At 38.5% G+C, this 215,651-nt stretch overlaps 1 protein-coding gene across 1 annotated transcript; it reads right to left on the minus strand.

Annotated features, from left to right (window-relative positions):
• Window positions 1-2,223: 2,223 nt before the first annotated feature.
• PREX2 (phosphatidylinositol-3,4,5-trisphosphate dependent Rac exchange factor 2) lies at window positions 2,224-184,880 on the minus strand (the record flags this gene model as incomplete). Its single annotated transcript, XM_082310168.1, has 40 exons — window positions 2,224-2,659; window positions 6,790-6,857; window positions 13,632-13,734; window positions 25,660-25,850; window positions 27,909-27,975; window positions 40,807-40,921; window positions 45,729-45,872; window positions 48,101-48,203; window positions 50,949-51,166; window positions 53,809-53,850; window positions 60,041-60,169; window positions 61,698-61,788; window positions 62,126-62,208; window positions 64,094-64,188; window positions 67,026-67,205; window positions 73,575-73,782; window positions 74,131-74,353; window positions 78,195-78,356; window positions 81,174-81,358; window positions 82,245-82,362; window positions 85,616-85,752; window positions 87,975-88,060; window positions 90,479-90,627; window positions 91,965-92,057; window positions 92,211-92,353; window positions 93,502-93,574; window positions 94,292-94,367; window positions 94,934-94,983; window positions 96,341-96,444; window positions 100,566-100,666; window positions 103,122-103,266; window positions 106,792-106,941; window positions 113,907-114,010; window positions 118,587-118,720; window positions 126,324-126,485; window positions 128,253-128,354; window positions 131,187-131,291; window positions 133,178-133,300; window positions 133,375-133,446; window positions 184,740-184,880. The coding sequence occupies 40 exons, from the start codon at window positions 184,878-184,880 to the stop codon at window positions 2,614-2,616; spliced, it is 4,821 nt and encodes a 1,606-aa protein (XP_082166294.1). The 3' UTR covers window positions 2,224-2,613.
• Window positions 184,881-215,651: the final 30,771 nt, after the last annotated feature.

Genomic DNA, 215,651 nt, shown 5'->3' on the forward strand with positions numbered 1-215,651 from the left:
CTTAGCCCCTTCGATACCAGGCTAAATAGATACTTTATTTTGCAGTATGGGTCACCAAGGAAGCTCATAGTGCTGAATAAGTTTCTGAAAACTGCCTCTAGAGGGGGGGGAAAGAATAAAGAACCAAAAATTAGATACAAAAACAAGAGGTCAAGATTCCTGATGCACACTCATGAAACAATAGCTAAAGAATTCGGTCCAGTGACTGGCTCGTAACTATTTGTCCCTCGGTGCTTACAAATGTCTGTTACCCCACGCTTTCAACAACAAAACGAATCAGACAATTACCATATTATACAGGAGACTATTTTGGCATATTTGCACTCCTACCATTTTCAATGCAATAAAAAAAAGCTATGACTGGTTACAATAATGCGTGTGCATGCAACAGATTTTGTCCTCTAGGTTATTTTATATTATACAGGATTAGCAGCTCCATGCAGCTGACAGCTGACTTGCCTCGTAGTAAAAAAACCAAAACTCCTGTGGGCAAATCTCACATTTGGAGATGGGAGCTCGTAGGATGGGAGCTCGTAGCCAGGGCCAACACCGGCGCCATCCTTGGCACGAGGAGGTTACGGCTCCTCCGTACTCCTGATGTCCGAACAAGCAAAAACAGAAACATTATTTGGTGCTTTTGCCTAGAGTGGGAATTACCCTAGCCAATACTGCCTCTCTGAATAAAACACATCCAAAAGTATGAGATCCTGTCTAGAATCGAAACTATAGAAATCATGACTCTTTCTTATGTACAAGCATTAGGTCATCCTAGACAAAAAGAGTACGTTTCTAAAGAGTAAAACTTTGTTTTCTGGGTTTGGGGTTGGTTTTGGTTTGGTTTTGTTTTTTTTTTTAATAAAAAAGATTATAGTCCCACAGCTTCCAGTAACTATGAAAGAGCGTGAAGTTTGAAGCACAAAGGAGAAATTGTTACTGAAGTTTTCATTATTGCGTGTCTTTGTCACAGTTTAAGGCAAACATTCTGTATTTAAGCCTGGACCAGTAATTGATATGACTACATAAATATATACATATTGAAACTCACATATATGCGCAGACATATATACCTGTGGATATATAAAAATATTTATTTTCTTAGCAAAGTTAAAGTCTGTGTAAAAACATTAAGAATACTGAAAAAGGTAGGAGCTCTAATTCCTCCTTTGGAGAAAAGTAACAAGTCCCCTTGATACCCTATATAAAAAAAACACTCTCTGCAAGAGTACAGCTCATTTTGAATTCTCACTTATTTCATGGCGGATTAATATATGTTGAAGATTTCATAAATAATTAGATAACATGCAACAATTACGTTGTGAGGTTTGGTTGCTACAGCATGACTACAGGCCACTGTTGTACAAAAAATAAATTTTATTCAGAAAGTATATGTCCTGCTCTAATAGAACGTGTAGCTACTGCTACAAGTAGAACTATTTCAGAATATAGTTTTTGTTTTAATGTGTTCACGTATAAAACCTCATTTGGGGGCATTTTCTCTGAGAATTCTTTGGCCAAAAGAACAGCCAAATAGAGATACGTTTTCCCTGGGCCCTCTAAACACTCAGTACAATTTCAGAAGAAATCTATAACAATTACCGCTCCAAAGAACGGCAACGCTATACAAAACAATTCTGACAAAATCCAGGAAATGGTAGCATAAAACATCAAACCCCCAAACTATGCTTCAACTTAAACCACAGACATTTCCAGTTAAACATAACAATACCGCCTCGTCCTCGCCTTACGCAGATTTGCTAGCATAGTACTATACAAGAGTATACACAACTCTGGAAAACTCTGAAACGCAGAGGCGCAATAATGTAAATCATCCATTAGACAGAGCCTGAAACTCAGTCTAACTATGGATGAAGATCAGCCTTACCCTTCTCCTCCATGATAACGGCAACTGAAAAAGGGCAACACTTCACCTCATATGCCGTACAGGCATTCCTTCTAAAGGAGTATGACAACGGACTGCTTAAGACATGGCTGAGTTTACTGATTACGAGCACACATTCATAGCAGCAGTCTGCCTGCAGCCATTAAACACAATTCTGAGATGAGTTTTCCATCTTTAAACCTCACTTACATTATATCCTTGAAACAGTAATGTCATCGTTCTGAGAAATTACGCTGGCGACAGGAAAAAAGGGATTATCAGTGCAAAGGGCCCCATATGAAGTGCATGCTCATTATCAAGCCTAGTTTATCTAGGCTTCTATTCCTTCCACAAGAACACGTTCTGTATAGCGTACAAGTGAAGTCATTCTCTCTGAACAAGACTTTTTTTTTTTTTTTTCAAGCAGCTGGCTATGCCTATCGTGTGGCTGAACAAGACACATCAAATGAACCTGATTCCAGTGTAAAATTCCCGAGGAAGATTCCTGTTCTACTAGTATAAGGCCGGAGCGCACAGATTCCAGAAATGCTTTTTGGAAGTCATTTTTCAATGCCAATAGAGAATATTTAGGGTATTTCTTTCTTTATCCTGAGTAAAGGGGTTTTTTATTTATCAAAGCCCCAGGCACATACTGCTATAGCGCAGTTAGATTTTGTCATGTAGTCCCAGTATCCTAAAGGCCATTATTGGATTATTTTCTGGAGCAGTTCTCCTCATTCTTCTCCAACAGGTGGTGGTGGCTGGCATAGCTTGTATAATCTGACAACGACAAAAAACAAAGCGATTGTTATTCTGGGAGCTTGGTCATTACTGAAACGGGTAAATTGAAGGAACGCAAACTAAATCTAAGTCTTCCTGCACTGCAAAACAAGAGGTACTGAATTCAGCTTAATAACATTGACATAAAACCAGTAAAAGCTTATTCATGAGCATGAGCGTTTACATTGAAAGTGGTATCATTAAAACACACATCTATCAGCAATCTTATAAAGACATTCCAGTTTAGTCAAGTTTTCATATTTCTGCACTGAAGACCCCGTTCTGGAGGTAGCGAAGTCTCCACTAATCCCATTACCAGTTGTTGCTCTGAATTTCTAAATTGGGAAAGCTGCTTGGTGAATGCAATTGCCTCCATTTTCATTGTGTTTTGCAACAGCTGGACCTCACTCTAACACAGTTCCCTACAAAACTGATGCTGTTTGAAGAACCTAAGACAGATGTCAGACATGTGACACGCCAGCATGAAGATTTTAAACTCTCTCCCCTCCGTTTCTACATGTATGAAGTCAAGGCCAGTAAGATTTGGTTCAAATGACTACTTCAGTACAGACTGAAATAGCCACTCTTTCATTTATAAAGGCTTTTGAATTTCTATTAAACCCTTTTGCACGGACTTGGTTATTAGCAAGTGTTTGAAAATTTACCCTAATGTTAGGAATACTGAAAATAAACGGCAATCATTCTGACCTCGGGCTCTCTGTTCTGTATGTCCGGTATACGGTATCTCCCCTGCAACCACAGCAATTAGAACCAGCAATAGACATGATCTCATTTGCAGATTACATATTTTCCTCAGGGAAAGTGTATCATTGAAGGAATAGCAAAGAGAAGAGACCGAGTATGGCATGGCAAGGAGAAAAAGCATCAGAAGCCAAAATTGAAGAGACAATGACACAGCATGTGCATTAATACTTAACATGAAGACTCTCTGATATTGAAATACCAAAGCAACAGAAATAGCAGGTTTGGTAGGTCTGGCTACAGGCAGGGTGGTGAATCGTCCAGTGGCTTGGGGGCTAGGGATATTTAAGACGCTCGGCGTATCTGAGTTTTCCAAGTATATTTTGTAAATTTGCCCGCTAAGCATCACATTAATTTATATGACTCCATTTTAACTTATCATAAATTTCAAAATTATACTACAAATCAACACAGAAAACAAAGATCTGTACATGTGGCCGGGTTCCCCAAACAATTCAAGATCAATGGGCTGGTGCCTTCTTGGCATGGTACTCTGCTACTGAAATTATGCGAGGCACGGTCGGGATGCCTGCCCCTATGAGTACCAAAAGCCTCTTCAACATCTAGGCACGTTCTGTCAGAAAAAGCATCCTGTGGCTACGCAAGAGCAGGGCAGGATAGCTGCTGTTCTCTTATTTCAGTTCCCTTAGGAGTTAAAACCCATGGAACACTGACAACACACAATGACTAAACAACTCTTCTCTGGATCTCACTGGAAGGGATTATCAAGCAGTATTGTTTCTGGATGGTAAGAACAGGGAGCATCAGTTCTTTGAGCCAAACAGCAATTGCAAACCTGCTTTCAAACCTCCACCATAATGTGTTCTGAAGATCGTTGGGCTCTTCCACGTTGTCATCCAGCAGACTCAGAAACACGATCATTTAAGGTCACATTGTGCAGGCACCAATGTATTTGTTAGGAGCCATATATAAGCCAATAGACACACATCTCATATTTGTATACCAATGAGAGAATAAGATGGCCTCATCTTTATACAGACAAGTATGCAGAGGAAAATAAACAGGGGTTATTTGAGTTATTTGATTCTGCTAGTGTAATAAAGCAGTAATATTCAAAGCTGGCAAAAGACAGATAAAATTACTGTCAGAATCTCATCTAAGTAATTGCAGTGGGGTTAGTTCTTGATGGATGTTTAAGCAAAATCTCATTTCTATGGAACAAGGTGCAGAAAAGCTCAGTCCCAAGTACCAAGGTCTGCGTATTCTTAAATGGTAATCATTAAGATTAAGGTTAAAATAGTAATCATTAAGGTTAAAATGGTAATCATTAAGATTAAGTGTCTTCAGAGCAAGTGATATAGGGGAATTCTGAAGCAAACTAACAACAAGCCTGCATAAATCCCTAAGGAGCTATAGTTGCTGAAGACAGTATAGAGCAGAAACAGCCTGTTCTGGGTCAATATATATGGAACAACCATTTGAGATGGTACAAACAGATCAGCTGAGAAAAGACAGAAAACAGTGGCAACTGCAGAGAACTGAGAACACTGTCAAGTGATGTTAAATGGACTCAAATGGAATGGTAAAATTCTTTTCAAGGCAAAGAATTGAGAACTCACAGTATCATTTACCTATACATCAAAAACATAACTCCTGCTTGCTGATGACTGTTCTGACTTACGTGACTTGTCTCTCTAATGGTACACCAAATGCTCCGAACACTGAGGTTGATGAGATATTCCTGTGACATTGCTGTTGCTGCTAACTGGCAAGTGTGCTGGATGCATCTGTCCACTCTATGTTCTAGGAGGCATCTCATAATTTTCTTTCAGCTTTTCATTGCTATGTTGTGGGAGTGTCAACCGGAAAGAGGCGACCTTTTTGCAACCGATGCAAAGCCAAAAAATGGCTCATGGTTGAGTTTTTCTTTTTAAGAACATAGATCTTTCCTTTATCACAAAAGCTCTGAATCTAGATACATGCTCTGTCATTTAGAAGTGGGAAAAGTTTTGTTTGCAACAACTCTTTAGCTGTCTCCAGAATTATGCCATGAAGGAAGAGTCCATTTAAGGCCAAAACCATACTGTTCAAAATATAAAAAGGCTTCAAACAGCTTTTACTGCAATAAAATGTTATTTTACTGCCTTAGGTTCCTACAGTGCAAGGCCGCCAGGCAGTTTTGGTCCTGGATTGCCTCTAAGCTAATAATTACTGTGAGAAGGGATGCCCTCATCTGCTGGTAAGGGCAATTACTTTATTGCTGATGGGTTTACTCTAGAACCAGTACTTTTCTTGGATCTTATTTAATCTCCTTTATGCATATACGCAAGAAGCATATATGCTCCAACAAATGCTGCTACTCAGCAACTGAACAGCAGCTGCTACTCAGATTTACTCATACCTTGTACACTTAAGGTACACTCCTTTTCTAGAATCAGATCCAGCACAGGCAAGGAACAATGTGCAGTGATTTGTTACACACAAATTATGAGCAGTAGCCTGATTCCCTACTGGGAGAAACTGGGACACCTGAGAAAAGGGGAGCAAATTGCATGAGAAAAAGTTCCTGCATCAGAACAAGTTCCTGAGTATTACTGATCAGAACCCAGAAGACAGTCTTTCTGTGAGGCTATGGATACTGTGTGTGTTCATTCACATGGTTACCTCTATCAGGGATTACCAATTCATTGTTTCTTCACTGAAATGTAAACACCACAGTGGGTCCGTTATGTATTCCACATATCTGTTTAGCTCATTCAATGTGTTCTCATTAGTCAACAAGAAACATTACGTTTTAAATTGGTTTTAAAAAGTTTAAATTAGAGCTGGATTAATAAAACCACTTTAAGATAAAATTAAGAACGTTGTTGTTTGGTTATAGGTATTGTGCTTGTTAAGAACATTTCAGGCACCTGCAATCCATCACAGCATTAAAAAGCTGGATAAATATAGAACAGTCACATCTTTCATTCTAATCGATGTTTCAGAAAGAGACAAAGAAAGACGACATCATCTCTAAAAGCAACTAGAACATGATTTTGCTGAGATATTGCAGTACAGTATTTCATTAAAATGGGGTTATGGATTTAGTTATGAATATTTCCCCAAAACGACTAAACATCACGAGTGATGAAGAACTTACTCCAGTGCTTTCATAATTAACATGAACTAGGTTTCATTTTTCAAAAATGGGCACGTTTTGAAGTGCCACATAGCCCGAACTTCTGCAACTAATTACTTTAATTAAAATTGTATGGCTGAGAACATAATTGATTCTATGTACATTAAAAGCCAAATCTTACCATTTAGTGCACAACACAGTCAATGTTTATTGTTAGCTTTTGAGCAGTGAGGCACAAAATTTGGCACAAATAGACAAAATCATGGTCTAGGATGCAATCAGTTACCTTGGGACGGACTGTGGCGTTCGATCCCTCACTCCTAAATTCTTGGCTGTGTTTTGTACTCTTGCACCCTGTGAAAGAAAACCAATTTTGCTTCATTTATTTCAACATAAGTTAGAAAGTTTTCTGAGATTTCTAGATGAACGTAACTATTGATTATAATTAACGCATATGATCCATGTACCAAAACAACTCTCCTCTTCTAAGGTGGAAAACAAGTTAAAGCAGTACATTAATTCTCAACTTAGAGAAATATGCAGAACAGAGACAAAATCATTAAATAAGTGCATACATATATATCATACTAACATAAAAGACTTCATAAAAAATTAACATTTAAGGTTTAAAACAATCCAAACACATCTTTTTTCAATTTGTTTAATTTTTGTCACCATTCTTTGTAGAAGGCATGAATAACAAAGTTCTTTTCTGAAATGTCACTTATTTCCTATGAACTTCTGAATGAGCAAATATTACAGATTATTTCCTATGAATAGCTTTCTAGTTAAAACTAGAAAAATGGCCTAAATTGAGGCACTAGATTAGGATTAGAAAAATGCAGGTCCTGATCTTCCTTTATAATCAGAGAATCACAAAAACAATCAGGTTGGAAGGGACCTCCTGAGATTGTTTAGTCCAACACCCCTCCTTAAAGCAGGCTCAAGTGGAAAAGCTGGTCTCTCTCTCTAACTCAACTGATCCTTTGAAAAACAATAATGAAAGTACTTTTGTCTCACTGACTCATCCAGCAAGGAGGAAGCCAATAAAACATGCACAACGTTCATATACCATGATAGTGAAAAATGCAGACTCTTCTGCAAACTAGCTTAGACATATGAAAGAACTTAGTAAAATTTGGTTTTAAATGATGAGAACTAGCTTTTGAAATGCAGTTTTATTAATGTAAAGTAGTCATCATAAAGAAACATATCTGTTAGTTTTACAGTCTCTTTATGTTTTCTAACGTTTTAAAGGAGATGGAAACTACTTGTTCTGTCTATAATACATACAGTGACTCCCCCTTTATTTCTCCTTCTGTCCTACCTAAATTCAGGGCAAAATAACAGAGAACAAAAATATGTGATCTCAGAATTCTTACAGTGAGATCTTAGATTGGTGTGAAACATCAAAGATAGTTTACATACCAAACAGAGCTGCAATGGCAGCTGCACATCGTGTAAAAATGAGCTATAATCACTGATTCAATAGGTAGAATAAGACTAGACCTTGCATTTGACTGCAATCTGGTACCCAGGTAATTGAGAAGGTATTAGTTCACTGTTATGGGCTTAAACAAAAGATGAAAACAGCTGGCTGGTTACACACAGGCTAAGTTCTCAGAGTTTATGTAAACCAACACGTGCCACAAAAAATACCATGTCCTTACACTTCTTTCAGGAAAAAAAAATAGTAGCAAAGATAGAGAAAAATAACTAGAGTACCTACAAAACTGAAGGCAGAATATGAAAGTGATTTTACTAGCTTTACCTCTAGCTCAGTAAGCTTGTCTCCAACAGTTGCAAAAGACACATGACTACAGACCACGACAAACTTTCCCCAGGAACTCCTCCAGAATTCAATCATCAGTCACTCAATACTTCCTCTGTTCAGCAGTGAGTATGTTTTTAATCAATTTCAGTGATTCTCTTCTCTTCTTTCCCATCTCATCTTCAACCCATGCATAACTTCACGTCACTAACCTCCTTGTGGAAGGAGGTCCACATCTTGGGTACAATCTTAGCTTGTGTCAAGAACCACTATTTTCATTTGGTTTGAATCTCCCAGTTTCATTTGATGCCTTTAGTTTGCACTGGTGAGGACAACGGTCAGTCCCTATCCATGCCACATGTTCTTTAGATCTCTGTCATATCCTCCTTCACTCATGAAGCTGAACAAGCCTAGATTATTTTGTCTGTCTGTCCTGCCTATAAACCACTCCCAACTGTTGACTATTTTTTCTGACCTTCTCTGAACCTTTTCCACTATGCTATGTCCTTACAGAAGGGATCAGAACATCAGATAGTTCAAAATGAAGGATCATGACAACATAATTTCTACTTTGTCATCCATCCTTGCCTAAACCATTATAACTTCTGATTTGCTTTATTGATAGCTACTGAGAATTGATGTTTCCTAATAAATCCTGAAGTCTTGAACATAAGATGCAATGGCAAGCTCGCAACCAATTATTTTGAATGTGAACTTAGGGTTTGTTTTTTTCCCCCGTGTGCATCACTTAAGTTATCTACACTGATTTTCATCTGCCATTTTATTGCTCAGTCATGAAGTCCTGGAAGATCCTTTTGTAATTCTTCATAGTTACTTCTCATCTTTAATAAAAACTTGAAAAGAGTTCAGACGAGAATAGGGAGAATGATTAGGTAAGAAAACACAACTGAAATAAGAAAGATCAGATGAATTCATGTTCTTCTATCTACAAAAGTGATGGATTATCAGGGAAATGATAATCAAACTGTGGACAGACTTTTTAGTAGAGCCTGTAGTAATAGGACAAGGGGTAAAGGTTTTAAACTAAAAGAAGGTAGATTCAGACTAGATATAAGGAAGAAATTTTTTACGATGAGGATGGTGAAACACTGGAATGGGTTGCACAGAGAGGCTGTAGATGCCCCATCTCTGGAAACATTCAAAATACTACAAGTCTACTGCTAAAAAGGGAGTAAAACCTGGTCTCTAAGTCTACAGTATACTGGACAGAAAACAGAAGACTTAAATTGAAGGGAAAAAAAAGGCAAAAAAAAAAAGACTCAAATGACGCACTAAGTAAAACATCCTAATGAAAAGGTTAAGAAAACTGTGGAACAGACCACTTAGGAGGCACTGTGCAGGAGTCTCCACTACTGGAGGTTTAAGAACAGATGCGACAACTGTCTGTCATGAATTACATAAGGATAGCTGATCCGGGGTTGGTTACAAAGTTAGACATGTTGAGTCCAGACCTTCATCACTTTCAGCATCCTTTCCTCAGTGCCGTTTTCTAAAATTTTATCATAATAAAGAAACCTCACCATGACAGACTGCTGCGATTGGTATATGATTAACACAACTGAGAGCTAGAATAGAGATATACATGGGAAAACTAGCTAAATGAATCACATGTAGATCCTGAACGTCAGTGATGTGACTTCCTCTGAGAACACAACCAGCCTATTTTTACTTGCATCACTCACTAGACAAATTAATTTTAGTATCTTGCTCACATAATAAATCAAATGCGTTGATTTAAAAAGGAGTCTAGCTTTATACAACCATGTAATTTATTGTTTAGCCGGAGAACAAGTTAGACCTTACTTACAACCACCAGATTCTTATTTCTTTTGAGGAAAAGCTCCCAAGAATTAATAGCAACTTGCTACGTGACATCTCTTTGTCTCCACTGAGCACCATTATACCATTTCTATTTCAATATACTGTTAATTTATACTTCTCCAATATTATTCTTAAAGCTACAGCGATGTAAATATTGACACTGTTCATCTGACGTAGGCATAAGGGATAGTTCTGCTACATGGCTCCAGAATCCTTCCCTCTAGGTACCAGTATTGCCAGAGCACTGGTGAAAGATGCCAGCAGCTCTGAGGAGACACCACCATCAATCTGGGCTCTCATATATGAACTAGTATTCTCATTGCCATGAGAAAAAATGATAGGTTTATTTTCAAACTACACACTAATTTAAGGATAGCAAGAACCGGTCACATAAAGAAAATAGATTCTCTTTATGCCCTGCTCAATGAGCTCTAAATCAGTACAATTCTTATGAGAATTATTCAAAATGCAGTGCTGTTATTATACTCATGAAAAGGCATGGAAAAATGATTACTCACTTAAAAGATAACACAAATTCTCTCCTAGCCTTTTCTGTTTATCAGCTTTTTAGTTACCTTTCCTCCTCAGAGCCCTGTGCCCTCCTGCAGCTCCTTTCCTAGGCCTCTGTCCTCTCCACACTTTGCTGCATCCTGAAGACACACTCCTGTCAGGATGCTTTACATAGTATTTTGCGGGTACAGATTTTTACGTGAACAAACATACATGAGTAAATAAAGTTACTAAAAGATACTTGGGACGTTTTGTCAAAATTTTTATTTTAAAAATCAATCTAGACTGGATTAGCAGATGAAAACCAGAAACCACTTAATTAAAACCATCCCACAGACCCAAGTTCATACCAACTCTCACAAGTTGGTCTCTCTTCTTTAATTCTTGCAGAACAGGTGCTTGCAAATACCTAATTATAACTGACAGGGCAATTACTTTGAAAATTGTTCCAACAATACAGTCGGGGCTATTACGAGTCTTGTTAAACATGATCACGACTTCATTCAATTTAAAAGAAAAAAAAAAACACTTCCTCAGGTCATCCATTCAGGCAGGTGTCTCCAGTTATTCAGTACTGGTGCCCCAAGCTCGAAGAGGTATCAGCTTTGAGTAGAGACAATTCCCCTGTGTGGAAAGCTAATGCTGCTAGCAGCTAACATTGCTGGCTTCTCCGGAATAACAGATGGAATAAATGTCCTTTCATTTGCACCTCCCTGCGGCTAATCTCTCTATTCCACAAAAGATTCGGGGTATAAATGGGCTAACAAAGTTTTTGTTTGGGTTTCTTTGGTTTTTTATATTAAGCCAGGAAAAAGACACATGTACTGCCCTTAAATGTTCTAAATGTTCTGCATCAAAACCCAAGAGGTTGGGTTTTTTTTTCCCCCTCCAAGTTTTATGGCCTGCAGTATGCTCCTGACAGTTAAATCCTACAGATAATTTAAACACTAAATCCGGAACAGGTTTCTAGAAAATACCATACTGCACTGTCAAAATTACTCCAAAACATTTAGAATATAATGGAGGGTTGTATTTCTACTACAGAACTCCAAGACTGATTTAAAATTAGAACAAAAGATTATTACTCAATTAAATGCCATAGTGGTTTCCTGTAAGAGGAAGTATGTGTGAAAAAAGTCTGGCTTGATATACTAGCAGACTTTTTTGGAGTGTCTGTGGGTGGTATTGAGATATTGGTATCTTTAACAGCTATTGATCACCTGCTGTTTTACTTCAGAGAATGTAGCCCCACTGCGGGATACTTTCTACATCTCTATTTCAGCAAGTACAGTTACAGCTGCTCAAAACCCTGCAAGTTACTTTCATATTCTCTTTCATTTTCATTTAATAAATTGCAGAAGATCCACAAATGAATCAGAATTTTTGAGAACAGTCTAGAACTGTACATTGAAAATGTGCCCTTTGACAGAATACATCCTGCAAGCAGACATATGCAAAACTCTACGTCCAGGTTTTTTTGATTGCAAAATACCCAGATCTGCCTTTTACCTAGAAGTTCGTGAGCAGACATATCAACCTATACATGCAATTTATTCTTATACAGCAGTAGCTTTCTTTTCGAGTCAACTTAAAGCTGTAATTCCTGAGCAGACCTACATGATCTGATTCAAGAACCTTGAGGGTATTTATTCACTACAGAAACTTATTTATGCGCTGAATAAAGTGAAAGTCCAATATGAAAAGGAATGAGACTAATTACTCTGATGTATCCATGTCAGACAGCAGCACTTACATATAATTGATCAGAACCTATGGCTTGAGAATATCTGCTCAATTGCTTTAATGGACTAAAGGTTTGATCTAGCTTGTGTGTATTTTTATCTACAGCAAGTTAGAAGTAAAGTAGAGCTGTTTAATCATTTTCATAACTAAACTGCAATTGCTGCACAGAATATGCAGCAGAATTAATGAAAATAATAAAATTAGATGCAAATTAAAACCCAGAAATTATGAATCTTGTCTTATCTGTGATTAATTGTTCCAATATTTAACTACCTTTTTTTTCACTTCAAGATTGAGTGCATCCTGTATCTTGTTTATGATTTTGTCACAAGGTTGAAAGCTCTCACAGGCTGGGATATATGTTCCATATGCACACGGAGTGATTAAGCCCGCACTCAACCTCTCTTTGATCAACTGAATAGGTTGAGCTCTTTAATCTTCACTTCATAAGCCTTGTCTAACAACCTCTGGATCATCTGTGCTCCTCCTTTGAACTCCTTCCAAGATTCCACACATCCTTTTGAAAGCATTTATCTGATAACAAGACATTCTAGGAAAAATTGTGCCAATACAGTAGAGTATATCCCCCATTTTCAGTTGATATTGCCTTTTAATCCAGCATTTTTTGTCATACTTTAGGACTAAGAGTTCATGTTGAGGTGGTTATTTATCCGCAACAGCCTCTAAATCCTAATATTCTATTATGACCAGAGAGTGAAAAACACTATTTCAAAATAAGCATATTGTCCTCGGGAATCTTGCCTGGAAATTTAAGAACCACAGTATTTATTTCTCCCCTTCCTTCCTACACTTCCCCTTCATTCAGTACATGACTCACTTTTTATTAACAATAGTTAATAATCTTAAGTTATTTTTATGGATAATAGATATTAAAACAAAGACTGTCTTACTCAACAGACTGTTCTGATGTAAGGCAATGCCACAGCACTTACTATACAAAAATCATTAAGTAAAATCATAACCCTGTAAAAATTATGATCCATTTACACATGCAAAGAAAGCAAGCATCTCGTTAAAAACAGCCTGTTCCATTATTAAAAAGAAAAAAACCCACACCTTTCAGTCAACAATAAAGGAAGAGAATTAAAAAACCCCAACAAAATACCCAAACTAAGAAAACTCACACAGACATTACACAACATTAAGATGGAGGTTAAAAATGCTTGGTCAAGTCCTTCCTGTTTGATGATAACACATCTTGTTAGGAAACCTCAAGACCTTACCCATAGAGAGCATCTTACCTGTTTGCGCATGACGTCTGTAGCTTGCATGATATAGCGAGGAGGCAGCCCATGGCTGCGAGCCAGAATGATCGCCTGCTCCAGGGTAACGCTCAGAGTGCAGCTGCAATGGAAGACAGAAGTCAGCTATCTAGCAGTGATTTCCTTAAAACAAGTGCTTTTAGACCAATTATCCTTTTAAAAAAAGTTCTAAATAAAAAGATTACACAATAGATCTGCCCCCTATCCCTCCCCGCCCCTCCCCCATGCAGGCATTAGCCTGGACACTAAAATGTTTCTTCAATAGAAAGATTTTGAGTGTTTCAAGTGTTCCTGCTGACTTACAACCAAATGCATTTGCCTTTTTTGCTCTTGTTTAAAAAAACAAAAAAAACCAAACCAAACCAAAAAAAAAAACAGACCAGAAAACACAACCCAACTATGGCTCGGCAAGTGTATGAGAGAGTGACAACCCGAGGAGGAGAATTTTTTGTAATTGTATAAATCCCTTTCCCGGTGGTTTCTGCACATGTTATCTCTCACCCTCCACTGTTAATGCAGACCCCAGCTTTGGTACCAGGATCCTGAGCTCTTGGCATTAATTTAGCTTGGTTATTCTCATGGCACATTAGTGCAGTTCAGTCCAAATAAAGAGACCTTTCCCCCTTTCAAAAAATAAATTAAATAAATAGGGCATTCCTTCAAATAAACGGTCCTCTCTTACTTTGCCAATCTTTTTTCAAGTAAATACTTGAGGACAAAACCTGATCATGTACCCATCCTAATGAAAAGGCCGTAATTGCTTTGTCAGAGCAACCAGGAAAGTTTCAGAGCTAAAGATCTTTCTGCAGGACAACCTGTCATCACACCAGACAAGAAGTTGTAGGGAAAGTCATTTTGGATACGCCACCCGATTTCAGTTGTTATGGTAAGGACCGGGATGGATAGATTGTTTCTCATACAATCAAGACCAAAGCTGGAGAAGACTCACGAATAAAGGCAACAAAACTGAAACAGGTATTTTTTGAAAAGCCCAGCATGTCTGAGGGCTGCTATCATCCAAGAGGTGAGAGTGGCTGCATTCTGCACCAACAAGCTGCTTGGTGATTTTTCTGTTCACAACCAAAGTACCGCAATAATCAAACCTCTTCAACCAGAAAGATGAGGTACAGAAAATGATCCTACCTCAGCAGAACCTGACAAAAGCTGCATATTTCAAGTTCAAATAGTAAAACTAAGACACATGGTTAAAACATACTTTTGAGTCACCTTTTGGCAAAATCCTGACCAAGAGATTCTGCATAGCTTATATTATGCACACAGAACAGACAATATGTTTCAATCACTCATCTTGCTGAGCAGAAGATCTGTAGGTGGAAAAATGTGTCTGCGCTTATTTTCTTACTGAAAAAAAAAAAAAAACCTGACACGTTTTAAATACTGCTTAAGTAAATTTATGGACTGTAAAAAGTTTCACAGCAATGAGCGTAGAAGACATTAAATTTGATCTGTAGCTTTATTAATGGCCTTTCATAAAAAATTTATAAGCTAAGTGATTTTCCTTGGTAATGAAATAATTTTTATTCCCCAGTTTCTTGTATACACTGACCTCAGAGTTAACCTGAAGCAAAAATCTATTGATGTTTTGTGTTATATGTTTGATTAAGGTGCATAATAGTTGAATATTAGACTAGGAATTCTAAACACTGTGCTTTCATCTTGTCTTTGAATAGTGAAATATTGCACAAATAAAGTACATGCTCATAAGATTTGCCAGCACTACAATCTAAACATCTAACCTTCAAGAACAGACTGCAAAGGAACCTTTGTCCCATTGACAATGAGAAAAAGCAAAAGTATCTGAAATTTAATTTGACAGGTGTAATCTAAGCCAGAGAAAAAGGGCAAAAAGTCTCTCTGTAGGTGTAATAGACGTTAATGGGCTCAAAGTGCAGCTTTCAACCAACCAGTTACCAAGCCAACTTTCCCATAAATCCCATCCTCCTGGACCCCAAAAGACTGAAAGAACAGAAAAATCATATTCTGCATGCGTGAATCAAAAATAACAAAAGGACCTCCTAAATGAAGGTCAGCTTGAAGAATTAGGTGCAAACACTCATCTTGTGATTGGAAAAGACTGCCAAACTGCTCCCTATCCAAAACCTGATGAAATGGCTGGTGATCATTATGAGCCATCTACATTTTGACAATGCCAACCGTGATTCAGAAATAAGGTTGCCAAACGTGCAGATAAAAACATAACCAGAGTGGGAAACGCAGAGACAAAGAGGAAAATACCATAATGAACATTTCTTTAATAGGCTACTATGGAAGTAGGCAACAACTACAGTACAGTCCTCCAACATATAAACAGACTAAAATTGAAGATCACACCTCAAGGCAAAAAAAAAAAAAAAAAGTAATTCTAAAGATAATATAATTTTAACATGTCCTAGGAAATCAGTAGTGAAGACATTCAAGATGACAGCAGTGATGAAGTTAACTATTATCACATCTCTTTATTAAAACATTTTACATTTGTGGTTAAGTCCCACAGTAACGATGGCTAGATACATCTACTGTTTCTTTTAAAAAACATTCTTACTCGTTAAAGTATGTTAAAAACGTTAAAACAGGATAAGTGGCATAATTTCATTTCAATATAACGTCATTAGAGATGCAATTTAATATAGCTAAATTTTTTTTAAACTTGACATTAGGAAGCATTCATTTACTGAGAGGGTAGTCAACCACTGTAACAGGCTTCCTAGAGAGGTGGTTGATGCCCCAAGCCTGTCAGTGTTTAAGAGGCATTTGGATGATGTTCTTAACAACATGCTTTAACGTTTGGTCAGTCCTGAAGTGGTCAGGCAGGTGGACTAGGTGATCATTGTAGGTCCCTTCGAACTGAAATAGTCTAGTCTATTCTATTTTTTTGTGTTTCTCTTGAGGCATGTAAGAGGTCTGATGAATGGCAGAATTAAATATAAATGATTGTTTATGGCTTTTGTCATGTAATTACGAAGTAAGGTTACTACTTGCTAAATATAAAAAACAACAACACTCAAATAGCTTCATTTTGAATACCGAATCAATGAGATGGCATCCTTTAATAAAACCGATCATCTAAACCTTCCACAGTGCTATGCTGAACTGATGCTCTAGTAAACCTGTATTTACATGCTGGTGCTTTCTTCCAGCTCTTCAAATATAGTTTTTTAATTACTACATATTCGTTATCACAAATCAAACTACCCTGGAAATCAGCTGTGAAAGAAACAAATGCACACACAAAACATCAGATGGAAAAGTCGTAACTGCAAGTACCCCAGCAACAGGACTGCCAAGCACAGAGAGATCAACCAAATGCAAATTTAAACCAATTCAACTTGTACAACTTTATGAAACAATATGAAAGCTGGGAATTCCTCACATAGTAAGGCTGTTCTGGTGGTCTGAGCAAGGTTCAATATCAAGGATTGTCAGCAAATACGTGCAATATGTAATAATCCACCCTTCTCCCCCATTTTGAGAGCTGATAAGCAGATGGTATTGAAGTTTACAAAGCAATTTGGAAGCAGTTCTGACCACTGGAAGTATCTGGTCATTTGGATGCAATCAGCCCAGACAAACCAAACAAGGAAAATATTAGGGGAAAAAGTCCTTCAATGCTGTCATAACATTCTGTTGTGGGAAGCATAATTCCCAAATCCATATATTTTACAGTGTAAACAAATCAAAATCTGTCCTCACTCCCTCTCTTTTCCTCTCATCCCTTCTTTTATGCCAGAAAAACAAAAGACCCAAATTCATCATCTCAGAATTTATGTCAGTTAGAACCACAAATTCCTTGCCTTGACAGATTACAGCAGCAAGGCAGCACAGACATTTGGCTTTCCCAGCACAACTGGGCTGAGAATTCCTCATTTCACCCATTTGGTTTCCAAGAAACAGAAGGGGCTGCAGCTGCTCCCAGCCCCTGCCTGCTATCCCCAGTCTCCCATCAGTCATGACAGTATTGATGTGAAGATTCAATACAAACTTTCAAACATCTTCTGGATCGATCAGACCATCCTGAACAAAAGAGGTTAAATCGTTTTCTATCACCAATAGTCCATTTGTTTCTGACTGGATGTGATTTTTATTAAAGGGCAGCACATCGGCTGGATAGACAAACATCTACACTGAAAAATGGAGTTGTAAAAGAGGAAAACATTCAAATTTTCTAAGAAATGGATTATTTTGTGACAGCTTGTTTAATGTCACCTGAAAGGAAAAATAATTTGAGTTCACGTACATTACCTACAGAGCTGCCACTCAGCGAACTGTATATCTATGTTATGAGAGTAAAAAGAATCTAAATCATTCAATTCATTCTCAGGCTTCAATTAGGATTCCAGCCATCCTACGTCCAAAGACGCATCACAACATCCCTCAGAAAAATGCCCTGAATAGAAAAGATGAGGTGAAACAAATTGGTTTAGTAGTTACCACAGTCAGAGATGTCAAAATGAATTATGTCCTGGCTATACGAATAGGAAAAAAATATGAAAAGGATGCCTGTATGCTTAGTCTAATTAAAATCTAAAGCTTCTACTCAACATGTAATTTATTGCCATTGTTATTATTTTAATTCCTTTTCTTTCCATAGAGCATAAGCTAATCACACCTACATTTGACCACCTTTTAAACCAATTACACTATTAAGTACTCCTTTGTTTCTGCTGTCATTTAAATTAATGCTTATAGAGCAGCTATTAGTTATGTCAGTGTGTGCAGCAATTAAAAACTTAGTACTAAAGTAAGTCACTTTGGGGTAAACATTTTTGGGGGTATTTCTTTATAATTACTAGTGATGGCTGGCTAATATGTATTGATTCTGATGAGTAACCCAAAGAAGAAAATAGGCCATGATAAACCTAAAAAGGAGGGAAGATGTTGTTCAGGAATATAAGAAATAAGCATAAAAAGTATAGAGAGGCCTAACTCGAGACTCTCCCACAATTTCTAAGCTGTTCTCATTGTGGGAATATCTCTGCGCTAGTAAAATTGAAGTTTGCATTCTCTGTGCCCATATATATTCTCTGTGCCCGAATTTCATCTCACAGGGAGAGGGAAGTTGGGCCAGGCAATAGGAATTACAGAGAAAATGAGCAAGAAGTTCATACATTAAACTACAATATTGTATTTTACAATTACAATAAACTCTACTGGAGTTCAGGACTTAGGTTCAGTCCCTTTATGAACCTTTGCGAAGCTGAGATGTTCCCAGTGTGGAAAGACCACTACTTTAAAATCAGCCTTGGATTGAACCCATCCACTGAAGGTTAGTTAGTCCAAAACTTCTGTTATTTTTGCCAACATATAGCCAGCCATTACTCTGCATGTGAAATGTATTTATTCCATTATGATGGTTCAGTAATCATAAAAAACCCTCCAAAAAGTGACTATCTGTGGGAGATATTACAACATCACACAGAAATGGATAGTCCATGGTTAAGGGAACTTCTGCCTTTTATCCATTAAGCATCAGCATGCACAGGTTTCCTTCACAAGAGGCACCACTGTGATTACATATTTGTGCGAACCTCAAAATAAATATATCCCAACTCCCATATCAGGCATACATCCATCGTCCCATAACAGGATAATCAAACCCAGCTCTACCAGGTATTTTCAAACACAAGCTACCAACAGATTTCTGACTTGTTGAAGTAGATGGCATGAACTTATCAAGCTAGAGAATCAGTCTTGGGAGGTAAATATACCTTAGCCGTATTTCAGACCTAACCTTGGTTAATGACTTCTTTGGTAGTTTACAAATATAGTTTTTATCAGGTTTATTAGATTCAATATTAGTCATTTTTAGTCCTGAAGCATGAAACATGCAGTAGGTAATGATGACTTCTTTTCTGTAGTTTATTTGGAAGATTACTATCATCCAATCTATTTCCAGAAATAAAATGTGACTATTCTATCTTTTTTTAAAACAGAGAGCTTTTAAAAGAATAATGAAAAAAGTAAAAAAAAAAAAAACGCTTCTTTGCACTGTACATCTTCTGTCACTGTTAAAAAACTGCCCAGAGCATCTTTTCACAAACATTCTTCCTATAAGATCTTGCCACCTTTAATCAGCTGGAAATGTTGCAAGGAGGCACTTCTACCATTAAATATTCTTTGTTTGATGAAAGAACAGCATTTCCAAAAGATCTGAAGTATCACATGCCTTTTGTTTGCTCATTCTCGGTCATACTTGCAAAAACAAACAAAAAAATCTAAAGTCAACTGAAAACCCAGCTTCAGCCATTATGTCTTGTTCTCTGCAGAAAGTCTGTCACATTAAAAGCTTCTTCCCATGTAAGCAGGCAAGTAAATCTGCTGGAAAAATGCAAATTTACAATTACAATTTACTGTCTTGTAGTAGTTCAGGTTATTCGGTTAACTCTCTTCCACCTCAAAAATTAAAGAAGATTTGGATAAGCTTTTAATTTTAGGTTGTTCAAGAGGATCTATTCTATTTTTGTTGTAATGTAGCAGTTTTTGTAAGGAAGAATCAGATTCTCCCAAAGACCTGGACTGCAGATAGGGCAATACTGCAGGAACTGAAGCGTGAGAAGATGATTCTACAGAGCAAGGTGATGGAATTGTGTGTCAACCCTGCTACTAAATGTCCATAATGTTAAAAGGAATCCAAACAGAAAAAAAACGAACACCTTGAAAGCCAGACTAGTAACAACTCCGATCCATCTTATCTGTCTCAGTGCATTTTATGCACTTCTCTGCATTTTCAGATTGCATTGCAAATGACATAGTGTCTCAGAATTTAAAACATGCAAGAGAACACTAAGACTATAGTCCTTCACATACGTATTAGAGATAACAAAGCAAAAATGTACCAGATTGCCTATGAAAGGCAAATATAGATCAAAATAAAATGATCATTACTGTAGAAACAACCTATCGGTGCTAAATGTTTACAGTGTCTTAAGACAAATTCTCGCATATTTAACAATTAGATAACTGTTTTCAAATAGTAACCAACACAGAATGAAACACTCTACTATCCTAAATTATTTTACAAAAACAAAAGCTTGTTTATGCCTCAGTAGGTAAAGTATCACAAAAATACTCTAATTATAGACAGATGTAACAAAACTGCCTTTTAAAAAAAGAAGAGAATCTTGACTAAATGGGAAGGTAGCAGGACTAAAAGCACAGTTTAGACCAGAAGGCTGGAGAGGAGCAAGGATTAGTTTTTCAGCCTGTGCTGACTTGCCTCCTGAAAGTAGTCCCATCGATCTCAGAAAGCTTTCTTACTGAGGAGCTAATAGTCAGCCTAAGTACAGCTGCAAAACTTCAAGGAGACTTTTTGGGTTTTTTGTAGCACACCGTCATTGAGCTCAGAACTAAATTCCTACAGAAAAATGTCTAAAATAATCTAAAAGGAGGAATTCTTACGATAGAATTTCTAAAATATAAATTCAGAGTACCTATTTTTCACCCTGTTTCATTTGATTCACAGAAAGGCAGCTGGCCATGATGGACAGCTTATGGTGTTACTCTGCTTTGCTGGGTGGAAGATGGAGCAGGTTTAGCTGGATTGCAGGAGCTGTGCCAGCTACAGGAGACAGCATAATCAACCCTTGGCAAAACCTGCCTCATCATTCAGCCGAGTGCCTGCCGGCCAGAACCCCACTGCTTGAAGGATGGTAACACTAAGGAGAGACTTTCTGGAGGGGAAATTAAAATTCAGAAAAGAAAATAAGACAGTGATTTTTCTGGGGTTCATCAAGATTATAAAAGACTTCTTTTCTCTCGATCCTCCAGGAAATGCAAAATTTTAAATAAACTTGGGATTTGTTTCATTTGGATGCTTTACATTATTCCTTTGAGCCTGTAAGGCCTATGGTCCCTGAACAGACTTCTGCAGCTGCTGCACCTAATTTCATTTTGGCATGGAAAGAGGCTCGGGCATGTCTGTGCAGTGTAGTCTCGCTCTTCTCCCTCAAGCAGGAGCTAGCATCGTGATTCAATAAAATTTAAAAGTGCCTTTCATCACCTACATTTGTACAGAGTGATTACAACTTCAAACAGAATGAATACAAGTAAAGAAAGCAGAGCATTGTTTACAGGGTGACAGCTGATTGGCAGGCAGAAATATAATTATGGATGATAAAAAAGGGAAAATAGAATGCAAACTATTGATTTCTTGGACTAATTTAGAGCTCTGTTCCTGGTGTTGATCAACAAGGCATGTGCGCTTATGATAATCCAAGGGGCGTTTGTAGTATTCACATGTCACTTAGGACAGTGAAGGTTAAAGGGACTTATTTTTCCCCCATCTCTGTTTTTCTTGTGATCGAAATGTATTTGAAAAGAACTGCTGTCTGAAATAGATACAGGATTTCAGGCTCTATGTAAATTGGTAAACATACTGTCATAATAAAAATCAAAGCAAAGCAATCACCAGCAATTCAAAATCCCCAGCATTATCTTGGATATAGGGATGAAAATACAAACTCTGTCAAGCTGTTTTAGCCTAGTGCAGTGTAAAAAGCAATTTAATATGGATCACAGAGAAGTCAGAAACCAAGACACTGCTGATCCAGAGATCAGCAATCACTGTCAAAGCACACAAAGCTGCTGTTTCACAGTTCTTGGCCTCTTCTGCACTGGACTGCCACCCAGCACCTCCCTCCCAAGCTATCTGGAATTTGCTTCTGGTTAGAAGGAGGGGTGGCAGAACCCCCCCCACGCCCCCTGTCAATCCACGACACCTAAGCTGAGAAAACACAGAAAGGGCTCTCCAGTCAAGTTCAGTAAGAGACAGATAAATTGAGTGAGGGAAGGTCCATGTATATTTTGTTTCAAGTCTATTAAACATATCTAAATTCTGACAGATTAATGGTTTGTTCAGTTCCCACTCCCCATGACCAAAAGAAAGATGCTGACCAGCAGAGCACTCTGCACTCTTCCACAGACTCTCATTCTCTCCCATTAGAGACCAATCATAGAAATTAGGCTAAAATGAGGGGTTTTTAAAAGACAGCATACAGAAACCTTGCTCTGAGTTGATTATTCTTCATTTTTAAGCTGGCAAGACTGATAAGTGAAGAATATACTTTCAGTGTTTAACCTGCAAGGGCAATTCACATCTTTCCCACATCTGCTCACCTAGTAGCATCTGTAGATAATACCAGCTTTCAACTCATTTAATATCCATAGCATAGTGTTAAAAAACAGTTGTGAGTCCTTGGTCTGGACCTACAAAATGTGGATTTCTGCAACTGATCGCAATCAAGCGCTTCACAGCATTTAGTTTCTAAGAACAGAGAAGGCCAGATACACTGCTGAATACAACCAGAGATAAATATCCTCTCTTGCTGAAAATCAGTAGCTTAAACTCTAAAGAACTAACTTACAACTTAGCATTATTTTGCAAGATTATCTGCCCTGATTAAATAATATTCCAACAAACAGAAGAATTAAGCCTTCAAAAACGTAGGCAACAAGCAAAGTCATCTATGTCTGCAGGACTCGATCACATCCAGCATCTTACTCTTCCCTCTTCAGTCCTCCTCACAGGATTTCATGGTGCTGCAAGACAGCTTCACTCTGCAGAGCAGCAAGGGGAGCAGGTTCATAAAAACATAGCAGAATTTAGCAGTAGAAATGTCGGGACCAAAATTCACCCAGCCAGCCTACTAGTTGGAGACAAAACAAGCTTTCTATCTGGGCAAAGGCAATTTCAGAATGCCAAAAAGCAGAGCCTACTTAGTGCTGGACTGTAGAGATGTGGCCTAGGGAGGCCAAAAAGAGAAAACAGTACATAAAGTGACTTTATATGACTTCAAATTCTAAGGAAAAACTTCTTCATCCATCCAGTTTGTATGCACAACAATAACTTCAGGAAACTATTGTTAAAAAAAACTTCCTCAACTTTTACCAATTCAAAAAAAAATAGTACAAGAACCCCCTCTAGGTCTCTAAATGGGTTTTCTTCTGAAGTTTTTGAAATTAAGGGCAAAAACTCTTTGAGTTCCTATAAAATCTCAAGCGATGCATTCCTTTTTCCTGGAGGGCCTATCTTAAAATGTCTCTGATAATACCACGAGTTGATGTTTCTTTCTCTGAACAGATGGTAGCCACAAAGGCAGTATTAATGCACAAGTGAAGTAACAGTATCTTGTACAAAAGCTCAAATGGGCTTGCTGTGAAGCAGAACTAGTCGTGCTTTAGAGAAAAAGTGTTTTGCACCTCTACTTTCTGTAAATTGGTGATCTTGAATCCTTTACCATCTAGATGGAAACCCACACATAACACATTTAAACCCCATTCCTGTTGCTCATAATATAGTCTTGAAATCCAATAATGTTTAAGTAGACATTTAATAGCTTATACCTTTGAATTAGCCCTAGTTTTGAGCAGGAATTTGATGAATGATTTATTTTTATCTAAGAACAGCTGACATTCGGAATCAAGCATACTACCTCTTATTCAGTCACCAAATTATTCTGAAAAATTTGTGACCCACACACTGTAGGGTAATAGTTTATTGGGGCTATTAACGTTGCTCTGACTTTATTCTTCAACTATAAGAATTTTTGCCACAAATATACTGGCAAATTCAGAACTTCATACATGAAATCATAATGAAACCCAGAAGTAGTCTTTTTTAGCTTTATAAAAAAATTTGGGCAGAATTAAGCCCAAAGTCTTTTCTGATCACATAAGACATGAAACTGAAACCAAGATAAAAAGCCAGAGAAAAGCTGTATAGCTTCATGGTCTTCTGAAATGACAACTTCATGTCAGTCCACGCTATATAGTATTTCCATGTTCATCTGATATAATGACTGATGTTAAATAATACAGCCTTTTTACGTTATTGCCTAAAATCAAGTATAGTGTACAGCATGCTATATACACTTGTATCAGTGATAGAGAGTAAGACAAACAGTCTGTTGCAAACTCTGTTGAAAGAAATGGCAAGCACTGTTTTTATACAACTCAATTGTGTTGGCTATATATGGAGCTTTTCCTGTTTTTCATGCCTGATAATCTGCATTGCAGCTATGTTGCTTTTTTTTTTCCTCCTCAAAGCTCTTTGAAAGAAAGGACATTACTTAAAATGAGGAGACACTAATGCTTATTCTAAAGCAATATACTGGTAACCAAGTCTGCTAAAATAAGGATGTGCATAGATCAGAAACAAAGGAACATAATTTTAACATATTGCTACCTGTAATCTACAGTTTGGAATTCTTATACAAAGAGCAGAAATTTAGCATCAGATTCTTGGTTATGTTTGGTTTTTTGCTTGCTGGGTTTTTCCCCCCCCCTCTCCAATTGTAGTCTTTGCTTTTTTGGTATAATGTTCAAAAAAAAATTGTAATCTGCCCAGCTAGAACATAAACATATTGCTGTCTTTGATGAATAGCATTAAGTACTAGAGAGCTCTATAATGATGCTATTGTCATATATGTATATATATATGTCTGTTAAAATATCTTAGCATTGATGACAAAGATCAGTTGATTACAGCTCAGTTCATTTTTTGATATTGTATTAATCACACAAACTATTGTACAGACTGAACTCCTACTTATCATAAGGTACACCTGCAAAAATGCATCTCTCTTCTGTTTCATTTTTTCCCTTGAAACAAGCTCTACAATTCCCCCTAGCATACAAAGTAAATACAAATTTCAGCATTTCTTGCCTGTATTAAGAGTTTAATATAGTATGTGTTGTTCACCTAGGAAACCTTCCTTTTTCTGCTTTAGCAATTAAGATTTCTGCCTTTTACTGACTTGAATGAGGAACAATCCATTACAACTGCACAAAACAAAACCACACTGCTCATTTCTGTCAATCACTGCAAATACAGTTCTAGAATTTCACCACAAATCTTGCAAGTATGTTAGATATTTAGTCTAAGATATTAGATATTTAGTGTAAGACTCTCTATAAATAAAAAGCAGCAGTCTCCAACCTGCAATGACTGAATGACCGACTGAAACAAAGGGAGGAAAAGGAATTGTCATACCGGTGAACTCCACTGTTGCACATAATGATGTGACAAGCTCCAAGCCTGCTACAGAGTTCGGAAGACACTGAAAGCAATCCCACTCCAGAAGCACTGCACGCAGTGTACGCACAGGCAGCGGTGCGCTTGGATCGGATAAAGGATCCTATCAGTCGGTAAAGTTCATCCAAGCAATTGAGAGGCCTCATCAGCTGCAAGAGAGGAAGAGATTTTAATATTTGCTACTGAGCATACATGAAATGCTCTTTTAGAGTAGTTCATCACAGATGCAGTTGGAACAGCAGGGCTGGCTGAGAAAGCCAAAGCCAAATTCCCAAATTCCATAACATAAATACAGAGCACACACTCTTCTCTTACATGACCTATGACAACTTTTCCAAAATTTTAAATTCTTACCATCACTGACTGTTTCATTCCCAGTCCTGCCTACAGAAGTGTTTTTCACTTCAATAAACTGAATAGACCCATCAGTGCCATTTCCGTTACTGGTATTGCCAAAGAAGGAAAGCCACATAGAAGCAACCTACAACTGTATGCACATACAGGAGGGATGCCAAGACTGGTTAATTGACTCGCTGAGAAAATCAGCTTATAATTAAGACAACACTGTCCTTTATTTATACAAACGTCTAGTTCCTAATCCTGACATGGAAAAATAAAAATGAACAGAAGTGACAAAAACATACTACAAAACAAGAACAGTTAACTTTGTAGCAGGGCTTAAAATAACCTCAGCATGACCGTACAGAAAATAAATGATCCGCCTGGTAAAGAGGGCAGCCTCAAGTGGAAGGCTGCTCTCAGAAGAGGAACCTTCAAGAGAGGTCTAGCAATGAAAACCACCATCTCATGGAGCTTTGTGTAAAGGAGACGTTCACAAGACAGTTTTGCAGACCTCATGATTCCAAATTCCGCATTCTCTGTATTCCAGAAACACTTAAAGATTCTAACAAACCCCCCTGTTACTCAAAGAATGAATCTTTTGAAAGACAGATTCATTCCCTAAAAACAGATTTAACTAATTAGGGAAATGGCAGCCTCACTTGCTCCTATATGAAAGTTACTTCATTGGAAAGCATAGAGGTCAAGTGTATCAATTATAACCATCATCATATTTAAACCTTGGCACAAATAGATTTAACTCGGTTTAGGTCCTATTGCTTTAACTTGCCTCCATTTAAATTAATTTTAAATGGTGCCATTTACTCATGCAGAGCTATGGAAAATAGAGAAAAGTCACAGCCATGAACTGAGATCATGCACTCGCTCTTAGCTTGCTCCAATTGCAAAATAAATGCATTAGCTTAACCTAGTACCCCTGGGTCAGATCTGGATTATGAGATGCTTTTATCTTGCCCTTGAACTTTTCACTGAAATAGACAGGGAACAGGTTTAGGGGTAACAAGCACTCCACATCTAGCTAAATGTCTCCTGCTGCACTGATGACTGCTTAGAGAGTTAAGCTGCTGACTCACGAGGGAAGGAGAGGCACAGGCACATGTCCTCCTCCCCTCCCATGCGGTCCAGCACAGATCCAAGAAACAGGAACTATCAGTCTCTTAACACCCATGGTGGATGATATCGACATAAAATTTTAGTCTGTCATAGGGCTCAGCTGATGATCACTGTATTTCTCAAGCCACAGTAGCTCAATCACTTTTGAAGTCAGTGTAGGCAAGACCCTAGGAACTTTTTCCCCTTACTGGGCTGCAATATGGGCATTAACTGTCCAACAATAGGAGAGAGCTTTAAATGAATTTTCATAGCCCCTGGGATCTCTCAGTCACAGAGGTTTAAAGACAGATGAAGGCATTTGAAGAAAGCCTAAATGAGAAGGTTCAGAAGAAAGCCTTCTGAGCAGGATGCTGAAGGAGTATTTAATGTGGAATAGCCCTTCCAATTTTCAGAACACAGAATTTCTGCCTGCACCTGCTCTCCCCGCCCATGCTCCTGGAGCAATTGCACTGCTCTGAAAGCACAGTGAAAAAGGAAAGCCATGGTTCTTCTTCTCGGTTACACTGATGCCCTCCAGCCACACCTTTTGATACAGAACCACATGGCACCACATACCCCAAAACCACAGGTGGGACAAAATGCTGCAAGAGAGCTCTCCTCCTTTCCCTGCCCCCCACACCCCAGCTTTAAATAATTCAATTTTTCGATGGAATTAAGAAAGCCTCAGGAAAGGATTACAATAACACAGTGTGTAACATGCAAAGTTTAATTAGGCACTTAGCATTTTTATTTACCTTATCTATATAAGCTGCTTTAGATGTTGAATTTGGAGGCAAGTTCGACTTGTCCAGGTAGAATGCCCTGAGAGAACAAACAGAATAAGGCAAAACCTGTTAATTGTTTAAACTCCTGAACAAAATGTATGTAGGCGACTATTAGACAGCGTCCTAAGGTTGGAATTTTTTTTTAAATTTCATTATAAGAGAGGATCAAGGAATAATACATAGCTAAATAGGCACTAACACTATTTCTTTTAAAGTAACAAGGAACATTTTTCTTGTCCTGGAGACAAACTGTCCCTCTGCCCAACGAAAATACAGTGCAAAATTTTAATCTCTAGTCAGTAGAAAAACTGGATCTGAAAATGATTTTCACCAAAGCTTTGTGGCAACTGTCTAGATTTTAATAGTGACTCTGAGAAACTTGGCATGTATACAGTGCCTGAGCCTCATGCGCTACAAGCTTTTTTTTGTATTAGCTGTATATAACTGCCATAATATCAGAACAGAATCCCAAATATGATACACAGTACTGACAGAGGAAAACATACACAAGCTCACAATATAAACAGAAACAAAAACCCCAAAACCCTGCAAGGGGCAAATATACATCATACAAGCAAAATGACATCTGCAATGTGTGCGCTCATGCATGCATGGGTAAATAAAACCAAACTGCCTCTCTTTGCAATTTCTGCCCACTTCTTTGAAAATGAATTAGTGCATGAAAGGAAAAGCCCAAGACAACTGTCATTTACCTGCAGAATACAAATGTGATAGAAAAAGCATACTTACTGTATCAGGGTTCTCTCTTGTGTACTAAAGCTCACCAACCCACGTTCTCCCAGTTCCTTTCTCTAACCTTTCACTATTCATTATCAATGAATAGTACCATAAAAAGTTTATATAAAACAGAAAAACGCAACATGTGCTGTTTTAAAAGATAAAGGTTTGCTAACTTCTGTCCAGCACAGAGAAGGCTGATATTTCGTACAGAGGACTTCCATGCTATCCTTCTCTCCTAAAACAGGAAAACTCTTCTTCAACACCAGAAAGGAAGAGCTCTAGCAAAGAGCACATGGGCCGCACAGAGCTCTTCTCCCATCTCCTTCAGCTCAGGAACCCTAGAGGAATTTTTTTTTTTCTTTCTACCTTATAAGCAAGTTAATTGCTCGCCACAGATAAGCTATCATTAAACATCTCATAGGCAGAGGAAATACCTTGCATATATCTGTGATAAGATCAGTTTCTCTGCCTCTGCAGTATCACTTAAGGAAAAAAAACCAAGCAAACATTGTCCCTGCCCATGGCAGGGTGGTTGGATTAGATGATCTTTAAAGGTCCCTTCCAACCCAAACCATCCTGTGATTCTGTGATCACAAAACTAATTCTGCTGGTTGAAAAGCTCCTAAAACCTGCTGGGGCAGCTGGAAATAAAAACACCAGTAGGCTTCCCGGGCTGGATGAAGCATCCAGTGAGAACCAAGCAACAGCTACCACTGGAGCAATTCTGGCCAAGTTTAAAATAAAACAAAATAAGAAAAACGCCACTGAACTATGGAACATATAGGACAAAACTAGATTCTCCAGTGGCAACCTCAAGGTATTACTACGATCCAGCTCCAATGTCTGTGCACAAGGAGAAGACCTGACTAAAGGTCGCAGCTGAGCCACGACTCAGCCTGGAACTATGGAGTGTGGTAACCAAATTTCAATTGCAATAAAATATGAAAGTAAACACTGAAAAGAATACATCCTTGCATCCCAGCTCTCAAATGACAGGATCACCTGGATCCTCCAGTCATGAAAACATTGATTCAAATAACATACATGGATAAAAATCCCTCTCCCCGCTTTTTATGGTGTTATCCATGAGTGAAGTTATTCACACAGTTACATACTGGCAGGGCAGGGGTGCAGACTGCAGATTTGAATAGCCTTTTATTCTTCAATAAGCTGGAATAACTGAGCTGATAAAAAAATCCAGCCACCTTTAATTCTAGTAGATTTTGCTTCCCACAGCTTTGCAGTTTTGAAAAGCATCTTCTCCCAAATTTAAGGTTTGAATTAATCTCCTCAGAAAGCACAGCAAAGCTAATCTAGTTCTGTTACTCCATTAAGCCTGTTGCACGATCCAGAATGTACTGTGTCAAAGGAAGCTGGAGACTATTGAAAGGAAAAGAGGTTTGCAGAGAAAATTACTCATAAATCACTTTGAGCAGCCACAGCACATAAAAGCTACCTCAGCAGCAACAGACCAACCTTTTTCTTTGTTAGCAAGGCTAAAAACCAAAGCATCACCTTGCCATCCACTGAACATTATCAGACTGAAAGCCTATACTCTTTTTTTCCTGCCATGCCACAGGAAAATCTGCTTCACTCAGAGTCTGTTCAGCACTCCCATTCTCTTTGGACTGTTATTTCAGCAAATTCAGCTGCATTAAATGAAACCAGAAACCAAATATAGAACAGTACACACATTAATGGAGTACGCGGAAAATGATCAACTCAGGGTACAAAATGAAGCAACACAGACACTAGAATGGGATATACAATTATAGGAATTACTCCATTAATTGAGTCAATTATTCATTAACCTAAAGAACAAACAAAAATCAACTATACACAACGTTAATTCTAAATATCAAAATATCCTGTTACAAATGAAACTATTCCCCCCCAATCAGATAACACTCCCAGATGTTTCTCAAGTGCTTTATTTTTATTGCTTTTCATAAAAACTGTCTTCAGTATTTTACAGAACATGACAGACTGTGGACAGCATATAAATTTCCAAAGCACTTCACTTAATTACTAAATGCTTGTTAAGGTCCTTAATCATATTTTATGGGAAAAGTTAATGGCAATCTTGGCATGGTGCCCAATTTGGACAATATTTTCTAATCCATTTGAAATGAACAAGAATGAAATCATAGTTCTTTGTCTGCAAATGGGATGCTGGTTTTGCTTCTAAAAGCCTTACAATTTCTCTAAGCTGTAGCAGAAAAGCCTTTCTTTAAAAAAAGGCAGAAAATCCAATAGGCATTAAAACTACAGGGGATTATTGCTGTGTTCCACCTTTGTAAGATGCCCCCTATGTAACGATGTCAAATAATGGGACAAGTATCTCCATGAAAACTTACACTGGAATGAGGTAAAAAAACATCTTAAGGTTCAAAAAGAAAAATCTATCACAAGATGAATGCTTTCCCAAGATGTTTTCCCAGAACTTGACTACGAAGGATATGCAGAAGTATTGATGTTTTCTTAGTGAAGCACTTTACAGGGTACCCTCCAAAACTGACCCGGAAACGTAAAATCCTGAAAATTTGAAATATTGAAAATTGAACTCTAAGGAGGCTCCAAACCTGTAGAGATATGCATTCCTGAGTATCTTTGTACAAGAAAATAATTCAAGCAATGCCAAGTTTCTAGTCTTACTCTCAGTTTGTTGTTCCAGGAAGCCCATAGTGTTATCCTAGATGTTGATCACCTTCGAAATACAAGGATAGTAAAGAAGTGATTGGAGTTGGGGGGAGGGCAGGTAATTGGGGTATGGCATTAAATAAAGGCAAGTTGGGCGTTCTACTCTAGAAAGGTTTTGCTTTGATGTTATAGCAGAGAAGAATTTAGTCTTTTACATTTTCATCACTGTGGCATACGTTATAAATAAATTCATACTGTCTTCAACAGAAGGATTGAAACATCTTTTAATTCTACTTGATTTTCAATCCCTTGGTCACAAGATATTCAAGATCATGTAGATAAGCATGGCCAACAACATCGCAAAGGATACATCAGTACAGAGGTGCAGAGTCAGGAAGTGTTAGAATTAGTGTCCCTAATTCTTTTCTTCAGCTCAAACTACAAAGCATGTATTTATGACATAGATAAATAATATCTCTGTGTATTTGCATATATACGCACACATACTTCTGTATTTCTTTAATAACAATTCTGTGTTCTGCCATCTGGTTGTTAACTATATACGTGAGCATATGTATAGCACGCATATTTTATATATATGTATACACACACATTTGGAAATACATTTTTTAATACATATAATATATATATAAATTCAATTCTTTCTGTAGTACAAAGTATCTGTTGCAGAAAACTATTCACTGTCACAGCAAACAAATCTAAGTGTTTTACACATTCTTTCCACTAAATGTCTCAATAAATGATAAATTACCAAGTATAATTACCCTCTCAGCCCATACTAAGCCCTAGTGATTTTAAATGATGTGTCCTAACATCTATGTTAGTGATACAATCCTATGTACAGTGTCATTAGTAGTTTGAGAAAGGTTTAATTATAACAAGAGAAAACCTTCACAACAGTATCACGATCTTAAATTCTCAAAGAGCATACATAGTAATATTCTGAATTTTCACAACTATTGTGCAAACTGAAGTGCAGAACAGAAAATTTTAACACCATGTGGCTCTGAACTGACCATGGGTAATTCATACTTCATGTGTAAGCAACCCAGTAAGCCCTTCCTTTGTACTCGGCATTGGTGAGGCCGCACCTCGAGTACTGTGTTCAGTTTTGGGCCCCTCACTACAAGAAGGACACCGAGGTGCTGGAGCGTGTCCAAAGAAGGGCAACGAAGTTGGTGAAGGGTCTAGAGCACAAGTCTTCTGAGGAGCGGCTGAGGGAGCTGGCGTTGTTTAGTCTGGAGAAAAGGAGGCCGAGGGGAGACCTTATCGCTCTCTACAACTACCTGAAAGGAGGTTGTAGTGAAGTGGGGGTTGGTCTCTATTCCCAAGTAGCAAGCAACAGGACGAGAGGAAATGGCGTCAAGTTGAACCAAGGCAGGTTTAGATTGAGTATTAGGAAAAATTTCTTCACCAAAAGGGTGGTCAGGCACTGGACCAGGCTGCCCAGGGAAGTGGTTGAGTCCCCATCCCTGGAGGTATTTAAAAGATGGGTAGATGTGGCGCTTAGGGACATGGTTTAGTGGTGGACTTGGCAGTGTTAGGTTAGCAGTTGGACTCTATGATCTTATGGGTCTTTTCCAACCTAAACGATTCTACGATTCTATGATTCCTGGCTTACTCTGTGCAGAAAGTGACAAACCAGCTTTTGTCAGTCTCTACTGTAAGTGTAAGCAAACAGAACTGTGGGAACCAATGCAGTCTATGGGGAGGAGAATGTGACTGTAAGGTGAGACAAGCAAAATACACAGAGAAAAGAAGATTTAGTTATGCACAGAAATACCTACAAGTGGATGCTTGCAAAGTAACAGCCCTACTATCCCAGCAGGCACATCACAGCCGTATTCTCAAACCTTTATAAGCACAAAAGCAGGCGATCATAGAAATGTGAGCGTAGAAATGTGAAGACAGAAAGTCATGAATGACAAAAAATGGAAAAAAAAATACCATTTCCTCTACATAACACTGCCCACTTTTCACATGCTACATTTTAACCCCTATTTTTCCAGGAATCTAGTCTCCAGCATGTCTACCTACTTCCAAGATCACTCGAAACCATCCTATCTGCAATGTGAAAGGGAAGTTCTTAGGCCACAGACCAGTTACAGCTGCCTTCCTGCTTCTCCCATCATTATCCAAACAGTCAAATCCACGCTAAATCCATTAGTACTAACTAATTGCTTCCACATTTGCCTTTCAGACAGTAAATGTCTCCTTTTTGGCTCCTGATATTCCAGACATTGTTAAAAAAGACAACATGCCAAATAGTCATTGGGTGGTCAGGGTTTCTACTACAGCTACAAGCTGTACAAGCTGCAGTCTTGGGCTGGATTCCTATCAGTGACCAGGAGTAAAAGAAAAGGCTCCACCTCTGATCACGGCAGATACATGTTCTCTGCGTTTGCAGAGGATAAAGAAAGCAGAATGAACCAGATGTCCACTTCAGTGAGCAAAGACTCAGTATATATAATCTATCAAGACACATAATTTTCAATTTCAGAACACTACCTATAATAAATACTGATCATACTTTGTCAAAAGTCTAAAGAAACAATGAATTTACAGTCACAGAAAGAGCACAGCACTTGAAGAGAAAAAAAAACAAAGCTAAATTCAAGCCAGCTGGCAATATCTTTTCGACCAGCTAGACAAATTTAATTTACTTTGTCCAGGATCTCTCTATTCCCTCTCTCGTCTTGCTTCACTTAGATGCAATGAATCTTAATTTCTGTTCTACCTAAAATGATTCTCATTAAGTTCATCAGGAGACAAATTTAGCTATTATTTCCTTGTTATGTCCTTCAGAGTGAGTGCTTAATTTTCAATCTCTCCTTCATAAAGATTTTGCATTTAGAGAGAGTTCAGCCACAAATATCTAGTTCATTTGGAACCACATCTTAAAAATCTAAAAGACATTAGATTTCCCATTTTTACAGTCAGATATACTACGTGATAAATTTGTGTATGGAGCACTGCAGTCCAGTTTTACTCCTGCTTTTTTAAACACAAAGCAATGTATCAAATACTTAGTATTGAAAATAGGAAAACAGTTTTTCACCTGCTTTATAGCCATCCCACTGCACCGAAAAGAAAATATTTTCACAGAATCACTCTCTGAAACCTGTAACTCTCCTCAGGTTACTCTTTTCTGAATTTGATGGCAATGACAAAAACTGTTAATGTTGCTCATTAAAATGTCACTCACTGAAGTGGACTGACATGAGGGAAAGGACAGTAAGACTAAAATCACAGGACAACAGTGGCACAAGGACAAACAGCATAAGCTTCTTATCCACATGAGCAATTTGGTTTGGAAAAGCTTTCCACTGGAAACAGTGGGGGAAGGAATCTGCCAGTTTTAAGGTGGATTTTAACACATTTATTACAGGAATTGATATATGATCTGGTCTTTTTGATAACGCAGGTATTGTCTTGAGGACCCATCAGTTTGTTCCAGAGACAGACAAGCTCTTTTTTTCATAGTAATTAACTGTCTCTAAGTGGATACGTCCTTTATGTCATTGTATCTCATTTATACCAAGCAACTATTAGAGAATTTTAGTTCAGCCTGAAGCCATGAGTGCCATCACATCTATTTTCTGCCTTGACTGAATTATACAGGGTACAGAAAACATCAGCCTGCCAAGAAGCCTGCAGCTTGAGAGGCTGCTGTGCGTGTATACGCGCGTGTATAAATAAAAAAGATGTTATATTCCTCAGATTTTTTTTCCATGCTTGCAGAAATTCTAGGGGCAGAAATAGTTTTCTTGTCTTTTTAAAAATAAAAAGAAACAAGAAAACCCAACAACATGAAAACCTCATGGATTATAACATCCCTGAATAAAGAATTAAATTAAATTTGCCATCATTCTGTGGAGGGCTACTTATGGCATAAAATAAATACAGGAGGATTCAGACAGAGAAAGTGTTTGAAGTTACATTGTAAATGAAACACTTTAAAATGACAAATATTACATTCAGCGTAATCAGATGTTCAATGTAATGAGGGTAGTTAGCTAAATCATTTGTCATTAGATTCACTGATTATAATTGCTTCCTTAGCATAACAGACTTGCATTTACCTCCTAAAACGATACCCAAGAAAGCAGCAACATAGGGAAAAAGCCCACAAAAAATGGCCTTTTCCCTTTACTGCTTGCTTCAATTTTTCTTCTATTACAGCTGTACAACAGGCTACAAAAGTAGCTGCCAATAACCCTGGACACAGCTGACTTCAAAGAATAGTTCCAAATCAGACAGAATGGTAGGCAGGAAGGAAGGAACATTTTTTCCAGGCCTTCTTTGTCTATTGATGCACAGGCAAGTTAATTACTACACAGTGGTAATTAGCACCCACACCAGTGGTGAGGATGGACAGCAACCCTCAGCTGTCTTTCCCACAGCATGATCCTATCTTTGGAGTGAAGAACTGGGTCATCATATAGTCAGGGGTGTCAGAAGAAATTGCCATGCTGGGGATAAAAGAAAAGTTACAGGAAAGTAGAACTCTCCTAACCTCACCTTTATCTATTATTTTGCTTATTTTCCTCTGAATAGTCCCAGTCCAAGCCACCATAACATCAAGGACCAAATTTTAAAGGTGCTTAGACGTCTAAATGCAAGCATAGGTGCTGAAGAGGCATTAAGAATGCTTATGAATCTAAAAGCCAGTGATTTCACTAATTTCTCATCAGCTAAAAATTACCTGCACAGACAGTTTTGGAATCCAAACAGGTATATTGATGTGCAGTTTTAGGTACCTATATTCCACCACAGTTTGCTCTTGCAGTCAACAACGTGCAGCGAAGCATACTGCAGAGACCCAGAAGCTGGACACATCCTTGGTACAGCCACAGCCCTGCACCGCACTGAACGACCTGTGCCCTGAACATCCTCTCTGCCTTTGAGATACATCCTCCGCGTGCACAGACATGTCAAGGAAAAAACTCTTACAGAGCAGATGTGCCTAGACTTTTCTGATTAAGAAGCTAACCAGAAGCACCTGTAGAAAATTGCATTTTAATAGAATGTCATAGGAGGGACCCAATTTTTTTCACAGAAAGAGTATTCACAGACAAAAAGAATAGAAATAAAAAGACTAATCTGATAAAATGTCAAATACTCACAGAGAAAGGAAGGCTGGAAAAGCAAGCTTCCTTACTGCTGTAGACTGAAAGTCCCATCCTGGGCCATCAAGTCCAAACCTCTGATAACTTGGACAAACATTACAGAAGTTGTCATTCCTATACTTACCAAGGTCCACTTAAAAAAAAAATTGCTTACTTTTTGTAGGAAGCTAATCCAAAACCTGATTTCTCTGAGGATAAAAACCGTTCTCATATCCAACTAAATGTTTTATTTTAAAGTCACTATTCAGTCCAAAGATTGGCTGAGTTATGGCCATTCAGCTAACCTGTCTGTCAGGGTCTGTCCCAGCTTCCAACTGGCCTGCATTGCAACCAATCTTTTGGTTCCAGTAATGACCAAAAGATTTATTTCTGTGCAACGTAATAACAACTACCATACTGAATCTCACTCTGCAGGAAAGAGACCTTTGCCAAATATAAAAATCATATTCAAAGGACAGAATGTATTTTAACTAAATAATTCTTAAAGCAGTAATGCTTCAAAAATTACAATTAAAGTTTACCCTCATGCTTTTACAATTACATGACTCAAGATTTACAAGAGAATACTTCAAACAGCCAAGCAATCCAAGTAAATATAGCGCATTTGTGAGTTTTTGTTATTCCTATAAGCATTTGTAGTAGTTATGGATTCAAACACCATTATGCCCTGCACTGTTGAAGCAAAACAGTCTCTAGTATCTGTAAAAGCAAAAGGAGTGATTCAGGATGGAAAAAGCCTATTCGAATGGCAAGGAGTGCCAAAGGAAGAAGATGGGGAAAAGTGGGAGGAGGCAGGAGAATACAGAATGGGCTCACTTAACATCAGCCTCTGTACAGGTCAGATACACATGTTCTTTCTGGTCCTCTTCTAAATTCGAAGACAACTGCTGAGCTATCAAACACATAGTAATAAAGGTCTTTAAAATCTTTGCTGACCTAATTACTTTCACTTGGTTGTACTGCATGTTTGTCATTAGTAAACAATTTGATGAGGTTAAGTTTACCTTGCTGGCAGCTACTAGCACCAGCTCAATGTGCAAACAGAATCTGAGCATAACTTTCTTCTCCTTACCGGTGTCAGAGAATCAGAATTGGTGAAGTATAAAAATCACTGCAATCTGTCTGACTGTGAAAAAGAAATCCAGCACGATTAAGAATAACTGTGGGCCAGATGCTAAAGATTTCCCAGCAGTTTCAGAAATTTCATAAACTAGGTATTCGTTGTTTTTTTTTTAAATATCATCTTTATTCCCATAAAGGACTTACTACATATTGCTGGGGTACAGGATGTTGCCTCAGGAATTGCAGAAAAACTTAACTTTAGCTGGCCTTAGAATAAAAGTTCCCTTATATTATTAATTAGATTCAAATAGCTAGGGTTAAGTCTATTACAGAAGATGGAGGGACATTCTCTCCATTCCACGTAAGCATGAAATTCTATAACCGATTTTCACCTGTCTTTCATGCATTCTCATAAAAATGATAATCTTATCATTACTATTTCATAGTTGAGGTAATATTTGCAAAAGCCCCAAAGCAAGAACCATGAAAGAGAGAAGCTCTTATGATGCTCAAATCAGTGTCAAGGAGGACAATTTTGCGCCTGGATTTATTGTATCACTTCTGATACTGTGGAAAAGCTGGTCACAGTTCCGTAGTTATGAATGAATTTTGCAATAAAAGCAAGGATTCAGCTTCTTGACTTTATATGATGGATAAAGGTTATCCTTCCTGAAATCAACTAAAAATTTACTAATATATCTTTTGATTCATTCAAATAAATAATTTGTAAATTAATTATTTTAAGGCAAACATCAGTATCAGATTTGTCACCCAAAAGACACCACATTCCTCAAAAATGTTCTATGTACTCAAGCTTTCAATACTTTACCACAAGAAATTAAGAGATAGCTGAGCAAAGGTACTACTCATTTTTAATTTTACTGTCTTGCTTGGGTACATCCCAAGTCAGAACAACATCTCTGTTTGTAAGTGGGACCATACACAACAAAGTGGTCTCATCTGTTCCACATTATTAGAGCATTATCATCTAAACGCATCAGGAATAAGAGAAGCTGAACTTGTATCAAGAGTTCTCATCAACGGATGCCTTGGCTGCAGTGTCACTGGCAACCAGTGGTTTCATTCCCACTAGTCGCCATCCTCTTCTCTCACTACTTTTTCCTTTGCTGTTGCTCCCATTTGCTTTCTGCTGCTGTAGCAATGGAGAGATTATAGCATGGTCATCAGATGGTCATTTCAGAAGCAAGCAATGCATTTCTTTTCTATGAAAAAAGAATGGTTTATGGATTGTGTCTTGAATGACTTATTTTATTACTGATTAGGTGGTTCTGCACAGAGGATTTCTTCCGTGTGAAGAGTTTAAGATAGTATTATTGCAAATGAGTATGTTTCCAGGGAATATTCAATTTCACTTTTTTGTTCTTCTTTAGGGCAATTATTCAAATGTTAATATCTTTTACTGCTGTAGTTACTTTATTAGATTCTCCTGGCCAAACACCTACACAGGCTAGCAAATGGCAGAACAAGAATGAAGCAGCTGCTTTTCTGTTTTTCCTCTTCACATTATGTCAGTGAATTCCTGAAGCTGTTTATGCCTCATTTAAGAAATGGGTAGAGTTCACCAGAAAGCAAACAAAAAAATCAATTACTGAATGTTCTCACCAGACATTAGATGGCTGGAAAAAAAAAAAAAAAATCCAAAATTCTCCTATTCTTGTTGCTGGAACGAGCTACCCATGGTAATTTTTGTTGAATGCTAACTTTTGCATAGTAACTTCTTGCAAAACTAGGTCTTGGAGGTTAGCAACTGATCAGAGCTGTGAGTCACAACACTGTAAGAGGAATGTACCTCATTAGAGCCACAGCATGAATGGGAGGTCCTAACACACGAGATAAGCAAGGTCAGGGAATGCTAGAGCATAAAGTCAGGAAGAATTTCTTTTAAGGATTTTTGTGGGGGCCAAATTGGGCCTATTCATAATAAAAATAAAATAAAAAAAAAAAAAAACAGCACAAAAAGTCCTGCCTTGTCCAACTGATAGAAATCTCTTTCCAACACTAGCTGACTTCATCTAGGCCAAATACTGGCATGACCAAAGCTTTCTGTAAAACTGATTTATAGCATAAGCCTTGTCAAATAAATACTCAGGAGGAACTTTTCTTTCCAAATAGGAAGTACTAATACAAGAAGGTGGAAAACATATTAAATAAATACTACATTTGTCATTAATATACAAGTGCACTGACACAGATGTCAAAAAAATTAGATACACAGGACTCACTGAATACAACTGGCTTTAAAATCACTTTTGCTACAGTACTGCTTAGTTTAAAACAGAATCTAGGAAGTCCGCTGCTTTGATAACACATTAGAGAAATACTTTTGCAAGATCCACGAAGAAAACCTTCCAAAGACAGGAGTGGACCAACAGGTGAAGGAATTAGAAAAAGAGACCCTCATTTATCCTCTTTCTCCTTCTTCACTGTCCTTAACCTCTTTTTTTAACTCCTGTTCTCTGCTGCTTTTAGAAGCTGCCTAACAGTTATAGTGAAATGATAATGTTTCCATCTGATTCAAGAATTTTAAAAGTGAATAGATGTGATTTTACTGCAGTCCTTTGCACCCTTTTTCTTCAACTCGTGCAAATAAGTGTACTCAAACAGGTTTTTTTTTCACAGATACAGTGAGATGCAAGAGTGGTCTATGTAGACATCTTCATTATTTTACTTCATAACTAATAGATTATTTTGTGTATCAGAAATTCTGTCTTTATGTGCAACTTCTTAATGAAATATTTACTGAAAGACACAGCTGCACAATCTTTACATATACTGGCAAGTATGCACTCTGTAACCCATACCCGAACCTGATACAAGTATCCAAATATGTTTATATTCCCATTAGTATGGTGGGGGGTGGGGAGGAAGACGCTCAGCTTTGAGGAAAAAAACACTATTTTTTAAGTCCTGTTCTATAGAAATTAGGTAAATACAGTCTGCAAAATCAGATCATAATGTTTAGCAATTCTGATACTCCATTTGTGATTAAGTAACCATTTCCTTTTCTATATGCATTGGTACAACAACCTGGAGGCAATTACAGCTATAGCTTTCATGGGAAAACATTTTTTTTTAAAGTAACTTAACAGTGCAGAAATCAAAAAAGTCAGAACCATGAATCTTGGATCTTATTCAATCATGCACCAAAAAACAAACACCATGCAACGCGCTTCAGTTTAAAGATGTGTCATAGAAGCTGAGTTGAAAAGCAGAACTTGGTAAACTAATCTCAGGAATGTTGGTTTATTACCCACCGTAGTTTCTGGTTATACTGCTTGACTTTTTCTAGTGAGGCTGCATTAATCTGAGCTTGAAATTCTTCTACTGAGACACTGTCTCTGTAATAATATCCTTCCATGCTCTCCAATGCTGTGAAAAGAGAAAGGAGAACGGAGAAGAGAAAAATCAGTATTAAATATTTAGTATTCACCTTCTTTGTAGCTTTGTTCACACACTAGTGAATTGCTTTTTAACCTTGAGACTGTGACCCCACTATGGATTCCTGAGCTGTTTCTGTATGTCATCAAATTCATACAGATCTCTGTTCAAGATTTCATTTACAAGAAAAATTATATTTCTTGCCCTGTGGAAAATATAAAGGAGAGCGCTAGTTTGAGTTCCGTTGCTCTAATTAAACTACTCCTGCCCTGTGAATGTAAATGTGTTTTTTAGTTCTGATCTATCCTGGAAGAAAACAGTAGAATGAGCTGGGGTAGAGGAAAGAAAGGATTAATGTAGCAGCTACTTTCACGGAGGGATGCCTAACAACTCACAAAGCCTGATTTTGGGAGATGTGGAGCACCTGAACCTCTAGTTATTCCCACTGATAATGTGAATGCCTGCTTCTGGATCAAGTAAAGCAAATTTCTCTGGATCTCTGAAAATGCCATATAAGTTCCTTTTCAGGGATCAGGTAAGTTTCTAAAGTCTTGACTATGTCCACCTTTGTTGTATTCACTTCACCAAAGCAAGAATGAACATTGCTACAAGAACTCAGGAATTAAAGAAAGACTTCCATTAAAGGAAGGATCATATGTCCTTCTCATACAATCATTGCACAGAAATTAAAAGGCAGCAAAAATGAACAAACTACCATTCCATTTTGGGATGCTCTTCCTAGCAATAGTTTTCAAAAAAAGAAAGGAAGGAAAAAAAAAAAAAAAACCAAAAAAAAAAAACAACAAAACATTCGCCCAGCCCCTTTAATCTAGATACTCAGGGAAGTTTAACCTTGTCTTTAGCCAAGTCAAATCAAGTGTTTGAAAGGTTCTCAAGAAAATTCAGACTGGAAAAATCAAGATCTTCACATTAAGAGTCAACCTTATTATAACAGAAAACACAGGCTCTTGGTGAAATAGGTTTTTGGGGAGAAGCATTAAAGTCTTTACAATTAGGAATATTGCCACTTTAATAATCCACACACATTTTAAGAATTCATCACGCTATTAGAAAATGCAAGCAATAAGCAGAGCTCTGATGGAAACATGCTGCCGTCTTACAGCTTCAGCTGCACACAGAATATTAATTCTGCTTGTACTGCTTAATATGACCAGTTAATAAATAATTCATTCATTGTGAAAGAACATGCAAATTGCACTCCCCTTCTGTGCTTTCAGAGTTTGTAATTCTACTTTTGTGTGAAAAATATTAAATTTCAACATTCAGACTTGCTTCTTGACTTCCTTGGTGCTAAGTCACACCAGAAAGCCCCCACAAAAATATCCACTGAACTCCATTTATAATAGCATGTTAGTGCAAACAGAGTTGTTAATCCGTACTGCTTATTTTACTGGCATAAAGTTGGTTTTATCCAATTAGATTACCCAACCGGGAAACTCAGTCATCTGTCGGGACTGGCTGGAGCACACAGTTCTGCCTCTACAGGCACTGCAGGGGCCATGCTCACGGGTGCTGGCAGGGAACCCCACAGCATGTGCTTTGGCTCTCCCCTTTTTGAAGGGTTTAACGTTTTTCTACCTAATATATTAGAAAGCTCTTTTGTAAGGAAGCTTTCCCTACAAACATGTCTTCTATGGTATTCTTGAATCCGAGTTAGGATATTATGGTCTGAATGCACAGACAACTGAATGGGAAAAAAACCTGGAAGGATGGGTAGGCTCAAAGGGTAGTAGCTAATGGGACATGGTCTGCCTAGGGGCCCGTTACAAGCAGAATACCACAGGGATCTATATTGTTCAACATCTTTATCACTGACCTGGAGGAGGCAAGTCAAGTTTGCAGCTAATACCAAATTGGGAGAAGCAGTGGCTATACTCAAGTGCAGGGCCACCTAGAGAGGGACCTAGACAGGCTGGAGGAATGGGCCAGCAGGAACCTTGTGAAACCGAACAAGGACAAATGTCAAGTCCTGCACCTGGGAAGGTAGAGCCTAAAGAGCAGCTCTGCTGAGAAGGACCTCAGGGTCATGTTAGACCGCAAGCTGAACATAAGCCTGCAGTGCTCTCTGGCAACCAAGAAGGCCAAGAGTATCCTAAACTGTATTAACACAAGCATGGCCAGTAGACTGAAACAAGTGCTTATCCTCACTTTACTCAACACTCATTAGACAGCATCTTGAATACTGTGTCTAATTTTGGGCCCCAAAGTACACAAAAGCTGTTGATCAACTGGAAAGAGTTGAGTAGAGGCCACCAAGATGGTCATGGGGTGGAGCACACACTCTGTGAGGAGAGGCTGAAGGACCTGAGCTTGTTCAGCCGGTACAAGTGATGGCTTTGGGGGGGACCTACCAGCCAGATGACATTAGCTACAAGGAGGTCAACAAGAAGGCAGAGCCAGGCTCTTCACAATGATGCATGCTGGCAGGACAAGAGGCAATGGACATAAATTGAGACAAGAGATGCTTCAACTCAATAGAGAGAAAACACTTTTTCACCATTAGGGCAATTAAGTAGAGTAGTAGGTTACCCAAGAGGCTGTGCAGTTTCTGTCCTTGGGTGTTTTCAAGATCCTACTTGATAAACACCCGAGCAACCTGGTCTGATGTCACAGCTGATGCTGCTATGAGCAGGAGGTTGGACTAGGGACCTCTTGAGGTCCTGTCCAATCTGAATTATTCTAGGATTCTATGAAAACCTAAAAAAATTAAAAAACCTTACATAATTAAGAGACTAAGTAGCAATTTTAAATAAATTGAATTTTAATTTTAAATAAAGTGTCTTTTAATTATGCTTATTTATTGCTGAGATCTCATTGATAACATAGGAAATAGAGAAATCTGAACGCCAAGAGCAATATCTCAACTTTCGCAGACCCCAATCCTGCAAATCAGGGTCCTTTTGAATGTATACACTGAAGCATATGGTTACACAATACTGTTTTTACAAGTGGAGGGATACATAAATATAGCCTGGGTAAACATTTTAAAACTTTTAAAAATGTCTACAGTCCCAATCCTGCAAGTACATAGACTTGTAATTTTAGGCATGGAGCTATGCAACACAGAATAAAGTAACACAGAGATAAATATACTGATGTGCACTGACGTGTGCCTTTGATGAAGTATTCCAAAACCATGATTTTCTGAATGTTCCATTTGAAAGCATCATAAACCATTGTATTTTAGGCAGGAAACAGCTTGGCTCCGTTAATCTTGGGAAGCAAGAATTCACTTCACAGAGGAACTTACAGAAGATTTCTACATTTGTAGCTAATAAATTTCAGTTAAAGACAAGGATCTACTGAGTTAGTTTGATGGCAGCTCAGCCAAATCTCACAGAAAAGGAGTAAAAAACAGAATCCCAATTCACTCATTAATGAGGAAAAAAGACCCAAAATAATGATTTGAACACTAGGATTTAACTTCTTATCCAGGACTTCTTATTCTTGGATTCTAATGGACTATTTTGAAGGGGGATCCTTGAAAATTAAAGAAATTTGGTATGATAAAGAAAGAAGAAATCTTCTATATTACCGAAAATTATTAAGCAGATGTAACATGAATGAAACTTTGCCCTTTTCCTTTAGCTGACTACAAAGATGCTTATCCTAAGACTCAAATGTTTTGGGCTTCTGGAAACAGAAAGGGAAAAAATTCTGCAAAATAAATTCTGTAGCACACTGAATCCCCTTCTGAACTTAAAAAAAAATAGTATTTCCAGGATTTCATCTGAACCAAGGTATTTTCTGTTCTCTTTCATGTGCCTTTTTGCCTGCTCTACTGAAATGTGTCTCCTGCTCAGTGTTCTCATTTTCCCCTATGACTGAAATCAATCTGTTCAAAAGAAATCCACTGAAGTCTGTCTTTATTAGTTTGTTTAAAAATCAGACTTTTCAGGGATCTTATTCTTAAAAAATTGTGTGTTTTAAGTTCACAGTAAGTTCAGCTATTTCTTCATGTATCTTACTGTTTGCTATTTCCTTTTACGTTCTCCTTATGTATCAGAGACCAAACCTTCCTCAAAACCTTCATTTGTATGCCTGACTTCTGCCTGTTCCACATAGACCCTGGAAGCCTTTTGCAAGGTATGGAGTACTTTCATCTCCCTCTGAAATCAAAGGCGGCTCAAGGCAATCAGCACCTCACATTCACCATTTCAGTGAATCAAACTCCACACTCCTGATGACGGTAATGACACTGCAGCTAATGCAGGCTGCCTGCAATTTATGAACAGTCTGAGCATCAGCGCCACCATTCATCACTTCGGTAACATTTGCAGTGTCGTAACTACAAAAGCCTGAAAATGTTATTTAAGTCTTCATAACATTTTAAAGAGACAGAATTCTCGGGAGATAACAATGTAGCCCTTAAATCTGAAGTAACAGGAAGAGATAAAAATAGCATCTGGAATGCAAAACACTTTTAAAAGCAAGTTTCATGGTCTGACTATTGTCCACTAATGTCTACAAAGAACAAAACTATATTGATGAAAGAGGATTCATTCTTTGGTGTTAGAATCATCTAACAGGTATAAACTTAGAAATGTATACCCACGCCTCTCTTTTTTTTTTAATCACAAATCACAGCATTTCTTAAATTGACATTTTAATTCAAAGTTCTCAATAAATGCCCACATTAAACAACATATTTAAATATAAGCATTGTGCCCTTACAGTTACAAAGGATTTAAATCAGAGTGAATAAGTAGGTTTTCAAAGAGAGTTAAATATTTTGTGAAAAAATTGGGGGGGGAGGTGTAATTAAAACTCAAGTTACCTTGTGAAAAAAGTACTGGGTGGATTTTAAATCCCCCTCCATTCTTCAGCCTTTGAGGAAGCTGTTCAAAATGGTAACTATCAAGGTAGAAGTAAACCTTCAGGGTTTGCCGGCTTCCTTCTGCTTGGTATGTGATTGGTACATCTAAGAATACAGTCAGTGTTACTATTTCATTAAAAGCAATGACACGTCCTTTTCCAGGAACTGTTGCACCCAAAATTCACACAGTTAGACAAAAATCACTGCAGACAAACCTAATACATGCAGTATTTTACATTATATTCAGTGTTGCTGTGGCCACTTTTGGCCTATCCATTATGAGGAAGTAGATAAACAGAAAAGCAGTAACTGTCATCTTTGCCAGCCTGTCAATGACAGCAAAAATACTAAGGAAATAATGTAGTTGGCAGCATCCTACTTGTATTCCCTGTAAATCTGAAGAAACATCTATGTACAGCACATAGTTTGAAATCACTGGAAGGATACCTTTAGCCATATTTCACATGCCTTCCTCAGGTGCACGATGTATAAGGTCAGTGTGTTATATAGAGTCAGATTCTCCTCAGATTTGTGTGGGATAGAACACAGGTAAATATACAGTAGCTACCAGCATATTCATTAAATCATTATTAAAAATCAGGACTCAACTGAGAAAACAAGTGTATTATGGTAGAATATATAAAACTGTAAAAGCACATTTCATTACACTTTGACAAGCTAAATGTCACAATACATGAAATGGGGTAGAGTTCAGGGCAACTAGCAGCATCGTTTTGCAGTTACAGTGATTCCCTAACATACGTTTTGTGTATTATGCCAGATGATCAACAGGTAACGACCATTAGCAAAAGCTGACAAAAATTTTCCATTTAGCTAAATGTTTCAGAGGAAGTCACTTGAATTCAATTGAAGCTTTGTACGTATTTCCTGTTTCAGTATCATTTCCGTACAAAAGTCTCCAAGTTGAAAGCAGTAACAATAAAATTTAGTGATTTGCATTAATAATATTATGATGTAGTTTTTACACTGTTTGCATAAATTATTTTGTACCTAAATGGAAAAGATTCCAAAGGGACATTTTTCACTATTTTTGGTAATAAGACAAAGACTTTTTTTTCTTTTATTGATTATGCAGAATCATAAATGGAAAAAATAAATTTGCCAGTTCCTTGCCTTCTGTAACTACAGTGAGGATGACTGTGGTGGCAACACTTAAACCAAAAGGAAATACAGAATTTATGACAATCCTAGAACAGACGGACTTTCCATTTACCTCTATTTTAGCACAGACACCTCAGACGGAAGATACAGCAATATGAACAGCTCATGACACGCATGGGCTTAACTCGCCATCAGGAGGCCCTCCTATAAATCCAGTTACATGTTGTTACCTGGCTTGACAGGGCTTCTTTTTAAAACAAACACTCTGAACAGGGTCTTTACTTGAATTATACAGAAATAAATATGGTCTTATATAGGCTAATTTCTACCTGACTACCAGCCCTGTGCTACTGAATTCTTCGGAGCATGGGCAGCTTTGTGGAGGAGTTTTGTGTCTTCTGGTTTTGTTACTGCAGAAGTTCTCTCATGTGTGGTCTCAATCCGGCAAGGGAATTGTTCTAGCTAGAAAAGCTTGATGTGAAGCAGACATGCTTTCCTCCCCTCCCAGGGGAGTTACGAGACTTAGGAAAAAATGAGGGCTTTTTGCTCACTAAACAAAGTTCACTGCAGGAAAATCTCTACTGGCTGAAAACATATTAATAAAGGAGTGGCTGAAAATGAGTGAAGGGTATAAACAGCAGACTGTGAAGACAGTCCCTTCCTGTGAGCTGGGCAAGTATTGGGAGGAAGGGTTCAGGACCCTGATCGTCTGCACCAGCAGGTCTCGGAGAAAGTTTCTTGCACAATTTAAAGCTGTCCTAATAGTCTTTGCCACCTCCTTTCAAGGCACTCTTCCAAGATCTACTTTGTCTTTCAGATGATAAAATGAAATGGATTTTATGGTCCTCCATCTCATCTCAGTTGCATTTCTCTATTAAGACCTTCAAGCTTATTTTCTCTTCAGTAACAACTAGATCTTCCAGGGACTTTCCTGATGCAGTCACATACTCCCAATGGAAACTTAGGTTAAGCGAACAGCTTTGCCCCCAAGGTTACTGACATTGCCAGATAATGATTCTGCATTGTCACTGATGTTAGCTGTATTGCAGGAAATCTAGGAATATTAGGAGAGCTACAGATCTACTAATTCTCTATAATCCCAAATTATATAATATTCCCTGTGGGAGGTAATGTTCTAGGAGAGAAAAAAGTTACAAATACAGAAAATGTTTCTGAACAGTAAAGCCCAGATATTAATTATAATTACTCACTCGCAACTAGTGGTTCTGGCTCGGATTGTCTGAAGTAAAAAGTAACTTTTTCCAAGTCAAACAGTGCAACCAATGTATCTTCCAGCATGGCTTGCTCGTCAGCCTAAAAAGGGCAAAAGAAAAAGTGAAATGGTCATTTCAGCCAGATGTTTCCCCTACCAGAAATAATATGAGAGCAAGACATGAAAGTAACTACAGAATGTTGCACAACATTTAATTGAGGCAATGTATAACCTAATTAACTCATAGATAATATAAGTATCTTTGTTTCTATTGGCACTTTTCCTTTTATTTCTAGTCCAAGATTATTATAACGAATGTTAGCGTTTCACATAGTAAATTAATAGGTAATTTATAGCTACCATTATTTCTCATGGCTTTTAATCAAACAATACTGTAATTATTCTTTATGCAAGATACCAGACTTCAACAGCTTGTCTTGACACCAGGTCCAGCTTGTAAATTAACAGGGGAAATGTGAAAAACAAATTATTCTTTTAGCAAATTTCTTTAAAAAAAAATGCCATAACTTTAGCATTTCATGTATAAATGACAGATGAGAGTTCATCGTGTCCACTCTAGGCACCAATAATTGAACCAGTAGCTCAGAACAAGTACAGCTCAGGGCGATTGGCACCTTCACCTACAACATTCTAGATGCAAGTCAAGTATGCAGAGACGTGAGTAATCTGATTTGCACCTATGGTTCACTCTGTGTACTCCTGCACTAAAGAGATAGCTAAAGAGATTCAGACTAATTTACTAAAAAAGCTTCAGGAAGCAAATTACTAACTTCTCAGGACGCTTTACCGAACATTTAAAAAGGAAAACAGTCATCTCCAAGTATGGTTATCTTGAGTTAAATATGCAGAGCAATTCTAGCAGAAATCAATAATCACTTAAAGTAATTCTATTCTTTATATAATCCTCCTCTAGCACCTCAAGTTAGCAAGAGCCAAATGGAAATCTGAGGCATGCATTTTTCCTCCTCTAAGAACTGAAACAGTAAGAAGGCAAAGAATAATAAACTAGCTGCCTATAAAATAAGAATAAACTATAGCTGACTGAATTATAGAAAGTAAAAAACAAACAAACAAACAAACAAACAAACAAACAAACCAAAAAGCATGGTTTTCCCTGATCTATATAGTGAAATAGCATTCCTCTTTGTATTTATGAAAAAGCAAAGCTGCTAGAAATATTTTGTGTCCTGGTTCAGTTTATGAAGTCTCTATGGACAGAGCAGTTTTATCAGCAGAACAGTCTGAAAACCATTCAGTGACATGGGAAATCTTTGCACAACTGCTCATTCTTTACTGAACTCTGGCCATAATGAGTGTAATTTCCTTCAAATACCCTTGTTTAAAATAACACAGATCATTTGTAAGCAAAACAGTGCTGAGAAGGTATTGAAAAAGTTGCCTTTAAATCCTTTTCCCTTGGTTAAGAACAGTTAGACAGAAGAGACTAAATTTAATTTTATTTTCAATTCAATAATGCATACTGCTGGTATCTGATTACGTGAAAATAGCTAAGTAGCATGCATTCTCACTACAAAGGAAACCTCTACAATCTTGAAAAAAAAACCAGAAGTATTCAGTACTGTAAAGACAACAGTTATTTTGTGATAACATGACAACTAAGCACACGGAAAAACATAAGACAGGCACCAACTGAATTTACTCTTGTACTCTGAGGACTCCAGCACTAGGACATGTTGGTGCTGCATGGTGCTAAAAAGCATCCAAGACTCAAGAGCTCCCCTGACCGTGCTTTCTTCACATACTCCTCATGTGGATAAAGAGCCTCCTGTTTCTCTCAGGCACTGACTTTTATCTGTTTTTAAGCTGCACACCTTGTCCTGACACACCCTGTCCCATGCAAGCCCACATAGGTACCTCAACTACCTGTGAGGTAGTTGCTCACACTAGCTCAAGTCAATGCTCTCCAACAATACTATAGACTAATACTTTATGATTGTGATTTAGAAATATCTTTATTTTTAGAAGCAGAAGAGATCAATAAAGTTTATCAGGTCAACTTGTCAGCAATTTGCTGCTGAGATAGACAAGGCAAGGAAAGATGACCTTTGATACTAGAAACATCGTCTGTTTTTTGCGTGGACTTTTATACAGTAGGATGTACCAAATCAGTTATTTTCAGTGAGCAGCTCCAGAGGTTGAGAAGGCTGCCATGGAGCAGACCACACAGACTGCTTCACAGTTCTTCAGGTTAGCAGGAACCAGTCCAGTGTGAGAAGCAGCTTAAATAGCTGAAGAAGCACTTTGGATAACTGGGGATTAGAGGACTACAAAGCCATGTCCCTTTTTTAATTGTTTCTTAAAGCCATGGCTCTTTGCCAAGCCTTATGAAGAAACAGCAGATTTCCAGTTACCCTGACAGGAGCAAAACAGCCTAGCATGTCTAGTCCTTCAGCTGCTACAGACCTATTGTTTTTTGGGGGATAAAATTATCCAAACCAGGTATTTTATTTACCTTGCATTGCTGCTTATTGCAAACTGAAGTTCTGGTTATCACCTAATACTACATTCACTCCTAGGGAACAGCTACGATAGCGGTGGGAAGTCAAGGGTAAACTCACTATCTGCTAACTCAAAACAAACATAGTGCTGTCTTGGTGGAAAACATATTTCCCGTATCATAAGCAAACACTTCCCATATCTGTAATTATCTAAATTGCAAATTGTCCAAATAGCAGCCAATTAAGTAACAAGCTAAGCACAAAGGACACAGAAAATCACATTTATGACTAAGACTGTTTAACTGTGCCCCTGGTCCAGGGAACAAATACGAGCTGTGACCAAGCATGCCACATGAGAAGTCTTACCATGTTAGGCGAGAGCAGGGACTGGAAATGAAGGAGAAGACCCGCACTGGCTATCTGTTCCAACCACCTTCTGCTGGCCTCCAGCGTCTCCATTTCATATTCTTTGTTGTTGTCAAACATCTGATTTAAGGCCACCATTAGTTGCTCTGAAAAAGCACAGACTGTGGCCACTAGGCTCTGACAGAAGACCATGTCTCGCCTCAGTTGTATCTCGCTATCTGTGATGGGTAAGAGCCAAAAGAGGGAAAGCAAAAATGGAGCAGGAGATTAATTAACAGCAAAGGAACTGAGCTGGAATTTTTTTCTTTGTCTAAAAAACAAGTCATTTTAACGTAAAGTAAATTACAAGTTTACAGCCTAATGTTATTCCCAGTAAATAGCACTCCATGACCAAAACTGCCATTTTCCACATTAAAAGATTATTTTATAATTCTAAAATTATACAGAAATGTATTTAAAATCTGGACTTTAAAGTAGTTCTTCACAAACAATGTATGTTTAACTTGTAGATTTTAATGCCATCAATTCTGTGTACTTTTGGTGTTACAAGGTGACGGATGTGAGTCGCATCTCTTTGCTGCAATGGGAGAACCAGCTGGGCACAAAAACATTTACTTTCCACGGGAAAGCAAGCATAGTCAGAAGCTCTTAATATGACTGCATCATCTGCTTAACTCCACAGCTACCAGCTGGGTAGGGCAGATGAAGACTACCTGCTGTGAAGTGCAAACAGGGCATATAGGAGTGTTGCTACCAGAACACAATCTATCCAAATACAATATATATACGAATATGAAATCTATAAAATAAGCACAGAGCAGCATCACATATCCAGGAAGCAGCAGAGATTTATGGTGTCAGGAGAGTCCATGACAGGTCCCTTGGTAGAAGTCTATGGAACCATTAGCAGCTGATTTAAATTAAGGACGAGCTAACCTACCAATTTATTCTGGAGGGCACAGGCATTAGATTAGTTAAAGGTCAAAGGAGTTAGAAAGGGAAACATGTTCTCAATAAAGCACAAAATTGTGGTAATAAATATTCATTGCTTCCTCCTTCTCCTCTTTTCTGAAGATCTTCAAGTATTTTTATCACTATGAGCTGTTAGGCAAACATCAATCACAAATGGTACAGGTAGACTTAATCTTTCTCAGAGCAAGAGAAGATTAGGTGATATCGAGGTCTTTCCAAAGCCTAAAATCTTTGTCCTCACTTTTAGATTCCTCTGCCTCTAAGAGGCTTAGCTCCTTTTCCACCTTCTCTATGGAGCTGGCAAGACTTTAGACGACTGGGTAAGTCAGCAGAGATAATTCTGCACCCACAAAATTAATACTGACTTTAAAAATGTGCTTTTCTTTGACTCCAAGTATTTCTCAAAGTAACTCCATTCTGTTTGTTTTCCTTCCGAGACCTTCTTCAATCTTTTCCTTGACTATTGATGATAGTGACCACTCGATTCCATTTGCCAGCCTCTCAGGACCTCAGGAAAGTTTTCCATAAATGGTCTAATCACTACTGATTCTGCACTGTGACTCATCGCTTTTTGTTTTGATTATTAAAATTAACCTGTCTCTCTCTCTCTCTCCACTCTCTCAAGTTGTGCAGAATCCAGTACGGACAGAATTTTCATCTTTAAAAACTCCACCCATCTTCAGCTTCAAAAATCTCACTGGCTTCTCCATGGTCAAAAACTTCCCAATGTCACAGCGGCGCTCAGGGATTTGAGCCCAACACACATTCTCTCTCCTCGCTTTGCTCAGTTTCATCTCTGTCTAACAGGAGCTGACTTTCAGTGCCTTCCTCTGTACTGCCTGCTTCTGAAGCAGCCCTCTTGTGTCTCCAACACCTCATTTCCAAATCTCATTTAATACTACTTGAACACCAGATACTGCATACAAGAACACTTTGAGCTCTTTTTACAAGAAGATTTTTATACAAAATAAACTACAGAATTTAAGAACTTATGAAACCATGCAAACAGGGAAAACGGCTTTAAAAAAAAAAAAATCAACTCTGGGGTATTTTCTTAGGTCACTTACTTTAAAACACCTGAGGAATTACTAAAAACTTTTATAATATTTGGAAGAAATCTGACAACAAAGAAATGTTATATTCCCCTTTATAAAACTGCTATTATGTGTCATAACAAAATCATGAAATAATAATGCATTCATATAGTGCTGCAAGATGGTTAATATAATCAGCTTTTACAGTCAAATATGACTGCTTACTTGAACACTTATGCACCTACAAACCGTAGAGAATCTTCTGCCGCAATAAAATAATAAATACTGGTTTATTGACATTTATTTTGCAGACATGCATGCCTATTTTGTGTATTTGAAGCTGTATGCTGTATGGGGTGATGACAGAATAATACACAGAATAATCAGACCCCTTCCAAAAAGGAGGGACTTAAAAAAAGGTGTTCTCTAAAAAAAGATAAAAGGAAAGGTATGGGTTAGAATAGTAAGGTAAGTCTGGAAATAGATGGGAATAAAGAGAAAAGATAAAAGGTAGGAAATAGGAAAAAGCACAAAAGAAGAAAGACAGCAGAAGTACTGTGCATAAGCTCCGTTATTTAGTAGTTACTTCATCTGCCAAGATCCAAAGTAAATGACCAGAGAAGGTATTTTGCATTAAAAAAAAAAATGCGCAATGTTTGTTAGAAATGTCTTTGGAATTGTTGTGTTCTTCAGGAATACTCACTGTAAACACAGGAGTAAAGTTGTTGATTATCAGGTTATCGTGTCTGAGATTTTTTCCCCTTTCTCTAAACACAGTATTCTGTCCAAAAGCAAAAAAAAAATCTCAAACCATCCACATTCACTTCCCCCACTCCCAAAACAAGCAAAATTACCTGTATACTCAAGAAGTGCCAAGAGTATTCGTGCCTTCACCTCTTAAAGAAAAAAGAAAATATATTGAGGTCATGGTTAAAAGTGTTTTCACCAACATAATAATGCATTCGCAGTTTCTCATTTTATACCAGCTTAACGCGAACGTCTTGTGTAGGCAATCCTGATTTATACCTACAAAACAGTAATGAGTCTCAACTTCACTTAATTTTACATATGACTTGATAAAATTGATAATCAAAGCACCAATACTGAGAAAGACACATGAAGAGGTACCTGTTATCTCAGAGTACATATGTACCAGCTGGCCAGTGCAAGTCCCCACAGGAAGAATTCTAGCCTTAAAACTTTCAAAAACAAGACCAGTTTTCACCGATTCCCACACTACCCCAATTCTTTCTTTTTTCTTTTCCCTCTCTCACGTCCCATACTTAAAAATCTCAAATTATCCTCATTTTAATGTATACCAAAGCATCCAGGAAAAATACAACGGCATTTTCACTTTATTCTCAGCCTTCAGGATTTTATTTTGCTTCAAACATTTCTTTTCACTTAACAATCTATGAAGTAAAAAAGCACTGATTAAAAAAAAAAAAAAAGTCTTAATTTACATCATTGACAAAAATTTGGTTTTATATCTCTTTACATTGTGTGTTTGATTTTGTTTTTTTGGGTTTTTTTTGGGTTTTTTTGGGGGGCGGGGTAGGGGCAGGGGGGTGCTTCTCAAAGTTTGCATGCTGAAGGAAGTCATTCTTCCCCTCTACCACGTACCAGAGCACAAATTTAAATGTGTTAACCACCACTGCAAGGAACAGGCAGATTAAAAAGCTGCCATAACCTTAGAAGAGTGACAAACTTCCAGCACACCGGCTGGCCTAGCGGGAACACACTGCTACTTCACATGCTTTCGCATATTTCAAAACTTTCTTTCACACACCCAATTTTCTGTGCAGCCCTATTCCAAGCCCTGCTCAGCGGACCAGCAGAGCTGCTATGGGGTATATGGACAATAGGACAATTTGGGAATATGTTGCCCCCTACTAAAACTAACTTAATAGGTTTGAAATTTGAATTGTTTGAAATTTGAATACAACTCAGATGACAGAACTGACACTGGAGTTGACTCTATCAACCCCACAGCCTGGATTCTGTGTGTACTTGAACATATCTATGAAAAGCTAGAATCTCCCCCAAAGGTGACTATGCTTAAAAAGGAAGAAAACCTTTCAAGCCTGATCTTCATCTGTGCTGTACACACATTGCGAAAAGAACTGGCAGTCCATACGCTTCTGAAATGCATGCCACGGTATCTCAAATACAAGCATCAAAACACTCAAAATTACTGGTTATTCTTGAAAATTGCCTGGTGATAGGTCTTTGCCTTAGCCTTCTGTCTTTTGAAAAAACAAAAACAAATAAAAAAAAAACTTACAGAGATTAATAACTTTGCATCTTGGAGTCCGAACATAGCTTAGTAATTGAAAAAACAATATAGGGAAATCTAGCTTTTATCTGAAGAATTTAGATACATTGAGGCTATTACTTGCAGCTTATTTTGTATGAGATTTGTTGGATCTCTGAATTCAAAAGCATTTGAGGTACCTATAAATAATGATTTCCTGCTTATGGGAAAATTACAGGACACTGCAACTCTCCTTTATCATTGCTGTAAGTCTCCTCCGTTTCAAAATATACCCACAGGCAAAAGAGTACTTTTAGGTTATTTGTATAAGTAGAGACTTACCTGGGGTTAGAAGTGAACCTTGGATGTCAAGCATTTGCTTTTCAACAAATTCCAAATGCTATGGAAGTTTTCACCCCTTCTTGCCACACAGTGTATGGAAAGGAAGAACTCCCTAGCAATTTCTCCTTAGATTATATGATTTGTAATGCAAGATGCCTTCAATTTCTTTCTTTTGTACTACCTTTTTTTTTTTATCATGCTATTCTGCTATTCTGATCTTTGCCAATAAAGGCTAGATTTTAGTTTTATTTTGTTTCTCACATCTGAAAATATTTTTGAAATGACTGAGATCTGCACTGCATGTTTTATGATTTAAGTCGAAATAAATTTTTTATACCTTTAATAACTGAAAGGCTCCTTCACTCCTCACTCCTAATTTAAATTAAAATACATGTGAACTTTCTCAATTGCATAGTATTTCCTGTTTAAACTTAAAATTATTGTGCTAGCAAAACAACTGCACTTACTTATGTGACTAGCTGACTAGAAATCTGACTTGCTCTAAAACATCTCTTCTTTTGACCAAAAAATCTTACCTTTGTTTTCTGTGGCAAAAAGCAACTACAGAAATTTCTCCTCCTCTTTGTTCTCGTTACATCTTTCTGTTGTTACGTTGGCCAGTTTTGGTTCTACCTTCCTTCTGAAAGATCCCTTTCTTTCCATCCATCCTGTTTATTTTCCTGGTTCCTACTCCAGTCATCCCTCAGCTTTTCCTCTTGTGCTGTCCGATTCTCATGTTACATATCTCACATACATCCAGAATCCTGTACGTACATTATTCCTTCTCTATTCAGTGACTGTTGAATTCCTGCCCTGACTACTGCTCTCTCCTGCACCAAAATCAAGCACTCCATTTTCAAAGATCTGCCTGTGCCAACAACTTATCTTTATTGGTTTAACAATTTAGTAGGTCCAGTCACTCCAAGAAATCACTTTCATCTTTTCTTTAGTTACTTAGCTCCAGATAAATCCTCTTAGAATCTCTATACTACTTCAGAGAACTCTCCAATTCTATCAACTTGATTAGCCTTCTAGGGCTGCCTTTTACTGTAACCACAGAAAACTTTTCTTCCTCTAATGGTATGGTAGGACAAATCAAATGAGACAAAGCAATCTCCACATATGTTTTAAATTTACTGTCAAGGAAGGTTTGCTTGGTTTTTTCGGGGTTTTTTTGGGGGGGTGGTGGGGGGGTGTTTTTTTTTTAATCTGTGCAAACCTTCAAAATTGTTCTCCCAATTCCAATACTAATAAAAAGAAAACTGACAGACCAGAACGATCATCCTCAAGGCATTCTGAGTTTTCCTATTTCTTCATATTTATTACACAAAGTAACTAAAAAGAATCCTAAGATCTAGGACTTAAAATGTCTCATTTTTGTGGGGCTCCCATGTCTCCTTCTGCTTTAAAGCACTACTCAGTCTAATCTAATACAACACATTCTACAATGCAACTGAACAATGAGTAAAAAATTATAATAGCCTGTGATATTTTTATGAAAATAAAAATGAGTCAGTTTTCAATAAGGAGATGCATTTGCTGAAAGTATTCAACCTTACTTTAGTATTCGTCAATAATGGTTAAGTATGTTTATAACAACTGGAGGTTTTAATTACAACAATTTTTTCCCCACGGTGAACAAAGTTGTGCCTGTGGTCTCCTTTGACTACTTCTTCTAGAACCTGCTAGAAGAGACAAATACATCTGCTTTCCTCAATTATTAAAATACTGCCCTCTACTTATAACCAAACATGAAGATTCTTCTAAAATCCCAAGACTTTGTTCAACTTGTTCTCAAAGCACAACTAAGCAGTCAAATTAGGGGACATGTTTTGTTTTTTTCTGAATGAGGCAAATAAGAGGGGAAAAAGGGGAGGTAAATCTCTGTACCATGTGTTAGGTTTTCAGCCAGAAAAAGCTCAGGGCAGTACTAGTGGTTCTTCTAGGTATCCTGACCATTTGTGAACACAATGCACAATGGCAAGATTAGAAAGGAGAAAACAAGACATAAAGATACGAAGGGAAAATTTAGCTGCTAAAGCATTTTAACCCTGCTTCATGCTCATCTGATTTCAGTTAGATCCAGCTGCTGGTTGTGTCTCAAGTTTAATTTATACAGGCCTAAGCCTGTCTAAATCACAGCGGTCTCCCAAAATGGCCTGAGGGGCACATTTCTGCCCTGAAACTTTTCAACACTGAATTACATATACCTGTCCAGACACGCCTTGGAAACTAAGGCTTGAGAATCAATTATTCACTTCCACTCTCCTTTTTCTCCATGCTATTTGTGCCAGGGAAGCCACAAGACCCTAGGCTTTCAGATATCCATTACATCACACCAACTCCTTGGTCCCACAGGCAAATCAAAATTATGACAAAGATGTGGATCATGACTCTCCAGAGTACTTCTCAGGAACAAGTGTTAGTGATACCAGTTTGGGGGGGTGGTGGTGGAATAGGAATCAAATTAAAGAAAAAACACAAAATAATAGGAAGATGTAAAGACTGATTGTGAATAAACAACCTAAGATGATAATTTTACATGTAAACCCATGTATTTGGTTAAGAAGATGGTACAGAAGCCAGCTGTTGGAAATCTCTGACACAAGCTCAGATGCCATGGATGGAAAGGGAGAGCCACGAATATTTAAAATTGGCAGACAACTTCTGAGACACAGTGATGAAAGAAGGTAAGACAGAGTGTGTGCTGTCCCTGAACAGCACAAGAATAATGCCTGTTACTATTTAGCTCTCTGAACCATGCACCAGTCACAAGCATGACAGTTGCAATAAAGTTAGTTACTATATTTATTAACAGAGAAAACTTTTTTTAATCCTAATTTCTAAAACAGTAGAAAATGCCAACAATTTTATTGTTCTGTAAACATCAAGATTCCTTCTGATAAATATCACCATTACATTATAGTAATACTGTAACAAGAGAAGTTTTGTATTATAGAGAGGCAGCAAGTCATTCGGAGCTTGCTGAACTCTCCCACAAAATTTTGTGGTAGATTTAAAACCAAATTTATCTGAATAACCTGAGCTCAATATTGAGGGTGTATATGACCAATGTTGAAATGGGTTAAGTCTGTTAGTTCTATTTATGGGCAAACAAGTTATGTGAAAATGGTCTGTTAGGCTTGACTTCAGAAGGGGGGCAATGAAGGACTGTTAAAAACACATTTCCATTCCTCCTGAACTGTGAAAGAAACCATGATTAATACTTGAATATAATTTGGTTTAGGCTGAAGACAGACCTGTAGAAAAAAGGATCCAAAAATATTTATTCATTTTTCACTCAGTAACAGCCACCATTAAACTGAAATTATTCTTAGCATTAGAGAGTCAATCCCACTGTGATTGACTCAAAAAATAGGAGATATTTTTGTGGTTGTTTTTATAATTTTCTAACCCAGGGTCTGAAAATATGATTGTATCTGAAATAAGAAATACCAAAAGTCAGAGAAGGAGGAGTTTGTTTGGTTTGGCTGGTTGGTTTTTGAAGGTTTATCTTAATAAAACTTATCACAAAGTTCTTTTCCAGTGATCTGAAATTTAGCAGTTTCCTTATGGGACACCATGGAAACAGGCCAACAAAACAAAAGAAGCTAAACATACACACAAATCATTTAAAGCTAGACCTGACACAAGCTTTGTTCCCATGTGGACTCCTAGGGCAAGTAGTTTTATAAAAATCATTTTGCTCGTTATTTCTGTTTCTCTATCAAACAGCATAGGAAATAAAGCAGAAGCTACAGGCAAGACTTTATGGAGAGGAAATCCCAGTTACTTTCTTACAAAGCCAGCGGAAAGGGCAGAAAACCCCAGCTCACATTGTCACTTGGTGGTGAAAAGGAGCAGAGTACTAGGTAACTTTTAGATACTGGTGAGAGGGAGGTGGAGGAGGAGGAGTGGTAGGACCAGTTGTGATGGAGTAAGTGAAAACCAGTAGAAGAGGTTTGGCTTCATGGCAGAAGAGGGAGCATGATTTTAGAGGGATAATGATTCCAGATCAATGACAGATAAGAGCAAGATATAGGACAAAAGTTGTCCTGCAGAGTCTTCATCTTTCCATTTAAGATGGTAGAAAAAAGGGAGTTTAATTGCAAGGAAAGGCCCATTTTGGTGTATCAGTCCCATAAAGTTCTGTGACAAATGAGTCGAGCCCACCGGACTTCAGCAGCAACTGAAATAACGTAGCACATGCAACATATGGTTCATTTGTTTTCACGTGTCAGAAGAGGCAATTTTCTCTTCAGTATCTGAAGCCAATAGGGTGCACACGAGACAGCTGAGATGTACTCCACTAACCTTGTTACTAAGAACACAAAAAAGTCCTGAAATTCAGGACTATTTCCCTACACTACACTGTGTTCAGCAAACCTTGCCTAGCAGCAACATGACACAGTTGTATCTTTCCCCTTCCCTTCTCCAGGCTCTCTATGGTTAATGAAGTGTTTATTTATGGTCATGTTGTTCTTACTAACCTTCAACAAATTTTCTGATATTCTGGGCAAGACTGCGGACGCTGCTGGGGAGGTTCCAAGGGTCTTGCTTGATGTGGAGTCGTAGCCTCTTTGGACAGTTAAGCTTCGGTTCCATTTCCTGCTGAAACTCTAAGCAAGGATAAAAATAGTATTCTTCTGCTTAAACCTCTTGAGAAAGCCACAGTAAGACATTATTTCTTCCTAAATGTTTTCACAGCTCAAGGAGTTGTCAACTTATTTAACTCTAGTTAAAGCTAGGGTGACAGGTCTAACAGTCATCTAAGATCCCTACTTAGACAAAGGAGAGAGCGAGCAGCGCTCCCGAACATGATTCTTTCTGAGCCAGGTACATAAGATACAAGGTGCCTGTCTCCATGGAGTAAGCGGGACCCTGGAACTTTTGGAGGCAAAATTAATTCAATCAGAAAGTTAAACTTAAAACAAAAATTACTTATCGCTTAACCTAGTCTATCTTTCAAATCACTGAAGTGCTCCTTGTACAGTTCGTGACGATGGTGCAGATCAAGAATAAAACATTTGACGTGTCCATATCTTGTGTCCAACTGAACATTTATTATACCACTGAAAGGATAACATTTTGTTGTGTGAGCCTGCCAGGTACTCAATCTGAAACACTGATAAACACATGAGAGCAGAAATGCTCTAGGTTCATCCCCATTATCTTGGTGCCAAAATAGGAAACAAAACCACCAACAACAAAAAAGTAAAATAAAAAGAAAAAGAGGAGGTTATGCAGTCTTCCATGCAAATTCAGTGAGGGGGAAGTACTTCAGGCTTTGTAAAACCAGATAATTGGGGTACAGTAATTATGCTCTGTTGACTTCAGTGGGATTTTGGTGATTTATAAAAGCCAAAGATCCACCCTCTGGCCATCTAAAATTAGTTTTCTTTGCTAAAAGACATATGCAGGATCAACAGAATCATAATCAAACCTGCTATACATATTAATACAACATTCAGTCTTCCCTTGAGCTTTTTTTTTTTTTTTTTCTTTAAAAAAATCCTCGGTTCACTAAAAGAAGTCCTTTGTATTTTTCATCAGAATCTTATGGCTACGACCAGATACCTATTTATACACTTAGACTCAAGCAGCTATGTGAATGTTAGCAGAGTATCTGAAATTACATACAGGATTTTTTTTAAACAATCAATAATACTTATATAAGCATATATTTGGCATAAGTATTACTGTGACTATAAATTTACATTTGCAAATTATTTATAAATCAACTTCATAAATAATATATCTACAAAAAATAGTAAAAATCTGGCATTAGTAATAAAATAGGTCAGAAATGGCTTCAGTAGTTGAGACAAAAATGTAATAAAAACACCTGCAATACACAAAACCTGTTTCTTGCTTCAAAAACCTCAGCAATTCTATAGTCAGTTCAGAGTCCAAAATCTAAAGCTGACTTTCCAACAAACCTGAAATTCTTTCATACGTTGTGCAATAGAAGAAGCCAGTTTTCAACTAAGAATAAGATCTACTTAAGAATTTCAACAATCAACTATTGCAGAATATGCCAAGATTAAGCAAAATCAGTTCTTTAACACCCAGCCCAAGGAGTAGATAGCCATACCCATGTACCCTTCAAGCTGCCTTTTGATTCTCGTAGACAGAATTAAATATTACCTTGGAGGCCTCGACCTGGTGTAAAGTATTTTGTCTGCTCAAAGGCCCTCATCACAGCTGGTCCTTTCAGAAGATTGACAATTGAATCGACCTGTTGGGATCAAGGTTCTGTGAGAAAGACGTTTTTTACAGCAACAATTAGAAATTCTTTCTTTAAGAAATACAGACTACAGAAAAGCAGCTTTGGATTCTTTCTTACCCAATGGCTCTGGTTAAAGTAACAAGCTAGGGAACGTTAGACTAAATCTAAGGACCTGTTTAATTCGCAGTTTTGAACTATTTACAGAAAACTGAAGGAGAATGAGTAAATACATACCATCCCAGTAAATATTGGAAAGCAAAAGTAAAAAGAAAAAGAAGTATTTGCTAAGGACATCTTAGCTCAGACACGGACATTAGTATCAAAGCCAAGAAAAATAATCTCATACTTGACCAAAAAGATGCTCCAAACAGCTATGGAGCTTGTCCTGTTTATCATGGGAGATTCGAACACTTATGGGAAGCTCATCACCTGAAAAATATTTCAAAATGCAAAATTGTTTAGAAGTTTCAGCATATTTTCCAAAATCTTTGTAGCACAGATAATCCGCTTTGCACACAGACTGATGCTTAGGCTTTCAGGATTATAGTCACTGTTCTCCCTACATCTTTTGCATTTAGTAGTCACTCAATAATACAGAAATAGCTCTTAGAGAAAGCACCATATTCAAAACCCAAGTGGACATGGTCTTGGACAACTTGCTCTAGATGACCCTGCTGAAGCAGGGGATTGGACCGGGTGATCTCAAGAGGTCCTTTCAAACTGCAACCATTCTGTGACCAGAATACATGACTCTTCTATGCTGGAGAACATCCTAAACAGACTCTACAGACAATTCACAATCTTAACGTTCTTACGAATTAAATGGTTCTCAGATTCTAGTAATTCAACAAAAATACAGCATCCAAATCCTGTATTTGATATGAAGCTTTTAGTAGTACATACCACATCATTTCCTAAGAGAGTACAAAGCAGAAGGACTCTCCTAGGTCACTGCCCTCAGTCATTTGCTCTCTTGGACAATGGGTGATGCAACCTGAACTCTTTCGAAAGCTGTGAAAAATTGAACTTAAAACTGGTTTTCCTTATCTGTCACTGCAACGACAAGGAGAACTAGCCACTTGATAATTTATAATCCAAATTTATTCATGGTCAATCTAGACTCATTTTTCTTATGTCAGTGAAACACTTAAATAGCGCTTTTCTCTCCTTGATTTTTTTTAGCTCCTTTAGATGTCCTTACAGCCAGTAGTTATAACCCTTCATGGGATTTTAATTGCAACAGATGGAGCACAGTGCCAAAGAGCCCTGCTCTGGAGTTAACCAGGTTACCTTTGGAACCAGAAGAAAATTAAGTCATCAGGAGAGTGGGAGTTTCACCGAGCAGCAGTATTTATCAAATTGAACACTGTATCTGCACTTGGCTAGCACAAACATATTATTTTAGGCACCTCAGTTGGTACTTCAGCTTGATGCTGCACAAGTGCTTACCAGCTCATTTAAGTTGAAGATACAGACCCTGGGTCTCCTCTTTTATTAACAGTTCTTTATGTCCTTCATCCTTTCCCCTGTATCTGCTCAGCTCTGTAAGTATATATCATTTCTGGAAAGTAGATGCCTAGAATTGCGTTACTCACAAGGTATCTCAGATACCTTGCATAATGTCATTAATACTTTCCTATCCCAATTGAAAATACTTCTCCTGGTACAACTAGCAATAAAATTTGCCTTCTCTAAGGCCAAGTCTCACTGGTGGCTCACATTCAACTAATATGCCCAGTTCTTTCTTTTCCTAAATCACTCCCAAATGATAAACTCCCAGCTTAGAGCAAATATTTTTTATTATTAGTCCCTGAGTATATGACCTTGTACTCCATGCAGTTAAATCCCATCTCATTCCTATTAGCAGCTGCATTTATTTAAATTCAATTTGTCATGGCATAAACAAGAATGTCCTTCTATGTGGTCTCACATTCCTTCCTACAAACATACACAGCCATATCCTGCCATCCGGTTGCTGACACAGGCTGGGAGAGCATTCCACGCTCACCTAAAATGCTCCTTACTTTGTGCAACATAACGCACTGTCAAGGTCAAGGCATGCAAGTGGTTAAAAGCAGTGACTCTAAGAGCTCTAACTAATTCAGTCTATTCACAGAGATGCTGGAATGTTGGCTCTCTTTCACAGAAGGACTCTTTAAGTGCAGCACCAGCTAGGCAGAAGCAAAATGATACACTTCTATTATCAAGGATGCAATTTTTAAAACAAAACCAACAAAATTGCCAGGCAAATGAAAAGAATAAACTGAATAAAAGGAACAGATGACAGATTCATAGCTGACTTTTCTAAACATACCTGAATCCATTTCATCACTGTGAAAATACGAACTGCACTGACTGCTACAAATGCTCGTGAATGAGGCAATGGAGTTCCTATTGCTGTTGCAATCGCTTGAAAAAAAACACACACACACAAAAAAAAGAAATAAAGTCATGTCCTTTAACACAGGCTCTGTATCAAAGTTATGGAAATTCTTTCCCTTTTCCCTTTTTAAATTTAATGATGAGATGGTCTGTACAATTCTTTATCAACAATAAAGATCCCTATACTTAGGCTATCATTTAATTTGCAATCCTGGTAGGACTCAGAGAACCAGATTCCCAAAACAGATGATTCAATTGTCTCCCTTCACCTTGCATGTGAACAAGTACTTGCAGAATGATAATATACACTTTCAATGCAAAACAACCAACTTTTTTTACACAAGTGAGTTTTTGAAATTGTGGCCTCAAATGTTTCAGTAACTCCACATTTCAGTTACTCCTAGTAATTGTACTCCTAGTCCATAGCTAATACAAATGACAAAATACTCCGGTTTATGACTTGCAAACTAGAGTCCACAATGGGTTTAGAAGAGCTTTGATGCATTTGAGTAGCACCAAAACTCAAATTTCAAACAATTTTTTCCTGACAGCCAAAACATAGTTTATGATCCCATCTCTTCCAGCTGTCCATTTTGTTAGAGATGTATAGACATTTACATGTGACTTCAGTGAAAACTTCTATGCATACAAAATGTCACCCACATTGGTCTAATAAGGAGATTTGGGGATTACAATGTATAAGTTTTTTGTGCTCTTTTCTCTCAGAAATAAATTGTTCTGTGCAGCAAATAGATGGAGAACATACCTACTTCTGCAGCATAAACAGAGTAAAACATAGCCTTTTGTACTAAAAATCCTATGAAGATAAATTTGAATTCAAAGTCTTCAGAGTTATTTAGCCACATGAAGATCGTTTACTTTTAATGCAGGAAATATTTAAGTAATTATCCAGCACAGGGAGTCTTAAAAACCCAAGTGAATATAGGATAATGTAGAACTGTACCTAAAGGGTATTTATACATAATGATCTGGTTTTGGTTTTATGAATTGGGTGTACCCATTCACCAAGATAGACATATCTATATTTTATAGATAATACTGCAGTTATACATGTACCCGTGTGCTCCCTACTTGTTTTCTTTATTTTTGTAAATACAGAAATGATCTTTTACTAGTTTTGGCGTACTGACTTACATTTCCTGGCTAAGGTATATGTTTCAGACCCGTAGTCAACCAGGTAAGAGAATGGGGAAAACTTTAAAATGAAGGAATATGATATAATTACAATCATATCCATTAAGTAGATGAAAAGACATCAGTAACAACATGTTCCTAACAGAAGGTGAACAGTCCCAACGAGTATTAAGAATTTCTGGCTGGATATTAAGAAATGTTTTCTAACTAACTCTATTCAATCTCCAAAGGGAAGATGAAGGTTATTTAAAACTGGATTGTGCAAAGCATGAGAAAATAAAACACAGGAAAATGAGAAACAGATTTGATGTTTTAGCTATATCATTCTGCATTTTTATTGTGTTGTATCAATCATAAGGTTTAGAATAAGACCCTACAACACAAAATGAGAGTATTCTAAGGGCTGAAATTAGCCCTTAGAATCTAGGGCTAGTTCTAATAATAACCACAGTGGCATTACGGGATCTGGAGATTTTAAATATTGCCTAATTTAAGTATTTAAGCAAAGAAAAAAAAATGCCGATCTCACTCCAACAATTGTTCTGAACTCACAGATTTTATGATTATTCTGCATATGGAACCCTCAATTTTATCGTTTCTAAACAGCCAGAATGGCCTATAAATGTCTGGAATCAGAATAAAGAAAATATTTTAAGCAAAGAGACAATCATGTCCTAAGTCACACCTTTTTTCTCCACATACAAATCTTGTGCCAGCTGGGGAACTTCCCAACTGGAGCAAGTGCAGGCCACTGCAGCAGCTCCTGCACATTCAGTTTGACACATCATGGACATGCAGAAACCCCTAAATGCACTTCAGCTGGAACAGCACTATACTCGTGTGTTCACCATGGTTAGAACAAGATGGACTTAATCTGTGAAAATTATCTCTACATTTATTTCTGTTCAAATTTATACATACATTTCTGTTTCTACTCTGACAAAGAGTTCCTATCTACCATGCTGCAGTAACCAAATATTAGCTTATGAAAGAGATCTCAGCAACACAGGGTGCTGTAGAAAAACGATGACCCTACTGAGATTCTACTTACTGAGCATAATAATGAACCACAATAATGAACAAATAATGAAATCTTATTTTACTTGCAGCTCAAATTTTAATTTAGATTTTATATCATGTAGTTAACCAATTCTCTCTAAGCAACAGAAGATAGTCTTTATAAGACCTATGCTTGCTATAATTATTCCTTCCTTTTCAAAATTCTTTGTATTTTCATTCACAGTAAACGTGATGCATTATGAATTCTAGAGATGAGATAATGCTACAATATTTAGAGTGGAAGAAGGTGAGGAATATCTGTTGAGAAACAGTTTGTTTTATTTTTTCTTTAGATCAGCAAGAGTGGTGGCTCTGCCATCTTGCTTTCCATGGTAGATATTTGGCTTGCTGTTGAGGAACATAATAACAGAAATTATTTCTGTTTTTTTATAAGACAGGTAATCTAAAGTAAAGCTTTACAGCTCTGGCTGTGATATCCTATAAAGGTTAGGGATACAGAGATCTAATAACTAATGTGTACTCATAAAAGAGTTTATTTTACACATCTTGTAACACATCTTGATGCTAGTTATTCCTCTGTTAGAAATTTCAGAATCATTATATTCTGATAGTCTTCATAGCCACTTGACAGTCTACAAACCCACAGGTTTGATTCAGTTGACAAATAAAAGTATTATTAGTACAGTTACCTGTAAGAATCCCTGTTGCTGATGGTATCATGACCAGAGTCTTCTTGTTCATCACCTGTCACGCTGAAACAGACTTTCTTCCCGTTCTTTTCCCCCTTTTCATTATCACTGTCTGCCGGTATTAAAGGCTCAGGCGTTTTACGTTCTGATTTGGGAGAATATGTTATTGAAGAAAGAAGGCTGTGAGACAAAAAAAAGATAAATTCATGTTTTTCAAAAGGGAGCTAACAACAGGATAACATTTCTCATCAACGTCCTCCAACTATTATTCTATAATATGTGAAGGGAACATCTTAATTCAGTCCATATCTATTTGAAACCAGGGAAGAAAGTGATGCATTCTGCTGTTAAAAAGTGTAACAGTGAAACCCATTAGCATTACTTAATAATCAATCTTGTATGAAGGCAACGATTCCGGCTGGGGAAGAACTACAGCACATTCTTGAACACTTGGGGTCCAATTTTATTTTAACATAACTATTTTTAAACATGAACGCTGTACTCCTCAGCACAAATCAAGAAAACAAACCAAAGAAACTATATCTCAGTGAAAAGCATGTATTTTCCCAATTACTACTGTACCAGATATGCCAGCCTTCATCACAAGCTATTTTACTAAGGCATTTTAAGAATCTTTATTAAAATGTCTGTGTATTTCCTGACATTCAAAGTGTCTAAGCCACTATCACTAGTAAAACTGATGATTAATCTACAAGCTTCTGTAGTGAGCACAAAAGTGACATCCAGTCAAGAAGAGAGAACAGTGCAGACTGCTAAATTTAGAACATGCACAAATATTGGAAGCAAAAGATTCATATTCTTGGGTGATTAACTCATATTGAGATGTTCTAATTTACTTTCAAGATGAGAACAGCTATAATGGGTAACTGTCCTTTAATTCCTATTACTCAAACACTCCATTAGAATGACGTTTTCGAACTAATATTTGGATTTGAAAGGCAGCGTTTTTCTTGAAAAACTACCTTTTAACTACCTGAAATCAGAAGACACTGAATTAAGCTTTTTTCCCTGTAAAGTACTTAGACATAGTAGCACGGTTTTATGGTAGGAGCTGTCAGAATGGCCAACCGGCAAACGTTCTACCAAATACATGGCAGGATTCAAACATACGTTAGATCTTTTTGTCAGACAATTTTTACTTCTGAAGGGAAACTATGTGAGATGCATATCTTTTGTGAACAAAAATGCTGCCCTAATTGTTATTAAAAGGTAGCATTCAGAATTCCTTCCTTTATTCTTATTTCTTGCCACACATATTAGCATTGTTACATTACGCAAGGGGAGAATTCTGATTTTAAGTGGTTTAGAGCTCCATCTGAATTTTGTGGGGCTCTGCCAGTTGAGGTAATTAATTCTCAATCCTAACAAAGTTAAGCTTGTTCAGCTACAGCTACATCAGTATTGACCTATCAATTTCTCTACTCTTTTGACAAAGATATTCTACCAGAAAACAACCTGATCCTAAGCTGTTCTTGAAAGTCGAAGTTTCTCGACTCGGAGCAATGACTTTCTGCATACAAAACACAGACAACGTGTTCAACATGATGTTCAAGTATAACATTTTTGAGTATACACAAATAATTCCCTGACTCCCAGGAATGGACAGAGTTTTAACAAGGAAATTAAGAAACCATACACTCTGGAAACGCAATAGGGTATATTATCCCTATAATGCTGTCTGTTGACTGTATAGCAATGAATACATACCTTAAATGGTATATCAAGCTCGGTCTCATTGAAATCATGACCTGATAGATGTTAACATAGGGTTTGACATTAACTTTAGGGAAACAAGGATGATAAGTAAAGCTTTTTAGCAATTCCTTTCATCATTTTTGCATAACTTTCTCTGGCTAAGAGCTAACAAGAGATAGACAGAGAGGCATTTATCCTACATATAGGAAAAGGTACTGATCTGAACTGTAACTGAAATATAGAAAAACTATACAGAAAGTATAATTTGACTAGACTTTAAACCCACCCATCCACTAGACAGATATCTTTTGGGCTACATGATGCCTTAACACTTCATATCAGCATGAAATCACAACTCAGTTCTTCCCTATCACTTAAGTCACCAGTTAGCAGGATTCCATGAGGGAAGAAGGATGGGGCCCATATTTTACAGCAGTGTTCAGTTTCGATCTACCTGCTAGAGCATACATGTTCTTGAACATGTCCTAAACTAAATGTGTTATGAAAATGTGGATCTTAGAAAATCTGTTCTTTGTACTTTTAAAACTTATTTTCTGAATACAAAAATAGAAAAGGGGTTCAAAAAGGGATTAGACAAGTTCATGGCAGATCATTCTAACAGTGCTCTTAAAATAAAAGGTCCATTCCAACAAGACTTTGTAGCACTGCCTGCTGGAAGATGAGATGAGATAAGTACAAGGATTAATCTACACTTTTGTTTTTTCTTGTGTTCCTGTTATCATCCATTTCTAGGAAAACAAAAATGGGCTTTGGGCAGATCCATTCTGGTAACTTCTTGTGGATTTTGTTGTTGCAAGAAAATAATCAAGAGTAAGAAACAAGCATAATGAACTGCAATTTCAGCTCCTGAAAATATCTTCCCCCAAGTAATTATTTGTCAAGACACAGACTATTATATCCTCTTCTTTTATGTGACTGTTTAGTCACTGCTGCCAAGATCTCAGTAAAAGACTGATGAAGGTAGCTGGAGCTTTTCCTAAGGGAGCTTTTCACTTTCTCTCAGCAGGCAGGCTCTTTTTCTAAGGAAAATTTTTTTGCTGAACTACCATGAACCAAAGCTGGAACTCTGGACAAGAGTTCTGGAGCTGGTAGTTCCTGAGGTCACTGAAGTGCTCTTAGAAACCCAATTCAGGGAGTCTAAAACGCACAAACCCAAACCTGGACACAAAAAAACCCCAATAATCATGCTTAAATAGACTTTTTTTTTTTTTTAATGTTTTTTTTTTTCTTCTTCTTAAACACAGTACATGCACATTATATTTTTTTTGGCAATGGGTCTACCCCAAACAAAATTATCTTAGATGTCTATCTCTCATAGGAGAAATATGTGAATGACTAGTAACTAACAGATAGAAAGTGTCTGTAACTATGAAGAAAATTTCCATGAAACAGAGAAATTTAAATCTCGACCAAAAAATCCTCACATGTGGAATTAATCCTATATGCAACCCAAATCAACACAATCCTAAAAGTATGTCAACCAAAACCTGCTATGGTCAGTCAAAGCATTAAAAATGGATAGCCACAGGCAGTAACAAAAAACCTATGCAACCTATGAGCTGCTTTGCCTTTTCCTTACTCCACGGAGGCTCGGAAAATGTCCAAGCCTCTTGTATACTCCCAACAGACATCTGTTGTGGTTTAACCCCAGTTGGCAACCAAGCACCACAGAGCCACTCACTCACCTTCCCCCCGCCAGTGGGATGGGGGAGAGAATCTGAGGAGAAAAAGTAAGAAAACTCATGGGTTGAGATAAGAACAGTTTAATACTTGAAATATAATAATAATAATAATAATAATAATAATAATAATAATAATAATAATGAGAATAATGTGTAATGAAAAGGAAAACAATGAGAGAGAGAGAGAGAGAGAGAGAGAGAGAGGAACAAAACCCAGGAAAAAAAAGTGATGCAACCTCTCACCACCCATCAACCAATGCCCAGTCAGTCCCCGAGCAGCGATCACTGCCCGCCGGCGAACTCTGCCCAGTTTATATACTGGGCATGATGTCATATGGTATAGAATAGCCCTTTGGCCAGTCTGGGTCAGCTGTCCTGGTTGTGCTCCCTCCCAGCTTCTTGTGCACCTGGCAGAGCAGGGGAAGCTGAAAAAGTCCTCGACTAGTGTAAGCACTGCTTAGCAACAACTAAAACATCACTGTGTTATCAACATTATTCTCATACTAAATCCAAAACACAGCACTATACCAGCTACTAGGAAGAAAATTAACCCTATTCCAGCCGAAACCAGGACAGCATCTTTCCAAAAAAAAGCTGGGATCATGGAAGCACACTAAGTGCATGCAAACCAAGAACACAGCAGAGTCACCATACAGAAAACAACTTGAAGAAGGACTTATTTCTGTATAACACCTAGCATCAGTGGTGGGTATCTGGCAATGGTACTAAAGAAGTACTGGGATACTATTAAACTATTTGAACAAGGAGTCAGTGGAACTTTGAGAGGCTGTGGAAAGGGGATATATGTCTTTTTTTGTGTGTGTCTCTCGCTCCATCAGCACTGTATTTCTTATGCAACCCAATCTCATCCAGGAGCCATGACAAAAGTTATTATGAAGATAATGCTAGGAGTACACAACATTCCCTTAGACATTCCCTTCCAATAATCCACAAGCCCTCACAGACCTGCTCTTCAGGTGAAACACTTGTTTTTCAGTTCACTTTCATTCGCTAACAGATAGGAGAGGTTGGGCAGATAACACTGCCCCAAGACTTTGGGAGTTGAGAGAGAGACCATGACCAACCTCAACACAGAGCAGACATCTAGTAACATGAAAGAGCAACAGTTTTTCAAGAGTACTGTTATAAAGGGTACCAAAGAGTCATTTAGTAGCCTAATTTTTCTATCATTCAATATCATATAAATTTGCAATTGTGATACCACGTTCATATTTTCTGTCCTGAGAAAATTGTAATAATGAGGATTGCTTATAACAACAAGCAATTCAGTAAATAAAGACATCAATTTTATCATTTCTATGTCGTAACAGAAAACAGAAGTTCTACAGCCTTTATAAAGTTAAGGATTGGTATGTTCAAGCATTTCCTCCTAGCTGCTGAAGTATGAATATTTCTAATTAAAGTACAGTTGTTTGATTATCCTATCTTACTACTCTATCTTTTGTTTCTTAGTAGTCCTAACTTTTCTCTCAAGAGTTAATTAGTAGCTGTAACTACGTTCTAGTATAATACACAATGTACTACTGAACTGCTCACACCCAGATAGTCCTGGCTTCCCTCTTCCCTGTTCAGCACATTTAAGTAGGTCCCTTGGCTATCCTGTTTCCTCTATGGAACCGCTTTCCTCCACAGTAATTACACACTGGCAGTCCACTCAAAGTCCGTGAGGAATAAAGCATGAAAAGTCCCAGTTTTACAAACAGCAGAAGGTAAAATTTGCTAAATAAATCTGTGCACCTTATACAAGAACTGCTGCAAGGCCAGCTTACAGGAAATTTACAAAAGAAAGAAGTGAACCCTTGTGTTTACTGTCACAACTTTGTGACTCAAAATGAATATATGTGTGTATATATATATGTGTGTGTGTGTATTTATATATACACATGTATGAAAGAAAGGCTCAGAAGTTCCTGTGTTTTTGCATCACGGGCTCAAGGGAGTGGAAAGGAAAGGCGTGGCAGACTGGTAACTGGAACTTCCTGAAATATTGATTGAGCTTCCATATATAATTTTCAGACTTCCTTGAGGAAGAGTGACAACACAGGCTTTACAGTAATTTTTAAGTGCACCCGAGCACTGAAATTATCTTAAATTTAGTCAACTGACTTCATCTTCAGCATGATAATTAGCAGAACTACATAAAGGCACTGAAAACAATGTTTTCTTTAAAAAATTTGAGGCTGCTCTTACTTTCATTCCTATTGCAGTATGTAATACATTAAAATTACTTATTACTGTGTAACTATTACATTACGTTACTATTAGAGCAGTACAAAAAATTCCCACTCTGAAATAACTATGAAAGGACAAATCATTGTACAGTCTTCAAAATAACAGGAGAAGCAATGCTACACCACTTTTCCAAACTGGACATCATGAAAGACTGGCTTTTAAACTCAGAAAATTATGTTATTTATATTTTCAAAATGAGTAATTTCTGACATTTGCATTACATATGGGATCTTTCAAAACTAAAAGACCTATCATCCTTCTTCATCCTCATCCCAAGACAGCAAGTAGCCTAGCAGTCAACCCAATTAACTCACAAATGGAAAAGCAAGTTTTAAATCCTTGTCCTGAATTAGGACAAACTGTGATAAGACTGGGTCTCCCACATTCAAGCCAAGTGTCCTAATCACTCAAGAGTGGCTCTCCCTACATCCATAGTTCTTCATTAAAGCCAATTTGTTTTTGAAAAATGTCTAACAAATTAATAATCTTCCTATGGGTGAAAAATGCTTTACCTACAAATTCATCTTCAGGACTATTCAGCAATACCTGAAGAGTTCATTAAAAGCTATTTTTATACCTCTGCCCTTTGTTTCCATTCCTAGTGAAATTTTAGATGACATGTGGGCCTCATATTTCTCTCACCTCAAAATAATTAGCATTTCCACATTCTAGAGAAAAGCTACAAACCAAAGTGGAAAAAATCAGGGACGCTGGGAAAAAGAACAAAATATATATTACCTACACTTAAATTCTTTGCCTTATTTCAATTCTATCTGAAGTCAACACTGATCCTACACTATACAAAAAGGATACCCAGATTTATCGGTATCTTCAGTGGAAAAATTAAAGGCAAGTACAGATGGTAACATTTACTTACTCGTCTATTTGACAGACACATGTTTCCACCTCTTTCAGTGCAGCTTGTAATTTGGACAGCAATTTTTGGTAGACATCTTGTGTTTCTAAATCTTCTTCTTTTAAGAGGTACCTCAGACCGTGGCCCTCTTGCTGGCCAAGAGACTGTCCTGAAGGGGCAGCCATAGTAGTAATGGTATGTTGGACATAAATCATGGGGTTCAGTTTACCTGGGAATAATCCAAAGAGGTTACATCATTATCTTTTTTCAGCATACATTTTGAAGTTAGTAAAACACCTAACAGACATTGAAATATTTTCCTGCTTAAAACTTCAGGTAATTATTTAATTTTGCATTTTATTTTGCATATCAGTCACGCTACTTAAGGAAAAAGTCATTGTGAAATTATGACTAGTCTTTATTATGCTTTAAAATAAACCTAAGTATCAAAAATAGTGGGATTTGATAAAGGCTTGTCCTTCATTTTAATATTTGGGACATAAACCCAAACCAGTTACCTTTTAAGACTCTATATCAGAAGCACTGGAAGTAGTTCTTTCAAGTTCAACTGACTTACCTTGATCAGTGTGTTTATTTTCCTTTTCATGGGAAGAATGTTTTCTGCTGTCTAACTGTACACCAAAGGCACTACCAAGGGAAGTTGAGGTTTTAGGGTAAGACACTTCCATCACATTGATATGGCAATTTGTTGGACAGAAATCACTGCTGTGAAGTGGTGAAATCTTTGACTTAGCTTGTTTGAAGGTAGGCCAAGCTCTGTTTTTTAATACTCTTGAAAACTAGAAGTGAGAAAGAAAACAAAATTTTGATTAACAGCTTTTGATGTGTCAGCACTTGGCTGACAAAACCTGTGTACCTGACTAGAAAACAAAAGTTGAAAGTATTTCAGGCATCCTTGACTTCAGATGCCTTGACTTCATAATTTCCATCTTTCTCTACAGGGGAAAGAAAAAAATATTCTTCATTTTATATTTTTGAGGGGTTGTTTTTCAGAGTAAATGATATTTACAAATGTAAATAGCCTTGTAACGAGGAGACAGAATTTATTTTCCTTGCAACATAATAAAATATTAAGTGTATTCCTGGGGAGAAAGTCTAGAAATGCTCTATGATCCAGTGCTGTACTGCACATGACATTTATAAACACCTGCTGACAGTAGTTTTCAAGTCAACGTCTTGCAAAAATTTCTGAAATTTGTGCCTGAAGCTATAATAAAGATAGAATTGGTAGCTATGAATTATGAATTTCATATTCAGGAAGGCTGAAGTCCTCCCTAGTGGTTTCCTGGGCTGCATTAGGAGAGGCGTTGCCAGAAAGTGGAGGGAGGTGATTCTGCCCCTCTGCTCAGCACTGGTGAGGCCACATCTGGAGTACTGGGTCCAGTTCTGGGCTCCCCAGAAACAGAGAGACATGGACATACTGGAGAGAGCCCAGCTAAGGGCCACTAAGATGGTTAAGGGACTGAAGCATCTCACCTATGAGGAAAGGCTGAGAGAGCTGGGACTGTTCAACATGGAGGGGGATCTATCAATGTATTCAAACACCTGAAGTGCAGGTGCAAAGAGAACAGAGCCAGGCTCTTTTCAGTGGCGCCCAGTGACAGCACCAGAGGAAATGGGCACAAACCAAAACACATGTCCTCTGAACATCAGGAAACACTTTTTCACTGTGAGGGTGACTAAGCATTTGCACAGGTTGCCCAGAGAGGTTGTCCGATCTCCCTCCTTGGAGATACTCAAAAGCCGTCTGGGCGTGGTCCTGGGCAGCCATCTCTAGGTGGCCCCGCTTGAGCAGGGGGGGCTGGACAAGACCTCTGGAGGTCCCTTCCAACCTCAACTATTCTGTGATTTTGAGTGATTCTGTGAAGCTGATAAACACTAGAGCATAAAAATTGCAAACACCATATTCTACAGACTTCACTGATCTACCACCTCTTCTCTCCCCCATATATCAGCTCAGCAATGATGAAATTTTTTTTTCCCCTCTGTTTTATGGTCTAATTCTAATACAGTGCTTAGTCACATCTCCTTCACTATAACACTTGAAATTTTGTGCATACTCTTAAACAGGCTTAGAGTTACTTGTTTTTTAAGATGAGATGATGTGAACCCAAAATGGCTAAGACTGAACTGTACTAAATTTGGACACTTAGAAAATACACCTACTTCAGAATCATAAAAGCCACGAGATCAAGCTCTCCCATTGGAAAAGAGACTTGTCAGTCACAAGTAGAATTTTTGTCAAAATGTGTCCTTTCCAGTGCAGTTTGTTGTTAGGGGAGAATGTTTTCTGGAAAAGACGTAATCAGTTCCAAGTCCCCGGTATTTTAATCATAGTATCTCTCCAGTCAAAATACTGCACAGACCTACCTCAGCTATGGAGCATAGCTCACGCATAAGAATATTTTCAAAGTTAACTTGCAAAGTTCCTTCCCTAATAAATGTCAGTACAAATTCAATCAGTCAAGTTTCGACTAACACTTCAGTTGAATAAAGGTATGTCCCTTCTAAGTAATAACAGGTTTTTGTGCTGGGATTTAAATTTCTCTTTATTTTGGCATCATATTACTTCAGCCTGATGAACACTTGACTGATTAATTACATTTAAATCTTTATATCAGAATAAGATCTGGAAGGTTACAAGAAATCCAATTATGGAATTGTTCGAAGGCTGAAGAATGTACAAATAGTTAAGAAGGGCACTAAGGACATTCAATGATGAAAATGTTCCTGCAAGCAGTACATATTTCACATCTCAATCTCCCACACATCCTGCTCCACAGAGACCAAATGCCTGGCTATGATTTAATCAGGTCATAAGTCAGGCCCAAAATTCTTTTCATATATGTGTTGAGAAACATCTGGGACTCATGGCACTGGACTCGAGGTCTATTATGAGCAAAATGTTCTGATAATAATAATACTAGGAACTGCAGAAATCTACAGGGTTTCTATTTATAGAATTCGAACTTTCACAGTGAAACCAGGAGCCAACCGGGCTCAGGCACTCCGAAAATCTCCTGTAACTATGGTTACCTTTACCTTGCCAAGAAAACGACATATCTATTCCTGAAATTCATTGCGTTACTAATTGTCATCAAAAGCTGTAACTGTGAAACTACTGATTTTTGAGCAGATGAGCTTGAAAGTGCAGTTTGTATCAGCAGTATCTGCTTCTAGACAGTATAAGCACTATGAAAACTTCCCTGAGGCTCTTCATTTCATATCCAGCATAACACAATAAAATTTCATTTATTGTCTTGGCTTCCTGTAAAGAGACTGTATATCATGCTCAAATTTTTTGGCTACAGGAAAGGTATAAACAACCTACATGTTACTCGAACTCTAAATACACTATTATTAATGTTAGAACTAATGAATTTTCTTTAAAAAAAAAAATATTTTGATTTTTAATCAATTTGAAAACACCGAGGTTTATAATTCAGGCAAGCAACAGAGATTGGATGTTTTGTAATGCAGTATCAGAATCCTTTTGATGTCATCTTCTGTAACTCAGCTCCTCAGTTTATTCCATTTCTTGTTGGAGAGCACCCTGAAAAGTCTTTGGAAAGCTGCTTTTTGGACTTCATCCTACTGAAGGTACAGGTTTTCCTTACAGTTTTCCCTCCTTTTCCTTTGAAAAATGAGAAAACATTATCTGTTCTTTTCCATGCAACTTTTAGAACTGTGTGAAGCTTCTACATTGAACCTCTTTTTCCTTTTCTTTTTTTTTATTTTCAATTTTTTGCATATTAACTCTGAGAACAGACCAGCTCGTAAATGTCACGACTCAGATCCCCAACTGCGATAAGACAGTTCTATGTAGCCATTTTGGGCCTACTTCAAACTAGTTCCAAAGTCTCAAGAATTAGGTTGTATGGGAGAGGAACCAGAAGCCAGGATGAGGAAATAAGTTTGCATTAACAAATTGGCAAATGGTCGATTCATTTATGCCCCGCTTAGCTAAACAACTATAGAGAAATACACTGACAGCAACTAGAGGTCATACTGTGGGTTATTTATTCATTCACATCTCATTAATTTAGATCTCAAGTGTGTGAAAGTCAGCACCTTCTCCTTTTTTCCGTGCTATAATGTTTTATTAAATCAAGTTAATCTTACAATTTACAGAGTTATTACTATTAATAGTCATGCTAGAAAAATCATACCAATTTGAAGGGCATAAAAGATGAATAAAAGGGTATCAATTTGGTATTTAAAATTAAGACGCATTAGAAGGAAAAAAACAGTTCTGCTGTTATTGCTTCATTTTTGGTTAACAAACATCTGCAAACTCAACAGAGTATTGGTTTAAGGCATTTACAAGAATGCTGGGCCTTTTGTGGGAAATATGCAGTGGATTGTATCTACAACTGAACACAGAACACAAGAGAGGATATGATCTCTCCAGTGTCTAAAAAGGGGATAATAAAGAGCACGGTTTGAAAACAATTTATGCAATTACTCATTTTAGGCATTCATGCCTCAAAATAGCTAAACTTTCAGCCATATTTTTGTCATTGCAATAGACATTTTGAAGAGTTATTCAAACTGTACCACATTCCCCCATTTTTCCCTTAAAAGACAAATATCACCAAGCTTAGGACATGCCAGTTGTACCTTTTTATAACTAGAGATTCTTCGGTAGATATGCTCAATTTTCTCACTGCAAATAAGACTGAATTTACTTTGAAGCTCGGTGGGGATCACTTCGTTTAAGGAATTGAGGCTGTTGCAATTCTGCACAAAATGTTCATCACTTTTTGCCAGTGCTTCAAGAATCTAAGACAATAAAAACAAGAGCAGTACATTATGAAATAAGATGACTAAGATAACCCCTTACTTAACCCTTCACTTATCATCCCTTACAATTAAAGCTGAAAAGCCCGATAATAGGTTGCCTTTTAACATTACAGACAATGCTGCATAACAACAATTAATGAAACTGGTGAAGCAAAGAGGTTTCTTTAAATCTACCCCTGCATAAGTTATACCCATAATAAGTACTTTTATTTGGCTTCTCATGACATTGATAATGGATTTACTACTAATTTTCTACTAATGTAACCACTACGGCTCTCCTATGAAATACATTATCTGCTGCATTTACTCGAACAGCGCATATTATGCAAAGCTGATGAACTAGTTCATTACTTGTAGCAAAACTTTGGTCTGGCAGCATAAGCGATACTAGCACATTGAAAAAGCATACAAGAAAACTGAGTACTATCCTCTTGTATATTCTGCATATATAAACAGAAAACAGGGAACAGAATAAGCTATGCTGCACAGCAAAGACTGAAGCCTTGCTATGATGGAAATAGCACCAGCAAATGATGGTGAGAGAAAACTGAAAGAAAGGCATGTTGAAGAGATGAAGGCAGTGTATAGCCCTTTTTTTGGAGTTAGTTACATTTCAGGCATTGAAATCCACTGTGTTATGGAACTTGGGAGATGCCTATTGATGGTTGGGTCCAACTCTGAAGATGTGTTTGAAAAACATACCCAAAATAACCTCCTAACAAAGGCACCCAAAATCCAGATTGAGGCACCTCAATAAGAAAAGGCACACATTTTAGAGATACTCGAGGAAGTCTGGACGAACAACACATACAGCATTAATCCATCATGGGACTTATGTCTGTAATTCACTTCTGCTACAGTTCATTATTATACTATCCACTATCACAGATGTAATACACAATTTATAAGCTTGACCAAGCAGTTTAGAAAAAAATGACAATGTACAGAAATTTTGGAATGCAAAATCTGAAGTTTAGTCACAGATTATAAATGACTGAATTCCGAGTGAATTTTTTTCTCAGGTCCCCAGCAGGATGAATTAAGGAAAGCCTTTAACTCTTCTGCTACAGTGTTTAATTACTGTATTAAAACACCCCAGTCACTTTGGCCACACGTTTGAGCTTCCTTTATGTCAGGTCTAATAAATAATACAAATTTAAATAATTCAAGTGGTTCTTTTTGCAGCTGTACATTAAAATAAGTGCATTCAAACCCAGTAACTTTTGCAGCACAACTTTGGATACTTTCTCATCATAATAATTAACACAAAGATTTGCACAATATAGGAAAGCAGTCCAGAATTACTTCACTCCCCTACTACGTATGATGCAGAATAGACATGTTTAAAACTGCAAAGCAACGATAAATACACAGCAAAGAGAGAAAGACGAATATGGAGAGAAGCATAAGACCTCACTGAACACACAAAGAAGTTTATGTTTAGAGTATTTAAAACCATTTGCAGACAGTTATATCTGATGAAGTGCCACTACAACTTTTATTATTGCCTTTGAGTTAGGGGACCTAATTTTTCTACCGGTGGACCTTTTGTAGTCCTTTAGACCACTATCACTTAATCTAAACTTTACATTTTTCTAACATAGTCAATTACACCTCCTTATTGTTTTTTAATAATTTCTAAATATTTAATTAGCCAGCCTAAACGCTAAGGGTGATGACGCTGCATTATTTAAGAATCAGTGTGCTGGAAGTACTTCTTTACTTAACTACTCCATATACAACAATGGAAAAATATTTCTTAAGCAGTTAGGAAAGAATACCTTAAACATTTTATATGAAATTGTAATTCCAGCAAGAATTAGTATCTTTCAGGCCAATGACTTGAAGCATTGACTAGACCAGCTCTAGCAAATCTCATGATGATGGTGCAAGAAGTTACTCTCCTGTCTGTCAATGTGACCTGCTCCAAAGCAAAGTCAGGGAAAAGAAACACGTGCCCATGCCTCAGTCATTTCAGTAAAAGATTAGTACTTTAGTTTACACTTCTGATGGAAAGATCAACAGAAAAAGAAATTTGCAGACATCAATACACTCCCCAAAAGTTTGGCTTTCATACTTCTATTAAGTGTACTTTGTTAGCATGCATGTATGAAAAGATAAAAACAGACTTAGTAAAAGAGCTGTATTACTACATTATTTGTCAATCTGAACCAGACAATACCAGATATATATAAAAAATTTCACATCCCATTCATAGCAATCACAGATTTTACCATTTGGAAATATTCACAACATAAAAACTGCAAAGTAAACTCTGAAGTTGCATTTGTTTTTTTTCTTCCTCTGTGATTTTGCCAATGTGTGCTTCTGTATATGCACAGCTTTATTTTACTTTCAGACACAGAAAAGACAGATGTTGTGCTACTTTCTTTTACTGTAACAGATTTTTAAAGTTGCACATGCAATTCTGATTAGATTAAATGATTTTCGGAAACTACACCCTACCTTCACCAAGTTTTGACATTTCAGTGAGACTTTGACTTTCTTTCAAGTTTTATTTGATAATTAAGAAAAAAGGGAGAGGGGCAGGAGGAATGGAAGACTTTAAAGTTCTTTAACATTTTTTTCAGTTTAGAGGCTCAATTTATAACCACTCCGTAACTTAGTTTGCTTCCTGAGTACACAATCATTGTCCAAAATATCAGAGGGATAAAGGTTACCAATTATAAGATATTAAATGAAATACATGTAATTCTAAGAATAAGCAAAAGACAGATGTTGCTCCATTGGTATTAAGCATAGTAAGAATTAATACATACAAAAATTGCTTCATACCTTTGCAGTCAAGCTGAAAAATCCCTTTGGTTCAATCATTTTTTCTAACACATGGCACTTTATTCCAGCTGTGCTGTCATACTCATAAACCACTCCATACTCCAGATGAACATTGTCAACAGTCAGACTCACATGATCTTTCTTCCCATCAATTATGGCCATAGTGTTAAATTTGTCAATTACCTCTAGAATAAAGAAAATAACACAAATCGGTTGAGGAGGCCAACGTTAGCACTCTTGAAATCCAGGGCTGTAATCCTACTTATTGCCCTGCTTCCTCCACACAGGATCCTGAACTCAACCACCTCCTGGTCACTGCAGCCAAGGTTGCCCCCAGCCTTCACATCCCCAACCAGTCCTTCTTTGTTAGTACAAGGTCCAGCAGCACACCTCTCCTCGTTGGCTCCTCCACCACCTGTGTGTCACGGTAGTCTCTCTTTACAAACAGTTATTGAAGGGAACTAACTCAATTTCATTTATATTCCAGAGACATGAAAAAGCAACAAAAAAAGGGAAGACGGAGAACTTCTAAATAAACTAGAAGAAAATGACCATGAAAAGTGTCAACATTCAGAAATGAAACCACAATATCAGCATTTACCCAGAGAACATAAATACAGTTCATATGTTAACTGTCTCTTTAATTACCATCATGCATATGAATGCAGCTTTATCTAAATGTTAATTGCCTGAAAATAATCTGAAGGATAGCTGATTTGTTATTTCTCATGCAGTAGTGACTAACGCATCTAATTTAGCCTTAAATGATTACTAGTGGTGAAAATAAACCAGGTAATTCCTAGAATTATGTATCCTATGAATGAAAATTGAACAGATTTTCCCTAAAGTGTTCACAGAAGCTTTTTCTTGAAATGGGAAGTATAATAATTTTCAGAGAACAGCATGTCAAATTTACATCTTTAGAATACATAAAAAAGCAAACCCTTACGTAAAACACATCTTATGGTCTGCTTGCAATTTCCTCTCTGAAAACAAAACCACTGCCTATATTTTCCTTGCTACTATACAAACATTCCGAGCAACAACAAAATCAAAACAAGCATCACATACCTTCCACTTTGCAGTCAAAGGCATCTCCTCCATCATCTCCAGAGGGCTTGGTGTTTGTTTTCTGAAGATCTTCCTGTGCACTTTCAACGCTGTTGTAAACCCACTGTATAGAATCTTGCTAAAAAACAACAAAAAAAAGAAAGCTAGGAAAAGCTTTGCAAGTACAACTGATAGCAACTTATTTCATTACTCTCAAACATGAAATAGTTGCTTTAATTCCCTATTATCAGCTTTATTGCCTTCTGAGCTCCAACTTAAAAATAATATTTTGAAAATTACAGAGAATTTTGGCTTTGTCTAAAACTATCTGAAGCATTTTGTCAATTTATTTATTTCAGAGTATACTGTCATGAGACAGTATGAAATCTGTGACAACATGACATCCATCAGTTTCATGCCTCTGCCAAAAGTAATTTAAGACATTTCAAATCAAACTGCAGATTGAAAAATACTTGAGACAAGAAATCGTGAAAAAATAAAAGAGAACCCATTTTTGCCTTGCTAAATCTGCTGTGCGTCCACAAATCTGCTGGCAAATATTATGGAATACCAACCAAAGATATAGTATGTCCAGTTAATCTATCACCCATGTGTCACTGGCAAGAAGAATGTACACTCCAGCCTTTATTACTTATATCTGCCTTTACTACAGTTATTTTACTGGCTGTTCTTTATTTTTCCCCCAGATTAGGAAAACGCCCAAAAAGGACAAACTCACAGGCCCCAAAAGTCCAGCATCTTATGTGACTGAGTGATACGTGAGCACAGGAATGGGGTCTTGGTCATGCAACCTATGAAGAAGCCACGTGTACGCCTCACATCTTGTTCTCCCCTCTCACGTACTCAGCCACACGCCCATCACATCCTTGTGGAAGGGCCTATCAAGTATGGCATCTCCAGACTACTCTTCCCCTTACACTTCAAAAGAAGCTTGACAGTCAGTTAATCACTCCCTCTCCAACAGCTACAGCAGAATAAATGGCACGATTATGACTAATCTGAATTCATAGACTTTAAAAAGAAGTTTGTGGAAGAATTCAAATTTAAGTAAGGATAGCAAAAGTTTAAGCTGAATGTTACAATTTTCAAGCAAAATGCCAAGTACATCCAATTATGCTTTGCTAATATACAATATTCAGCTGCTATCTTTATCCCATTAATCATAGATAACTAAATTTTTGTATGATTAAGGTACTATTTCTCTCTAGGTTTCCTAGATTCATCCATGCCTTACTTTTCACTCAATGGCACTGAAATATTTTAATAAGGAAGCTTAACTTTCAGAGCTCTCTGTTGATTGTTGGAAGACACCTGTGCACAAGCTGATCGACAGAAACACTTTTGAAACCCATGCTTCTTCGCAGCTACACCGGAATGCTTACTGCTCATTTATGGAGCAGCATTAAGACTGCCATGCCAATCTCTAACAGGAGATTTACATTATGTCAAAGGGTTCCTTCATTATTTGAACTTAATATGGCCTAATAGAAGGACTAAGTACTTAAACTGGAAGTCCCTATTTCAAAAGTTAACACAAGATATAATGCAATATGATTTGGAGCAATGTTCTCCAAAAGCATTACAGAGGCACAAACTAAGCATAAATCTGTCACACCATGATTAGTATCACTGCAAAGAAATTGTACGTAATTCCAAGAAGTAAAATCTGCTTTCAATTTTCTTTATCCAGACAAGACAGAAAGAATATAAACATTGTCCAACAGAAGTTACATGGTTATTCACACTGCAAGAATCTGAAATGAAACTTCACTCTCCAGGCAAGGAGGGAGACTCCTCACCCTGAGAAGTGGAATGAATATTCAGGAAACAGAAAAAGATCCCCTTTCAATTATGCAATTGCCAACCACAGGAAAGACTGCAATGGCCGTGTTAATTAAATGATAGGCTAATGCACTGTACTTAGAAAATAGGAAAAATCCATAGTTATCTTCCAAATAATTAAAACCCCAAATTTCTGAATAGGAAATGAAATTTTAGCTGTCTTGACACCAGTGGGAACACTGCCATTTATTTCAGTCTAGACAGTTCTCCCATAGCATTTAATAGCACTACATCCTAAATGAAGTTTTTCTTGTCAGTCTGGGGGATTTTAGTTATTTGTGATTTCCTGAATTATGATTAGCTACTTTTTTAGATTGAAATAAATACTCTGTATAGGAAAAACAGTTATGTACTCCAACATATTACACAAGTGGATAAAAAAACAAAACAGAGTGACTTTGCATGTCAAGGCATTCATGCCAGCCTACATTAATCAATCCTCTTTGGATGTCACTGATCTCTGTAGGAACTCCACACTTACACACAGAGAGCACACACCTGCTACAAAGAATTTAATTTATCTTTTATTCTAACCAGTTTTGCTACTAGTGCACAAAACACCCTCTATTTACTAGAGCACATCTTCCTTTAAAGCATAGGTGAGTTTGAGCTTGATACGCTATGTAACAACTTCAATTCTGTACTGGAGTTTGAACACAAACACCCAGACAAACATTTTCATAAATTTGCATGACACAGTTCTAACTCACTCTTACTTATAATTCTTATCTCATATCTATGCAGCAGGTGTGGGAGAAGGATTTCACTCTTGATTTTAATTGGATTTTTCTTCTCAGTTAACATGCACTGGAAGAGTTTGTGAAGTTAATTAATGATATTGGTTCACAGTTTATGAAAAATTTGCAGAGACTTGGAAAAATTATATTACAGAATCCAGCTGGTTTTGGTTTTCTTCCTTAAATTTGTGTCTTGGAATCCTTAGGTTTTCTCCTATACTAATGTGAAAAAGATAAAAATTGCATGCTTATATTAAAAAGGTGAAATTTTGAGTCCTTGAATGTATGTTTATTCCCAAGACTGGAATGCAATGGGAACACAGAGACTTTTATAGATGGAATATGTGCACTCTACTCTCTGTGTGCTGAAGTGTTACAAAATTCTGGAAGAAGATCAGCTTTTTGCATTGCCTTCTCATGCTGCTGAGCAGGCAGCAAGCTGTGTAAATCCCTCTCCATCATGATGAGAATATACCTCGTAATGCTTTCTGCATAGAACTGCAGAAACACTTGAAATAATCCTTTAAAAATACCATATGAAAAAAAAAATTAGCTATAAGCTTAGATTTATTTCAATATAGAAATTAAATAGACCTGGAACATCAGCAATATATTGAGCAATCTTCAGCTTTTATAATTCAGCTGGCTTCCCTTCACTTTTATTCACCACTCCTTTCCCTCATCACACTCGAACACAACAAATATGGGGACAGAGATACACACCACACTGTTTATTTTGAGCAAAAAAAAAAAGTTAGAAGAAAATCTGCAAGGGTACCAAGCGAGACGTACCTGCATTGGCCGCCTGTACTTCCTGCACGCCGTGACATGAGCAATAACGCTTGCATGAGTCTCTTTGCTGACATTAATTCCATTCACTTTGATTATGCATTGGCCAGGGTGGAGACCTGCCGCAGCTGCCACTGTTCCTATAAAAAACCCAGCACAGTTAACAGACTTCTTTTCCTAAACATCTCCTTTAAAGCCTAGAGTCCAAAAGCCTCCTTTTTTAATCAGAATCTGCTCTCACCGATTCTTACATACTTCCGCTGACCACAGGGTGCTTCTGCAGTCAGCTGGACTCCAAGAAAATGGAGTTTCCCAGCAGATGATTCCATAAAAAGAGACCAAACTATTTTCTAAAGGCTATTTTATAAAACAAATGTTGATTAGTAATATGAAAATGTGGAAAATTTGTCTTAAAGAGAAGGATTTTAACAGGATAAAAAGGCTCTAGCTTGAAACTCACTAATTATAACTTAGACCGCTTTTATTCTGAATTCTGTTATATGCCCCAAGCTTATGAGCTTATTGACTACTTCAGGTATCTCTATTTTACATACAAAACAGAAGCTTTCTGACAATTCATAAAGAAGTATCAGAGCATACTAGAGTTTCTTGTTGAACATTAAGTGAAATATCCAAACCCAAAGACATTTCCAAGGATTTTGTTCTTATTTTGATCTTTTTACCAACTCAATTAGAACAGAGTACCTTACAGCTTTAATCAAAATACCCAAAGACAATTAAGTAGGAGCCCTCAAATTTAATGGGGGGGGGGGTCCAGAACAAAGACAAAACAAACGATTCTCTTTGAGCAACACAAAATATATGGTTCGGCAATTTATTTTCACAATGGAACAACCACCTTAGGAAAATCTTCTATCCATTGAATACGTGCTACAAAAATAGCAGCTGTCTCCAGGTCTTTTCAGTGTGACTCAAGCCCACTCCTGAAAGACAGCCTGCTGGAGTATGACCTTAGTTCCAGCTACCTGATCATTCACCTCCTTATGTCTCTCTTGATACTGCCACAAAGATGCCAGGGAAGTCAAAATCTATTGCCTAGAGACTATAAGGCTCAGCTGCAGAAGCTAGCTGCTATGAAAGAACAGTCTAGACTGAATCTGCAGGGCTGACAAATAGAAAAGCTACATCATGACCTGTCAGCTGAGCATATTTGACAAGGAAATGACTTAAAGAACATACCTGGATTTCCCTCATTTTAGGTACTATCAGGTTAGATGATAGCTGCATTTTAAATCGAATATCAAAGAAAGTCTTTGGAAATGATACCATTACCAGCTATTGCAATCCCCCTGCCCTCAAAAGATTTAAAAAGAAACATTTAAATAGGCCTTATTAACTCTCTCTCAAAAAAAAAACCAAACCTCTCTTCAAAAAACCCAAGGTCCCAATTCAGCAAAGTATTTAAGCATATGCTTAAAATCTTTCAGGTTTAGCAAACCACACAAGCAAGTACTTATATACTGTTGAGGCTAATTGGAATAAAGTATGTGCTTAATGAATAGGGATAGGCAGTTGAATTGAGATCCAGGTGCAGAAATAATTATCACATCAGCTCAACAGTCTGTAGTTTATTAGACTTTCTCCTGAAAATCTAATTTCTGGCACCACAGCCTAGAAAAAAATTCATTGACCGCTGTTCAAATCTGGCTGCTTTGCAGATCAGTTCACTTTAAATTCCTCAATTACAAACAGAGGAGGGGGGAAAAAGGACACAATAGCTGAAAATACAGTGTTACTGTACAGCTCTACCATTAACAACATGCGACAGCAACAAAGAATGCTTCAGCTGCTTTTATCGCCAGTGCACCAGTAAAGAACATACTGAGTTAGGGATGGCAAGCATTTGACAATCACATCACAAAACGGACAAAACAGTATTTAGAGGAAACATCTGTAATTACTAAGACAGACTAGGTCACTAGCACCCTTGAAAAGATTTGTGGAAAGTGCATTTTCTGTAAAATGTTTTCAGAACGTTGCAGAATCACATGGCCACCTGACAAATTAACGCTCATGAAGTGAGTGGGTCCCAGTGCCCATTCACTGGAGAAGGTGATTTTGCATCCATCAGCTATTCCTTAGTCTGTAAAGAATGCACAGCCTTAACTTTCCTACATTCGTATAAATACATTAAAAAAAAGCCAGAAAATCTATCCAAAGCTTACAAAGTATAAAAACACACACAAAAAAAATCTTATTTCATTTTATTTAATATTGTTTGTTACTTGGGGGGGGGGGAATCTAAGCTGAATCACTGGACCTAATTTTGATTTATCTCAGCCACGTCATATTGATATTAAATGTATATTTACCACTAACGCTGAGAGCTCTTACGGCTTACCTCTCCCAACAGCATGGACAACTGATGGGCCAAAGCCCCGGATTTGGAATCCGAGTCCATCTGCAGAGTCAGGAATCTTCACTGTCCTGATAGAAGCAAAGATTCAATATGAATGTAGCAAAAGGCAGCATTTTGTTATTCAAGATAAAAGTGGACAGCAATAAGTAGGTTAAAAGGGTGTGAGACTCCACACTTTGATTCAATTCACAGTTTCAGGTTCAGCACCATTCATATTCCAGACACTTTGCACCACTGACATCAGAAATAAGAGCAAGCTGAGATACTGAAACCAATCAGAGGAAGGCAATACTATTTCGCAAGGAAATTCAATATGCCGGTTACAACCAAAGCACCACCGTAGCTTTAAATTCCTCCCAAAGGGACTGCGGTTTGGGTAAGCCGCCACAGCACAGCAACACTGAAGGCCCTGGGAAGGCAGGCAGTCTCTCAGCCAAGAGAACAGAGCCTGGAGATCACAGATCACGCCAGGCCTCGTCAGATGAGCTGCAGAAGACTGGAGAGACTGGATCCGTATTGCATTTTGTTAACAACTAAGTGTCTACTTGGTGAGTTTTACTGAAAAAGTATTTTGTTGCAGTTTTTCTGAGCAGCTATGCAAAGTCTTAAGTTCTGTAAAGCAAGAATCGCCTACTAGTGTTCATATAACTTTTAAGTACATTGTGCTAGACTCCCACTTGGTCTAAGTGCAACAATAATAAACATACTGACAAACATAACCAACAAAAACACATTTCTCAGAATCAAAATTCACATCTACTCCTTAAAATGAAGCCCTGAGCTCACCCAAAGTAAGCATATCTACATGACATCAGCTCAAGTTCCAGAAAAAGCAACACAGCTGCATTAGCCCTTATCAGAGCTAGTTAGGTCATGCATAAGGGTGCACTGATTTAACTTTGCAGCCTTTACTTCCAGAGCCAGCTCCATTATTACTTAAGGTATCTTTGCCCCGAGCTCCACTCGCCAGTGCAAAAGCAGACAAATTTAAACTGATGTTGAAAAGTGATTTTAAAATACATTTGGACTGTAATGAACTTGATTTACAAGTAGTTTTGCATAATATCATTGTATCATTTCTTGTACTTTCACTTTTCTCTGGTATACATAATGTTTAGCATTTGGAGACAATTATCAGCAGAGGTGAGATCCAAAACCCACTGAAGTCTATACATTTTTAAAAAATTCTTGAGATTAATAAACTTCATTTGAAATATTTTCATAAGTATAGCGTCATTTAGCATACTTATATATTAACTAAGTTTGATGCAATCTATATGCTTTCATTCTGAAAATGCTTTGTGAACATGCTAATGAGCTATGAAACACCATCACTGGCAGCTTAGGCTAAGAATTTAGGAGAGAACAGTCTCTTCTGCCAACACAGTTGTGCTAGCAGCAGCTCTCGACAAAAAGCAGGCAGCACTGAGAAACAAATTCTTCAACTCCTCGGAACTCTTCATTCTCTAGATCATCTCTGTCAACCTTGAAATTCACCCACATTTTCACTGGCAAGTTGAACCACGATCTACATTAAAGAAAGGCCAAGATATGCCTTTTATGCTTGCTGCAACGCTATGATCTACTGGTTTGGGGGATTTTTTTGTTGTTGTTTTTGTTTGCTCGTTTGGGGGTTCTTTTGGAGTATCATTCCAGATGATCATCTTTATGCCATATTTCTTTCTTCGCTCTTTTCCCCGTTCTGGGTGCCGTAGTATTTCTCAAGACAGCTTTGCTTATTAACAGGAGAAATACGTCTCCATTCTACCACTGAACCAGAGCCATTTCCAAGGCACTCTGCGTGTGCTATCTGGGAACAGAGGATGGTTCCTCCTTACCCTGCAAAATTTGATTAAAAATACTCTCCTCTTTCTTTGGTATGTACAAACCAGTAACAACTCCATTACCTTTATTAATAGACCTATGTCCATTTACATACTTACTGAACCCAGCAATTAGGCCTCACTTTGTATTTCTTTTATGTAACAAAAATTGCATTCAGGTAGGAATGGTCAAAACTGTGTACAGAAATGCATCGCTTTATATAAAGACCGGGAGCTGTTTACTTGCTCCTGCTGTTTACACAACCAGCACACATGCTGAAGGGGCCCATTAGATCACAGAGTCCGGCTTCTGCCAAACCAGCAACTAATCCCCAGACAGGGGAACTTGTTTAATAAACAAAGTGAAAGATAAGTGATCAAAACTGTCCATATAGTCAAGGAAACCTCATTTACACTTGCGGTTCCTTCATGTATTTAAAGTGGCAGAGCTGATGATCTAAAGCACTTGTGTTTTGCTTTTGCTGACTGACAAAAGTAATAAAACAAAATCAAAGCAGATCAAATTGCTTGACTTTATAAAATCAGATTAGATACAGCATTTAAAATAACTTTACAGTAGTGCTGTCTGAAGTTCCACTGGTCTTTTAAAATTCACTTCCAATTGTAGTTTGTAAAAATTCCCCCAAAGGAATGACAACTTACTCCCGTGGTTTAGTGCTCACAAGAACCCGCAGGGGCTTTCTGCTGTTTAAACATGCTTTCAGGAAGCAATCCACTTCGCTGAAGGGTCGCAGAAAAACCAGGTCGCCGTTAATGGCAAAGATTTTCTTCCCAGCTTCCAAGCCTGCCATCTAGAAAACAATAACAGTTGTGCACACGTTTGCCTTTTATAACCACTAACATTGTGTTTTCTTCTGCTTGCATGCAACCTCAATAGGAATAATGACACGCACATTTTCTTTACATTCTTTATGCCTGCTTCACATACCACGCACAAAAGACTTACACCACAAAACGCTTCTAGAACTGGTTAAATTGATGTGAAGGGTACAGTAAACTCTCATTCTCAAGAGATGTAAATACAAGACCCTAATCTTAATCAATATTTCATGACAGTATTACAATATCAGTTAATATTTGTAGTAATTAACACAACTGCTTTCACTGAGCCAGTTTACTTTTTTATGATGTTACCTTATTTGTCCATCTGTCATTCTCTAAAGGAACTAAAGCTTCTTTTTGTAAGGTAAGACCTGATGAATATTTTAGTAACTGAATATTTATTAAGTTCCAAAACAAAACAACATCCTTAGAAGTTTCACAGCCCTTGAGTCAAAGGCATGGCAAGCTAAACTGTGTACAGTTTTTAAACTCTAAACAAGAAAGAAACCATAACTAGCTCAGATGGCCAGAGTACACAGAGCAGCTCAGGGCACAGATTAGCCATCTGAGATCAGGGCAGAACTTGACTGCTGGAAAAGACAATACGGAACCATGCAAAGGTAATAGAGCTAAATCACCCTGGACATAGCTCTGTGGCTGTATTATATTATTGATTTGCTATATCTATTTTTATTTTAAATTCCTATCCCACCATGAAATTTAAAAAGGCTTGAAATCCGTGTCTAAAATTTTTCTCTCATGGAGGAGACTTGTTCTTTATCTTTCCATGTATAGAGACTCCCATGCAGTTCAGTAGAACAATATGAATTTATCCAAAGAGCATCTAAAGCAATACTAACAAACATAGAGGCTGTAATTTATTCAGATTCTCAAATCCTGGGCTTTATCCAAAGCTTGATACATCCTTTATTATGAAATATATCAAGTGCAACTCAGACTAGCATACTAGTTTTATACCCATTTTATATTGTACCAAAAATGTTTATTCCAATTGCGATTAATGTCATCACTGGAATTTTATAAAATGTATAAAAATAAAATGATACCTCTTACATCACCACTCAATACGACAATTTACCTGAGCAGAGAGTGAGTATTGATAACGGTCAGAGCTCTATTTTAAACAACCGCCCCGCCCCCCCCCAAAAAAAATCCATAGCCACAGTGTTCTTGGAAAGTTGTCATTGTTACCTTTTACTACTATAAATTTTCCCAACTGATGTACAAAACATACACCTGTGATCAAGTCAATAAAATAGGGAAGATAATTTATAATACTTGATACCTCAGCATTTGATCCTTTCTCCACCACTTTAATAATTGGCACCTTATTTTTATCTTCTAAACCAAAACCATAGGTGCCTTCATTAGATTTAATCTGAAAAATAAAATTGTTCAAAATATTGTTCAGAAAGACATTAAGAAGAGCTAAAGTATATTGCCATTAAATAACAATACACAGTGATACTTTATTGTCACTACGACCAATTTTTTTAGTCCTCAAAACACACAATCGTTTGGTTTCACTCACCAATAATGACTTAGCTATGACATTTTCCACTACTTTCAGATCATGTTTCATGAGTCTGTGCTTCATATTTGACCCTTCCATTTCTTCATCCGCATAAAAACGGAACAGCAGTGGTTCATCTTTAAATTCGCTTTTCTCTAGCACTGTATGACACAAAACCACACATATTAATCCCTTTTTTCTTTCGAACTTTTGAATATCATGCCTTATAATACTGAACGCATGTACACAGATTAAATGCTAGCGAACTATTTATGTGTGTGAATCTAGGGAAATCTTAATTTTTAACATAAACAATAATTTTTATTTGGATCCATTACAGACAAGTATCACTAAGCTCATTTTCAACTACAACATCTGGATTTCTCCAAGCTGAGGAAGACACATGACAACCTGACATGGTCTTAGTGAAAATGCCAAGCACAGTTTTTTTCTAAAATGGATTTAAAAACGTGATTTTGTTCTGTTGGACAGCTGCTGGAGATGCTCACCACCAAGCTCTGGCACTCTCCAGGTAGTGAAGCATGCCAGGTTCAGTATTAGAGATGGGTTTGGTGGGGATGTGGAAGAAACTAGAAGAGCAGACGGATGCAGTTTGCATGTTTAAAAATCAAAGGAAAAAGAACAAGCAGAGCCAGAGAGGAAGTTAATTCTCCCTCCTCTAAACAAGCTGACGAAAAAATCATTTCTTCCTCTTTCCATTTCAGTAAATGACCTGTTGCTTCAATCCTTTCACCGAAATCTTCCCTCTGATGGTATTAACTGTGACCTTGTTCACCTCATTTTTGGTACTGCACGTATCTCTGCTCTCCTCTCCCTTCTTCTTTGTTCTCTGTTGTCCTTATGATTTTCTCATTTTTCTACAGTCCACTTTCTCCTACTGTCACCACTTCACTTTTTTAAAGTCACGCTTCTCCATACTTTATTCCTTCCTCCAAAAATGCCTCCTTTCTTTCCTACATATTTCCTCAATTTTTATCATCTCATCTGTGCAAACATGTATTACCTGTTTAAGAAATTTCTTCGAAGTGGCTAATAAAAATTCCTCTCCTAAATACTTCAGAGGATGAAGCTCTCGATGCATGCTATAAAACTGACTGAAAGTAATTTTCAGAGTATACAATAGCTATTTTTTTTTCTTTAAGATTGTAGCATAGGTCTCTTCAGTGATACAACGAAACAACTTCCTATCCTTTCTGGAATATCTTTACCAGCCCTGCATTTCCTTCCTACTATGTAGACAGCATTAAACAAAAAGTAAACATATCTTGTACAGAATATATTTACTTACCATGGTGCATAAACCCATTATCACAAAGAGCTACACCAAATATCATAGCTTCTTCCCTCGTCCGGCAATCCCCCTGTTAAACCATAGAAGATTTTTTTTAATATATTCTAATATAGCAGCAAAATGGAGTCTATGCACAATGGCATAACCTCACAGGGCCAGCAATGGTTGTAGATTATATTTACCACTGCCACCTTTATATATACACATTTATAGCATACATATAAAACAGTATATACATGTGTATATGCTATACCTCTTTATAGTTCCACATAAGTATGTAAACATTTTAGTAACACTGCATTCTCCATAAAATCTGAACATAATAGAATCTAAAAGTATCAAAGTTTTTAACTTCTATAAAACTGGTGCATGTTGACTGAGTGATCAGGATACCCTGTTCTTGTTCCTAATTTGCTTAAAATAAAACAGAACTGATGACAGCAAATTGGTACTGACTTTTATCCATCTAGCTAGTAATTTGAGTTTTCAGAGCCTATCCATTTCATTTTAAGCCATGAACAATGTTACATGCTGAACCACAAAGCTAAGTCTCATTAAAACTTCTAAAGTTCAATTGCAAATAAGGAAGATAAGCACAAAAGGGATGAACAGCATGGCTGCTGACAGCTGATTTGTTACTTTGCTAGTTTAAGAGGATTTCATTTACACACGCTGTTCTAATAACCCTTACACAAAGTGTTTGCATGTTATTCTGCTTAATACATCACCACCTTTCAAATTAGAATTTAAATGCAAGACGCACATAAATCCAAAGGTGTATACTTGCCTGTGCAATCAACCAGTCTATGAGTTTGTTAGCCATGACCACAGATTTGTAGGTTCTCAAGTGATAATCTTTATCCCTGTTCAAAACAAAACAAAACGAAACAAAACAATTTAGAAAAATCAAACAAAAACTCAGAAAGAGCCTAACAGAAAAAAACTTTATAAACAAGCTAGTACAAGCATGAATTGAGCGCTTTGTAATTGTTCAGAAGTTGCCTCTGGAATAAAAAAGCAAGTCAAACCTTTCAGTGTAGACAGAAAGGAGGGGGCTGACCATATCTTACTTGGGCGATAATGTCACTGGAGCATAAAGGCAGTTGTCTTGTTACAGCTGGGACTCTCCAAATGAGGTAATGGAGTATTAGTAAAAGAGTGTATTAATATATACAGTAAGCATCTAAGCATATCCACCAGGACCTAGAAGGCTCTAAAAGTCTATAAAAAAAGGTCATATTGAACAGAGTTTGCAGTCATTCAATGATTCAGTTATACTTTTTTGTCTTGATAGCCCTTCAATCTTGTTTGATTACTCCCAAGAGACCAATATTGAAAGGATGGGTTAGGCTCCTACATTCAAACACAGTATCTTCAGATTATATACTTCTTCCAAATGACTCTCTAAGGATTTCCCAATTGGACTCACCTAATTACTGGGGTAAACAGACTGTGAAGGCGACAGTACAGTCGTACACCCTGTTAAAGACAAAGATGAGGTTAGTTAACCACACGTTCACACCACAGAGAACCTAAGAGGAATGGATGCAGTAAGGAAGCCTATGTGTTCTAAATGCACTTCATTTAAATAGTAATAAAGTCTGTTCAAATTTCTGTATATTTTCACGTGCCAAAACTTAATATTTCCAGATAAGAATATTGATGAATAAATTATGAGAACTAAAACATTTCCAATCTAATCTAAGATTCACTGAGACACATGCAAAAAGGATTAGCTTTAAGGTAGTATTAAAAAATTCTGAAGGTATAGTACTCTGAAAGAAAAGTACACAAAACCTGAAAGATAAAGCCATATTTCCATGCATTAAGGTTTTCCCAGTCACTGGTTGCTATTCTACACACAAAGTGAATAATTAAAGTAAAAAACACTGCATTTGATCATATGCATCAATACTTTACTTAAAAATTGAAATTATAACTAACCAATAAACTTTAAAAAAAATGCAAGAATATTCAAAGATTGGAAATGTTTTCAATTAAAAACAAAAATTAAAACATTTGGAGGAGTTTAAGAAACTACCATCAGAAAATATTGTTTAAAAAAAGAAATCACATTAGTATTCCTTATCAGACTATCAAAAAACAATTATGTTTATAACATGCAAGAACCACCATGTATAACAACTAAGAGTTGTGTCAAATTAGATTCCATCCTACTTTGCTGTGCCTGGTAGTTCAGTATTGAAGATTTTTCTAGATATACTTTACATTAACAAATGCCAGCAGAAAAGTGAGTAACACTGTAATGTAATACCCAAATGTTGACATTTTCTGCTGCCTCAAAATCATGACAAGTTTGAATATTAATGAGTTTAAAGGCAACTTTGTTCAATCATTTTGTTATGCTCAGTAGTGTCGATGCATAGCACTACCTATCTGCGTTTAAACGTCTACATGACTGCAGATTTACTACCTTGCTAAGGCACTAATAAAAGAAACTCAGATTTAAGAGAAAATTAAAAACAATTTCCTATGTATGGCTTCATATCTATTAAAATGGACTGAAAAATACAATAGACAAACACCGGCTTCAGAATCACCCAGAAACACAGGCAATGCATCCTGCATATGAAACCATTAAATAACAAAAATAACTAAAAAAACCCCAAACTTTAGTTTTGTACTTAAAACGTGGAACAACAAGCCAAAATCTTCCCTTACAAATGGAAAACTAAATTTGATTCACATAAATATAGAGACAGGCAAGCATGAGGGGATGTTATTTATCCTAGCATAATATTTTACATTATTCTTCAAGCAGAATCTCCATTTCTGATGTGTTCTTCCCATTAATAGCAACTATTCTATTCTGTACCTTAGAGATCACATCCTGCATCTCATTTCTTGGGTAGTATGTTCCATCATCATATCGGAATCTGTACAGCATGTGTTCAGGTTTGAATTGGTGCTTATCTGTAACTAAATTAAAAAAAAATAATAAATCACGTATTGTTAGGTGACTTTCTGAAGAAATCAACAGAGAGAAGAGGGCCAACGTAATTTCGTCTAATAACAGCCCATTACACAGCAATAGGTAGATTTCAGACAGAGAGGGCAGGAAGCCCAATTAGATCACCTGCCCTAAGCTCCTTTATGTCAGTGGTGACAATATTTCTTACAACATTTAAGTAGTTCACAAGAAACCAAACAATTTTAAGTCTCAGGGCAAAGAATAAGAAAGACAAACAGGCAGAGAACAGCCTGAAAAATTAGGCACTCAAATCTGCTCTAGTCTTCAGAGCTTTTCAAAGCTTATCGATCAAATAGCCAAATAAAGCTTCTTTTGCAACTATTCATCTTATTGTTTCACATTATTCTCTGTTCTAATTCTTGCTGAGGCCAATGTCACATGAGTCAATAAAGATACAAACACTCTACAACATATCTGACCGGTCTTGCACTGGGGAGGAAAGGGAGAGGGAACGTCTTCCTCTATACAGAGCCAGCTGAAGGTCTTAAGTGCAAGAGATTTGCAATCATTATGAAGGTGTTGATAACCCATTTCCCCAAACACCCATGAAAAAGGATCTTCACGTGATTCCAGTAACAAACCTCACAACTTCAAGTGTTTTGTCAGAACAGTCATGTCTTAAATGATAGAAAAATTCTCCTGGAAATGGTACTACAGCAAGTCTTTCTGAAAAACAGCTGATTAATTTGATGGCTAAGGACAGCACTAGGCACTAGCACCATCCTAGGATAACTGTCTGGTATTAATTACTGTTTTGCTTGCAGATGTAAGCTTTAATTTTGAAACTAAATTTGCATGTCATCAACTGATAAAGGAGGCTACTGTGTCTTCATTAATCAGAGTAACAGTCCTGACAGTGTTAGGTAATTCTTCTGTGCATGCCTTCAAATACCAAGTGATTAAACCATCATCCCTTATTCTCTTCAAAAATGTAGTTAGGCACCATAAACTTTGTATAGGAAGGCGCCTTCTGTCTGCATCATTTTTCATGCTCCTTCAAGCTCTTTAGTATCTCCACACATCATCTGATACATGGACATAAAAACTGGACTTCATATATTAAGTGGTTTCACCAGTGTCATGTGCAAGAGCAAAATAACTTCTCTGCCTGTATTGATACATCTACTAATAGTAAAGCCCAGGACACTATTCCAACTGCCTTGAACTGATGGTTCACACTAAGGTGATTATCCAAAATAACCCCTAAGCTCTTTTATGTATCATTGCCTCTCAATACATCAAATACGGACTACAAAATTTTCACATACAATGCCTAGTATAACTATCTAAATTAATTTTTCATCAGTTGTGACCATTTAACCCAGGAAAAAAAGATACCTTCTAGTTCTGTAATTAAAAATAATTTCCTACTGTTGGAGAAAAAGGTATATTACACTAGATCAGCATACATTAAGAGTTTTTAAAACCATCAGCTACAGAAAATAGAAAAAACACCTCTAGGACAGTATTGCTTAAAGGCCAAATTGTTCCTCACTGTTACAGAGATGCGCAGGGGGGGAACCAGGACTACAAAGCACCTTTCCTTTCTTGCAGGCCTATGACGAACAGCGCAGGCTCTGCCCTCCGAGGAACACAAGCACCGCTCTGTTTTTGCAGCCCCTACTTACACACAGTGCCCCAGAAAAGTAGGGGAGCAGGTCTATATAACCGGCACATGCTGAGTTCCAGAAAGCAAGGAAACCAGACAAGGATGCTTCCAACTCTGCTGTATTGTGTAAAATACCACATATATCCAGTGAATGCTATGAGAGAAGCTGTAACTCACTATTCGTTTTTGGGGGGTTTTGTTTTCTATGATACAGACGTGATTTGGCTTGTTCTACTCAAGAGGAAGGATGAATGATCTATCACCTACTGTACTAACACGGAAATCTTAACAAAAAATTATGAAAACATTTAGCTTAATGTATAGCTTTCCTTTTAACTAATATCAGCTGTACATTTGCAGGACCATAGTTTCAAACACTTGAAGCTGATAAAACACATCATTATCACTAAAATAAGGAATCCCAAGTTGTTTTGTATGTCACTCCCAACAACGTACCTATAGTTTGTGTTGGGATAGATATTTATATGGCACACACTAAGAAAAGGGAACTGATCCAGGTTTAAACTAGTCTTTACTTTTTTGCCAGGGTAATTTTGACTCAGATCAGTACACCAATCCCAGAAACTGCACAGCCACATAATACCTATTCATTCTAAAACTATTTGATATTCAGATTATTTTTGTAACTACAAAGCTCCTTACTGCCTTGAGCGGAAGCCTCCATCTCTAATCAGCAGCAATAAGTGACTGGACAAAGTATCTCAGCCCATCATGTACTAGAGAATGCCACCAGGAGGATTTAGAATAGCAATATATGAACAGATTTTTTTTCTTTTGCAGAACTGGGGGCGGAAGGAAAAAAAAAAAAAAACCACCACCAAGGAAAACCATAACTTTTCTACTTGCAAGAGTTCACACACCAGGAAGTAAAACAATGCCCATCACAACATGGGTCTGGCATTGCTAGAATGAAGCCCAGCAGAGGGAAAACAATGGCCAGCATAGTGAATATGCAAAGTCTAACAAAGCCCTCTATAACATTTGCAACGTGAGTAACAGCCAAACTTTCTTTCTCCCTTGCTCCTTCTGTGAAAACAGATGGTTCATTCAACTTTATTTTAAGAATTCTATTTTCACTGAACCACAGCTGGATCCACTATTCAAAGTAGCATGTCTGGCTCACATTTCTATGCCCGAATATAATTACCCTTTTATCTCATGAAATTACACAATATTCATTTAACTCTGTATTGAGAAAGTCTATGAGTGTATTTGGGATATAAATTACGAGATCAGGAGAAGAATCTTTGGCAACAGAATCATTCCATTGAAAACAATTCTGTGTGTGTAGTAAACATAATAGCATCTGACATTTGAATGATGGTGGAGGAAAATCATGTAGACTGACATTAAAGAATTAAAGACTACATGACTACTGATGAATAACCTTAATGTTTTTCCTCCTACTCTGCTTATGTTTAAAATGCACACAGCTAAGTTGCACTGTTACTCCTGCTTTCTTTCCAGTCAAGGACGCTGAAAACATTGTGGCAAAGAACTTAAAAAGTAAGTATTAAATTCATTGGTGGCTGAAGTATAGAAGTATTAAAATGTACATTATCAATGATTCAATCTAAATTTACACCCTGGATCTATGCTGAAACAGTAGCTAACTTCACAACTGTTTCACTATTTTGTTTTTTTAATGTGACCGTACCTATTGTAAGCCAAACATGCCTTCAAAACCAGAAGTTTCTCCAGTTCTCTGATATGGTCCTGTTGGACTATACCTTGTAAAAGGGACAGAGATGAGGACCTGCTCTGGTAAGAGAAAAATGTTGCCAATGCAAATTTCCTCCACAAATCAAACTGTCTTATTGGCTCAAAAACTGAACCCTTTCAGTGATACTTCTCTCCAGAATGAGATAACACAGATAGTTGACTGAAAGTTTCAGCATAAAAATATCAATTTTAGTAACTGTACAATGTCATGAAAACAAGGTGTTAAAATTCAAAAGATTAAACTGTTGCGTTCTAGGCTGGATTCTACCAGCTCCATTTGTAATGCCTAACAGATGAGCAGGCACATTTATCAACAGCCAGCTGTGATTCACTCTCTTCTACAATTCTTAGCTGAACACGTACCCCTAAAAAGCCTGGCCTTGATAAAAGGTTTAAATCCTTAAAAGCAGTCTACCATTCTTTGTTCCCCCAGAATTTATTTTTGCTTACAAGAGAACAGCAATGTTTCTCTAGGTCCCTGTTTGCAATGTTGTGATTCGACAGTGTAGATGTAATCTGATTAAATCAATGGAGCCTCACTCACAGTAAATCTGCAAGGCATGGACAATGGCCCCATGAGGTCCCTGCAAGGATATAATGCAGATTCAACAAGCTGTCTTGCGTTAACAAGACCATCTTTTTGTCAAACAAAATTAAGTCCACTCTAATTACAACAATTATCTTGAAAACAAGTAAGTTAAAACTAATTATATTTACCATGATGGATAATGCCATTCTCTAATAAAGCTTGGCCAAGATGAACACCTTCTTCAGATTTGTGTATCTCTCCAATTTCCAACAACCAGGACACAAATTCACTGAATTAGAAACAGATACAAAAAAACAAACTTTAAATGTCATACCACCACACCTACTACATTTCCCTCTCAGTTACTAGTGTTTCTTACTAGCCTAGTAAGTGATTCTTAAGCCTAATGATCTTCAGAATGCCATACCACCTTTAAAAAAAAACATTCATTTACTTTTTTATTATTTTGACATAAATACATATAGTTTTCCTTGAGACGTCTTTTCTGTTCAGAAGTGTTAGCTTTGCACATGGTGCACACCACTAGAAAGTTTGCTGGTGATACCAAACTGGGAGGTGCTGATGACTCTCTTGAGGGACAGGAGGCCTTGCAGAGGGATCTAGATAGATTGGAGCGTTGGACAATCATTAATGGCATGAAATTTAACAAGTCCAAATGCCAGATTCTGCACCTGGGACGCAGTAACACCAGGCACAAGTATAAATTGGGAGAGGAATGGCTGGAGAGCAGCCCTGCAGAAGGGGATCCGGGGGTGCTGGTCGACAGCAGCTCAGTATGAGGCAGCAGTGCGCCCTGGCAGCCACGAGGGCAAACCGCATCAAAGGGGGTGCACCAAACACAGCACAACCAGCCGGTCAGAAGAGGTGATTATCCCGCTGTGTTCAGCGTTGGTGCAGCCTCACCTTGAGTACTGTGTGCAGTTCTGGGCCCCACAATTTAAGAAGGATGTGATGGTCCTCGAATATGTCCAGAGGAGGGCAACAAAGCTGGTGAAAGGGCTGGAAGGCATGTCCTGTGAGGAGCAGCTAAGGACTTTGGGCTTGTCTAGTTCAGAGAAAAGGAGGCTGAGGGGCGACCTCATGGCTCTCTACAGCTTCCTGAGGAGGGGAAGTGGAGACAGAGTTGCAGATCTCTTCTCCCTGGTATCCAGTGATAGGACTCATGGGCATGGTTCAAAGCTGTGCCAGGGAAGGTTTAGACTGGACATTAGGAAGCATTTCTTTACCAAGAGGGTGGTCAAACACTGGAACGGGCTTCCTAGAGAGGCAGTCGATGCCCTATACCTGTCAGCGTTTAAGAGGCATTTGGACAGTGCCCTCAATAACATGCTTTAACTCGGTCAGCCCTGAATTGGTCAAGCAGGTGGACTAGATGATCATTGTAGGTCCGTTCCAACTGAAAATATTCTACTCTATTCGATCCTATTTCCCTGTTTTCCGGGATTTCCTAAAGTAGAATAGCCACGTGACCAGACTGTCAAATATAAAGCAATCCCAGGCATACCTACTGCACCTGCCCAAGGTAGATATGCCATGAAGGCAGAACATAAACGCAGTATGATACAACAGCAGGCCTGTTACTTCTAAGACGTGTCAGGCACAGGGACATCCTCAGCATATACACAAAGTGTATGTGCACGAAATGCCTGGCTTATTTTACAATAAATCTGATTCAGTTCAGAGACATCAAATTTATAGCACGTAAGATATTTGCATGTGTGTAACAAATCAAAAGAACAGTGTAGTGAGGTAGTGCAACACTAACATTCAGGGGTTTTAGCTGGTGACCCAGGGACCAGCAAAAGTGTACTTCAAAAGGGTCTGCAGAAGATAGCACAGAAGAGCAGCCATTTGATGGTAGGTTTAAATGTTTCACACATGGGTTTTCACCACAAGTGTATTCTTTACCTGCTTCCAACAACTTCACCGAGGGAACATGATTCAACCACAACTCAATCATTAATCTTAATCCCGGTTTGAATTCTCACCAGCTATGTGACTTCTGACAGCACATGAAAATCCCCAAAGTTTCATTTCCACTTTTGAACCCAGTGGTATGTTCGCTACAATGTGTTTGTGTAAAACAGTCACTGTACTTTGTAAAAATACTTTCCATACTTAACTGTCTTACAGTCAAATGAAATAAGTGATAACCCCTCTGGCCCCCAAACTAAAGTTTTTGTCATATACACATTTTTAGGGTACCTATTGCTTTCTCTTCCACTGGCATTCAGTCTTCTTAAGCCATAGGTATAATATGGCATTAAAAAGATCCTCCTGATAATAGGGATAGATTTTTAAACATGTAAACTTTATTTAGTAACTTTGTCCCTGACATTCAGGCAAGAGGAGGACAGAAACAGTTTCAGAGACAGAGATTTTTTAAGTGGAATAAAGCAAATTTGATACTCTAAACTAGGCATTTCAGAGACAAAATGCATTAAACAAGGTGGGAATTATTTCTTTAAAGAAACTATTTTATTTGATGCATTTGCATATTTTCAACATGCCTTTTCAGCCTTGTCCCTTTAATAAAGCTACTTTGGAATACTAGTAGACATCCATAAATTTCAGGCAGACCAATTTACATTTTGGCTAAATTCCGGGAGGCAAATAGGCCTAATAGACATTACAAATAAAGCATGGTTTCCACCGAATCCCAAAGAGGATTTAAAATGTGTTTTTAGCTGGTTAAAATTCATGCTATAAAATGCATATAATACCTTCCAAGAAAGCATTTGGGGAAAGTGGTTAATTTCCTCTTCCTGTCTTTGATGAGATTCCCTTGTTTGCACATCATTTTGTACAGTCTTTCTCCTTGCTCAGAGATCATAACCCAAGTGTCCTGTTCCATGCCCAATTTTAAACCTGCCAAAAATGCATTAAAATTTTATGAAGTGATATTGCCATTATATTTCAAAATGGAGAAGCAATACCAATATTTTGCATACGAAAAAAGTAAAGGAACTGTTGCCCGTTATTTTTCTCATAATCAAGATTAAACCATGAACATCTGCTTTTCATAAAGCATAATCAAATTATATCATTATCATAGTGAAGTTAAACTGTTACTATATCGACATCACGATTGATATTGTATTAATAAATACTAATGCTGTGATTTTCAGACTTCAGTATATGAACATTTGCGAGGAAGTAGTCATGTCCTCACAAGTTTAAAAGAAAAGGGCCTTGGTTTTGCTCTTACCATGTGATAATAAAAATGCTTTCACTTAAAGGAAACGTCTTCAAAATTCCAATTAATAGTAACTAGTTATCCGTTATACATTTGTTTGTTAGTTTAACATAAGATTAATCCACCCTTTTTCAACAAAAGCACGTACACAACTTGATTTTTATTTGCTTCAGAATTTTTTCAACAACAGAAAGCTATCAAGGGGTTTATTTCAATATTTCTTACTGGTTTGTTTTTTCCTGTTTCTCTTCTTGGGAAAATCATTATGTTATTTTTATTTATTACATTTATTATTAAAATCATTATGTTATTTTCATTATTACAGATGATCAAAACCAGTTTTTGTTGAATTATGCATCCTACTGGCCACTCACAGAAGCTTGTCCCTCCAAAGAATACCACAGACCTTCATATCCCATGTGCTTTCTCAATAAACAATTATTAATTCTGGACAAAACCACAGATTTCTGGAATGTCTTGTGTACACGTTCTCAGTTTTTGGTCAGATTTTCACATTTTTAGAACTATTACTGTACATATCCAATCTGAGTCTGTCACTTTAATTCTGAAAATATAGCCAGAAAAAATGTACCTGTCATGAGAAAAAGCTAATAATCATACTGGACACAGATACAGGAGTGTTTCTCAATATCCATGAACCAGAAAGTGGTGATGCCACAGAAACAGGTAAAACCTCATGTATTCCTGGGAAAAGAAAACCTAACTGATATACTACTTTTGGAGCTTATAGGATGTTGACGCTTTTATTTGTATTGACTGTTTGAATCAGGTCATCACAGCACCATCGGCCTTAAAGATGATCACCTTTTAAATAAATTTCTAACTTGGTGAGTGCCTCAGGTGGGTACAGCAAAGCCCCAAAACTGACAGAAAGACTTCCTAGCAAAAAGTTTCCAATTCAGCTGATTTATCCTAGCAAGAAAATACAATCTATGAAGTGGTCCTAGTCGATAATTCAATTACAACCATTGAAATCTCTGCTAAACTACTTAATTCAAGGCATGCTCTCCCTTTTGCTCAGCTTCTGCTATATGGGTTGCAAATAAAAGTATAGGTTGAGTTTCCCCTAAGTACACTGAATCTCTGAGTCTCCCAACATGAACAGCCCAGCAAGCTCCAGCTACCTGCCACCCTCCAGCTGTATTTCCATGCCTGACTCCTGCTCCACATGCTGTATTTACGTAGTCTGGAGATGACTGCAATCTGCCATTCTGTGTGAGATGTGGGGTCTACAGCACAACTACGAAGAAATGCATGGGCACACACAGCACAACCAGGAGGGAGTCACTTACATGAGCCTCACTCCTAGCCCAAGAGATCTGGAAAGTGTGTTCATTTAACTTAGTTTGTCTCAGACTTGCAACGGAGATAAAACCCTGTTCTCAGATGTGAAGTCTCATAGACTTCAGTGTAATTGCCAATATATATACACACATGAACAGGCTCCATGTCTTATTAAGTAAACATACAATTAAAGCATCTTTATGCTCACGGTGAATGGGAAAGTGTTATAGCAACATTTAGATACAGTATTTGAATTCTAAAAAGATAGCTGTTCAGTTCCCAAGTCATTTGGCAACTTGACTGCAATTAAGTTGATGCATCCTGCTTCGCAAGAGGTGTTTATACAGATATTTTGAAAAAAAATCACTGTGCTGGAGGAGATGGATACATTTGTAAGTTGACAGAGTAACAGAGTTATTCAAGAAATATTTTTCAAGATTCTGTGTTGCGAACTGTGTCTAAGTGTACCAAATCCTCTTTCTTTCACGGTTGTCTCCTTGGTGGCTAACCCACTGAGAACACCGGGAGCTGAAAATTTCCCTGAATCATAGGATGCTAAAAACCTAAGACATGGCTTGACTTTGGGATGGCTCCCTCAGACCTCATGCTTGGCAAGGTTTAGCTCAAACTCACCTCTACTACCAGCTGCTCAATAGTATCTTGTGAAATAGTAAGAAGACATCAACATAAAATACTCCTACTTACTCTTCTTACCTAAAGGTATCAAAAAGTCTAAGGGAGCCAAGAAACTTAACAGTGAAGTGGGATTTGTTAAAAAACTTTTTAGCCAGTTCCAGACAAGGCCCTGTACAGAAGCAGACAAACCTGGTTGTTGTGTTTGACACCATCTCTACCACATTGCTTTTATTTTAAAAATGTTGAGTTTTTAGACCTCTAAGGCATCTTTTTAGCTTTTCTACTATTAATTTCTGATAGCACTATTAATTAGCCAGTGCTCAGACACCCTAGTTGAAACTCTGGTCCTATGGCAGATGTTCTACAAACATCCAGTATTCAACTTTAAAAGACCAAAGAAAGTATTGTTAGCCTCCATTTACAACAGAGGAATGAAACAATGGCTACTGCAACAGGTGACAGAAAATCTACGCAGACCAGGAAAAGAATCCCAGATCTAAATACAAGGTCATATTTCCTTTCAATACCAAGGCTCCAAACATTGTTACTGATTAGGATATTTCAGCTTGCAAATGAAATTAGCTCCAGAAGATGATGCTGCGTCATCTTTCCCCCGTTCTACTTTTTGCTGGGGTCACCTTGAATACATGAGGTTATTTGTGGTCACATTTGAGATCAGGATTATATTTCATCCGAGTATTCTTCCACCTTAATTCAGTTATTCAGAAAAGATAGTTGTTTGCCAACAGTGATTTCTTATTTTCTTGGGTAGGGGAGAACACCTCAAAGATGGGGTTGTAGGTATATTCTGTACCATTTCATGCTGGGATCATCTGCATGAAGATCCAACAAAGAAGACCTGCTCATTTCAGTGATTCAAATGTCCAGTCACAAAAGGGAATCAATGCATGCAAGTCCCAAAAGGCATTTAGGATAGACCCTCATATACCACAAACCATAATAGCTCACAAGCCTCAATGAAATTATGACAATTCGTACTGGTTGAGGATAAGCTGTAAAATCAGAGATGAAATCATCTCCCCATTTCCAAAACAGCATTCACTACCAGCATACATGATTCAAGCCATTATGCCCTCCCCAGTACAAGTTTCATTTATTTTTTCCAAGCTCTTATTCATAAACGTTCAGCCGAACCTGACACAACTTTGCCTAGCAGCTAGTTTTGCTTGATATCTCAACATAAAAATACAGTATCGCTTTCTGGCAAAGCAACACAAAGAAGTTTATTAACCTACCTTTTCTTCTCTCTCGCTCTTTCAAAATAGCTTCCAGCCATTCTTGCTTCTCCTCAGGGGTTTTTGCCATGCATACAAACCATTTGTTCTTTGCTGTGTTGTGGATCTTCCAGCCATTAATCACAGTGTGGCCACTGCTGTGATAGTCAGCTGGGAATAGATAAAATGGCTTAAAAAGCACCAACTCTTAAAAAAGCAATAGTTGTTACAATTATTAAGAACTCTTATCATTATACATAGAGCTCAGGAAATACAGAAGAACAGAAACAAATTTGAAGTTATCTGTGCCACTTGTGAACTATGTTGTAACTTAATAAGCTGCACTTTTAACTTTCAGTAAATAATGCCCTTTTTAAAATGTAACAGAGAATTGCCTAGCATATGGAAGAAGGTATAAACTCAACGCTAAACAGGCAGAGTCCTATTAAAGAACAGATCACAGTAGTTGGAGTACTTTTGTTTGTGTTAAACTGTAATAAATAATTCCTTTAAAAGCAGCACTGTGGTTTTGCCCCTTGTTAGATTATTAAATTACTCAGAGCTGTTGTGCTGACTGAATGATTTACTATAAAATTTAAAAAAGGACTAAACATACAGGGGGAAAATACAACTTCCGTTTGATGAGTAAGCAAATCATATAGATCTTTACTGGTTACCCGAATAAAGAAATACAGATACACTTAGTTGTTTAGGCAAACTGAAATACAATACAAGATTTACTATGATTTCAAAAAATGCATTAACTAAATTCATAATTTTTGAAATACATTTCTAACAACCCTGTGTTCAGCGTGCACATTGTGGGAAAGAGGTAGCAATTGCTGATGTTCTTAGATATTTAGAACTTCTGACTGTTAACATGTAAACTGCTATGCTATAAAAAACAATTTACTACCTATTACTCTTTCTTTTCTTACATTATATTTGATTTTAACATGCTAGTCCATAAATCTTATCCAGAAATTAGCTAAACAGACTTCTGCTCCAAAACTAACACCTTTGACTATCCTTCACTAGGATTTCATGCATTTCCTGGGGGAAAATTAGTGAGGCACAAGTGTCCCATGATAACAAATACAATTTTTTGCATAAAATAAAGATTAAAACTAGAACTCACAACTATTGTACAAAACATTAAAAAATCAAAGGTCAACATTCTCCCACCATGAACTTTTTCATTAAGAGGCAAGAAAGTCCCGGGGCCAGCCCTGAACTACTATAATAACCACAGAGCTTTTTACTTTGTAAATACTTTTTCATAATTCAGCCCTGTTTTGTATAATGAGACGGGATTTTCTGAAACTGAAAACCTTGCTGAAATGCCTGCTAAGATTTATCATAAATCTCAACAGACATGCTAGTATCCTTTCAATAACTCTGCATTTTAATTAGATGGAAAGCAGCCAAGCTTTGTATACTGGGCTGGGAAATGTCAGGAACTACTAGCAAATCATGAGACTGATGGCTAATTTCTAAACCAACAAAACTTCCGAGTACTCAAAGTGTATAAGAAAGTGCAAGCAAGTCTATGACAGGGGAAAAAAAAAGAAGTTATTTTTGCATCATGTTTATACCACTTACCTACTTATCCTATTTTTATTCACATAACCTATGCATAATATCCTTTGTCCCTTTAAAAACACTGTTTCTTGAAAACTAGCCATTATATCATTCAGGCACTGTCAGAAAATCAGAGTCAAAAGCCAGGGAAAAGAAAGAAGCCTCAGACAGAAGCTCTCAGCTGACAAGAGTACAGCCCTTTGGAGATCAGAGGCAGGAGCACTACTGGAGGAAGGAAGGTTAAGGTCCCTTTGTATTATTTAAGCATATACTTATAAACCTTACAATATGGCACTAGCTGCACCTTTTTGTTTATTTATTAAGTTAGAGGTTAATACATATAAAACCACAGGGTGCTATTTTTCCTGTGGTCTTTGTTACTGTATATCTATCATCACAACACCCATGTTATGTAGGGAAATATTATGATCTCTAATGCAGTGAACCGTAGCAGTTAAAACTGTGGCAAAAAAAATTTAAAAATGATGGCTCAGGCTCACAAATGGATTTAGATCCTCCTGTTTCACTTTGGACGGAAATTTGGTGTCGACTTAGTAGTTTAACGCAGAAAAAATGGCTCATCCAGCCATTTGAATATCTCAGTGTAGAGATGACATTTTAAACCTGCAGCTTCCTTGGCATCTGAAGGTCTGTAACTGCAGGGCCCAGAGCGCTGGCAGTTTGACCACATTTATCTCATGCCACTACAAACTCACTGAATTCTGTGAAAAGTCCAACCTCGTAGCTAGGTACTAAGACTGCATAATGTATACAGATGGCAGTGAGTTCAGGTGGAGGAAAATGGCTAGCTATCGCCCAGTTTTACAATAGTAACCCACTCCTGTGATGCCCAACTTGACTCCAACCTCTACCTTTAACTGCAACACCCCTGCTTTCTCATTTGCTCCCCGTGTTCCCCATGACTACAATCCTCCAAGGCTGCTGTGAGCAATTTGTTCTCCCCAATACAGCCATGCCTGCAGCCTCCTGAAGAGCATTTCAGCATTCTGCTATCATCCAACATAAACTCATACCTTTTTTGGATTGGCTATTGGACAAAATCTGGCCAAGAGCTGCAGACATGCTGGCCGACCAGCCAGGAGGTATGCATGTTCTGACTGGCCAGCTGCACAGGATATACGCACACTCTTCACATCAAGGCAATTACAGCTGCCAGTCAGTCTAAACAAATGATTTCTAAACCTGACATAATGGTTACAGAAGGAAGAAGAGCATGAGACTTCAAGTTGCTCCATGCAAAATCTGAACAAGCATGCTTAACAAATCATTAAGCCTCCAACTTCCCAAGAAAAGGTGATGAAAGATGACATCATCTTCTAATGATACTTGGTAATACATTAAAGCTTGTAATTTGAACTGTAATATATTGTTCAAAGTTCAAGATTCAAACCTTTGAGAGATGCATAACAAGCAATTTGTTACAGCCGTATACAATACAATTTGTTTCTTCCCTTAAGAAAACCAAACAGAAATCTCTGTATTGAAGTACATCTAAGTTTCTCAGACCTTAGGTTCTTAGGAGGTTCTTAGGAGGTTCTTAGGAGGTTCTTAGGAGGATACCGATACCAAGGAAATAATTGCTGCATAATATCAATTCCCTTCCTCCTCTGTATACTTTTTGATGCGGTCTCTGGTTACTATTAGCATGTAGTGTTTTTTCTATTTCATGCCTCATTTCAAGACAACAGGGGACAGAACTAAGATAGTATAAGCAACCATAAATCTGGTATTTCCTAAGTCTCAAGTGCTTGTCTTCATAAACTAAATAACATTCATTTAATGGCTGGTGAATGCCTTTAGAAATATACTTTTCTCTCAAAATGGAATTTTAAAAACTGAATACAGAAAAAACTATACCATCACAATATATCCACCTTTCTAATACTTGCAAGTGGTTGTGTAGTCATGTTGTTTTAAGAACACAGTCTGCCCTGGTAAGTAATATGCATTCCACTTTAATCAATGTAATCAGAAAAAGGCAGAGTGCTTCATGATGCTGAAACAAAAAAGAAAGCTTACACCAACTGTACTGCTCAGCCAAGGCCTAATTTCATCAAAGAAAAATTGCTTTTCAGAAAAAGCTTTGTTAATTTCTGTAGGCATGTCATTAGCATGACAATAAACCACACTGGGAATCTGTTTTCCTATTTCTATGCTTCTACTTACAAACAACAAAGACTACATTCCTACATCTATCAACACTGAGAGCAAAAACTCTCAGTTACCCTGTTCCCTGAAGCCCTATGGTTCCTTATACCAAGTGAACAGAGGATCCCAAAATCTACAGTAAAGAAATGTGGAAGTATCATCTAGACTCAAGTCTTTAATGTCTATAAAGAGACCCATGAAGAGCACATGAGAAAGCATCATGCATCAATATGAAAATACAAGCACTCTGCACTCAGAGCTTGCACTCTAAATTAAGAATTATAGAAAATGATTGGTAACAGATGATTAAGGACAATAAAATACTAGAATACCAAAAAAAGCACCCACAAATCTAATGTGAATGAGGCTCAGATGACCAGATTACTACACCTGGAAATGAGATGAGGCACAAAAAACGCAGGAGTAGTACTAGGTTACAGTTCAAACACGGATGGCTAGAGGGGATGAGAAACAAGACATCTGGGTGCAACAAATGAGAACAGTACAGAAACCAAGACAGAGTAACGTTAAAGAAGGGCATCATGATCTGAGTGAAAGAAAAAGTATCAGTGTGAGGAGAGGTAATACACTTCTGACTACAAGGAAGGAAAACAGTTGTTTGGTTGGTTTTGGAGTTTGTTTCTTTTTTAAAGGCAGGGGGGAGAGGGTGGCAAGAAAAGGGCAGAACAGTGCCACAGGCCAGGGAAATAACACAGACATTTCCATATTTCAAAGAGAACCATAGAAAGGAGCAGAAATAGTAGTAATTACAAGAAAAAATTATTTTAGGATATTGGACAAACTGAAATGGAGAAGGTGGGAAATGTGTGGATACGGAAAAAAAAACATTAGCTGATGTCTCAGAAGTGTGGAAAGGAGGATGGATTTTAGAAATGTTGCATATATAAAAGTGACAAGATTTGATACGGCTCAGGAGAGCAAGTGGGAAGGAAGCACGATAGCCTCCAGTACTGTGTGCAAAGCTATAGGAAATGGGGACAGTAGCAAAATTTCCTGTGGCTGGAGGAAATTAGACTACTGGTGTCTGGAGTAGAAAGGAAGACGATTTGTGCTTAGCCAAATTATACTTGAAGATTCATTGAGGAAGAAAACAAATGGGCAGGAAAGAAAATGGACAGTGTGAAAGAGATCAAGGACTGGAGAGCTAGAACAAGCAAAGGAAGAAAGGTAGGACAGGTTTGAGAAATATAGGAAAGTCGTGGAAGGAGGAAGGAAGAAATATTTGCTAAAGCCAACACTAAAAGCATGGCAACATGTGGGATCGGAACCAGTGAAAGAAAAAAGTTACAGAATTCTTGGAATATTCATCAGGAGGAAGATGGTGGGTATAAGCCTCTGTGGCCACACTAATGCCAAGAGTTGTAAGTAAAGAGATGCTGTCTTAGCGACATAATGGAAACAGGAAAACTATCTTTTATTTCAAAAGCATATATAAGGAAGATGAAGGAAAATAAATGAAAGTTAGTCAAATAATACATGACATAAGAGACTGAAACACGAAACTGTCTTTTTTGCATAAAGTGTTAACTGAGATTTCATACAAATAAAGCTACAGTTAGGCAGGAATACAGGCCAGAAAAGGGAAATAGCAGGATACAGAATATTGGATAACTTATATTCAAGTCAACGAGGCTTGATTAAATTCACTATAGTGTACCCATAGACATCTCTAAACCACTAACTGAATCAGTGTGCCTGGTGAAGGACATAGCCCAAAACAGATGTGAAGGAGGTCTTACAAAAAATGTCTGGTAAACAATGAGAATGAATCAAGCTTGACGCCACTGTGCTTTATCTTATGTTCAGCATTTTCCAATAGTTTTATCAAGAGCTTAAAAGGTTCAGTAATAACATTGTTTGTTCATGGAATCAAGGCAAGAAGCATTGCAAGAGCTTTGGGGAACAAGACAGGAATTCTCAATGCTTACTAAATTGTGGAAATAGTAAGATTAAATTCAGTACAGAAAAGAAAGTAACTATTAGGACCTACTCTCAGACTTTAACACAGTATATAATGGGATAGGCACCCATACTGCACAAAAGGATCTGGTGTGGTATTCGGGAACACAAACTAAAAAATTGAAAAATAATGCTCCCAGAAAAGCCAAACAATCCTGAGATTGAGTAATAGACATCCCACATGTAGCACTACAGTAATTATTTTGTTCTACTTGGCACCAGCAAAGTTTCAGCTCTGGACACTTCATAATACAAAAGATGCAAACAAACTGACAAAAAACCCGAAACTCCAAAAGACACAAAAAGTAATAAAAACTTAGAAAACACGACCCATGACAAAAGGCTGAAAGACTTAACAAGAAGAGATGGAGGAGAGACAAAACAGCTTTACAATAAACTGGTTTGTTCATAAACTGTTCTCCAAGTCTACCCAGTAGAACAAGAAGTGAGTGAACAATTTTGAAAACAAGGAACTCAAGTTGGAGGGGGAACAAACTTAATTTTTAAGAAGTATTTAACTTCTACAAACGATTTCTATGAAGCTTACTTAAGCTGTACAACCATTGTCATTAATGCTCAATTTTAGAAACACGTTACATTAAGAAATGCTTGGAATCCATAGCAGATGTAGGGCAAACATAATGCTATTTTAAAATCAGGAGAAGTAATACATAACTCACAGAAATTTCCTCCAGACCTACATATTTGCAATGCCACTGCAAGTTTCCCATATTTTTTTTTTTTTTTAGTTTTACATCAAAAAGCCAAAAATGTTTCAGGTTTTCTTTATTAATTTTAAGGAAATAATAACTGTTAAGCTTAAAGGTTAAACTCAAGTTTCTAAAAGAAAAAAAAAATTACATTTGTAGAAATACTTTGGGTTTTCACTTTTCTAATGTGTATCAGGAAAATTTCAAGCAATCATATGGATTATATCCCTAAGGATATTAAAAAAAAACCAAAACCTTCCCTTTTTCTTAAACACTTATGTCACAATTTCAGCATTTATAGTGTTTGAGGTTCCATTCCAACAGAGGTAACTCTTCCATCTGCTTTTACAAATATATCACATACCTAGGGATAACCTATTTAGGAGTGCTGGAATGCTGTAAAGTGAAGTTAAATATACGATTTCAGTTGAGCAATAAATGTCACCGTATTTTATTACTCTGTTCACGTTAGCATAAAACAGTTATCTGTGGCTGCCCAGCTAATAACGTATGAAAGCAATGACGTGTCACAGAAGCAGAGTTTTGATATGAGCAGATAGTCCTTTTAAAGTGGCATCTTACTCTTCCTTTCTAAGTACAAGGAGTGCTCTCCATTCTCAAAGAAATCGTGAAGCTGCATTGGATTCCAGCATCTCGAAAGACTGCTCTGTAAATGAGCAACACAAATATACTCACCTGTTCCATCATCTACATTCTCTACTTCCATCACTTCTGTGTTTATTCTCCCCCGAAAAAGGTAACGATGGCCATCTGTAGATGCTTTGCTGTTCTTCAACCGCCTGATAAAAGAAAGAACAGAGGAGCATGTCATCCACCACCTTTCGCTATGTTTCTGCAATGCTACCTGTACATGTAGCATTAGAAGACTACTATAAGAATCACAACCCATTCATACATGTGCAGTTGAACTGTGGAAACCATTGCTAAATGGGACGCTGCTGATACTAAGGCAAAGACACCTCTGGTAAGAGTAAGCTGCAAATTGCTGGCTGATAGGAGGGTTTATCAGGAAAGTCTCATTCTGTAAGTGCCCTGTTCCAACACTTTGGTACTTACATGCCACTGCCTCCCATCAGAGGCAAAATACTGCATTGGGAGGATCTTTCCTGCTAACTGGTTTAATCCTTCTTATGCTAGTCAAGAAATTCAACACAAGGGTGGCATGACTGAAAAAAATAGACCTTTTGGTCTACTAAGAATACCTTTGGATATAAATCTTGACCTACACACATTAGCCTCATAATTGAGATATATGCATGGAAGAACTACAAAGACATTTTTTCTTCCTCACATAAGGGTTAACGAAGAATTATAATTAAGAATTGCTGAAATTCTGAGGAAGTTTCACAGTGACATATTCCAAAGCACTCTGCATTGCTATAACTCTGTTCCCAGTCAAGTCAAGGCTTTTTGAGAATCCCAGTTCTAGGCAGCTTTTCCCACATCAGATAAGCCAGGGATGATTTTCTGTCCATTTTGGCCTATAATGATAATTAATACTGTATATCAAACAAAGGTCAGTTCCTGAGAATTAATGATCCTCTAAATTCTGACCTTCACTCACTCCAGAGAGGTACTAATCTTCAGAAAATAACCTGCCTCTCAATCATTACTGTCTAATGAGTAACTCTACTATACAGTAAGTTTCTTATTCAAAAACTGAATGTATTAAAAAAAAAAAACAAACAAACCCAAACACCAAACCAGCAGCAAGCATAAAGGTTCAGTATCACGTATTTTTTCTCTCCAAAGTGAGGTAAATCCATTAACTCTAGTGACCTTTGTACTTATGAACCCAAATTTAGCAATCCACGTTTATACAATTCTGCAGCAAACAGATGCTTAAAAATTACATAAAATATCTCATACCATAAAAATAGGACAATTTTTGTAAAATTTCCAAAATACAAACCTCCTGTGTGCAACACTTTCTTTACCTACTTGCTAATCAACACCCAAAGTATCTTGCTGGCATATAATCAATTCATTTTCCACCATAAACCCTGGAACTATGTTCTAAATTGAGTTATTCTCATGTCTGCAGAGGTGTCACCATGGTACCAGTCAATGACAGGTAGGACATAATTGCTCAAAACGAAAGAAATCATTAACCTTTCATGTGTTATGAGATTTTCATCCAATAGTGCATTTTAGCTAGAATATGGCGACAAAAATATGTAATGTAGTGGTGGACAAGTGAAAAGACACTATGTCATCAGTAATTTAATTGTAATTGCCAGACAACAAAATATGGTAAAAATTAGAAACTTTGAAAAGACCGTGAGTTTATATTGAACCTGTCTACATAAAAATGGAACTGAGCAGTTGCAGAATGATATCCTTGAAATAAATTCAATATTCAACACTAGATATAATCATGAGGTTCTTAAATGGTTCATACTCAACTGTTCCAAAAGTTCTGCAACCTAAGCAAGAGTTGAAACTTAAAAAGACTGATTCACTATAGCTAGTGAAGTATAAATTACTTATCTGCTCACATGTAAATGCTTCCCTGTTAACAGAGTAATCTATAGAAGGAAACAATATTCAGTGGGGAAGAAGATTTTTAAACCTCCCTCAGGGTTAACCAGCATCTTCATCAGTAGTAACCCACTGGAAAAAACAGCATTTCCAGTCCAGTCTGAAAAAGATCCTTGCAGAACAAGCCCAGCAGCTTTACAATTCAAAGACATTCTTGATCAATAGGGTCCACGGCTACTTTTCCACTACTACCACTTTCTACCTTCCATACCACATACTGATGAGTCAGATCTTCCCCACATATCGGTTCAGCAAGAAGCTCTACAGGTGCTACAGTGAATCTAACCAAAAGTCTATAATTAGCACAGGAGGAGAGAAAACGGATATCCATCCCCTAGCCACCTGCTCTTATGTATGACATGATGAATATGAGTATAAACTTATTTGGAAAAATAATTTTAAAATTACTTAAAATAATACTTTGGAATGATGAGTCTTATGCAAAAACTCATGTGAAAAATACCATATATAAACTACATACAATAGCAGACAACAAGAGTTGCTAATAAAATTTTAAAGCATCCATTAAAAATTGGTTGTAGATTCATGCAGACACATGACCACTGCCAAGCCAGAGCACTGATCAAAACAAATGGATATTTACAGGTGCAGAGAAAGACATCCTTCACCTGGATGCTACATACAACCCAGGGCACTGGTAAAAGACAGTTGGAAAAACAGGATGAAAGTTAGCTATCAAATCTGGAGCTACCCTTGAAAATCTTACAGCACTCGCACTGATCTGATGGACATGGCTGTGGTGATGACAGTAGAACCTGGATTTAGGAAGCAACAGCTTCAGCAGCTGCAGACAGTTTCCTTGACTGGACACTGAGGTCGATGGTGGAGTGTCCTCTGACACCATCTACAAGTGTGCACAGGCAGAGGCAAAGATAATGGTATTCGCAGTGCTATTAGAGAGCATGCTCAAGGTCTATCATGTACCTAGGGAGCTATCAAGGATCTACCCAGTAATATGTATTCATGTGGTGGTGCATTCCGCACCCCCCTTTTTCTTCTTGTGCACCTGGCAGAGCATGGGAAGCAAACCTGCTTTACAATCTCAGTAACCCCCATCAAAACTTCGCCTTTGTGTAACGAGTTTGGCGGTTAAGCGTCCCTTGACCGTATCAAAAACTCTTACATGGCTGAGGTGGGAGCAGCCCTGCGTATCCCAGGGAGGCAGCCCTGACAACCTTGGAACATATTTTTCATCTGTCCTAGTCACCACCTGGCAGCCTTGGGGCCTATCTTATCTAGGCTGTAACTCAAGAGGATCTGTACCAGCATCACCGGAATTTTTGAGAACATTAGTAATTTTCAACATGGGCTGTGAAAGTAGAATGGAAATTTACTGATGCCTAAAGTCAATCATCTCATGATCCTATAAACAACAGTACCAAGTGAGACCCTTCGAGCTCTCCTGGACCACAGTGGGCTGCACCAGGATCTCCCTCTGAGTGGGATGCAACTCTTGGAGCTGCGAACTCTTAAGTTTGCATGAGCTGATCTCTGGTGCTCCTTTCTCCTCAAGGTTCGACTTTAGCTTTGAGACAGTCATTTAAAGTGAGTATTTCACTAAACCCGGCAGGGAATTTTTATTGGGGCCTTTAACTGCGCACATTTCAATAGGTACTTTTAATTGTGCACATAATGAGTATTTAGGTCTAGTGTGTGTGTGTGTGTGTGTGTGTGTGTGAATCGATTCAAATTATTATAGTAAACCTCATTTAATCACTTTGTAGATGCTAGATTAATTAATGATTAGTTATTGCTAAATTTTTGTGATTCTCTCCTTGCTGCAAACAAACCTTAAACGGCTGCTAAACATATGTAATCCTTAGACATAAACCATTGACCAAGTCTGAGACTAGGATTGGATCCAGCTGCACCTAGGCTCCTCTCTGAGAAGGAGGTTAGAAAGCAAGGGGGTCCATTCTGAACCTCGTGACTGAACGGGAGGGCTCCCCTTTTCCTCGTATTTTCTTTGGGCTTGATTTCCTCTTCCTTTCTCTTTTTTTTTTTTTTATATATATATACGCACACACACACACACACATTCCATTCATTTAATAAGTAATAGAGTGAACCTTGCCATTGAACTCCATTAAAGCACACTTTTATAGATTTCTATTAAAATCACTATTTGCAAATATCTTTGACGGTGATTTTTTAAGCGGCCTAACCACTCATCCATGACAATTCAATGGCTACTCAAAAATAGTTTCTGGATCAAAAAGACAAACTCAAGCATTTTCAAAAGGGATGCCTGTACATAGGAGAACCCCTATTTCTCAGAAACATAAGAGCACTGAACGAACATTAACTGCAGAAGCTTGTTGCTGAACTAAGGAATTGCTACTTGCAATACAGCACGCAGCAGCTTTCTGGCTGTTTTCCTGATTAGAAATACAAGGCTTGAAACTCTTGAATCTGTGGAGACTAATTTTATAGCATAAACTACAATACTGATTTGTTTGAACTAAAAATTCAGTCTGTTTACCCTTCCTAGAAGAGAGTGAGGCCATCACATATAACCTGTTGTGGAAGACCGACAAAACAGATTCCTTCTCCCTGCACTTCATCATTTGGATTCTGCATTCCTACAAAATTTTTCCAATGTTTGAATTAAATACACTTCTCTTTGGAGTGTGAGAAATACACTTCCTCTAAGAATGCTGACTTTTATATTGCAATTAACTGCAGTAAACACTTTGGTGTTGTTCAAATATTCTTATGAAACAGCACACAGAGGTTCAGCTCTACTGTGAGAAGAATATAAATTATTTTTCAAAGTATAAATTAATAATTTACCTGTGCTTTTTTTTGCAGTAGACCAAAAGGTTATCAAAAAGAAAAAATATCCTCTCTTGGATATTTCCTGCTGAAATTTTCAGTAGTAGTCCACTTCGCAGCATTTCTGTGCACGTGTCTGTGATGTTGGACCCCTAAAATCAATTGGAAAGAGATTATTTTTTCTATTCTGTGAGAATTGAAGGATTCTGCACCAGCTAAGGAAAAGTTTCTTATACAAACTCACAACCATAATGATTCTCTGAAAACACCAAGAATAAAACTCATGGTAATTTATTACATTAAACAATAATTTCTAATGTTTACTTAATGATGCTTAACACCAGCTTTGCACTCATTTAGTACTGCCATTAACTGGGGCAGAGAGTTTGTGGCTTTTTTGAATGGATAAAGTTTAATCACTACAGTTTCCAAATTATATTACATTTGTGTATGACATCCCTCCTGAAAAATCAGGCCAACTTTATACAATAACTCTTATTCTCAGTAACTTTACTGTTTAGTCAGAAATGTCAGAAAATGGGGCTTTACAAGACATAATCTATGCCAAGATGAACTCGGAAGCTGAAGCACCCTGGAACTTGAACATCATTAAGGGTACATACTTCCACACTAAGTTAAGCTAAACAGTAAATCAAAATCAAAACCCAGCAAGATTTAAAATTCAGGCAAAGCTAATAGTGGCACGTATGACAACACTTTCTAGTATACTTCCTCTTAACATACTCTGAAGACATCAGAATTTTGCTAAGCATAAAATGTTTGGGATGAAACTTCCCATGCCTCATTTTTGCTTCAAGGCAGATCATTCTTTCATGTGAAAAGGTGGCAGGTATTTCCATAAAGGTTAACGAAAAAGAAGCAACTTTAACAAAGGATAACATTTTCCCAAAAATATTTCTATGAAAAAGTCGTGGCATTTCTATGCCTTATAAAGAGAAATTCACCTCTCAAGGAAGCCTGCCTTGAATTCAGAGGTGTATTTTGCTATTCTGAAAATCCATGCTCCTGTAGGACAGAGCTCCTGTCTATATGCATCCAGCCATGCGATCCTATTGATAATTATGCATGCTGGCTGCACTGAGCATACACCCATGGCTCAAGGAGTTTCCTCACTTGAGGCACTCAACAATCAGCCTGGAAAACCTGCGAAAGCCAGGACTTTCCTTTCATCTACACATGTTCTGAATGACTTATGCCTGCAATAGCAGTAGCTACTTCCTCTTCTTGATCTAACCACAGTAGCCCAAAGAAAAATGCATTCAATTAAGAGCCAAGAAGCAATCATGGGTTCTGCTCTCAGCTCTTCATCTTACCGTTCATCCTTTGTACGTCACAGCACTGAATATTGAGCAATAGCTCAGACGCTGTTCTAAGGAGAACACAGTCTGTTTACAGAGATGATAAGAGAGATTTCACAACCATCATGCTGGAACGCAATCCAGCTCTCTAAATAAAGCAGCTTCAGTATCAGTATTAACTAACCACTCTTGTTTCCATTTAGGATCAAATGAGCCTAAAATGAATGTCATCTATGGTCCCTATACCATACTTCCCTTCCTAAGACAAAAGAAGCACCAGAAGCTGGCATACTAGTTTTACAGTTTTATTTGAAACCAAACCCTGAAACACCTTAAAAGCACACTCAGTAATAGAAATTCAGCATAAATTAGGGCTGCACTTCATGTTTACTGACCACAACTACAGAAAAGCAGGCCATTTCTTTCCATTCTATTTCATTGGTTTTGTGTATTAAAAAGAGTAACCAATACTTTATGCTGCTTTTAAAATTTGCTGGAACGGTACTTGCTAATAATTTGCATTTTAAAAGGCTGGATATTTTTTAAAGGTTTTTGGTTTGTTTTTACAGAAAACTTCAGCTTTGCTGGAAAATTGTGATTTTTTTGTAGGGAAGCCAAAAAAATTTCAGCTTAAGGCTTCAAAACTGTTTCAGGAGTTTCAGCTTGCTACAAAAGGGTGTATTTTTTCACAGAAAGAGTTTTATGAAAACATTTTGTCTCTTTTTATTGAAAAATTTCATTTTCACTGTATAAAAATAAAACCTTTTCCCAACAGCCTTAGCAAGATCTGCTACTGTGCCAGCACCATGTCATAAAATACTGTATTTTACACATATTTTAAATGTATATAATTCAGGCTACCTGAATTATCAGGATTTGCCTCATTCATGATTCAAGTTCAACATTGCAATATGACAGCGAATATTATCTGTATCACATTACTACCCTTTGCTATTGTTTTCCTCTTCATTTTCTTTCTTTTCTACTATGAACTGCTAGATGATGGAAAAAAAACATTCTAGAGATATTTTTTTCCTTTGGAGACCTCCCGTCCAAATACTGAACAGTGTTAACTTCACTTATCGGATACCTTTTGACAAGATCACAACCCATGCTGGCGTGGCCGCAGGTCAGTGAATTTTGTTATTGCTGTTTTATTTGCTGAAGTCCAAGGGAATAAGAAAACAGGATCAGAAGTCACATCTGGCTGTCCTACAAAACACTGCCAGTGCAGAAAAATCCCCCGCCACCTCCTTGCCTATGTAACACTGTTAGGGTCAGCCTGTTCGTAGAATTTGGGTGGGCATGAAGCTGAAAAAGACAAAAGAGGAAGGGCGTACTATGTGAAAGCACTGCTGTCTCTACACCTGGGGTGAGCACTCCCCTCCACTGCATCCCTTAGGGATAAAAAACATGCCCAAAGAAAGAGAAAGCAGAGAGCACACAAGCACTGCCATATCCACCATGCAATTCAAAGGAGGACTGACAACTATAAGAATGTTTCCATAAAGGCTGTAGCTACACCTTGAACCTCCACATGGGTTTACAGCAGGAACACCAAGCTACGGTTGATACCCAGCCCAGTAAGATAATTCATTTATCCAGCTTCGAGCTGTCTCTCTCACGGGGGAAGGTTCAAGGCTGCAGCAATGGATGAGAGGTCACCCTTGTCCCAGAAGCGAGACGCTATCTACTGCACAGCTGAAACTGAACTACGCTACCTACAAGCAATACTTTCGGAACAAATATTACCAAAACCTTCTAACACAAACATGTTTTCATTATATGTTTGAATTGAAACTACCAGGGAAACCTCAAATATGAGCAATTTGAATCTGAAAAGTAATTTGCTATTTTAAAATTTTCATGAATATGTACATTTATACTCGGTGCTTGCAAGGGAAGATCATATAGTTGCTCAACCTAAATGCAAAATCACTACTACTATGCTACAATTCATGTTCCTATACATTTAAAGCACCTAGATTAGAGCTGATGGGGTATTTTCAGCGAAACTAGCATTTTTGTAATATGTCAATTTGAAAATGCCATGTACTGTAGGAACAAACCTGTTCTAATCATCTTCCAACAAAACGTATGAAGAATTCAATTGGAAAAAAACGCAAAGCAAGTTTTTGCTTTCCAAAGCAGGCTTATCCTGTGAATCTAGTCTAGTTTTCCCTCCATCCTTCCTACTGAGCCATTGAAGACTCCAAACATCTAATTGTAGAGCAGTCCTCTCCTGTAGGTCACACTGGGGCTGAGGACTGTGTGGTTTTCCAGGATACCTAGTGTGGAAATTAAAAGCCCGTAAGATCTCAGAGCTTGCAGGCTATTTAGATAAAACTGGTTCCTAACAGCCTCGGGTTGCCAGTCAGTCACCTATCGGTCTGCTAAGGCCATAGCTCAGGCAAGACTTCTGAAATGTGAGCTACCATGACTGTATCACAAAATACATACATTTAAAATGCACTGGAAGGAGAGAGACTACATGAAAGAAACGTAAAACAATATCCCCCTCATCCTTAAGTCATTAAATATCCATCTTTGAGATTAAAAAATGTCCTTCATTACCCTGAGATCAAAAGCAGCATTTGTTGATTTTGTTACAAAAGCTACTTATTCACATATTCTGGGCAAATTTCAGTCAAACACAGAGGTCTGACCATACTGATTCAGTGGCCATCACGCTAGCAGTGATAAAGGTCAGAAATAGCAGATGTTAACTTACTCTTCAGTACTTGCACATGGGCAGAGGAAACAGAAATAAAACAGGGGAAAGGCGTAAAAATGCTGGAGTTCAAAACAGAAATCTCTATTAAAATACTACTTGATGATATAGCGGAAGGGAAAGGAACAGAATACCCCACGCTATTGTCACTAAGTTGGCCTGTGACTCAGACTGGGTTGTTCGGATTCCAGCTTACAACAAATGCAACAATTTTATTTTTTCTTCTCTCACTGTAACATCCACGCAAATTTTACTGACAGACTCCTTCAGCTGCTGAGCCATTCTCCAGCTGAGACAGCCACCTACACAAGTTCTGAATTCAGGCCAATAAATTTAACCACTTAGGAAATTAAGTGAGAAAGTCATTATACTCAAAATTTTCTTTCTTGAAACAGATGTTCCATTTTTCCATGAATCTGTATTTTTATCATAATAAACACAAGCTTCATTTTATGACACTTATGTATAGGAATTCAAGTCATGCTTTGATCAGATTCTAAAAATAGTCTTTATTTTTTTCCCTTTCCTTCTAGTTGGGGCCAAGCAATGTGCTAAGCATTTCCTTCTGGAAGGAAATCTCCAACAAGTTTGCCTCTTTATTTTTAGGCAATGCAGAAAACCAGATGTTTATTTAATTAAATCCACTCTCATACATTGCATTCAGAGATTTTTTGTAGTTGTTGTCGGGAATTATTCAAAATACTGTTACCTCTTATACATGCTCTGGAGTTCTTACCATTTCAAGGACTAACTGTATAATATCCCCATCCTTTTCAAACATAATAAGATCAGGGCAATTTTGCCAGATCGGGCACCCTGTGGTTCCCATATGATAACATGAAACCCAATCAGCTCAACTACAATAAACACCACATAACTCTACTGAAAACATACCATTTTAAGACAATGGCACTATTTCAGAGTTCAAGCACAAGTGAAATCCTAAAATTAAATCTGGCTGGGGGGCTGGGAGGGAGGACCAACCGAAAAAAAAAAAAAATCCAAGGTTGGAAGGAACTTACTATGTTACAGTTCACAAAATACATTCTGAGCACAGAGAGAATAAGTCTATGTTTCACATGTTTCTGTTCATATTGTTACCTTTCGATATTGTTATTTTTGCTCATTAATATATTTCTAACAGCAAACATATTTACTACTGTATGTCTTACTAAGGATTCAGAAGAAACTTAATGCAGGAAAGTGGATTCCCTTTTGAGGGTTAGAGGTTTCAGAACAGTCAGTTCTTAACCAACTTATATGACTAAAAATGCATTGAGTTAATAATACTGTAACTTTATACTTGAGTGTGTTCATTAAGATGGATTTGACAAGTATCTATAAGACTCAGGCACTGAAAGCAAGTAGAAGAATTTTAATCATTACAGTGCAGTACAAAACTTAATTGAAAAGTTGAAAATAATAGAAGGATTCAAGTCAGTGATAGGCAATAAGGATTATTTAACAAATTTTCTTGCCATAAAACATTCAGCAATGTAAGCACTTAACTTGCTATTGCTTCTATCATGAAGTTATTGCACAAGCAAGTCTAATGTATTTTAATATTCACATACACTAATATTTCCAAGTTACTGCTGATGACAGCAAGTTCAAGATAATTACAAAAAGAAACTTATTTTCACCAAGTCTAAACAACATGGCTTCTTTTGTTAAGTGTTAGGTCAACTAGACCTCCTCTCAATTACAACATTTAGAGCTCGACTTTATCGAAGTAGTCCTTTCTTTTTCAAAATCCTACAAACAATATCATGGCATGACTACACATTCTCTGTCATTTGTCTTTAACAGCATTTTTTTTTTAATTTGAGATTGAGGATTACAACTAAATGCAGAAAGGTTTGTCTACAGACCAGCAATCATATAGCTTTTTTACTTGCTAAAATTCCTTCTCTTGAGGCACAGTGAAATTCCATTTTGTGTAATATGTTATAGTGACAATCCTGTACCAAAAGACTACAGTGCCCTGAACTCTGGCATAAGAGGATTTCTCTGCTCTAAATTATACCTACCCCAATTACAGAAATGGAAGAGTAGTTCTTGAAAATGCTGCTACACAGGAAAAGGAAAAATATCTTAAGTGATACATTTCAAATCCCACAATGCACTGAAGAAACACGAAGAATTGTGAATAAATTAGTTGCTTAATCCACGTTTAGAATGAATCAAATCTTTCCACATTACTCAATTAACAACAAACCAAAGGTTTGTGTAAGTCCACAGATCAGGAGATTTCCCGTGGAGCAGACAGGAAATAATTTTGCAGCATCATGGGCAGTATTTAGGGGGTTCTTTGTTCAGTGTAATTTTTATGCTCCTTTCAGACAGTGTCTTGTTCTGCTGAACCCTTCTGGAAGGCAGGAGGAGACTGAATCCAGTGCTGCAGAAGCAGAGCACATCCTTAGGCAGAGCAAGTTCAAGGAACAGCAGGTGTGGTAACAGCAGGAGAGAACAGAGCTGTGTAGAAACTATTTTTTGTTTCTGCTGTTTTATCTACTACTATGAATATCTACTTAAAAGTTGACTCTTCTAGTCAATATTCTAATTTTTAGTTGTCAGACTTCTTGGGGAACTCTGTCAGTTAAAGTTCAGGCAGGTCTATCTCAAAGCTTTCTCTGATTCAGTGTCCCATCAGTGTTCCTAACCTTTTCTTTTCTTTGCACTGTACAAAGGCCATTTCCCACTACATAGCTGAAAGATCAGGTCTCAGTCTATCAGACTAACATGCAAAAAATACATTTTTCTTGCTACCTTTTCCAGCCAGCAAGCCTTCCGCAAAGCTTAAAGGGATAAAATCTCTTCCTCCAGTTCTTATGCAGCTCTCTCAGGAAGAGAAGTAGCACATCTGAGTAAAGCATTCAAAAAAGCAAAGAACTACTTTCATGTTGAAATTCATGTCTTCAAAAACACTGTGTATTATATCCAAAACTATTTTTTTTTAAAAAAAATGTTTATGTTACTTGATTTATATTTCTTTTACTGGGACTTGACTTGTGTTTCCCTCCCACCTCAGTGCAGGCATTTCAATACAAAACACCCAAGGCAATTTAAAGATACACCTCTATCTACATCTATCTTTCTGTATAAAATAATTATAGTGCTCAAAATAATACAAAAGGAAGACTTTGATGCTACAACTACTTGATCTTGTTGTTATCTAGGGGAAAGGGTGGCTCTTCTGGTTACTACTGAAAACTCTAACTTAGGAACAGACCTATAGTTTCTTCACAAAAATAAAGCATTAAAGCTCTTCCACTTGCAAAGCATAAGAAAAAAAACCAGGTCTTACACAGATTCTATTGAACACATCAATAATAAATAATCAAAATTTTTTTCAACCAGACAAAATGCTATTAGGCAGGCATTGACAGCAGTAAAATCAGAGCAGCAGTTAAATTAGGATTTATAGACGTGTATGTTTGCACACATACATGTTGACATAAATGATCAATATTCTAAGTCAAACACAAAACATTTGCCCTCTTTCCTGAAAGTCTGCTGTTTTATACAGCTGTGCTCAGTCATGGACAACACTTAATTTACAGAGCAGATTCCAAATAAAAGCTGTGATTTCACAGAATTGAGGAGCTGACAGTACCTCAGGATCACAAGAACAGTGCAATACATACTTGTTGAAAACTGTTACTCCCTCCTCAATATAGAAAGCAACAAATCTTATTACAGTACCTCCCATCCTTCAACATGAGACTGCCATTCTTCCAAAAACTCTAATTTTTCCATTTGTCTCTTGGCCTCATTGATGTTGGAACAGACAGCTTTCATGGCCTGGAGGGCTTCCATTAGTGCCGCATAGTCACTGTGCTTCCTTGGAGTCCGCTTCAGTAACTCCTATTTAAACATTTAAAAAAAAAAAAAAAAAAAAAAGACAAAGAAAAAAAGAAACCTGTCTTTGATGTCTAAATGTACATTACAGGAGGCTTAAATTGACTAGGATACAAAATCAAAAAGTAGCCAGACGTCTCTTTTACTAGGTGGAAAAGTAATAAGCCCTCCAGCATTGTGTCCTAGTAGGACATTAAAACTTAGATAAATAAATTACTAAATAAAAAAAGAATAAAAATTATTAATAAAAATAATCACTACTTAGGAAAAAGTTTGCATTTCAGCTACTTTCTCCCCCCCAGCGTTTCTTCATGTTGAGCTTTCTTTTGGGGTTTTGTTTTGGTTTGTTTGTTTATATTCCACAGGATGGAACTGTTCAACAGCAAGGATAACAATTCTGCTTAAAAATGTTATTTACTGATGTCAAAATTAACACCTGCCTTTCCTGCAACTCAAGGAAAAAAACATGTTCCTTTAGCTCCGCAGTATTGTTTAATCTAGTGCAACACACCAGAGCACTGAACAATACCTTGGGTGACTCACTGATTTCAGATGGTTACTGGTAAGGTAATGGCAGCCATACTAAAAAACAAAAGTGGAGTTGCCACTATTCATTTGAGATTTCCCATCTCAAACTACCAACTACCCATTTACGGCTGGACCAACTATGGACAGCCTTCAGTGCACACCCTGAGGCGTGGGTACATTCCTCCTGGAGCCCCAACCCTGCTGCCACCACACCCTATATTTAAATTTAAGATAAATATATTAATTTCAATGTATCCCTGAAGTAATTCATTAGTCATTTTCCCTTGTTTTGTCTGTAGATCCTCCATTCAAAAAATAGAAGACAAAAATAATTTTAAAATAGGCCAAGGGAACTGTAAAACCACAGATATCTGGGATGACTCAAACTTCATTGCAATTATTATATTCTTTAACTTGTTTTAAAAACCTTTATTTTAACATGCTACTTTTCGGTTTTTATGTCAGTGCAATGAAATGCATATGCCTCATAATTGGCAATGTTTCAGATCTAAACTCACACATGCATTGTGAAAAGTACTGTCCAATAATCAGGTTTCAGGTAGCTTCTAGAGCAGAAGCTGCTCTGGCTTTTCCCTCATGGTTTGAAACAATAAACAATATTAAACCTTACTTTGTTAAGGATAAATTCGTTTTAAATATTCACTTTCCTGATGATTGTATTATTTTATTTCCTAACGTGAAAAAATTCAGTAACTCAGAGGTTTGCACATCTAAGGTTTATCAGCACATTTAACATTTTTCATTAAGTTGTAACAGTAAGATAAGAATAAACATATAAATGTGCATAGAACCACCTGCAGCATCTTACTGTTACTGTACAGTTTTTCTTACGAATCATTTTCAGAAATATTTTTCATTTACAGTTACATGTCACTAACAAACTCTGCTATCCCAAGCATTTTAAGCAAGGATATGGTCAAACCCAGCTGAAATCAGTCTCATTAAACTCCCTTAATTGGCTCACTTCCGTTCAACAACAGAGAAGCAACCTTACGACTAGATGCAGAAAGGAGCTAATCATCTTGACCCAGCCAAACTCCTCAGTCCTTTTAATACTGATGTCAGAAGACTTGCCACTGGCTTTAATGAGAGCAAGTCTGGGTCCAGTATCTAATAAAGAGATTATTCACTGTGTAGGGAGATTGTTCCTGCAGTTTGGAAATATGCTTAGCAACCAGTTTTATATAGAAGTATAAAGTCCTAGATAAAAATCTTGTTAAGTACCTTCAAAAGAAGGGGATACTTGCATATTCTCTGTATCGGTGTTACTAGATATCCCTCCAATGGTACATCTGTGTTCTTGCGTCCTCCGAGGAGCATGCAGTTCTAGAGTGTGAATGGTTTCAGAAATTATTAAAAAATCCTGAGAAAATTATCAGAAATAAAGACAAGGGCATATGCACACAGCAATATTGGCTAAGCTATATAAAAATTATACATGTATATGTTAAATATGGGATGAGAGAGGTTTGCAAGAGTGTCAAAAAAACAGGCTTGAACACATGCATAGGCAGGTACATTGACTATCGTACACGACAAAGAAGCTGCAATGGTGTTATGCAGGCGTTTCCCCTGGGTATCCTCTTCATCCGGTCTGATTAAAACTGGCCTTTTTTTAAAGTTTAAAAATAAAATACAGTAAATAACATTCTAAAAATATGCTTTCACACTTCAACGAACAAAAATAAAATTAATTCAGGGTGACCACTATAGGTGCTGTTGGTTCCAAAAGGTGTGTTCTCGACAGCAAGTAGCATCAAAGAGGCTTTGAAAAGTTTTGATATGGCCATCCTAATACGCACACACACAAGTCTTCTGTTTACATGCTTCTATATTTAAACACCATGTGTAATGAATAAAATATCCTTAGTTATGGGCTAAAGAATATGTGAGTTTTGACAAGACATCCAACTATGGAAGCAGAGAATACATGAGAGATTGGGTGGAAGCATCCATGAAAAAGCAGCCGAGAGAGAGAGAGAGAGAGAGAAGAATAAGGGCCATTTGAGATAATGAAGTATGCAAGGGACATCACAGCAAATATTTGAAATTGCTGGAATTAAAGTGTAAGTACATAATGACCTAAAGTAATGATGGAAATTATTTTATGGAGAGATCAGAAGGAATTGTGATGCAATGGTATGAGATAATCTACAGCTTCAAAGAGCAAGATGTCTAAACTGAGAACACTAAACAAAAGTAGTTTAACACAGCCAGATGGTATGTTGACGCAGGCCACAAATCTGGATGCAGACACATTGTTGATGGAACAGAGGCTACACAACTGGGTGGCCACTCCGCTCAGCACGTAACTCACAACGCACATGCCCCAAAACCAGCGCTGCTAGGGGGATCTCTACACCCACCCTTAAGTCTCTGCTTTGTACTCATGGTTAACCAGCTTCTGTCTTATCCTAAAGGATGTTTTATGCTAAAGGATCTCACTTAACCTGCAAACGAAAAAGCTTTACTGCTAAAGACCGAGTAAGATAATGGCAATGCAGACTATAGGTTTATATGATGACTGTCTCTATACTTAAAAGGCTCAAAAGTTTGGCTTCAGCTCCCCCTTGTTTACAGATAATCACATCTCTATGACCTGAACTGTTCTGTCTGGCTAGAAGGCTTCAATTGTACTTTCAAATCAAACAGTCAGACCTCCTGTTCTCTAGGTTAGACTGCTGCCACTTATTCTACAGACATGGCCTGAATCTATGAGGAACCCAAAGCAGATGTGGAAGCCCTGTGCATGCGCGCAGGAGTACATGACACTGGCACATTATGAACTGCCGCAACTGCACACTTGGCTTTCTTTCTCACAAAAAAAAAGTTCTTTGCAATCTTTCACTGGAATATTTTGCTTTTTGCCTCTGTAGTCAGCATTCACTGCTTCTTCTTGAGTCCAGCCATGCTGCTCCCAATACAAGAACCATGTGTGTGCAGCTCCTCAAGTCTGGGGCAAGGTGAGGGATACTGTGTCAACCGCTGAGGAAAAATAGGACAACTTTGAAGCAGTTTTTAACTATGAATGGAACACTGCTGCCTCAGAGACTCTTTAACAAAAAGGCAGATGGAGCCTCATGTCACCCAGTACCCCCTACAATAAGGAAATTCCCATACTGCTCATTAACTTGGCTGTAAGTAAATGCAGCTAGGAAGGGAGTCAGACGCAGTATCTTTCAAAAATTTAGTGAGCTGCAACAGGACAACTTCACCAAGAACTCTGTCAACAGCAGTAGTGAAAGCCTACTGCATGCTAAAAATAATTAATAAAATAAATAAAACTTGTAATACTGCCAGCATTGTCATAATCTTTTTTTTAACCATATCTGTGATGCTTTGCTGATAGTCATTTGCTCTCCGGTCCTAAAATGCAGTAATCAGATCTGATCACTCTGAAATTTGATATCATATCTGAGGGCACCTTCTCAGGCATTTAAGCTCCAATGTAGTAGGCCCCACATTTCAAAACTGACCTTGTTATCACAGGACACCCTGAAGGAAAACACAAAAATCATTGCATACCGAATCCTTCTTTTAACAACTAACATCAACTATTAGGAAACTCAGTATTTAGATGGAAAATGGTTTTGCTGGGGGAAAACGAGGACTGTCATACGTAACGTTTTAAAACCCCTCCTTATTTGTCTTGTAAAGTGAAAGACTAATTCTGTAGCTGTTTCTTTTGACCTCAGATTAAGTCAGCATCTAAGATGAGGATGGCTACTCCATGATCCATAACAAAACATTTTTCTGTCTGGCACAGCCGTGGCTACAGTACCAGAACACGGACCTTCTCTTCAGAATTTCTGACGAGTCCTTCGGCTTCCTTTCTCTAATTTCTTTCCTTACCTCTCCTCGTATATCTTATCCTATTCTTTTTTCCTTCTACAGGCACAGCTGGATTTACACTCTTGTCTCTTGGCCAGCTAGTTCAAGGCACACTGCCTAATGCTGTATTACGCACGGATCCAACGGCAGCAGTGAAAATACGATGTACACAACCCCTTCCTCTGGAAACACCACCCCCAGCTGAAACTGCCCGCTAACCACTTGCAGGTGTGCTTGTAATTGCTACATGGTGGAGGTGACAGTGCTAACAATTCACTGCCCAGTCAAAAAACATTAAGTTAGAATACCAGTTCAAAGTTTATTTACCAAAAGAAACGTCCGCACTGTTCTTATTTTGTTAAGGTCAAGCAGAACTTTCTGTGCCTTCTCGTGGTTACTGCAGTATTCATCATAGATACGGAATTTCTCCTTCTGCAGAAACAAAGAAATACATTGTTATTCACTTGCCATTTTAATTTTTTTTTTTAATTAATAAAACATGGAATGAACACTTCTCAAAGCTGAATAGCTAAAATAGTCTTCATTTTGGAAGGTCAGCTCTTCCTCCTACATTTATTATTTGAGGTCCAGCCTCAAATTAGAATTATTAACAATCTGGAAGCATCACTTGGGAATTTCAATCATAGAAAACCAGGTTGGAAGAGACCTCAAGGTTCATCTGGGCCAACCTTTCTTCGTAAAAGTATGGTCTAGACAAGATGGCCCAGCATCCTGTCCAGCCGAATCTTATAAGTGTCCAATGTTGGGGAATCTGCCACTTCCCTGGGAAGATTATTCCAACGGCTCATTGTTCTCATTGTGAAAAATTTTCCTCTTGTGTCCAATCAGAATCTCCCCAGGAGTAACCTGTACCCATTACCCCTCCTCTTTTCCATGTGACTCCTTGTGAAAAGAGAGTCTCCATCTTCTTTGTAGCCACCCTTAAAATACTCGAACATGGTGATAAGGTCTCCCCTAAGCCTTCTTTTCTCAAGGCTGAACAAACCCAGCTCTCTCAGCCTATCCTCATACGGCAGGCTTCCCAGACCCTTGATCATCTTTGTGACCCTTCTCTGGACCCCCTCCAGCCTGTCCACATCTTTTTTGTATAGCGGGGTCCAAAACTGAACACAGTATTCCAGGTGTGGCCTGACAAGCGCTGAGTAGAGTGGGATAATGACTCCTTTATCTCTGCTGGTGATGCCCTTGTTGATGCAACCCAGCATTCTGTGGGCTTGCTTTGCCACAGCAGCACACTGTTCACTCATACTGAGCTTGTTGTCCACCAGGACTTCCAGGTACCTTTCCACAGAGCTGCTCCCCAGCCAGGTAGATCCCAGCCTGTGCTGCACTCCTGGATTATGTTTTCCCAGACCCTATGCAAGACCTTACATTTGTCTTTGTTGAACTTCATAAGGTTTTGCTGAAAATTTCAGAGGCTGGACTATCACAAAAACACAGGATAAAAAAACACAGGAGGAAAATGCACAATGAGTGGCTTATTTGCTGACATCATTACCTACTTTGTCTGCAAATATGATCCATGCTTCTGCAGAGTCAAAAACTGATGTTACTCAACTCCTGTAAAATGTTTCCACGAACCATTAATAATTTTCTCCTCCCACAAGGAATAAACAAAGACTTAGCAAACAAATGGGACTCAAACCAGAGATAACAACGAAACCTAGACTTTTTGTTAGGCCTACAACTGAAAGCAAACTCACTTGTCCTGATTTTGCAGAGCTCTGTAGCACTGACATCCTTGTTTTGCTCCAGCAGGAAAAATAATACTCCTAGAAAACAATTACTACAGGACATACAAACATACTTGTGGAGGTACTGCAGCTGTGAGAAGTAAAATACCTTCACAGTCCAGAAGCATGGAGATATTTTACCCAGCATATGCAATTCTTTGTTAAATATTCACATTTTTGCCTAGCATCAAAGGGGAATAAAAATAAAGTATATTACTACTTTTGCTCTGTCCTGCAACCCTGATCCTTGTACCTCCATCTCACATATAGGCACCAGCCTCACCCATGCTGCAAGGCTCAGTTTGTCAGCCTGGACTAATTTGGTGAACATAATGATGAAACAACAAAAGTTTGCCCATTTGATGCGTTCTTTTTTCATTCTCCTCCCCTCTCTTTTTTTTGGAAATGACAGTAACCAAGAGATGACCTCAAAGTACTCTACATTATGCAATCAAGTCATATTTTGTCCTCATGACTAGGTACACTCATCATAATGACAGTAATTAATAAAGACAATTAATAAAGGAAAAAAGTGAAATAAGGCTGTAATAAAAGATAGCGTACATAATGAAGAAAGCAGGTTCCAATTTCATGTTGCGCATTAGGTTCCGGCTGTAAGCACTCCTCCACCAGGGATAGGAAGTTTTTGTGAACTGCAAGAATATCTTCAATATTTGAAAACAACATCTGCAAAAGAATAAAACATACATAAATAAAACATCAGATACAAAACAGATGAAATATGCAATTAGGAGACTAACCTTAACTGTCTCTTCTGTGACATTTTTATCCACTTTGGCTGTAGCACATTGGATCATTCGGTGAAGGAAAGCCTGCATGAAACAAGACAAATAAGGAAAAGTTATTTCAGGAAGACTTGAACAACTTTTGGCATTTCATGCTTATAATGTTTCCCAAATTTCTTATGCTTTGGATACAGAGTCACATCAAAATATTACCTGGAATCTAAACCAAGTATTTTATTTATGAAGTATTTAGTAGTCCTGTTATCCTAACATGATATAAAACCCTATCTACATAACAGTGACACATTAATGAAGCTGAGAAACTGAACATGCTCTGAAGTACCACTTCCATCCCGCACTCATATTACAATCAAGCAAGAGCAAAATGAGTAATCTTCAAAATCTCTCTCTAGCACTTTACAAATTGACTACAACACAAAGCCAAAATAAGCCACTAATTTCTAAATTAAAACTAGTCAGGAGATACTATTACGAAATGTAACTTTTACCATAGCAACCACAAGTAAGATTTCTGATGTATTAATGATCAAACCTATTGTAAAGTAAATTCGTGTATTAATGATCAAACCTATTGTAAAGTAAATTCGCTTAAATAACAGTCAGCTGCACCTCGTTTTCCTTAATGAAAATCTTTGCTCTTCCCACCCCAAGACCTCATCCTTGGGGATCAAATAAGAAGTCAGCAATACCACTAATAAAATACCAAAAGAATAAGTTTTCTTATATTTCACATTCAAGAACTGGAAACAACAAGAAGAGATGCACAATAAGGCATTCCAAAAGAAATACATCACATTTCAGGTACAAAGGATATAATTAATTTTTATTAATTCATTCCATTACAAAGACTTGGGTATGTTCTGAAAATATCTTCACACTGTAGACTAAAATCTTACATTGACAATTCTTCACACAGACACGCATATTCTTTAGTCATTAAAAACCGGCACCACAAGTGCACAAATGTCATGTCTTTCATAACCATTTAGCCCCAAGTCACTGTGCATTGTACACTGTACATTGTACACTGTATACGAACTCATCTAAATTCTGGCGTGGTGCAAATTCCATAAAAGAGGCAATAAATAACCCCCGTGTGGAAGGATAGCAGTCACAGCATCCTTTTTTTTTTCTCTCTTCTGGGACTTAAACATTTTCATTCCCAAGCAGTGATCCTTGCTCTGCTGAAGAGGACTATGTAACTGGCATTACATATTTTTATTACTGAAGGGATAAATCTAGTTATCTAGGAGATAAACAGAATTACATTTGGAATATTGCCAGCACATTGCATGTTTCATATCACTCTTACAGTGATGTAGATTTTCTACTTCTTTAAACCCCTCTTTTTCCTGACTATTTATGCTTTCTTTCTAATTTTTTATTGATGGTAAAAAATGCCATTAATTCATTTGCAGCAGTTAACTGTTGGTGGATGACAGCCCTTTATACCCTTCCTTGCTATGACTATCCACAGGGGCTATGGCAAATTTACTGTGCGCATTGCCTGTACAGCGCACAACCAATCCCACATAGAGCGAGAAAGCCTGTTTAACTGCATGACTCTAAATTCACTTTTGAAAGTTTTCACTAAACCAGCCAACAGTATTAAATATACTTTAGAATTGAGAGGAAAAAACAAAATTCACGAGAACTACCTCTGAAACTCCTGTCTATTTTTACTGTCTGTAATCTCTCTCTGTTCACATTATTTCCCCATAGACCAAACATACTGCTCACCCACACTTATGTTATCCCAGAAGATCTTCATTTCCTGTAACTGTGAAGGAAGGTGAACATTCAGTTGGCTGAAGGCGAAACAGAAAACGATCTGGGAGCTGGGGCATTAGTTATTCTTGAGTGATTCAAGACACTAGCTGAGAGTCATGAGGTCAAGAAGAGTATACATCAGCTGCAATAAACAGACTTGTCCAAGCAGCAGTGTCCCAGACCCCACATCTGCAGAGGTTATCAGAAATTGAATCCAGGAAAATCCAAACTCTCGCAGAACCCAGATGCAAGTCACTAATTAAGGCAGGGAGGCCTAGGATGACTTCAGCCCCTTCCAGCAACTTGGTGCAAGCCCATATGTTATGTTGCTGCACTCAGACTGCAGGGGTAGTGTAGTCATGATGCCAGTTTTTCCTACAGATTTGCCACCTGTTGTTCCCATCAATGCAGATTTGCTTCCTGAGAAAATCATAACACTATGTCCCACAAATCTATGGATGTGACCATCTGAATCGTTCAGGGCACTTACATGAGAGCACTACGAAGCCACACATTATCTCAAAGTAATCGGAAAAACCTCATGTTTTCTAGAAGAGTGGGGTAAGAGAATTCAGGGGAGTACAGGGTGGGATGGAGGTGTCTTCCTCCATCCACCTGCCACCAAGACCCATCCTTGGTGGTATTCACCTGCTGTGGAGGGAGCAATGTAAAGCAATGATGAAACCCAGGTTTCCATGATGCCAAACGCCCCTACCGACAACCTTCCTGGAACGCAGAGACAATGCTGACTCCATACGCACAACACCTCTGTTCTGGGACTTTGCTAGGGAGAACAGACAGCTGTCATCAGGCAGGAGGATGGAGAAGTAATTGCTTTTGTTACAGTGTAAAATAACCTTAATCCAGCACTGTGACTACGGAAAGATAGATATCTCTGAACTGGTATGAGCACACAGTAGGTCTGAGGGAGAGATGACTATTCAAAAGACTCCAAAATTATTTGAACATCAACTGAGGACAATCGAAAACAGTTCCTCAAAAATTAGTAAACAAAGAAAAAGCAGGTCATTTGCAGACACAGCTTTAAGAGGACCCCAGCATAGAAATAACAGACCTTAAAAGGAACATATATAAGGATGCCCAGAAACTACTCAGGAGTTGACAGCTGCTGAGCTAAGAGAAAAAAGTTTATAGAAGCTTTTGAAGATAAACTACATAAACTATTACTAATCATAGAAAAAACACACCTGTAAAAAAATGAAAGAAAAGTAAAATGGACATCTCAGCCAATCTATGATTTGCTAAAGAACAGAACACACAAAAAAAGTCAGAAACTCCTCTGAAATAGCACTGAGTGGTTTCTAAAAATTCTACCATAACTTTAAATCTGCTGCTCAAAGTCCAGACTCATTACTCAGCACCACAGTACATGAAGGAGCAAAGCATTACAAATTGCAAGGACACAGCTAAATAGCCCCTGCTCCTGCACAGAGCAAACAACTGTAGCGATCAATTGGCATGCATGATTCCCATGCTTATAAAAAAAAAAAAAAAAAAAAGTGAAAAATCAGCTCAAACTTAATGCATTTTCATTTATCACGCACACATGTCAGTAAATCAGGACTCATCTTTGTTTCCTGGAGTATACTGCACGCCTTGCTGAGGTTACTTTGAGATTCATCTACATTAGTGTAGATGTTTCTTAGCACATCATCAAGCACAGAGAATAACACGTATCTCTGTGCACGCCAGGATCCCAGACCTTTGTCACCTAGACAGTGATCCTCAACTTTCCTAAAGCTTTTCAAGTGGATTCCAGAGTTTCCCTTAACTTACATTCAATTCCTAGTTTTCTCAAGGAACAGTAAAGCCATATGGTTTAAACACAATTTTCCATTGTCATCTTGTGCTACTAGCATTCTAGTTACATTGCTATAGTACAGGGATTCACCCTTGCAGCACTACAAATGGAGATCCGCTGCCCCTGGCACCCTCTGCCAGCCAGCCTCTTGCTGATCTCCTGAATTCAGAGTTAAGAGACCTCCATGAAACATTCCAGAGGAGCAAGCTGGCTAGGTACCATAAAAAGCAGTCTAAATTTAAAAGATCAGATGAAGAGGAAAGATAAAAGAGAGGATGTTTGTTATTTACATTTTAAAAAAATAAATAATCATCCAGTTTTGTTTGCCAACTTTTAGAACTGTCTATGGAAAACTGTCATTCTAGGAATACCCTTGAGTCACTCAGATGTACAACCCTTGCCCCCGCAAAGTCTGAAATTCAAATTACAAACCTAAACTTCCTCAAGCATCCTTCTGGAAACTTCGTTAGCACAAAATGGCGTCTAAATGATCAGCGTATAGCTGCTTTGCAGAAGGAGACGAAATGCCCCAAAATGCCGAGAAAATTCTAAACATGAAGAGGCACATCTTTAGAAGTTTGACAATCTTTAGAAGTTTGACAAACTTGCAGACCAAAATGTGGGGTACCAACTGAGCCTTTTGGAATAGGGGAGCAGCTACACATAAAATACATAAGATAACAGTTTAGGGCTAAGGTTCCCTAACTCCACTGAGGACATAAAACCTCTATTTCTGGCTATGACTCAGGGTCTCTGTGCCACACTGGTAAGGAGCAGGGTAATTCACCTCTACCTTAGAGAAATGTGGCAAAGAATTACACAGAATATTTGGAGAAGATTCCATACTAATAATATCAATGAAGATAACTAAATCCTTTTGTCATGGTTGTGTATTTATTACTTCCAAAATATTTTGACATACTTTCTGTACTAGTCCATGTTTTAACTCTTTTACCCTTTGCCTGACACTGCTTTAACACACTACAGGAAACACCAGGACTGAAAATTCAAACATAAAGACTAAAAATCCAAATTCAAAGAATTATAAAAGAATCTGTTCACTATGCCAAATAAACACTAATGTGTTTGCCTGTCTGTTGATCTGCTGCCATTTTGTGAGGCAGCGTGTTTCACAGAGAACGCACACTGAGTTCCTGTTACGGGGATTTTACTTCTGGTCTTATGAAAATAAGAGTAGCGTTGTTGGGTTGTTTGGCGGGGTTTTTTTCCTCTGTAGTTGCTCTGTGTGTTGTTGGAAAAAAAAAAAAGAAAAACACCACCGCTACAGATAGCACAAGAAGCTGCCAACAGCACAAATGACTTCTCTGACATCTGGAATGAAATCAGGGAAGACAAAGAAGTCTGCCTGCAGAAGATTCCCAGGGCACAAAGAGTTTTTGCCTTCTCGACAGATAAGAAATTAAGTCCTGAAATTACGTCAGAGCACCTGGATCACAAAATATAAGTAACTATTTTTCTGAAAACACTCATCCTACTTTGGTGAGCCTAGAAAGAAATATTCTTTTTTGTTTGAAAAAAGAATTAAAGTTGCTTATTATTTCCCCCCCAGTCTTCTTTTAACATTGTTTCTACCCTTAAATCTATACTGTCATAAACAAAAACAAGGTAGACTGCAAAAACATATATATTTTTAATAAGGTCATTTCCTTTATATTTTCACTTTAGGAAAACCGGTTCAACTGAAGCACCCAACCTATCATATTGAAGCCTGCTGAATAAAGCTAGCAAGATGCTTTGTACATTAAAACTGAATAAAATTTTATTTTGCACACTGTCAAAAGACAAAATCCTAAAAGAAACCCACAACAAGGAAAACGTTCATATATTACCATTTTTGTAAGTGTCTATAATAACAGGCTTATCTTTAAAAATTTAGAAACACAAAGCTGAAATACTTGTGGGTTTTATGTTTTCTCTTTACGTTTTTAGTGTATCTATAGGCATCTGGATGGTGGAAAATATTTTGCTCTTTTCACAATATTCAAAATGATCCTAGAGAGAACGCCAAGACCTACACTTGGGAAGAAAACTGCTCAAGATTATAGGTGACTAGCCAAATGTATTTTCTTATCATGGCTAATTCAGCTCACAAACATCGAGGTAGTATTTTGCACATCAGTCTGAGTTTTTGCACACTATAATTAATGCACACCATATTCCAGGTCCCAGAAGAACACCATGCTGGTTTTGTTGAAGCACTTTGCTTGATTTTGCCACCAAAAAAAAAAAAAAAAAAAAAAAAAAAAAAAAAAGTTCAATAGAGACGACTCCAGCAGCAATAGCAGCTGTGGTAAAGCACTGTGTGCTTACCCTCCTCTTGCCATTAACCTGTGCCAGAAGCAGTAGCTGCTCAGGCTGGCTTCTGCTACTGAACAAAAGACTCTTCTTCTCTCTCCAGTAATTCACCAGCTGAGGCACCACCTGTTTCTCCCATCTTGCCTGCAGGACTGGATGAATCACAAGCAGCAGAGAGAGCATCAGCCAAGGTCAGATATATTCTTTCTCCCTACTGTACCTAGAGCCACTTTCAAAGCTGGCTTCAGATCGTGCTGCCCATGAGGACGGGGAAATAGATGGACCACATCTGCAATACTTTCCATTCTAGTGCTAATTTCCTTTCCACAACTGACCAAACTATTCCCTTCTCCATTCACCTGACCCAAAGGGGCATCAGTCTGCCTGACAGACTTATTTCCTTAAAGTAAACATGAACTCTTAGAAGTACACACACAAAAAAAAAAGTTGATTGCATTGACAAAACATGGATCTTCATAACCTGCTCATACATGATGAATATACTGCCAGATTTTGGGATAATTATAACCCTTTGTCCATCACGTATAATTTTTCATTTTCTGCTAAAGTTCTTCTCTATCATATCAGAAAACGTTTTCCAAGAGAAGAGCAAGAAAGTCTTTTCTCGCCTTGTCCTGTATGTTGATCTCCTTTTCTGCATTTCCCTAGTCACTGACGATATTTTTCAACTTTTTACTGCACATCTTGTTCATCCTTTCATGCCCAGAGACTCCTAACTCACTTTCCTCCTTTGACGAGGAAGTGCCCCCTAAACTGATCTCCCCAACCTCTAAAATCACCTGAGTTATGACTGTGCTTTCACTTTTGATCCCCTCCTTCCTTTCAGCTCCATAGCAGATGAAAGCAAGAGATTTATAGTCAAAGTCCAGTTCCCCTCAGCCAGGCGGGAAGTCAGATGTCTCCACCCTCTTCCTTGTACTGAAGCCATTCTCAAAAAGATTTAGTACAACCTTTTCCTGGCCCAAATCAGAAGACAGCTGTTCCCTTTTCTTCCCAGATGTCAAGAATCCCGTCACCCATATCTGATATCTTCATTTGGGGAAGCTGGTTTTCTGAGGACTAGCTATGCTCTTGCTGGTCAACACAGATTTGGTTGATGAGTAACGATGGAGCTACTCTCACAACTGCAGTTAAGATCATGCCTAAGTGAATTGCGTAATCAGAGGCTGGATGTCAGGCTGGCTCACGCATGCTGCCGCAATCTGAAGTCACATGCAGAAAGCTGTTAGAAGACCATCTAAATTTTTTCTTGATTAAAATACAGTTTAACTAGAGCTTTAGAGAAAGGCTATACATTGGCATAAGGGATGAATGCCCATCTGCAAGCTGAGTAGAAGGCAGAGTATCTCTGATATTTTGGGGAAATCTTTTATGCAACGTGGGTTGCTGGTAACCAGGCCTTTATCCCATTAAAAATGCAAACAGGTTAGATTCCGGCCTCAGCATCGCCAAAGTTTTTGGAAGGGCAGGGGAAAAAAAAAAAAAATATGGGATTTGCCTGTCCCATGTGAATTTCTGAACAGACTGCTGGGATTGCAACAGATAAACCAACCAAACAAGGAGCATCCATATCAATAAAGAATAAAATGTTTCCAGCATGTTTGGCAAGAAGTACAAGATTAATCTTTATTGTATTTTGAAGATTTCCTGATGAAGAAAAAGATACTCTGGATTGAAAAATGTTCACATGTAAGTGGAATTCCCTCTAGTAGTACATCATATGGTTGGTGCATTTTACAAAGTGAGTAATACACTGCTAGTCGTACAACTGATCTTGTATCACTCTTGTGGGAATGGAAAAGAAATGACGTCTACAAACAAAGTTTACCTCTCATAAAAGTCAGCAGTTTCCTGAATTTACAGAACACTAGGTTCTGACTGGGAAATCTCAGTGAATTCAGCTGTGTTCACTATCAGCAAATCAAAACAAAAAACTAGGAAACCTCAGAGCCATCACAGACCTGGAAGTAACAGTATGTTCCTATTAAATTGCAATCATAATTAGAAAAGAATTCATACATTTGAAAGCTTTATACTTCGTAGTATAGTTTCTGCTCCTTTTATGCAGACATGCCTGCTTATTCTAGTCAATAAAAACAATTTTTTCTTAAATTTGCATTTAATTTTTACTCCAAAAATTATGATTTTTCTAAACATGGTTTTTTTTAGTAGGAGAACACCAGTTTGAAAGAATTCAACACTTCCAAAATATTTTGGAGACAGCTTTAAAATTCTACGCATCAAGTTATACTTCTCTGTAGCTTAAAGCATCTCTTGAGCTTCAGAAAGTGTAAAATGGTCAACATGAGAAATAGATTTGTCACAAATTACCCCTTTGAAAGAATCTTTTAGATTTTCTGATTCAATTTGAGATACAATAGTTAGAAATCTTGAAAATATTACAAGAAAGTAATTTTCTGCTAATCTCCCTTATCTTTCCAAAGTTCATTAACACGTTTAAAAACAAGTTTGAGTCTTTTCTGACTCAAAAATATCCACCATAATTAAGAAAGCCATAATCTTTATCACCAGTTATGAGAAACTTGAAATACCATATCACATCTTCCCTTTCAGAATTAAAATTTAAAGCATAATTCTGACTGCATCTGAATGAGGGAGGAAAGCTGACTCAGCACCGATGAAAATGGAACATTAAGTCCTTAATGATTAAGGCAGATAATTAAAAAAAAAATCAACTGTTTTACCTATAAACTGACAAAACTTGAAACTATGACAGGTGATCATAACGGAAGCCCACTGAACCCTTTTTACATGCTCAGTTTTCAAAACATAACACATTTTTTTCTAATACTGGATTGCATAGTCCTTAATTGTGAGCTTATTTAATGTTTAATGTGGTTAGATGCTAATTAGGAATTAGAGTGTTTGAGAGTTCTACAATTTTTATTGCCAGAGCTGTATAAATAAAGTGTACTTCTCAAATACTGTTCAGTGCCAATTCTGGCTGCCGTTTGTATTTGCACACTTATGCCAAGAAAAACACAAAGCAGGGAAGAGTATGAAACAGCAGTTTTCTATCCCAATTTCAATTCTTCACAAAGCCTACAGGGTAGCTGTAGTGAGTACAGTACTTCTAAAAAGTGCCCTCCTCATCACAGAAAAAAGCAGAAACATTCCATTTAAGTTCTTTTCTAATCAGTAGAAATCAGAACGGTTCCCTACATAAGGAAACCTCTCTTATGTCCAAGATACATATCCATAATTCCTATCACTTGTCATTTAGATAGGTCCTGGGATGATCAAAAGGTACAAAGTTAACAGGCTGATATGCAACAATGCCTCATTTCATGCAACAATCATGTGCCACATTTCCGAGTCTTAATAAGACAATAGTCTTATTTTGGAAAAACTCCCAGACAGTGATATGTACTTTGGCTTCTCCTAAAAATATACCAAACTGAGAATCTGCATAATCGAAAGACATCCAGGTCTCAACTACGATGATGTTGCTATTTAAATGCATTGTGAAACAACTTTTATCTTCAAGGAAAAATAAGGTTTTAAGAAAACCGTATTACTTTAAATTACTTATTTCACAGAGAATTAAGATGCTCTTGGCTTCTGAACTCATTTCAGCCACTAGTTTAGCAACACAGACAGTACTGTAGAATTATTAAATAAATACGAACTGTAAGTCATGGAAAGGCCTTAAAAACATAGCAAATAATCCCAGACCAAAAGCAAGGCTTTACTACTGCCAACAAAAGCTAGGGTATACAAAAAAAGCATCATGAGCAAGCTCCCAAGAAATATAACAAAAATTAAAGTCAATCCACACTCCTACAGCTATCCCAAACATGCCTAACTCTGCCCAGTAATGACAACATACACATATAACAATATCACTGCTTAAGAATACCAACATTTACATTTCCAGATTCATTTGAAATCATTTCACTAGAGCAGTTTTCATATGTTCAAGTATCTTGGCTGCACTCACATGCTTTCATGTTCTGCAAATCACAGGATACAAAAACCTTACAATTTCATGTACAATAAACCAGAGTTTATTCGAACTCCAAGAGAATACTAACCTGTAACCTTTCTACTGGCCTTAGATGTGCGATACTAACTATAAATCAATTCAATTACAACTTCAAAGAAACGATGTACCGGAACAGCCAAAGCAGCCAGAACGGTCATTAAAGTGGGCTTTAACAACAGCCCCCATGAACAAAGTGGCTGAAGCATCTCCATAAATTTGATCCTTAACTTGAAATCCAAGATGATATACCCCACACTTTGGATTAGGAGAACCATTCTGACAGCACATTGTCTTAACAGCAATTCTCCTTCTATGCAGACATGTAGAGCTGTTAATTTTTGATGCAAATGTTCAAAGGCATGTTTGAATTCAGGTAGGTAAACCAAGCAAAAGTCCTATCTGCTGACATGGCTAAAATTACATGGATTTGCAGTTTTAAATTTCTTATTCCCCTCCCCTCTCTGCTTTTCTAAGACTGTGAAGTAGTCAAAATTTCATTGGAAAACTGTATCTTCTTCTTCAGAGAATTCAAACACAGAGAGCAGGATCTCTTTGTAAATAGGTCAGAAAGCAGTTTCAGCTGTAACGTGTTTCTCCATGCAGCAATAAATTCAGTGACAGACTACTTTTGAAGATAGTATTAGTGATAGTGGTGGGTATTTAAGAAAACATACAAACACACATGCTTACTTATATGTAAAAGAACAATGTACAGAGAGAATTATACCTATTCTTGCTCTACCGTCACGTTGTACAAAATGCCATCATCAGTCTTATTGCACTTGTACAAAACAACTTTAAATCTTTATATTTGTTTAAACTCAAAGCTCCTACTATCACTACTAGTTTTCACACTTTAAAATTTTAAATGAAATGTAACACTGTGATATGAATGCCCCCACCATCCCAAACCAGGAAACAGCCAGTTTACAAAACCCAAGTTGCATTAACTGCTACCATCAACAGCTTATATAGCACCTGCACCTTATACTGTATTTGTCAGATGTTGGAAATTAATGCAAATTAAAGGATTTCTCAACAGTAATGGGATCTTCCTGTCAACTAGTCAAGGAGCTCTTCCCAGGGCAGCACACAACACTGAATTCACTCATATCTGGTAAGCAAAGCTGACCAAAGCAATTCTTTCCAGCAAGGCTGACCAAAGCCATGGTAATTACTTAAGGCGTGAAGGTCTGGGAAAAAAAAAAATTGTTTCAAAGGAGAAACACACAACTTTATTATAAGAAGCTGACAAACCCTGCATGTCTTCTTAGAATATTTTGCTTAATTTTTAACTTCTTTTTCTTGGGAAATGATCAAGAGTAGATAGGTTGAACAAACTAAACAACTAGCCTACTCTGAGAAACACCAACTGGCTGCAGCAGTAAACTGAGGCTTACAATTTCTGCGTACTGGCACAGACCCAGCTCTTCAGATTTGCGGGGCCAGACCCCCAGCACTTCTGATTCAGGATCCCACACGAACCAGTGACATTCAATGCAAGAACAGGCCCCCATTCAACTGGGTCTTACTGCAGTCTTAAAGGATTAAATTACAACTAGGATTGACTCTACATCGAAGATATTCTGATGACAAGAAATGGGCCTAAAATTCACTTTGAAAAACTAAAAGTACTTTAATTACAACACATTTATTTTTTTTAAAAGTATTTAATAAACACTGCAGTGGCACATGTATACTTATAGGGCTTGTGACTTTAAACTCCCATTTCTGAACAAACATTTTTGGGAAAAAAAAAAAAAATTCTTGTATCATCCATGGAAAAAAGTATGATTATAGCTATGCAAGTCTTGCAACCTGGCTTGAAAAACTAATTTTTTTCTTCGAACCAGAACTTAAATACAAAGAATAAAATCAGTAAATGAGGAAACTACCAGCTTCTGAAGATTAGATGCCAATGTTAGTTGTCTTAACTCTATTCCAACAAGAATATAACCATACCAAAATTTAAATTATTTTACACACAGCTTCATACAAACAAAAGATTGTTACATGCCCCTATTGCCTGCTATGAATTGGTCTCGTGAATTTTCATCTGCCTACATGGTTTTGAGCCAATTTCCATGGAAATGCAATCATTAATAATATTTTTTTTCTGGCTTATATTTGATTCATGAGATGCTTCAACTGTGCAAATGCAAAGAATAGTTCACCTTTTATTTCTTTATTGGCTTGATAACTATCAGAAAGAGTATATGATAAAAAAATTTTAGCTCTCTGACTTTTTTTCTTTATGCTACCATCTAAACATCTGCTGAACATTAATTATATCACAGGATATTTACATACTAATCTCAGTTTACATCCATCAAAGAGGTTCCATTTCTTGAAGGATACAATGATCAGCAAGGACATGATTTTAGAAAAATAAATGGAGCATATTCACATCCAGAATAGAGCTGCAGGAATAAAGCCATGTCATTTGAATTTATCCACATTAGCTGGATTGTCTTACTCTCAAATAAAGTCATAATTTCAAGAAATGAGGACCTGCATTTTACATGCATGCTGGGGAGAAATAATCCCACACACACACTCACAGACTTTCCTTCTCTCACCGGTCCCTTCTTTTCTCCTCTCCCTATTCAAGCACAGATTTTTATTTTTTTTTTTAGGTCTTACGTAGGTCTATAGCCTGTCTTTGGCTTTGATGAGTTTCCAGCATAATGGCACAATTTCACTGAACCGTCTGCGAAGCATGTGTTCTTCAGGAACACAAAGATTGCATGGCTGTTCTTGTTCCTTTCATTCATTTTTATAAGGGAACAGAAGACAAAACCTGATTACAGTTCAATTTTAGTTGCATTCTTAATGAAATTTTTTGTTTGAACACTGGGACCTTAAGACGAAAGAGATTATTATTATTATCTTTTCCTGAAATAAAAGCCTCAGTTTTTTAGGTTATAATCAAAAGCTTTAAACCATCCCCCACTTGAAGCCGGGAGGATTTGGGGATTTTTTTAGATATTAAATCTGTAAAAAATAGTACAAGAAAAACTGCCACTCCCAATCAGTCCACAGGGACAGCTTGTAAGAGTGTTACTTCAGTTCAAAATGGAAAATATTCAGCTGTCACAACATCACACGAATCACCCTCTTCACCAAACTACCTGCACCATAACTGCAGACAAGTACCAGCAGAGCACATTGCTAGCTGGTGGCAACTGCCATCTGCTAATGCTCAACCAGAGTTTGACAGCACTGAATACTGCTCGTACCAGGACACACTGCTGCTTACCAAGACACTCACATTGATTACACAAGCAAACTGAAGTCTCACAGAGTCTTTCCACATAAGGTTACATAAGGGTATGGAAGATTTTTTTCCTTTTATTTTCTTTTTTTTTTTTTTCTTTTTTTTTTTATTTCATTCATGAATTTGCTGTGAGGAATGTACTTTCAGTTCCTGTTCTCCAAAGGAAAAAAATAATGGTCTAAACCATTCAAAACCCCAGATATCAGACTCCTAAGAACAACACAAGGGAACAATGGTGTTAGTGGGACCAGGAAATCAAGAAACCATAAATAAATATTAAGTATTGTTTTCCAGCATCTTCAATGGTTTTGGATCCTGCAGCCCTTCCTCTGGCTGAGGAAATGACGCCTCCACAAGTTTTCCTCATGTCCATAATATACCACTCTAGTTTGCCATACCTGGGCAAACTGAAGGCATTGAACTTGCAGCCAGTGAGCCATGCACAGGCCCATCTGCTGGGCAATACAAGCCACTGTGACCACAGATTCATTTCTTGACTACAACGTGCTGCTCCTCCACTACAAAGCCTGATTTCTCCCTTTTAAGGAACAGGGAATGGCTGTCTCGGAGCTGACCAAGCCACTGAGCTATGGCACTGCATGAACTTACTAGTAGAGACAGCTTGAAAAGAGAGGTAAAATAGCTTCAGGAGCAATATCATGGCTAGGGAGCCGCTTTAAGAGCATAGCTGACGCCAAGATCAAGTCTGACAGTCTTCAGGTCTATGCATGATCCTGGTAGAAACCTCTTTATTTTCCTCATTCCCTTCGATCCTGCCCATAGGAAGGACCAGCGGCAAGTGAGGCAGCAAGGCCAGGGCAAGATGTTCTCTATTAATGTCATTCCAGATATGCAGTATTCACAATTATACCAAAAATTAAGGGCAAAAGAAGCAAAACTTGCAGGAAGACAGGTTCACTTTAAATTAGGAAGCACAAGCCCAGAAGACGAATTAATACTTCACACACACAAATGAAGCAGACACTACACTAACAAGCTGAAATCCTGTCAGAAGGAAGCAAAAGGAGAAGTAGATTGCTTGGTCTTTCAGGCTTAATCTTACTTTCCCCAAACTGCCTGTTAAAAAGTTTCTAATTGCTAGACTTTGATTTTTTCCAGTGGCATGTGAAAGAAACTGGGATAAGTACAGAGGAAAAGCTGCTAAACCCACAGAGTTAGAAACTTTCCACAAGCTTTTTTTTTTTTTTTTGAAGACACGGAGTTTCATTTCAAAATATTTTTCTAGCCTCTTCTACTGTGAAGACTGCAGTGCAATGATTTACAGAATGGATGCTATCTCTGTAGACAAACAAAACCATCATTCCCAAGAGATTTGACCTTCACCTTCCATCCCAAAATAGCATGGCCGATTACATAGCAGCAGCAGCCCACATCCTTAAAATATGTTTGACTGAATTATGGAACTAAGTGCTAGTCTTGACTTCTCAAGTTTGCAAGGGACTGAAACTAACTAGAAGAATAAAATATACAATTAAAACAAACAGTTATGTTTGTTAGAAAATAAATTCCAGCAACTAAATGGCGATGCGGTAGTATGTACTGTTGAATTTGTTATAGTTAAAACAAGGAGCTAAAAAAAATGCGTAAACCAACTTATCATCATTACATCAACTTGAGCAGTAAACTACAAGCTTGCAGGAAGTTTATCATCCTGTTTGCTGACTATAATTTGGCTTGTTGTGTTTTGATACCATGTTCCTGTTCCTTCAACTCACGTCCTCCAAACAGGACAAGCATTGGAGTCTCACTGCCTGTACTCCAAACGCTTACCCAGCCCGTATACTTTCTCATCCCAAAGATGCTGAAAAGAGTGTTGTAGGGCAGAAACAGCTTCACATCTTCCCTCAAATCTGAGGGAAAGAGCAGACCTGTGGCTCATTTTGCTAGAGAAGGGTAACAAAAACGCACCTATGTGAAAAGCATCCTAAATATACTGGACATATACTGACCAAACACAGGGCAAATATTTAGGTAACAGAATGTTAATCTGATCCGTTGTCATTTAAAGAGAAAACCACTGCAGGTCCAACAAATAAAAAAAAAATAAATAAATTTTACAATTAGGCCACTATTTTTTGGATGTTATGTTACATTTTAATCCTATTTTTAACATTATTTTTATGGGAGTTCCTTTCCATTAATACAGTACTTCGCCAGAATTACCATCAACAGCTGTGCAGAAGAAAATTACAAATCCACACAACACAGACTCAGCCCTAATATTGGCACTACCATTTCTGCCACAAGAGCAAGGATAACTCCTTGGCGACCAACATGGGATACTGCTCACTACATAATTGATATTTTCCTATCATGGTTTTCTGCAAATTCTGTTCCAAGTCCAGGATAACAGGATTAACTCTACCACACAAGAGCTAAGGAAAAATTTAAATCCTTATCAGTGATTCTGTAAGCCCTCTCTTGATGACCAACTCAAAAGCAGCAACTTTTGAAATACAATAGTCATCACAGAAAACTGAGCTGCCTTATTAATAAGATACATCAGCTGAACAACATCAGTTCAAACGTTAGCACAACAGAAAAATTAATTTAGTATTAGGGAACATTTCCTTCTCTCCTTTGTCATTTCTGCCATTATCTATGAAGCACAATAAGCACACATCACATTTTACTCTCTGCGTAAAGAAACTCAGCATCCAGGACTAGGAACACTGAAAAGAAATAAAATTTCAAGGAAGTCTGATGATAACATGGCAAATACTGCACACTTTCCTTCCAAACCCTGAGCGGACAGGCATCCCGGTCATATATAATAAAGAAATGCAACATCCATTGTAACAGAAAACCCTTCTAGAGATGCCTCCATTTAGTGTTAAGGACAATCTGGCAAGGCTTTAGTGCACAGAGCTGTCATACATGAGGGTGGAAATTTCCACATCTGGAGAGCTACAGGGAGCCCATAGACACAGGATCCTTTCTGAAGCACCAGGAGGCTTGTCTCATTTTCCGAAGGGATGGGTGACATCCAGATATTGTTTTTCAACTATCCTTTTAGACAGCAAGGATACTTCTTTTTCATTGTCCTCCAAAGAAATGGACCAAAGGAAAAGAGCACAATTTCCTGCCTATTTCGAAAAATCAGAGTTCACCTAAGGAACAAAGGAGGGTGGAGGCCCCAACACTACCGAGTCCTTCTGGTCCAGAGTAAGTGCTCGGAAATAGGCAACACAGCATGCCGACTTAGAGCAACCAGATCACATCAAATAAATAAGCCTGACAGACAAACTAAAAAAAAAAAAAAAAAAAAAAAAAGTCATCTCCATGTGCAGAAAAGGTGGACCGAATTGAAGACACAGGCCTGGTGAAGACAGACCTGCTCCCGGCTGAGCTACCCCCAAGCATCAGCACGCTTTGCAAGCCAAATGCATGGAGAATTTAATGGCTAATGTCGGTTTCCTCATCATGCGATGTTATCTAGCATTGGACTGTGCATTTTAAGACAGAAAGAGGCCTCGGCCATGGGCCTTTTTTCAGGGGCTAAAGCAAGAAAAGGATCAGATTAGCAGCTAGATCGACTGAGAAGTTAACCAAAAGTAAGTACATATCCTATCTGTCAAACAGCTGGTATGTAAACAGGTAACAGTGATTAGCATTGCTTTACACAAATACCTTCCTACGTGACTAATTATGTTCAAGAAAGCAGGACTAAATCAAAAAACACAACAAAACCAAACAAAACAAATCTCTCTTCTTCCTGAAGTGTTCCGCATTTATTGGAACTGAATGCATGTTTCCATTCACCACAAGGGAGAAAAAAGGATGTTCTTCCTTATTGTATTTGCCCTGTTTTGTTCATGTCCTAGATAACAGAGGAACTGAGGCGAAGTTCTGCTCTTACTTCTGGACAGAGGACTTTTTCCAGTTTTCTCCATGAATTCCATGATCTAGATCAAACTCTTAAAGTTCACGTCTTGTGTCCCAAAGCCTCTGTCTTAGCAACCAACCAGACTACTGGTTTTCCACTGGACCACACAATATAGTGTAGGACAGGCAGATGGAGGCTTCTCAAAGTCCAAAACCTCCTCTGTATCCGGTGGGAAGTCAGTGCATAGAGCTGTTTTTGAGAGAGGTGCTCCTGGTAATTTGTAGATAGCCAGGTTGTTGAGCTATGGGCTGTTTAGGCTATCTTTTAGATTAGGTAGAACTTGTACAATTCAGATAAAGTAACGGAGTCTGAATGAGCTTGGCCCACCGCACTGGACCAGTGGGTGCAATGTTCATGTGAAATCTCCTGTGATCACCAGAAGAAAACTATCAGCAGTTCCTTCAGGCTATTTGGTCTCACAATTTTCAGTGCTGTGAAAATCTGCACAAAGGTCTGATACGTCTTGTTCCTGAGATTCCTGGCCACTAGAGACAAGCCAAGTAGACACAATCCTCGCAGCTACTATGTTTAGACTATGTACATGCTTTGCAATCCCCATGAATGCCAATGGATTAATTTTCGACCACAGGAAAACATCTTCAGCTTTACTGTTTGCCTCTGGCTGGAGCAAGTGCAGTTAGTGCAACAGCTTTGGTAGGAAGGAGGATCTACACTCATCTGCTTTTGCCTTACTTCCATGAACCAAGTCTTGCTCTCAGAAAACTACTACATGCCTAGTCACTGATTTCAGTGAAAAAATGACTTTGAAAAGATTAACATTTTGTCAGTTTGCAATGTTTATCCTGAGTTGACAAATTCTGTTTATTGACCACTTTATGAAGAACTAGAATCAGATTTTGCTAAAAGGTGGCTTTTCACTGTGCCTCAGAGTATACATACAGGACTATCACTCCAAAGTGCTTTGCTAGCAGTCTTTGCACTCACAGAAGCCGATACAATGCCGAATATATTGACTGTTATCGGATCCACTACCAGAGTAAATAAAATCAACACATTCCAGGTACAAAATAACAACGGGTTTTTCTAGCAATTTAAAAGTGACCTGGGATAAGTGAGAAAGACAGCTATCTGGGTAACAATTACTCAGGCTTCAGAAGCTCGCAGCAGATTTCCTGCCTCGTCAAGTTATTTAAATCCAAGAAATAATAAGCACTTTCTTTAGAATTCCTTTGTCTCTACATAAAGTATAAACATTTCCTCATCCATCAGTTTGAATGAGCTTTCCAAAGAAGTACATAGTATAGAGGGGGCAGAGCAAAGGCTGATATACATTAGGATCTTAATATAAAAGCCTCCATTCCCTAGTCTGAAATACCAGATTTGTTATAAAGTGGAGTAACTTTTCGCTGGCTAAGCCACCATACACGGAGGCTAGATTGCCACATTATACAGATTTACAAATACAGTCTCACCTGAGGAGGCTCTACAGGTGAAACCAGTCAGGGTATGAATAAAATGATGCATAATTGAGATGATATTCTGTTTTGGGTTATTGGGTTTTGGTTTTGTGGTACTGTTGATGTAGACAGCAGGTTTGTTCCCTTGTTTCGCCTTCCTAATGAATGACATATTCTACCTGTATAGTCCAGTCCTACTCCTGTAGCTCTCATGCTTGAGCCTTAGGGGAAAATAACTGAATTCAGCCACACATCTTCCATAAATATGTCATGTTACCCATTTAAAGTATGCTATCTGTATGATGTTAAACTTGGCTATTCTAAGCAAAAAATAAAGTCAAATGTCAGTGCGGGATTTTTTCAGGATATTTTCACTTGTAGTACTCCCTCACGCATGGACAGAATGGTAACTTTTTTAGAATTTGATTTAAATGGCTACAGTAATTATATAACACATTTTAAAGTCTTCTTACGTGCTTCCAAATATCTGGCTGGGTTTATACTGGGTTAGAACTTCAGGATCAAGCTATTTTGCTAATTGGATATACTGTCATTCATTTTCTGATAGGATAGACACTCTCACTGAAACTTATTCTTCCAACATGAACTTTCACTCAAAGGCTATGCAAGGCAAAATCCAGCAACAACCTTTTACTCTGTTTTTTTGCTTATCCATAGGACTGTATGCTGAACATATCAGATTCAAGGCTCAAAAGCTCATAAAACTGCTGGTTAATTAGACATTCAGGATGCAAAAGGAACTGCTTTCCCACAGAATTTAATGTGGTATTTTGGAAAAAGAGCAATCCTTGATGAAGTGTATTAATTTAACTTGCAACCACTGGCATGTTCCTGCCTCTCTTTTTCCCCTTCACAACACAGTCAGATTGTAGGAACTTTCAAGGTCCAACACTTTCTTCTAAACTCTGTGAAAACAAAGCCCCGGAGATTATTTCACTCAGCCTCCTTCATATGAAAAAGCTGGAGAAAGCAGCCAGAACAATAAGGATGTGCTGATGCAAGCAGGAACTCAACCCTTTTTTTCATGTTAGAGGAACACCCCTCTCCAAGAGGCATTAGGTCAGAGACCTCAAAGATAAGGGTCTGGTAGCTAACTCCTTGTTGAGACAAAGTCACAGACAGTCTCTCCTTACTGTGCCACACCAGAGCACACCCAATGCTGGTGATGCAACGTCAGAGAATTAGTGCTCTTATCTCCCTTCGTGCATTAGTCAATTATGCTTGCAGTTAGCAGAAATGTCGAGTTCTGGATTAAGTCTTATAAAATACCCAGGTTACATCTTAAAAGGAAAATACCAACTCCTGTGAAAAAAAAAGCGGATCCTTAAATTGTATAAGACTTACAAGCAGTGCTATCAGAAACGTGCCAAGAAAGGACTGAACCTGAGGCTGTGCTTGCTGTAAGATGCTTTTCCTGGGTTCTGCTACACCAGCCAGCCCAGCACCACTGTCCAGGCGCCACGAACAGGGCACGGCTGTCTCTGGGAGCTCTTCCAGGGTGTCCAAAGACAGAAAAGAGGTCTGTGGTTTCTATTCTGAATGGACCCCAGGAAGTGTTCAGTCAGTACTATACGTATTTCCACACATTGTCCTTACTCAGTGTTTCCTGCAGGCTTTTTTCTCCCCCCCCCCCCCCCCCTTTTTTTTTTTAAGATTATTGGCACCACAAGTACAATAAACATCAGCTTCTCAATATTTGGAGAGCAATGATTATTTCTCTGTACTGAGGCACAGTCATCCAGGGGTATGGAAGCACTTCACAAACAATACACTGAGCTTCCACAACATGCTTGCAACATTAAATAACTTCTGCACATTATAGCTGTAGAAGCCAAAAGTGAAAAAGGGATGCTACCACACATTTGCAACAAAGCACAACTTCTCTCTATATATAATCAACTGGCATTCTTTGCAAAGAAAAGTGACTTCCGAAACGATGCAATTAAACGGCTTAATTTCCATGAAGGACAATCAAAACTGAGGGGAGTAAAGCCACATAATTCATTAAATCCACTTATGTTCAGCTGGAATACTTATTAAGGCCTGTATTCCCATAACAGATCTACGTAACTGTAAATGTACGCCGTCAGGAAGCCTTCGGTGCCTAATAACTCCAACTAGTGCAGAACACAGACACAGCTCTGCAGCAAAATAATCTGGGAACATCACACCTATTCACCTTCGCTACAGAATTTTAATATGGCTTCAAGAAAACAAACAGACAGAGCCCTGAAAATCTAACAGATTGTCAAACCACAGCATAATGGTTATGATGGACGTTTCTGCTCCCTAGGCACCATGCAGCTCTCTGCAAGTAATGGTCTAATTAATTAATATAAAAAGACGACTCTCGGACCATAGTCAATGGTTGTACAAGAAGCATTTCCTGATGTTCCTACAGGAAATAGGGCACATCGCTGTCTCGGTCACCTTCCGCTTCAAGTGCGGAACACATTCCTTTGATTGTCTCCCCTTAACAAAAACATAGCAACAAGAGTATTTAAACAAAAAAGAAAAAAAAAAAAAAAAAAAAACAAACAAAAAAAAAACCCCACCAAACCATAATCCTCCTGAAACAAAACACTCAACTGCACGGTCTCTTTCCCCCCACAGAAAAAGTGAAAACACAAAGACCTTATGACAAATGTTAGTCACATCACTTAGGACATAAATGGAAGACACTCATCGTAATGTCCACGATACAAGAATTTACACAGGGTTAAAAGCTTGAGAGCACTCTTATTATCATACTTGGATATTTTTTAGCAAATGCAGTTTCACAACAGATGCACATATTGAACTTCCACTGGTGCACAAGTTTTTCAGAAGTGTACAGTTTTGAAACCTTCTTTTAAAACTTGTGTTTAAGTGTACATGCATTAATTGCTGGAAGAAGCCCATTTTGGAAATCCCTTCATTCTTGCATCAGAATTAAGTTGTTTGTACCTTTTTTATATGTACTTGTTTATTACAAAATTTGCAGCAAGTCTGAAACACAAAACTTGCCAGTCTACTTCTGACCGATTGCTTTTTCCTTTAAACTGCACAGAAGACACAAAAATGGAATATCCCAGATTTCAAATGGATATTTCTGTGAAGTTTTAAGGTGAATTTTTATATGAAGTTATTTGCTTTAGAATGAAGAGATTTTTAAGCAAGGTTTTGAGCTTTAGCAGTTCCTATGTCATTAGCGTGGAGAGATCATTGTCTTCTCTTTTTTTTTTTTTAATACATAATCTAGAAGAAGATTACATAATCACTAAGTTACAATAAAGAGCCACAGTTAAAAAAAGTCACAGTCATGAACCTTAACCACACTACCAGTTAACTGCTGTCACGAACTGTGGGAGCTGTGGGCAGAATGGTGGGCCCATCCTGAATTTACCAGACCACTGTGGATTACATTTAACTCATGGATATAGCAGAGAGAGACGCTCTGTAAATCTAAAAAGAAAATAACCACAGCAATAATTTTTCTCCCATGTATAACGTATCTGATGTAACAAAATATATGTACTATATTTGCTCCTATATTTACTAAATATTTACTATATTTACTTTCATTTTTCCCCATCTGCTCCTCATCTCAAGACTCTAAGCTTGTGAAATACACCTGTTTGGAAATGGTATCTGTGTGCAGCATTTCTGAGACTACCACTGAAGCTTATCCTCCTGCTACCAACAATTCACTCAAAGTCTCCAGAAAAATACAATCTATTGCAATAGCAAATGAGGCTTAGATGAGAAGAGGTTTCCTTCCTCTAAGTGAGTTAAAAATTCAAAGAAAAATGAAGTACATCTGTCCACCCTACAGATGACACCCCAGGTATGAATGTGTGGGAAACAGCTGCCTTTGCAGCAGAAAGATTCACCATTTGCCTTCTCCACACAACGCAGAAATTCAGTGCCCTGAGAGAAAAGTGCAGGTGGTTTAGACTTGAACTCTAACACCAACCACTCACAGCAACTGCACGACCAGAGCCAGGGAGCTGAGCATCAGGTCAGTCCTGCCCTTAATATAAAAATCATAGAATCACAGAATCATTAATGTTGGAAAAGACCCCTAAGATCATCAAGTCCAACCATTAACCTATCACTGCCAAGTCCAGCACTAAACCATGTCCTCAAGCACCACGTCTACCCGTCTTTTAAATACCTCCAGGGATGGAGACTCAACCACTTCCCTGGGCAGCCTGTTCCAGTGCCTGACTACCCTTTCCGTGAAGAAGTTTCTCCTAATATCTAACCTAAACCTCCCCTGGCGCAGCTTGAGGCCGTTTCCTCTCGTCCTATCACTTGTTACTTGGGAGAAGAAACCGACCCTCACCTCGCTACAACCTCCTTTCAGGTAGCTGTAGAGAGCAATAAGGTCTCCCCTCAGCCTCCTCTTCTCCAGGCTAAACAACCCCAGTTCCCTCAGCCGCTCCTCAGAAGACTTGTGCTCTAGACCCTTCACCAGCTTCGTTGCCCTCCTCTGGACACGCTCCAGCACCTCAATGTCCTTCTTGTAGTGAGGGGCCCAAAACTGAACACAGTACTCGAGGTGCGGCCTCACCAATGCCGAGTACAGGGGCACAATCACCTCCCTGGTCCTGCTGGCCACACTATTCCTGATACAGGCCAGGATGCCATTGGCCCTCTTGGCCACCTGAGCACACATATTATATGTTATTTTCTTCTTTTACTCCCAAAACATCAGTATGAATGAAATGAGATTTCTTCAAAAGTAAAGACTTGCTTTCAGTGGTCGTCTTAATCTGTGCAAAGCTGTACTTCTAAGAGCAACATCAAATGATGACTTGTATCATCATCTGCCCTATAAAGGGTCAGTATTTCAGAATTCCATCAATCTGCTTCACAAAAGTAAGATTTCTGATGCACATAAACAGATTCCTTCAACAGGGATTAAAGAACTGGCTAAAATGGTGGTTAGATTACCAGAGACGATCTTTAAAGTCTGAAGCTAACAGCAGCTGCTTTGGGTTTTCTCAAGAACACCACAGCCAGCACCCATCTTTGACTTCTTATACGTTATTAACATATTCTCAAGTATTAATAGTTCCAGCTTCCTTCTGATAATAACGTTATCTTTCGCTATATGGTTATTATCTCACATATACTCCTCTACAGGAGAGCCCGCTGGCTGACACAGGAAGACAGGGCTGCCAAGACGTCTTTGTGAAGGGGCTATGACCGCTGCCTGCCACATCTTTTGGTAGCAAGTGGGGAGGTCGGTATAATAAAAGAAGGAGCTGAAGGTATATTACTGTTGCTTGCTTATAATTAGAGTAAGAGAAGTTTTAATTACTTCTTTTCTTATTAAACTATCATTTTCATACTACCTTGCAAGCTAAAGGAAAAAAACATTATAAATGATTAGCACCTCAGAACTGAGGGAATTTTTAACAGCAGATTTGTTTAAAGGGCATTTTTATCAACATATACTACATAAACATCTTGTGTCCTAAAATCACTATCATTTGCAGCATCTACAGTTAACTGTTAATTAATAAGCACATATAAGCTAGAAATTTCTGAGTTAGAAACACACCGCACATGCCTGGAACAGACTACAACAGTAAGCGAATCATTCAATTTAAGGAACTATGTGGAGGAATTTACCTACTGAGCAATATATTTAAGAGCACTTTTAGTCAAAAAAAACTGTAAGAGAAGTTACAGAAAGATTAGGACAGGAAATAAATACTTACAAATGTTAATATTCTGCCTACGGACCAAATTCCAAAGATTATTAAGTTTAAGCATAAATTTGGACTTCCTTCATTTACCGTAGCATGAACTGACCCTTGAAATAAAAATATAAATTCCTTTCTTTGAGTTCTTTTTCAATTATCTGAACTGATTAGAGTATTTTATTATGGAAGTACATTTGCCTGTGTGCATTGCTTTAAATCCTCAGAATATGAAGATTCAAAACTCTTCCCAGTTTTTACCTCCCTGACTGGACTGTCATCTGATGCAAAAAAACAGTGACGTAGAAAAACATAAACCCAATGAACACACCCCTACTACTGCCAAACTTTCATAACAATATTATGGCAACTGTCAGTTTTTTGTTGTTTAAAATCAACTTAAAGCACAGAGAACGGAATACTTAGTTGTGATCATCCTATCCTTGTACTGGACAGTACAGGATAAACATAAGGGCATCTGCATGTCATGACCAGATCTTACCACAGATTTCTACGATTTGATTTTTTTTTAATATAACCTAAGTATAATATTTGCAGTATAACTTCCCATTTGATTTTTTTTTAATAAATCCTTGTAGAAGCAAAATAAAATTTCAGCATGTTGAAGCATTATACTATTCTTAGCCTTTCCTCCATTGTCATATGTATTTACAGTCCTGTGGAGCAGGATGAAAGAGAAACAGTTGAGAGTTTTGGTTTGCCTGCAAATAACGTTACAATGAAGCCTGTATCTCAGACCGCTGTGATTTGGTGCTCGCAAAGAGCATGAAGATCAGGAACGGACTGCACTCCTAATTACATCAACTGTAAGAGCACGGGACCTCTGTACCCGAGTCATCTGCTAACAACTTTGTTTAGATAAGACACATACGCCTGAAAGTCTTTCTGTTAGAAATGTCAGGCAACTAATCGGATCTTATCTCTAATTCACATTGAACTTCAATGGGATACAGTCTTCAGACTCTCTTGACCATCTTAGAAAAACCCTAGGCCTCATTCAGAAGCAATGAAACTAAGTTTAGGGAATTAAAGTATTCCTTTTACAAAATAAGAAATACAGTGTCATCATCAAGAATAATCAATATATTCTCTTTCTCAAATTCTTGGCTGCTCCACTGAATAAATATCTCAGGGGTTGAAAATTTTTACAAACATTGAAAGCAGACAATTTTGTTCCCCAATCTACAGGTAAGAAGCCAGGTAATCTGTGCAGCAATGGAAGAATGAGTTATATCTTTTTGAAGCATCACTAGGAAAAAAAAAAAATGTTGCATCAGAATCTGTTGTCTTTTACTTTACGTTTATACCTATCGAACTACACAGAAATGAAGCAAAGGAAGTAATTCTCCAAGTGTAATGAAGCAATGGCAAAAAACCTCAAACAATTCTGGGTTTATGGAGCCTAATTTTTTGAAAATGCAAAAAATGATGAAATTCTGCAACTGCCTGTTGGATTTTGGAAGGATAAAGAATTCAAGTAATTTTACTAACACACAGAGCTTCATAAGTCAATGTATATGGTTGCTGAAATCTCTGACCTTCAATTCAAGACTCATGGAATGTGAGGTATAACGCATTGCATTTCAAATATATTAACATGTTGGAGACATCTTTAACACATCACATCCAAAAAAACCTAAAAACTCCTATTCAATTCATATGCTAAACTTCAAGGGAGAGAATGGAGAATCACTGCAGCCCAAATTGTATCAGAAAGGAAAATGCCAGAGCATAATTATTTTTAATTGGGTCCCACTAACAATGAGAACACTTCTTACCACTCAAAAAATAAGGCAGAAATATTAGTCTAATCATCATCATCCAGGGCACTGTCATAAGCACTGTTTTGTTTTCATACAATTTTGAGGGTCTTTTCTCCTGAATAACTTTTCTATCGGGTGTAAATAATTTAAATACCACCTCAGTTGTGCTTTAGCACAGCTCAGTATGTTTAAGGACTAAACAAAACAGCTACACAAATATGTCAATTACAAAGACTTATTTCCATTTTTAACCATCGTAAGAAACTGCAGACAGCTTAGTGCAATAGAGGGGAAGAAGAATGTCCTCAGATGGCAATAATAAACAAACACCCTTTTATTCTGGTCAGACCTAGTAACGATTGGGCACGACAGTACTTAGCTCATCCTATGAATTTAGATCACTAAGATCTTTTATTCTGATTCATCATCATCTTTAATTCCTTGAAATATTTAATTTTTTCTCATGCACTGAACCCATAACTGTATCACTACTTGAATGTTTCTGACTGTGTGATTTGGAAGAGGTCTTACAACCCTTTACCTACCAGCCAGTAGGTAGGTCCAGGCTCATTCCCTACACAAAAATAAGTCTGTAAGATTAAATTAAAGCTACAACAAAGCAACTGAGACCTAAACTAACCCAAAAACTGACTGTATACATCACACTGATCATGCAGAACAAGCCACAAAACTAGAAAAAGACAGCGTTTCAAAGGAGTGCCTGTTACTGGGGCATCTGGGTAACAACAGGGGAAAATTCTGCTTACGTTTCTAGCTCTGCGGACCTACTCAAACTCAGCAAAGCCATGACAGTACAGTAGATGATTTACTCCACATTTTTCAAGAGCTGCTATGCAAATTCATTTTCTAAGTCATGCAGCCTACTTTCATCTTTAGAGCATTAATAGCTAATAAGTGGGAATGCTTTTTGCAATTTTTTCAGCTACCCACAGAATTCTTTGTCCTTACTGGAAACAGTTTTGTCTTCCAATTAACACTTTTCATTCATTAACATAACTTGGGGGAAAAAAAAACAACCAACCCACAAATTAAAAATTATACAGTTCTAATTAGAGACGCACACAAAAACGTTACATGTGAAAACAGGTACGGATAGTTTTCAAGGTTAAAAATGACAAAAGTTGATTACAGTCACAGCAATCGTTACAGCTTTATTCTAAATTCTCAATAGAGTTTTTTTTCTTTACAAAAACAACAACAGCAGCAGCAGCATCACTGCCCATCCTCCAAACCGAAATCACATTAATTAGCTAGGCAGAAAAGTTTCAAAGCATACCAAATGCTTACTAGAGCTCACTCTGCTATTGTGCTTAACTTTGAAAACAAGTCATGATGAAGGAAATCTACATGGTAAGCATACTTCAGCTACAGAAAAAAGGTTTTAATCTGCCTAGAAATTGGCAGCCGCTCGCTGTGTTTTCTATACTTTATGTTATGTTTCTCTGCTCGCTGGAACGAATTGGCTGCTATGAATGAAAAGAAACTTTTGCATCTAATCAGTGGCATGAATTTAGACTGAAAGCTGCTGTGCAGGACTTCTGTGAAGAGTCTGGGCCCTCTGCCATCCTTGTGCTTGTGAATGAAACGGCGTGAGCTTCATTCCCTCCTCCTCCCCCTCCCCAGCTGGGGCCTTCGCCCTTCCCTTTGCTGGGGGGACCGAGGAACCAACCCTTTGCTGGTGAGACGACCATGACCCAGAAAGGCATTCAGTGCCATCAATGCGCTCGCTTGAGAGATCTCAGCTGCGCTTTCCATCCTGCGGCTTTCACTCCTGGTTTCTAAATCAACTTGTGAACCAATGGTGAGGCAGCCCTCCCGACTCATTCCCTTGATAAATAGGCCCCTAAACTGATCTCTGACCTCTCTGCATACTTTTCCTAAGTTACTGCTGACCCCAGAGAGTCTGCACCCCGCTGCCCGCACAGGTTCGACTTTGTTTTTCTATCGGGACATACTGATCAAGAAGAAAACTGAAACAAACCAAAAAAACTTTATTACCATACAATTACTCTAACAGCAAAGTCCCTATTCTTCTATTCACTCGTAAGAACTACCATATGTTTTTGATTAAAGTACTACAGTCAGTAAGTTTTCAGGAGATACAAAATAATACAAAATCTATTTAGGCTAATGGAATTTCACATTTGTTTCAAAATTGGTGATAGATGTCCTACTCAACCAAAGAAGTTCCTAACAAGCTAAATTTTAAATATAAAATATTGCTGCATCTGGATAAAGACCCAGCTGCTGTCAAGTAATTCATTTAATTAACTTAAGAGCTGAGTCAGACTTGGAGAACAGGCTATTAAAAATTTCAAAGAACAAACACAATGTCTGTTTCAGATGTGTATTTGTTTAGCTCTCTTCTGTAGTCTTTAACTATGTTCAAATACTACTTAGAACAACTTCAATAATGCGCTTCTTAAAACAGTAAAACTATAAAATACCACCATTTTCCATAGAATACTATATTAATGGTTTTCTCTCATTTAAAACATGAATTTACTAAACTTCTTAGCACACAATTCAAGTTTATGACTTAAGTTTTCAGAAACTTCTTGATACAATACCCAAGTTTTCCCATTCCAGGAGAAAAGTTCTGTTTACATATCTACCCAAAGAATTTATGCAGATTTGTTTCCACTCAAATAGTAAACATTACTAAACCCTTGGTTTTTTGCATTTTTCATTAAATAACACTTCTGCTTTGCTAAACTACTTAAAAAAGCATTTTACTAAAAAAAGGTACACTCTAGTGCATCTCAAGTAACCTACAGTAACCTCCAAACTTTCAAGGAAGCTTCCAGCTTCCAGTGCGAGGAAGGTTACTGATCTCCATCACATGCGAGGAACCTTCCCCAGGCACAGGACCAGTATGGCTCCAGAGGCAGCTTCCCTCATCACCTCTCCCCATCCAACGCACATGGTATCTCTTTGTCCCACAGTAAAATACGGGACACATCAGACAGCAAAACTGCAGGTGAAGTGTGAGGTGCTCTGTCAGAAGTTGAGAGACAGGACTCAAAGCTGTCTTCAGAGGAACACTTCATATCAGAGGCTACACTGTAAAAGCAATGGACTTCTATGGTGATCACCCCCTTCCCGTGTCACATGACAGATCCTCAATAAAACATCTATTTCCTGGCTGTTGCAAAAAAATGGGGTTGGTCAAGCAGAGAGCTGATCATGGCAGAGAGCGGAGTCAGGATTAATATTCTGGCTAACTGAAAGAGCAGGAGCTGGCCTAGTTGTCCCCAATGTCATAACACTGTTGCACAAATTACATCTTTATCTACACCATCAAGTATATACTACATGGAAAAAAAGTTGTTCGTATGATGACAGTGAAAACAACCAAGAGGAGGAGTAACAGGGTTAGGACTTCAACAGATACCAGCCACTGGCACTGCAACAAAGACTGATCTTGCCCTGCTCCTCTCTGTCCAACTCACTTAATGTGAGCAGTCAAGCACACTACCCTCTAGTAATTGTTTTATTTTTTTTTTTTAAGCTGAGAAACACATTCTGCCACGTAAACTGATAATCACTTCTGCATAAGTCATTAGCCTTTACATGCAGAGCGGAAATCTCTACTGCTTCAATAGACTAACTAGTAATAATAAAAGATTAACTAATCCTCAAAGCTTACCAGAGCAAGAAGCACTTTTCTTGTGTTTCACAGCTATTTCCAAATAGTCAAGGAACAAACAGGAAGACCTAGGAACCCAGAATTTCAGTCCAAGTTTTTTACACAGAGTGCACTCAAGTGTTCGTATGTATTAATTTCTGCTTACAATTTATTGGCTTTTCCTGCCTGTCCTCCTGCCCTCGCTCGCCATTTCCACTCCTGTCATCCACTCCTACCTCAGAATTCTGTTGATTTTTGCTTTTACACTTCTTCTCCCTGACCCTGCATTTATCGACACATTCATCCTGCATTTATTGAGTGGGAGAAGAGGCACAAAGTCTTTCCCAATCCAGGTATAAGGTTTGATACCGAAAGGGTCCAGACTATCAGAAATGTAACTGCTCAGAAAATCCCACTCAGGCCAGTGGCTCTGGACTGGAACAGGCTCAGGGGCTGTAGAGAGATGGCAAATGAAGAGTGCAATCGGTGCAGCGGTGTGCAGGGTGCCAAGAACACTGAGTGCAAACAGATTCTGTGCGCAGCGACGGTAGAGGCTTCTAATTAGCCTCCACCGAGCGCTTCCGAGCTTTTCACTTGGTTGAACTGACTGGATCTGCACGCAAGAGTAAAAGCCAATTCTCCGACATTAGGAGAATAACCCCACCACATCCTCCACTTTGCCTCCCTCTCCCTCAAGTTTAGTAAAGTTCTATGACATACGAAGGTGCCAGTGTACTAACCAAACACACAGAGAACTCTATTCTTGCATCTTATCTGTTTATTAAGAGCAAATGTAGTGTGCTTTACTGACTTGGCCATAAAACAATAAAGATAAGCTTTTCATTGGTGCTGAGTGCTGCATGCAGAATGAAGTTACCACTCAGTGTGCTGTACAAAGTCAGCGTCACCATATTTTCCCTATACTATAAAATTAATAAAATATAAAAACTCTAAATACCTCTTTTCACCTTAAAAACTTTAAGTACTACATCATGAGACCAAATGAGTGGGTTTTTTTTTTAAATTAAAATTAATAAAGCACTATCTAGCTACCTTTTGCTAACACAGAGCAAATACATATCACTCAAAGGGACCAGTTTATATTTAAATTATTGTTAATACCTGAAGCACTGTTTTCTCTTACCCCATTGCTATGTTTTCCCTGCAGTACCTTCAAATTAACCAGCCCTCCCTTTTATCTGTTTCCAAAACAGTTATCTCAGCCAGGTTCCCAAAGCCTGCTGCTCTTTGCCCCAGCAGTATCGATGGCTACTCTCTCATACCAGTGATCTTGTTCAACAGGACGGCGGATCAGCTTTTCACATCATGTTTTCTTGCACTATGGCAGGCCAATCTACCTTAGACAGAAGCAGCTAGAGGTTCAGTATTTCAGACACATCAGTAGGAGACAGCTAAATTTACCCTTCATGCCATTTCCCTAACCAAATCCAGGAGACCCATAGAAAGCTTCCAGCGTCCATAGGTACACATTCAAACTTAAAGTTACCCATAATTATTAAAATGCTTGAGCTAAGAAAATAAAATTCCAGACACTCAAGTCTCTTCTGCCATTTGTTGTTGGCAGTTGCTGTAGCATTCATTCATCAGTTTCCCTCTGGTCCTCCCCGTACTTCATTCAGCAAGGACTCCAGATGCCAGTCGTCAGAATCCCCACCCACAGCAAGAAGTGGCACCACTGACAGGAACAGCATGGTCTGAGTTCCAGTTGTTCCAACTAATGAAAGCCTGAATGTACTGTAAATAACAGGCAAATCTCAGAATAACTGTGCCATTTTGAGAATGCTTATCCATTATGTGTTATCCAGCACTATTATCAGAATACACAATCTACAATACACATTAACAGTCTTTTTGGCTAATATAAATTTAACTTTCAAAGTAAATATTTGTTTAAATTAAGACAAAGCACTTCCACTACAACACTAGAGTTCCACGATAATGTTAACTTCTTAGTGCTTTTTGGAGCTAGAAGTACGTACAGTAGCTCCTGTAAAAGCCTTTAGAAACACCGACACTAAGTACGCTTCTGGAAACTTAAATATTTTATTCATGGTCACTTAATGAATTCATTCTTGCGGTTGCCAAAGAGAGGTGATAAAATCTGTCATCTCTTATCCACATTAGGGACAGACAGAAAAGACTGAAAGTAAAAAAATGGAATATGAATAAAGGAATTCTTTAACAGTATAAGAACAGTTTTCAAGGGAAATCTAAAGATGAAAAATTACAGACAAATCTGATGGAAATATTGGCTGAAGTAACACCAATAAAGAAAAATGGATTATGTAAAGGAAAAATCTATTGGTCAGCATTTAGTAAGGGTATTTAACTTCATATGGTAACTCAGTGAAAAAAAAGAGACAGCCTCCTAACCAAGGTGCTATGAATACTCCTTGAGGCAATTTCTCTTCCCCCATGTAGTGGTTTAACCTCAGCCAGCAACTAAGCACCACGCAGCTGCTCGCTCGCTCCCCCCCAGATGGGATGGGGGAGAGAATCTAAGGTAAGATTGTTTTCCTGTAATTTCCAATTAGCAGGACATTCCTAAGTATGAGCATACAAATTTAGAAGTTTATTGTGCAAAAGTTTGTTTACAGAAAATTAGGAGGAATCTGAACATATTTTCATTCTTGCATTATCACAGTACTTATCACTGAAACCATTCTTTCTCATTAAGGGAAAAACTGCACATAGACTTTTTAATTAAAAAAATCAGAGCCTCTGTGCGGCAAGAGCAGCAGTATCTAATTCCCCAAGGCCAGGTAGCAAAGTCCTGAATAGCAGTCATTAAAAGAGCATTTAAAAAAAGAGAAAATTATCAAGCGTAAGTACAGACGGAGGTTGAGATGCAGTGCCTTGCCTAAGTCCTGTCCCCGTGTGAATAGCTGGGAGTAGCATGAGCACTGGCAGACAAACTGCTTTCACTCTGCACCAGAAACACGGGAGATTTGAAGAGAATCTGAAATTTAACCAGCAGTCTGGTTCCTCAGCTCTTTGTCTTAGCCTGGGCATAGCATCAGGCTACATCATAATTGATGTTAATTATCCATTTTTATACCAGGATATTAATCATCCCCTAGAAACAGTAGATTCACATGGACAGCTGACTTCTCCTTCTCTGTACCCCGGACACAGCCTCTGCACGGGCAGCTACAGAAAGTCAGAGGGGTAAGAACCAGCAGTGACAGGCTGATGCCTGCTGTGGACGCACCCAATCTACAGGGCGCTACCAGTTAGGGATTTCACAAGGATTTTGAAATCTCTTTGCGTCATTTATCAGACAATATTCTTCCAGGACTGGCTATAGCCCTTAAATATTTTGAAGCACTCTCTTTAGGTCTCAAGCTAAATAGATGAGCTACCATTGGTCTATAGTGCTTTTTGAACAATTTTGTTGTACGCTTTTAACCAAAAAGACAAAAATGATAATATAACACACGTTTCCCACAGATACAAAATGTGGGATTTGTATCTGTTCATCAATTCAAATATCAATGAGATGTTTAACTCCACAGACCAAGGTTTGTTTTTTTTTAAAAAAAAATACACACAAAAACCCCCACAAAAACACAAATAAAAAAAAAGACAAGCTTCCAGAGAAGAAAACATGCATATAATATACAACAGACATAAAATAAAGGGAGAAAATGAAAGATTTAAAAAATTTTTTAGCGATATGTTTCTACAACAATTAGAATGGGATAAACAACTACACTCATATGTGAGGTCTGGTCATGACTCATCATGGCTTTACAATCCACATAATATTTTGGGATGTGTGTAAATTAGAATTAGAGACATACTAGGAATGGTGGGCTAGATGTATCTATATATGACAGTCTACTGAAGTAGAAACCAATTTATAAAGTGATATGAAAAGCCTTTATATAGAAGGTTGAGATTTGATAGCACCTGTGGTAGCCACTTTTCCTAACTGTGAAAATTCAGGAAGACAGCAGTCCCCTAAAATCTTGGGGTTTATTGTATTAGTAGAGGCTTTTTAGAGGCCAGAAATATTATTCTAAGATCCTCTCTGTACCAGTTATGCTTCATTTTCTCTCAAAACCTTAGAAGTGAACTAACTTTAAAATTTGGTTGCATGTGGCAAGTCTGTAGTTCATTTAGATTTTTCATTAACCAGAAAAAAACCTCAAATCTTTCACTGTACAAGACTTCCTATCACAACAGGAATATTCAATATGCAAATATTTGCTTCCCATCCATAGTGCACAGTAAAGCTATAGCTGCCCTACTGACCCTGAATGTTGCACCTATCTCTTAAGTCCAGTTATCTATCAAGAACACCACCATCTCCTGCAAGACAAAAAATAAGTAACTAAAATATGAATGATGGGAGAAATAAAGGGTCAATAACCAGAATTGCTGTGATATTCCTTTTGGAATCTCATGGGATAACTCTAGTGAATGCTTCTTCTGTTACCACTAGCCATCATATGAGAAATGTTTACTCTGCAAAATTAAAAGGTTTAGAAATAAATGGGAAAGTCAGTCTCATGCACTGCATTAGCCCAGAGCTGTTTGGTGGCTGCAAAACAACAGGAAACAGAATGGAATAGCCATTACAGCCTTTATTGCCATGGCACATTAAGACAGACAACAGCCTACAAAGAACAAACAATTTAGACACAAAATAATATTTTGCCAAAATCCTGTTTTACATGTAACAGTTCTTGCAGTCAAAAGCCAAATTATACTTGGCAAGTAAGTATGGGGAATTTTTCAGTACAAAGATGCGTAATATGCAAATGCATAAGAGTAGCCGTGGTGGTCATTTTTTTTTTTTTTTTTTTTTATATTGCAATACCATTTGGTCCAAATCTAGCTATTAATTTTTTTTTTATTAGTAAAAGCTACAAGTGCAAAAAATCATTGTTACTTTCTGTGCTGGAAGCTGCTGTAATAAAGAGGAAAACTAATTAATCCAGTATATTTCCAGTACACATTTCTCACAAGATGCCCAAACTAACTTCATTTTTCATGATACAGCAATTGCCAGCAGAAAATAACAATTGCTCACACATCCCATACAGTAACCTACATAAAATCAGTTTAAGTGTCAAGAGAACTGAGTATTTTATGTAATGCTGCCATTGATAACTGTTGTAAAGTGGCATTTGTATACAAAATAGGTTTGACAGAGAAATAGGAGAAGCTCCAGAAGATAAAAGGCAATTCCTTTTTACCAATTCGCCTGAAAATTTTGACTCAGACCCAAGAAAGTGTCTGAAAGGATCCCATTATCAAAAACATTTCTCGGTGAAGAAGTGTACTGCAAATTAATTTGGAAAAGCTATGTTTTACTGGATTGTACACATTGAAAACTGCATTATAAAATCTAAGTTAAGAACTTACCAAGATTGAGTAGTAACTAGTCAACTTAATGACTTTAAAATTGACAGTATAGCAGACGATAAACTACTATAACTATAAAATAGAATTCACTTTATTAAAAAAATGTTTTTAACTTAGCAAAAGTTTCTTCACTTAGTCTATTGAATTATCAATTAATTGTACCAGTACTACAGTTCCTGTTAGACTTTTATCTTCATGTATTCCAACTAGAATAACCTTTAACCATGGCTGAAGGTCATCTCCACCAACTCATGGGAGTGTTCTGTAATATATGTATATATGTAATATATGTTCTGTGATATATGTATATGAAATTTGAAGACAAGCAATCTCTTACAAACTCATCAGGCTGAATCTTGACTTAAACGTTTTTTGCAGTGGGTTTTTTGGGAGGGTTAGATTCTTTGTCCTTCCCTACCTATGGAAAACTACAGCTTATAGTATAGCAGTATCAGTGCAATTTGTCCTCAGCCTCACATGAAAATTTCATCACTGTATTTGCTGAGACACTGATTTAGCAGCTTTCCCCAATTTTGTCCTGGTACAGTAGACTAAAAAACACAAAACCAAAGCACGATTCTTTTTTGCAGTTCAAATCCTTATTATTCTGAAAAGCTTTCAAGTCTACTGTATTCATACTCTCCTCTGCTTCCCTTTTGAGGATGTCAGTCAGGCCCACAGTAGGCACACAAATGTGAGGACTATTTAATATCATTTGATTTCATCACCTATCCAAAAGCATTCTAACCACACCACAATATATTTGAGCGTTTATAAAGAGGGAACTTTACTATTTCTAGATGCAAATACTGAAATGTAATCAAGACATGTAGAACATTTAAGAGAGTGAACCACTGCTTTTCATTAGAGATCACAGCAACTTCATACACTAATGAAAGCCAGTTCTTTGTGCATTCACACTCAGACTGAAGAAAGCTTTACCTTCTTTGGGGCCAAAGACCTCTTCCATATCTGCAGAAAACAGGAAACTTTCCTTCCCATTGTTTCTGTCCGGTCTGACTACTGTAACAGTTCAGTATAACTAAACATGGGAAAAAGTCCCTTTATTTCCTGTGAGGACAACCTCATAGCATATGGGAAGAAATTAACACACTCATACAGAATATAACTGCCAACTTCCAGGCATTATTCTTAATAAACAGGATCTCACACAGTGTCAAAAAGATAAATGAATGAGGAGTAACCTTAAAGTAAACGAAAATAAAAGTTATTGCTATCAGGTCTTCACTCTCCTGCCCCTGCCCACATAAAAATGCTTCCAGGTATATTACAATGTATTTAAATGTGGTAACCACATACAATAAATTTTGTAATTTCCATTTTGTGCTGGCTTTGGCTGGGATAGAGTTCATTTTCTTCATAGTAGCTAGTATAGGGCTATGTTTTAGATTTGTGCTGGAACAGTGTTGAAAATAGAGAGATGTTTTCGTTATTGCTGAGCAGTGCTTACACACCCAGGACAGCTGACCCAGACTGCCCAAAGGGATATTCCACACCGTATGACATCATGCCCAGCATGTAAAGCTGGGGGAAGAAGAAGGAAGGGGGAGACGTTCGGAGTGATGGTGTTTGTCTTCCCAAGTGACTGTTAGGCATGATGGAGCCCTGCTTTGCTGGAGATGCCTGAACACCTGCCTGCCGCTGGGGAGTAGTGAATGAATTCCTTGTTTTGCTTTGCTTGCATGCGTGGCTTTTGCTTTACCTATTAAACTGTCTTTATCTCAATCCACGAGTTTTCTCACGTTTTACTCTTCCGATTCTCTCCCCCATCCCACCAGGGGGGAGTGAGCGAGCGGCTGCGTGGTGCTTAGCTGCCAGCTGGGGTTAAACCACGACACATTCATTAATTCCAACATTATTATTATTAATGGTAGTTATATGTTGTTTTGTGTAACTAAACTATAGTCAACATCTTATTAGAAAACAAACCTTTCTACTTAGAGAAAACAGCAGATACGATCCTTCTACTTAAGAGGTCTCCTCTGTAATTCTAACCCACAGAAAGATCTCAACACTGCCATAAATATTTCCAACATTATGAAGCAATCTGAAACTTGTCACTTTCAAAATGTTAAATCAGTCAAACATCTTGAAAACCTGAAGGTCTCTTTTACTGGTAAGGTTGAGATCACCTAAAGACAGCTCATGTTTTGCTCTCTTTAAGTACAAAATTCTCAATTATCTCTTGATAATTATTGAAACTCCATATTGTATCACAAAATAAATGAAAATAAGCCGACAATAACTAAATGCAAAGGTAATGGTATTTTCACACCTCAAGCTGACTGTATTTGAAGATATCCAAGAAACTGCATTTCTACCTTATTGCTAGCTACACTCACTTCAACCACCCAACAACACAGTTAAATTAGGTGCCACTTGCGGTCCCAGAAGTTAACACTGCAAAAGCCAGTGATGCCGGTCCTGTTTACAGAAATATTACAATTTCAGGAAATCTCATCCCATACATACATGTTTCAAAGGGGGGTTTTGTGTGCTTTTTCATTTTTAGAAGAACCAGTAACCACTCCCTCTCCCTTTTCTATCTTGTTCATGCATTTTTTCTTCATTTCCAGTATTCTCCCCCTCCTATTTCCAGAGCACAGTTTCTCCTGTAATCTCACACCTCTCGTTCTTCATATTTATTACTGTTGTTGACTACTTCTGTCCTTCACTGAGCCCTCTTTCCACACCTCTTCCCCATACACTGTTTCACACTGCAAAACAGAATGGTGAAAAGGACAGCAAACAGCAGCTACAACTCATACTTCAAGCACCGCTGAAGGGCAACGAAGTTGGTGAAGGGTCTGGAGCACAAGTCTTATGAGGAGCGGCTGAGGGAGCTGGGGTTGTTTAGCCTGGAGAAGAGGAGGCTGAGGGGAGACCTTATTGCTCTCTACAACTACCTGAAAGGAGGTTGTAGCGAGGTGAGGGTCGGTTTCTTCTCCCAAGTAACAAGAGATAGGACGAGAGGAAATGGCCTCAAGCTGCGTCAGGGGAAGTTTAGGTTGGATATTAGGAAAAACTTCTTCACGGAAAGGGCAGTCAGGCACTGGAACAGGCTGCCCAGGGAAGTGGTTGAGTCTCCATCCCTGGAGGTATTTAAAAGATGGGTAGACGTGGTGCTTGAGGACATGGTTTAGTGGTGGACTTGGCAGTGATAGGTTAATGGTTGGACTTGATGATCTTAGGGGTCTTTTCCAACCTTAATGATACTATGATTGATTCATCTTCCCAAACCTCTAAAAATAGCACTTTCAATATTTAAAGGTAAATGAAGGGAGGAAAGCAGGGCCTAAGTAAGGTGCTAACTACACTTTGCAAAGGAAGGATAAGCAGAATTCTTTAATATCTTTTGGTACAAAAGAAGTCATAATTGAGTACCTCAAACATCTATTACACACGTTTGGGGGTTTTAATTTTTACTATCTGAAAACTGTTGTGCAAAAGATTAAACAAAACCAGGGTGAAGATCAATTATACTGACACCAGAAGAATCCATCCCAAACGAGTTTAAAAGATGATCAGAAGCATGAAAGGGCTTTCATAACAAGAATAATTAGACTTGGACTTCTAACAAGAAAAATAGCGAGGCAAGTACTTAGTGAATTTTTCAGGCAAGACATTTAAAATGAGCAAAAGGAATTATTTTGTGGGAAACACATTCAGAAGTTACTGGTGCCAAAAAAATACATACTGTATAAAAATAAAGTAGGTAAACTCAGGGATTACTTAGTTTGCATCCAAGCCCTACATCCACAATCTCCAGTACAGACAGCCCCCAAACCACTGGTGCCTGAAGCTGGGAAGGATACACCCTCCTTAAGTAATGCTACTAACCACCATTATAAAGAAAATTACTGTGATAGACCTATTATTAAATCTATCACAGCAATTCACAGGTTTCTTCCAATACTTCTTATTTTAGGTCTTTATCTTATACTGCAAGTTCATTTTTAAGTGGTATTTTATAAGCTTTCAGGAACAAAAATCAGCAGGCACTGGAAGGAAGGAAGCAGCTATCATTATAAATTTAGGGTGGCCATTTTTACAAAGGCATTCTATGAATCAGGACGTATGTACTGCCTTCCTGCTTTATATGGCTTCTGCAAAATAACTCTTCCCCACAGACAATAAAGGGATAAATAGGAACTAATCAGTGATGAACATTTTACAAGTGACAAAACACGAACTCTACAGGTACATGCCACTCTTTCCCTCCCTCTACCTAGTAAGGCTTTGGTATCTTTTTAATGAAAGCACTGCTTATACACTGCAGAGCTTCAGTTGCTTCCACGTCTGTTTAAGTCTCAAATGCCTCTGTGACTCTTAAAGCAAAGTCCCTTTACCACATGCGCACTACAGAATCCAAGGATGTTGTCTCAAAGCATCGTCTCATATGCTATTTCTTCTAGGCATCTGGATACACCATATGCTTACATTCCTTGGGTAAAGTAACTTAGCACATACTAAGCAATAAAATGAAGTGATTTTCCAGTCTTGTTACAGAAATTCATAGCATCCCAGAGATCAATCACTTTGTTATACAGTACATCATTTCAACTTTATAGCTTTGTGCTTTAAGTGTCCAATTTTTTTCAAAATGTCATAGTAGAGATTAAGAAGTAAAAATATAGCCAATTAAGTTTACAGAAGAACCTGAGAATATCCTGAAAGTGTATCAAAGGCCAGGGAAGAGAAATCTTGCTTACCATTCTTCCATTTTGTACCTAGTACTTTCTAGCTTATTTCAATAACACAAAATGGGAAGTTGATGACTCTTATGGTATCTTTTGTTGAAGAAAATACAAACTAATGAATTATTTCCGGGCTTGCTCCACTTTCATGCTGTTACCTAGTAATCAGTATTTAACTTCATTCTCAATCTGGAATTAATATAATAACATAAAACCAGCTTTGTTTTAGGTACACATTCATCATGTTTCAAACTGTCATGCTTTTGGGGGTGGAGGGCAGTGAGGACACAAATACAAGGTTTGCCACTGGATGTGTCTCAAAGTGCCTCACCTACTTCACCAGTTTGCGCCTATTACAAGGTAGTCTTTCCAATACAGATACTTGGCTACCAAACTCGCCCTTCACAGCTTGCCAGCAAACTCTTCCTCAACAAGCCCCAAGACACAGGTCTCTGAAGGCTTTCTGTAAGCACAACTTCATGACATTAGTAAGGTAAAGAAATTAGGCTTCTCAAAAAAATGGACATTTACAACAAATATAACAAGTATAAGCACAATTCTAGCCCACGTGAGAAAACTCTCTTGTAGTTTAGCCTTTCTGACTTACAGTTCCTGAAACATGTCCTAGCCATTTCAGCTGGGGACTCAGAGGTCACAGCCACACATATGTTCCAAGTGCCACCTTCAGATTTGTTTCTCAGACTGCCGAGTACGTGACACTAATCATTGTCCCTCAGCCAGCCAGACCTGGCCAGCCTTTAAGCTCTGACCAGCCACTACCCAATTATGTTTTCTCAATTGCTTTTCTGTGATGCAAATAAAAACATCTTTATTACTTACCAAGAGGCTGAAGTCCCAAGTACAAAGAATCTCCCATGGCCCAGCTCATACCTAACCAGCTACAATGAGGATTAACTGCATAAATCTCATGGATAACTCTTCCTGACCTAGATACTCTCCATGTTTGCAGCCTATTTCTCCCTTTCTATTCAGCCTGCCAGCTGACTGCTCTTGCCTAATCCATGCTATTCAAATTGATTTATATCCCTGATGGAGCTCTTAACACCTCATCCTTAAATATTACAGAAGACACCATGCACACACCTCAAGCAACTCAGCTCTCCAATACATTACCACATTCCTGTTGAGATCGCCTTTAACACGTAACTAACATGGATACCTGGTAGGGCAACAAATTATTTTCCAAGACTTGGCCAAGAACATTCTGACTCCACTAAAGCTCCTATGTCACATCATGTTTGATTTTGGCATAAGGAGGCTGGGATTGTTGAGTCAACGTGTAGGAACACATCCATCCGTCTCTCTAGGAATGACTCCATTTAAACAGCCTGAGAAATTAACAGTGCATTTCACAGGGCAAAACAGAAAAAAACTTTTAAAATATAAATTCACTTACCAATTGATACTGGTCACTTGCTCTAGCTGTTATACTAGGCAAAACTGTATTTAGGAAGCAAACATGTGAGTACATGTAACGTATTTAAACTTCAGGTATAAATATCAGCAGCTACAGCCCAATTTCATTTTGAAGTGAGAATGCCTACAAAACTTCCCTAGGAAGGTCAAGGAGTGGATTATTTACTCTGCTGCATTCAGCAAGATATTACCAATTTGTCAGGGGGCCTGCATCACACAAATGACACTGAAATAAAGAAAGCCACCCTCCTACACCTCATTACTGTTCTCTCCACTGCTCTTCAGTTATAACTGTTTCTCCTACCCATTCCCCTACACTAAACTCGTGCTCTTCAGCCTTGAACTTGAAAGCTCATGAGGTATGCCAGATGACTTGGCAGCCAGGCTGCCAAAAGCAAAAAGGAGAATCAGGAGGGACCTAAAGTTAAGTGTCAGCCCCTAATATCTCAGTTCTGTCCCTACAAGAGGATAACTTCAGCTGTGAACAGTCTGTGAGAGAACCACAGGAGCAATAAAGCTTGCACAAAATGAAGCTGGCTTTGAAGAATTATCCTTGCAGTTTCTCAGACATTTTAAGTAGACAACCATTCTTCTAGCATCAATCATAAATAAAGGGAAAGGACTGCTTTGCTGTTAGAGTACTGAACTGGGAATCAAGACATCAGATTATATTTCTGGCTCTGCCACAAACTTCCACCGGGATCCAAAACTCGAGATCTGTCTCTAAGTTTCCCATTTGTAGAACTACTCAGATTTGATTTACTAATGACAGCAATGCACTGAGAGATCTCTGAATAGAAAATATTACAGAAGCGCCAGATTATCTTTTTCCTGACCAAATATAACACAGTGGAAAAAATATCTGTGTATCTGAGTTTCCTCCTGGATTTTGAATATTTGTTTGCTGAACAGTATAGCCTGGCCATTTGCACTGCAATTTCAGAGGACAGAGGAAAAAGTAGAGGTGCAACCCTGAAAAATTTGCTCTCCTGAAGAGTTGAAACTTCAAGACAGTCTGCCTTTTTCCCCATCATATCAATAAATTGCAAAATTGATGAGTCGTAAAGGTTGGAAGAGACCTCCAGAGGTCATCTAGCCCAACTGCTCGAGAAGAGCAGTGTCAACTAGAACAGGTTGCCCAGTCCTGCCCAGTTGAGCTTTGAACAAAATACAGATATTCCACAGCCTCTAGGCAACCTGTTCCAGCTTTCAACCATCCTCACGATAAACAATACTTTTCCCTCTCACACTGAGTTGCAACTTCCCGTTTTCCATTGCCTCTCCTTCTTCCACTGTGCACCTCTGAGAGGAGTGTAGCTTCATCTCCTCCATATCCACCCATCAGTGAGATGCAGACAACAATAAAAATTTCACTGAGACTTCTTAAGGTCAAAGAAACCTTGTTCTCTCAGCCGCTTTTTGCAAGTAACATGCTTCAGGTCTCTCATCACCTTGTTGACCCTCCACTGGACTTGCTCCAGTACATAAATTTATTTCTCGAACTAGGGAGCCCAAAGCTGGGGCCACAAAGGTCTCAACTCTAGAGTAGAGGGTAAAGAATCATTTCCCTTGACCAACAGCGTCACTGTTGCTAAAATAGCCCAGGATACTGATTGTTTTCCACACTGCAAGGGTGCAATGCTGACTCATGTTCCAGTTCTTGTCCACGAGCACTGCCAGAGCCCTTTCTGTAAAGCTGCTTCCTGGCCCCCAGCCTGTACTGGTGCATAGCGTTATTCCACCCCAGGTGCACGACTCTGTGTTCTCCTTCACTGAACTTCATGAAGCGCCTGCCAGTACTCAAGCTTCTTGAGATCTCTCTGCTGAAAGTACACCTCCCTGTCCCACCATTCAGGACATTACTGAAGACACGATACAGTATTGGTTCTTGAGGGACACCGCTCATACCTGCCACCACTTGTGGTTTGTGCTCTTGACAACACTCCCTTGGGTCTAACAGACCCACCAGTTTCCCCACCCACCTTCTTGTCTATTTATCCAGTCCAAATTTATGAGATCTGACTATAAGGATACCATGTCAGACCACGCCAAAGACTTTGGTTAAATCAAGGTAAACAATATCCATAGCTCCACCAAGTTCCCTGAGCCAGTCTTCTCCTCATAGACGGCAGCCAGGTTGATCAGGCATGATTTACCCTTGGCAAATCCCCAGAGGCTGCTTCCAATCACTTTCTTTTCCATCAGCTGCGTGGAAATGGTTTTGAAGATGATTCACTGCACCATCTCCCCAAGGACTGACGTGAGGCTGATGAGCTCGTGCTTCCCCAGATCCTCTTCCTTGATCTTCCTGAAGCTAGGTTTGACATTTGTGTTTTCCCAGTCATTAGGAACTTCCCACAATCACCATGGCCATTCAAAGATGACAGATAGGCCCCACATTGACATCAGCCAGCTTCCTCAGATGCATCCCATCCAATCTCAGACTTGTGTATATCCAATTGCCGTAAGTAGTTTTTAACTGTGCCTTCTTCTACTTTAGGCAATGACACATTCTCACAAAATCTGCAAGTAAGCTTCGAGAGGCCTAAGGGAAACCCTTACCGGTGAAAACTCCAGGAGAAAAAGCATGCAGTACCTCAGCCTTTTCTATGGCCCCTTTTCACAAGGCTCCCTGCCCCACTGAGCTGCAGGCACACATTTACCTTAGCCTTCCTTTTGCTACCAACGTACTTACGGAAGTCCTTTCTGCTGCCCTTCACATCCCTCATTTCAATGCCAGCTGAGGTTTGGCTTTGCTATCTCCAGTCTTGCATGTCTTCATATTCCTCCTGAGTAGCCTGTCCCTAAGCTCTCTCGAGTCCCACACCAATATACACGATCTGTTCACCAAAGACAGGGACAATCCTGCTCAGTACGAACCAGAAAATTGAACCAACATGCATGCAGTTTAGAGTTAAAGCAAAAATAGTTAAACAAAATTCCTGAAAAAGAATATGCATTAGTACATAACTATACAAAATTATTCACAATACTTATATAAAAAGGTAGAGCCTAAATTATTCTAATTCTTAATAAAAATTATTATCTTATTCAAGTCTATACTTGATTCATGGGTAGCCCAATTGCTTTCCAAACAGGGACATATACTTAACATACAGACACATGGTCATAGCCTTCTACAGACTGGCAAGTTGCCCCCACCAGTATCTTAGGTCAACTATAGCCAGTTTGGATTTGTTTATTTTGGCCAAAATACAGCTCCTTTTGGTTTCCAACGTGAAGAACTTCTCAGTTCCTCCTATAGTGTAATACTGTTACTAACTTTGAATTCCTCTGCTTTGAAAAAATTGTTCTTCATGCTAACCCTACCAAAAAAATACAAACCAACCTTGGAATGCATAGTTTCAAAGCACTTGCTGTTTTAAAATGGTGACAAAAATTACTACTGAAGAGGGTTGAAAAATATGTCTCCATAAATATTTGAAATCACTGCAAACAGCATACTATTCAACAGCGTTAGGCTGCACAGAGTAACTTAAGTCTGGACATATTGATTGACAGTCCCCTCCAAATAGTCTCTTCTAAATTAGCAGCTCACATTACAAACTTGTGAAATGTATGTGGCAGGAGAGTTAGGACTGAGCTATAAGGCAGAGCAAAGGAATAACTGGAACACTGCAAATAGACTGATATTTATAAATACAGATAAATCAAGAAGTTGTACAACACCCCTAAGCATATCACGGTCTTCAGCATGATACATCTTAGTCTACAGTAAGTCTTATGAACAGAAAAGTTTCTTAAATGCTATGAAACAAAGATTTCTCCTTTCAGTATTTTAGACTTTTCACTGAACATCTAAACAAACCACCTTTTTTTCTTAAAGAGCAGCTTTCCAAAATATAGGCCAAGTACATCTGAGAGCAGTAAGAGGAAATCCATTGAAAAATATGAAACAGCTCTCTATAGTGCAGTATAATACCTTACACTTCCAAACAAGATAAGATACATGCTTGAAAATTCTTCTGAACAACCTCTGCTTTTTGCCATTGTCATTCCTTGCATGAACTCTGTGCTCAGCTAGTAGAGATGCGAATAATCTTTCTTGCTAAGCCACTCCATAAAGCAAGCATTCAACCTTGGGGGCAGGGGTTACAAAGAAATAAACAGCTTTTAAGCAGTTACCCTCACTCTGATAAACACCACAGGTGGTGCTATTGATATAGCCAAGCAAAGTCAAATAAGAATAGAATACCACATTCAGATTTTTTGTAGTGCCTAAGCAAGTTAAGAACAGCAGAAATTGGAAGTGAATGGAAAAGATATTGACTTTCTATGGTAATTGTGTTTGCACTTCCTTTTGACTTTTTATGATGAAGTCGCCATAGAATGTTGTTTTTCTTTTCCTGAAGAGAAAGGAAATCACATAACCTTATCAAAAAATGCAGGCAGCTAAAACCCTTCCCTTCCATTCATTTAAATCCCTTTTATAAAATATAAATGCAATTATGCAAACCATTATGAAGTCACTAATCATTACTGTAATTGAGATATACATATAACATGTTTAGAAAGTTGGACTCAATGATGCTTATGGGTCCCTTCCAACTTGAGATATTCTATGATTCTATGATATATACACATATACACAACAACAACACACACTATTGCTATTGTATCAAACTACAGCCATAAAATATTATCTAAAAGTGGTTCTTTTGTGAAAGGGCCAACACCTAATTTCATCATCTAGCATAACCATTTGAAGAGTTTCAATCCAGGACACAAATCTTCTATTGCTCGTCAGGGTTAGTAACACTGAATTTGACTAAGGTTTACCTGGAGTCTCAATTACTATTAATCACTTGTCCAACTAATCAGTCTGCTCAACAATCAGAGAAATACTTATTGAGCCAAGAGAAAGGAAAGGCTCAGTGTGGCAGGGAAATACAGATCCTTAGGTGTCACACAGCCACCAAGGAGGCTGGGCAATAGACCTTATGAACAAAATCTCTTTATGCCCATTGAAAAGCAAGGACTCGGCTTCCCTTAACAGGGCACACATTTAAAGAAAATAAACCCTTTTTACACTTTAGGGCAAGCGGAAGAGAGAAGATAGTACAGTAGTATTTAATGGCATTAAACTGAGATTTGAGAGTTAACTGGCAGAAATGTATATAGATCCACAGAAGAGATTCTGTAAACCATACTATAGTCTACATAATAAACTAGCTTTTTTTTTTCCCCCCAGCTGCTTCAGGATCTAACCAGTCACCCTAGCTGAGGCCATGGGGTTTTGGAAGGCTTACACAAGTGCCAACATCTGCTTCTATTCCCATCAATGTCAAATTTGTCAGAACACGAAACTGCACCAGAAAAACAATCCCTGTCAGAAAAAATATACTCTACTTCCATGGTTATCCCCTGAAGTACCAAGTGCAGCAGATCTATTACATTTCCAATTTCTATTCCAAAATATTTTTTCCCCAAACATATATATACACATTTATATATATATATTTTAGATATATATATATATATACACACACACCTACTATTGTATCTAGCCTATTTCCCTGCAGTGTATGTGCATCCTGAAGTTCTTCATGGCTTGGTTTGCCTTTACCAGCCAAACAGTCAGCGTAAAGCACAATCATAAAAACTAAGCCTTATACCAAGTTACAAGGTGACAAATTAAGCCAGCCACTTTTTGGCAACTCTTTACTATTAAATACTTTTTAGTTTCTCGGCAACTTCTACCACAGTTTTACTAGTCTCTTTACTGCTAGTACATTGAGGGTTCAGGTAAGTACCCCTGTTTTTACAGTAAAGGAAACCTTACATGAAAACATTAAGCAAATTTAAAAAAACTTATTTTTTAAAACATTCATTAAAAAAAATCAAGTACATTCCCCAGCATAAAATCGTGGACTAAGGAAAATCTTGGAAAAGTTGATTCAGTTTTACTCTAGTTAGCCAACTGTGCTTATAGAGCAAAATAGGAAATACTCATTTTATTAACACAGAGCACATTAGACACTTTTGTTTGCTGTAAAGAATGAAATAGATAAAGTACATATTGATAAAGTCACAACATTTTTTAAAAAAAAGCATCTTTACCATGAACACTAAAAGTAATATTAATTAGTCAGTTACACAGTTGGACGACACAAAATTATTTTAGACACAGTAAATATTCACCAATTGTTGTTTTCTCTTCCCTCTAGAAAGTGCATTTTGGTGAAAAAAGATTCTCTTCTATCCTTGCAAGTACAGCTTCTCTTTCATTGGCAAACAAAGATTTCATCATAGGAAGACAATATGATCACCAGAGAGATCACCCAGCAGCAGAAAAATCCCAATTGCTAATTTAGCCAGTAAAGTATCAATAGTTTGTAACCGAAACCTCATATTGGAGCTCTTAATAAACTCCAACTGTAGATATAGTTTTCAAAAGTGTTTTAGTGCCTCAGGTAAATTCTTCCATCGCTAGATTAATTTCTTTTAAGAAATGCTACATGCTAACAAGAACAAAATCTCTGGTATTGCAATGACACTCCAAATGTTATAATGAAATGTTTGAAGGAAAAGTGTAAGCCTTTCTTCATAATTTCGTGTGCATGCCTGCTCCCTCCAACATTGCTGCAACTACTGGGGGACTTAAGTTTATCCACCTCATGTATGTTTACATACCTCACTCAGATGGGCCCAAAATTGTTATTGCTCAGTATTACTGATGTCTCAACATACTGAGCTACTGTAGTTTATAACTGGAAGATTCAGGAGATCCGAAAGAATAATATTAATACAACCAGACCTTTCCACTCAGATTTGATCTGTGATGAGTGCAGATTAAAAACAATATACTGTATTTACACAGTATAAAGCCAAAAAGAAGAGGTGAACGAACTCACATGGGAATGACTACTCGGCTACATCTATCTAATAAAAGCATTAATATATTAAATCTTCTGCTTTGCACTTAATAGCCTTGTAGACTTTTGACAGAATACACAAACCAAGCTGTTTCTTACTACACTGATGATAACTGGAGGATAAAGAATCACAGAGGAGTAGGGGAACAAAAATATGTTAAATAACCAACCAGAAGTTTGTCCTCAGTGAGACGCTCTTTAATTCCAATATAAACTGAAGAACCTAAATAAATCTAACATATAACAGACATGTTTCCAGCGTAGGGAAACCAGCAAAGCATTTCCCATGTTGACAGACACCAGCAAAGTCACTTCCTCCTTATAAGCTCTTCATTCTCCAGCCAGCCCCAAACTGTACCAGGCAAAGGGCCATTTCCCCAACGTGACTGCATCAGCAACAGTCTCCTCCTCCCACCACTCGGATAAACCAGGCTTACGCTTCATTTCCACATCTATTTATATTATATACTGCCCATTGCAACATTTTGCCTCAGCCAAAGGGGTCGTAGACATTATCAATTCACAAGATCTCATGAAGTACTCTGGAAAATGAGTTGCGTGAGGTATGATGGATGTTATGCTTTCACACAAATCCCACTTATATACTGTCCCTTTCCTACGCAATAACAATCAATTGAAGAAAAATTATTGAATTTTTCTGTTCCTTAATTTAACTGCCTCAACAGGGCATGTACACAAAATAAAAATTTCAGTCCAAATGACTGAAAAGTTAGCTGTCTTGCCCACCACTACTACACAAGTGCTAACGTACTTTTCCATATGAACCATACACATCATAAAAGATTACATTCTGTAACCCCACAGAAGAAATAGACTCCAACCCTGAAACCACAGGGTTTTTTCATTTATCTAAGTGAACACTCTGTTCCTATTAACTTCAGTGAAAACTGCAGGTACTCCGTGCAAACCATCAGTAAGACTATAAATGGCTTCAGCTTTTCAATCATAAAGGAATCACAGTTTCTACCACAATGAGCTTTACTGATGATGTTGAGACCTGGAAGCCTAACTCTTAACTTTTATTGGAACTTCAACCCCTTCGGCTGCCTCTACTTTAACAAGAAGTCCTGCAAAATAGGATAGGGTTTGGACAGAGAAACAGTTGGTGCTGGGACCCCACACCGTTGGGGGGGGGGAAATGTCACTTCAGACTAGCTCTAGTCTAGTCCAAGGAACTGCACACTCATTAGCAGCCAAATGTGCTCCTACAGAAAACCTTCCAGTTCACTTCCATCCAAAGGAACCCAGGCTGTGTGCCCCAAGACCACCGCACGGTGTGAAACAAAGTAAGCTGAGATAGTGTTTCTATCTCAGAAGAGCTGGTCCTAGGAAAATGGTTTTAAGAAAAAGAAAGGGAACCATAAGCTTAGGACACCTAAATGAGAGGATCTAGCCTCCAGATCAGGAAGTAACCATAGGAACAAGTACAATGATGGTTTTGATGGCTTATGTAAAAGAAACGGGACTGTCTCCATACTGGCCCTAATCCAGAGTTGTCCCCCTCGTAAAATCCACACCACAGGACCACAGCTGCTCTCAACAGCAGTCCTAGCAGGTAGGCCAAGGAAAGCTCAGGAGTTGTTTCCTCAAACCAAGGCTGAGGTACGGTTGAAACGCGTGACATTTCCCCGTGAAGGATTTACATCTCTGAACTGTCACTTGAACCCTGTTCACAACCCTTAGTGAATATAAAAAACTCAACGTAGGACAAGGTATTTAACTCCAGGACTCCTCCCCTTCTCCACATGATTTATTTGGATCATCTTGATCCATACTGCAAAAAGACTTATTACTGAATTCAGTATTTGGATGCAACTTGAAATACATACAGTCTGCTCTTTAGAAGGAGCTGAGCACGTACTGCTTGAACACCATTATGTGTTATGTCTTAACTGTAGAGTCCAAATTTAAAGATATAACAAATTCTTTAAATTTGCTGAAACGACCTAAGACTCTGACTTAAACCAAATTTGGGGCTTAAGATAAAATACTGAAGAACATTCCCTTAGGATAGGTATTTTTTACAACAGGTAAAATCTGATTGTTAAATGGAAACCTGTAAAACTCAATCGCACAGCCACTTTCTCAAATACATGTTAAATTTAAAAAAAAAAAAAACAAAACACATTGGACCATTTACCATTTTTCATGGTTCTGCTGAGGATAAACATATGGAGAAAATAAGCAACTCTGTAGATCTTATTTCACTCCAGTGTCTGTGCTTTTATTCTCCCTGTCACAGCCAAGCTGAGAATTTCCTTTCATGATAATGAGCAGAAAGTTCACAGATCTCAAGGCAGCAAAGCAGGAAGTTTGCAGTTTGAAGGATTTCCCCTCTTCAGTGGGACAGGGGAGGAGAGAAGAGTATGAGGGGGGCTACTGTGAAATCTTTTGCAAACTTAAGCAGCTGATTTGGACACATTTATCTCAACAGGGTCCTGAAGTGATGCTACCGAGACCGTGTGCAAATGAAACACTGCCCGCATCTGTTCTGTAATAATTTGTCACTTTGGCTTTTTGAGGGAGTGAAAACTCCTGCCTGTCTGATTAGGGTGTTACCTGGCACGAATAATCCTATCACCAGCGCTAGTCAGATGCAGAAGGAAGCTAGAACTGCTGCAACACAGCTCTCCCCAGAACGGCTACCTTCCCAGCTGACCCCTGTATCACAAGGCAGGAGTGAAGGCCACACGTGGCTTTAATGGCAAGCAGCTGCTGCACACCAGCACCCCCCCCGTCCTCCTCCCTACCCCCCTGCACCGCTGCGTTTCACGCGCTATTGCAAGTCGTGGAACTGTGAACACAAGCCCCCGCACCCGAGGCAGACCTGGACCCAAACACATCCCCTCCTCAGCCTCCGTGCCCGGAGAAGCGCTGAAGCGAGATCACCAGCGCAGGCTCTCCAAGGAGGGCGGCTGAGGGGGGGAACACACGACGCCTCCCCAGCCATTTCAAAACCTGTTCCTCTCCCTGCCTTTAAAGCAGAAGCAGCCGCCCCGCAGAGCTCGGGGCGGGAAACCCTCTCCCGGCTGCGCGCCCCCCGTCCCGCGGCCGCAGCAGCAGCAGCGGCAGCGGCGGCAGCCGCGGCAGCAGCCGCCCGCCCCGCGCTGGCCGCCGCCTTCCCCGCGCGCCGGCGGGACCCGGCGCGGGGCGAGCGCGGCGCGGCGAGGCCAGGCCCCCCCCGCTTCCCTCCGCGCCCCGCCGCTCACCGACACCAGGAACTCCAGCGTGCCCACATAGTCCCGCTCCGTCTTGAGCAGCTCGTTGAGGACGCAGACGCGCAGGCGAAGCTGCTTCTCCAAGTCCTTCCCGCTTTCCCCCTTGCCTTCGCCTTTGCTTTCCTCTGTCATGGTACGGCGAGGAGGAGCGGCGCTCCCAGCCCGGCGCCTTTCCCGGCTGCAGGCAGCGCTGCCTGCGCGCCCCGGCACTGCGCTGCGGACAAGGACAACAAAAGACCCCGCCAAGTTACATAGCGGGGCCGGGCTCCGGCCGGTCCCCAGCCGCGCAGCAGCCTCAGCCCCTTCTCACCCCGCTCCAGCAGCGGCCCGAGGTCCGGAGGCCAGGAGCCACCCAGCGCCGGCTCCTTTCCCGTCAGGAAGGGGACGCAGCCTGGAGGAAACGAGCGGTTCCCAGCGCGCCCTGTGCGCAAAGCCTCCGCAGCAGCAGCACAGGCTTGGACATTAATCAAAAGCTTTGTATCCATGTGACTCCAACCCCTTCCCCCTCTTCGCTAAATCTCAGGAAAAAGGAAACAACTTCAGGGAAGGTTGCGTGCCAGCAGCTGCCTGTTTCACACACAAGCTGCGAGCTCCAGTTTGAGGCTAATTGGAGATCACCAACAACAGAGCACAAGAATTATAAAAATGTCCCAGCAAGCTGGCTGGCCAGGGAATCAGCAGTTGTTTTTGTTTTGGTTTAATCATCAGGAAAAGAGCCGTTTCAACTTTCCCTTCCACACCTTCCCACGAGACATATAGTACAACATATATCGCAACGGATATGTATTACAAATACGTGCTTTGATATTCCTTTGCACAAACGTACACAACTAAGCATGTGGATGTGCTAAGCAGGTACAAACAGTATATTCTACAGTAGGGACAGAAAAGTTTCTCCAAGACAGGGGTTTTTTTTAGGGTTTTTTTGTTTAATGAAACAAGGTGCTATAAAATCCCCAGGTTATACAGTTTTCCTGTCTGCACTGGAAGTTCAGATTTGCACGACACATTAAAAGAGTAAAAAAGAATTCAGCAACCTTTTCAAACAGTTAGCAAAAAGTATACAGCTACTTTCTACAAGACGAATGGATTTCTTGAAAGCTGAAATATGTCGGGATGCTACCATGTGAATTTTGAGACCACTGCTGAAAGCTAAAAGTTTCTCTGGCTAGCTCTTCGATCTGTGACTGGAAAGCAAATCCAGGAATTCAATTTCGAGATTCCATATCAAAGTATCTTTCTCAACCTGCAACCTCCTAAAAGGAAAGAATAAAATGGAAACCAGGGTGTAAAACTCTTCTACAGCCACAGTACAAGCGGAGGCAGCAAGAACAGTCCTTACTGGGAGAATAAGCAAAGACATCCGTGTTCCGATAACTAGACATCTTCTAGCTGTCTGCCTCAGACATCTACTGGGAACTGTATTCTCCGTTTCCCACAAGATGTTTCTCAAAGAGCAGAAACAAAAAAGCCTGTTTCTTTGAATGTGTCCTACTTCCCTGCATCCTGCCCTTCCCAAACACACACAGCTCCTCCGCATAAAACCTAGGCAAGAAGCAGCAGTTGCTGGGGCTGGTTCTGCTCCATGTATCCTGCTCGGCCATTTATGCATGTGCAGACTAGCCCGCGAACTTGCCTACCGACAACAGTGTAGCTCTTTCCTCAATGGGACACTATCCCATTCCAACAACAGGCACTGATTTTCATGAAAATCAGAACTTCATGTTTTTAAGGACCTCACTCCCCTGCCAAATCTGGTTCAAATGGACTGATGGACTGAAAACAGACTGGGGCAGAAAAGCCAACGCAGTTCAATCATTGAAGCTTGTTCCCTTGGGAAACCTGTCTAAAATGGACAACGTGTCTGATGATTCGCTAGAAACTTTTTCACCCTCTCAGGTGGGCTTCACCAGTGAGGCAGAGAACCGAAGTCCCAAAGCTCTGTGGCATCTGCCCTGGTCCTGTGGAGGAGATGAAGTGCTTCGCACTTGCTTGCACTAGCACCAAGAAAGCGGATGCTATGGTGGAAGGGAAAAAAAAAAAAAAACAAAAAGAAAGAAGAGTGATCCACTGAACCCCATGATAGCACAAGTTTTCCCAGGCGATAACCAGCAAATGAATCCGAAACCACCGAAGTAAAACACCAAGCTACTGCTTTCACCAAGCTACTGCTTTCCCACTCCTCAGTGCATGTGTGTGCCCTTCCTCAGGCAGTCATAGCCAGGTGCCTCAAACTAGTTGAATTTCCTGTTAGCGAGTACCTTTCTTTTAGGCAAACAGAAATAAGAGAGGGCTACAGTTTCTGATTTCGGACATTCCCCTTTGCTCTTGGCTTCAGCCATGTGCCATTAGTTTTCACAACCCACATGCATGCTCACAGACCAAGGGGAAGGCTAAAAGAGGCAGGAGCAGCAGCTTACTGTCTTTTTCTTCCCCATCATCTACAGCAGTAAGAATCCCTTCCCTTCAAAGGTTTGTCATCTCATTGCCAGGAGACCTTGAAGCCTAAGTGATCCTTGTCCCAGTTTACACTCCAGCTGTCCTCACACAACTGATTCTTGCTCCTTCATTGAGGCAGGCAGCTTGCAGCTATTTGGGCCAGCAAAAGCATAACTGACAACACCGAAGAGATTTTTATGACTCACTTAAGGCCACTGAACCCAGCAAAGCGCACAGCAGATGTGCAATGATAGGGAAAGTAGTTCTAAGTACCAGACACAATCTATGGAAAACATACGTGCATACAAGCTTAGCCAATTTTCCTGACAACCTGCTTGAAGTACTAAAGACAAGGCCAAATTACTCTTTCCCCCCTAGTTTCAGGAAAAATCTGAATTGCTCCAATTGTAGCTTTCATTACACCAAAATTGGAAAAAAAATAAAATGAAAGAGAGGTAGACGAAACAAGATGTTGTAAGCAACTAAAGAGCAGATTTAGGAACTATCAGGGAACCTGACTAATAGGTAGCACTACCTGTCTTAAACACAGAAACAAGTTATGATGTAAAACAGTATATTGATTATGCTAGCATGTGTGAGACAGTAATTCTTGCTCTCCATGGGGAAAGCTATAGGTTTGGGGAAATTACAGAAATCAGGTTGTTCCCATGGGATAATGCTGCACCTTTGGAATCCAACAAGAACTGTTTCGGTCCAGGAGTACTTGAGGCCCAAGTTTGAATTCTGTTTAAAGAGTCCTGTTGAAAAAATATGGCACTGCACAACTTTTGGCCTATTCGCAAAACCACATAATCATTGAGGATGGATGGGACCTCTCAAGATCATCTAGTCCAACCCTCCTGCTCAAGCACGGTCACCTACAGCAGGCCGCCCAGGACAAGTTGTCTAGCAGGTTTTGAGTGTCTCCACAGATGGAGACTCCACAGCCTCTGTGGCAAATTTCTGCCAGTGTTTGACCAGTGTTCTACAGTAAAACAGTAGTTTTCTCTTGTGTTCAAACAGAATTTCATGGGTTTTAATGTGTGCCCATTGCCTCTTGCCCTATCTTCTCTTCCTGAGAAGAGTCTGGCTCCCTCTTCTTCATTCCTCCTCATCAAGCATTTAGAAACACGGATAAGATTGCCCATGAACCTTCTCCTCTCCAGGCTGAACAGTCCCGGCTCTCTCAGCTTCTCCTCAGATATAAGATCCTCCATTCCCTTCATCATCTCTGTGGTCCTATCTGATGACCTGGAACAAGTTTCCAGATATTAAAACCTTTGTGCATGACAGACGGTAGTAATTAAACTTCAATGATCTGCCATGACACTTGTGTCCTCTGTGGGAAAACCACATGGATTTGTTTCTGTGTTGCCACTGAACGATGGCTATCAGTACAAGACAGTTCCAGTATCACATGTGAATGAAATCAAACATTCTGCAGGCCTTACTATTTTGTATCACAACACTGTGAAGGACTCTTCAGTCCAGATGGGAATTTCAAATTGTCTTTTTTCAAGAGAATGCTGAAATAAGTTTCTGAAGCTCTATCAAGAGATGGGATAGTTTACTTTGCAGGCTGCTCACCAATGTTGAAGACTTTTCTCTCACCAAGAGAGACAAGCCAGCCATTTCTGTTCCCCTTGTAGAAGACATTACTGGGGGGTCCCCTTTCTCCAGGTAATCTTTATAATGCAGCAATTTCTCCCTAACCTTTCCCCCTAACAATCTTCACTAGCAGAATTAAAAAAAACCCACAATATAAGAATTCTTAAGAGACCCATCCAAGAAATGTGATTAACAAGCAATACTAAAAAAGCTCACCTCAATAAAAACAGTTGTTTAGAGGTGGCTCTGTACTGAGCATTAAAAAGGTTAATATTTAAGGCACTAGCTGTAAACTGTTATGAATTGTTGAGGGGTGAGTAAATGGAGGACTTCACTTTTGACACACTGCTGTCTTTTCATTCACCACAGAGTTTACACTAAACCATCTTCTGAGCCACAGGTTTTAAGAAGTCATTATTTGTACGGAATGGACCAAAATAGTCAGTTTTGTAATCTTTCTTTGTGGCATTTTTGAAGGAAGATAGAGGTACTTAAACCCCAGAGACATTTAAATGGCCCCAAGCACCATATGTTTGTGGAGGCAATGTAATATCATCATCAACATAATGCTTAGAGTGAGCTCATATAATCAAAAGATTTCTTCAAGTATTCTGAATACCAGCTGGTCCCCCCCAAAAAAGAGACTTTTTTTTACCCCAAACTGTTACAGTATTACTTTCCAAGTATTAATACACTGGACTTCACCACATATAGTTTTTCCACAAGCCTCTAATAATGATGCATATCTATCTGCAAGGCTTTCAACCGTTTTTATTCCCACCAGCCAAAGAGACACAGCAAACATCTGTAGCAAACACAAACTTAACATTCAGCTTTCCTTAGCATGTAAAGAACTACTGTGTAATCCAAATCTAATTTATCAAAAAATAAACCTAAAAGGATATATTTAGATTATAACTCTTAAGAAAAGGGGTGATTAGCAATTCACTTGAAGGAGTGTGTTTTTACTTCCCTATAAGAATCAGTTGTTCCTTCAAGAAATCCTACGGCTAGATGCCACATAAGTCTTATAATGGCAAGTGATTACTACAGATGGTTCTTTTTCAGAAGGATATCTAGCACGAGCCAGCATGTCTCCAGAACTTCAAGACAGGAGCGCAGTTAGTTCACATACCTTTTGAATTTAAATTAGTATTAAAAGAACTCCTCAGGAAACTCTAATTAGTTCAGGAAGAAACTGACCTTACATGGAGCCAGCATGATAAAATGGAAATGGTCTCCACTAGGTTCTACACCAGCTTAGTGTACTTTGATGAAAGCTATTTAAACTAAAACCTCACCTTATGTAGTATCTAAGCAGAAGGACAGGAGGGACAGCTGCAGACAATTACTCCACCTCAATTTCAAGAGGACATCTGATTACACCTTCTTCACACTAGACATTTAACAACCTTTTTTAAGGGAGTTCGGTAGGAAACTGAAAAAAAATTATAAACCATGCAAGCTGAAATAAACTGAATATAATTTACCCAAGTTATCTCAAAAAACCTCCCACATCTTACTGAGAAATAAAACAGATTAAGTTCAGAGTATACAAGGTCTTTCATGTTGCTAGCCAGATTTATATCACTCTGGATTCTCCATGGGAAAGAAACCATAACTGATCGATTAAAGCACCTTTTTTGGTCTACTCCATGTCCTGGGAGCTCTGCAGAACAACCAAACAGAAATTGAGGAACAAGGCTTTATGTGGAAACAATGACGGAAAAATAACTCAACCACTTCTTTGACTTTTGGATAATGGACAGTAAAACAAAACTTGATACAAAGGACAGTGTAATGAATTTCCATTTGGTTTACTTTAGGGTAAAAAGAAAAACAATCTTCTAATAATAAGAAGCTAATTATGAGCTTTCAGGAGAAATGTTAGCTGAGGTACAGTGAGTTCTCCAAAGACCATAGCATGTTTGTTTCTTTATAGTTAACCAGAGGACAGTAACTAATCAATAAGTTCCCAGCAATTATGGTTGAACTATTGTATAAACATGCCCAACTATTCTGTAGTATTCAGCAGGTGGAAAGAACATTAAATTCATCAGCTGGTACAGGCTATAAGACAGACACATCTGTATCTGACTTTCAGAGGCATCCTTTATACCTTGGCGAGTACATGACATGTAGACTCACTTGAAGGCACTCTTTCACTCAGCTTGAAATACCTTTGATACAAGAGGTAATTTAATTATCTCTAAGTAAAGAACTTCTGTCCCTCGAAGTGCAAAGACTCACTGCTGTTATTCAGATGCTAATACATTAAATATTTTATTTAACGAAATCTTTGTTTTGCTGTTCAAAAATCTGATTTTTTTCTCAAGTATTTTAATATTCTTACTCTTGTACAACGACTTAGAATAGTTTTTTTCCTCTTTTTTCAATGTGTAAAATTGGTCAGTAATCTCTCTAGTCATTGCATGTGCAGTGTAAGGTACTGCCAATATTTGCTGAAAATGTTAAATTAATCTTAAATTAAGCAAGGCTACTAATTAGGTTAAAAATTTTTCTATCTTGCTTTAATTGCTGGATGAAGTGATACAGGAGCCTCAAATGTCAGTCAATTGAAAGCCAAGACAAAAAAAAAACAACAAACAACTCAGTTCCTACTTTGTCAGAAATTATCTTTTATGCTCGCAAGTATGTGTTTGAGAGAGAGGGTAGGGAGCAGGCAAGGACAGGTAACATAAAGCAGCTGTCCAGAAGCAAGCTATACATACATGTAAGCAGAACACAAGTCACATTGGTCATACCAGCACTAAACAAACAGCATTTGACTGGTCTCAAGATTTCCATTCTGCTTTAAGTAACTGATAATTGCACTGTATCTATCTCTTTGTCTCTGCCAAAGCAAGAATAAATACAGACTGTTCAAGTTATGATGTGCTACAAGGTATGTGGCAGCTAAGCTTCTTTTTTCTCCTAGTTTTCTTTTGCCGTGCTACAACTTGCATAGATAATACAAAACAGCTGAGATGATACTGAGTTCACTGGTTAAAGATGAAAGTACAGAACAAACTGCCATTATACTCCAGAGATTTAATGTTGATGATACCCGAAGCAGATATTTTGTATTTCCAACCCTTCAGATAGTACAACAGTGGAGAGACGAATATTTTGAAACCGTTCCGAATTAGGGGTTCCAGCAAGACCTATCAATCAAGAAAAGATAAATTTTAAAATAAACCGAAAAATTAATTTGAATTTTATTATAGTCGATGCATTTTCTTTATTAAGGAGCTGAAAGAATGGCAACTGCTACACAGAAATCTAAATATGTTCTTCCTTAGGTAGGATGGTTAATGTCAGAAGATGAAGCTTCTGCCAAAATGAATCCTTTAAAAATGTTTTTCTGTTAGAGATTATTACCAGAAAAGCAGAGTAAGACTGGATGTGCCCAGAAGGCATGGTCAAGTACAGCACAGTATGACAGTATTCACTTGGTAGAATGTTTTTGTATGAAGAACTGAAATCTTTCCATTTGTAAAAGTCGGATTTCTTAAAAATCTGAATGGCATGTTTACCACAGTGGCAACTTACTGTTTTATAGCAAATAATTATTTTACAGACAAACTATGATTTGTATGTATGTTCTGATGTTCTCTGTTAATTTGTCCAAACAGGGAACAAGCCAAGGCTCCACAGTCCAAGCCATGTGCTTTAAGCACAAAACAACATGACACAAGGTTAGATCATCAGCTGACATAAATCCCCGTGATTTCACTGACGAGTAAAGACTCAAATGAAATACGGACTAGCAGCCTAACTCTACTTGAACTATCACCCATTTATTTTAACTATGTATGTGAAAAAGAACAAACATATTACCATGGAGTTGCAGTAGTTATTTGGAGGCAGAAATGTTGCTATTTTACAGTGTGTTCTTAATATACTTTTATTCTCTGGGAAGGTAGGAGAAGGACAGAAAACATTAAAAACAAAATAGAAAATCACTACCAAAAAAAATCTATGAACTAAACAACACTGCACAGATTTTTTCATAAATATACTTAGTTCTTCAACCATAGAAGGGTTACACATTAATATTAAATGTTTGTAGAATACTTTAAATAAAACATGATAATTTGCTCTGAGTCACTGTCTTTTTTTCTTTCTTTTTAACCTTCCCTTTCACTTCTACGTATCATAATAACATATATGACTTCATCAGTATATTCACATCATTTGCCCCCAGTGAGCTATAAAATGTCAACAATACCAGTACAAATTTCTTTCAGGCAAGACTGATTGAACAAGGATGTACAACGTTTTTTCTAAAAAAGACAAACTTCTTCATTCAGCTCCTCTATCTTCCAGGATTTTGTTTCCATGACAGAACCATTTTGATATATCACTTTAAAAAATGATAATTTACTTGCAAAAATGAAGATTTACGCTAGAAATACAAAACTAATTTTATACAGTAGAAAGTGAAAAGATTTAGTATTATGCTTACTTCTGCCTGAGTTTAACATAAACATCTAGATCTTGCAGTCAAGTCATACTGACTAAACTCCAAAGTTTCTTCAGATTTTTTTTTTCCACTTTGTTCATATCTGACACTACAAATCTAGGTCACATTGAGGGTAGAAGGATCTCAGCCTATCAATAATCACAGCTTTCCCCCTTGGCTGATGTTCCTTCAGAAGCCACTGATGCAAAAAACTAGTATCTTTTGACCATAAATTTTTCCACTTTTCCACAGGTTTCTGCACTGACTACACACTTCTGAGACTATTGTGTTTATTTTTTAGAAGGCTCTTCTATGTAGGTTTCTACCTGATCTTTGTGGTATGATCCAAGTGACTGCCACTCAGGCATTAAGCAACATGACTGGGATCTGGTACATGTTTATTCTCTTACCCTTCCTTTAAGGGAAAAGGCCTGTGCTGTTAAGTGTTAAGGTTAGGATTAAAAAATCATGTAGCAACACACAAATATTGCTATTTATAATGGAGGAAGGACTGTCAAAGCAACACTCCTTGCACTTCAGGCAGAAACTGGGTAAGACAACAACCATCCCCAATTTTTGGGCAAGTTAATTGCAGCCCTTTGAGACTATGAGAAAGTTTCTTTTTTTCACACATACAACTAATAATACAAGTGTTTAAGAAATACTTTGGCTAGGTAAATCTAGACTTTGAGGCTATGTCTCTTTTCCCTGCACCATGGGACCAGATAATAACCAGTTTGGGTTCCAGCCAAGTAAATCAGACAGGATTCCTCTCATCTGCATGGTTTTATCTGTAGCTCTAAAATCCCTTTTGCTTGGTCCCTCTACCAGGCATCTGGGAGGAAGTACAAGAACTGTTACAGTAACATATAACCAAAAAATCATATAGGTGGGACCTCTGGAGCACTTCTGGATCAAACATCCTGCTCAAAGCACGTACAGTTACAGCAGGGAACACAGATGAGCTTTTAATATCTCCAAAATACAGCAGTTCAGGAACTACTCTGGGCAACCTTCTCCAGTGTTTCACCGCTCCTGTGGGGTTTTTTCCCCTTGTAGAGTCAGCATTTTCCAAGTTCTAACTTGTGTCTGTTGCCCCTCATCCTTTAACTGTACTCCTCTGAGAAGATTCTGGCTCCATCTCTCTACACCTTGCCATTTAGAGAGTTACAGAGAGCAGCACCACCACCTCCTGCTTTTCTGAAGGTTGAACAAACTCAGCTGGTTCTCTTAGCCCCTCCTCATACATCCTGTTGTCCAGCTCTCTAAGCGTCCTGTTGGCTCTCTGCTGGACTCATTCTAATATGTCATAGAATCATAGAATCATAGAATCATAGAATGGTTTGGGTTGGAAGGGACCTTGAAGATCATCTGATTCCAAATCCCCCCCTGCCATGGGCAGAGATACCTTCCAATAGATCAGGTTGCTCAAAGCCCCATCCAACCTGGCATTGAACACTTCCAGGGAGGGGGCATCCACGGCTTCTTTGGGCAACCCGTTCCAGTGCTTCACCACTCTCATAGTGAAGAATTTCTTCCTTATATCTAATCTCAATCTACCCTCTTTGGGCTTAAAGCGATTGCCCCTTGCCCTATCACTACGTGCCCCTGCAAAAAGTCCTTCTCCAGCTTTCTTGTAGGCCCCTTCAGGTACTGGAAGGCTGCTATAAGGTCTCCCTGGAGCCTTCTCTTCTCCAGGCTGAACAACCCCTACTCTCTCAGCCTATCCTCATCAGGGAGGTGCTCGAGCCCACAGATCATCTTCATGGCCCTCCTCAGGGCCCCAACAGGTCCATGTCAATGTCTCTCTGTACTAGGGAGCCCAAAAATGGGTATAGTGCTCCAGCAGCAGTCTCTGAAGTGCCAGACACAGGGGAAGAATCACTTCCCTCAACCTGCTGGCTACACTCTTGTTCTTACACTCAGCCCAGTATGACATCCATCACTGAATAACTTCTCCTTGTGAAGGAAATGCAGAACTTGCTGACTATGCTGATTTTAAAACACTTTTGTTCTGCCAAGAAGCAATGCAACCTGAAAGAGAGCCAAGTGGTGTCTCAATATTAATCTCCTCTTGGTTATTAGCTAAGTTTAGCATCATTCTATGGCTAACAGAAGTGTTAAAGGTCAGCAGCAGTATAATGCCGCTCTGAGACAAAAGCTTACTAGACACAGGATACAAACATGCCTGCCAGTGACAGCACACTGATTTATGAGTGCTGAAAAATCAGTAATTTGAATAAAAGTTAGGTTTGGAACAGCAGCCATTTATGGCCATCCATAAAGGCTGTGTAGCAATAAGTGCAGTAAGGGAGCCATGGGAATGGATGATTGGGAATTTCCTGTGGAAGTAGCATTTTTTTTTTTTCCACAGTAAGAATTCCCACTCAGCCACTCTGACATTGTTTGGAATCTAGAAAGTTTCCTGCACAGGTGCTCCACGAATGCTGGAAGGAACTGCAGAAATGTTTGTGCGGCTAAACAGCACACGAACACATTCTGTCAACAACATGAAATCACAATTAACAAAATGTTTCAGTACACTGATGAAGATACATGGATCACTGGCCAGGAAACAGTAAACTAAGAACTGAATCTGGAGTTTACCACTAATTTTTCATATAAGTACCATTAAGTCATTCCACTACATGCACCTCTGGGTTCCTACCAGCTGTTAGCTCCATTTATACACTTTAGTACCAGTAACCCTCAAATCAATAGCATCTTTTTTTTAGCAGCTGTTATGTTTTCATAGGCCTTCATAACTCACACTTCCTTGCTCACATCATGTCAAAAATTCCTGGTGGTATTTCCGCAAAGTACCTCCCACTGAAAAGAGACACAAATTTGCTGCTGTTGTAAACTGGAAGTATCGGTGAAGGGCAGCTCTCTTACATTAGCAGGCATTTCACCAGAGGAGACTGAACAGTAACACCCATGCAAATCAGTGCAAATTGTAATATCTGATAGGTTTTCCTTTCTCAGACAACAGAATTTGTTCTGTTAGAGTAATAATGTTTCTTCAATATTTATCTTTTCCATTATTTTTCAGATCACTGCAATACATAAGATTTTATTTTTACTTTACAAAGGAGTTTATATACAACAGTAGCACAGCTGTAAGGTCTGCTGTCCCAGCAAGTTATCACAGATTTGCATACCACTTGCTAGTGCAGTTGGCTTCCCTGTGAGACAGTGGCATACAGCTCTGGTACTTGACTCCATGAATGCTTAATAATGCTGGATGGAGGATTTGGACTTCCAGCAAGGACTGGTGAACTGAGGTTCATCCAGCAAATTACAAGAAGGATTGCAGAGTTTGATTTGAGGAGCTGAGCAGTATCATTATGTTGCAAAATCTTTATAAGATTCAGAGTAATAAGCCCAGAATGGTCATGTCGCTTGTAGGATGAAGTTGAGCCACTTCCAATGCACAGCTTCAAAACCCAAGGCTTGCACTCCTTTTGGTAGAAAGTACACTTTTTATTGTGTCATTCTTTGATAAACCTTGACACATTTGGTAATACAGGAACTTTATATTACTATATATATCTGGGACTGTTTAGCCTAGACTGGGACTCTGTAGCCTGGAGGGGAGAAGGCTCAGGTCAGGGGGAGAGACAGATCTCGTCAGTGTATACACATACCTGAAGGGAGGCTGTAAAGAAGAGGGAGCCAAGCTCTTTTCAGTGGTGCCCACTGCCAGGACCAGAGGCAATGAGCACAAACTGAAACACAGGAGGTTCCCTCTGAACATCAGGAAATACTTTTTCACTGTGAGGGTGACCAAGCGCTGGCACAGGTTGCCCAGAGAAGTTACGGAGTCTCCATTCTTGGAAATACTAAAAAATGGCCTGGACATGGTCCTGGGCAACCGGCTCTAGGTGGCCCTTCTTGAGCAGGGAGATTGGACCAGATGCCTTCCAGAGGTCCCTTCCCAGCTCAGCCATTCTGTGATTCTGTGAACTGCCAGGCTCAGAGGGTTTTGCTCACTGGCACAAAGTCCAGGTGGAGGCAAGTTACTAGGGGTCTACCCAGGGGCTGATACTGGGTCTAATACTGTTCAACCACTTCATTAATGATCTGGATGATGGGACAGAGTGCATCCTCAGCAAATTCACATATGACATGAAAACAGGAGGAATGGCTGATACACAAGATACTGTCATTCAGAGGGACCTCAACAGGCTGGAGAAAAAGGCAGAGAAGAACCCATGAAGTTCAACAAAAGGGAATGTAAAGTCCTACACTGAGGAAGAATAACTCCATGCATCAGCATGCACTGGCAACCGACCAGATAAAAAGCAGCTTTGCAGAGGAGGACCTGGAGGTTCTGGTGGACAAGATAAACAGGAGCCAACAATGTGCTGCTGCATCCTCATGGATAAGACCAGCACGGAGCAGAGGAAAAATGTAAGAAGAAAGAAGCAGTAAAAGAAAAGAGGTAAGGAGTAGCAGAAGGAAACTGCTACAATGGTCTGTGCCACCCATCACCTCAGAAAAGGGACTGGGAGTAACCTGCAGCGAGAACAGGAGGAGTGAAGACAAGGAAGATGGAAGGAGAGGTGTCTGGAGTGAAGTTAAGCCTCAGAAAAGGGAAGGAAAGGTGTTTTCCCCAAGTCTTTCCATGTTTGTCTTCTTTCTCAATACCCAAATCAATAATTAAATGTTTATGCTAATTGCCAATAAATTCTCCAACTGGAGTCTGTCTTGCCCATGATTGCCCTTGAACTCCTGCATAGCTGTACCCTACAACCCCTCAAGCCCCGCCTTGACACTTCTCCCCACATGCACACATGCAGCATCTACCCTCATTGTCGTAGGAGTCTCTCCCCGCTGTTCCCTACAGACCCTCAACACTTTCCTTGACCTGCACCCAAACAGCACCAGCATCCCAGCAACTAACAAACCCACCACAACTCTATGCCACCAGCAGTGCCCCTGATACCAAACACTAACCAAGTACACCAGTCTCTCTAGTCAGAAAACATTTTCTGCATGTTAAGTCATTTATGCGTGGAATTTAGTCACAGGTTGTTATTCAAGTATGTAAAAGTTGCTTTCTTATCTCAGTCTTGTTTCACCCCTGTGCTGCCATGTCAGCTGGTGTGGCCCATCCTGCATCTAGGTTTGCAGAGCTGGAGCAGAGCTATTTATCCAGATTATATTTGCTTCACTGTCCTGATCCTCCCTGTTTTCTCAATCACTCACAAGAGAACGCAGAATTAATAAGGCAACATCAGCAAACCACCAAAACCTCAATATACTTGCTCTGGTTTTCACCTAGAATTTAACCGTGTTAACTGCAGCACTTCTGCAACCCAAGTCCTACAGCTTCTGCTCAGATTTTGTCACAGTATCTCAAAAACTAAATACAACACAGCTGCTGTGTGATTTAGCAGTATGTCACCTAACTGAACAAATCCCCAATCTAAAGCAACTAAAGAAAAAGCTTTTTCTGAAGCAACTTTACTGTGAAAGCAATCATCAGCCTTTAGAATGAAGTACAATGTCTGGTGTCTTCCCCTAAAATTGCACGTGCATAGTAAGAACAGCTGTGTTGAGCATGTAAAGAACAAAAATATATGTGGGATATAATCTATTCCACAGAAAAAAAAAACCATTATGTACACAGCAAGAAATCAATAATCTGATCTATATCAATTAGAGAGTACATAGGAGACAGTGACTGAAATAAGGAAGTGTCTGAAATGCAGTCAAAGGGCTGTCTCACTGCTTGAAAACAGCCCAGTTTTAGTTACTTTAGTGAGCTCAGGATACCTGAGGAGAGACAAAACCTTGTCCAGTTTTCTTTCTTATTTGGAGGTAAGAAAAGAGGTATAGAATCCTGTGCCAGGGATTAGCTGTCTGGGCAGCTGGCTCTGGGTGGTCCTGTCCAGGCAGGGGGATTGGACCCAAGGACCTCCAGAGGTCCCTTCCCACCTCAGCCGTCCTGTGATTCTGTATGATTGCCTTTATACAAACTCATAATGATGACCCTATTTTGCCATTTAAATCTTAAAAAATTCACAGGCAGCAACTTCAGGTTAAGTGTTAAAACAGATAGATACATTTTCTGTCAAGTATGAACGCTGAGACAGACATACTTTGTCAGGGCCCTGAGGGCACTTACCAGCCTTAACAGCCTTGCCCTGCCTCCCTGGAGCTCCCCCCACCCTCTCCACAGCCCAGGAGGCCATTTCAGTTCCCTAGGGCTCCCTCCATGCTGCCCACAGCCCAGGACCCCATGTCAGCTCCCTGGGGATCCCTCCACCCTACCCACAGCCCAGGACCCCAGGTCAGCTCCCTGGGGATCCCTCCACCCTGCCCACAGCCCAGGACCCCAGGTCAGCTCCCTGGGGATCCCTCCACCCTGCCCACAGCCCAGGACCCCATGTCAGCTCCCTGGGGATCCCTCCACCCTGCCCACAGCCCAGGACCCCAGGTCAGCTCCCTGGGGATCCCTCCACCCTGCCCACAGCCCAGGACCCCAGGTCAGTTTCCTAGGGCTCCCTCCACGCTGCCCACAGCCCAGGACCCCATGTCAGCTCCCTGGGGATCCCTCCACCCTGCCCACAGCCCAGGACCCCATGTCAGCTCCCTGGGGATCCCTCCACCCTACCCACAGCCCAGGACCCCAGGTCAGCTCCCTGGGGATCCCTCCACCCTGCCCACAGCCCAGGACCCCAGGTCAGCTCCCTGGGGATCCCTCCACCCTGCTCACAGCCCAGGACCCCATGTCAGCTCCCTGGGGATCCCTCCACCCTGCCCACAGCCCAGGACCCCAGGTCAGCTCCCTGGGGCCATCAGCCCCTGCCATCGCGGTGCAGCAGCAGGGCTGGTCTCCAGCCTCCCCACAGCCCTGCCCAGCCATGGGCCCCACTGAGCCAGGCCCACCCATGCACTGACATCCCAGCCTGGCCTCTGCCCATCCCCATCCCCATGGCATTGCTCAGCCGTGTCTGACTCTGTTTCTCCTCACCAGGCCTGATCCTGACTCCCAGCTGCAGGCCGATGGCCCGGCCTGGCCCCAGCCTGGCCCCATCACCATGGCCCTACCTGGCAGCCACAGGACCCAACAGCAGACTCTTCCTCAGTCATCTTCTGTATTTCTGTTCCTGTACTATCAAAACATTAGTGATGCTGCCACTGCAATGCATTTTTCATGTGCAGGTCCACATTTTCTTGAAAAGTAATCGCTTCTGTCTTCTCATTCTGCCCTAAGTAATCTGTGTGCGCTTAACAGCACTAGTCCAGATCACAGCCATTAACATAGAAACTGTTTAGAAGCTTAAAGTAATGAACAACATGGGAAAGACTGCCTAAATTGAAACGTTCATTACACGACTGCTCATCTCCCAGAGCTTTTTTCCTTTGGAAGTGAGAATTTCTTTATCAGCTTTCTCCCAGCCTAATTTTACCTGAAGACTCTACTTTGCTGTTAACCATATTTCATCTTCTAGAAAATACCTTTTTTTCATAACCATTGCTTCCCCTGCTACTCATACATCTGCTAAAAATCGCAACAATTTCCCACTCTAACAATGTAATTGTACCTTGTATTTATAAACAAAGGCAAATGTGTTACTTGTCAAATGAAGATTTTTTCCTTATGCGCTGCATTACAGCTATCCTTTGTACTACTCAGCTCATACTCCAGATCTCAATTTTTATTTAAAATACTTAATCAAAAAAGAGAAAAATAACTCAAATCATATTAAAAAAGAAACATACACCTTCTAAATCAGTACTTGTGTAATCTACTCAAACATGATTCTCTGAAGTCAGTAGGGACCCCGTCACACAACCCTTCTTCTAAGCACAGTGAAGTCAACAAGAGTGCTTTAAGTTAGATGTATATCATTCATCCACCCATCACCATACATGTAAGTACTTTCCTAAATACATTAAGTAATAAATGCATCCTTGAATGTTTACTTAGCATCACTGGAGTTAAATTTAAAGCAGTTCTCTAAGTGTTTAGAGTCACTGCCTTCAGGACAGAAGAAAGGACAATATATACCTTGTTAGACCATAATTGTATTTATTAAGATCAATAATTGGGGTTTTTTTAAGGCATTATCATGATAAATCTTTGCAGTCACCTTAGGGTTCCAGAGATTTGTCCATGCATTTTACCTATGTAACCTACATTTAAATATCCTGAGGGTATTTTTAGGGGAGAAGCAAAATTCAACTCAAACATTGAATAATGTTATGTAATTTAAAGCTATATAAATTGGTCTATATTGTAATGGTATAAAAGTGTGGTCTATATTATCACAGAGTAACGCTGAATACACTCACTTGGATTTTGATGGAGTTCTTTGTTTGGTTTGGATTTGGGTGGTGTGTGGAAGGGGAATATACTTTCTTTCGTAGAATCACAGAATGGCTGATGTGGGAAGGGACCTCTGGAGGTCATCTGGTCCAACCCCCCTGCTCAGGCAGGGCCACCTAGAGCCAGTTGCCCAGTCCAGACAACTTTTTAATATCTCCAAGGATGGAGACTCTGTTACTTCTCTGAGCAACCTGTGCCAGTGCTCAGTCACCCTCACAGTAAAGAAGTTTTCATATGGTGGATAGCAGAAGAATTATTCTCTCTGAATACTATTCCATCACTATATGGCCTTTTTTTTTAATATTCTGGTCATTTATCAGCTAACTGGCAAACAGCACTTCTGATAATGCAATTATTTTATGCTTATTGAAAGATTTAAATATGACTCCCTTGTGTGCAAAAAAATATCTAGAAAAAAGTGGAAGCTCAGAGATTCTAATGTGGCACTGGAGACTGAGAAAAGAGTAGCTCTGAAGCAGAAACAGTTGTCATGATCACCAGCACAGTTCACAAAACTAAAAATATATGAGAACTATGAAGAATGTTCATGAGGAACATTTGAGTAAATCACAGAACAAGTTGAGTCATTTTGTGGAACACAACTGAAGGAACAAGAGCTCATTGATATGCCACTGGAAAATATGTCTTAAATGTAGTCGATCCACTGCCAATATTATAATATTGTCGTAGCAACTGTAATTAGAACAGAATAACATTTAAGAGCATCGTAAGTACTAAAAACAAGTGAAGTGGTGATGGTGCCTCTCTCTGGTCATCAGCTGTGTGTCAGATGCTGTTTGATCACATTTTTCATAGCTTCCAGACTGATTTACACTGTGTAGGAACTTAACCCACAACATTTTAGATATCAATCATCACAGCTCTTCAAAATTTATTTTAACATTATTTGATTTCCCAGTAGAGGAACAGACACATCCAGTGTATTTATAGATCTTTCAGTGCTGTCTAGTCTGGGAAATGAACCATCTATTTTAAAAATTTATTTGTTTTGGTTATATTTCCAAACTGATGACTAAAACATTTTAAATACCTAAAAAACAAATAAGCATTTTTTGACCTTTTCTCACAAAAAACAACCTCTCTGAGTTGTGTATGAACACAGATTGATAGCACCAACAGCTGAAGAGCAAGTAAGAATAGACACACAGATAAGAAATTACAACTGCCCAAGTATCATTTGCCATAGTCTTCCGTATTCACTATGGAGTATGGATTTTTATCTGCGATCTTGAATTAAGTCTCTAAATCCACGCTCTTCATTACAGATAACAGTCAAGTTTTCAACATAAATGCAAAATAAAAGCATGAGCTCACATCTTCTTCTCTCATTTATTTTCTTTTTAAATAGCTAGGCCATAGAGTCCGTATTAAGCATGGAAACGCATGTGATCAGCAGTGCTGTCAGCTCTATCAGTTTTTACAGGTGTACTGGGTCTGGCTGGGATGGAGTTAATTTTCATCATGGCAGCCTGTATGGTGCTGTGTTTTAGACTGGTGACCAAAATAGTGTTGATAACAAACGGATGCTTTAGCTATCGCTGAGCAGTGCTTGCACAGCATCAAGGCCTTCTCTGTTCCTCACTGTGCCCCTCAGCACGCAGGCTGGGGGTGGGCAAGAGGCTGGGAGGGGACACAGCCGGGACAGCTGACCCCCACTGAGCAGAGAGATATTCCATACGAGATAATGTCATGCTCAGCAATAAAACCGAGGGGGAGTCTTTCCAAAGTAGCCATTGCTCAGAGGCTGGCTGGCCATCGGTCTATGTGATGAAGGATTGCTTTTGCATCACTTGTTTTCTTTTCTTCTTTTTTCCCCCCTTCACTTATTAATCTGTCTTTATCTCAACACATGATTCTTCTTCTCACCTTTGCCATTCTGATTTTCTCTCCTGTCTCGCTGTAGGGAGGCAGGGGGGGAAGAAAGCGAGCGACTGAAAGAGGAGGTTGCGTGCCAACCAGGGTCAATCCACCACAACAAGTTTCACAATATCTCATTTTATTTATTTTTTATTGTCCAGTGTATCCATTGATGGAAAAATACCAGATTGTACTTATATAGTTCAAGGGCATTCTTAAGTTTCAAAAACCCCAGAGATTTAGTTAAATATTAAGTTTTTCCCAACAACTCAATTTGCAGAGGCCATCTTGCTCGTTCTTGACCCTTCAGATATTACATCATGCAACATTGCCTTTTCAAGTGTACTTTAAGTTTGAGCTGGAGGAATGAACTTCTTTTTCTATGGTTTTAAATTGCCCTGTGTTGCCTTCGGTTCAGAGAACACCTGGAGACTGATGCTCTGACCTTGGGCATCCATACAGTTTCCTCTCTACCTCAAACAGTAGCACTGCTGATTTTAAAAAGTACTACTCACGTCAATAAAGCTATAAAGCAGATACATAATTAGTAACAGAATAAGAGATATGTTCAAAACAATTAATTTACAGTAAGATATTTTTCTGACTGTATAGCTCAGCCAGCTAATTGTGCTCTTATGCAAAGCAAAGACACACTGCTAATTCTGAAAGCATTCAAAAACATTTTAATATATGTTTTCCAGTACAGCATCTCAAGGAAAACAATCAAGACAATATTCCTCTTGTGGAAAGTCTAAAAAGATTGGGGGTGGAGGGTTGGCAAGTCTTGGACTCTCCATCACTTATAAAGGAGAAAATTATATCATTGTCCAGTAGTTTTGATTACCGTATATCTTATAGGCATTTGATTGGTTAGGTTTGGGTTTTCCTGCTTAAAATTTAAAATCAGAGAAAACAGCAATGTAGGTCTTATAAATGTATGCTTTCTAAAAGTCATCTTTTGGTAAACTAACTCATCAGAAAAAGAAAGAGAAAACTCCAAGGAAGGGAAACAAACCAATGAAAACAGGGAAGGCCAAACAACCTACAACAAAACTCAGTTTTAGTAATTGTAGGTGTTCACTATATTTAATGTGTTTTAATCATCCTTTTCAACATTTACCCTTTAATTATTTCAAAGGCACCAAGGAAGGAGAAAGAACATTGCAGATATTAGTTCATTTTTGTATACTTTTAAGTTAGTCCTCCTCACTCTTAAGATTGTTTACAAGAATAATAAAATCAACATTTCTTGGCAAAGGATGGCATTCTACTGCCTGTTTGATTCTAAGGTTTTATCAATTTTTTTCCTTTGACCTACTTTTCTTAGTATTCTGAAATGAAGTCCTGGAAAAATTATGAAACAATGCAGATTCATATCTGACCAAGTAGGCTATTTTTCCGTGTGCTGAATTGCTGGCCACTGACAGTAAAAGGAGAACTCAGGGGGTTTTGTGCTTTTGGGAAAGGATAGTACTCAACTAACCAACTCTTTCTTTACTACCCACATTAAGAACTTTTTTTACCTTTACATCTTTATTATGAGGCAAGGATTCATTCATTCCCTAGCTATCATTCACCCGTTACACCAACAAAATAACCAGAGCTTATCCAATAAGACTTAAAGCTCCAGACTGTGCACCTACCAGCGCTAGCAGACGCAGCTACTTTATAGCCATTACATGCATCTGTAACCATATGATACTGTGTCACCTGAGGTCCTTATATAGATTTATGACTTCAGTGCTTCTTTCAATCCAACATCTCTTACCTCAAGTGAAAGCGGTTCAAATTTACATCACAAACCACAAAAATAACAGGCAGAGTTTGATTTGTCATGCAGTTTTAAAACACTATTCACTTCCAGAGCCAGCAACAGAAACCTACACTCCCGATACCCAGAAAGGCACACACAGATATGTATAGCTGGAAAGACACCCAGGATATAAAAATCACCCTCTCACACATAGCTGCTGGAGGAATGATTTGTGTCATAAATCTGAAGGGAAAGGTCTTCCTCCTTGAGAGAAAAAAAAACAAACAAAAACCACACTTCTGTGTGCCTTTTAGTACAAGGGCCCCTAAGTAAAATTCCTCACTTTTACATTACTCTGTACCTAGAAGTGAATGGACTTCATAGTTCACTGCTGTAATTAAGGTTTTACATTTTTAGATAGAGGTGCTGTTCCTTTCACTGCAGAACAAGACAGCTGAAAAAAAGCTCAGTGTGCCTAAATAAAAAAGATTATTTACTTTTTCCAGCCACATCAGCTAGTCTAACTAAATATATTCTTCTTCTCTTCAGTCATTTGCTTCATGATAGCCTTGATCATGGATAGTCATGGATGCAACAGTTATTAAGCGTATGGCATCATGAGGCTATGGTCTCACTCCTCTTCTGACCTTGCTCCCACCTCTACAAACATAGGATCTGCCTTGGTCTCTTCTGGTTATTTTTCTGTTCTTTTGTCTTGCTCAACGTATCTCTTCCACATACAGAAACCATGATAAAAACAACACTGCCACCTCAACACATTCACCCCCAGATACTGATTTCTTTACTCACTTCCAACAGGAATGACTCAGAAAAAACAGTTTTTCTTCTGGAACATGTTCCATCCGTTCTACTGTGCTGCCAATAATGATTAGGAGGATGATTTCTATCAACAGTCTGTAGCTTAAACTACATGTATCAAACAATACAATATCCTACTTTCACTTCTGTTTTTATCTGATTTTCATTAGGACTTCTTATATTAACTTATTTCTCCTTTAACAATAAAAACATTGCTTATTTAATGTCACTTGCATAATTATTGAGCAAAAGGAAAAAGAAGTGAGTGTCGTACATAATTTACAATTTCTTTTGATTAAACATCTTCTGTTGGCAGAAGTGCTCATCTTTCATGTAAAAAGCTTGGGTAGTTCTACTGGACTGACACCATATAAAAGCTACTGATCAATTATTCATGCACAGATTAAAGTGAATTAAAACTGTATTCTTGGAACATCAGGAAAATATAAAATGACCAAGAAGTATTAATATAAAAGCCTTCAAAGTAGTTATAAAAGTCAAATTCTCAGCTACAAGCCTACTGTTACCTTTTTGGTCAAAAAATCAAAGGAAAACTTATTTTCTTTTTTTTATATGGTCATTCATTCTTTCAGAATTTCAACTAGTTCTGCCAAAGATTTCACAGCATCTTGTTTTTATTGAAGGAGACCATTTCAAGGGAAAAATTGCAGAAGTACTTCACAGGATCAATTCACAATTTTATGCTGACCTCAAGCCCTATGCAGCCGTCTCATGACTAAAAAAGGCAATCTGGAGCCAAACACTTCCTTCTCTGCTCATGATGTCTAGGAGCTGTAACATTTATGTCTTCAGTTCTGTCACCAACTGGGAAAAAAAGAAAAAAAAATGAACGTGGTATTATGGAGCAACATCATTCTGTAATAAGAGCACCAAAGAGTTGTCAAAGAGTCCAGTCATGCCTTTCTCAATAAGTTTTGGCACTAGTTTCAGTAAGGCTATCATTCAGAAAATCCAGATAATATGCAGCCAGTCTCTCACCCGACACCTTGTTTTGCACCAAGAGTTGCTGGTCTGTTACAATCCCAGTAAGAGAGGTATTCGGACTCCATAGGGTATCATTTAAAATGCTATTTATCAGAGATAACACTCTAAGGAGAGAAAAGTAAAGGTAACCTTACATCCCTTTAGATGCTGGGAACTTCAAGTGCTGTGGCATCAAATGAGCTTCTGATCCACGTGTAGCACATCATGCAGACTCCGTGCATAGAATTTTGGTCATTTGAGCTATCGTAGGATTTTATTGCAAGAAAACAACTGTATTCATAATTTCTGCTGCCAAACAGAAAGGATGTTCACATAAGAACTTCTTGCTGTGCTTTTAGGTAAAGGCAAGGCCATGCAGGTACCTGGTACCCGGTGGGAGCTGCCTGCTGGCTCTCCTTTTACAATGAGCTGGCTGAGTCTATCCCGAAGCCAAGGGATTTATGCAGCACAGCACCAGCCTGAAGGCAAAGCTGCATGTGCAGCACAGCACAAACCAGCCCTGGACCTGCTCAGGTTGACTGTTTTGTGGATCACTAACTCCTCGATGTACAGTGGTCTTCTGGTCAGGATCACTACGCGCATCCTTCAGTCTGTTTCCCCTAGAACATTTGTGTGGCTGATGCTGTATTTTTTACAGAGGAACAATATAATTCTGAAAGGGATTTACGTTTCTCCCCAGAAGTTTAACATACCCATCCTGAAGTCTCCCCCTCTCACAGCTGCTGTCCTCCTGCAGAGAGAGCACAGTTATCCTCATGGACCTCACACACAGCTAACAAAAATTCTGCTTCCACCAACCCTCCTCCTTTCCTGTAACTATGCACCATTAAATATCTCATGCATAAATTAGCATTAAGTCAATTTAATTGCACAAACACACAGCTAATTTTTTTGCCCAGCTACTTGTTTAGTTGCACTCGGTGCTTACACTTCCTTGGGCTTTTTACTCATTTCTAGCCTTCCCATTCACTCCTTTCTCAAACAGAACACGCTCCTTATTTCACCAGTCAATTCTACTTGTATTCGCCTGTGTTCATCCCAGCTATGCACAAACAGGGGTTTGCACGCATGCACACTTCACGTGCTCACAGCCCCTCTATCTGAACACCCATCCTTCTTCACTTCTGTATGCAAGACAAAATACAGAGAAGGAATACGACATTGTACGAATGTGTGTGTATATATGTGTCTGTGTGTGCTTTGGTGTGTGTTTATCTGCAAGCACCCACAGACATACATGTGCATTTGGCTGGGCCCTGAAGTAGAAGAGGATGCAGGCAAGCTCAGTGAGACACAAAACCACATCCCCACCGGGAGTGAAAGAAACAGAGTTGTTTCTCCATCTGCAAGCTGCGACATGCAAGATCTTTATCACTGCTGCTCTCAGGGCTGAGCAGAGCTCAAATCCAAGGATAAATTAAACCTTCTAACAGAATAATCGAAGTCTGAAAATAAGGAAGCCTGAAGTCCTGCACCCAGAACTCTCTGTACCTGGCCCCTGGGGAGGATGAATTTGATGTCCTGCCTGTACAAGTCACTGTCTTCTGTACTAATACTCCAACTGTGGTGCAACAAAAGAAGCCATAGAGAATAAACACTGCTTACCTCTATGCAGTTCACATATAAACAACCGAGGCCATGTTGCAACTTGCCCTACACTGGACACTTAATGCAGTCGTCACGCCTGCTGTGGCATTTGCAGACAGGAGACCAGCACCCGGGTTAAACTGCCCGCTACACAAGGCGGCCACGTCATGGTCAGTGCACAGACAGAAGTTGTCAGAAAGGCTAAGGTTAGGAAGCTCTGGTAGGTATCTGTAGAAACGTTTCCATACCTGTTCTCACAGAAGGTAAATTTCAAGCCTAACACGTGACAAATGAGGTATGGCATCTTCTACCATGGGAAAGAAAAGTGAGAGAGACACAAAAAAATACCTGTTATGTCTGCAAAATGCTTAAAGGACCACTTGCCTTTTGGTTTAAATCTGTGTTTAGTTTCATTAGCCCATTAACTAAGTAATATTCAGAAAGACAACTTCTATTAGGGAAGACAAATTTCACTCCATTAATACTCAGAATTAAAATAATGCAATCACAAAGGTATTCTGAATTTTCATTGTACATCAGGTGCATCCTTTTCATCACCACCACACTGCAAAGCCAATGTACTATTGTCACAAGCACAAGTGATTTAATCACTAATTAATGAAATGCTGCAATCAGAAACATAGCATACCAAGCCTTTGTGTCTAAATGAGAAATTCTAATCAGATTTAAATAGTTCAGTTGTTCCAGTTACTGCAACAATCTTTGAATTCATGGTTTTTTTAATAGGCTGAGACAATCTCACCGTGTCAAAAATGCCATTGCCTGAGTACAAAACTATACATACTATAGGAGTTTCTCAGTTGTCTAATTCTACATGCTATTTCAAGCCTCGAAAGAGCTGTCGAGTTTGTGACAAATTCAGTATCATTAATTTTCAGTTTTTATTTCACTACCTTTGTTTTCTTCCATTATGTCCACAGCACCTTTAGTATCATGATTATTTTCTAAATCCAGTTTGCTTCCTCTTTTCAATAAATACACAGAACTTGTAAAAACAAGAACCAAGTATAACAAATTCCAATGTCAGAAGAGAAAGTTCACTTAAAATTACACTAAATATCATCATTTTTGCATACTTAAGATTTTTTTTAATACTGTAAGTGAGCGATGCTGGGGACTGACCTCATGCTTTCTGATTGCTTGGGTGCTATTTGAAGAAACCTGGAGTAAAATGCATCTGCCATTACTCTTGCTGTGTACTGCCCTCTCGTGGATTTGTGTCAGAAAAGACCCAAAAACAAATCCACCAGAGTGAGAATATACACCCACCAGATTGTTTTCCCAAGCCCTGTAAAGACTCTACATGCTTGAATTCAGTCACAAAACTGGGTCCACAGGAATTCACAATTAGGTGTATATATAAGCATTTGCAGAACTGATTTCTAATTAAGCAGGGATAAATACATTAACAACACTTTGCATTGTATATGCTTTAAATTCAAATTATAGCTCTTCATGTCATCAGGGAATACCTATTCATGTTTTTTTACATCAAAATATCTCATAGATTGGAACTTGATAATTTCAGCTACAAAACTTTCTCTTTGTATCCATTATAATTGAAAAACACTTTAATTAATGAAGGCCTTAAGCTACTTCAGACTCAAATAAAGTATTTTATAATGAAACCAAAGTCTACAGAGTTTTTTAATAGGCATTTATAAGTAATGTAAATAATTTAGAACTCATGTAAATTTATGATATACATCTTTTTAGGCCAAGACTGGTAAAACATCCAAATTTTGACCAGCAGAAGGAACATTTTATACTAGCTGCAGAAAAGAGAGTCACTTCAATACAGCTGACACACTGAGCAAGACAGATCTGCAAATATTCTAAAAAAAAAAAAGGTCCTTTAAGCATCAACACTGTTTTTCACTCCATGTGAAAATATGAGTGTCTCTACAATTCAGTCAGCTCCTGAAATTCAAAAATTCCTGGCTTTTTTTTTTTTTTAATCTTTCAAGCTAGGTAACTAATTTATCTCTGAATTTGGGGTTTAGTAGTTGGCTGAATGTTTTTTAAAGGCAAAATCAGATATACTCAAAGGGATGCCACAGGAAGGGTGCTTCAGTCTATGAAGTGCATGGCTAAAAGTCTGTGTCAATAACCGCATTCAGCCCAGTCCAAAATACCCACATTCCCTTCCACCTCCTTCCCCAACTAATTGATTTGCAACTAATTCTGAGAGTCATAAAGAAAAAGATCAGAAGCTGTTAATTAGCGTGGTTTACTATAGTATGACGAAACAAGCCCTGCCACTGATCAAGGAACATAATACATACATTGTTTCCACCATATTTTAAATCAAGACTTCAGAACAGGGTAAATTATTTTTTATTTCTCCCCTATCAAAAAAGTCTGCATCCCACAATGCTCCTGCAATGAGCAGATGGACATTTGACAGGAAAATCAAATCCTGATAGTCTAGGATTTGAATCTCTGTAGTCAACTCTGTTATCACTCAAATCAAGGGATCTTGGCCAACAACTTTGATGGGAAATAAAATCAAGCCTGTATTGGAGATGAAGAGTTACATTGCATGACTATCTCCAGATGTGATGAGGGATAACACAATCCAGAGTTCAATGCTGTAGTGGAACTGAAGATTCAGCCCACAGTCTGAATTAATTGCCAACATCTAGGGGCAGACCAAGGGTATAGATTGTCCCATGCCAGCAGCATATCCTTCCTACAGTGCTGCAAAAGGATCCACCAGAGCTCCTCTGCTACCCAGCTGAGTCTGTGCTTCGGTATGAATGACTCTCATTTCTTCTAACTCCCAGGAACCAGAACATGCAGTGCTTTTCAATTGCTTCATTCAGGATTTAGCTTTTTTGGCATTGCTCATTTTTAAATACACGTTGGGGAACAGATGGATAGGATGACAATTTTGCATGTCCATGCAATATAATTCTTTATGAAGCAACCTGCCAGATTTTAGTATTTCTAATTTACAAGAATGCTTTTATACCTTTTATCAGCATCAGACACTTAACTTTCAGAAGCAGCTAGAAGTAAATAGCTATAGATTTTAGAATGGGTAGAAGAGGAATGCACTTCAGGGAATTTCAAATTCAATAGAAGTCTATTTGAGCTTTCGGTTCTTTTATCCAGGCATCTTTTAGAGCCAACTAGGACTGCTACAGAATGAGCACAGGAAAGTTTTCCCTCCCTGGTCAACCAATCAAATTGAGTAGGTCAGCTTTAGAAAGGAAAGCGTTCTTCTGTTTCCCTTTGAGACTCATAGTCCTACATTGATGTGATATCTGTTTTGCACCTATTCTCTACTCTTCTATTAGCACAAGAGGACTCAGACTCAAGAATACTGGTCTTTTGTTTGATCTCTCTCACAGCAGTAAAATGAGAGCAAAAGCAGGATTCAGCAGAAGAAAAGGTCCGTAAAGAGCTTTAGAGACTTGTGGATTCCACTGATTTCCATGGCAGTAGCAGAAAACAAGATCGGCCTTATTCAATTTCTTTCTCTGGTGCATTGCTTCCTTCCTATGGTAGATGGCACTAGCAGCACCTATTATCAAGTTTACCACTTTCCACCTAAAATGTTTGGTTTAGTTGTTTATAGCTTTGCCAAGTATCAGTGGTTTGCCCTTAGATTTTGTTTGCAGGCCAAGTATCATGTCAGCTTGAAATCTGGGCAAGAGAAGGAAAGGAACAGATTTCAATAAAAACAGTTCATCTGGGTAGTCAGAATTGGCTGAGGCTGGGTTTGCCTGTGCTAAAAAAAAAAAAAAAAGTAATCTTGTTTTGTTAAAAGTTCTAGCAATTTGTTCTTTGAAGTAAGGACTTGAATTTCAGGTGGGCAAGGATGGGAAGGGGGGAGTGCCAGCCACTGTACCGAGAATGTGGCTTTTTCATTCTTTTGAAAAATCCACACAAATTTGTGTAGGTTTTAAGCTCACAAAGAACTACAGTATCACGCTCCTGAGCAGAGGCTGAGATCATAGCAGTATATTTTCCCATCCAGTCCATCTGTACCCAAGCATGCTTTAACCTCATCCGAGCAAAAGCATTTTTGGGAATGGCAGCGGTGATTGGCTGCTGAGGGCTGTGTTTGGTCTCAGTTCAGGTGCGTGCACAGAGGCCGAGACGCCTATTGCCTGTGTGCTTTCAGGAGCACCCATCCTGGAAACATTTTCTGCAGACAAGGAACACATACACACACAGAACAGAAACAGCATCCAGACATGCTCTCAGCGAGGGCTTTGAAGGAGCTGTTTGAGAATGGGGGGAAAACCAGAGGCAAAGGTGCAAAAGGAATATGAGACTATGGGGTGACCTATCTGTGGGCAAGAGAAGAAACTCGAATTCTGAGACTCAGAGGGGTCTGAAAGTGGGATTTAAACAAGCACAGGTGCTAAGTACAGCAGTACATACACAAATCTCAGGATATTCAGGCAGCTGTCACTCAGCATTAGAGAGATAGAAAAGACCATTTAGTCATCAAAATGTTCACTGCTTCAGTAGAGCACGGAACAAATAAGAACCTTTTAACCCTGTTTTGATACATGGACAATGTCATCTTCATCCTTTCTCCAGTAGTATCCTGTTACTGACTGGCTAACACTGAAAGCTTTGTACTCAACACACAATTTCTTATGATGGACTCCATTTTGAGGTACTTGACTTTCCTGTGCATTGAATAAGGAGCCTCAACAGATAATTCAGGAGGTGGCAGGCAGCCAACAAGAGCACTATTTCCACACAATGTTGAACTGGCTGAGTCTTTTCATGGATACGGCCTTGGGTCTGGGAGGGAGGAGGCAAACATGTTGAGACAATGACTGAGAAGGAGACCATCTCCAGGTGGCAGAAGAGGCAACTGGAACCAACAGACAGAGAAAGTTGAGACAGAGCAAAGAGCCAAAACACAGCCAGGGAGTGTGTGAGGCTGAGAACAGATGAGAAGCAAGACTCAAACATTCTGAAAGGCAGGGAAGAACCGACACTGGCAACAAAGATGAATGTCATTAGGAGGCTGGGTACAGGAAAAATAAAAGGCACTGGCTGAACAAACTGATTAAGGGTAGGAACAGCAAAGCAGAGACCTGGAAGTGGGTTGGAGACTGGGTAATAAGCCTGAGGGAGAAAACATATTGAGGTAAAGTGGCAGACAGAGTGAACAGAAATGGGATTTTTTTGAGGAGAGGTAGGCTTGGCAGAAAACTAGGATAAGGTGGAGAAGGATACTAAAATTAGGAGGAGAGCTGAGCCCAAGAGTCTAGGGCATTGGACTAGAACTTGCGCCATCAGGGGACTGTGCCCCCGAGGAGAAACCTGAGGAGTCGAGTGTGCAGCTGGTTGAGAAACCAAACTGAACTTGAAACAAAGGACCAACATGAGAGGAGAGGCAAGAGTAGGGCCAAGAGAGACTGAAAGGAACAGGACAAGATTCCCCCAAAAAAATCTTACTCCCCTCTCCAGAACTGAGAGTTTCACTCTTCTGCTGAAGCAACATGAAGCCTCCAGCACAGCAACACGCAACCTGGAAACCTCTGTCCCAAGCTTATTCTTGGATCAGGTTAAAAGTTTTCAGAATGCTCTGAAGAATCCCTGCGACTTAGTATTTCCATCAGCGTGAGATCCCTCAGAACACTTCCTTCTGTTTATACCCCCGTTCAAGTCCTACAAGCTTCTAGCCCTCTCCATCCTGCAAAGGTCTATTTCCCCCTAACATCAGGCACAGAGAAAGAGCTGTCTGCCAGGAAGAACTTCATTTTCTTACATGACAAGCAAGGAAATGGATTCAAGTTTTAGCTGATGAAGCTGCATCAGCTAGCATCCCAGTACAGGGACTACCATTAAAAATGCACACAGTATGGAATCTAGATCCATATCCAGCTCTGGAACAGACAGAAAATTTTAATAAAAATTAACATCAGCCTTTTGGGCATCAAAGTAAGACACTAAATAGTAATATTCTTAGCCTAAATTTCGGGGCTCTGTTTTCGCACCGGGCACATGGCTTTTGGAAAAGAGCCTTCCGAATCCAAGAGGAAACAAAGGAACAGAAAGTAGGAACAGACTGAGATGGCACAGGCTCTGTTGGCAATGCTCCTTTTCTAGCCTCAGCCTTGGAGACTTGGCCTGAACTGGTTCCATTTTCAAGGCTGAAGTATCCACTATCACCAGTACTGACTTCTTTACTGAACTTCTTATTAATTTTCTCTTTATTTTAAGGGCAGGTGGGTCTGTTTTTCACCATCACTGGAGCACACCACTTCCCTCTTCACAGTCAGGAAACCATTCCTCTGAAGGAAAGCAGGGATTGGCAAGGTGCACCCAACTCAAGCATGTAGGCAAACATCAGAGCCCCATGCTATCAAGAAGAAAACCAGCATCTGCCATACTATTTGAGATGTGTGAGAGTCTATTGGGTTTACGTGGCAAAGGGGTGGGCTACAGGGGTGGCTTCTGTGGGAAGATGCTAAAAGCTTCCCCCATGTCCGATAGAGCCAGTGCCAGCCGGCTCCAGGATGGACCCACCACTGGCCAAGGCCGAGCCCATCAGCGACGGTGGTAGTGCCTCTGGGATAACAGATTTAAGAAGGGGAAAAAACTGCTGCACAACAGCAGCTGGAGAGAGGAGTGAGAATATGTGAGAGAAACAACCCTGCAGACACCAAGGTCAGTGAAGAAGGAGGGGGAGGAGGTGCTCCAGGTGCCAGAGCAGAGATCCCCCTGCAGCCCGTGGTGAAGAGCATGGTGAGGCAGGCTGTCCCCCTGCAGCCCATGGAGGTTAATGGTGGAGCAGATATCCACCTGCAGCCCGTGGAGGACCCCGCGCTGGAGCAGGTGGATGTGCCCCAAAGGAGGCTGTGACCCTGTGGAGAGCCCATGAGGGAGCGGACTCCCAGCAGGACCTGTGGACCCATGGAGAGAGGAGCTCATGCTGGAGCAGGTCTTCTAGCAGGGGACCCACACTGGAGGAGTTCATGAAGAACTGCAGCCCATGGGAAGGACCCACAG

The sequence above is a fragment of the Platalea leucorodia genome (assembly GCF_965183815.1).
Source record: "Platalea leucorodia genome assembly, chromosome: 1".
Taxonomy (NCBI): Eukaryota; Metazoa; Chordata; class Aves; order Pelecaniformes; family Threskiornithidae; genus Platalea; species Platalea leucorodia.